Source organism: Hemitrygon akajei, chromosome 9 (genome assembly GCF_048418815.1).
Source record: "Hemitrygon akajei chromosome 9, sHemAka1.3, whole genome shotgun sequence".
NCBI classification, from domain to species: domain Eukaryota; kingdom Metazoa; phylum Chordata; class Chondrichthyes; order Myliobatiformes; family Dasyatidae; genus Hemitrygon; species Hemitrygon akajei.
The window spans coordinates 105563526-105851883 of record NC_133132.1 but is presented as its reverse complement, the minus strand read 5'-3'; the positions used below and the strand labels follow the sequence as shown (position 1 = coordinate 105851883).

Genomic DNA, 288358 nt, shown 5'->3' with positions numbered 1-288358 from the left:
GATCTTCGGAAATGCTGACGCCCAAGAACTTGAAACCACTCATCCTTTCCACCTGACTAATTCACTGTACCTTCAGAATACAAAGACATCCCTTTAGAACAGAGATGAGTTGGAATTTCTTTAAACAGAGGGTAATGAATCTGTGGAATTCATTGAGTATATTTAAAATGGAGCTTGATTCTTGATTAGTAAGGGCATCAAAGGTTACAGGAAGAAGGCAGGAAAATGGGTTGAGAGATAAATCAGCCATGATTGAATGGCAGAATAGACTCAATGGGCCGAATAACCTAATTCTGCTGCTAAGTCTTATGGTCTCCCTGTGATTACATGGGTATCTCCCATGTGCTCTGGTTTCCTCCTACATCCCAAAGACATGAGGATTGAAAGGTTAATTGCTGAATTTCTACAAGATACACCTCAGTAATCCTAACAACATGTCTCCTTGGAAAGATTTGTCCCCTCCCTTTTCCATTTTATTATGTAGTCATTAGTGTGGAGATAGTTTAATTCATTTTTAATTACTTCCTCCCACTTTATTTTTAACTATTATTTTGCATGCCAGCAACACCAGTTAACTGCAGATTATTTATATCCTTGGTAGGCTCAATCATAACCAAGCTCTCCTTTCTTGTTTTATATCTGTGACATGATACTTTGGGATGGTTAAAGAGATTTTAATGATTACTTAATGCCTGCTTAATTGGAGGCTGATAATTGGACACTTGTACACACCCAGCTGGTCTTTAAAAGCCTACACTCATTTTGCATGGTTCATTTATGAAGGTTAACAATAAATAGGGTTTTCTTTATTGGCAACAGCTTGACATGGAATTAAAACAGGAAATGCTGGAAGTGCGGGCAGCATCTGAAGGAAGAGAGAAGCAGCGTTAACATCTCAGGCTGATGACCTGTCATCAAGAGGCACTGAAAGATTTTCTTATCTCGTGCACTTCAAAGCATGCAGTGAAGTGTGTCATTTGCATTAACGACCAACACACCCAAAGTTGTGCTGGGAACAGCCCACAAGTGTTGTCACAGATTCCGGCACCAGCATAGTGTGCCCACAATGGTCACCACAACGGCAACACACACGACACACAACACAGACCAACTTAAGTAGTAACAGCAACAAAACAAACTCCCTCACACACAAAGGCCTCCATTCTTTGGTCCCAGATACTCAAACTCTCAGACATCGAGCCTCCAACCTCCACCTTCTGGCCCAGATTCCCAGACCTGTAGACGTTGGGTCTCCAACCTCCACTCTCTGGCTCAGACTTGCTGTCTACCTCCAGATGTGTGCAGACATTGGTCTTCTACCTTTTGGGCTCTCTACATCTGAACTTTGAACTTCAGCTTTGCCCTCCGGATTTTACAGAACTCCATTTATTGATCCCAGGACTCACCAGTCATGGATTAGACCTTTAGGCCTCAGAACCCCAGAACTCGACAATCATGGGTTTGACTTTCAGGCTTCGACCTACCCATGGGCAGATGGTTTCAGTAAAACAGCAGAGAAATCTCTTGCAAAGAACAAGCATTTCTTAACAATCTCCCAAGATTTCTTAGCAATGACAAAAGCTGCATAAAGAAAAACATCCTCCCAAAATTCCAATTTAAGGAGCTTAATTTCATTTGAAGAACACTTAATAAATAATGTATTGCAGCTATACTTTTAACCAGCCAAAAGGGCATTCAATTAGCCTGACAACTTGATTGAAAACAAATGAATTACTGAATTAAGCCTGATCATTGCTAATAAATAATCAATAGACTACAATACTAATGATTGTCCCAACCTATACCCCTTCAGATTGTTTTCAAAGATAGCACCTAAGATGATTTTGTTCTTTATATTTTCTGTATATAAGTATATATAAGGGTCTTAAGGCAAAAGACTAGATCATCTATGTTTCAAACAAAGTGTTGGCCGCTATTCTCAGATTCCTCTTGCAATAAAGATGATGAAGCTGCAGGAGGAACTCAGCAGGTCAGCCAACATCAGTGGAGGGGAAAGGACAGTCAAAGATTTGGGTCAAGATCCTTCATCAGGACTGAAAGATAGATGTTGTTCCACAGGAGGTTAGACCATGCCATTCCCCACAGAGCCTTTACATTAGCTGGACCAAGCGTTAGTGTGTTCATCAGCATGTGCTCCTGCAGCCTGGAATGTGCCAGTCAGCAGCGTTCCAGATGGAGATCTTGATGTGCTGGTACACCAATAAGTTGCAGACAGACTAAAGGGCACCTTTCACCGAGTTGTTGATCTTCCAGAAGCACTTGATGTCCCTCTGTGTGTATGTGTGTGTCTCTCTGGAAGCTGCCCATAGGTCAGAGAGTCCTCTATCATGCAGCTGCTGGAGATGAACCAGAACACAGACCCTTGCATCATTCTCCACATCCTCTTAGCAAACTCACAGACTGCAAAGAGCTCAGTGACCAACCCAAGCCATCCCAAGGGCAGCATACATTAGGGATGACATGCCCCCTCCCAGCACCAGCCAGGCATCAACTAATGACCACTGTTTTAGTGCTTGTTGGTCAGATCTGGCAATGAGGCATTTTGACAGATGGTTTGGACCATTTGCTCTGGGATCCACCTCACCGTAAATATCGAATCCCTGTCCTACCGTGTCTGCATTAGATTCCGAACTGACCACTGCCTGATTGACCTGTGTTTAAAGTTGTTTACTTGGAAGAACTCTTCCACACAGGGCAGGTGGTGTGGCAATGTTCTGTTGACTGGGGCATTGCTCGCCGATGGGGCCAGGCCCATTCTTCACGACACCAGGGACAGGTAGAACCTCGGCACATGGAAACACTCAATGCCCACATGCTTTGACTCCACACACCATCTGATACAGCCAAACATGAAGCTGGTCATTAGGATAAGAGCAATGTTGGGTATATGTTTGCTCCTATTCTCAGGGGATCTGTGCAATGTGACCAGATGGACTCACTCCAGTTTCGACAACCAGATAAACTGAAAGATGTCCTGGCTGATTACTGACGTAGAGGAGCAGGAAACAAGCCACGACTGTGTCGAGTCCATCAGCCCTGAGAGCATATCACACCTGATGACTAAGTTCTTCCCAGTTATACATGGAATATGCCATTTCCACAGACCCAACTTTTGTTTTTATCTTCCCATCCACTCTAGCCAGCTCTTGTTATACACCTCAGTTCTCCAAACCAGGTCACTAGCACATTCAGATAGCCGGACCTGATGATGAAGGGAACATTGGGTAGATTAATCTCTCTTTATAACTAAAGCCCTCCATTCCAGGCAACATAGGATATAAGACCATAAGATATACGAACAGAATTAGGCCACTTAGCCCATCAAGTCTGCTGCGCCACTTCATCTTAGCTAATCCATTTTCCTCTCAACCCCTATCCCCTGACTTCCCCCTGTATCCCTTCATGCCCTGACCAATCAAGAATCTATCAACATCTGCCTTAACTATGTGTAAAGATTTGGCCACCAAAGCTGCCTGTGACAACTAATTCCACAGATTCACCATTCTTTGGCTAAAGAAATTCCTCCTCATGTTTGTTCTAGAAGGATGCCCCTCTATCCCAAGGCTGTGTCCTCTTGTCTTAGACTCTCCCACCATAGGAAGCATTCCTCTACATATCCACTTTATCAAAGCCTTTTGCCATTCAATAGGCTTCAATGAGGTCACCTCTCATTCTTCTGAACTCCAGTGAATACAGGCCCAAAACCATCAAATGCTTTTTATATGACAACCCTCTCCAGTTTCAGCACATCCTTTCTAAGTAAAGGAGCCCAAAACTACTCACAATACTCCAAGTGAGCTCACACCAGTTCTTTATAAAGTCTCAATATTACATCTTTGCTTTTACATTCTAGTCCTTTTAAAATGAATGTTAACAGTGCATTTGTCTTCCTCACCACAGACTCAATCTACAAATTAACCTTTAAGGAATCCTGCACAAGGACACCCAAATCCCTTTGCACCTCAGATTTTTGTATTTTCTCTCCATTTAGAAAATAGTCAGCCCTTTCATTGCTTCCACCAAAGTGCATGATCATATACTTCCTGACACTGTACTTCATCTGTCACTCTTCGCTTGTTCTTTTAATCTGTCTAAATCCTTCTGTAGCTTCTCTACTTCATCAAAACTACCTGCCCCTCCACTTATTTTCCTATCATCTGCAAACTTTGCAACAAAGCCATCAAGTCCATCATCCAAATCACTGATTTTCAAGGGGGTTCTTCTGCACTCTCTGTGTGCTATCATATCCTGTCAATGGAGTGGCAACCAAATCTGCTCAATCCTAGCCTCACAATTTATCTGTTATGATCTTGCACCTTATTGTTCACTTGCGCTGTATGTTCTCTGTAGCTATTTACTTCCTAAGTTGTAGGTTCCACACTCAGTGGACACTTTATTAGGTACAATAGTGGAAACTGATTTTGCTGCTGTAGTCCATCCACTTCAAGGTTCAATGTGTTGTGCATTCAGTGATGCTCTTCTGCACAACACTGTTGTAACACATGGTTATTTGAATTACTGTTGCCTTTCTGGTAGCTTGAACCTGTCTGGCCATTCCCTTCTAACATCTCTCATTAACAAGCTGTTTTTACGCCATTCTCTGTAAACTCTAGAGACTGCTGTGTGTGAAAATCCCAGGAGATCAGCAGTTTCGGGGATACTCAAACCACCCCATCTAGCACCAACATTCGTTCCACAGTCAAATTCACTTAGGTCACATTCCTTCTCCATTCTGATGTTTGGCCTGAACAATAACTGAACCTTTTGATCAAGTCTGCATATTTTTATGTATTGAGTTGCTGCCACATGATTGGCTGATTAGATATTTACATTAACAAGCAGGTGTACTGATGTAAAGTGGCCACTAAGTGTATGTTCTATGTTCACACTTTATTCTACATAATGTTATTGCTTTACCTTGTTCAACTGTGTAATGATTTATCTGAAAGAACTGTATGCAAGACTAGCTTTCCATTGTATCTCTGTGCAAGTGACAATAATAAACCAATTCCATTTCCAATTCCAGAAATGTTCTAAGTATAACCTGACGGATGTCTTATACAGCTGTAGCATGATATTCCAACTCTTATGTTCAATTCTCTTATCTATGAAGAGAAGCAAGCTAAACATCTTCTCAGGCATCTTTTAGATAATTTATAAATGAATGCACTTTTGTTCCTTCCCAATGGGCTGAACCCAACTATTTTTCGTAGGCTAAGATTACATTAAGTAATCCCAAAGCATGTTAAATTTATTGTAACTTTGATGAATTATGTAAACTAATGCACTCTTTGACCAGTATACACAGACTGATATTATGTATTACACATGTTACCCTTATATTCTCCACTGCTCTGTGTTAACTATGAAATCCATCCCATCCCATTTATCCCTTATCCTTTTTCAAATTATTGTATTCTTTATTGCATTGTGCTTTTTTGGGATGAAACATATCCGGAGTAATAATTATTTCATTCTCCTTTATATTTGTGTACAGGAAATGACATTAAACAATCTTGAATCTTGAATAAAATGATCCAGCATTGACCATGTTCTAGAGTCCAAAGGCATGGAAACAAGCCCTTTGGCCCAACTCATTCACTTTGACCAGCAAACTAGCCCTATCTCCCTTCATTTGGCCATAGCCTTCTAAACTCCTTCTATCCATGTACCTATCCAGATGGATTTTAGTTATTACTAATGTGCCAACCTCTACCACTGTTTCTGGCAGCTCATTCCAAATACTGTACACACCACCCTTTGCGTGAAGAAACTACCCACAAGGCCCCTTTTAAATAGGGTGGCACAGTAGCACAATGGTTAGCACAATTCTTTACAGCACAAGTTATCAGTGATTGGGGTTCGATTCCTGCCACTGTCAGTAAGGAGTTTGTTTCCTCCAGGTACTCCAGCTTCCTCCACATTCCAAAGATGTTTGTTTTAGGATTTTCAAATTGGGGACATGCTATGTTAGTACTGTTAGCATGATGGCATTTGCACTTTCTTGGACAGTTGATACAAGTGACATATTTCACTATATGTCTCCATGTAAATCTCTTAATCTAATCTCTTTACACTTCTCACCTCTGATCTTAAACCTAAACCTTCAACTTTTTAACACCCTCTCCTTGCGAAAAAGATTGAATGTTCACCTTGTCTATGTCCCTCATGATCTTATATACTCTATTGTGGGAATAACGTCCCAATTTACACAATCTCTCCTTGTAACTCAAGTCGAAGCAGTATCATGATAATCCTTTTCATTCTGGAAATAAATCCTTAGAATAGCGAAACATTCCAGCACAGTACAGGCCCTTCAGTCCACGAAATTGTGTCAGCACTTTAACTTTGATAGAAGTGACTTGGTAGAGGTATACAAGGTGATGATAGGCTTTGGTAGAGTGGACAGCCGGAGATTTTTCCCCAGGATGGAAATGGCTAATAAAAGGGGGCATAACTTTAAGGTGACTGGAGTAAAGTATAATGTTCTTATTTTACACAGAGTGGTAGATGCATGGAATGCCCTGCCAGGGGTGGTGGTAAAGGCAGATACATAAGGGACGTTTAAGATATTCTTAGATAGGCACATTGATGATAGAAAAATGGAGGGTTCTGTGGAAGGGAAGGGTTAGATTGATCTTGGAGTAGTTAAAAGTTCAGCAGAACATTGTGAGCCAAAGGGCCTGTACTGTTCTGTAATGTTCTATGTTCCATGATTCCATAGAACGCAAACTATTGGTAACCTTGCTGTCAACAATAACATTATACCTCATAGAGAATTTCAACTTTATTGAAAACATAGTTAGCTAAATATTTAATGACAATATCACTATATTAAACCAAATTACATTAAACTTCCTCCATGATAAATAATCAGACGCATTCCACATATTTGAAATATATTTTATCTTTTAAAATAAAACATGTTACTAAGGTATTCAATTTAAATTTGAGATGAAGTTATTAAAAAAATTCCATATATTTGATCAAATGAGAGTTGCTAGAATCTGTGTTAGAAGAGCATTTGCTAATTTGGTACTATTGCCCATGTAAATTACTGGCAATAAGTCTGTCCCACTCCCATCAGGGAAGATCCACACCAGGACCAATAGACTTGAAAATAGTTACTTCACCCAAACTGTTAGGTTGATCAACACCTCCAACCATGAACCCCCCCCACCCCCCACCACTACACACATATCACCTAGAATCACTTCATGTACAAACAATTGTACATACAACCAGTCTATGCATATAACAGTTACTTGGGCATTGTGTTTTACTGAAATGAGCATAGAAAATAGAGTAGTATAGCACCAGAACAAGCCTTTTGGCCAATTAATAATTAAATGGCCAACTAAACTAGTCTCTTCCGCCTACACAATGTTCATATCCATCCATTTTCCTCACATTCATGTGTCTACTAAATGTCTCTTAAACGTCTCTATAGTATCTGCTTCTGCCACCTCCCCAGGCAGTGTATTCCAGGCACCCTCCACTCACTGTGTGAAAAACTTGCCCCTCACATCTACCTTGAACTTTGCCCCTCTCACCTTAAATGCATACCCTATGATATTAATCACTTCAACCCTGGAAAAAGATATTGTCTCTCTACTCTATCTATGCCTCTCATAAACTTATAGGATTCTTATATATTTTATATAAGAATGCTTTTATGTTTATATTTATTGTGTTTTTGTTATTTTGTGTTGTATTATTTACGCTTATTGTGTTTTTCATGCTGCGTCAGATCCAGAGTAACAATGGTCTCATTCTCCATTACATCAGAGTACTGAAGAATGACAATAAACAATCCTGAATAATGAAATTCACTGTCCAGTGTTAATGATCATTAATGCCTGCCAGGTTTAAAATAAAATGCTGCTGTTTTACTGGATCATTCCTTGGTAGCGTAAATCTTTACAGCACCAGCGATCAGCGATTGGGGTTCAGCCCCTGCTGCGGAGGTTTCCTCTGGGTCTCCAGCTTCCTCCTACATTACAAAGACGTACGGGTTAGGAATAGTGAGTTTTCACGATGCTATGTTGGCACTGGAATGTGTGACAATGGCTGCAGGTTGCCCAGAGCTCACCCTCACATTTCAATAAATGTGACAAATAAAGCTTTAAATTTTAAATTTTAAATTTGTCCCTTTAAATTTGTCACCTCTGATCTTAAGCCTGCGCCCTTTTGTTTTTAGCCACTTCTCCCTGGGAAAGGGGTTTCCCCCTGTCTATGCCCTTCATGATTTTACATACCTCTATCAGGTTACCTCTCAGGGGAATAAAATCCCAATCTGCACAACCTCTCCTCGTAACTCAGGCTCCCAAGTCCAAGCAGCACCCTGGTAAATCTTTTCATTTAGGAAGTAAATCTTTCAAACATACCACACGGTAGTGGCTCTTCAGCCCAAGATATTGTGCAAAAGAAATAAAGCTAATCTTTTTCATCTTTATCCACGGAACCTTCAACAGAATAAAGATTCCGATTTTAAAAGGGCTTGCGAATGCTATCCTTACTTTAAACCATCGACCTTGCAACCGTGATCCCTACATAATGTTTTCCACAATATCATATATTCCAGGCAGTAATTAGTTTAAAAAAATATCAAGTACTCAGTCATATTTCCCCTGCCTGTCATTTGATAAATCAATGAAAATGCTATTTCAAATAAACAATTGCAGGCTCAAGAAACAAGCTTACATTATATTAGGGATTGCAAAATTGCACTATGTTAAAATTCAGAATTCTAATAATTTATATTGAAAATTCTAGTGTTTTCATGTGGATCATGCTCTGACCTGTATCATTTTTTAAAATATTCTCCCCTTTCTGAAGTATATAATCTAATCAGTGTTACCATTTCCCGTAAGTCAGACAGCAACAGTAATGCCATAGAATAAAATTTGTCACATAGTTCATTTTGCCTCAATGATTTTACCAGTGATTTTATATTTTTATTCTTTTATTTTATATCATTTTGTTTATGACCAGCTATATGAGTAGAATTGGGCCATTCTGCCCATCTAATATCTCCATCATTCTATCATGACTGATATATTATCCCTCTCAGCTCCATTCTCTTGCCTTCTTCCTGTAATTTTAGATGCCCTTACTAATCAAGAACCTATCTATCTCCACTTTAAATATATCCAATGACTTGGCCTCCACAGCTGTCTGTAGCAATGAATTTCACAGATTCACCACCCTCCAGCTGAAGAAATTCCTCCTCATCTCATTTCAAAAGCGATGTTCTTCTTTTCTGAAGCTGTACCCTCTGATCTAGACTCCCCCACCACAGGAAACATCCTCTTTACATCTACTCTATCTAGACCTTTCAATATTCAATAGGTTTCAATGAGACCCCCCCCCCCCCCTTATTCTTCTGAACTCCAGCAAGTACAGGCTCAGAGCCATCAAACTCTCCTCACATGTTCACCCTTTCATTCCTGGGATCAATCCCGTGAATCTCCTCTGGACCCTCTCCTTGTCTAGTACATCCTTTCATAGAAAAAGGGATCAAAACTGTCCACAATATACCAAGTGCATCTTACCAATGCCTTATAAAGTTTCAGAACTACATCCTTTCTATTATATTCTAGTCCTCTTGAAATGAATGCTAACTTCACATGGTTCTGGTGCATCAAGTTTTTCTAAGGAGGATATTAGTCTTTCAGTCAGAGTTTAACACAGTCAATGGGATTTGAAAAAGCATTATAATTAAGTGCTTTATACCCACTTTAGACACAGAATGAGGCCATTCAGCCCATCAGGTCAATACCAGCATTCAGAGCAGTCTCATCAATCCCATTCCCTCACTTGTTTCCCTATAACCTTTCCCCATCAACTCTCTCATTTCCGGATACCCAAGGACACACACTGGGCTATTTACAGCAGTCAGTTAAATTGCCAACAGCACATCTCAGGAATGTGGATGAAAACTGGAGCACATGGAGGAAATCCTCATGGTCATGGGGAGAGCCTGAAAACTACACACATAGAGCACCTGAAGTCAGAATTGATCCTGCATCACTCGAGATGAGACATAGCATCATGTGAGACGTGGAAGAATGCAGATTCTGAAATATGGAGGAATTCAGTGGGTCAGGCAGCATCTTTGGAGGGAAATGGACAATTAATGGCCTGACCTCAATGGTTGAGAAGATATTGGAATCAATTGTTAAGGATGAGGTTATGGAGGATTTGCTAATGCAGGACAAGATAGGACAAAGTCAGTATGGTTTCCTTGAGGGGAAAATCTTGTCTGACAAACCTGTTGGGATTCATTGAGGAGATAGATAAAGGGGATGTAGAGGATGCTGTATATTTGGACTTTCAGAAAGCTTTTGACTAGGTGCCACACATGAGGCTGCTTACCAAGTTAAGAACCCATGGCATCACAGGATAGTTACTGGCATGGTAGAGCATTGGCTGATTCATAAGTGGCAGTGAGTGGGAATAAAAGGATCCTTGTCTGGTAGTGACTAGTGACTAGTGACAGTGACTAGTGGTGTTCTGCAGAGGTTGGTATTGAGACCGCTTCTTTTTATGCTGTATAATCAATGATTTAGATGCCAAGTTTGCAGATGATATGAAGATTGAGGGAGGGGTAGGTATGGTTGAGGAAACAGATAGGCTGCAGAAGGATTTAGACAGATTAGAAGAATGACAAGAAAGTGGCAAATGAAATACAATGTTGGAAAGTGCATGGTCATGCACTTTGGTAGTAGAAATAAATGTGCAGACTATTTTCTAAAGGGGGAGAAAATCCAAAAATCTGAAATGCAAAGGGACTTGGGAGTCCTTGTGCAGAACACCCTAAAAGTTAACTTGTAGGTTGAGTCGGTAGTGAGGAAGGCAAATGCAAAGTGAATATTCATTTCAAGAGGGCTTGAATGCAAGAGTAGGGAAGTGATGCTGAGGCTTTATAAGACACTGGTGAGGCCTCACCTTGAGTATTGTGAACAGTTTTGGGCTCCTTATCTAAGAAAAGGTGTGCTGGAAAGAGCTCAGAGGAGGTTCACAAGGATGATTCCAGGGATGAAAGGGTTATCATATGAGGAACATTTTATGGGTCTGGGAGGGTACTCGCTGGAATTTAGAAGGATGGGGGGGGGGGGATCTCATTGAAACCTGTCAAATGTTGAAAGGCCTAGACAGATTTGATGTGAAAAGGATGTTTCCCATGATAGGGGAGTCTAGGACAAGAGGGCACAGCCTCAGGATAAAGAGTTTCAGAGAGATTTAAAACAGAGATTCGGAGAAATTTCTTTAGCCAGAGGCTGGTGAATTTGTGGGATTCATTACCAAATACAGCTGTGAGGCTAGGCCATTGGGCATATTTAAGACAGAGTTTGATAGGTCTTGATTGGACGCAGCATCAAAGGTTACAGGGAGAAGGCTGAGGAATAGGGTTGAGGAGGGAAAAAAAGGATCAGCCATGATTGAATGGCAGAGTATATTCAATGAAGTACTGCACACAAGACAGATAAACAACCAATGTGCAAAAGACAGCAAACTGTGCAAATATAAAAAAAGAAAAATATTAATAACAAATGAGGCACTGCGATGCTCAGGGTCGACCATGGATGTTGCATCTTAGCTGTCTATGTGATACGCATTATGATACGGAGAGCAAGCTGTTGCCCATGTGGCAGGCTCGCCCTCTATATGCAGCTGATGAATCCAATCGACAAGCAGAGACAAATACAGTTTGGCACCATTGGCGTTGCAAGAGTAGCCAGTCAGCATTGAACTCAAGGTAGGACTGCCTTAGGGACTCCAGATCTGGATTTTTCCTTGGGGTTTACTCCTGAAGCCTTCCCCATGAGTGTGTATAGCCACAAGGCAGCGGAAGTTGGAAATCAGACTTTTCCTTCTCCTAGGTGAGCTGCCAATGGCAACTGATAAGCACCATCCGCCTGAAGCGAATACTTTTAAGGTGCCAGTAATCCACCTTTGTCCCTTCTCCTGTCAGTAGAAATGGTTCCATCAGCTTAGTAGCTAAGCAACACGTGAAGGTCTGGAGCTGGACTTCATTGTCAGAAGCTATTTGAGATCATACCATCGGGAGCATTTAATAGGTAGTGTGAGTTTATCTCCACTACCAGCCCCAGCCGTAGCACCCTTGAGGAAAAATAACAAATAAATTGCTATTTATTGATTTAATCATCGTAAATAAATAAGCAATAAATATCAATAACATGAGATGAAGAGTCTTTGAAAGTTGTGTGAACAGTTCAGTGTTCGGATGAGTGAAGTTGAGTGAAGTTATCCCCTCTGGTTCAGGAGCTGATAGTTGAGGGGTAATAACTGTTCCACTTTGGGCAGTGGAGCTCTTTCCCAAAACCTGCACATCCATTCCGTAACGCAGCAACCAGAACTGAACATATTACTCCAAATTTTGCCAAACCAGCTGCAACAGGACTTCCCAAACTTTGAACTCAATACCTCAAACAATGAAGGCAAGCGTACAGTATGCTCTACTTATAATGCTCTCTACTTTCATTGCCTCTTTCAGGGGTGCTTTTGTCACACTGTAGGAGCTTTATAAATAGATATTGCCACTGTTCAAAGTGGAATGAATTCTTTTGACAAACACACACACAGAAAAAAGATATAAACATCATAAAATGGTGTTGAATAAGAAGTTACATACACTCAATGGAAGAAAATATTTAGCAATCTCGGAACTGCTGATTTTTTTGTTTTGACTTCTGAGCCAAGACCAAAGGACACTGCCTCAGAAAAGAGGGGCAGCCCTTTAGAAGAGAGACAAGGAGGGTCTTTTTTTAGTTAGAGAGTGTTGAATCTGTGAAACTTATTGAAAAATCCAATGATGGAGGCCAAGTCATTAGGTCTATTAAAGTGGGGATTTTTTTTATTTGTTCAGATACAGCATTAAATCAGGCTCTTCAGGCCCAACAAACCTGAGCCACCCAATTACATCCATGTGATCAATTAACCAACTAATCTGTATGTCTTTGGAATGTGTGAGGAAAATGGAGCAACCAGAGGCAACCTACATTCTCACAGGGAGAATGTACAAATTCCTTACCCAGACTGCGATGGAATTGAACCCAGGTCACTGGCAGTGTAAAATAGCATTACACTAACTGCAACTCTACCATAAGACATTAAGACATAGGAGCAAGGTTAGTCCATTTGGCCCTTCGAGTCTTCTCTGCTGTTCCATCATGGCTAATTTATCATCCCTCTCATCCCCATTCCCTAAGGCCATAAGACATAAGACATAAGGAGCAGAATTAATACCATGCCTTGATTCTTGTTTGACAATGGGGCTAAAGGTTTTGAGAAGAAGGTGGGATTAAAAAATTTAGCCATGATTGAATGGTGAAGATGACTCAATGGGCTGAATAGCCTGTTCTGCTCTTATGTCTTATAGTATTGTGTTTATGGTCTCAGCCAGTTCAGTAGACTGAGAAATCAGCATCACAGATCCCTGTGCTTGGTTGGAGTTGGAAGCTCACCCATGATGTCACTTGCATGCTGTCTGAAACCTAACAACACAACAAATGTTTCAGTGTCCAGACCCAGCCTCTTTCAGAATCATCAACTTTTAGTGGAGGTTAATACATTTCTAATTAGTCATGGTGTTAAAGGTTACAGGGAGAAGGCTGGAGAATGGAGCTGAGAGGGATTAATAAATCAGCCATGACCAAATGGTGGAACAGACTCAATGGCCTGAATGGTTTAATTCTGCTCCTATTTCCTGTGGTCTTATGGGAGAGGTACACTCATGTAAAAAGACAAGAGGATTATTAGGAACATTTACTCATAAAGTGAATATCAGCATTTCCACAGCACATCTCTTTCAGTAAAACATGATTTTTCAGGTAAGCTGGTGGTGCACAAACTGAGAAAAAGCTATACTTTTAAGCTCAGTGACCCATAGTATATTTGAGAAAGTCGGGACTATCAGCGAGTTTACCACAAAAGCTTTCTTCCATTCAAACGTAGCACCCTTGCTCAAACCCTGAGATGTGCAGTTGTGTGTCTCCCTCCAGCTGGTTGTTGTTCAGAGCTGGGCCAGGAGAACAGATTACACTCTAGAGTTGGTAAATCAGAACCAGGAGGATGAACAATTGGCAGTGGTACAACTTGCCAGTTTGTTACCAAAGACTGTCTCTAGTAAAGAAGCCTGGCAGCATGATAGCATAGCAGTTAATTCAACACTGTGCAGTGCACCAGCTAAAGACTGGATTTGAGTCCTACCCATTTCCTCCAGGTGCTCTGGTTTCTTCCCACGTTCCAAAGATGCATGGATTAGTGTTAGTGAGGTTCAGGCATGTTATGTTGGTGCCAGAAGGATGGCTACCCAGCACAATCCTCACTGATTTGATGTGACAAATAAAGATTCAAGACCATTTCATGTCATTTGCTGTACACAAGTATAAAGGAGAACGTATAATTGTTACTCCAGATCCAATAAGAAACACGAAAGATAAAGAACTCAACAATAATTTTAAAAATACATAAGGTAGCTTCTATAAATTGATTGAATGTCAATAAAGTGACATTAGGTTATATATAACATGACTGACAGGAAATTAAATACAGTAGTGTTGGAGTTATTGGGTGGAGGTGTTGATCAGCCTTACTGCTTGGGGAAAGTAACTGTTTTCAAGTCTGCTGGTCCTGGCATGGATGTTATGTAGCTTCCTTCCTAACTTGAGGGGGTGGGATCCTTCATGATGTGTTGGGTAGTTTTGACTACCCATTGCAGAGCAGACTTCCTGTCTGCTGCAGTGCCATCTCCATACCATGTAGCTTAATAGGATGCACTCCACTGCACATCTGCAAAATGACATAAAGTGCAAAGTGTTGCTCCCTTCAGCCTCTTCAGACTGTAGAATCATTGGTGAGCTTTCCTGACGGTGTAGGATGTATTCTAGACCACGAGGGTTGCATGTGGTATGCACTCCCAGGGGTTTAAAATTGCTTGCAGCCTCCACTTCTGTGCCACAGATTTAAAGGGGGTGTGAGTGGTTGGAGTTATCCCAAGTTCAATAACTATCTCCTTTGTCTTTTTGAAATTAAAGAAAAAGTTATTTGCCTGGCACCAAGCCTCGAGCTCTTCCACCTCCTCTCTGTTGTTAGTGATGAGCTCCACCACTGACGTGTCACTAGCAAAATTGACGATGTGATTGCTCGAGAGTTTGGCCGTGCAGAAATGTATGAGCAGAGTGTACATTAATGGGATCAACACTCAGCACTCAGCACTAGAAGGCTTCTGTGTTGAGGAAGATGGAGAGGGAGGAGTGATTGTGCATCCTGACAATCTGAGATCTGTTGGTTAGGAAGTCCAACACCAGTTGCACAGTGGTGTATTTAAGCTGAGGAGTAGGAGTTTGCTCACCAAGGTCTGTGGGACAATCGTGTTGAATACTGAACTAAAATCTAGAAACAGCATTCTGACATAAGGCCCTACAGTGATGGTCCTCTTGACTGTTTTTTTCTATTTTAAGCAATGGTCAGCAGGGTGAGATAAACATTATGGAGATGTGGTTAGAGAGGCCAAGATGAAGGCGTGAGATAGCTTTGGGAGTACCATGCCTGTTTGTACTAGCGTGAACACTGTTTGTTCCCCTAGTGGCCATAGTGACGTGCTGGCATAATTTGGGTAAAATGTAATGCAGGTTAACATGATAGAAGTTTCTTGCAATTATGAAGAGAACATCTGAATGCTTTGTTTGAAGAAAGCTGATGATACTGTAAAGTTCTCCCTGTGCAAACTTGGTGTTTGCACTCTGGAGGATGTAGACAACTCCCTGAGCAGGAAATGTGGTTGACATTAAATAATATGGCCAGCATTTAATAATATGGCCGGATTTAACTATAAGATGCTCAATTGCACCAGAACAGTCACTATTAACTACAGATGAGTTGGTGCACCAACCTTTGTTAATGTACGCACAGATTCCATCTCCTTTAGATTTCCCTGACAGGAGGTCCTGTCTGCACAGAACAGAGTCATCCCATTGTTTTGAAACACCAAGCCAGGCATATTGTTGAAACCAGAATGCAGCAGTTTCTCAACCCTTTCTGTTTGCTCATTCTTAGCTCATCTAATCTAATAAATTAGATAAAGCTCTAATAAAGCTAATCTAATTTTTTTATCTTTGAGTATTAAAGGAAAATTTCTATGTTTTTTCTCTGCGAAAAACTGACCTATCATATATTCTGGCAGAAGTAGCGTCTGATGACAATACATTGCACCATTCAGCTGTTTTTGCTGTACCTTTTATTGTATTTAACATGTACACTTTTTAACTGAAGACACCCATTGAAGACATCCTCAAGCAGGTAGCATCCATCATTAAGGACCCTCATTATCCAGGAATGCCTCCTTCTTATTACTATCTCAAGGGGAAGGTATAGAAGACTGAAGACACACACTCAGTGATACAGGAGCAGTTTCTTCCCCTCTGATACTACCTAATTTTTCCATCTGGAATGTGCGCCCTCCTTATTACTATGAATAATATGATGACATGTCCTCTATAAGTATAGCATACTATGACATGCCCTCTTCTTATTACTATGAACAGTAGTTTGTGCATCACTCGATTCAGGTAAGATGTTTTCCTCAGGGGTTGTCTTGGGTAGATTCCCTAAATGGAGAATGCCTGTGTGTGACATTGTTTAACATGGGAAGGCAGTTAGTAAACAAGCAGCCCCCCTGCAAGCTCATTGGAAGTGAGAGTTGCAGAAGTGTCTCGGCCTGAAACGTCAACTGCACACTGTTCCATAAATGATACCTGGCCAGCTGACTTCCTTCAGCATTTTGTGTGTACCGCACGGCCCTTGACAGATCATAGTCAGGGTCCAGTGGCATGGAGTTCAAGACAACTGAGGACCTTTCACTCCTGTTGTGATATGCCATCATTTTCTGCCAACTCCACCATTGAGTTCTTGGTTAGATCACTCTTTGTCTAGAGTCTCCCTCTTGACCTTACTGCAATGGGTGAACATACCTGGAGCTAAGCTCCAGATGGCATCTCTCTCAGGATGTGAGGAACTCACAAACCTCTCTACCACGACAAGGTAACAATCCTCGGAGAAGACTATGAACAATACCCAGGAACAGTAAATACCACCTCATTTTTCCATCCAAAACATGCCCTCTTCTTATTACTACCATCATGGAGGGAGGTACAAAGTTCAAAGTATGTTTATTATCAAAGTGCATATATGTTACCATATACTGTACATACATACATACCATATGTTTTTGTACATGAGCCTGAAGACATACAAAATGATTCAGGAATAACAGCATCAGACTTGTGAATGGTTCATGAACCCATGAACAATATTACCTCATTTTTCCGGGACAGAAAAAATAATGAATGGCAATATGGTGTCAGAGACAAAAGATTTCCTTGTTGGGCATTGAACTGATGTGAGCAATGCCAAATTAACCAGCTTGACATAGAAACATAACAAGTCTGAACTGTCAGATTCCTTGTACACAAGTTAAGAATTGATTTCTTTTTACGATATATCAAAGTCTTGAGGAGATCATAAAAAATTAAAAGTGGGGGAAGAAAAGGTAGGATCACCTTTTTAACAATTTACAGATGAGCTGACTTCAGTAACTGGAGAAGTAAACCAACAACGTATTCTGGACAAGGGCCAAGTAATTATCTTACAGATTTCTTTTGACATTTCTGCCGGTTCAGTAATACCACAATGCCATCTTCTGTGCAAAGTAGTACTAACATATTAGCCAGCTGCTAACACGGTACCCAGCTGCTTTGCCATAGTACTGTAAATTCTTAAGTTAACTCTGCTGTTTTATTCATGATGGATCATGGTCATGCGCTAGAAAGAACAGAAGGATTAAAGGCGTATGCTATAATCTAAGCGGGGAGCAAATTCAGAAATCAGAGGTGCAAAGGGAGTCCTCATATAGAATTCCCTAAAGGTTAACTTACAAGTTGAGTCTGTGGTAAGGTAGGCAAATGTAATGTTAGCATTCATTTCAAGAGGACTAGAATATAAAAGCAAGGATGTAACATTGAGGCTTTGTAGGTAAAGCCCCCTCAGCAGGCTTGTATAGAAACTTGGCTCTGCTAATCGCCACTAGACTCATCAGTGAGAAAGCCACCTTTCTCAAACAATGTAGATCCATAGTCAGTATATTTGGGTCTCACCAAACCAGGATGTTGGGGTGTTTCAACGAACGGTACCCCGATTTGAGCGAATGCCATGTAAATACTGCCAATATGCAATTATCCGTTGGCAAAAAATAACAGATCATACACCGCATACAGTTATAAAGAAAACACATTTACTAATTTCAGCTTAATCAAACAATTATTAAGAGAGACAAAAGAATTAGAAAAACAAAATAGAAGGGCACATTATAATTAAACCATTCTAAATGCGCACAATTTGGAGCTCATACCTTCCAAAAGCTGGATGTGGTCCTTACTCACAGCACTGACTTCTCATCACCGATCACCAGTAAAACTTCCCATCTTGGACTCCTCCGGATGACATCTTCCCGTCAGATTGAAACCTATGGCGGTCTCTCCTGATTTTCTCCTCTCTCCACCTCCCGCCAAAACACCACAAATCCCACCAGTGTCCATCACAAATCCTCTCTGCCCAGCTTTCTCTGGCCAGCTTCTCTTCATAAATTGTTGGGGAGTTTGCATAAGGTAACGTATACCACACCCCCATTTCCTCAGCCTCTGTACAGTATTCAGTGGTTGGGTCTTTTTCAGGTCTTTAAGCTGATTGCCTTTCAGTTCTCCTTCTGCGCAGTGTTCTCCTAAGAGGTGTAGGGTCCAGGTTAGGTTCTAGGTCAAGACAGACCTCCTGCCCTAGAGGTAAAAGGTGATTCCAATGGAAAATTTTAATAGGGCCATTCTCATCTTGGAATAACAGTGCATAGTTCCCTGAAGGTGGAGTCTCATGTAGATAGGGTGGTGAAGAAGGCTTTTGGAACGCTGGCCTTTATAAATCAGAGCATTGAGTACAGAAGTTGGGATGTAATGTTAAAATTGTACAAGGCATTGGTAAGGCCAAATTTGGAATATTGTGTACAGTTCTGGTCACCGAATTATAGGAAAGATATCAATAATTTAGAGAGAGTGCAGAGACGATTTACTAGGATGTTACCTGGGTTTCAGCACTTAAGTTACAGAGAAAGGTTGAACAAGTTAGGTCTCTATTCATTGGAGCGTAGAAGGTTGAGGGGGGATTTGATTGAGGTATTTAAAATGTTGAGAGGGATAGATAGAGTTGACGTGAATAGGCTGTTTCCATTGAGAGTAGGGGAGATTCAAACGAGAGGACATGATTTGAGAGTTAGGGGGCAAAAGTTTAAGGGAAACACGAGGGGGTATTTCTTTACTCAGAGAGTGATAGCTGTGTGGAATGAGCTTCCTGTAGAAGTAGTAGAGGCCAGTTCAGTTGTGTCATTTAAGGTAAAATTGGATAGGTATATGGACAGGAAAGGAGTGGAGGGTTATGGGCTGAGTGCGGGTAGGTGCGACTAGGTGAGATTAAGAGTTCGGCACGGACTAGGAGGGCCGGAATGGCCTGTTTCCGTGCTGTGATTGTTATATGGTTATATCTTCTGACTCTCCACTATATAAGGCATAAACACCCAGTAGTCAGCCAACTTATGCTTCCCTGGTAGCCCCAAATTTCTTAATAAACTGTCTCCAGGTATCGGTTGAGAGAACCTAATCCTTTGATATTATCTCCTCTTGTTTCCTTGATTTTTCATGGTAGTAGAGACCACTGTTAGCTCATAAGCCCTTTTCAGTTCCTTCCTCATGTCAGACACATACTTAAGATAGGTCTTTTGTGGCAAGCTTTCATTGCCAGTCCCAAAATGGAGATCTACGAGCAATCTCGCTTCGCACCCACACATCAAATAATATGGCGAGTATCCAGTAGCTTCATTCACTTGTAGCAATGGACCAAATGAGCAATATGCTGGCAGCACTTGTTCTTCATGCTGGTATCCAGGGCTCTAAACATGTCTAACAACGTCAGATGGAACCGTTCAGGCTGGGGATTATCCTGAGGATGGTAAGGCGTGGTCCAACATGCTCAGTAACTCATGTATGAGCTGATTCTCGAAATCCCTTCCCTGATCCTTCTTGGGAGGCCATAATGAACAAAATATTTTTAGCATAACACTTTGATGACTGTGGATGCGCTCTGATCCTTTGTGGGAAAGGATTGAGCATATCCAGTGTAGTGATCAGTGATGACCACAACATTTGCAACATTGCTGGAATCAGGCTCTATGGAAAGGAAATCATAAGGTGGTCTTAGCATTGGTCAGACCATTTAGAGCATTGTGAGCAGTATTGAGCCTCATTTCTAAGAAACGAAGTGCTGGCATTGCAGGGTCTCCTGATGGGGTTCACAGGCGTGATCCCAGGAACACAAGGAACATTTGATTGCTGTGGGCCTGTACCTCCTGGAGTTTAGAGAATGATGGGGTGATCTCAGTGAAATGTGCTGGATAGTGAAAGGCCTATATAGAATGAATGTGGAGATGATATTTCCTATCGTGCAAGAGTCTCGGACCAGAGGGTACAGTCTCAGTATAGAGGGACGTCCCTTTAGAATAGACATGAGGAGGAATTTCTTCAGCTAGAGTGGCAATAGTGAATTCATTGCCAAAAACAGCTGTGGAGACCAAGTCATTGGGTATATTTAAAGCAGAGGTTGATAGGTTCCTGATTAGCAAGGAGTCAAGATTATGGGACGAAGGCAGGAGAATGAGGTTGAGAGGGTAATAAATTGGCCATGATAGAATTGTGGACCAGACCTGATGAGCTGAATGGCCTAATTCTGCTCCTATGTCTTATAGTCTTAAGGTCATAGAGTCATGGAGCAATATACGTGTACCATGGAAAAGTTGCCCCTCATATCGCCTTTCAACATTCCCCTTCTAACCTTAAAGTGAGTCCTCTAGTGTTTGGGATGAGAAGGAACTGTTTTTCCAGGGAGCAGTGAATCTGTGGAATTCTCTGTCAGGGAAGCAGTCGAGGCTACCTCATTTACTTCTTCTGTTTTTTTTTAATTAATGGGTTCTTTATCATATTGTCATTTTTTTGTGTTGCATCAAATCCAGAGTTCTCAATAGTATTTATAACTTAATTAGTTATTATTTTTTCAATTGCACTGTTTGTCTTTTTATGCACATTGGTTGTTTGTCCATCTTTGTTTGTGTGTAGTTCTTTTAATTTGATTCTATTGTATTTCTTTATATTTACTGTGAATGCCTGCAAGAAAATGAATTCCAGAATCGTTTATGGTGACATATAGATACTTTGGTAATGAATTTACCTTCAACTATGAACAGTAAGATAGATTTTTGTACAGCAAGGAATGATGGGCTATAGGGAAAAAGCAAGAAGGTGGAGCTGAGCCTGTGGCCAGATCAGCCATCTATTGAATGGCAGAACAGGCTCACTGGGCTAGATGGCTGACTCCTACTTGTATTTCTTAAGTTTTTTAATGATTCAGGCCATTCGGCCCAACAAGTCTATGCCCATCCAGCCCGTACCAATTTTGCTGTGCTCTGCCTACCCCTGTTTAAGCCTCATGCTCAAGTTTAAGTTCAGGTTTATTGGCATCTGTCTATATACAACCAAATGAAACAACATTCCTCTGGAGCACAGTGTACTTCACAATGCATATATCACCCATAACACATAAGACAAAATATTACCACAAATAAGTTAATAAAATATAATTCAAAATGCATGGAGTGCACAGCACAGGTGATCAGTAATCAGGAGCAAGACTTCTATGGTCGCAGAGTATTCATTAGTCCCACAGCCTGAGAAAAGAAGCTACTACCCAGTCTGACAGTGCTAGTCTTCATGCTCCTGTACCTCCTTCCTGACAGTAGTAGGTCAAAGAGGTTGTGGGATGGGTGGTAGGGATCCTCAACAATGCTTTGGGTCCTTCATTTGCAAAGATCCCTCCATGTTTAGGGTTCAGAGAAGATTCACTAGAATGATTCTGCGAATGAGAGGGTTAACATATGAGGAATGTTTGACCGCTCTTGGGCTGTACTCCTTGGAGTTTAGAAGAATGAGGGGGGACCTCATAGAAACATTTCGAATGTTGAAAGGCATGGACAGAGTGGATATGGCAAAGTTGTTTCCCATGGTGGGGGAGTCTAGTACGAGAGGGCATGACTTAAGGATTGTAGGACGCCCATTCAGAACAGAGATGTGAAGCAACTTTTTTAGCCTGAGGGTGATGAATCTGTGGAGTTTGTTGCCACAGGCGGCAGTGGAGGCCAAGTCATTGGGTGTATTTAAGGCCGAGATTGATAGGTATCTGAGCAGCCAGGACATCAAAGGCTATGGTGAGAAGGCTGGGGAGTGGGACTAAATGGGAGAATGGATCAACTCATGATAAAATGGCAGAGCAGACTCGATGGGCCAAATGGCCGACTTCTGCTCCTTTGTCTTATGGTCTTATGTACCTTCTATGTGTTTCATAACTGATACTGTTGTGCTTGCATCAGTCATATGGAGAGTCAACTCCAGTAGAAACCACAGATGGGATTAGTGCAGAGGTTACAGCAAGGCAAGGGTTAAAACTGTATGCTTACGGAACAGAATACAGACACTGTACAGTCTCAACTGAAACAAACCTTTGAGCGCTGGACTTCCCTTTGTACAACCTTTCCTGAGTGCGAAAGTTCAATAAGGCAAAAGTCAAGATGATAAGCTGACAGAGGCAGTGTGCAGAAATAGTGCAGTCACGCAGGCTGAGCATGGCCCATGAAAGCCCAACTCTCCTTGGGACAGTCCTTCTGTTCCAGCCCAAGAACCAAGGTCACCAAGAATATCAAGGCAAGACAAAGATGCAAAGAAAGGGTTTTAGCACAAACCTTGCTATTGGGCAGTTAATTTACTAATTCTCAACTATTATTGGTGAGGCACAATGGCATGGCAGTTACCATAATGCTTTACAGAGCCAGCAATCAGCAATCTGGGTTCAATTCCTGTTGCTCTCTGTAAGGAGTTTGTACATTCACCCGTAACCACATAGATTTCCTCCAGGTGCTCCGGTTTCCTCCCACATTCCAAAGAAGTACAGATTAGAGTTAGTAAGTTGTGGGTATGCTATATTGGCACAGGAAGTACAGCAACACTTGCATGCTGCCCCCAGTACATCCTCGGAGAGTGTTGGACATTGTATGTTTCAGTGTTTTGATGTAGATGTGACAAATGAAGCTAGTTTTTCAAATTAAGGTGATCAAAGTGAAGTGTTTAAAACAATTAACGTGGGGCACTAGTAATTGAAAGAAAATTGCCTAAGATGCCTATCATGTGCTGAGTGTTTACAAAGACAATTATTACAAAATTTATAATTATTGTAGATCCTCTCACAAAACAGACACAATGTCTCAATTCATGATGCATATCTAACATTCTTTTCCCATATTGAAGGCCATTATTAGGTCATTACGTCTCTGGTCATGAAATCCTGGATAAGCGTGTGTAAGCTTATAATTGGACCTGTGTCATTTAAAGATGTTTTGAAGGATAGCTTTGCACACAGGTTAGTGGAAATCTGGAGCCATATACCACAAAGTCATAGAGGCCAGGTAGAAGTTTCAAAACACAATTGAATTAATTTGCTATTGCCCGCAAAAGAATGAATCTCATGGTAGTATAAAGTGACATCTATGTACTTTGATAATAAATCTTTTGAGCTTTGAATTTTGATGTCTGATGAAGGGTCTCCGCCCAAAATGGCAACTGTCCATTCCCCATCCAGGCATTCCTCTCACCTCATCTCTCCTCCTCACCTGTCCATCATCTCCCACAGGTGTCCCTCCTCCTTCCCACTCTCCTCTCCTAGTAAATTCCTAATTCTTCAGCTCTTTACCTTTTCCACCTATCACCTCCCAGCTTCTCACTTCATTCCCTCTCCCTCACCCACCCACCTTCCCACTCACCTGTTCTTACCTATCAGCTGCCAGCTTGTAATCCTCCCCCTCCTCCACTTTCTTATTCTGGATTCTTTCCTCTTCCTTTCCAGTCCTGGTAAAGGGTCTCGGGCTGAAACATCAACTGTTTATTTCTTTCCATAGATGCTGCCTGACCTACTGAGTTCCTCCAGCTTTTTGTGTATTGCTCTAAATTTTATTTAGAGCAAGTTAATGATATTAAATCTGAATTTGATTCTGAAACCTACTGAAAAACAAAAATCAGAATCTGATCCAGGCTACTGAGATATTTTGTGATTCACACTCACATCTATAAACCTTCACTGCAATGCCATTGATTCTTTCGGCATGTATGTTTGACTCATAAAGCTACATTCTGATTGCTGTGTGTGCCTACGTGCCTACAACTGAGGTTTATATTGGAGCTGTTCCTCACCTCCATTGTGCACATGACAATAAACTCAACATGACCTGGGTGCACCAGATGAGCAGGTAAACCCAACCATGAATTGAACCCAAGGCCTTTGTGCTCACAGACCCGGCTCTTAGAATGACTTATTTTTCCAGCAGTACACCCTTTTAGTTTGGATTTTGGCAGAGACTTTTTTTTCCTCTGCAATGTGGCTCTGGGAGAATTGTGCTATAAAATCTTTAAACTATTTGTAGAGCACAGATTGAAAATTTATTTGCAGTTACCCCAAAGGAAGCCATAAGACCATTAGACATAGGAGCAGAATTAAGCCATTCAAGCCATTGATTTTGTTCTGCCATTCAGACATAGCTGATTTATTATCCCTCTCATCGTTATTCTCCTGTCTTCACCCGGTAACTTTTGACACCATTACTCATCAAGAAGCTATCAACTCCTGTTTAAATATACCCAATCACTTGGCCTTAACAGCCATCTGTGGTAATGAATCCCACAGATTCAACATCCTCTGGCTAGAAATTCCCCCTCATCTCTGTTCCAATGAGATGTCCTTGTATACTGAGGCTATGTCCCCTAATCCTGATCCTAGACTTTCCCAGTATTGGAAACATTCTCTCCATGTCCAGTCTATCTAGGCTTTTAAATATTTGATTGGCTTCAATGAGCTCCCCCCACTCCGCTGCCCCACCACCATTCTTCTAAGCTCCAGTGAGTACAGGCCTACAGCCATCAAATGCTCTTCATATGTTAACCGTTTCATTTCCAGGATCATCCTCACAATCCTTTGAACTCTCTCCAATGCCAGCACATCCTTTCTAGGTCCCATATTTTCTATATATAGGAGTTAAAACTATTTCCAAATATTTTCCAAATGTTTTCTGACCAGTGCCTTATAAACTTAAGCATTACATCCTTGCTTTTATATTCTGTTCCTCACAATATGAAAGCCAACATTGCATTTGCCCTCCTTACCAATGACTCAACTTGCAAGTTAACCTTTAGGGACTCCCTAGTTTCTTTGCACCTCAGATTTCTGAATTAGCACCCCATTTAGAAAATAGTCAATACCTTTATTCCTTCTACCAAAGTGCATGACCGTACACTGTATTGCATTTGTCACTTCTTTGTCCATTCTCCTAATCCGCCCAAGTCTTTCTGCAAACTCTGCTTCCTGCCCTCTACCTATTTTTGTACCATCCACAAACTTAGTTACAAACCGTTCATTCTGTTATTGAACTCATTGACATATAGCAAGAAAATTAGCAGACCCAACACCATCCGCTGTGGAACACTGGCAGCCAGCCAGTAAAGGACCTCTCTAATGCCACTCTTTGCCTCCTGCTATCAGCCAATCTTTTATCCATGCTAGTATCTTTCCTGTAATACCATAGGCTCTTATTTGGGGGTGGTGGTGGTGGTGGTGGTGGTGGTGGTGGTGTGTGTGTGTGTGTGTGTGTGTGTGTGTGTGTGTGTGTGTGTGTGTGTGTGTGTGTGTGTGTGTGTGTGTGTGTGTGTGTGTGTGTGTGTGTGTGTGTGTGTGTGTGTGTATGAGAGACTGATACTGATGTCTCTACTGCAGGAAGGGAACAGTGTGCTAGTCAATGGTTTGGTTGGCACTGTTTTCCCAGATGACAAGACATGTGGTCCAGGAAAACAAGTGGACTCCTGGAGCTCGTAAATCTCACAACTTCGAGCCCCATTTGTTCTCTAATACTGCTTTACCTTTGATTGAAATGCAGGTGTTGCACTGAAGAGAATTGTACCCAGGCCTAGTCACTTGTCTGTTGTGTTTTACTGTTTATGTGCCGTGTTGAGATCTCATAATATCAGGGAAGCACCATTGGACTATACCACAATGCAAACAAAATGCTGGAGGAACTCAGCAGATCAATCCTTAATCAAGCCCAAAACATAGACTATTTATTCCCTTCCATAGATGTTGCCTGACCTGTTGAGTTCCTCCAGCATTTTATATGTTAATCTGGGTTTCCAGCATTGTGGAATCTCTTGAGTTATTAAACTGGTTGGTCAAGGGTTATGGGGATATGGTAGATAGAACTGAAATCAGAACAACTACCATCAAAAGCAAAATGATCTCCAGACCGTGACAGGTTATCCCATCTCCCATGATGCAGTGTAGAGTGGAAAAGAACGGCAACAGAGTGATGAGAAATTATGCTTTCTGCTTCAGGAATTTGTTCAGTTATGAAGAAATCAATATAAACAAAACTTGCTGAGTTTTTATAAAGCTAGAGCAAAATAATTGTGAAAGATAAATATAATTTAAGTGACAAGCCTTGAGAATAGCTACTCAAGATTTTGCACTTCTGCCTAACATATTGAGATTAAAGGTTCCAGCAGCCATACATCTAGAATGGTCTTTGAATATTGCTGGTTCATGTTCAATTTTCATTGCACTGCCTTCCAAATGTCAGTGAATATTGGAACATAGCACCTACACTCCATCTGCTAGAAAAACCAGGATCTCCCAGCAGCCACCCAATCTACTTCCCATTCCCATTTCAACAAATCAGTCCTCTTCTACAGCCATGATGATGCCACATTCTGGTTGGAGGAGCAACATCTTATATTCCATTTGTGTAGCCTCCTACCTGATGGCTTGAACATTGATTTCTCAAACTTTTGGTAATTGTCCCCCTCTCCCACCTCTCCTTCACCATTCCTCATTCCTGCTTCTCTCTCTCTCTCTCTGTCTCTCATCTTACCCTCTCTCTATCCCCTCCTATCAGATTCCCCCTTCTCCAGCCCTTTATCTTTTTCACCAATCAACTTCCCAGCTCTTTACTTCACCTCCTCACACTCTCCTGGTTTCACCTATCACCAGCCATCTTGTACTTCTTTCTCCTCTACCCTCACCTTCTCACTCTGACTTCTCATCTTTTTTCTCCAGTCTTGTTGAAGGGTCTCAGCCCAAAACATCAACTGTTTACACTTTTCCCTAGATGCTGCCTAGACTGTTGAGTTCCTCCAGCATTTTGTGTGTGTTGCTTGGATTTCCAGCTTCTGCAGATTTTCTTTTTTGTGAATAATACTGATAGCGAGCTGTAAAGAGTCCTTGAAAAAGTCTTTAATTCGCAGAACCATTTCAGAGTTGTGGTGAGTGAAGCTATTCGTGCCAGTTCAGGAGTTTTATTGTATAATTGTTCCTGAACATGGTGTTGTGGGTCCTAAGGCTCCAGTACCTCTTATCTGATGGCAATAGCAAGAAGGGAGCATGGATGGAATGGTGGGGGGTCCTTGATGATGGATTTGCTTTCTTGTGGCAGTGCTCCTTGTAACTGTGCTCAATAGTGGGGATGTCACTCCGTTTGGATGTGGCCCAAGTGCAGAGAGAGAGGAACACTGAAGCGGGTCAATAGTTCACAGATTTTAATGAGAATAGAGTTAAAGGGAAAGGAAAACAATAAACACTAAGCCAAACAGGGCCATTAACTAAAACTCTCAAATGGAAAATGAAGCCAACACTGTGGCTGAAAGGAATAATTAAATATAAAATGAATACCGCTAGTCTGCAGAGTCAGTTGACTCGACAGTCCAATTTCTCAGACAAGGCTGATTGCAAGCAGGCAGCAAAATGGCCCTGTGCTTTGCTCAAGTCTTGACAAGCACTACGACAAAAAGAATGGAGTTAAATACCGTCACAATGAAATAATAATTAGCTGACATGTGCATATTCAGAGCACAATTCCTGAATTAGCTGTGCTGCCGAATCAGTAGCTGTGACAGGGGAGGGCACAACACACAGCATTGTTGAGCGAGTTTCTACAAGGAGTAGTTGCCATTGAGTTGAATCATTCTGGAGATATTTTATGAGTCTAGAACTAGAAGGTACAGCCTCAGAATAGAAAAACACCACTTTACATCAGAGGTGAGGAAGCAGTCCTTTAGTTATAGAGTGGTAAATCTGTGGAATTCACTGCCACAGATATCTGTAGAGGCCAAGTCACTGGGTATATTTAAAATGGAAGTTGATAGGTTCTTGATTAGTAAGGGTGTCAAAGGTTATGGGGAGAAGGCAGACGATGCGAGTTAAGAGGGTCAATAAATCATTCATGATGGAATAGCGGAACAGACATGATGGGCTGGATGACCTAATTCTGCTCCTATGTCTTATGATCTTATCAAATTGGAAAGAGGTGAAAATGCCATCAAAGTGGTGGAAGTGGGTTCAATTTCAACATTCAAGCAAAATTTGGATAGGTATACGAGTGGTAGGGATATGGAGGGCTATAGACTAGATGCACTTTGATAGGATTTGGTAGATTTGTAATTCAGTATGGACTAGATGAGCCAAAGGGACTGTTTTTGTGTTGTAGTGTTCTATGACTATAATAATTGATGATTTTGCTAGACTGTGAAATGTTGACATGAAGCCTTAAAGATGATTTTGTTCTATTTTTGGAGTACTTAAAACACATGGTTTAATATATTCAAATAAATCCCTGAAAAACAATTTTAACTTAATCATTGGTCAGCTTAAATGGATTCAAGTCTCTATTAAAGGTGTTCGAACTGAAATCAACAAAAAACCTCTCCATACATTTATTCAAACAAATATCAAAGACAAAATACTAAAGATCATCACTGGGTTAACCAGAATCAGGTTTAATGTTAACAGCATTTTGTGAAATTTCCCTGGTAATGCTCCCCAACTCTTCCTCCACTATATTGATGTGCATTGGTGCTGCTTCCTGTATCCATGCTGAGCTCGTCGATTTCATCAACTTTGCCTTTATCTTCAACCATGCCCTTAAACTCACTTGGTCTATTTCTGACACCTTCCTCCCTTTCCTCGATCTCTCTGCCTCCATCTCTGAAGACAGAACTATCGAACATCTTTTATAAACCTACCAATTCCCATGGCTCTCTTGATTATACCTCTTCCTTCTCTGTCTCCTGTAAAAATCTTATTCCTTTTTCTCAGTTCCTTCATCTCCACTGCATTTTTTCCAGGATGCAACTTCCCTTTCCAGGATATCAGCGATTACCTCCTTCTTCAGAGAAAGGGGTTTCCCTTCCTCTACCATTGAGGCTGCCCTCACCTGCATCTCTTCCCCTTCAAAGACATCCATGCTCTCTCCATCATCCTGGCACTTTAACAGGGATAGAGTTCCTCTTGTCCTTACCTACCACCCCATGAGCCTCTACATCCAACACATCATTCTCCACAATTTATGCCATCTCCAAAGGGATCCTACCACCAAGCACTTTCACCCACCCTCCAACTCTTTGCTCTCTATGATTCCTTGTCCATTCATCCCTCCTCACTAATCTCCCTCCTAGCACTTATCCCTGCAAGCAGCCGAGGTGCTACACCTCCCCATTCATGTCCTCCCTCAACTCCATCAGGGCCACAACCAATCCTTCCAGGTGAGGCAACGCTTCCTCTGTGAATATGTTGGGGTCATCTATTGCATCTGGTGCTCCCAGTGAGACCTCCTCTACATTGATGAGACCCATCATAAATTGCTTCATCGAGCACCTCCACTTCATCTGCCTAAAGCAGAATTTCCCGGTGGCCAATCATTTTAATGTCAATGTCCATTCCCATTCCATGTGCCACAACGAGGCCACTCTCAGGGTAGAGGAACAACACCTCATATTTCAAGCAACACAAAAAGCTGGGTAGTCTCCAACATGATGGAGACTTACCTCTTCTTCTGTTCCCTACTCTGGCCTTTTACCTCACCTCACCTGCTTATCAGCTCCCCCGTTTCCTGTCCTTCTTCTATTTCTCCTATGATCCACTCTCCTCTCCTATCAGATTCTTTCCTCTCCAGGCCTTCACCTTTCTCACCCACTTGATACTACCTATCACCATCTAGCTATTCTCTTTCTCCTCCCCAACACCTTTTTATTCTGCATCTTCCCCCTTCCATTCCAGTCCTGAAGAATGTTCTTGACCTGAAACATCTCATTTCCACAGATGCTGGCTGGCCTGCTGAGTTCAACATTTAGTGTGTGTCATGAAAATAGTGGCTTTACAGCAGCAGTACATTGTACAACTGAGTAATAAGAATATAAATTACAATGAGTCATATATATATATATATATATATATATATTACTCATATATATAAATTAAGTAAGTAGCTCAAAAAGTGACCAAACAGAAATGAGGTAATGTACACAGGTTTATTGTCCATTCGGAAATCTGATGATGGAGGTGAAGAAGCTGCTCCTGAGATGTCCAGTGTGTGTCTTCAGACTCCTGTACCTCCTCCTTAATAGTAGCATTGAGAAGATGGCACGTCCTATGTGATGGGTGTCCTTAATGGTGGGTGCCACCTTCATGTGGCATTGCCTTTTGATATGTCCTCAGTGCTGGGGAGGCAAGTGCCCATGATGGAGCTGGCTGAGTTTACAACTTTCTGCAGCTGCTTCTGATCCTGTGCTCTGGCCCCTGTTTACCAAACCATGATGGGACCAGTGATGCACTCTGCTCCAGATTGTAATGATAAAAAGGGGAAAAAAATATTTTATTTTTATTTAGAGTTACAACATACTGAATAAGATAGCTAATGAAAAAATCAGTCACAGTTAAAACTTCAACACCAGGCAGGACACACCGCAAATGGGACTCATTTTTTTTAGATCAGTATTAAATTTATTTGTCACATGTACATTGAAATATTGAAACATACAAAAACTGCATCGTTTGCATCAATGACCAACACAACTGAGGATGAGCTTGGATCAGTCCTCAAATGACGCCATGCTTCTGGGGTCAACAAAGCATGCCCGCAACTTACCAACCCCATCTAGTACAGTTTTGGAATATGAGTGGAAACTGGGGTGCCCAGAGGAAATCCACATGGTCATGGGGAGAACATGCAAACTCCTTACAAATAGGGACCTGAAGGTGCAAATTCTTCCCACAGAGAGCTGTCTGCATGCAGAAGGAGCTGCCAGAGGAAGACACAATTACAGTATTTAAAGGACAGTTAGGCAGGTACATGAATAGGAAAGTATCTACTTTATTTACCAGATACTGTACATTTACATGTATTAGGAATTTGCTGTAGTGTGTTAGTCATGGCATAACAGAAAAAAAACATTCAACAATTATAAAGAATTATATAAAAAATAAAGGCTAAAGTATGGATATGGAACAAAATGTGCGTAAGTACATAGCAGAGCGTAAACAACATTATTAAAAGTGGCTTAAAATGTTTACAGTGTGGTGCAGTGACTGAGATAATAGAGAGGGGTGGGAGGATAACTATGGTTAATCAGATTAACTGCCTGGGAAGATACTTTTAGGATGGCAAGAAGTTTTAGTTTTAATAGCCCTATCACACTTTCTAGAAGGGAACTATTGTGAGAGGATGCTGCACCAAACCAAACAATAATTAATGGTTGATGTGAGGATGCTCTCTCATTCTAATCTGGGCCAAGTTCAGGCAAGTGGGACTAACTTCAATGTGTGTCTTGAAAAAACTGGGCAATATGACCTGTTTCTGTGCTGTGTGACTATAACTTGATAACAGTTACTCGCATTTCCCTACTATTTAAGCAGAGATGTCTTCCCATTGTTCAGTTGAATGAAAGCAGGACCCTTCCTGCCATCATCAGTATATTCCATCATCAGCATAAGACTGTAAGACATTGGAGCAGAATTAGATCATCTGGCCTATCAAGTCTGCTCTGCCATTCAATCATGGCTGGTGTATTATTTGTCTCAATCCCAATTTCCTGCCTTCTCTCTCTAACACTTGGCAACCTTACTAGTCAAGAACCTAACACCTGCTTTTAATTACTTCATCTCCACAATCTAATGGGGCAATGAATTCCACAGATTCACCACACTCTATCTCAAAAAATTCTTCCTCATCTCTGTTCTACAGGGATGTCCTTTTGTTCTGAGGCTGTGCCCCCTGGTCCTGGACTCTCGCATTATAGGAAAAATGCTCCCCATGTCCATTTTATCTTGGCCTTTCAATACCTGGTAAACTTCAATGAGATCTGCCATTCATTCTTCTAAAATCCAGCGAAAACAGGCCTAGAGCCATCAAATGTTCCTCAGACATTAGCCTTTTCATTTCCGGGATCATTCTTGTTAATCTTCTCTGGACCCTCTCCAATGCCCGCACATTCTCGCTCAGATAAGGAGCCTGAAACTGCTTACAGTCTGATGCTGCTGTCACTGAAAGATGTTACCCAGTATCTGAATCTCACATTCTTCATTGGGATTAATTCTGGGCACTGTTGACTGGTTATACACTAACAATTCCCCAATGATGACACTTGGATATTTGTCTAAGCCCATCAGTGATTAACTCCACCCTGATCCGAGTTGCTACATGTCCTCATTATGATGCCCTTCAAGACTTAAGCCAGTTATAATTGCTTCAGACAGCCCCGACTGCACAGCAGATATCAATCCTACCTTCCTGGCAGCAGGGATTGGCTTAAAATGAAAGATTCATGACCAGTTCTTTGCTAACTTGTTTTTAATGCGTGGGATTCTGCACGTTTTGTCACAGATCAGTTGCTCGTACATCAATAATACGGCGCACACTGGGGATCCCAGCGAGATGGTAACACCGCAGGGCTCTCTCATACCTCTTGAGAGAGTGGATTAGTCAAGTGAAATGGGCATATGGGGAGGAGAGGGAGCAGAGGCATCAGAATGCAGCAACCATGGAAAGTTGTCGGCTGTCTCCTGACACTGCCTCAGCAGGCCCAGTAACAGAAATGTGTCAGTCACCTTGACAGACACACGCAGACCTGACCCTGGGCTGAACTGTATTACACTCTTGAATTTAAGTGTATGACTGTCCATGAGCTAATGCAGAGCAAAGGACACAGAACAGTACAGCACAAGTACAGGCCCTTTAACCCACAATGTTGTGCCGAAATAATGAAACTATTAGTACTGGTATTGGTTTATATTTGTCATAGGTGTAGTGAAAAGTTTGTCTTGCATTCTGTTTATACAGATCAATTCATTACACAGTGCATTACACTAGCATTTTTAAAAATGCAGAATAAATGTTAAAGCTACCAGTAGAATAAAGTGCAGGGAGTGATAAAGTGTAAGATCATATTGAGGTATATTTAAGGCCAAGAATCCATTCTTATTGTACAGGAGGTCCATTCAAGAGTCTGATCACAGTCGGACAGAAGCTGTCCGTGAGCCTGGTGGTGAGTGCTTTCAGGCTTTTGTATCCTCTGCCCCATGGGAAAGAGGGAGAAAGGGGATGTGGATAGCAGCATATGCAACACACACTTTTCTGAAGTCAATCACCAGCTCTCCTGGTTTACCGGTAATTAAACATGTAACTAAACTAATTATTTCTGCCTACACAATGTCTGTATGCCTCCGATCTCTTGCCTCCTGCCCGAATGGATCAGTGAGAAGATGTGGTATTAAAGCTTTAACTTTATCATGTTTTATCTATGTTTATCTATGAATATCTATGTTTTTGTTGTAATTTTGTCCTATGAAATCATCATTGTAAATTATGCTTTTTGTTATGTTTGTACTGACCGAAATAAATTAATTTCATTCATTCATTCATCTGCCTCCACCACCACCCTTGACAGTACATTCCAGGCACCCACCACTGTCTGCGTAAAAACGAGCCCCTCAGCATCTCCTTAAACTTAGATAAATGTCCTACAGTTTTAAACTTTTCAACCCTGTCTGCCAGGGACTATTCTATGTATAGTATATTATATGTAGTATAGTACTTTAGTCTCGTTATTCAAGATTGTTTAATGTCATTTCTAGTACACATGTGTAAAGTAAAACAAAATAATTGTTACTCTGCAGCACAAAAAACACAGTAAGATAAAGGATACAATATTTTTTAAACAATACTGTATAAATAGATAAAATTGCTTCTGTACACAGATTGGTTTTATGTCCATAAAAGGAACGCTGGGTACAAGAGCGTCTGTACATAGGATGACTCTGACAAGAAATGATAAAGTAGTGGTGGAGTGGGGTATGGTGGGTGGAGGTGTTGACCAGCCTTACTGTTTTATGAATCTGGTTCTCCGGGCATGGATGCTACATAGCCTCCTGCTGATGAGAGTGGAACGAGTAGTCCATGAGCAGGGTGGGGTGGCATTCTTCATGATGCTACTGGCCCTTTGCCGGCACCTTTCTGTATCAATGTTCTTGATTGTGGGTGTTGATGATGGTTTGACAGTTTTGACGACCCATTGTTGAGTCTTCATGTCCACCACAGTGCAGCTGTCAACTCTCATTATGCCTGTAATAATCTTATTATTAGAAAAGGTGGGCGGAGCAACAATGGTACTAGACAGCGACTTCTTTGAATTAATCTGCGGAAACAGCTTAATTTCCACCTTTGGTTCTCTCTCTTTCCCTTTTAAGATGGATGGGGTTCTGTTGAAGACCCTGACCTACAGCTACACTTGAACTTTAGTTCTTTTCAGCAATAGTTCCTGCTCCCAGGCCTCACCAACCAATCATTTTTCAAAGTACGTAGAACATAGTACATGGAACAGCATAGGCCTTTCAGCCCGCAATGTTATGCCAAATTTCTAAACTACTCCAAGATCAATCTAATCCTTCCCTCATACAGCCCATGACCCTCGATTTTTCTTTTGACCACTTGTTATCTAAAAGTTTCAAAATGAACCAAAGGTATCTGCCTGCACCCTCACCCCCTCCAGCCCCTTCCACGCACTCTAAACTCACCCTACCTCTGATATCCACCACCTAATTTTTTCTCAAATCACTTCAAAGTTATGCCTTTTTTATCATACTGTGCTCCATTTGATCCTTCTCACTGTCACTTCGATCACAGGAAAGACAATCATATCTTCCCACTGTGTGGCTGCTTCTGTGGAAAAAATAACCCGGACACCATTGATAGTTCAGGCCTCGGTCTTTTTCCAGAGATTAAAGTTACATAAATCTCTGGGTACTTTAACTAGGAAAAGCTGTTCTATTAAAGTTGAAGGTTTTACAATATTAGTAAAATTTAAGCACGACACACTGCTTTCAATTGCTTGTGGTAGGCTCTCCCATATGTTATGGCATTTAATGTCTTCACTGTTAAGTGAGCAACTACTAACACGGTGCATTGACTTAACAAGTCTGACACACATATATTAACTATAACAACAAAATGCAGTGCTGATTTTTCCTCCCAGTATCTTGGATGCATAATAAAAATGTTTGCAGGGATTCACAAGATGAAAAAATGAGCAAACAGATTCTGATCTGCAGGAGGAAGAAGCCTGAAATATTTTATTTATTTATTTATTATTTAGATTTACGGAACGGAACAGACCCTTCCAGCCCAATGAGCTGCGCTGCCTAGCAACCCACCTATTTAACATGAGCCTAATCACACGACAATTTACAATGACTAATTAACCTACAAACCAGTAGGTTTTTGGACTGTGTGAGGAAATAGGAGCACCAACGTGGTTCATGGGGAGGACGTACAAATTCTTGCAGACGATGCTTGGATTAAACTCCGAAATCTGGAACACCTGAGATGCTAACCATGGTGCCCAATAAGTTTAAGAATGATCAAAAGTTTAGCTGCAAAATCAGAAATTGGAAGAGATAAAGAGAAAGGGAGGTGGGGAGATCAGGGATGTACGGGGTGGGTGGTGTCTTTGATCACGTTAGCTGTTTTACCGAGGCAGCGAGAAGTGTAGACAGATTCCATGGTGGGGAAGCTAGTTTTGTGATGTGCTAAGCTGCATCTACGATTTCTTGTAGGTCACGGCAAAGCAGTTGCTGTACCAAGCTCTAACGCATCTGGACAGGATGCTTTCAATGGTGCATCAATGAAAATTGGTCAGAGTTGGCAGGGACATGCTAAATTTATTTAGTCTTCTGAGCAAGTAGTGAACTTTCTTAGTTGTGGCATTAACATAGTTGGAATAGAACAGGTTTTTGGTGATATTCACTCCTCGGAAGTTGAAGCGCTCAATCGTCTCAACTTCAACATCATTGATGTAAACAGGAGCATGTGCATCAACCCCTTTTGGACGATAATGATCAGCTCCTTGCTTTGCTGACATTGAAGGAAAGGTCGTTGTGATAACACCATGTCACTAAGCTCTTGATATCCTTCCTTTACTCTGACTTGTTGTTATTTGAGATATGGCCCACTCCAGTGGTGTCATCTGCAAACCCGTAGAAGGAGTTAGAGCAGAATCTGACCTCACCTCATGAGTACAGAATCCCTCCAACTGCCCCTGTAGGGTCAGGCCATAGGGTGTCCACAGCTTTCTCCCATTACTACAAAGATGAGGCTGAAGGCCTACTTTCTGGTCACCATGGTGACTAAATCCTTCCTGTTGCCCATGCAGCAGGCTTACCTTCACCACGCAGATGATGAATCCAAAGGAACGGCAGAGACCAATACAGTTTGGTCCTGTGGGCTTGCAGGATTTGCCAGTCAGCGTTGAACTTAACATAAGACTCTTCAGAATTCCAGCTCCAGTATTTTCCCTGGGTTTAATCTTGAAGCCTTCTCCAAGAGTGGGTATGGCAACGGAGGTTTGTGATCAGTTTGTCTTCTCCAAGATGAGCTGCCAACCATGGATGACGAGCCCATCTGACCAAAAGGACCTGTTTGAAGGTGCTTTTTCCTTTGCTCCTTTGCCTGTCAGTAGAAAGGGTTCCGCTGGGTTTAATAGCTAAGCCACATGAGTAGGCCAGGGGCTGGACTTGGTTGCCAGAGGCTATTTAAGATGCACAGCTTATCCCCACTACTATATATCCACGCCCCTCCCCATCTATGACTACCTTAAGAAACGTCTGTGAAAAGATCAAATGGTTTCACTTATCCAGAGACTTGGGAACAAACTGGAGCTGATAATAAATGACACTGTCTCAGGATGTGAATGGATTCCTACTCCACAGAGAAAATACATTCAGTCACCACTATTTTAGGTACAGTAGTGGAACCTGCTGTGGTCTTCTTCTGCTGTAGTGCATCTACTTCAAGGATCGACATTTTGTGCATTCAGAGATAATCTTCTGCACATCGTTGTTGTAATGTATGATTATTTGAGTTTCTGTCAGCTTCAACCAGGCTGGCCATTCTCCTCTGACCTCTCTCATTAACAAGGGATTTTTGCCCACAGAACTCCTGCTGACTGTATTTTTTTTGTTTTTCACACCTTTCTCTGTAAACTCTAGAAACTGTTCTTCATGAAAATTCCAAGGGATCAGCATTTTCTGAAATACTCAAACCACCCTGTCAGGCAACAACAATCCTTCCATGGTCAAAGTCACTTAGATCACATTTTTTCCCCATAATTGTGCTTAGTCTGGAAGACAACTGAACCTCTTGGCCATGTCTGCATGCTTTTCTGCATGGAGCTGCAATATCTAATTGGCTGATTAGATATTTGCATTAACAATAAAGTGGCCACTGAGTGTAATTGCCAAGTAACATGGGCTGATGGTAATAAGTTAAGAGCTTGGAATCTGAAGCAGCATACCATTCAGTCAGGAAACTACTACAGATCTTAATGTTGGATGTAGTTGAATTAATTATGATTCTGAAGAATATTAGTGTGGGGTCCTTCCCATTGTTGCAATGTGGTTTTGATACGTGCCCATAGAGCTCTAAAACATTATTAAAGCTGTTTAATAGAAAAAAATTAAAGCTGTGGTACCACAGTAGTGAAGCTGTTAGTGTGACACTATTGAAGCTTGGGGTGTTCGAGAGTTCGGAGTTCAATTCTGGCGCAGTCTGAAAGGGGTTTCTGCATTCTCACCATAAACTGCATGGGTTTCCTTCAGGTGCTCCAGTTTCCTCATGTAGTTCAAAGATGCACCCATCAGTAGGTTAATTGCCATTGTAAGTTACCCTGTGGTTAGGCTAGGGTTGAATAGGTGGGTTGCTGGGCGATATGGTCCGTTTGGCTGGAAGGGCCTATTCCACACTGTATATCTAAATTAAATAAATGAAAATAAAAATTATCAGTAAAACATAATCTAAAAAATAAATAACATCTAACATACTGACTGAAGAAATAAATACTAATCTTTAACTGCAAAAATATTTTAAATGATTTTAACAGCTTCTGAGGCCTAGATCTAATTATATGGTTAATCCACTGTATAATTTTCCTAATCACTGTAATTACAGGGATAGTAAATTTATCCCTGGTTTTACATTGAATTTTATTATGCTGGATAAGAGATAAAAAATTAAATCATGTAATGCTAATCATTTTTGAAATGAGGATGAGTAATTTGAGCTCAATTTGACTTTCAGAATATACACGCAGTGGCCACTTTATTAGATACACCTGCTTGTTAGTGCAAATATCTGATCAGCCAATTATGTGGCAACCACTCAATGCAAAAATGCATGCAAACTGGGTCAGGAGGTCCAACAGTTGTTCAGACCAAACATTACAATGGGTAAGAAATGTGATCTATGTGACTTTGACCATGGAATGATTGTTGGTATCAGACAGGGTGGTTGCAGTTTCCCAGAAATTTGTGATCACCTGCAATTTTCACGTACAAAAGTCCCTAATAATTACAGAGAATGGAGTGAAAAACAAAAAAAAACATCCAGTGAACAGCTGTGGATGAAAACAGTTTGTTAATGAGAGAGGTCAGAGGAGAATGGCCAGACTGGTTCAAGCTGATAGGAAGACATCCGTAATTCAAATTTTCAAGCATTACAACAGTGGTGTATTATTGGCAAGATTTTTTCTTTCGCATTAGTATACTTGATGAGTTTTTACAATGATCGACTGGTTTGGCAGACATTATTGATACTAGCATATTTTTAATTCCACAGTGAGTTTAAGCTCCGGTGGGAAAGTAGATACAAAATGCTTGAAAGCACATAACACCAGGCTCAAGGTCAGCTTCTATCTTGTTGTGATCAGACTGTGAAATCATTCCCTAGCACAACAAGGATTCTTGACTTCACACTTACCTCATTATGACCTTTTATCAGGACTGAGACCAAAACATCAGCTGTTTTTCTCTTTCCATAGATGCTGCCTGATCTGCTGAGTTCCTCCAGCATTTTGTGTCTGCTGTTCTGAATTTCCAGCATCTGTAGAATCTCTTGTGTTTAACATTATGAGTTTGCATCTTATTTTCTACCTGCACTGCACTCTCTCTGTACTTTAATAATTTATTCTGCACTATGTATTTATCTTCACTTGTACTACCACAGTGCACTGTGTAATGAATTGATCTGTATGAAGAGTATGAATATTTTTCGCTGTGCCTCACTACATGTGACAATAATAAACCAATTTGCCAATTGCACTAATTGCACTAATTCATTTGATTTGGAAACTCTGTTAAAACAACCTTTTGAAACTTCAATTTTTGTTACTACACAAAACAGAGACAGGAGGGAAATGTATCAGTTAGATTAAAATAACTTCACACATTACACTGAACAACAACAATTTTGCTTCCTGAATATCTTTATATTCCTGAAATCTTATGAATTTTGGGCTACTGATCATGAAAATCACCATGAAATTTCCCTATCACACATCATTTTTTAATAAACATGTTTATTATTTCAATTCATAATTCAAGTCAATTAAAATGTTGCCTACACTGTAAGCTGGAAAGTTTCCTAGCTTGTCCAGGCATGTTTGGGCATGCTGCTTGGCAGAACAGGTTTTAGTAATAATTACTGGGTTCAGGACTTTAAGGATGAAATTTGCTATCAGCAGGCTCAAAAATTTCTATGAAGGACTTTAATAATTCAGCCAGATGTTTCCCAGAACAACTGATGCCAAGATTAAGGAAAGCATTTTTGTTGGTCCACAAATCAAACAGGTCATCAATGACAGGCAATTTGAAGAATTTCTAGTGGGATCGGAGAAAATCACATAGAAGGCATTCAAGGAAGTTGTTGAAATTTTTCTCGGCATCTACAGAGCACCAAACTACGTACAGCTGGTTGAAAGCATGCTTCAAGCATATAAAACCATGGAATGCAACATGTCACTGAAGATTCATTTTCTGCATTCCCATTTAGACTTCTTCCCTGCAAAGCTTGTTGCTGTTAGTGACGAGCATGGTGAAAGGTTTCACCAGGATATTGCAGTCATGGAGAAATGAAACCAGGGCAACTGGAATCCATCAATACTGGCAAATTATTGTTGGAGAAGCCTCAGACACTGAGTACAAATGAAAATCATTAACATTATATTTTTAACTTAGTTGAACTATTGCAAAGCATCAGCACCATTATGCAATTAAACACATTATATTCAATAAAAGTTAATTTGTTGTTTCTCCAAATTCCTACGTGATACAAGTAGTCCAAAATTATATTTGTGTTCATCTTCAAGCAGTCTATCATTAACAAAAAAAATTCTGAGGAAGCAAAACTTCTGAAAAAATATGTTGTCCAGTGAGTTGTGTTCAAAGTAAATTTATTATCAAAGTATGTATATGTCACCATATACTAGCTTGAAATTATGTGATAAGGATGCATACAAGAGTGAGATGGACACAAATGCTTGAAAGCAGGTACAACCAGACTCAAGCAGTTCCTATCCTACTGTTATAAGACTATTAAATGGTCTTTAGGATAAGATGGGCTCTTGATGTACAATCTACCTCATTGTGACCTTGCACCTGACTGCTTACCTGCAGCACACTTTCTCTGTAAATGTAACATTCTATTATGCAATTTTTATTGTTTTACCCTGTAGTGGGCAGCACAGTAGCACAGCAGCTACTGCAGTTGCTTTACAGTGCCAGCTGTAAGATGAGGGTTCAGTTCCTGCTGCTGTCTGTAAGGAGTTTGTACGTTCTCCCCATGACCGTGTGGGTTTCCTCCGGGTGTTCCAGATCCCCTACATTCCAAGGACCTACAGTTGGGATTCGTGAATTGTGGCATGCTATGCTGACACCAGAAGTGTGGTCACCCTTGCTGGCTGCCCTAGTGCAATTCTCACTGGTTTGGTTTGATGCTGAGGACCTCCAACAATTAATGCATGCTATTGATCTTTATTTTTATCTTTACTATTTCCATGATAAAGATAAAAAAGGGTTCACTTTATTTGTCACATGTACATTGAAACATACAGTGAAATGCATCATTTGCTTAAACAACCTACCCACCCAAAGATGTGCTGGGCAGCCCGCAAGTGTTGCCAACATAGCATGCCCACAGTGTTCAGCAAAACAACACAAACAATGACAGCAACAGCATAACAACATTACAACAGCAAAATAAAACTCATTCCCATCCTTCCTCTCACCTACCCCTTCACACACACAGATCGGCCTCTTTTGGCCTTCCGTTTTGGCCTTGGCCTCTCAGATTCACAGACATTGGATGTTTCCTGATCTGCAGAGTATTTTCAGCACTCCCTGTAGTTTTAGATTCCAATGGCAGTGAAGTTCTATTTTTCATCATTTCAACATGATCTTTTGGTTCTCTTGTTACCCGCACTCTATGATTTGTGAACGAACAGTGCTGAATTCATAAGTACAAGAGATTGTGCAGATGCTGTAAATCCAGAACAACGCATTCAAAATAACTGAGAACTCAGTAGGTCAGGCAGTGCCTATGGAGGGGAATAAACAGTCAGAGTTTGGACCTAAACTTTTCATCAGGACTATTCCATAGATGCTGCCTCAAAGTTCAAAAGTTCAAAGTAAACTCATTATCAAAGTTCACATATGTCACTATATACAACCATCAAATTCATTTTTACAAGCAATCACAGAACACGATAGACAAACAACCAGTGTGCAAAAGGCAACAGAATGTGCAGATATGTAAAAAAAGAAAATAATAATACTCATAATAAATAAATAAATAAACAAACAAACAAACAAACAAACAATAAATCTCGAGAACATGAGATGAAGAGTCCTTGAAAGTGAGTCCATCGGCTAAGGGAACAGTTCAGTGTTAGGATGAGTAAAGTTGAGTGAAGTTATCCAGTCTTGTTCAATAGCCTGTTTGTTGAGGAGTAATAACTGTTCCTGAACATACTGAATCTTTGCAAACTTCTAAGAAAGTAGAGGCACTGCTGTGCTTTCTTTGTAATGGCACTTATGTGTTGGATCCAGGACAGAACCTCTGAAATGTTAACACTGAGGAATTTAAAATTGCTGACCTTCTCTACCTATGACCTGACCTGCTGAGTTCCTCCAGCATTTTGTGTGTGTTGAAATCATGGTGTCACCTGGACAATATTGGTCTGCACCCTATCACAGATTTTTCTTCTGTTCCCAACACCCTCCCCCCAAACTTAAAACACACTTCTTCAAGTCTGATGAAGAGTCATTGACTTGAAATTGGCTAGTCAGGGGGTCGATACTGAAGATCAGAGCCAAAGGTCAATTTGAAGTGTGGAATTTGAGGCCCAGTAGCCAAAGCCTGGAGACTGGTGGCCTGTCCTGGAGTTAGAGGACTACCCGTGTGTGTGGGTGGATGGGAGGGAGGAAGGATAGGGGTTTGTTTTGTTGTTGTTTAGTAACAATATCAAAGGTTTTGGGGAGACAGCAGGAAAATGCTCAGACAATCTCTTCAATTCGGCCATATACATTGATATGGACTGTTCATCCTTTTGATTCTGCTTATGTAACCTAAAGTGTTCTGCAATCAACAATGGTTTTGGTTCAAAATGTTCCTACATTACTTCCACGATATCAGCACAGCTCAGTTCGGCCAGCCTGGTTAGAGCAATTAAACTTCGAAGCAAACTTAGATCCAATGCACTCAGTAAAAATGACACTTGCTTCTCATCGACTGTTTCATTTGCTTTAAAATACTACTCAATCCACTCAGTATACAATATCCAATTATGTCTTGTGTAATCAAATGCACTAATCTCTCTGGTGTAGCCAGCATTTCTGCTCTTTTTTTATGATGAGGCACTCATTGTTTATGAACCCATGAATTCTTCTGTTCTGCCTTTTTTAACTCAATTGTCATTTCCTTTTGTGAAGAAAGCGTGCTGATCTGAAGAAAACATGCTGCACGTTTTTTTAGCCTGGCCATTTCTCACTGCAATTGTTTTTAAAACTTGAACACCTCACTGCATGAACTTCAGTAGGTAGGTAGTCGCCTCAAGTTCGTTTTGACAATATCTCACTATTACCACTATTACATTTTGTATTTCTAAAAAATAAATCCAATTGCAAGTAAAAAGATGGAGCCAGGAATACAAGTCTAACTTTGCTTTTTACTTTAGGTGAGGTACATGTGTGCCACATGGCAACATCATGACATCTGTAATTCACATGCTCTTACATTTATCCTGCAATGCATTATGTAAACAACAAGGAATGCTTAATCAAACGATATATTTACATTATACAAATATTACTGAAATGTTAAATACACAACAACTTCCTGTTTTTTTTATTTCAGATTTCCAACACCTGCGGGTTTATTTATTTTCCTTCTCTGTTTTAAGTTATGAAACGTGGAAAATTGAACAGTACAGCTTCTTTGGCCTGCAATGCTGTGCAATTGAAATCATTCACTGTAATTTGGCAAAAGTGAAATCCAGAGACCAGAAACAACATCAGGGATACTAGCCATTTCACAACTTTCAAATGTCCTTGGATCATTCACTAACTAAACTCTTCTACAGTTACCTCCCAGCCATTGCACTCAAGCAAAGACTTTTTATTTAATTGCTTTTTTGATATTGGCAGCTCACCTTCCTTAGAATGCAGCTGAGTAAAATTTATGATATTTTTTCACAGTGGAATAATTATTGAGTCATTCAGGCTTCAGAGATCAAACAGTCTTGTTATTTAAATCATTTCAATATTAAACCTAAAACTGAAGACTTTATGTAAAGTATCTTGACAATATTTTAACATGAATAGTAATAACATATGTATATAAAAATCATCTTACCAGATAATATGAATACAATAAACATCTAAATTATTACTATATTTGAAAAGTACAACTTTTGTTCTGTTATATTGTGCAAAAATATGAATATAATAAATTAAAATCATGTTTTAATATATGTAATTAAAATTTGAATTGTTAATTTGCAAAATAAAGATAGCACATAAACAGATTTTCATATAATTATGAATTTGGCATCTTTCGAAGTATGAGGCTTTCCTCATAGAACATAGAATGTTACAGCAGAGCGACACACACAAAATGCTGGAGGAAATCAGCAGGCCAAGTAGTCTCTACAGTATGAAAAAGAGGAAGCAGTCAACATTTTGGACCGATACCCTTCATCGGGACTGGAAAGGAAGGGGGAGAAGTCAGAATAAAAAGGTGGGAGGGGAGAGGAGGAAGAGCTACAAGGTGGCAGGTGATAGGTGAAACCAGAAGAAGGGGAGGGGTGAAGTAAAGAGCTGGGAAGTTGATTGGTGTAAGGGACAAAGGACTGGAGAAGGGGGAATCTGATAGGAGAGGATAGAAAACCATGGGAGAAAGGGAAGGGGGAGGAGCACCAAAGGGAGTTGATGGACAGATAAGATGATAAGGTGAGAGAGGAAAATGGGAATGGCAAATGATGAAGGGGAGCAATTACCAAAAGTTTGAGAAATCGATGTTCATGCCTTCAGGTTGGAGGCTGCATAGATGGAATATAAGGTGTTGCCCTCCAACCTGAGTGGGCCTCAACGTGGCAGTAGAGGAGGTCATGGACTGACATATCAGAACAGGAATGGGAAATAGAATTGAAATGGGTGGCCACTGGGAATTTTCACTTTTTGTGGTGGATGGAGTGAAGGTGTTCAATGAAATAGACTCCCTATCTATATTGGGTGTCACTGAAATACAGGAAGCCACACCGGGAACACTGGATACAGTATATGACCCCAACAGACTCACAGGTGAAGTGTTGCCTCACCAGGAAAGACTGAATAGTAGTGAGGGAGAAGGTGTAAGGACAGGTGTGGCACTTGTTCCGCTTGCAAGAATAAGTACCAGGAGGGAGATCGGTGGGGAGGGACAAGTGGACAAGGGAGTCACATAGGGACTGATCACTGAGGAAAGTGGAAGGTGAGGAGAAGGGAAAGATGTGCTTGATGGTGGGAACACATTGGTGATTGTGGAAGAGATAGATAGATAGATAGATTTTTAGATAGATAAATACTTTATTGATCCCAAAGAAAATTATTACAGTGTCACAGTGGCATTACAAGTGCACAGATATACAAATATACAAATAATAGAAGAGACGAATAAAAAAAAAGTTACCTCAAACAGTCTACAGGAGGGGAAGTCATCACTTCCCTGGCTATAGGTTGACTCATTATAGAGCCTAATGGCCAAGGGAAAGAATGACCTCATATAGCACTCTTTGGAGCAGTGCAGTTGTCTTAGTCTATTACTAAAAGTGCTTCTCTGTTCTGCCAAGGTGCCATGCAGAGGGTGAGAAACATTGTCCAGAAACGTCGGGATTTTCCACAGCGTCCTTTGTTCTATCACAGCCTCCAGTACATCCAATTTGACTCCAAAAACAGAGCCAGGCTTACTAATCAGTTTACTGAGCCTGTTAGCATCACCTGCGTTGATGTCATTGCCCCAGCACACCACCGCAATAGAAGATTGTACTGGTGATAACAGACTAGTAAAACATGTGAAGGAGAGGCCTGCATACTCCAAAGGACGCCAGTCTCTTCAGGAAGTAGAGGCAGCTCTGGACCTTCAGATCCACATCCTCACCATCTATAGTAACAGGGAGCAGTGTAGACCTAAAGTCCACCACCGCCTCCTTTATGTGCTGAATGTGGAAAAATGACCTAGTAACTACCAAATGGTATGTCTTTGGACTGGAAGGAAACAATTGCACCTGGAGGAAACCCACACGGTCATGAGGAGAACATACGAATTCCTTACAGGCAGCAGCAGGAAATTGAACCCAGGTTGCTGGCACTGTAAAGTGTTGTGCTAACCACTATGTTACTGTGCTTCCCCTGCAGGCCAGTCAGTCCACAATGGTCTGCTGACCTCCTAACGTACTCCAAGATCAATCTAGCCCATCCCTCCTACATAGTCCTCCATTTTATTCTATCAGCAATATGCCTAAACAAATGCCCCTATTGTATCTGCCTCTACCACCACCCCAGCACACCAACATTCTCTGTGTAAAAAAAAACTACCTCTGACATCTCCCCATACTTTCCTCAAATCACCTTTAAATTATGTCCTCTCATATTTGCTATTTCCACCCCTGGAAAAAGTCTCTGGCTGTCCTTTCAATCTGTGCCTTTTATCATCTTGTACACCTCTATAAAGTCAAATTTCATCCTTCTTCAGCACAAAGAGAAAAGACCTAGCTAACTCAACCTTACCTCTTAAAACATACTGTCTAATCCAGGCAGCACCCTGGTAAATCTCCTCTGCACCCTCTCTCCAATCACCTGAAAATTATTCTTCTTTGTATTCGCCATTTCTGCCCTGGGAAAAGTCTTCGTCTGTCCACTTGATCTATGCTTCTTATCATCTTGTACAATTCTGTAAGGTCACCTCACATCCTCCATCACTCCAAAAAGAAAAGCCTTCTTTCCCTTCCTGAGTGGGATGGAGGTAATAACCATACCTCATTGGGGGAGATGAAGGTTATGGGAGTAACCCAGACAACAAATCCAGAGTGGAGCCCCTAAGGCAGCTGGATGTCATTGAACATCTTTCCAGCAGCTCCTGCAGCCAAGCTGGTGCCAAACGTATTGCTTCATAATTTTTTTCTTTGGACTACACTGATGAGGCTGAGACGGGGATCTTGATGGCTGGGCATCTCAGAACCTCCATACCCTTCTGCCCAGGCTTGAAGCAGATGGATACCAACCACCACCACTTATTAAGAGTTTGTTTACTGTCATCATGGACACACATATCTAGGGAACAAACGACATGAAAATTAGCTCTCTGCAGCAGCACTGTAGATTGCAAGGACAAACATAAGTTAACATAAACTTAACTTAAATTGTGCATAATTTAAATGTGTACAAAACAAATGGCATGTGCAAAATTGAGAGAGAAAAATATATATAGTCCAAGATAGTTGTTATGTTTTTTTTATGTTGGTTCAAAAACCCTGCTGTTATAAAACTATTGAATGGTCCTCATTATAATCATGCACCTTATTGCTTACCTGCACCAATGTTTCTGTGGCTGTTACACTTTATCCTGTATTGTTGTTATTTTATCTCTTACTACTTTGATTTACTGTGTACTGAACTCTTTTGTCTGAACAATATGCAAGACAAGTTTTTTACAGTACCTCAGTGCCTGTGACCATAATAAACCCAGTTTTGTGGCTGTTGACGTTTTTTGTTGTTTTTCATAATGGGCCAGACTGTGCCCACTACTCTTTGCAGTCTCTTGCATTCCTGCATGTTGAAGTTCAGAGCTCAACATAAATTTATTATCAAAGTACATATACATATATCTCTATATACTACCCTGAGATTCATTTTCTTGCAAGGATTCATATTAAATATAAAGAAAGAGAATAGAATTAACGAAAAATGCACACAACAAAGATGGACAAACAAACAATGTGCAAAAGACAAAACAACGTGCAAATACAAAAAAGAAGCAAACTAAACAATAATAGTAAATAAACAAGTAATTAATATTGAGAACATGAGTTATAGAATTCTTGAGAGTGTGTCCGTACGTTATGGAATCAGTTCAGTATTGGGGTAAAGTTAGATTGGCAACAAAATCTCCTCTACAATCATCACCAGCACAAGAGCACTATAAGGATGTAGTCTTACCCTCCTGCTCTACTCACTTTATTCTTATGACTCCAATGCCATATTTAAGTTTACTTTTGTTGGCCGAATCAACAGTGATGACAAATCTGCATATAGGAGGGAGATTGAAAACCTGGCTGAATGGTGCCACAACAACTTCTCATGTAAATTGAAAGAGCTGATTATTGACTACAGGAGGAGGAAACTGGAAGTCTGTGAGTGAGTCCACATCAGGTGATCAAAGGTGGAGACGATAAGCAACTTTTATCATTTCAGAGGATGGGGCCTGGGTGGAGTTTGTGGCAACTACATTAGGGACATCTAAGAAAATCTTAGACAGGCACATGGATGATAGAAAAGTGGAGGGCTACATAAGAGGCAAGGGTTAGATTGATCTTAGAATAGGTTAAAAGGTTGGCGCAACACTGTGCTTATTGTTCTATGTTCCTAAAATAACAATTCTTCAGATCAGACCAAAAGCATATTCTGACAATATGCAGAAAATGATCACCTTGTGGTGACCTGACTGACCTCCTTTACTTGTCATATTCTATCAGTTCCTCCTCTCTTCTCCTTCAGCTCTCACTTTCTCTCAGTCCCTTGCTCTAGTTCATTCGAGGCAGGATGCCTCTTTGTGTCTGGCATTACACTGCTAAAAAGCTTTCTACCTGCCTCATTCAATTTGACTCTCTTTCAAGCTTAATCTCCACCAGCATTGAATAATCAAGCAAATTCAATCTGTTCCAAGCCAATTACTAAAGTATCATTTAAAATATAATTTTTCTCCCCAGTGACAAACATCGTAGCTCAGTTGGGTTAGGATACAGGAGGCAGTGTCAAAACATGCCTCCGCATTGTGATATGGTTTGTGGTAAAATGTTGACCTAAGTACAGTCCTATGATATTGGGATAGAAACTGTTCTTGAGCCTGGTGGTAAATGCTTTCAGGCCAATGGGAGAGAGCAAAAGAGAGAATGTGCTGAGCTGTGTCCACAACTCTCTGCAGTTTCTTGTATATTCATAAAAATCAGGATTTTGTATATGATGGTGTAGCTCATAAGCCCCTGACGTATGGTCTGTGACTTATGGAAATCTAGTTTCTTATCCAGACGTCACTGTACCTAATAAAGTGGCCACCGAGCGTATGTTCGTGGTCTTCTGCTGCTGTAGCCATCCAAAGTGATGTGCATTCAGAGATGTTTTTCTGAACACCACTGTTGTAACGTGTGGTTGTTTGAATTACTTTCACCTTCCTGTCAGCTCGAATTAATCTGACCATTCTCCTCTGACCTCTCTCTTCAACAAGGCATTTTCTCCCGCAGTCTGCTGCTCACTGGATTTTTTTTTTTGCACCATTCTCTGGAAATCCTTGATATTGCTGTGTGTGAAAATCCCAGGAGATCACTAGTTTCTGAAATTCTCAAACCACCCCAACTGGCACCAACAAACATTCCACAGCCAAAGTCACTTAGATCACACTTCTTCCCTATTCTGATGTTTGTTCTGAGCAATAACTGAAACTCTTGACCATGTCTGCATGCTTTAATACATTGAGCTGTGTCCATATGATGGGCTGATTAGATATTTGCATGAACAAGTAGGTGTACAGGTGTATCTAATAATGGCCGCTGAGTGTATTTTAACTGAAGGGTATACTGAAACCCAACTTTCTGCTTTGTTTAATAAAATAATGAGAAATTTCAGGAAGCCAATAGTTAAATTAACATTTAATTGAATGTCAGTTCAGCTTTGGGGCACTTTCGTTTTACAGCATAGCACATACAAGATGCTGAAGGATCTCAGCAGCTCGGGCAGCATCTATGGAGGAGAATAAACAACCAATGTTTCAAGGCTGAGACACTTCATCACGACTGGAAAAGAAGGGAGAAGAAGTTAGAATAAGAAGGTGGGGTGAAAGTGATGTGTACAGGCTGGCAGATGATAGATGAGACCAGGTGAGGGGGGAGGTGGGTGGGTGGGAGTGGGAAACTGGGAGGTTATATGTGGAAGAGTTGAAGAGCTGAAGAAGACAGAATCTTAGAGGAGAAGACAGTGCACAAAGGAAGAAAGAGTGAGGAGTGCTGATGAAAGTTCTTGGCCCAAAACATCAACACTTTTTCCTTCTCCACAGATGCTGCCTGACCTGCTGAGTTCTTCCCGCATATTGTGTGTGTTACTCCACATTTCCAACATCTGCAGAATCATGTATGTTTTTCTTTTATTTTACAGCTTTTCTAAGTGCCTATTTCCGTTAAAGAGATCAAGTCATTAAAAGTCAATGATAAAGTAAATTGATTAAAAATCTCTACAGGGACTACCTGCAATTTGTCACAGTCAGTCAAAGTGTTTCAGAAGGACAATGATATGATGAGCACAATAAGGACATGTGAGAATAAGAAATGTTGCTTAAGGTAGCTTCATAAATTTGAAGCAGCCATTAATCTGACCATGTCAAAAACATCAAGTAAGGGCAAGGATGCACTGATGTATGACAGTGGAAAAACTGTTTCAGGAGCTAATGATTATTCTAGACAGATGTAAGATATCAAACATTAATACAGGTTCTATGGTAGCATTACTGTCAGCACGGTGCTATTACAGCTCAGGACGAGAGTTCGGAGTTCATCTCAAATACTGCCTGCAAAGAGCTTGTACGTTCTCCCCGTGACAGTGTGTGTTTCCTCTGGGTTCTCTGGTTTCCTCCCACATTCTAAAGACATACCAGTTAGTGGGTTAATTGATCATCGTAAATTTTCCAGTGATTAGGGTAGTGTTAAATAGGTGGGTTGCTGGGAACTATGACATTGAGCCAGAAGGGTCTGTTCCACACTGCATCTCTAAATTAAATAAATAATGAAAATTATTCTGCACAGAACTTGTCCCTTAGTAAACAAAGCTGACTTTAGGCTCTAAAGTCTAAGCTCTCAGCAGTAGCTCTTCAATTCAACTCAGACATCATGACTTAGGCTGTGTGATACAACAGTGCCACCTTGGTGGGGTTATTGATAAATGATAAGGCTTATTTTATGTTGCTGACTCTTTTAGAATGCAGGAGATTGACTATGTCAAACATGAAATGAAAAAAAATTCTCCCACCAAGGACAGTACCTTATCAGATGATGCGGTAAATGGTGACTTTTCTGCTCAAAATGTTTTTAACCAGAATACAGTGATTGAACATGTCTTGATGTTGCTTTGTATATATATTATAATTCTACTGATGTGCATATAATTCATAAGACCATAAGACAGAGCAGAAGTAGGCCAATCTGCCCATCATATCTGCTCCACCATTAATCTTGGCCGCTTTATTAGTCCTCTTAACCATATTCTCCTGCTGTCTCCGTGTAACTGTTGATGCCCTGACTAATCAAAGACCCATCAAGCTCTGCTATAAATATACCCAAACTGTTTTGTCTCCACAGCCACCGGTGGCAATAAATTCCACAGATACACCACCCTCTGGCGAAAGAAATTCATCTTTTTTTCTGTTCTAAAGGAACATCCTTGTATTCTGAGTCTGTGCCCTTTGATACTGGACTCCCACATTATTGGAAACATCCTCTCTACATCCGTTCTATTTAGGCCTTTCAGTGCAACCTTCTAAACTCCAGAAAGCACAGGCTGAAGGCCATCAAACACTCCTTATACGATAACCCTTTCACTTCCAGAATCATTCTTGTGAACATCCTCTGGACCCTCTCCAATACCAGCACATCCTTTCTTAGATACATGGCCCAAAACAGCTCACAATAATCCAAGTGCAGTCTGACTAATGTCTGTTAAAGCCTCAGCATTATATCCTTGTATTTATATTCTAGATCATTCAAAATGTATGCTAACATTGCATTTATCTTTCTTACCAATTCCACAAGACCAAAAGACATAGGAGCAGAGTTAGATCATTTGGCCCAGTAAATCCACTCTGCCAGCTCCTCATGGCTGATTTACTATCCCTCTCAATCCCATTCTCCTTCCTTCTGCTTTGATGTACTTACTAATCAAGAACCTATCAACTTCTGTTTAAATACACTCAGAGGCCACTTTATTAGGTACACCTGTGCGCCTGCTCATTAAAGCAAATATCTAATCAGCCAATCATGTTACAGCAATTCAATGCATAGAAATATGCAGATGTGGTCAAGTGATTCAGACCAAACATCAGAATGGGTAAGAAATGTGTGACCTATGTGACGTTGACTGTGGAATGATTGTTGGTGCCAGATAGGGTGGTTTGAGTATCTCAGAAACTGCTTATCTCCTGGGATTTTCACATGCAATAGTCTCGAGAGTTTATAGAGAATGGTGCGAAAAATAAAGAAACATCCAGTGACCGACAGATCTATGGGCGAAAACGTCCTGATAATGAGAGAGGTTACAGAAGAATGGCTTCAAGTTGACAGGAAGGCAACAGTAACTCAAGTAACCACGCAATACAATACTATAGTGGTGTTCAGAAGAGCATCTCTGAAAACACAACATGTTGAACATTGAAGTGGATGGGCTACAGCAGCAAAAGATCACGAACATACACTCAGTGGCTGCTTGATTAGATACAGGAAGTACTTAATAAAGTGGCCACTGAGTTTATACCCAATGACTTGACCACCACAGCTGTCTGTGGCAATGAAAAATTCCATGGAGAAAGAGTAGAAAATGTCACTTAATGCAGTAAACTCGGCACCAAATTCAAGGGTTGTAGAAGGAGTAATAATTGTGACCTCTTGTACCACCTCTTGTACTACCGAGGGCTTATTTCCTCTGTGCCTGTGATGTTACTGCAAGCAAGTTTTTCATTGTACCTGTACATCTCCGGACTTGTGCTTATGACAATAACCACAGCTTTGGGTTTATAAGCATCATATTGCAGGACAAATATGATGAATGCGATAAAAAGCTCATTAACAAAAAGGATGGTTGAAGAATGTACTTTTTATTTATTTGTTTGTTTGTTTGTTTAGAGATACAGCACGGAACAAGCCCTTCCAACCCAACAAACGAAACCACTCAGCAACCCATGTACTTAATCCTAGCCTAATCACAGGACAATTTACAATGACCAATTAATCTATGAACTGGTATGTCTTTGGACTGTGGGAGGAAACCAGAGCACCCAAAGGAAACCCACATGGTCACGGGGAGAATGTATAAACTCCTTACAGACGGCACCAGAACTGAACTCTGAACTCCGATGCCTCGAACTGTAATAGCATAATGCTAACCACTGTGCTTCCATTGCGCCCTATCGCTAATTGTTGCAGTTGGTAAAATTTCATCTTCATCAGAACGTACTGGTGCAATTCTACACCGCCATCACAGAGTGCATCCTCACCTCAGCCATTACAGTCTGATTTGATGCAGTTTCCTCTCACTGTACCCGAAAACTACAGCAAGCACTCAGGACAGCAGAAAGGGTCAGAGGCTGCAGTCTACCATCACTGTAGGACTTGAATGTGTCCAGCACAGAGAAAAATCATTTCGGACACTACCCACCCTGCAAACTACCTTCTTCAAAGGCTCCCTTCTGGGAAGTGCCCTCAGGCTATTAAAACAAAAACTCCATGCCATCTCAATCCGATCAGCTATCCCTGTTAGCCTCCCCCACCCCCTCTAATGATTACCAAGTCGCTGCACTGCAAACTCTACAAAACTCTTCTTATAATGTTGTTTACATTGTAAATGTAATTATTGTGTTTTTCTGTTATTGTGTTTTATTTTAATGTTGCATCAAACCACAGTAACAATCATTTCATTGTCCTTTACACTTGTGTTCTCAGTCTTGAATCTTGATTGCAAATATGTGCTGGGATTTATGTATTTATGCACATTTCATTCCATATCCATATTTTAACCTCTAACTTTATTTTTATATAATACCTTATTCCTTATAACTGTTGTTTTTTGCTGCATGTCACACCCTGACCAACACATCACAGCAAATCCCTAATACACATAGAGGAATATGGTGAATAAAGCTGACATCATCCAGCAATAGGCTGACACAAAGCCAATACACGTCCAGAAACTTGCCTGTGGCTCTCTCGTGCTCCAATGGGAAGCAGCCAAAGGCTTCCAGGAAGTTAGTGGGATCTGGCTTCCTTACTGTCAGATCACAGGTTAAGATACAAACGGAGATCACGTTGAACAGAAGAAAAGGAGAGCTTTGAGCTGAATATCACCATTCATTCTTCAGAAGAACAACGTGCTGGAGGAAATCAGCAGGTCAGGCAGCAGCGGTTGAAAGGAAGAAACAGTGACCTTTCAGGTCAAGACCCTTTGTCAGGGCTCATTTCATTCTTCAGAATGCCCTAAGGCACATTGCCACAATGGTAGCATAGCAGCTTGCACAACATTGTTACGGCTCGGGCCGTCAGAGTTCGGAGTTCATTTCTGGCAACGTCTGCAAAGGGTTTGTACATTCTCCCCGTGACCGTGTGGGTTTATCCCGGGTCCAAAGACGTACAGGTTAGTAGGTTAATTGGTCATTGTAAATTGTCCTGTGATTACGCTAGGTGTAAATAGGTGGGTGGCACGAAATGTTGGGCTGCACTGTATCTCTGGAAAAGTAAGCCTGAAACTATATTCGAGCTGCTGTGGTGCGGGGAAAATGGCAGGTGAAATCAACTCTTAAACTCAAAATCTACCTTGTCGTGGCCTTTCACCTTCCTGTCTCCCTGTATTTTACCTTCTCTGTAACTATAACACCATGTTAGGAACTCCACCATTGCTTTTCCCTTGTCAGCCTCAGTGTAATGAGGGGATGAAGTATAACCATAAGACATTCTGCTGAGCTGGAAATCCAGAGCAACCTGCACAAAATGCTGGAGGAACTCAGCAGGTCAGGCAGCATCGCTGGAGACCCTTCCCCTCTTCCCAATGTTTTGCTCTGGCTTCTTCCACCTGGCCTGGAAAGGAAGGGGGCAGAGAGCCAGAATAAGAAGGTTGGGGTGGGGGGAGACAGGAAGGAGTACAAGCTGGCAAGTAATAGGTGAGACCAGGTGAGGGGGAAGGTGGGTGAGTGGGGAAAGGTACATGAAGTAAGAAGCTGGGAGGTGGTAGGTGGACGAGGTAAATGGCTGAAGAAGAAGGAATCTGATTGGAGAGGACAGTTGACCATAGGAGAAAGGGTAACCCTCTCACCCTTTCTCCTTTCCTCACCTGCCCATCACTTTCATCTGGTTCCCCTTCTTCCCCACCTCACCCACCTTCCTCCTCATCTGGCCTCAATTATCACCTGCCAGCTTGTACTCCTTCCCCTCATCCGCCTTCTTCATTTTTATTGTGAACCGTGCACCATTGTCAGCTCCTTAAAAAGAATCCAACACCAAACAATGGTAAATAATGCAATTATGCAAATAACCATGCTTAAATTAAGTTCACATAAACAGGAGGTCTATCAACATTTTAGTCTCATGCAAGTTCACAAATTAAGTGGCTAATTAATTGGAAGATAATCTATTTTCCATGCTCTTGAATTAATCGACTTAATAATAATGTCACAGCTTATTATTAGCTTTGCAACATCTCATTATTACAGCAATCTGCAGGAAGTCTTGAAATGCATTAAACTACAGAGGGGTAAAGTCATTGGCAAGTCATGGAGCTCCTGCTCGAAGATCAGAAGTTCCTGTTCACAGAGCACAAACAGAAGTGCTGGAAGAATTCAGCCAAGAGGAGGAGTTCTCCCTTCACCCCTTCTCTTCTGCTTACCTGTCCATCATTTCCCTCTGGTTCACCTCCTCCTTCCCCTTCCCTCATGGTTCACAGTTCACATAGTGAATCTGAGTTCATTGCTGTGCCTGAAGCACAGTAGAGAGCTGACATAGAGATTTTGTGACACAATCTTGTGACATAGAGATAAAGAGGAAATTCTACAGGATTGGAACCGGTCAGAGAAAGCCAACTGGCTGAAGTGAACTATAGCAAGCCCATGCCTGGTTACCAGCCTAAGGATGCTTGCCAGTGCAGTGGGCTGTATAACATTATTGCAGCACCAGCAGCCTAAGTTCAATTCCGCCACTGTCTGCTACGTAGATGAGGAGAGGAGAAGGTTAAGAAGTGGGCCAGAATAGGGAAAGAGAAAAAGGGAGAAGGGGAAGGGAGGAATTCCATTCCTCATTCTTGCTTGCCTCTTACCCCTGCTTTTCTCTTCACCTGCATATCACCTCCCTCTGGTTCCACTCCTCCTTTCTTTTCTTTCATGGCCCAGCCTCCTCTCCTATCAGATTCCTTCTACTTCAGCCCTTTAGGTCTTCCACTTGTCCCTTCCCAGCTTCTTACTTCTTCCCCCTCACCTGGTCTCACCTGTCAGCTGCCAGCTTGTAGTCCATCCACTCCCCCCCCACCACCTTCTTATTCTGATCTGCCCCCTGCCTTTCCAGTCCTGGTGAAGGGTCTTGGCCCAAAACACCAACTGTTTATACATTTCGATAGATGCTGCCTGACCTGCTGAGTTCCTCCAGCATTTTGTATGCGTTGTGGAGAACTACCAGCATCTGAAGAATCTCTTGTATTTAAAACGGTGCAGTAAAGGAGCTGCACACCTGTTCCCATTCACTGAACAAAAACAAAAATGCTGGAAGAACTCAGCCAAGAGGAGGGGTTTGCAGAAAGAGGAACCCGTCAATGTTCAGGTAATGAGTCCCTGCATGACATCGGGGAATTTGTATTGTAGTAGGTAATAGAGTATTCTACTGAACTTCTGGCTCTGCAGTGCAATAGACAGGGTAGCCGTCGAGTCTCATGCAGCGGTGAGATAGGAACATGCCTGTCCTACTATGAGAAGGCACCTTTTGGGCTGTATTCCCTGGAGTTCAGGAGAATGAGTGGGGATTCATTGAACCATTCCGAATGTTAAAATCCTGAACAGATTAGATATAGCAAAGTTATTTCCCATGCTAGGGGACTCTAAGAAAAAAGGGCACAACTTCAGGTTTGAAGGATGTCCATTTAGAACAGAGATGCAGAGAAATTACATTAGTCAGTGTGTGGTAAATCTGTTGCCATGAGCAGCTGTGGAGGCCAAGTCATTGGGTTCATTTAAGGCAGAGATAGATAGGTTCTTGATTAGCCAGGGCATCAAAGGGTACGGGGAGAATGCAGGGGAGTGGGGGTGACTGGCAGAATTGTATCAGCCCATGATTGAATGGCGGAGCAGACTCGATAGGCCGAATGGCCTACTTCTGCTCCTATATGGTCTTACAGTCTCATGAGTCGATGAGATCAACAGTGAGATCCAACAGCCAGAAAGGCAGTTCTGCAGCATTTTGTGGAGAGCGATGGGCATGACAAGGCACAGAAGAAGTCATGGTCATTTATTGCAACCAAGAAAGACCCCAGTTGTGATGACTATTCGTACCACTGGATCCAGACTTCCAGCGTAGAAAGAGTGCAACTGCCCCAGTGAAATGGCCTTACCACTTTAAAAACTCTCCTGCACAGGTTTCACAATCATTGGTGGATATAATGGACAACGACCAGTGCAGTAGAAAACCAGGAGATAATTGTGTAGCAGAGAGATAAGGAGAGAACTCTATGGTAACACATACAAAACGCCGGAGGAACTCAGCAGTCAGGCTGCGTCTATGGAGGGGAATAAACAGTCGACGTTATGGGCTGAGACCCTTCATCAGGACAGGGAAGGAAGAGGGAAGATGTCAGAATAAAAAGATGGAGGGAGCAGCACCAGCAAACATGTGATAGTTGAGGCCAGGTGAGAGGGAAGGTGGGTGCGTGGGAGACAGAAAACGAAGTGAAAAGCTGGGAGGTGATAGGTGGGAAAGGCAAAGAGCCGAAGAAAGAGGAATTTGATAGGGGGAGGAGAGTGGACGATGAGAGAAAGGGAAAGAGGAGGGGAACCAGAGGGAAGTGATAGGCAGGTGAGGAGAAGTGAAGGAGTAAGAGGGGAGCCAGAAAGCGAAATGGAAAAAAAGAGAGGGATGCAGGAGGAGAAATTACCAGAAGTTAATAAAATCAAAGTTCATGCCATCAGGTTGGAGGCTACCCAGAAGGAATATGAGGTGTTGCTCCTCCAACCTGAGAATGGCCTCATCATGGCAGTAGAGGAGGCCATGGACTGACATGTCAGTCTCTACAGTGTTGGTATTAGGCAGAGGGAATCCGAAGCCTTTCAAACCTGCCAAGCAAACTGTAGGCTAAAATAGACTGTAGCAAGTCTATGCCTGGTTACCAGCCTAACAACTGTCCCATAAACTCCAGGATGGAAGCATGTGTTGGATTCTGATGTTTTTAATCAAGGTCCTTTTGGAAGTCAAGAAAGAGCCATCAAATTTGTTGCTTCACAATCATTTATGAAGCTCTAATAAAACAAAGATTGGAAACCAGGAATATTGAGAGGTTAAAAACAGAGAAAAGGAAGAGAAAAATAAAAGATGGCAAGGATGGTGGGGCAACGTGGTCAGTTCTTCTTATTCCCTATAGATCAGAGACATTCCATCAGATTTGTAGATAAGTGCTATCCAGATACCCCCTATTCAAATATTGTGATACCAGAGAACTTTCCAGAATGATACAAAGAAATGTAACCAACAGCGGACACTCTGAATAATTGCATATATATACTGTGACGACTAGGAAACATACTAAACAGTTACAGGTATGAAGGTATATATAAAATACTAGCAGGCATAAATGATTAAACTGCAAATAAAGTAACAGTTATAGAGTCTAATCCAACACTTGTCAGTGTAGCAGTTAGTGCAGCGGCCCAGGTTCAATTTCTGCTGCCACTTGTGAAGAGTTTGTATGTTCTCTCTGCAACCACATAGTTGTCCTCCAGTGCTCTGGTTTCCTCCCACATTCCAAAGATGTTCAGGTCAATAGGTAAATTGGGCGATGCGGGTTAGTTGGGCCAGAAAGGCTTGCTACCGTGCTGTATCTCTAAATAAAAGTATTTTTTTTAAAGTGCAACTGCTCATGGCTCATGTAGCATATGAAGAACTGAAGTTTGAAAACTATCGAATTGAAGGGCCTAGATAGAGTGGATGTAGAGAGGGAGCTAACTTTAGTGCAGGGGTTTCCAACCTTTATATGCCATGGACCCCTACTATTAACTGAGGGAGTCCATGGGAACCCCTGCTTTAATGGGAGAGTCTAGAACCAGCTACAATCACAGTTACCAGCAGGCAGGAAGTACAGAAGTCTGAAGTCCCAAACCACCAGGTTCAAGAACAGCTAAATCCCTTCAACCAGTCAGTTCTTGAACCAACCAGCACACTACAGTATACCAATGCCATGAACACTATGATCATTTTGCACTGCAACTTTTCTTTTTGCACTAATTCTGGTTTCTCGTGTAAAGATTGTGCATAATTTGTGTTTTTCTAGTGAATGCTGCTTACCCGATGCTCTGTGCCTCGGATGCTGCTGCGTCAGTTTTTCATTGCACCTGAGCGCATCTCACAATGAACTCCACCTTGATTTTTACTGTGAGACTGAATGGCATGTTCTGAAGTCATGATTGCACAAATAGGTTTTGGGAAGTAAGTCTTCAAAATATTCCCACTAGGTGCAAAGTTCTGGTTAATGACACCACATTAAAATTATGAATAAGAACAGATGACGTAAAATTGTAGATCATGTTAATTAAATATTTAGCTGTAGATCATTAATAAATAGCTGTTTATGACTATTTACATTAGTTTACAAGGCAAAGATTATAATTTAAATTTTTTAACATGCATTAAATAATGAAAAAAATGTTCTATTAACGACTGCTCAAGTTTGTGTTACAGAAATACTCTTTAAGATTAGCAGTAAGTCTCTGATTCAGTATGCTTACTATGTGTAGAGTTATAGAGTGATGGAGTACCATAGCATAGAAACATGTCCTTAGGCCCATCTAGTCTATCACATTGACCTACACCTGGACCATAGCCCTCCATACCCCTCCTGTCCATGTACTTAACTAACCTTCACTTATATGTTGCAATTGAACCCACAACCAACACTTCCATTGGCAGTTCATTCTACACACTCACCAATCTGAGTGAAGAAGTTCCCCCTTTAACATTTCACCTTTCACTATTAACCTATGACCTCCATTTCATGTCTCACCCTACCTCTGTGGAAATATCCTGCTTGCATTAACCCTATCTATATCCCCTCAGAATTTTGTATACCACTATCAAATCTCCTCTCATTCTCCTCCCTCTAGGGAATAAAGCCTTAAAGTATTGAACCTTTCTCTATAACTCAGGTTCTCAAATCCCAGCAACTTCCTTGTAAATTTTCACTGCACTCTTTCAGTCTTATTAACATATTGCCTGTAGATTGGTAACCGGAAATGTGCACAATACTCCAAATTTGGCCTCATCAACATCTTATAACTACTTTGTTATTTGTTTTTGCGCATTATTTATTTGCACTGTGATTATAGTAATTTCATGTCTTTGCCCTATATTGCTGCCACAGACTAACAAATGTAATAAACGTGATTCTTATTCTGGTTTTGTCTGACAGTTGAGATCAAAATGCATTATTCAGTTATGCAGTAGAAAGTAAGAAATGTCGCCATCTGCTGTCAAAGTGCAACATTGCACTATTGCAACTTTAAAGCAAAGCTCAGCTGAAAAGGGATAAAATGAACATAATTTGGGTGCATTGCAGACAGGACAAAGATGGTTAAAAGCCTATTGCCATCTCTTTGTACTACTCAACTTCCCAACTAGGAGTCATAAACAAAAAACTACAGAGAGTTGAGAGCTTCAAATCCCAGATCATCAATGATAACTTGGTCAGGGATAGAGGGAAATGTGAGTAGATTGGTAGACCACTTCACAGAGCACCTTCATTCTGTCCACTAGAGAAAGCAGAATCTCCCGGTGGTCACCCACCTCAGTTCTACTTCCCATTCCCTTTCTGACATGTGCCATGATGAGGCCATACTCAGGTTGGAGGAGCAACACCTTATATTCCATCTGGATAGCCTCCAATCTAATGGCATAAGCCCTGACGAAGGGTCTCGGCCCAAAATGTCAACTGTGCTTCTTCCTATAGATGCTGCCTGGCCTGCTGTGTTCCACCGGCATTTTGTGTGTGTTGCTTGAATTTCCAGCATCTGCAGATTTCCTCGTGTAATAGCATAAGCATCAACTTCTCAAATTTCTGGTAATTGCCCCTCCACTCCCCTCACCATTCCCATTCCCATTTCCTTCTCTCACCTCATCTCCTTACCTGCCCATCGTCTTCCTCTGGTGCTCCTCCCCCTTCCCTTTCTTCCATGGTCTTCTACCTTCTCTTATCAGATTCCCCCTTCTCCAGCCCTTTATCTCTTGCAGCAATCAATTTCCCAGCTCTTTACTTCACCCCCACTCCCTCTCCCAGTGTTACCTATTACCTACCACCTTCTATCTCCTCCTCCCCTCCCCCCTGCTACCCCTCCCCCACCTTCTTGCTGTAACATCTTATCCTATTTTCCAGTCCTAGTGAAAGGCCCCCGGCCCAAAACTTTTTTCCATAGATGCAGCCTGGCCTACTGAGTTCCTCCAGCACTTTGTGTGTGTTGCAGGGATAGAGGGAATCCTGCAATATGGATCAGTTTTATTTTACTTAAAACTAATTCAACAAGCATAATATAGACAGTGAGGAGTTATTATAAAAGGTTACATAAATAGCTTACAGTAAAAAATTTGGAATATAAGTGGCCAATGAATTGTTCACTGCATGATGGTACTTGTTGAACTTTAGCTCACCACAAAATTGGAAAAAGAGCTGCAGAGGGCTGTAGACTCAGCCAGCTCCATCATGGGTACCAGCCTCCCCACCAGCAAGGACATCTTCAAAAGGCGATTCCTCAGAAAGGAGGCATCCATCACTTAGGACACCTACCATACAGAACATGCCCTCTTCGCATTGCTACCATCAGGTAGAAGGTACAGGAGCCTGAAGACACAAACTCAGTGTTTTAGAAACAGCTTCTTCCCCTCTGCCGTCAGATTTCTGAACAGTCCATGAACCCATGAACACCGCCTCAGTATTTTTTGCTCTCCTTTTTGCACTGATTATTTTATATGTACAGCATATGGTCTATTTTATGCATTGCACTGTACTGCTGTTGCAAAACAACAAATTTCACAACATATGTCAGTGATAATAAAACTGATTATGATTCTGAACTAGTTTTTTAACTATCCTTTGTTTGATATATGTTTTATTTATTCATTTACTGAAGCATGATGAGATGTCAGAGAGATTCAGTGATTAGACTTAATGCTAGAGAGAACAACACTCCTCCATTCTGATGTTGAAGCCACACAAAGAGATTTGGATGTTTTTGACTAATGGAGGTAAAATAATGGCCGTGACATTGCACTAACAGTCCTTACCATGATTTTACACCTGAATAATATAGCAGTCAAGGCAAAAGAGGCAATGATTTGAAGCAGAACACAATATGTATTGATATTATGACTGAGCATGAAGGAATTGATTAGCCTGTATACCTGAGCCAATCTTACTATCCACCAATGTCAAGGAAAGTTAACAAAGTGAACTGGACAATCCACTACTATGTTAGTACCTCCTTTGTTACAAGTTCACCCCCCCCCCCCCCATTTATGAATCAATTCACTTGTGTTGGCCAGAATAATGCAGCATGGTCAGTAGTTTTGGGATACGTCAATGCATCTGACATTTAGTTAGTGAATTTCAATCCCAGTTGCTTAAGGTTATGTTGACGTGTTCTAGAAATACCACTTGTCATTATCTGAAATGTTTTTGGTGATTGTTCTTTTATTGTTATATGCACTCATATACAATAAGACCACAGGACCATAAGACATAGGAACACAATTAGGCCATTCAGCGCATTGAGTCTGCTCCACCATTCTATCATGGCTAATCGATTATTCCTTTCAACCCATTTCTCCAGCCTTCTTCCCATAACATTTGACACCCTGACTAATCAGGAACCTATCAACTTCCAATTTAAGTATATCCAATGACTTGGCCTCCAAAGCCTTCTGTGGCAATGAAGTCCACAGATTCACCACCCACTGGCTAAAGAAATTCCTCCTCATCTCTGTTCTAAAGGGACATACTTCTTTTCTGAGGCTGTGCCCACTGGTCATAGGCTCACCCACTATTAGAAACATCCTCTCCACAAACACTCTACATAGTCCTTTCAATGTCCCTTCACTTTCAATGAGATCTTCCCTCATTCTTCTAAACTCCAGTGAGTACAGGCCCTGAGCCATCAAACACTACTCATGTGTTAACCAGTTCATTTCCAGAATTATTTAGTGAACCTCCTCCGGACAATGAAAAACTTTGTTTAGCATGCTTTCCATACAGATCATTCCAAACATACAGTTAGCATATTGAGGTAATACAAAGGGAAAAGCACTAACAGAATGCAGAATATAATGTTTCACATGGAAAGAAATTGCAATACAGGGAGCCAAAACAGTACAATGGCCACAAGGAGATAGGTTGAAAGGTGAAGAATCTATCTTAATTTTATGAGATCTATTCAATAGTCTTATAACAGCTGAATAGAAGCTGACCTTGATGCCCAAATGAAGGAGAGAGATGAGATAATGACCAGGGTGGGAGGGGTCTTTGACTATTTTGGCTGTTTTTCTGTGGGCAGGGGGAAGTGTGGACAGAGTCCATGGATGTTCTCCATGATGTGCTGAGATGTGAGAGTCAGGTTTACTATCATTGACATGTTATATAATTTGATGCTTTGCAGCAGCAGTACTGCTCAATAGCTAATTACAGTAAGAAATTTATATATAGTGGATTCCGGCTCATTGGGACTAATAAATTTTGACCCAGTTAAGCAGCTGCCCCGATTAGCCAAAATTTAATGGAAATAGTTTAAAAGGCATAAACAAAACAAATAACCATTTAATCGATTAACAAATTATGTATTAAAATAAAATACAGAACAAATTAGAACACTACCAACACCACTACAGTACTATAAAACAGTGTATTAGCTCATAATATTTATCAACAGAAGAATTCATTCGGTGTACGCTGATGGTGTTCTTTTGATTGACTCAATGAACAAAATCAGTGCAGACAACTAGTTCAGATAATGGACTGCCTTTATACAATGCTTTCAATGGTTGCATCCTCCAAATCTTCATTTTCATTGTAATATTCAATATGATAGTTGATACCTTCAAATTCTTCGAGGTTGCTAACTTGTTGAAGTAGTGAAAGCATTTCATTTTCACTCATGGCTGTTTCTGGCATCTCCAAGCCAGAATGCTTGAAACCGCAGTGAGCAAAATAGCATTGAATTGTCTTCCTGCAAATTTCCTGCCAACCATCAATGACAAAGGTCAAACACACGAGGAAATCTGCAGATGCTGGAAATTCAAACAACACACACAAGATGCTGGTGGAACACAGCAGGCCAGGCAGCATCTATAAGGAGAAGCACTGTCGACGTTTCGGGCCGAGACCCTTCGTCAGGACTAACTGAAAGGAAAGATAGTAAGAGATTTGAAAGTAGTGGGGGGGAGGGGGAATGCGAAATGATAGGAGAAGACCGGAGGTGGTGGGATGAAGCTAAGAGCTGAAAAGGTGATTGGCGAAAGTGATACAGAGCTGGAGAAGGGAAAGGATCATGGGAAAGGAGGCCTCGGGAGAAAGAAAGGGGGGGGGGGAAGCACCAGAGGGAGATGGAGAACAGGCAGAGTGATGGGCAGAGAGAGAATAAAAAACAAACAACTAAATATGTCAGGGATGGGGTAAGAAGGGGAGGAGGGACATTAACGGAAGTTAGAAAAGTCAATGTTCATGCCATCAGGTTGGAGGCTACCCAGCCAGTATATAAGGTGTTCCTCCAACCTGAGTTTGGATTCATTTTGACATTAGAGGAGGCCATGGATAGACATATCAGAATGGGAATGGGAATGGGACTGGGACGTGGAATTAAAATGTGTGGCCACTGGGAGATCCTGCTTTCTCTGGCGGACCGAGCGTAGGTGTTCAGCGAAATGGTCTCCCAGTCTGCGTCGGGTCTCACCAATATATAAAAGGCCACACCGGGAGCACCGGACGCAGTATACCACACCAGCCGACTCACAGGTGAAGTGTCGCCTCACCTGGAAGGACTGTCTGGGGCCCTGAATGGTGGTGAGGGAGGAAGTGTAAGGGCAGGTGTAGCACTTGTTCTGTTTACAAGGATAAGTGCCAAGAGGGAGATCGGTGGGAAGGGATGAGGGGGACGAGTGGACAAGGGAGTCGCGTAGGGAGCGATCCCTGCAGAAAGCAGAAAGGGGGGGAGGGAAAGATGTGCTTGGTAGTGGGATCCCATTGGAGGTGGCGGAAGTTATGGAGAATGACAAAGATCGTTGCTTTTTGAACGCAAACATGTGGGAAAATGACAGTATTTAAAAACTGTTTGCTCTAATCACAGTATAGAGTTTAATGGCTACATGGCATGCTTGCGACAGATACTAGTTAGAAACTATTTGACAACTGTCTCCTGTAAGTGGCATAGTGCCCAAGTAAATGAAGGCAATCCTGACCACTTTCTCAGTTTGTTTTTGTTCTATGAGAGTTGTCCCAATTAAGCAGCTGCCCTGATCAACCAATAGCCCTTTTGACCGAATCCACTGCATAAATAAAATTTAAATTAAAAAGAGAGCAAACACTAGTGAGGTGATATTGATGGCGCTGTGTCAACAATTCTCTGCTGTTTTTTCAGGTCCTGGGCAGAGCAGCTGCCATATTGAGCCGAGGTGCATCCCGAGGATGCTTTCAGTGGTACGTCTACGAAAACTGTCTACCTTTTATCAAGAGTTTGTGTCTGTAAAATCTACAAAAATATGAAGATAAAGAATAACTTTATTTGTCACGTGTACATCCAAGTATTCACTGAAATGTGCTGTTTGCATCAAGCACTAAAACAACCCGAATACATTCTGGCAGCAGCCCCCAAGTTGACCCCAACATAGCATGCCCACAATTTACTGACCATGAGCAGTACGTCTTTGGAATGTGGGGGGGAAGCTGGAGCATCCAAGGAAGCACGCATGGTCACAGAGAGAACGTACAAAATCTTTACCAACAGTGGCGGATTTGAACCTGGGTCACAGGTGCTCTAATAGCATAACGCTAACCGCCACACCACTATCGCAGCCTTTATAGTAAGTTAATCCAAAGACAAGCAAACCAGCAGATGTGGAAAATAACCAAAGATCAGTCAAGTTAAATAGCATTCAATGCAAGACAAAACAAGATGACAAGATAGCTTAAAGTAGGCAGTGTTTGTTCCACTGCGCTTCATTGAACAAGAGAAACCAGCAAGTAAATAATCAGTTGTCTTTTGGGAAAATGAACTATTTGTCATGTTCTTGTTGTTTGCAAGGATGCAGGGAGGCCAAGTATGGTGGACAATATATAAAGATCAGAAGAAACACGAGCAAATCAGAAATTTTTCAAATGGCATGTGCACAGCCAATAAAAATTTCAAAGAAATATGTTTTTTGTAACAGAAAAAGAAAACAGGAGAAATGTATAGCTGCATGTGAAAACAAAGTGCAATAGCTGCATTGTGGCTTGAAGATATGCTGCAAGTCTGACTTGAATCCTAAGTAAGACATGCTGTAAATTTGACTTGAATCAAAGAAATCCTCCCCGAAGATGTTGTGGTCCCAGTGACTGAAGAGGCTGCTGTCATTTAGGCTGGAGGGAGTACAAATGCCCAACACCTCTCCATTCCAGTGGAAACCTGCTAGTGAGCTACAGGTCAGAGAGGGGCAGCCCACTGCACCCACTATTCTTCTGGATGCCATGCAGTCCTGTGCTCACACAGAACCAGCTGCGTAGAGGGTGGGTTCTGTGAGACGGAGGAGACTGACACCATCCTCTCTCCTCTTCCCCTCTTCTATCAAGCACAATAGGTGGAGACATAACAGGTGTTTCACAAAGTCCCTCATGGCAGGCTCATCCAGAAGATTGAGATGCATAGGATTCATGGTGAATCAGCCATTTGGATTCCGAACTGGATTTCCCATAGAGGACGGTTGGTGGGAATTTCTCTAGCTGGAAGTCTGTAATTAATGGTGTTCCGCAGGGATCTGTGCTGGGATCTTTGCTGTTTGTGATGTCTATGAATGACCTGGATGAAAATTTACATGGATGGGTTAATAAGTTTGCTGATGGTACAAAGATTGGTGATGTTGTGGATCGCATAGAAGACTGGCAAAGAACACAGTGGGATATTGATCAGTTGAAGATCTGGGCAGTGAAATGGCAGATGGAGTACAACCCAGCCAAATGTTTCACCTTGGTAGATCAAATATAAATTAACACTATACCATAGCAGTGTTGATGAGCAGAGGGATCTTGGAATCCAAGGTCAGAGCTCCCTGAAAGTGGCTACACAGGTTGATAGGAGGGTTAAGGCATATTCTCTTTGGCGTCAAGGCATAGAGTTCAAAAGTCAGGAAGTTATGTTGCAGCTTAAGAAAACTCTAGTTAGGCTGCACCTGGAGTATTGCATACAGTTCTGCTTGCCCATAGGAAGGATATCATGGCTTTGCAGTGGGTCCAGAAGAGGTTTACCAGGGTGCTGCCTGGATTAGGGAGCATGTGCTACTACAAGAATTTGGACAAACTTGGGTTGCTTTCTCTGGAGCGGCGGAAGCTGAGAGAAGACCTGACAGAGGTTTATAAGATTATAAGAGGCACAGTTAGAGTAGACAGACAGTATCTTTACCCCGGGGTTGAAATGTCTAATACCAGAGGGCATGCATTGAAGGTGAGAGGGGGTAAGTTCAAAGGAGATGTGAGTGGTAAGCTTTTTTTCACACAGAGAGCAGAGAGTGCCTGGAATGCAATGCCCAGGGTGTGGTAAAGACAGATGCATTAGGGAATTTTAAGGAACATTTGGATTAACCAATGAATGTGAGGAAAATGGAAGGATGTGAAGATTGTGTATGCAGAAAGATTAGTTAGACTGAATTTTTGGACTGAAGAGCCTGTTCCTGTGCTATACTGTTCTATGTTCTAGATGGGTACAATTATAATGTTTATAAGGGAACAGGATATGGATAGAAAAGGTTGAGTGAGATATGGGCTGAATGCAAGCAAATAAAACTTGCTTAGGTAGGTACCTTGGTCAGAATGAATGAATTGGGCTGAAGGGCCTTTTTCTATGCTGTGTAACAATTGGCCCATGACTCTATAAATGCAGATGAATGAGATTAGACATGGATTGGACTTCGGGCTATGATAGCCATTAATTCCCACTGCACTTTCCACTGATCCAACCCAGTGGTTTCAGAACTGCAGGCTGTTGCAAAGTCTCTTAATACGTATTCTGGACATAAATCCACTCTGATTTCCATATCTGGGGTGATGGGGATGGGGATAATATTTTGGCTTTGTACCTCTTTCAAAACATAATGTTCTGAGAATATGTATTAGAAATGCAGATGTGCTCTTCATTTGATCTGTCGTTATTTTATTTTACTCCACCACTTTTGGCAATTGAAGACAAAAGTATTGAGTTAGCCCACAGTGCTGAAATGTTTCTTATGTACTTGCCAAAGAGCTTGACAGGGTCAGAATTTAACACTTAGTGGCCACTTTAATCGGTATCTCTTGCTGAGTATATGTTTGTGGTCTGGTGCTGATGTAGCCCATCCACCTCGAAATGCTCTTCTGCACACCACTGTTCTAACGTGTTTATTTGGCGACTGCCGCCCTACTGTCAGCTTGAACATCTTCTGACCTCTCATTTTTACCTGCAGAACTGCCACTCACTGAATGTGCTTATTTTTTGTCTCTCACATCATGCTTTGTAAACTTGACACCGTTGTGCATGCTGCATGCTTTTATGCACTGAGCTGCAGCCACGATTAGCTGATTAGATATTTCCACTAACAAGCATGTGTACAGAAGTACCTAGTAAAGTGGCCACCGAGTGTATATAACCTCTAAACTTTGAAGGATGTGCTTATGGGTCTTGTAAGATTCCATTTCAAAGATTGATACCTGAATCAAGACCCCTTAATTTCACCTGCACCATCTGTAAAATGAAATTAATCCAATGACAAAGGAGTGGTATAATTTTTTCACATTTGACTAAATGTTAATCTATAGTAATTCTAGGGAAATTAGGTCTCCAATGATTCTTGCCAATTTGTCATCTTGAAAAGCATCACTAGTTGGTACGGCAACTGCTCTGCCTGGGACCACAAGAAACTACAGAGAGTCCTCTTCACTGACTCTGACTACACTTCCTACTGCCCCAGGAAAGCAACCAGCATAAACTCTGCGGCCACTTTATTAGGTACACCTGTACCTTTCCAAATCAGCCCGATGCTTAGATCCATCAAACCTCGTTTTCCATTTCTCATCCTCCTTCTCCTCTCTGCCCGCCTTGACCTCATCCCTGCATGCTTTGACCCTAGACTCAGCCTCTCCTTCTTCATTGTTTGCAGTAATGGTTTACACAGTTGCACGGAAAATTTGAAATCAATGCCAGATTATCGAAGGAACCGGATTACAGGTAGTCAGATTAGTGAAGGTCGACTGTAGTGCAATGTGATTACAGTGGCTATAGTGTTGTTAAAAACAAAAAGTGTTTATAAATAAGTATTTAGTTGCATTTCTTGTTCCGTTAGCTGCCATTAAGTATTTGCTGGACTTCAGCAACACCATCTTAAACAGGAAAGACCTGTTCAAGAGTTTGACAGTGGGGTAGAAATTATCCTTGAGGCTGGTGACATATGCTTTCAGGTTATTATATCTTCCAACTGAAGGGAGAGGGGAGAAGAGAGAATGCCCAGTATAGGTGGTGTCTTTGATTATGTTGCCTACCTTACTGAGGCAAAGGAAAGACTGTGGCAGAGAATTTGCCATATCAAGTTGTTATGCATCTGGATGGGATGCTTTCTGTGGTGCATTGATAAAAATTCGTAAAACTTGACGGGAGCATGCCAAATTTCTTCAGCCTCCTGAAAAGGTAGAGGCATTGGTCAGCTTCCTTGGTCATGCCATCAACACGGTTGGATATCACAATGAATGCCTGGAAGAAAATGAATCGCAGAGTACTATATAGTAACATGCATGTACTTCGATAACAAATTTACTTTGAACTTTTGAGAATATGCTGGAGGAAGTCCACAAGTGTGGCCACACATTCTGGCACCATGCCAACATAGCATGGCCACCACTATGCCCGGCAGAACACAAAATGGAACGTACCACGAAACAAAGCAACAACAGTGAAGTCATTTCCATTCCACCCTCCCTCCCAACCCTCTGCCATGCACTAACAGTTCTCTAACCCAGGAATGGCCATCTTTGGCCTCCAGCAGACTTGCAAATTTGCAGACCCTGGGACGCTACTTCCCCAGCAGACTCACAGACCCAAACTCTGCCCATACTTCGTGACTTCCAATTGCCCTTCATGCATTGATCTGGACCTCCAGTCAACCATAGAACTTCGATCTTCGGGATACACCCACAACTCGCAGATGCTGAACACTGAGGGCCCGAACTCCAGGCCTTGAACACAGAATTTGGCAATGACAGGATCCCAAAAACTAGGTCTCGAACTCGGAGTTTCTTTCACCTCTACAGATGTTGCTTAACCCACAGATCCTCCAACAGATCATATGCTACTCCAGATTCCAGCATCAGCATTCACTTGCATTGTTACCTATTAGGCTTCATCCACTCCAGTGAAAACAGACATGTGGCCTTTATGATCTCTCCTGATAACCAAACCCATTTTTTTAATGTAGCTTCCATTTTTATCTCAGGTTTCAAGTATCTGCCTCAAAAGTTGTTCTGCTGACTCTGCCATTGGAGTACAGGAAGGAATTAGAGATCTTAGTGATAAGGTGTCATGACAATAACCTTTCCATCAATGCAAGCAAAAAGAGAGGAAGAAAATCTGATTAATGACTAAAGAAACATCAACAGTGTTGGGTTGAGAACTTCAAGTTCCTAGGAGTGAACATCACCAATAGCCTGTCCACACTATATAGCCAATAGCATGGTTGGGGTTTGGGAGAGGGTGGAACAGTACTTGTTTCACTGTTGTTGCTTGGTATGGTCTGTTTCATTGTGTTGTGTTGTTCTGCCAAGCAAGGTGGACATACTATATTGGTGCCAAAATATGTGACAACACTTGCGAGCTATCCCCAGCACATCATACAAAGTTTAAAGTAAGTTTATTATCAACATACACGTTACTATATACTACCCTGAGATTCATTTTCATGCAAAGATTTTTTTTTTGCCAAACAAAAACTCTACGACTCCAAATGCACTGCATTTCAAGGAGCATCAATGGTGAAATAGGACTGATGCTTTAGATCAATGATGAAAACATTGTGCACCACATGTTAGTGCAACACAATTACAGCTCAGGGCTTCAGAGTTGAGTTCCAGCATCATCAGTAGGGAGTCTGTATATCCTCCTCATGGAATGCATTGTTTTTCCCCAAGCACTCCACTTTCCTCCCAGTCTAAAGACATACCATTTAGTAGGTTAATTGATCATTGTAAATTGTCCTGTGATTATGTTACAGTTCAATCGGGATTGCTGGGGCAGTGTGACTCAAGGGGCCTATTACACACTGTATCAGTAAAATAAAACAAAAAATAAAACAGAAACAAATTGCAACTTCTTCCGTATTTTGCTTGAGCATTTTTAGTGGAGTTTTGTTCAGTTTACCTAAAGGCCCATATTGTGCTGTACTGTTCTACAGTATATATAATTTGGCAGAAAATAGTTCAATCTTTTGCATTCTGTTCTGCAGATCAGATCAAAAATTCAGGCATAATTCCCAGAGAGTAAATGACTGAATTGATCATTATTGACCAATGTAGAAATCCCTGATTAACAGCAAAGATGTAAAGATGTAAAGATCCCACACATTTTCTCCAGTTAGCCCCATCCCAATTTTTAATATATATATATATTTTTTTTTTGAATTAAAATTGTTTTATTAATTGCTATGCTTTACCCAACACAAATTATAAACTGAGATTAACAGTTACTCAAATTTAGAAGACACCAGAATATGCACAAATTCAGGAACTGATTCCTAACTTGAGGGCAAAAAGCAAGACAGCACAAAATGAGTATCTTTATTAATGTAACGAAGAAAACAATGTCTATTTTACGGGTCAACCTCCCATAATCCAGCACCATTGGGACCTGAGAAGTGCCAGATTAGTGAAATGCCGAATTACAGAAGGAATACATCAAGCAATAGCTAACCACCTCATCATATCTTTAAAATATCATGTAAATTATTGCAAGTTAGATAATAATGAAACAGAAATATTAAATGAGTAGCAAGTAAAATTTTAATTAAGTAATATACTGTACATGCACAGATAAAATAAAGGATATAGGTAAACGTACAGGAATTAACTTATACAGAAGTTGAGCACTTCCGCTTCTAAAGTGAGATGTTTAATATACCTTCAGGCAAAGTTAAATGTCTGCAAGTGTAGTGGTGTCAGGATCATCAACATCTTCATCTTGAAAAATGAGTGAAGCATCAGGAACTGGTGCTGAAACTGGCACAACAGTTTCTTCAAAAACTGTTGATGATGGTGGCAGCACATATGGGTGAGCTGAAGCAGAAGTCGGAGAAAGGAGTCTTCTATACCCCACATTTCACGTGACCGCCAAGCTGCCAGTGATTTGACGCTGGGATCTTCCCTCTTCACTCGCAGTTACTGAGGGAATCCTCGTTTCTTTTCCTCCACTTAGTAATATGCTTAAATTGAGCAGGTCGCCATGTCTGATCTGAGGTTGTAGGCAGAAGAGAATGGTGCGCCAATCAGGCGACGCCAGAGGGCAGTGCGCAATTGCCAGCAGGTGGGTGAGGTGGACTGACCCAGCGAGCACCAGTTCCCCCACCATGGGCAGGTGCCGGGCGGCCACAACTCATGCAAATGATATTAATAAATGCAGGAAAACAAGCAGGAATCACCTGTCTGTGCTTACAAGAGTGCGCCAACATGTGAACAGGTCTAGCGCAACCAAAACAATGCACGGCAGTTTGGTACGGTGGCCCAGGAAATTTGAAATTACAGTTGCACGGAAAATTTGAAATCAATGCCAGATTATCGAAGGAACCAGATTACAGGTAGTCGGATTAGTGAAGGCCAACTGTAGTGCAAAGTGATTACAGTGGCTATAGTGTTGTTAAACTGCATTGATTATGAGTTGTGCTGGTTGGTTCAAAAACCAAACGGTTGAAGGGAAGTACTTTCATACTGGTCTTACACATCATTCTCTCAAATAAACTTGATACAAACTAGACAAGCAGTGGATGACCACAAAGAATTTGGTAACCAATGGTTGATATGAATGCACTGCTAATTCTCAAAAAATGTAACAATCAAAACTAATAATTTTATTATTGACATCTGAGTTTGTCTCAGAAACATTAGTTACAACAGTAGATCTTTCAAATTAACAGCATGGTATATTTATAGAAAATTTGAATCAATAATCTTAAAATGTAACTAGCAAAAGAATACCAAGCTTATTTAACATGTATGTAATTCCCTGCATTGCTACAATGCATTTTGATTTCATTACTAAGGCATAGCTAATCAGATGCTATGAGTTATAATAGTTAATAAGACTGTTGCAGATATTAAAATAGGCTTTCAAAAGCATCTTGTTATTTTTCTGTTCTAAGTAGTAGAAAGATTTGCAAAAATATGACTAAGAAAATGGGTAATCCCACCCCACCACCACAAAGACAACTATAACTTACATAAAGACAAATCTGAAAAAAAAATTACTTAAAACATTCCAAATATAAAATGCATTAGTAAAAATTCAATGTTTAACTTGGAACACCAAAACTAGCTTCACGAAGAACCAGTGATGTATTCGTATCTGGTTTTATTTTTCCCCTATAGCTGGGTATGGTCAATAAGCTTAGCACAGACCAGTTATCAGATTTTCATTACATAGACAGAGAAAGGAAAAATAATTTGTGGCTAGCTGCAAGACTCTCATGAAGATGGTCAAAGAAATACCTTCAGGTCAACCATTAAACCAATCTGCGAAGCCTGAAGAAAAATGGGAATAAAATGCCTCAGTTTTATTAAAGAAGCTAATTAAAATCTTCCTAAGCATTTCTTACCAGGGAAATACTAGCAGAATATCCGTACAGTTTTTATGTCACTTGATTTTCAGGATAAATGGACTACACATATTAGTTCCAATGCCAACTGAAAGCTATTGAAGGAGGGTTTGGATATGGAAAGAAGAGGCAGCGATGGACAGTGGTGGAGGGCACGGGTGTAAATGTGCTGTTGTCATTTAGTGGCAGGATAAAAGGTTTGTGGTTAGACATTTCCATGTGGCAATATTTTAATCACTCGAGCCCTTAGAGGAAGGAAATCTTCCCCAATACAAAGAAAGAAAAGTGCAATTTTTTTTTCGCTAGTAACATCAGGAGGCATCCAGGATAGAACTGCGGTCTATTCCCAAGAAAGAGAATGATTTGTGCTTAAAAGATACAGAAAGCAATGCAAATATTTTAATCTTCCATTTTCTAAAAATAGATTACTCAACAAGTTTGCTTTTCAAGGATACTTCAAACTTTACAATAAATTCTCCCTTTAAGAAAATGCCTCCAATTTGCCACAGACAAATCTCAATAACTCCCACATGTAGTGCATTCCAAATCAGAGTTGTCAGAGTATCTTTCATATGCAAATATATCTGCACGTGTCTATTACCCTGTCCTTTAACATAATACTTAATGCACTTTAATAAACAAACCCTGAAACTTGTTATATACATTGCACAATATATACAGAAGTACAAAAAGATAGAAAAGACATTAAATTATTAACCAGTAAATATTCAAAAAAAAGCTCTGCAAAATTATTTTTCCAGGGGTAGGACAAACACGAATTATAATGGAAAAAAAACTAACTATTCCAAAATGCAATTGTTTGAATTTTAACTTTAAATGTGGCAAATTTTCCACTTATAAAATTAATATTCAGTAGATATCATGAAAAAAGTATTCCTGACTTGTATCTAAAGGTTATTTAGATCTATTTTTATCTATGTCCTCCATATTTGGACGACCAGTCAATTCGTCCATGTATTGGATGCGCGTGTGGCATTAACCCACTAATGCTTTTGCTTGAAGAATTATATGGCTGATATCCCATTTCTGATCGGCTGGATTTCCAAGATGCATAATCTGCAAAGACGAACATGCTCTGATTAATTTGCCATTAACCTTCTTATAAAAAGGATACCCCTTGTAACTGGCTCTTCTTAACCAAACCAGTTGCCTTTGATCCACAATTCTGAAATGATTCTACAACCTACAGATTCACTTTACAACTCATGTTTTTAAGTATTTTATCTTATTTGCACAATTTAAGTTTTTTTTTGCACATTGTTTAGAGTCATAAAGTTATAGTGCACAAGACATACACTACTGTGCAAAAATCTTAGGCACATGTTAAAAACTATGTAAAGTGAAGATGCTTTCAAAAATAATGAGGTTTCTGAATATCAAAAAAATACTAGAAAGAGCAGTAAACAGTAAAATACTAAATCAAATCTATATTTGTTGTCATCAGCCTTTGCCTTTAGAACCGCATCAATTCTCTTAGGTACACTGTCATGCAGTTTTATAAGAAAATCAGTTGGTAGATTGTTTCAAATATCTTGAGAGAACTTGCCACAGTTCTTCTGCAGACTTTGACTGTCTTGCTTGCTTCTGTCTCCACATAATCCCAAACAGCCTCGATGATGTTGACATCAGAGCTCTGTGGAGGCCATACTATCTGTTGCAGAACTCCCTGTTCTTCTTTTTAACTGAAGATTACCTTGGCCGTTTATGTTTGGGGTCATTGTCCTGCTGCAAAATGAATTTGGGACCAATCAGGCCCCTTCCTGATGGTATTGCATCATGCATAACAATTTGCTTGTACTTCTCAGCATTAAGGATTCCATTAATTCTGACCAGATCACCAACTCCATTTTCAAAAATGCAGCTCCAGCCTGTAGGGAACCTCCATGTGTTTTATCTGTGGCTACAGACACTCATCTATGCAGCACTCTCCAGCTCTTCTATAGATAAACTGCCTCCTCTTGAGCTAAAAATATCAGTTTTTGACTTATCAGTCCAGAACATTTGCTGCCACTGTTCAATACTGAGCATGTAAATATTAAGAAAGAGGATGTGCTGGAGCATTTGGAAAGCATCAAGTTGGATAAGTTGCTAGGACCAGATGAGATGTACCCCAGGCTACTGTGGGAGGTGAGGGAGGAGACTGCTGAGCCTCTGACGGTGATCTTTGCATCATCAATGGGGATGGGAGAGGTCCCAAAGGATTGGAGGGTTGCGGATGTTGTTCCTTTATTCAAGAAAGGGAGTAGAGATAGCCCAGGAAATTACAGACCAATGAGTCTTACCTCAGTGATTGGTAAGTTGATGGAGAAGATCCTGAGAGGCAGGATTTATGAACATTTGGAGAAGTATAATATGATTAGGAATAGTCAGCATGGCTTTGTCAAGGGCAAGTCGCCTGATTGAATTTTTTGAGGGTGTGACTAAACATGTTGATGAAGGAAGATACAGTAGATGTGGTGTATATGGATTTCAGCAAAGCATTTGATAAGGTACCCCATGCAAGGTTTATTGAGAAAGTCAGGAGGCATGGGATCCAAGGGGACATTGCTTTGTGGATCTAGAACTGGCTTGCCCACAGAAGACAAAGAATGGTTGTAGACGGGTCATATTCTGCATGGAGGTTGGTGACCAGTAGTGTGCCTCAGGGATCTGTTCTGGGACCCCTACTCTTCGTAATTTTCATAAATGACCTGAATGAGGGATGGGTTAGTAAGTTTGCTGATGACACAAAGGTTGGAGGTATTGTGGATAGTGCGGAGGGCTGTCAGAGGTTACAGCGAGACATTGATAGGATGCAAAACTGGGCTGAGAAGTGGCAGATGGAGTTCAACCCAGCTAAGTGTGAAATCGGTCATTTTGGTTGGTCAAATACGATGGCAGAATATTGTACTAATGGTAAGACTCTTGGCAGTGTGGAGGATCAGAGGGATCTTGGGGTCCGAGTCCATAGGACGCTCAAAGCAGCTGCGCAGGTTGATGCTGTGGTTAAGGTGGTGTACAGTGTACTGGCTTTCATTAATCATGGAATTGAATTTAGGAGCCAAGAGGTAATGTTGCAGCTATATAGGACCCTGGTCAGACCCCACTTGGAGTACAGTACTCAGTTCTGGTCACCTCACTACAGGAAGGACGTGTAAGCCATTGAAAGGGTGTAGAGGAGACTTACAAGGATGTTGCCTGGATTGGGGAGCAGACCTTATGAAAACAAGTTGAATGAACTCGGCCTGTTCTCCTTGGAGCGACGGAGGATAAGAGGTGAGCTGATAAGAGGTGTACAAGATGATAAGAGGCATTGATCGTGTGGATAGTCACAGGCTTTTTCCCCAAGGCTGAAATGGTTGCCACAAGAGGACGTAGGTTTAAGGTGCTGGGGAGTAGGTACAGAGGAGATGTCAGGGGTAAGTTTTTTTACTCAGAGTGTGGTGAGTGCATGGAATGGGCTGCCGGAAATGGTGGTGGAGGCGGATATGATAGGGTCTTTTGAGACTTTTGGATAGGTACATGGAGCTTAGAAAAATAGAGGGCTATGGGGAAATCTAGTAATTTCTAAGGTAGGGACATGTTTGGCACAATTTTGTGGGTCGAAGGGCCTGTATTGTGCTGTAAGTTTTCTATGTTTCTATACCTCAGTCCTTGTGTTTTTATGCTCAAGTGATTCTCTTGGTTGTTTCCACTTTGGAGGAATGGCTTTTTAGCAGCAATTCTCCCATAAGGTCTATTTCTGACAAGAGCCTTCTGGACTATAGAGGGGTGTACTTGGGTTGCAGTGGTTTCTGTGAGTTCAGAGCTGATAGCAGTGCTGTACTTCTGATTTAGAAGGGATGGAAATTTGTTGTATCTCTTGCCTGCTGCACCCAGTTTCTGTGGCCAACCACTGCTTTTCTAGTCCCCAGCCTTGTCTGTTTCTTTGTGCTTCTTCAGAAGGGCTTGTTCAGCACGCCTTGAAACTCCTGTCTGCCACAAAAGTTCTGCTTGGGACAGACCTTGCTGATGCAGGATAACCCACTCTAGCTATGGTGGAAGAAATGATGATTTGAAGGTTAAACTACCACATCTACCACACCCTCACCTTTTACTTTGGCTGACCTTCACCCAGTTTGATTTCTTCTAGATCAGTTTCTGTTTCAGTTAATCCGTTTAGTTCAATCAACTCAGTATGTCATTGATCATTATCATCCTGTTTGCTTTCTTTGTTTAATCATGCACTGGGCTATATACAGCAGAATCAGAATCAGGTCTATCAACGGCATGTGTCGTGAAATTTGGTAACTTAGCAGCAGCAGTTCAATGCAATACATAATATAGAAGAGAAAATAATAAATAAATCAATTACAGTATATTTATATTGAATAGATGAAAAATCATGCAAAAAACAAAATATTTAAAAAGTGGGTAGTGCTCACGGGTTAATGTCCATTTAGGAATCAGATGGCAGAGAGAAAGAAGCTGTTTCTGAATCGCTGAGCATGTGCCTTCAGGTTTCTATACCTCCTACCTGATGGTAACAGTGAGAAAAGGGCATGCCCTTGGTGCTAGAGGCCCTTAATAATGGACACTACCTTTCTGAGACATCGTTCCCTGAAGATGTCCCAGCTACTTTGTAGGCTCGTACCCAAGGAAGAGCCGATTAAATTTACAACCCTCTGTAGCTTCTTTCAATCCTATGCAGTAGCCTTCCCCCCCCCCCCCACCAGAGAGTGATGCAGCCTACAAAATAATCAAGTTTTTACTTGAAAAATGGTCTATTACGTAATATGTCTTTCTTTAACAAAATACAAAAAACATATTTCTAACATTTAACTTCAGGAAAATGAAAGTTTGGATCTAAAACTTGGTCTTTTCTACTGACACACTAATGCAGAAGACAAAATATAAACATCTAATGCAAAATTTATATTAAAAAAATCTAGGGTGCCCAAGACTTTTGCATAATATTGTAGGAGCAGATTTACTCCATTCAGCCCATCGAGTCTGCTCCACCATTCCATCATGGCTGATTTATTATCCCTCTCAACACCATTCTCCTGCCTTCTCCACATAACTTTTGCTGCCCTTACTAATCAAGAACGAATCAAACTCCTTTTTAAATTAACCTAATGACTGCAGCCAGCTGTGGCAATGAATTCCACAAATTCACCACCCTCTGGCTAAAGAAATTTCTCATTTCAGTTCAAAAGGGATATCCTTGTATTTGTGGTTGTGCCCTCTGGTCCTAAACTCACCAACTATAGGAAACTTCCTCTCCACTTCCACTCTTTCTAGGCCTTTCAATATTCAATAGCTTTCAATGATATTCCTCCCCCCCCCCCCCCATTCTTCTAAACTCCAGCGAGTACAGACCTCGAGCCATTAAACTCTTATCGTATATTAACCCTTTCATTCCAGGGATTATTCTCATGAACCTCCTCTGGAACCTATTCCAATGCCAGCACATCCTTTCTTAGGTTGGGGCCCAAATTGCTCATAATGCTCCAAATGCAGCCTTATCAAGTCCCAGTTAATCTTTCCAAATATGCTGCCTGATTTGTTGTGTGTTTCCAGTATGCCTTTGTTTCAGATGTCAAACATCTTAAAGATCCTGCTGTTTTTTGTTTACTTTCCAACAGATTTTATAATTAAAAAGCTCCAAAAGCACTGTATCAGTCAAACAAAATTAATCTCCATCCTGCCACAACCAGTTCCTCTGTTCATCCCAATCTCTTCCTCACAACAATTTTGTCCCACTTCTACAGATTGGATGTATTGAGATTGATCTGATAGCAATTTTGGCACAATTTCTGGCATCTCTAAGCCTGAATGCTTGAAACTGAAGTAGGCAAAACAGTTCTGAATTGTCTTGCTGCTTATTTAGTGGGGAAGTTTAGGACGAGAGGGCTCATCCTCAGAATACAAGGATCTCCCTTTGGAACAGATGAGGAGTCATTTCTTTTGAGGATAGTGAATTTGTGGAATTCATTGCCACAGACTGCTCTGGAGACCAAGTCAGTGGGTATATTATAAGCAAAGATTCTTAATTAGTAAGGGTGTCAAAGGATATGGACAGAAAGCAGGAGAATGGGGTTCAGATGGATAATAAATCAGCAGGATGGAATGGTGGAGCAGACTTGGTGGACTGAATGGCCTAATTCTGCTCCAATGTCTTATGGGTTGCCTAAACCCCATGGAATCACTTCCTTAACGGTAGAGGCTCAGGGTTAGAAACATTGAAATATTAACTGAAAGATCACATGGTCTACAGATTCGTGATACTCACTGGAGTCGGTTTCCACAACTGGTGCTAGCTGCACTCTTTGGCCAGCAGATCCAACTTCTTTCTTACGAAACGTTGACATGTATCCTCCAGAGGCATCAGTGCCAGAGGCATAAACTGGAAAAGAAAATAAGGTAGTATCTGCTTTTGTCAAAACAACTTAAATTACTTTTCAAAATCATGCATTCAGTTTCCATGTCCGGTTGTCCAAGTCTTAACAACTTGGGCGAGGGTGGGGGGGTGGGCTGGAAAGAGTCTTACTGCTCGATGTAATTTTGAAGCTACGTAATCTAGTCATCAGCAGCTTTATCATCTACTCTATCAAAATCTCCATCATAAAATCATCTCAGCTCCATACAATCTCTACTCCAAGGAGAACGATCCATACTCTTCCCAACCTTGAAAGTCCATTACCCTGGGAACATTCAGGAAGATCAACACACAAAATGCTGGAGAAACTCAGTAGGCTGGGCAGCATCTATGGAAACAAAGTACGGTCGACGTTTCCAGCAGAAATCCTTCGGCAGAAATCTTCAAAGGGTTTTGGCTTGAAACGTCAACTGTACTTTTTTTCCATAGATGCTGCCTGGCCTGCTGAGTTCCTCCAGCATTTTGTGTGTGATGCTTGGATTTCCAGCACTTGCAAATTTTCTGTTTGACATTCACGAAGATCACTAGTCTCCCTTCTAAAGCCTTCACTTCCTCCGTAAAACAGCTGAAGCCAAACTAGAAATTTATCAAGCTCTAGTATGACTTCTATTTAACAGGCTCTTCTTTCAGTTAAAAGCTTGTAATTTATATTTTCAAAAAAAAAAGGCATTTTATCTTGTTCTGCCTTATCAGAAGGAAAACGTTTTAATAAAGATTTATGTACACAGATACCAAGGTCAACTCCACCATTAAATACATTGCCTTCCCATATTAAAAAATTATTAGCTTTATTTCAGGAACAGTTATTACTCCTCAACCAAGAGGCCCCCCCTAACTTTGAACTGATTCCACAACCTATCAAAGTTCTAAGCATATTTATTATCAAAGTATACTATATACAATTTTGAAATCCATCTCAAAACGAAGAAGCCCAATAGAAGCCATTAAGAAATATTGTCAAGCATCCAATGTGCTCACTTTCAAGGATTTTGCAAGTCATGTTCTCAATATTGTTTATTTATTTATTATTACTTTGCTTTTCTATTTGTATTTGCACAATGTTCAAGTAACTGAGCGTGGTTGTGTGTGATATACAGTGCCTATTAGTGTTCACCCCACCCCGGACTGTTTTTAAAATAGCACCACTTGTGTGTGTTCGTGTTCAAATAGCAATGATTTTTGTCACTAATAGCTGGCGAGAAATAAGCAGCAAGACAATTCAGAACTGTTTTGCCTACTTCAGTTTCAAGCATTCAGGCTCAGAGATGCCAGAAACAGCTGGGAGTGAAAATGAAACAATTTCACTACTTCAGCAAATTAGGAGCTATGAAGAATTCGTAGGTATCAACAGTCATCTTGAATGTTACAACGAAAATTTGGAGGATGCAATCATCCGATAACCTTGTATGAAGGTAGTCCAGGATCTACACTAGGTGTCTGCGCTAATTTTGTTCATTTAGTCAATCAAAAGAACTCCAGAATGTACAGGTACAGTGGATGAATTTCTCCGTCAATAACAATTAGGAACCAACAGTTTCATTATACTGTAGTGGTATTGACAGTGTAATTTGTTCTGCATTTCAATTTAAATACACAATTTGTTACTCAGTTAAATGGTAGTTTTTCTGTTTTTTTTTTAACCTTCTTAACTCGTTCTATGACCCTTTGACTAATTGGGACAGCCACTTAATTGTGCCAAAATGTACTGCTCACGATTTAGACCAATTAACCAAAATACACTGTATACAAGATTAGCTTACATACAGATTGACTGTATTTACCATGAAGTGATGGCTAGGTGCAGGAGTATCTGAACATAAGGAGACTGACAGGAAGTAATGCATTCCACCACCACAATCATCTTCCATTTTTCTACTGAGCCAGCTGTGCATGAATAAACACATCTGCCACCTTAATTCCACAGACTCCCATCAACACAATAAGTTTCCGTCAAGTCTTTTTGGTTTTGCTATCAGGTTTTATGCTCCCTTTCAGAAAGCCATGCAATGCTGTCAGAAGCTCTCAACCCCATTCCTCATCTCCCCAAACACCCAGCATTACCTCATTCATTCCTCCGGAATGGTTTATATCATAGCAGGACACCAATGAATATAACTTACTCATTTTCTTAGGGTCTTCGCCAAGGCCAAAGATAATAGATAAAAACACAGATAATAGACAATAGGTGCAGGAGTAGGCCATTCGGCCTTTCGAGCCAGCACCGCCATTCAATGTGATCATGACTGATCATCCACAATCAGTACCCCGTTCCTGCCTTTTCCCCATATCCCTTGACTCCGCTATCTTCAAGAGCTCTATCTAACTCTTTCTTGAAAGCATCCAGAGAATTGGCCACCACTGCCTTCTGAGGCAGAGCATTCCATAGCTCCACACCTCTTCAGGTGAAAAAGTTTTCCCCTGAACTCTGTTCAAAATGGCCTACCGCTTATTCTTAAACTGTGGCCTCTGGTTCTGGACTCCCCCAACATCAGGAACATGTTTAGTGCCTCTAGCGTGTCTAATCCCTTAATAATCTTCTATGTTTCAATCCGATCCCCTCTCATCCTTCTAAATTCCAGTGTATACAAGCCCAGTCGCTCCAATCTTTCAACATACGACAGTCCCCGCCATCCCGGGAATTAACCTCGTGAACCTACGCTGCATTCCCTCAATAGCAAGGATGTCCTTCCTCAAATTTGGAGACCAAAACTGAACACAATACTCTAGGTGTGGTCTCACCAGGGCCCCGTACAACTGCAGAAGGACCTCTTTGCTCCTATACTCAACTCTCCTTGTTATGAAGACCAACACATCATTAGCTTTCTTCACTGCCTGCTGTACCTGCATGCTTACTTTCAGTGACTGATGTACAAGAACACCTAGATCTCGTTGTCCTTCCCCTTTTCCTAACTTGACACCATTCCGATAGTAATCTGCCTTCCTGTTCTTGCCACCAAAGTGGATAACCTCACATTTATCCACATTAAACTGCATCTGACATGCATCTGCCCACTCACCCAACCTGTCCAAGTCACACTGCATTCTCCTAACATCCTTCTCATATTTCACACTGCCACCCAGCTTTGTGTCATTTGCTTTACTCTCTATTATCTGGACACTTCTTCGTATGTTTCATTAATGTAGCTAATATATACAAGATTGGATGCTTGGATGGTATGGAAAGTGCAAGGCAACTACAAGACCTACAGAGGATAGTACAAACCGCCCAGATTTCCAGGGTCTCCTTCCTCCCCTATTTGTGGCACTTACTGGGAGCATTGCAGACGAAGGGCCTGAAGCATTGTTGAGGATCCCAACCACTTTCTCACAATCTCTTTGACCCACTGCTGCCAGGAAGGAGGTACAGGCACATCAGGACTAGGACTGCCAGATTAGGTAACAGATTCTTCCAGCAAAACTGTAAGACTAAAGGGTACCCTGCCACCACCATGGTCTTGTCACTAGGACAGCAAGCTGTTTATGTACTGTTAACATGTGCGGCACACTACATGGATTTTAAATTACAGTTTATAAACACACTCATGGTAATGTTTTGGTTTATGCGCTCTGGGTGATGCATGTTTTGAGGGTGCACCGCGGTCCAGATGACTGCAGTTTCGTTTGAATATATACAGGTACAGTAAGATGACAATAAACATGAACTTGCACATTACAGTTGGGAGGGGGAGAGAGCTCACTTCAGTTTATGCTCCTGCAAAGATGAGTGCCTCAGAAATAACTCTAAGCTGAAAGTCACCTACAAAACAACAGGACAATAAGATAGGCATCGCCTTACCTGTGTTGGTACAGCTGAGGGGAAGTGCTCCTTCAACAACTCCTAAAGGTTTATTGGAAAAGTTAGAGTTGGCCCAGAGATTATGAACGTTGAAATCTTTACCTATATTGGCAAGTGGGGTTTTCTTGGCATTAATTCCTGCAAGATCAAAATGACATAAAATTGTAGTAATGTTTCAATGCAAGTTTTAAGTATGTTACACAACGCACACATTTTGTTTTCTTCTAAACATTGACACTCAGCAGCCACGTTATTAGGAATAGCTGTACACCTGCTCATTAATGCAAATATCAGCAAATCATGGGGCAGCAATTCAACGCATTTATGCAAGCAGGTATGGTCAAGAAGATCATTTGTGTGAATTTGACCATGAAATAATTATTGGTGCCAGAGGGGTGGTTTGAATACTTCAGAAATGGCTGATCTCCTGGGTTTTTCCACACACTACAGTCTCTAGAGTTTACAGAAAATGGTGCAAAAAAAAGAAAAATGGAAAACATCCCGAGAGGGCAGTTCTGTGGGTGAACTTAAAAAGAGGTCAGAGGAAAATAACCAGACTGGTTCAAGCTGACAGGAAGGCAAGAGCAACTCAAATAACCACTTGTTACAATAGTGGTGTGCAGAAAATCATCTCTAAACACACAAAATGTAGAACCTTGAAGTGGATGGGATACAGCAGAAGACCACAACAGGTTCCACTTCTGTACCTAATGAAGTGACCGAGTGTATATATTGAATAACAGATATGCAAAGGATTATAATCATGAGACATAGGAGCAGAGTTAGGCCATTCAGCCCATCGAGCCTGCTCTTCTGTTTTATTACAGCTGATCCCGGATCCCACTGAACCCTATACACCTGCCTTCACGCCATAGCCTTTGATGCCCTGATCAGTCAGGAAAATATACCCACAGACTTGGTCTCCACCGCAGTCTGTGGCAGAGCATTCCACAGATTCACTATTCTCTGGCTAAAAAAAGAATTCCTCTTTACCCCTGTTCTGAAAGGTCACCCCTCAAATCTGAGGCTACACGCTTTGGTTCTGGATACTCCCACCATATGAAACATCCTCTCTACCCATCTAGCCCTTTCAACATTCGGTAGATTTCAATGAGATCCCCCCACCCCCACATTCTTCTAAATTCATGTGGGTACAAACCCAAAGCTCCCAAACGCTCCTCATATGTAAACCCCCTCATTCTTATCCCTGGAATCATCCTTGGGAATCACCTCTGGACTTTCTCCAAGAACAACACCTTTTTGAGATACGAGGCCAAAAACTGTTGGCAAAACTCCAACTGCAGCCTGACTTAGTGTCTTCAGCATTATCTCCTTGCTTTTATATTCTATTCCCCTTGGAATAAATGCCAACATTGCATTTGCCTTCTTTACCACAGACTCAACCTGTAAACTAACCTCTTGGGAGTCTTGCACAAGGACTCCCAAGTCCCTCTGACCTTCTGTACCTATCATATAATAGAATATGGTCAACATTTCCCTGGATACTTGATTTACAAAAGGTACAGTATTTGAAACTTCGATTTATTCTCTACAAAGATCACTGCCCTTGCAACATAGCTGATTTTAAAAAAAGCCCATGTTGTCTGGACCGTCTGAGACCTAAAATTACTCCAATTTCTACAAACGTTGTAACAAATTCTCTTCCCAGTTATTTCCAATTCCCAGTAGCAAGTTTGGGTTTTGTCTCAATCATATTCCAAACATGATAATCTTGTTTTTTTTTAAATTTAGAAACAGAGGGATATGATGTGAAACAGACTTCCACATTAAAAGGAAAACCAGAAAACAGTGATTAGGTGATGTCAAACTTGGGTTTTAAACTCAAACCACCGTAGTGCAGCCGTTAGCACTACGCTATTACAGCTCAGGGTGCTGTAGATTGGAGTTCAATTCCAGCATCCTCTGTAAGAAATTTTCTATGTTCTTCCTTTGAGTGCATGGGTTTCCTCCAGGTGCTCTGGTTCCCCCCACAGTCCAAAGACATACTGGTTAGTAGGTTAATTGATCATTGTAAATTGTCCTGTAATTAGGTTAGGGTTAAATAGATGGGTTGCTGGGCGGTGTGGCTTGTTGGATTGGAAGGGCCTGTTTGCGTTGTATTTTTAAAAATACATAGAAATAAATAAATCAACCGAGGGAAGATACATGGGCAGCTACTTTAATATATGCTTTGATAATAAATGTACTTTGACTTTGAACTAAGGTGGTGATATTAAACTAAATCAGAGCAAATGGGGATGGCATGAGATCAATTTATCTACAAATTAACATTTACATTTGTTAAAACTATACAACTTCAAGTTTATTGTCATTCAACCATACACATGTATACAGCTAAACAATTCCTCATGGACTAAGGTGCAAAACACAGTATATACAGTCAATCATATACAAATCATACAGTATATAAAATGATAGTAACACAACATTATCAAATAAAAAAGTATTCTGTAGATGTACAAGTTCACATAAAGTGCTTTACAACATATAGTTAAAATATACAATAGTACTACTTCCTAGTATTGTTATAGCTGGGGGTAGTAATGCGAACAAGCTCCCATTACCTATTAAATGCTGTCAATGATGAGCAACCTCAAATAGCCTTTAACATTCAAGGTCAACTCCTGCCTTTCACATATGGCTTGGCTACCAAGCCCAGCGGAATGGTTTCTACTGATAGGACAAATAGCAAAATGTACTGACGTCTTAAAACCAGTTGCTTTGGGCAGATGGGGCTCGTCAGCCGTGGTTGGCAGCCCAACTGGGAGGAGAAAAACTCTGAGCTCAAACCTTCGCTGCCTTGCGGTTATACTTACTCATGGGGAAGGCTTTGGGAGTAAACCCCAAGGGGAAAAAATCCAGAGCTGGAGTCCCTAAGTTCATTGCTGACTGGCAACTCTTGCAACACTGCTGGTACCAAACTGTGTCAGTTTCTTTGGGTTCATCAGATGCGTAGAGAGGAGTTTGCTACATGGGCAACAGCTCGCTCTCCGTATCATATTGCCTAGGCTTGCGTATCTAGGCAGCTAGGACAAAACATCCATTGTTGACTCCGACCAATGGGGGCCTCAACACTTGCAATAGTATTACTCCTACTGGCACTGTCATTAATAATGTGTTATTGGGTGGTAGTAGGGTGTTCTGAAGTCACAGCGTGGGGGAAGAACCTAACAGTCCTTATACTGTAGTACCTACTGCCTGACGGTCTATTATTTAAGTTCAAAAGGTACAGTACATTTTTTTTTGCTTAAATTACCCATTTCCCACTAACATGAAATGGTTACAGACTTCATTTGTTACAAACCTGGCAGATATCTCGATTGTTTCAGATAGTGATATTTGGCTGACGAAACTCTAGAAGTCGCATCCGCTTGAGGCAGATTATCTGTCGGCATATTCTTACTGCTTGATTTAGTATTTGAAGGAGTAAAGTCTAAAAAGCTTTCCATTCTGCAAAGAATAAGATTCACCAAATAGTTTACAACTTCAAAAGGAAATTAGACAAAGTGGTACAGAATGGTGGTCTGCTTACTTCAACTGCGATTCTTGACTTTGGCGTTTTTTATCATTCAAATTTGCATTTTTAGCTGAAGAAACAAATTCCAAGCCACCAGAATCATTCCAGTTGCTGAAATCTTTCAAAATAGTATGACTCCATCGTCGAGCACTGCCATTTGGCTTGGTGCTACTGCAGATATTATCCTCTGTCTTGATTACTTTCTGAGATTACAAAAAAACATTTAACAACTTGAGCTATGATTAAAATAATCAGAACAAAATCAGAAGCATAACTGCAATATTTACATTGTTTCACTGGAAATTTTTGTAAATAAACACTAACACAACCTATAATTGGACAGCTTACATAATGTCAGGAGGTTCTGAATTTCAGCAACATCCAAGAGTCTGAAACACAAAGATCTAGGCGAACTGACACAATACAGTACAGTTGGAGATGACAAGATGAGAAATTAAATCAGTTAGACAAAACAGCAACATTTTGTAAATGCAGAAATTATGCCTAATATTCTAGCGAAATATATTACAGTATCTGAAAAAATCACATGACTTGAATAGGCCTTGGTATTTAACTGGAATCTGCTTCCACAAGTGATGCTGCCTGTTCCCTGACCAACAGATCTAATTTCTCTATTAATAATCAAAATTTCTAAATCAGATCATCTGAAAATGATCACTTTACAATTTATGGGAGCTAAGCTTGCACAAATTTGATGTTGCATTTGCTAAAATAAGATTTGATTTATTTTGAAGATTGAAATATGCAGTGAGGTGCTTTGCTTGCATCAATGACAAACGCAATCCCAGGACGTGCTGGGGAACAGCCCACAAATGTCACCATGCTTCCAGCACCAACATAGGATGCCAACAACTTACTAACCCATGAGTCTTTGGAATGTGGAAGGAAACAGGAGGATGCAGAAGAACTCCAAGTGATCAGAAGGTACAAATACTTTACCTTCTTGGGAGAATTGAACCCCAATCGCTGTTGTAAAGCATTACACTAGCCACTATCCTGGTGCACCGTCCAGCCCAGCCCTTACAGCTACTGGCTAGCCTATATTAGCATATTTTGTGGCCATGTAATTCCCAGTACACTGCAAACATCATTGTTTTGACCATTCAGTAGGGTATGGTGGGACACCAAGTGTAAATTATGAGAATTAAGGCCCCGCCCAGACACCACATGGGCCTCCAACACCACATGCTGTGAGGCTTTTCCTTCAACTGATTATCTTTGGTCAAAGACAATTAGGAATACTGGAAGGTTTTAAAACTTAAAATTAAGAACTTGTAGTTTTTAAAAAAAAACACAAATTCTGTTAGTTTAAAACTAATATACATTTATACATTGAAAAAAAAACTTACCTTAATAACTGAAGATCAGGAACCCCAATCAAAATTAATAGGACCACACTAGATATGCCAGATGGTGTTAAGAGAGGCCAGATAGGAAGTGTATTTGACCCCATAACCCAGCAACTTCGCTAAAATGCCCAGGTGTAATGGCAGAACAAGAAGTTAATAAACTATTCAATTATTTAAAAGGTAGCTATTACCAAGTCAGCCCAATTGCAGGAGTGTCCTGGCTCTGCATCGCAGAACAGTGAGGCGATTTGACAATCTGAGCATTTCCCAAAAAATGTATTATAAAGAACACTAAACACTGATTCTGTTCTTTTATAATTACACTAGAAAATGAGATTACATTTTTTCAACCTTTTTTTTTTAAAAACAGTATCTATGGTTAATCATGATCCTTTAGCTTCTCAAGTACCAACATCCTGGATATGTCAAGTGATTAAAAGGCAATAATAAAATCAAGAAAGGTACTTAACTACCAAGGAGCAATTTCACAATCCCATTTCCCACAGAAAATGCAGGTTATTGAAATTACTTCCAGATAATATATTAAACCTTGGGCTTTGACATGGTTGTAATGTTAACATGGAATATTATATTCCATACACATGTTCTTGATGTGCTGTAGTATTCTATGTTATGATCTTCTATGCTGACATCACAACATGGAGTATTGCAGCACAATAAAGGGTCTTGGCCCTTAAAGTTGTGCCAACCTTTAACCTACTCCAAGATAAGTCTAACCTTTCCTCCCACTATGCTTCTTTCATCCATGTGCCTGTCTAGGAGTTTCTTAGATGTCCCCAAGGTATCTTCCTCTACCACCACCCTGGCAGTGTTCCATGCATCCACCACTCTGTGTAAAAAAAAAAAAAATCTACCTCTGACATCCCCTCTATACCTTACTCCGAGTAACTTAAAATTTGCCCCTTGCATTAGCTGTTTCCGCTCTGCGAAAAAGTCTCCGGCTATCCACCTATGCCTCTTATCATCTTTACACCTCTTTCAAGTCACCAACCCCTGTCGATCCTCCTCTGCTCCAAAGAGAAAAGTACTAGCTTCACTCAACCTTTGCTCATAAGACATGCTTTCTTACCCAGGCAGCATCCTGGTAAATCTCCTATGCACCCTCTCTGAAGCTTCCACATCCTTCCTACAATGAAGCAACCAGAACTGAACACAATATTCCAAATGTGGTCTAAAATTAACTATACACTTAGCACCTTGGTTAAATTTATGACACTAACCCTCATCAATTTTAAAAGCAAGAATTCTTACTTTACACACTTTGATGTTTATTGGAGGTAGAATATTTTGATGCTGTTTTGTTGGTTCATTGTTGTTGCCACTGTCATGTGAGCCTGATATATTGGCTTGCTGCACACTAGTTTGGTGCTGAGAGGGAGTAATTTGCTGTAACTGCCTTGAGGGTGGATGGGGGTTAAGCAGGGCTGGGGGTTGAGGTGGTGGCACAGGCTTCAGCTGATTAACCGTGTGCCTGTTATGCATTTCTCTTTGCTGTTTCCCTTGCTCTTGCACTTGCTGAGGAGTTCCCAGAGCTTGGCCAACATGGAAATAGGGATATCGCAGTGCCTGCAAATACAATGCAAAACATTCTGAGGCCAAGTAGCGCCTTTACACCGTTTATACTGATACAAATGCTTTAAATGATACTACACCACAAAGACAGTTTTTTTTTTTAAATCTCTAGCAACAGACACAAAAATGGCTGGGTGAACTCAGCAAGTCAGGCAGCATCTATGGAAATGAATAAACAGTCAACAATTCAGGCCCAGACCTTTCTGCATGGCTGGAAAAGGGGAAGATGCCAGAATAAAAAGGAAAGGGAAGAGGAAGGAGGACTGGCTAGGTGTTAGGTGAATTCAGGTGGGTGGGAAAGGTAAAGGGCTAGAGGAGGAGTTTGATAGGTCAGTCTCTAGTATAAATTAATCAGAGCCAATCAAAAGAGTGACAGAATTTCATGGCTACTGGGATGTGGGGAATTTCATCATCCTCTACAAAACTGAAACTACATATCAAAACAAATATTTAGTTTCAATGGTCCTTCTAATTGATCACTATCCTGATGTCCCATTTACAAGTTCATCAAGGATAGACAATGAGCATATTAAAGAACTGCCCCCACTTGCAGAATTAGAACCAGGCATCAATCTGCACAAAGTCAAAGAGAAATAGGATTAGCCGAGATCTTAAATTCAAAATAGGTACTATGCAAATTCAACAGAAAAACTTAATTCTGAGAAATTCCCTCACACCACACAATAAAGTATTCCAGAATATCAGAATGACCTGCAAGACCAGAAGCATGACATAAATTTATGACTTTAGTTAAAGCAGTTAAATTATATGGCCCATTGACAGACCATAAGCTGATCATTATTGTAGGTTTCTATAACTCCCCTAATTAATTGTGCATTCTGGCAATTTGATAGCAAGTATAATCTATTTCAGCTACAGTTCACAAACTCACTTGGCTTGGGGTTGGGCGCTTCTTAGGGTCCCACTGCAGTATATCCCTCATCAGTTGAATGGCTTCACCACTTGCATTAGGAATCAGAGTCTTGAGGTTATTTGGCGCACACTGAGGCCAGCGAAAGTTCATGGCTGCTGCAAGCTGATAGCCTTCTGACCAATTATTCTAAGATGACAATTACAAAGTAGTGTGAATTATAAAGATGTCTGACACAAGTGATTGCAGGATAATTCAATCATCACTGTCAGAGCAAAGCATTATCTGGGCAAACTTGCACCTAATTATTCACTAAATACCTCTTTCGCAAAAAGGAATCTAGGGCTACATCCACACTATGCCGGATAAATCCGTAACCGAAGCTTTTTCTCTTCGTTTTCACCCTCCGTCCACACTAAAACAGCGTTTTTGTCTCCTGAAACCGGAGCTTTTCAAAAACGCTTTCCAAGGTGGATATTTTTGAAAACGCAGCTCAGGCAGATGAATGTGGACGGCATAACCGGAGACTTCTGAAAACGCTATCAGACGGCAGCGTGCTATTTCATTGTTTTCTTGAATGCAACCTAACAATTTCAGAACAGACGGCAACGAGACTGAAGCCAGAAGAGTTAGAAATGTACTCACCAAATACTTCGACCCATAACTTACTGAATAAATACTGTACTCACTTTGCCCTGTTTTCTGTCCTTGCTCGTATGAAGGTGGTTTACCTATTTATGCAAGTACTTCTCTGACAATAGATGTGTAACAGCCTAATGTAACATTGTAAGGAAATACAAGATAACACTGATGCAGACATGTTTTATACATTTAACAAGGTGCTTTATTAATGCAACAGAGTTAGTCAGTTTTTCAATGTTCGTCGTCAGCCGGGTCAATCTGTCCGTGAACTCCCTGCCAGTTGCCGCCATACGCTCCAGTATTTGTCTTTTTTAGTTTAAGTTCTCCTGTGCGAGAGCCAACAGCTGTAAGTCGTTTTAAGTTTTTCTAATCTGTAACTACACAAATGCGCACTTTTACTGCGAGATTCGACATCACACATGTCGCTTGTTTTCGGTAGATGTGTCCTGCACATGCACAGGAGGAGGAGATTCACCGAAATCTCCGTTTCAGTGTGGATAGAGATACTTTTAAAAACGCATAGTGTGGACGCCTATCGTTTTTACGCAAAACCGGCGTTTTCAAAATTATCCGGTCTAGTGTGGATGTAGCCTAGGTTCAAATTACATCCTTTAAATGGTTCGCATGTACTGATACACAAAACATTACAGCACAGATCAGGTCCTCTGGGCCACAATGTTGTTCTGATTTTTTTAACCTACTTTAAGATCAATATAACCTTTCACTCCTACTTAGCCCTCCATTTTTCTATCATAAATTAGTCTATCTAACTGTTTTAAAGGCCACTAATGTATTGCACTGTGTGCAGAAGTCTAGGTTTTTATATGGTTTCAGATGGTGGCGCCTCCACAGAGCCCTGATCATCAAGGCTGTCTGGGATTACCTAGAGAGACACAAGCAAGCGAGACAGCTAAAGTCTGCAGGACTAAGGCAAGTTCCCCAAGGCGCTTGGAACAACCTTATAGCCGATTTTCTTATAAATTTGCACAATACCATACCTAACAGAATTGGTTCAGTTTTAAAGATGAAATTTACAGATGGTATTTAATGCAGACAATTGTGAGGTGCTGCACTTTAGGAGGACCAACCAGGATAGGTTTGACACTGTGAGCAGTAGAACAAAGCGATCTGGTAGTACAGGTCCATAATTCATTGGAAGCGGCATCACAGATAGATAGGGTCATTAAAGAACACTTTTAGCACAATGGCCTTCAGAGGTCAAAGAACTGAGTAAAGGGGTTGGGACATTATATTCTATTTCTACAAGATATTGGTGAGGCCTCATTTGAGTATTGTGCGCAGATTTGGTCACGTACCTACAGGAAAGATGCAAATAAGATTGAAAGAGTACAAAGAAAATTTACAAGGATGTTGCCTGGACTGGAGGACATGAATTATAAAGAAAGATTGAATAGATAGAAACTTTATTCCCAAGAACATAGAAGATTGAGGGGAGATTTGAAAGCAGTATACGAGGGGCGATTGTTAAGTTTGTGGCCTAAGGTAGAAGGAGTCAATTTTAGTCTAGGGACTAGGGACTTTTAAGAGATGTTTAGATAGGCACGTGAACATGAGAAAAATGGAACAAATTGGATATTGAGTGGCAGAAGGGATTAGCTTAGTAGGCCATTTTATTACTGATTTAATTTGTTTAGCACAACTTTGTGGACCAAAAGACCCTTTCCTGTGTTGTACTATTCTATGCTCTAACTACACTTCATAACAAAAGAATGTGCAAGTTTTACTGATAGAAATGTGTATGCATTATATTACCGCAGTGTACAAATATTTCCTGACAACTCAAACCCCCAAGTCAGACAGTCTTTTAAAATTCAAATTCAACACCTGCTGAACATTATTTTTCCATCTTGATCTTTATATCATGAGTCACAGACTATGTTACAAAGGTATAATCAGACGCAAAATTTTCCATACCTTTTTAGGTGTTCCTAAAACTTGGCAAATTTTGAAAATCTCATCTATTTCACTAGACCCAGGGAAAAGTGGTCTTAATGTGTAGAGTTCTGCCATAATACAACCTACAGCCCACATGTCAATAGGAGAACTGTAATTTGTTGACCGAAGAAGAACTTCAGGGGCTCTATACCTGTAACAAACAGTAAAGATTGTGCATGATACAGTATATTGTAATAACCAGCAAGAGATGCTTCTTCCCAAAAAGTCAAACAAATAACTTAAGCTTTACCTTAATGAAGTGAATTAGCTCCATCTGCTGGCTAAAAAAATTCTCTTTATTGCTGGCCTTATTTAAACATCAAACAACACATAAAAGAATTTTTTTTTAAATCTCAAGCATTCATAAAATTACTTTAGTTTTAGGAAAAAGAAAATTAACCTTCTAACTCTAGTTGGAAGGGCCCCGAGGACCTTCAACTTTCTAGCTAGTGACTGAACACACAATTCAGTATTTTCACAGTGAAAATACTTCACAGGAGCAACCTGTTACATACAACATAGGTAAAGATCTTGAGAACTTTATCTAATAAAGCATGACTTAAAAACATACAATGGTATACTGGTACAATGTTCTGCCTCATAGGAAATCTTGATTCAGAGGGAAAATAGGGTGGAACTTCTTATCTGTGAGGTTAAGAGTGGAATTTCTTATCTGTGAGAACTATGGTCTCTGTGGCCTCAGCTCTATCATCTGTGCTCTACACCGTGTGTTCTTTGGTGTCTAGCCTAAGCTGTATGGTCTGTGCTCTACGGTTCGTAGTCTATGGTACAGAGCTCTATGGTGTGTGCTTTGCAGTCTGTGGTCTATGGTCTCTGCCCTAATTTTTGACCCAGAGAGCTGTACAGCCTGAATTATTAAATGTAATCGGCCGCTGCTCCCAGCATAATCCTGGCTAATGTTCAGTTCCTGAATAACAAGCTGTGCAAATTATGAACCAGAATCTCCTACCAGCGGAAAACACAGGAACCTAATGTTTTGTGCTTCATGGAAACCTGGCTGACGGTTGAGATACCGGATCATCCCATTGGGTTCTCCCTGTTCTGGGCGGACAGGTTTAAAAACCTTTCAAAAGTAAAAGAGGTGGGGTATGCTTCATGGTCAATAATGCTTAGTGCAACCCACAGAATGTGCATGCCCTCAAATCTTTTTGTTCCCCGGATCTGGTGCTGCTGTGTAGGCCTTTCTGGCTGCCTAGGGAGTTAACAGCTGTGTATATTCCACCGCAGGCTGATAATGACCAGGATCTCAAGGAACTATATGAGACCGTCAGCACCCTGGAGACTGCCTTCATTCACACCGGTGACTTTAAAAAGAGCATCGCTGACTAAGGTCTCTCCAAAGTTTTGTCAACATATCCAGGTGAGCACACGGGGAGACAGAATACTTGATCACTGCTACTTTCCCTTCCACAACGCTTATACAGCATTCTTTCACCCCCCCCCCCCCCCACCCAATTTGGAAAACGGATCACTCCTCCATCTTGCTGCTGCCAAAGTACAGGCAGAAGCTGAAACAAGAGGCGGCCATAGTTAAAACTGTGTACTGTTGGTCCAACCAATTGGCCTCCATGCTACAGGACTGCTTTGATGACGTCGACTGGAATGTCTTCTATGATGAGGATGTCTCGAAGTTCCTGGATGGGGTCACGAGTTTCATCCAGAAGTGCATTGAGGATGTTGTCCGCCAGAAATCGGTCAGTGTCAATCCAAACCAGAAACTTTGGATCAGCAGTTCTGCATGAGCAGCACTTGCCATATGACACAGAGCTTACTTTGCCGGTAATCAGCAGGAGCTCGAGAAATGCAGCTATGATCTGCGCAAAGTCATCAAGGTGGCGAAACAACAATACAGGGACAAGAATCAAACTCAACTCTCCACCAACAACACATGCAGCTTATGGCAGGGTCTGCACACCATCGCAGACTTAAAAGCTAACGAGCTAAGTCTTTTTTACATTCAATTCAATGTCGCCAATGCTGAGCCCTTGAAGGCAGCTGCTGAAGCGACTAGTAGCTTGGTCATCTCTGAGGCCGAAGTACGTAGGTGCTTCCAACGAGTGAACAGCTGCAAGACTGCAGGACTGGACAGCATCCCAGAGTGGGTACTCAGGATACGCACAGCACAACTGGCAGGTATGTTTACAGACATTTTTAATCTCTCCCTCCCCCAATGTAGAATGCCCTCCTGCTTCAAAAAATCTACCATTGTTCTGGTACCTAAAAAAGACCAAGGTAGTATGTCTGAATGACTGGCGTCCTGTCGCACTCACCTCAATAATAAGCAAATGCTTTGAGAGGTTGGTCAAGTACTATATCTACAGCATGCTGCCATCCACACTGGACCCCCTACAATTCACTTAACAACACAACCCATCAACAGAAAACGGAATAGCCACATCTGTACACACCATCATTACACATCTGGAGAAGAAGGATGCTTATGTGAGAATGCTGTTCTTGGACTACAGTTCAGCATTCAACACCATAATTCCCTCCAGGCTCAACAAGAAGCTCAGAGACCTCGGCCTTCACCCTGCCTTGTGTGGCTGACTTCCTGTCAGATCACCAGCAGGTGGTAAGAGTGGGCTCCCTCACCCCTAACCACCCCCCCCCCCCGACTCTCAACACAGGTGCCCCTGAGGGCTGTGTACTAAGCCTCCTCCTTTACTCTCTGTATACCCATGACTGTGTCACCACCCACAGCTCAAATCTGCTAATTAAATTTGCTGACGAGACTACACTGATTGGCCTGATCTCAAATAATAATGAGGCAGCTACAGAAAAAAAGTCACCATCCTGACACAGTGGTGTCAAGAAAACAACCTCTCCCTTCAATGTCACAAAAACAAAGGAACTGGTTGTGGACTACAGGAGGAATGGAGACAGGCTAGCCCCTGTTGACATCAATGTACCTGGGGTTGAGAGGGTGAACAGCTTTAAGTTCCTCGGCATTAACATCACTGAGGATTTCACGTGATCTGTACATACCGGCTGTGTGGTGAAAAAGGCCAACAGACAGTCGAAGAAGTTTGGTACGGGCCCCCAAATCCTAAGAACTTTCTGTAGGGGCACGATTAAGAGAATCTTACATGACTGCATCACTACCTGGTATGGGAACACTACCTTCCTCAATCGCAGGACTCTGTAGAGAGTGGTGCAGACAGCCCACCGTATCCGTAGATGTGAACTTCCCACTATTCAGGACATTTACAAAGAAAGGTGTGTAAAAAGGTTCCGAAGGACCATTGGGGACCCAAGTCACCCCAACCACAAACTGTTCCAGCTGCTACCATCTAGGAAACAGTACCTCAACATAAAAGCCAAGACCAACATGCTTTGGGATAGCTTCTTCCACCAGGCCATTAGACTACTTAATTCATGCTGACACAACTGTATTTCTATGTTATATTGACAGTCCTGCTGTACATACTATTTACTATAAGTTGCACATTTAGAGAGAGAAGTAACGTAAAGATTTTTACTCCTCATGTTTGTGAAGGATATAAGAAATAAAGTCAAGATAGATAGATACTTTATTCATCCCCATGGGGAAATTCAACTTTTTTTCCAATGTTCCATACACTTGTTGTAGCAAATTGTTGTTCAATTCAATTTCAGAACGAAACAGATTTTCTGGTCTGAAGTGGAATTAAGGTTGTAGAGAAGAACAGGGATAAGGCAGACTAAAAGGGCCATATGGCTTAGTCCTACTAGTTCTTCTGGTATGCTCCTTCAAACCATTAAAAATACCAAATGCAAAAACAAAATTAGACGCTAATAACCATGTTACAACAGCATGATCTGCTCACAAGGCAAGGACTGGGGGTTGTGGGGGGGGTCATTGGGGTGGGAAAACAACAAGTTGTGTGGTTTATTTTTGTAAACTGGCTTTCCAAATGTAAAATTCCATTTGTTAGGCTATTGCCCTCCCTTGTGTTTGACTGAACAAAGACTGATGTTTTGTATGTTGGTGCTGGAAGCATGGCAACACTTACAGGTTGCCCCAGTATAATCTGTGAACGTGTTGATCTTTGCCACAAATGACAGACATTTCACTGTATGTGTCAATGTATATGTGACAAAAAAGGTCATCTTTATATTTTGTTTTAAATTGTGAATGTTCTAGTAAAACAAAAAAAAATTAAGAAACAGCAAATAGAGAATTGAGCATTTATTCTACATCGCTGGCATATCTGATATGCATACCCTTATTCACTCACATTAAATATATTAAAGTTACAGGTAGCGTGCTGGAAAATAGTATGTCACTTCCAGCTGTAAAATGCAATTTTTACTGCCTACTTTGTGAACAATTCACAGCAGTCTTTGGCATGCTGTCAAATAAAGCTACCCTCTTATCACACACATTGATCAGAAATGAGAAGCAAAAAAAAAAGTTTTTCTTACCATCTTGTAGATACGTAATCAGTGTACGGCGGACGAGATCGAATTTCACGAGCTAGACCAAAATCGGCTATTTTTACAAGCTCTGGTCCCATACAAAGGAGGTTTTCTGGTTTCATGTCACGATGAAAAAATCCTGGATAAGAAATATGTATATCAAAAGAACTAGGTAAAACAGTACCCTGCATATTACCATCGACTTCTTTACCATTGTAGAGAAATATCACAACCACTTTGCTCCTTCTCCTACATTGCCTTCATCACTCAACAAAATGTAGGACCTAAAGAGCACAATATGGAAACTTGATATAACATTGAAACTTCATACAAGATTTGATAATCTTGTGTTCACCAGCACAAGAAACCAATTTATATGAACTCATTTTTTGTGAGTTTCTAAAATCTAAATTAACCACACAAGAATTTAAGTTTTGCTAGAAGTTTGGCCAAGTTTCTCGGTTCGACAAAAATTAAGATAGAAATACAAGGGTAGAGTGATATTTTGTACATTTAAACAAGCACTTGGGATTCATTTCAGTGTTATAGCTGGACAAAACTGCTGCAGTTACCATTTTCCAGAAGAAACATTAAACCATCACACCATTTACTTTCACATTATCTTACATGACCTCAGATTATTTCACGGAACTTTTTCTTCTCTGGGATGTCTGGTTTGCCAAGATTTTGCACTCATCCAGGCAAGTGATAAGTATTCCATTACACTCCTGATTTGTGACTTCTAGATGGCAGAAAGGTACAAGTGGGACAGGAGATAAGCCACTTGCTACAGGTCTCCTAACCTTTGACCTGATGAATGCCAGTTTTTATATTGTTGATCCAATTGAGTTTTTGGTTTCAATGGTGTAAAAATTCAACAATGGCTATTTAATTAAATGCCAAGCAGGATATTAGACTTTTTGATGGGATGATCATCATCGTGAGGAACTTATATGGCATGATGTCACTAACATTTTTCAGCCTATGACTTCATGTTATCAAGATCTTGATGCATACAGGAACAGACTGCTTCACTACCTGAGAAATGGCTAAAGGAAATGAACATTATTAATTGCACACAACTACTTCTGATTTAGTTGATGACCCATTTTAAGATGGTTGGGCCAAAATTCACTGTTATAAAGAACTATTGCACTGGAACCAGTGACCACTCTAACCACAGCCATTTCCTTTTCAGCAAAGTAATATTCAAGTCAGTGCAGAGATACACTTTCTCTTTAGCTGATGCACTTGACAGTGCCTTGTAAAAGTATTCAGCCCCCAACCCTTTATTCACATAAATGAGTATTACAACGAGGGATTTTGATCTATTTAACTGATAATTTGTATTTGTGAACCACATGCACCACTTTTCACAGTAGAGCCCAAATAAAACAGGATAAATTATAAAGCATAAAAGACTAAAAATTCAAAAACTGAAATAGCAGTTCAAAAGTATTCATCCCCCCTTTGTTCAGTACTTATTTGAACCACCTCAGTAGCTATTACAATTAATAGTCTTCTTGGACAAGTCTCTATTAGGTTCGCACAACGTGATGGAGCAAGATTTGCCCATACCACCTTGCAAAATTGCTTAAGCTGTGGCAGTGGACAGCAATCTTAAAGTCTTGCCAGAGATGTTCAATTGGGTTAAGGTCAGGACTTTGACTGGGCCACTCAAGAACATAAATTTTCTACATTTGAAGCCTCTCTGTGGTTGCCCCAGCAGTGTGCTTTGGTTTGTTGTGCTGCTTAAAGACAAACTTCCTCCCGAGTTAAGCTTTCTGGTGGAGGCTAGCAGGTTTTTATGCAGGATCTCTCTGTATTTAGTAACGTTCATTCTCCCCCATCTATCCTGATCAGATTTCCAGTCCTTGCACTGAAAAGCATCCACGTAGCATCATGCTACCTCCACAATACTTTACTGCAGGGATGATGTTATCTGGCTGATGCACAGTATTACATTTATGCCACACGTACTGCTTAGAGTTGAGGCCAAAAAGTTCCATTTCAGTTTCATCCAACACAAAACTTTCAACATCGTTACAGCATCTTTTAAGTGATGCTTTGCAAAGCCTTTATGGGCAAAGATATGTTTTTTTTAAGCTAATGTTCTTCGTTGCCAATCATCCATAAATACCCTTTTGTGCAAGGCCTTAAGAGATTGTGGAGCCATGAACTTCAATCTTCAATTGCAGCCACAGACTTCTGCAGCACACTCAGATTGACTGCTGGCATCATTTACAAGTGCTATTCTTCTCTAGTGACTAAGTTTCAAGGGGTAGCCTGATCTAAGCAATGTGGCTGTGGTTTCATAGTATTTCCACTTTTTCACGATGGACAGCACTTAGCTCAGAGGCATGTTCAGTGCCTTTGAGATGGTCTTGTACCCCTACCCAGATTTGTGTTTCTCAATTATCATGTCCCTGACTTTTCTTGAATGCTCGTCTTCGCTTTGGTTTGGTCTGCTGAAAATCTACCATACTGTTAAACCTTCCACAGAGAGGGTATATATTCTTATGAATTCATTGAAAACAGCTGAGTTGCTAATACACACTATTGCACCTGAGGAAAGTTAGTGGCAATTATGAAGGGGATGAATACTTTCTCAGCCTCACAATTTTGAATTTTAATTTTTAGTAAACTGTTGACAGGTTTTGGAATTTTTCTGGTTCAAAAATTCTTCTTTAACATATTTTAAATTTAGAAAATGAAACAGTAAAATATGAAAATAGTTGTGGGGATTGAATACATTTTCAAGGCACTGTATTCTACACTGTTATTGCCTTAGTTTCTGCCACCTCAGCGCACTGTGTAATGATTTGATCAGTATGAACAGTATGCAAGACAAGCTTTTCACTGCATCTCAGTATATGTAACAATAATGAACCATTCCAATTCCCTTGACTGTCTGTGAGCAGAGTCCCTGATATATGATTAGTGAAATGGTGAGACAATGTCAAAGGGAAATCACTCAAGACATGACAGAAGGTGCTCTTAGCCAAATTAGGACCAAGTCTGGGAGGGGGGGTGAAGCAGTAGTTCCAGAGCTTCAGTAACCAGATTTGTGAAGAATTGTTGCTTTGAAAGCATTGCTTTCAGAATCTTCTGTCACTTTACTTATGCCTGAGTGTAGAGCATCCATGCTCATACATATCCCATAAATACCTCAAGGTCGACAGACCAAAAGCATTCAGCTTAAAATTTTTGTTGGCATGTGTTTTCAATGTTCAGATTCTTCTTCAATCACCACCTTACTTAATAGCAAAAGTTAACTTTTTATGGATGTGCACAAATACTGACTTGTAAATAGGACTCCAAATGCAATTTAATGAATTGCACCAATGGGCAAAACTGAGGTCATATACACACCCAAAGAGTAAACATCAAAGAACAGTCTCTTTTCCTGCACTCCACCACTACCCACAACCAGATAATACAAAGTGAATTCCAGAATGGACAGAATGAATTCTGCTTTAAGAAACAGGTACTGGTGCTCCCCCATTTACAAAGGTTCCTATGAAACCTTTCTTAAGCCAAAATTGCGTAAAGCAAAGAACCATTAATTTATATGGGAAAAATTTTCATAAAAGCAAAAATCCTCTTTGTAATGCGAAAACAGGTTACTAATGTAGGTCTTTTGTAACAGCGAAGTGGCATAAAGCGAACATTTGTAAAGCGGGGGACACCTGTACTTAAATTGCTAAATGCTCATTTTACTTTTCAAGGCTCTAAACATATTCTTTTATTTCTTTGATACTCTCCTGAAATAATTCTGAATACCTACCGTGTTTGTGGATAAAAGCCAAACCTTGAAGTATCTGATACATGATGTTTCTTATGGATGATTCAGGAAACAAGCGGTTTCTGCAACAAAGAATTAAAAGATTCAATAAATAAAGGACCATCTTTTGCCAATTGTACTTTCAAGTAAATCTTATCGTTGCCCATTAATATGGCATAACCATGTTATTTAAATAATCTTGACAGCACAGATTTGCTAAGAACTAGTGCACTACTAATCAGATACAATATATCACAGGAGACATAATGGAGGGTTAAGACAGAGTCCATTTGAATAGAACTCAGGAATAGGAAGGATGCAAACATACTGATGGGATTGTACTACAGACCCAATAACCACTAGGACATTGAGAAACAGATTAAGAAAATGTGTAGAAGTAATACGGTTTGTTATGGGGGATTTCAACTTCCCCAATATGAACTTGGACCTTCTTAATACATGGGGTTTGGATGGAACAGAATTTAAGTGTATGCAACACACACAAAATGCTGGTGAAACACAGCAGGCCAGGCAGCATCTATAAGGAGAAGCACTGTCGACGTTTCAGGCTGAGACCCTTCGTCAGGACTAACTGAAAGGAAAGACAGTAAGAGATTTGAAAGTACTGGGGAGAGGGGGAAATGTGAAATGATAGGAGAAGACCGGAGGGGTGGGATGAAGCTAAGAGCTAGAAAGGTGATTGGCAAAAGTGATACAGAGCTGGAGAAGGGAAAGGATCATGGGAAAGGAGGCCTCGGGAGAAAGAAGGGGGGGGGAGGGAAGCACCAGAGGGAGATGGAGAACAGGCAAACAACTAAATATGTCAGGGGTGGGGTAAGAAGGGGAGGAGGGGCATCAACAGAAGTTAGATAAGTCAATGTTCATGCCATCAGGTTGGAGGCTACCCAGACGGTATATAAGGTGTTGTTTCTCCAACCTGAGTTTGGATTCATTTTGACAGTAGAGGAGGCCACGGATACACATATCAGAATGGGAATGGGACGTGGAATTAAAATGTGTGGCCACTGAGAGATCCTGCTTTCTCTGGCGGACCGAGCATAGGTGTTCAGCGAAACGGTCTCCCAGTCTGCGTCAGGTCTCACCAATATATAAAAGGCCATACCGGGAGTACCGGACGCAGTATATCACACCAGCCGACTCACAGGTGAAATGTCGCCTCACCTGGTAGGGCTGTCTGGGGCCCTGAATGGTGGTGAGGGAAGAAGTGTAAGGGCAGGCGTAGCAGTTATTCTGCTTACAAGGATAAGTGCCAGGAGGGAGATCGGTGGGATGGGATGGGAAGATATGTCTATCCATGGCCTCCTCTACTGTCAAAATGAATCCAAACTCAGGTTGGAGGAACAACACCTTATATACCGGCTGGGTAGCCTCCAACCTGATGGCACGAACATTGACTTCTCTAACTTCCATTAATGCCCCTCCTCCCCTTCTTATCCAATCCCTGACATATTTAGTTGTTTGCCTGTTCTCCATCTCCCTCTGGTTATAGACTATTTATTTCCCAGGGTAGAAATGTCTAATACAGGAGGGCATGTATTGAAGGTGAGAGGAGATAGGTTCAAAGGGGATGTGAGGGGCATGTTTTTTTTTAACTCAGAAAGTGGTGGATGCCTGGAGTGCGCTGCTTGTTATGGCGGCAGAGGCTTTTAAAAGACGTTTAGATAAGCATATGAATGTGAGGAAGATGGAAGGATATGGAGATTGTGTAGGTAGGACGGATTAGTTTTTGGGTGTATTTTTTTAATTTACTTTTTAGATGGTTAAGTACAACACTGTGGACCAAAGGACCTGTTCCTGTGCTGTACTGTTCTATGTTCTATGTTCTAACTAATTGAGGATAGTAACGAGCTCAGGAAAATATTTACAAATAATGAAGAGGGGCTATAACCACTAAATGGTGCAATTTTAAAGCTGTAAACATGGAAGTTATTAGCTAACAAACTGAATTTTGCCTGTGATTGGAACATATCCAGAAAATTGTGTACAACTAATTGGTAAATGAACATAAATTATGATTGCTGTAACAGAAACAGGGATAGAAGGAATCAAACTGGGCAAAGCACCACCAAACTAAAAGGTGAGGGTGTGGCAAATATACAGTTTAACCTTCAAATTATCAATTCTTACACCATGGCAAGAGTGGTCATTTATGCATCAGCAAGGTTTCTCCCAAGCAGAAATTTTGCAGTGGACATGAGTTTCAAGATGTGCTGTCCAAGCTCTTCTGAAGAAGCACAACAAAATGGGCAAGGTTAAGGACTGGAAATGGAGTGGCTGGCCACAGAAACAGCAGACAAAAGATACATCAAACTGACGTCCCTTCTAAACCACAAGATGTTCAGCAGTGCTATCAGCTCTGAACTCACAGAAACCTCTAGGACACAAGTACACCCCTTTACAGTCTGACGAAGACTTGTCAGAAGTGGTCTTCATGGAAGAGTTGCTGCCAAAAATCCAATCCTCTAAAGTGCAAACAAAGCCAAGAGACTCACCTATGCACAAAACCATGAGGACTCGGGTGCTGAACAATGGCATCAAGTGCTGTGTACTGATGAGTCAAAATGTGACATTTTTGGCTCAAACAGGAAGCAGTTTGCTCACAGAAGATCTGGAGAGTGCTAAATGGATGAGTGTCTGCAGCCAAGCACAACAGAGGTTCCCTGCAGGTTTGAGCTGCACTTCTGTAAATAAAGTTGATGATCTGGTCAATAACGGAGTCCTCAATGCTGAGAAGTACAAGCAGATTCTCATCCATCAAGCAATACCATCAGGGAAGCATCTGATCGATTCCTTCATTCTGCAGCAAGACAATGATCCTTAAAAATACGGATAAGGTCATAAAGAACCATCTTCAGAACAAGGAGCTTGGCAACAGATAGTACAGCCCATGCAGAGCCCTGAGCTCAATATCAAGGCTGTTTGGGATTATCTGGAGACAGAAGCAAGCAAGATAGTCAAAGTCTGCAGAAGAACTGGGCAAGTTCTCCAAGATGCTTGTAACTTACCTAGCCGATTTTCTTATAAAATTACGTAACATGTACCCAAGAGAATTGATGCAGTCTAAAAGGCAGTCACACTAAATATTGATTTGATTTAAGCTTTTTTTAAAAAAAAACTGTTTATTGTTCTTTACAGTAATTTGTTATTTAGAAACTTCTCATTATTTTTGAAAACATCTTCACTTTATAAGTTTTTTTTTAATACATGTGCCTGACTCCCCACCCCCTGGTCAGGAAAATGAATATACAAAATATTTATATACAAATATGCAAAAAGAGAGCAAAAAAAAAAGTGAAGCAGTGTACATGGGTTCATTGTCTGTTCAGAAATCTGATGGCGGAGGGGAAAAAGCTGTTCCTGAAATGTAGAGTGTGTCTCTTGAGGCTCTTGTACCTCCTCCTGATGGTAGTAATGAGAAGAGGGTCTGTTCTGAGAGATGGTGGTCCTTAGTGATTGATGGTGGCTTTTTGAGGTATCACCTTTCGAAGATGTTCTTGATGGTGAGAAGGCTAGTGCTCATAATGGAGCTAGGTGAAGTTGCAACCTTCTGCAGCTTTTTCCAATCCTGTGCAATGGCTCCTCCATACCAAGTGATGCAACCAGTTAGAGTGCTTGCCACGGTACATCTGAAGAACTCCGCAATCACTTGAGTCAAATATGATATTCCCAGAGGGAGTTGTCTGTCAGTGGGTCCTCAGGTGGTTGTAGGGGCTAATCTCTGTTGCACATGTTCTGGTGCAATGTGTACAGAAGTGGCGTCTAGTGATTACAACATAGACACCAATACAATTCAAGTCATTAATCTTCTTTTATTGTGCATTTACTTTATCAATCTATAAAAGAGTCTTTCAATACATAGTTTTCTTAGTTTACTTTTAATACTAATATTGAATTTGATCAAGTTGCACAATTTTTATCATATTTTTCATACTTGCCCTGAAGTATCTTTACACAGTAGTTAATAATAATTAATGAATAACCTATTCTGATGTAATGTGATGTAAAGAAAATAGCAGTACAGTATTAAATACTAATTTTATTACAAAAAATGTGGAGAAGTTACACTGTGAACTTTCTGCTGGTGATCTATTCACTGATTTAGAATTTAACTTTAATTTTAATGCTCCTAAATTAACTCTTAACTTTTTCAGCAGGAATTCTTATAGCCATGCTTTTTCATGGGGAACAGCTCCAGTCTTAATGCCTGAAATTCTATAACTGTAGTACTTCAAGTAATATTCTTAGAATTTTCTGGATGTGAATAAAAGTTCAAAGTAATTTTATTATCAAAGTACATTTATGTCACCATACTCTACCCTGATATTTATTGTCTTCTTGCAGGCTAAGTCTGTGTAATAATAACCATAACTGAATCAATGAAAAACTGCACCACCGTGGGTGTTCATCCAATGTGCAAAAACAAAAAGGAATAAATAGTAATAATAATAAATAAGCAATAAATATCAAGAACATGACATGAAGAGTCTTTGAAAGTGAGTCCAATGATTGGACAAATGAAGTTATCTATCCCCTTTTGTTCTGAAGCGTGATGGTTGAGGGGTAAACTGTTCCTGAACCTGGTGATGCAAGTCCTGAGGTTCTCGTACCTTCTTTTTGATGGCAGCAGCAAGAAGACAGCAGGTCCTGTGTGGTGGTGGGGGAGTGGGGGTGGTTGCTGATGATGGATGATGCTTTCTGCGACAGCATTTCGTGTAGATGTGCTTAATGGTGGTAAGGGCTTTACCCACGATAGGCTGGGCCTTATGCACTACTTTCTGAGGATTTTCTGTTCAAGGCCATTGTTACCTCAGACCAGGCTGTGATGCACCCAGTCAATATACTTTACACTACACATCTATGGAAGTTTGTCAAAGTTTTAGATGTCATACCAAATCTTTGTAAACTCCTAAAGAAGTAGAGATGCTGCCTTGCTTATTTCACAATTGCACTTACGTGCTGAGCCCAGGGCAAGTCCTCCAAAGTAATAAAAACAAAGAATTTAAAGTTGCTGACCCTCTCCACCTCTGATCCTCCGATGAGGACTGACTCACTGACCTCTAGTTTCTTTCTTCTTAATCTTGTTGACATAGAGTAATAGGTTGTTGTTCTGGCCAGATTTTCAATCTTCCTCTTATATGCTGACACCTCACTGCCATCTTGGATTTAGCCTGCAACAGTGGTGTCATAAGTAAACTGGAAAATGACACTGCAGCTGTGCTTTTTTCCATAGATGCTACCTGGCCTGCTGTATTCCTCCTGCATTTTTTGTGTGTGCTGCTTGGATTTCCAGCATCTGCTGAAGTTTTTCTCTTGTTTGTGATTGGAGCTATGCATAGGCACACAATCATAAGTATAAAGTACGGAGAGCAGGGGGCTAAGCACACATCCTAGTGGTGCAAGATTATTAAAATATCTAAAATATTAGCAGAGAATTGCACATCTTGTTGTAACTTAACTTTTATGTATTATGTACTGCACTGTACTGCTGCAAAACAAAATTTCACAACATACTGTTTGCCAATGATATTAAACCCGATTCTGACTACTATTAATCACAAGCAAAAATCAGTACTTGGAGATCATTTCTGTACAATAGAGAGTGGGTTATAAATTGTATACAATCGGTAATTGCAAACGAACATAAATTATGATTGGAGAATGTAAACTCCATGGGAAAAACCCTCTGAGCAACAAAGGAAGATAAATTCCCAAGTTCTTTAAATGAATTCAGAGGTGAATTCCTTTACTCCACAAGAACTGACAGATACACATTACTATCAATATACAAGGTGTAAAACACCATCTACAGCTTAGTAAGTTAGCAAATCACACCAAATTTTAACCCACTCTGCATTGTCATGCAAGACAGAACTGCAGATAAATTTTTTTGTCACTATTAACACCCAAAGAGTCAGTAATAGATCCGTTCCAAAGCTGAGAGCCAACTACAGAAAAAAAACAATGCATTTGGTTGGCATTTACAAGTTCAGCTTGTTGATTAATCTTATTTCCCCCCCCCCCCCCCAACTCCCAAAAATTACATATATAGATGAATCTAGAATGAAAGACAGCTTACTGTATTTCCTTTTAAAGGTAAATTCTAAACACTATTCCTTGATAAACAAGTTATAATTGAAACAAATGAAGCACTGATAAATCTACTTGACCAGTGAAATATTACTGGAGTTCACAATCAGCTTTTGCAGCAACTCTTGATTGGAAATATTGACATTAACACTATCTATCATGTTCAATTACATGTTACCTGTTAGAAGCTTCACAAGCTTACTTAAAGTGACCAGATTTGCTATTAAGAAGATATTAAGTCCTATAGTACCTGTCTCTCATCAGCTGATAGAGATTTTCTTTCATATACTCAAACACAAAATAGAGGTGATCATTTTCTCTTACAACTTCTTTCAGCTTGATTACATTTGCATGGTTTAATTTCTTCAGTGACTAGAATGAGACAACAAGATCCATGTTAAAAGAAAAGCTCAATTTCTACATAAACTACACAGCACATTACTGAGAAAATGGGATGGCCGTAAAGGCGGATTAACAAGACGCAGAATGAAGAAGCCCTGCCAAGCTTAATAATCTTGCAGACTTCACTTGAGGACTGATCAATAGATATTGTTATACAATTTGAATTTGCAACAATTTGAATACCTGATTTTAATTAATCTCCAGTCTGATATAAACAAATTGTATTAAGTGCCAAGAACTTGCTTTACGAGACATGGAGGGATAGATAAGAGATTTTGTTATTATTAGTATGCACAACTGCATCTGGTCACTCTTCAGGGAAATGCAGGAAGAATATAATAACAGCATGACATTGGATGGGAGATATATAACATACCAAATTAAACTAGGAAGGACAAAGAACTGCACAATAGCAACAATATAATGCAGCTAGTTAACTTATCATCCCTGTTCCACCATTCATATTCCAACTGATATATAGCCTATACCAACTATTTATTTTATTTCACTGTTTTTACTTCAAGATACAGTATAGACCAGCCCAATGATCCACACCGTACAGCAACCCACCTATTTAACCCTAGCCCAATTGCAGATCAATTACAATGATCAATTAGCCTACTAACCAGCATGTCGTTGGACTGTAGGAGGAAACAGTTTTCCTTAGTATCACTAAATGTTTCTCTTTACTAAAAATCTATCAGAGGGAAGGCGATAGAGAATCCTTCAAAGGATGAAAAAAGGGTCACAAAACTATCTCAATATTCACAGTAAGACAAGGCAAAGAAGGATCTTAAATGTTAAATGTCAATTGACTCTCCCCCCCCCCATCACCCCCAACAGTTCCTGCTTCAGCTGATGAGCATTTCCAGCATTTTGTTATAGTATAATGCATCTGTTTCTATAGACCGTTTGATGATAAATATCAACTCAAGCAATCCAAAAAGATTGAAATAAGCCGTCATTATAATCTACCTTGACTTCTCTGAGATTCATACATTCGTCCCATGAATAGAACTTCCGCTTCATTCTAATGAAGAAAAATAGAGATTAAACTAATGGCAAAAGATCTTTTCATGTATAAATTTAAGATAAAAAGGAAATCCATTTGTTTGCTTTAAAAGCAATCAATGTTGGCACATCCACACAAGGAAAAAAATAATAGCCCTGGTTTATTGTAACCAATGAAGTATATTCCTCTCCCACCCAAAGGACATTAAATACAAGGCAAGGACCTTAACCATTCCCCCCCAAAAAAAACTGTTCTTAAGTTGTTGACCATCAATGACTTGTTTTCCGTTATGCCCATCATCTGAACACTTTTGGAAATATTGCCATGATGTGAATACTGTAGAATTTGCAGCAAGGCGAGGATTAACATAATATCTAGACAAGAATAGAATGCAGTCGCGCTGGCAAGGAAGGTCTTTGAAGAGCGTAGCTTCTCTTTGTACACCAGGGATTTGGAGATGTTACAAGTGATCCAAGACATACATACACATAAACTAAGGGACAATTGCTTTACTACCTTCAAAGTATCATCAGTTGTCAGCATATAGTTTGACTTTTAATACCTGTAATGTGAATAGTGATTGTTCTTACAAGTAAGGAATTCAAACATATAGTTTACAAATTGTCAATATCCCTAAGTGCCAGCCAATTCTGTATAAAAATAGTATTTCTCTGTTCTGACTTCAGAACAGTGTGGTGACAGGGGCTATGCTGTTCTCCTTGTGCACAAGTGAAATCAGGTGTGTTTCAGTCGTAAGAGTGCGTCCACTCTGGGTCCAGTTATTTTATTTTATTATATTGTCAGTGATGAAAATACAGTCAGGAAAGTCTGGAAAAAAGTAGAATTCCCAACACACCTACATGGTAGTGTCACGTACCCCGTGACTGGGTTACCAAACCAACAGAAATGGAATGATATATTGGAGTCCGGTGGCACTGTAACTAAAAGTGTTTATTAGTGAACTAAGTAATACAGTATCAAACATGCAAATATACATATAAAACAGGTTAGCAATGATATATCCAGAAGTGTGGAAATATAAACCAAAACCAAGCTCTATCAAAGTCTGGGGTAAATGAGATCTTAGTCTTAAGATAATGCAGAGTTCAGTTCAGTTTGGGTTGAGGTAGTTGCTGTTGTGGGGAGGGGGAGGGGGAGGAGCAGCTGCAGCAGGCAAACTTTCCATTATCTTCTTGTTCCATAGTGGTCACCGATTATGACCCCTCCATTCCAGGTCAGACCTTCCTTCAGTGGTGGGCTTGTCACCCAGGTGAGGGTGGACACACACACAAGCCCCCCCCCCCCCCCCCCAGCCTGCCTTCACACACTGTGAGCCTCTGACTGATTCCCCCAAATCGATCCTCCAAGCCCCCACCTTCCTGTGGGTGCACAACACTATTTCAGTGTCCAGTGGCGTGTCTGCTGGTGTCTCAGCAGACTCGTCTTTCATCTCCCCTGCCGGGGTACCAGCCATCCATCAACTGACCATGTCCATCAAACTGGGCCACTCCTTGCTGTCTCAGCAGGCACCTGGCACCACTCTGCTGTGTCAGCAGGGATTCACACAAACAGGCAAAGTCCTTGAAAGTAAAGTCAACAATTAGCGAAGAAGCCATAACTATAAATCCTTGTTTCTCTCTCTCTCTCATTATCAGCATATGCAGCATGGTGCCTCTCGCCCTCTTTATCTCTCTCTCTCGTTAGCAGCATAGTTCAGAGGAGGGTCAACTATGGACCCCATCTCCCCATGGTTTGCTCATCACACATAACAGTAGACCTTGTGACCATTAAGTCAACAGAAGCATGTTCCATATTAACAGAACCTAGGTTTGATACAAGTACTGTTTTATGAAACTAAACGTTACTCATGTTATATACAAACCAATATGGAAGCAATTTATTTTCCCTACTCTGTGGGCAACACCAGGACAAGAAAAAAAAACTTTATGCTCAGCAACTTAATCATCAATGGAAATTACAAGGTACTTAAATATTTTGACCACAATATTTCTTCTGATGATATAAAATCTTACATGTATTGCAGGAATGTGCATAGCAAGTTTCAGAAATACTGTGGTGAGCATTTACAAAAATACTACAATGTTATGGTGCAACTTTTCATTTCCACAAAAGATCAGGATATGTTAAATCTGTACTCTTTCTAAACTTGACAACTATATTTTGATTTATACAAGGGCTCCACTTGTTGCAAAGCTCATTTGCTGTATCACAATCATCAGTTACATAAACCATTTCCCCAAAATACGAGTTAAAATGCAACTGTACTGTGGATTATACTACACTAGGATCACGCTTAACGCTGAGGATGTGTTCCTCGGAGATGGAGCACTATGTAATCAGCACAATGCAGGGTTATTATAACATTACATAAATGGACATGTATGCCTGATTTTTAAAAAAATCAAACCCGAGATATATATTATTTTATGTATACACAGTAATTCATCAAGTAACAAACATGCAAATAAGCTGAACCTGTAGATTAGTAGAGTAGCAACACATCGCAGCAGCAACAGGGAAGAGAGTGGTGGTTACATCTTAGAGGAGGGACCAGGCTGTGGGCCTCCTCCAACTCTGGCTTCTTCAAGTAGGCAAAATTTTACTGCCTTTTCTTTAGTTTTCTCTCATGAAGCTGTTTTCAGTAGCAGGAAATCATGTTGAAAACACCTTCCTCAGATTCACCCAGGATGTGTTGCTCTGCCAATTCTCAGAGCTCGTCATTAATAAAGCTCTCACTATGAGAATGCAGTAAATCTTCAACATTGCCATCATTAACATCCTCATGCTGTATCACTTGCAGTTTCACATCCATGCTAATGCTTCTCCCAGACATCTTAGATGTACTAATCTGCACTTAAAGTTGCCGGCAGTTTTCCAGGTAAAAAAAATGGATTAAGTTGAAGGAGCAAGAACATTTACACAAATGCAGAACGCAGAGCATGAACTAATACATGATTGGCTGTGAGCACCTTAGAGCGCATGTAAAGCACTCTAATTGCCTGATTGAAATTTTACCGTAACGGTGGCCACTCGAGAAGTTTTAAGTGTTGTTTAGAATGAATTTTTGTCATTTTATAAAATTTCAATAAAGAATTGAATAACCACATTGTAACGAATCAGGGCCACACGGGGTAGTGTTATACAGGATCTGAATGTATTCTGAAAATATTCTCTTAATTTATTGAGATACAGCACAGACAAGGTCTTTGAGCCGCACCGCCCAACAACTGAGAACTGAATCACGGGCCAATTTACAATGAACAATTAACCTAACTAGTATATCTTTGGACAGGAGGAGGAAACCGGAGCACCCATAAAAAAAACAAAAACAAAATTCCACGGGAAGGATGTACAAACTTCTCACAGATAATTATACAAGGAATGTTTGATGGCTCTGGGTCCGTACTCGCTGGAACTCAGAAAGATGGGGCAGGTGAGAATCTCAATGAAACCTTTCGAATGCTGAAAGGCCTAGACAGAGTAAATGTGGAAAGGATATTTCCCACAGTGGGAGAGTCTTGGACAAGAGGGCACAGCCTCAGGATAGAGGGGCGCCCTTTCAAAACAGAGATGCAGAAACATTTCTTTAGTCAAAGGGTGGTGAATTTGTGGAATTTGTTGCCACATGCAGCTGTGGAAGCCAGGTCATTGGGTGTATTTAAGGCAGAGATTGATAGGTTCTTGATTGGACATGGTATCAAAGGTTATGAGGAGAAGGCCGGGAACTGGGGTTGAGAAGGTGATTTAAAAAAAAAGGATCAGCCATGATTGAATGGCAGAGCAGACTCAAAGGGCCAGATGGCCTAATTCTGCTCCTGTGTCTTATGGTCTTATAAACTCCAACAGCCCGAGCTGTAATAGTATCACGTTAATCACTGTGCTACCATGGGGCCCTAATGGATTCATTGGATAATTACCAAATTAGTCCTTTTGTAGAGCAGTGATTATTAGGTTTAACTGACTGGTGTTTTGCTTGTGGGAAAAGTAGAGAAATTTTATAGCTCTATAATTCACATCAAACTAATTCATTACTTCTCCGTGGATTGTCACCTTGTTGGTGGAGAAGCTTGTGTGATACTGAGATCCCGAGAGCAATGCCGTCTGGAGCTATGCTCCTGGTAGGGTCACCCATGGCGGTAAGGTCAAGGGTGAGGTCCCTGACAAAGAACAATCCAATCCAACCTAGACCTCAGCTTCGTCCGCCTATTCCACCGTTACTTCGAACTCAATGGCTGTGAAGGGGGATGGAGGCTGCAACAAATCCATCAGCTCTAATCGTCATATTTTCCATGCCACTGGAATCAGTTGGTTGATTTGTGATGTATCGCATGCTTCTTGGAACATCAAGTACAAGTTAAACAAATACACACACAGGCGTCTTCGCTCTGTGGGCCACATCTTCAAGTCTTTCGGCAATATCATCAAGAACCAATTAAGATGGAGCAGTCATGTTGTTTGGATGAAAGACAAATGTCTGCCGAAACAAATCTTCTACTCCCAGCTTAAAGAAGGCAAACGTAAAAGAGGCGGACAACAGAAGAGATTCAAAGTCGTCTTAAAAGCCAACATGAAAAAATGTAACATCAACAGTTGGGAAACCAATACCAAGGACAGGAAACTCTGGCAAACCATCATCTGAGAAGGAACAGCACCTTTCAAAACCAACACATGTGCAGAATTAGAAAAAAAAAGTAGAAAAAGGAGAGACAGCAATAACCAAAGCCCAATCTGCCATCTGGAACTACCTGTCCTGAATGCAGAAGAACTTTCAAAGCCAAGATTGGTTCATAAGCCACTTGAGAGCCCATAAATAGATCAACGGAACGAAGACCATCATCCTCGACCTCGAGGGATAGCCACGACGACGATAAAAAGCCATCGCACTTTTCCCTTGAAATAGCGTTTTATAGTTGGTAGTAATTAGCAAGATACTAATTAGCAAGATGGATTTACAGTGAAGTTACTAGCGAGGGTGGAGCATTGGCTGGTCGGCAGGAAAAGGAGAGTGGGAATAAAGGGATCTTATTCTGGCTGGTTGTCAGTTACCAGTGGAGTTCTACTGGTATTGGTGTTGGGACCGCTGCTTTTTACAATGTATATCAAAGATTTGACTGCAGTATTAATAGATTTGTGGCTAAATTTGCCAGTGATAGAAAGATAGGTGGAGGAGCGGGTAGTATTGAGGAAACAAAGACTTAGATAGTTTAGGGGAATGGGCAAAGAAGTGACAAATGAAATACAATGTTGGAAAGTGTATGGTCATGCACTTCGGTGCAAGAAATAAATGGGCAGACTATTATTTAGATGGGAAGAGAATTCAAAATGTAGAGATGCAAAGGGACTTGGAAGTGCTTGTACAAGATACCCTAAAGGTTAACCTCCAGGTTGAGTCGGTTGTGAAGTAGGGAAATGCAATGTTAGCATTCATTTCTAGAGGTATAGAATATAAGAGCAGGGATGTGATGTTGAGGCTCTATAAGGCTCTCATGAGACCACACTTGGGAGTATTGTGTGCAGTTTTGGGATCCTTATTTTAGGAAGGATATACTGACATTGGAGAAAGTTCAGAGAAAATTCCCAAGAATGATTCCAGGAATGAAAGGATTACCGTATGAGGAATGTCTGGCAGCTCTTGGGCTGTATTCCCTGGAGTTCAGGGGGGGTGGGGGGGGGAGAGAATCTCATAATCGCTCCAAATGTTAAAAGGCCTGAACAGATTAGATATGGCAAAGTTATTTCCCATGGTAGGGGATTCTAGGAAAAGAGGGCATGATTTCAGGATTGAAGGACATCCATTTAGAACGGAGATGTGGAGAAATTATTTTAGTCAGAGGGTAGTAAATCTGTGGAATTTGTTGCCACGAGAGGCTGTGGAGGCCAAGCCATTGGGTGCATGTAAGGCAGAGATAGATAGGTTCTTGATTAGCCAGGGCATCAAAGGGTATGGGGTGAAAGCAGGGGAGTGGGGATGACTGGAAGAATTGGATCAGCTCATGACTGAATGATGGAGCAGACTCAATGGGCTGAATGCCTACTTCTGCTCCTATATCCTATGGTAATTATGAGGCAGAAAGATGAGCAGCTTAAGGGAAAAGTAACTACCCCCTTCTGATTTTTATTACAAATGTTTCAACCAAGATGACAAGCTGAAACTATTTGTTAAAAATTTTCTAAATTAACGATTTTGGCTGAGAAGTCACTGGAGCTATCAAGGACAGTATGTCATCCTGGGTCAAAATTTACAGATTACTTACTTGATGAATGAAGAATGATTAAGCAGGAAGATTAAAATGAGTGCATTCAGAAACACCAAGAATATAATTGCACCATTGTCTGAACAAATGTCAACAGTAGTTTTTATGAATAGTTACACTTCACCTAAAGTCTTAACTTAAAAATAAACTTGAAATAAATTCAGAGTCTTATTCTGCTTTCAATTCAAATTTAGCTTTCATTGATGTGAACCACTTTGGAATGCACACTTGTATAACAACATACCCAATATTCAAGTACCAGCCTTGGAAGAATTTGAAAATTCTGTTAGAACATAAATTATCACTTACTTTTTAATGGCTACCAGTTCGCCTGAATCTATACATCTTCCCATGAGAACAGAGCCATATGTTCCATCTCCAAGTTGTTTCATAGTGGTGTAACGATTCATGCCAATGCACAAACTATACACTTGCAGTTGAAATTGAAAGATACCAAGATTCCTTCCTCAGTGGCAAACAACTATTCATCCAGAATCTTCTGTTACTGCTGCAACAAATAAAGTAGCCATTCGCATCTAGGTCGATACCAGTTACGACAGGCATATTTTGGAGATGGTATTACCTGGATGAGGATTAAATAAAAACAAGTTGAAAACAGAGGAAATTTGAACAAAAAAAAAGTTTATTCACACTCAGAAAACACCTTTATAGAAAGATAGGGTGTTCTTAAGTTACCTCCAATAATGTTCCTGTGAAACTAACTGCAGTGAAAGTGTCAGTGTATATTCAGAGGGAATGTTCTTCAAATGCAACACTAATTGCTTGCATATTCAAGCTGGCTTTTTTTAAAAAAAAGCCTTGGCCATTAGTTGAAAGAAGCTAACAGCTCCGGTCAACATTCACCAGAAATACAGTAGTGCTAAAAAGCTTGTGAACCCTGTAGAATTTTCTCTATTTCTGCATAAATATGACCAAAAATGTGATCAGATCTGCACATATATCCCAAATCTAGCTAAGAATACCAAATTAAAAGTAACTCAAAAACATACTTGTTCACTTATTTATTGAGAAAAAATGATCCCATATTACACATTTGTTGGAAAATGTGAACATTTGTTTTCAATATCTGGTGAGACCCCCCTTGTACAGTAATAACTTGAACCAAACATTTCCAGTAACTGTTGATTAGTCCTGCATATCGACTTGAAGGAATTTGAGGCCATTCCTCCTTACAAAACTGCTTCAACCCTGGGATGCTGGTGGGCTTCCTTGCATGAACCGCTTTTGTTAGGTCCTTCCACAACAATTCCATAGGATTAAAGTCAGAACTTTGACTCGGCCATTCCAAAACACAAATTTTCTTCCTTTGAAACCATTCTGTTGTTGATTTAGTCTTCCTTCTGATCATTGTCTCGTTGCATTATCCAACAACACAATTATCTTGGAGGTTTTTTTTGAAGAGCAGTGGTTTCCTCCGTGGTATCCTTCCATGAACACCATACTTGTTCAGTGTTTTTCTTATAACTGACATGTGAACAAAGACTTTAGCAAGTTCTAGAGATTTCTGCAGGTTTTTTGCTGTTACCCTTGGGTTTTTTCCCACCTCCTTCAGCATTACACATTGTGGGCTTGGTGTGATCTTTGCAGGATGCCCATTCCCATACACACATATATATACACACACACAATTCAGTTTTTACTATATCATTTATTGCAGTGTACTGCTGCCGCAAAGATAACAAATTTCATGACATATGCCTGTGATATTAAACCTAATTCTGATTGTCATGCACTGACGTACAGTGGAAAACTTGTTTTGCATTAAACTAGCATCTTACAGTAGCTATAAGAATTACTTTTTTCTGGTCAAGATAGCACCTATGTACAATGCTCCTTTGGTCGCCATCTTCTGGATAGATCATGAAACCATCTTTTTCCAATCTTTTGTGTCATTTTCATTTGTTTCTTGTCTTGAGTGTCATTTTGAACTGCTGGAGTGTGTGTTTTGCTGTTTGGAAATCGTTTGGGTGCTTCAGCACTCTGCAGTCTCTAAGAGGATTCCAGGAGGCAGAGGCACCATGAGTAACCTCGTGGCAAGAAGGCTGTAGGATGGCACGCGAGCCGATGTTTAACCCCATTTCGCTGATTAAATCATCAAAGGGAGTGAGCGCCGGCTGCTTCCCTTTTGATCAGTTGCCCTGTACCGGAGAAGGGAGATCCTGCCGCTGTGCCATGAGAGTGTTGCCCAGGTTCTCTAATTTTATCCATTTTCAATCAGAAGAAGAATCCTACAGTCCAGTATACCTATAATTTTTATAGACTTCAATTATGTCTTCTCTTAAACCTGTTTTTCACCGTCCCTCCAGGTAACTAAAATACTCCACCTCAGACAACACCCTAGTGAATCTCCTCTGAGGCCTCATCAGTACCAACACATCCTTACTAGAGCATGGTGATCCGTGCAGAGAGAAATACTATACAAACCAATATCAAAATGTACCAAACTACTTACAGGAAACTTAGCTATCAAAATATGAATGCAAATGCTGCATGTCACAGTTTAGTGATGCTGGTTAGAATGCAGAACACCAAAGCACAGTACTTCCCTTTAGCCCATGATGTTATGCCGACCTTTTAATGATCAGACTAACCCTTCCCTCCATTTTTCTTTCATCCTCGTGCCAGCATTCCACATGCTCACCATTCTGTGAAAAAAAATTACTTCTGACATTCAGACCTATCCACATCTCCAATCACTTTAAAATTATGCCCTCTCATATTTGCCATTTCAACCCTGAGAAAGTCTTCGACGATCACTCAATCCAGTTATTGAACTGACTTGTAGTATGATTACAAGTTGTTTCAGTAATTCTAATTCATCCATTTGTCTGGGATTGTTGCAATTCTGTTTTATTCTTAGAAAAATCTAATCAATTTTAATCCACCTCACAGCAGCCCCCTTGCTGAAGTATCATTAACTCCATACACAATTGGGATATCTATATTAATACCGCCAAAGGCAGATTCTGAAATACTTTAGATTTAGATGAAATGATTATATACACTCAAGTTTTATTTACAACTTTGGCATTGGAAAAAAAATTGTAAAAGGAGAAAAGTATTAAGCAAAGCAACACACACAATACGCTGGAGGAACTCAGCAAGTCAGGCAGTATCTATGGGAAAAAAAGTAGACATTTCGGGCCAAAACCTTCAGCAGGACTGTTGACATTTCGGGCCGGAACAAATTTATGACAAAAATCACGGCATAATGGAAACACGAGGGGGTATTTCTTTACTCAGAGAGTGATAGCTGTGTGGAATGAGCTTCCTGTAGAAGTAGTAGAGGCCAGTTCAGTTGTGTCATTTAAGGTAAAATTGGATAGGTATATGGACAGGAAAGGAGTGGAGGGTTATGGGCTGAGTGCGGGTAGGTGGGACTAGGTGAGATTAAGAGTTCAGCACGGACTAGGAGGGCCGGAATGGCCTGTTTCCGTGCTGTGATTGTTATATGGTTATATAATAAACAGTACAAGATGTACACAACCAAAATATTGTTCCATGATTAAGTAGTGATGAAAACACAGTTCAATGCCCCCAATTCACTTAGACCTCTACCAATTTCATCTCCCACATTTGGTGATTGCGATCAGGCTTTCTCTGCATCAGGGGACCAAGTGCAGACTAGGTGACTCATTTACAGAGCACCTTTGCCCCCAGTTTTGCAAGATGGCACTGGTGAAACATAGCAACACTCTGAGCGGCTTACAATAGTTGTAAATAACATTCTTTTGAACTATACTCATGGCATTCTGCAGCCTGCAATTTCCCTTTTAAGTTGCGTGATTTTTAATCATCTTAAGGGTTGAAAGGATACGGGGAGAAGAAAGGAGATTGGGGCTAAGAAGAAAATTGGAACGGCCATGATGTAATGGTGAAGCAGACTTGATGGGCCAAATGGCTGAATTCTGCTCCTATATCTTATGGTGTTATGGTCATAATAAACTAATGATTTCTTGATCTGCTGAAGGATTCAGATCTCTCAAGAATACAGGTATGGCAACTTTAAGCAGACAAAGAGACAGCACGATAGCTGGAAGAGAGGGTGCAGGGGAGGTCTTGAAGTCAGACCAAAATTCCAGGGTATGAAACTTCCTTTGCTCAGTATCTTGTTGGCAAATATTCAGTTACTGGAGAAGAAGACTGACGATTAAAGAGCAAGATTGCTGTATTGGAGGGAAATGAGTAATTGCTGCATCCTGTGTTTCACAAAGACATGGCTGATCTTAGACATGCTAGATAAATGGGAAAGACCCCAAGGGCTCTCAAGACACTGAATCGACCAATCAGCTGATTCAGAGAAGGCAAAAGGTGGGTGTGTGTGTTTCAGGATAAACTCTTTGTGGTATTCGGACATTGCAGTTTTGTCACACTCTGGTTCTTCCAACGTGGAACATATGATTAAATACCAATCACTCTAATTACCAAGGGAGTCCTCTACCGTAATCCTGTATGCAGTTTGCATACTGCCAAAAGCAAGTTCAGGAACATTTGTTACTCCTCCACCATCAGGCTCTTGAACCAGAGAGGATAAGTTCACTCACTCCATCACTGAACTCACTTTCAAGGACTCACCCAATGTTCTTGACATTTATTGCTTATTTATTTATTATCATCTTTTTATATTTGCAGTTTGTTGTCAACGGGGCATTGGTGGCAGTCTTTCACTGATTCTCTTGCATTTCTTTGTATGTACTGTGAATGCCCACAAGAAAACAAATCTCAGGGTTGTATATGGTGACATACATGTACTTTGATAATCAACGTACTTTCAAATTTGAGCATTCCCTTTCAACTCCACGTTCCTATACATACGTAGTGTGAAACCCAACGCTACTAGAGGAGCAACATTTCACAGTTCACTTGGTTGTTTGCCAACCCAAATTAATTTTCCTATTTCAGATAACCCTTACTGCCTGTTATGTTCCCACACTTTTCCTTCCTACCCATCTCCCATTTTTGACCCTTTTCCCATACACTTCAGCCCCTATTACTTGTTTTTATCCCCCTCCCAGATCCATTGGCTGCTACACGCACATTTCACCTACCAGATCCCCATCCCCAATTCCATTCCAGCTGCCCTTCATCTCTCCCCTAATGATTCCCAATACCTTCAACAAGAAATGGCTTGTGTTTCACATTAAATCCTTAAAAGGATTTAAAAATCTGGCTTTAAGAATCTAAAAAAAGTACAGTACCTAAGCTCTGTCCTCAAAAAATTAATTTTATTCTCCCTGGTCTGAAAGACCACTGTCTAATGTATAACAAACCCTTCCAAATTCTTTGGAAATGTTGTCATTTCCTAAACCCACGATCAACACTCCAACTGCTAGAACCTAGATTTTTCCTTGATTACATCAAAACAGCCTCAACTAAAAATAAGTTAGATGGAATAGTCTGTTGATACATCTAGAAGAATGAAACAATTATTATCACATTTTCTTCATTGATCAGTCAAAACCCATTAACTGGATCAATTAGGCTATCCTCCGATAATAAACACTAGAGATTCTGCAGATGTTGGAAATCTGGAGCAACACAACATGCCAGAGGAACTCAGCAGGTCAGACGGCATCCATAGAGGTGAATAAACAGTTGATATTTCAGACAGAGACCCTTTGCCCAGGACTGGAAGGGAAGGGGAAAAAAGCCACAATAAGGTGGGAGGAGAGAGAAAAAGTACAAGTTGGTAGGTCTCAACCAGAAACATCAACTGTTTATTTCTCTCTAAAGATGCTGACTGACCTGCTGAGTTCTTCCTGCAATTTTTGTATATGTTGTCAAAATATTTGCATACCCAAGTCTTAGATTCCTTCAATTCCTTGTACTGCAGCTTAATTCTACATACAGTGGGGGAGAAAAGATGTCTACAAAGCAATGCAAATGCGCTTTGTTCACTAAGCTGTGTACAGCAATCACCTGAGACTAGAAGCCTTTAAGCCTGTTTACGATCATCATCTCGATGAAGTCACAGTTATTAATTCCATTCAGATAATCACTCCAGGTATTGAACGTCATTAGTATTTGTCTTATGGGTCACTTGGAAAAATATAATTAGAGTAAATTAACTATCATGTTAAGGCAATATTTTGTCAGTGTTGCCAATTCTAAATTTTATGATAAAAATACTGGAACAATTACATGATGTATTTTGAAACTGTACTTCTAAATACAGTGGATTCTGGTTAATTGGGCTATTAGTTAGTCAGGGAAGCTGCTTATTTGGGACAACCTTTAAGGCACAAAAACTAGTCAGGAAAATAGCTGAGATTCCCTTCATTTATTTGGTACACTATACCACTTAATTGGGACATGAGACTGTTGCTGAAGTTACTAACTTGCGTCAGTCGCATACACTTGTGTGGCCCTTAGACACTAAGAAGCAGTTTTTGAAATACCATCAGTTGCGTGTGCTTGTGTTAGTTTATCCATTTGGGCCAATAGACACTAATTCAAAATGCAGAGATTTTTGACAATTTTGTTTTTCCAATTTGATTTTATGCAGGAAGGCAGTCCACCCATCTGCCCTAGGTGTCTGTGCTGATTCAGTTAGTCAAAAGAACATGGCAGCATACATTGAATGAACTATTAGGAACTAATACAGTTTTATAGTACTGCAGTAGTATTGGAAGTGTTCCAAGTTATGCATTTCACTTAAATGCATAATTTATTATTCAGTTAAATAGCAGTTTGTCTTTATAATACCTTTTAACTATTTCCATGAAACTTCGGCTAATTGGGCCAAAATACACTGGTCCCAATGATCTGGAGTTCATTGTATATTAAAATGTTTCTATAACATGCCCTCAAAATACCCTATAAAATTCTTGGTAGTTAATGTAACCCCTGCCCCCCTGGCAAATCACCACCCACTGTTGCTCTGACCTTGGCAATGTAATGATTCTTGATACTAAAGAGTACTTGAAGCTGTATATTAAAATTCTTGATGAAAACAAAATGGTATTGAATGTGTTTTAAGTGAAAGAGTGTAATTAAACAGCACTAAAGCAGGGAAGCCAATAACATATTATTGTAGGCATAAATACATCAAGCTCTTCCAAGCTTAAAAGAATTGAAGAAGAGCACTGAGTTGTTTAATTCTAGTGCCCAGCAGTCATTGCTGTGGGTCACAGCATCACAGGAGGATATGATGCAATAATGAAGTACATTAGCTTACATATGTACAAGAACCTAGAAATATCTACTTGAGTTTTTTTTTTTAATAGAACATGAATAAAACTTGAAATGGTGTTTTTCCAAAACATTATAATTACAATACATGAAATTTCCATAACTAACATACATTTCAGATTTTAATGCAGACATCAGATTTGTTTTGAATTATACAAATAGCCTATTTGAACACATTAGGTGCTAGACTTCAAGTTACTATATTTTACTGATTTAGTAATGGAGAAATGAGAATGTGAAAGAACAGTCAAATAACTGGCAGGCAGGTAACCTTTAGTTTGTTTGAAGTATCATTAACTTTCACATAAAACTGCTACAGCAGCTTATGGGTACCAAACAGCCCAAAGCTTGACAAATTACAAGCAAGATAAATAGTCATACTTTCCCATCAAATACAAACCATAGTTTTGACAAGTGTATATGTTATTCAATGTAGTTACTTTTCCAAGTGTGTCAGGAACTTAGATTTCATTCATTATCGATGGCACAAATGGCTTGCACAAATACTGAGATAATAACTAAAATACCATAGAATGCTATAACAGTAAGCTATGAAGTACAACATGTAAATGTGTAGGAATAATTTATTTTTCTTCAAATATACCCTAAGACAAATTAACTTAAAACCAGCAAAGACAAAATTAACTATTCAAAACTACTTTATAATAAGGTACAGATTCGTAAAAGTTTAACATGTCACTAGAGGATTTAAACACTCTGTAAATGAGGTGCATTTGAACAAAATTTTCAAAAATTGGAAGATGCTTGGTGATTAAAATAAAAGACAGAAAAAACAAAATACTGGAGATGTTAAAGATCTCCAGAGGTATAGCCAAAAGAATCTTAGCAGGATGATAGCAAAAAGCAAGCATTTTAAACCTTAACTGCACTTTCATGCAGTGCTCCAACAGAAGACAGGCAGTTGCAATGCTGGGATTTGGAGCAACAAGCAAACTACTGGAAGAACTCAGCAGGATAAACAGCATCTATTGAGAGCAATGGGCAAAGTTTAAGGTAAATTATCAAAGTACATATGTAACCATATACAACCCTGTGATTCATTTTCTTACAGACATTCCCACCAAAGTGCAAAAGACAAACAAATACAAAAAGATATTAAAAGTAATGATAATAAAGGAAGCATTGAACTCCTGGCTCAGAGTTGGAGACCTCTTCCCAGAAATAGAGGGGTTCCTTGTGGCAATGCAGGAACAGGTAGTTAAATAAAAATAGCAAAAATACAAAATAAAAGACCAACAAATTCAAAACAATAAATGCAGAAAATGCCAAGAGAAACCAGAAACAATCCAACATATTACAGAAACCTGCAGTTTAACTCAATCTGATTACTTGCACATCATTCCCAAAATCTTGCTTTGAAATACAAACTAATAAAAGACACCATATCTTACTATACAAGCCTGAATCAGTTTTTAGAGTCAGAATCCCACAAATTATATTACAAGCAACCAGACAATCCATAATATTCAGATATTAAAATACAAGATAAACAAGTACAAACAGCTTACTTAATATAGTCATATATTTAGCCATTCCAAACACACATAATATACAGAAGCCTACAAGTGAAAAAACACCAGAAGTGTACTGAATTAAAAGAGCAAATTGAAAGACTATGGAACATGAACAGTATATACTTTTCAATCTCCCTTCTATATGCTGATTCATTACCCCCTTCGATTCCACCAATGACTGTGGTGTTGTCAACAAATTTAAATATGGCAATGGAGTGGTCCTTTGCCGCATTCATAAATATAAAGTGAATAGAACAGGGGGCTAAGCACACAGCCTTATGGTTCACCTGTGCTGACGGTGATTGTGGAGGAGTTGTTGCTGCCAATCCAAATTAATGGGGTCTGCAAGTGAGGAAATGGAGGATCCAGTTGCACACGGAGATATTAAGATCTAGAACTTAAAGCCTATTGATTGGTTTTAAGGGGAAGACACTACTGAATGCCAAGCTGGTGTCAATGAAGAGCATCCTAACGTATGCATCTTCATTTTTCAGATATTGCAGGGTTGAGTGAACAGCCAGAGAAGTGGCAACTGTTGTTGACCTGTCAAGACGAAAGGCAAATTGGAGAAAATCCAAATCACTTCTCTGACAGGAATTGAAATGTTTCATCAACAATCTCTCAAAGCACTTCATCACCAGATGTAAGTGCTACCAGATGATAGTCATTGAGACAGTTTACCACGTTCTTAGGCAAGAATGCCCAATTCAAGCCTACTTGAAGGTAGGTACCACAGACTGCCTAAGCAAGAGGACAAAGATACCAGTTAGTATTCCAGCCAGTTGATCAACACAGGTCTTTAGTACTTCGCCAAGTACCCTGTTTGGACTGGATGCATTGCACGAGTTCACCTGCCTGAAGAATGCTTTCACCGCCAGCCTCAGAGACTGAAATCACAAGGTCATTCAGGGGCTGCGGGAGTTTGTGAAGGTTCCTCCATGTTTTGATGGTCAAAGCAAGGAAAAGGCAGTGAGCTCATCTGAGAGTGAAGCCTTGTTGTCCCCAACATCATTCATAGTCAAATGATAGGTCTCAACAAGAAGCATCCACAGATGCTGCCTGACCTGCTGAGTTACTGCCAGAAACGCAGGACCGTGCAGAGAAACAATAAACACGGACTATTTTACTCCGAATAAAATTGAGATACCCGACTGTCTTCACAGGGATGGGAAATGGGGCTACTTGTGAACCGTTGGCCAATTCAGAATCTAATTCCCTTACAAACCGTGGTAATTTGTCTGACTTTGCCTTGGGAACCAGTTTGCTTTCCCACCCACACCGGAACACGTCACAAGACTTTACCGACCCTAAGACACTTTGGGACGCCCATATTAGTAATGCGATTTGGAGTAGACCGATCCATTGCGTCCCCTACCCCATATTAATTTGTAGTGATTTAACACAAATTGTTGCTGCCGTCTCTCCAACTTAACGAGATGAGCTCGAGCAGTGCTTATACCCAACGGACAGGAAGAAGGCGAATCCCTCCCTACCTTCTCAACTCAAAGTTGAGTGTATCGTGGAATACTCCAGTGAGTGTGAGTATACACACAGGTAAAATGAAAACTTACTTGTTTCATTGCATTACTTACAGTCATAGGAAAAGCATAAAATTGTACAAAACTCAATAGCAGATCAGAGTGCTCAAGTGGCAACAGGTAGGATGGCAGTGATGAAGTGGCCGGAAAAAGACAGCCACCACGCACAAACCAACCGATTCCCAGGACTCTGATTCCCTCGCAGGGCCACCCGCAATACTCTATAACCCCTCAGGCCCGACCACCCCACCTCCCCGGCCTTACCGCCGTTTGGATGCCGTTTCGTCGCCGAAACAGCGTGTAGAGTATGAGTAGAAGAAAAACAAAATCTTTAAGCGGTGAAGGTGCAAAGAAATCACCACCCGACGCCAACTTCCTTCACCTCACTCCGACCCAACATGGCGGCAGCACTGAGTAGGCTGTTGTCTCCTCAAGGGGGCGGAACCTCAGAGACTGCCACCATACTGTCCATCAAGGAGCAGTGGCCACGCCCCATATGCTGATCACACGAAGGCCCCGCCCACCCAATCTATTAAACACAATAGCGACACCCCGTCCATCAAGGTGCAATGGTCCCGCCTCTCATGCTAAATCATAACACAAACGCCCCACCACCTGTCATTCATCAGCCAGCTGCCCCCTCCATCCTCTCCCGCCCTCAACCCATCAAGTATGACCCACACCCCGGTCAATTAGCTCATCCATGCAAATGTGTACGATTTATAACCGCTCACCCTTCTAATTAGCATACAACAATCTTGCCCTTGTCCGTTTAAGGTTCGACAGCGTGGCCTATAAACTGATTTACACCCAGCAGTCCCACCCTCTATATTAATTCGCAGTAACAACGCACGCCATCCCGATCAATAAGTACTTGGAACACCGCCCACCAGTAAATTAACAATGTTAACAGATACTGGAGGAGCTCTATGAAGGGGAATAAACAGTCAACGTTTCGAACCGAGACCCTTAATTAGGACTCACGGCCAAAAATGTCGACTGTTTATTCTTCGCCGTGGATGTTCTCTGATATGCTGAATTCCTCCAGCATTTTGTGCATGTTGCTCAGGATTTCTAGCGTCCACAGAATCTTATATTAACGATACAATTTATCCACTCGTCCTTTAACATATATTGGCTATACCACCCGTCCATCAGGATCCTCTCCCCAATCGCTGTACACTAGAATCCGCCCCATTGCTAGGTCGGAGCTCCACCTTCTCATTGATGTGACAGAAACGGCGAAGGGCCAAATTGGAGTGGATCGTATTGCGCATGTGTCGAAGTAGTCGGGGGCGCGATGCGTTCACGCGCGTACACGCGCACGCGCAGTGTGTGGCCATCCCCCTGCCAATAGTGCGCTGTCGGTAGCGGGTTTCGAAGCGTCGTTCGGTGAGTCAGTGGCCTGGCCTGTGATCGCTCCCGTCCTCTGTTCCCCACCCGAAATGGCGGCCGTCTGGAGAGCCCGTAATGTTCTGGACTGCGTCGTTCGTTTCTCTGACCGAGAACTGCAATAATCTGGTTCCGCGTCCGTGCACCCTGTTCGGCCCTGCGTACCTGCGCCTCAAGTCGGCATGGTAAATGCATCGGGGGGGGGAGAGAGGACCCGGGGTGGCAACAGTAGCAGCTGGTGATGTAATGTTTCCGTTTTTATTCTTGTTGATTGCATTCTGCCACCAAACGCTTAAGGTGCAACATTTGAGGGGGCGTGGTTGCGGAGCACTTCAGTTGATGTGCATGGGGTTGTTTGTGTGTGGGTAGGCGTGCCTGTCTGTATGTGTATACACTTCGTTAATTCCTACAAATGTACTGTAGAGAGCATTATAACTGGTTGCATCCCCGTTTGGTATTGAGGGGCGGCTGTATAGTATCGAAAAGCACTAAAGAATTTTGCAAACTCAGCCAGCTCCATCAGGGGCACTATCCTCCCCACCATCGAGGACGTCTTCCAAAGGCATTGCTTCGAAAAGACCGCATTCATCATTAAGGACCGCCAACACCCGGGACATGCCCTATTATTGCTACCATCAAGGAAGAGTGCCTGAAGAAACGCCCTCAACGTTTGAGGAACAGCTTCTTTCTCTCCGCCATCAGATTTCAGAATGGACAATGAAACTATGTACACTACCTTAATTTTTATTTTTTTTCATTAGTTTATATGTAGATATATTTCATAGTAATTTATAACTTTAATTATGTATTGCAATATACTGCCGCCGCAGAACAACGAATTTCACGGCACATGCCCATGGTATTAAACCTGATGCTGACATGTGTAGGGTGTGGCTGTGTGTACAGAATACTGTATGTTGTGTTTATGTCCACACTTTGGCAGGTTGCAAAAGCATGCAGGAGAGTTGCAGACATGACCTGAGTTTTAGAAGCATTGTTTCTGACCCATCTAGTCACTACTTAATGTGTTAATAGTTTGTAATAGACAAACTATTAACAAACTATTAATGGGACAAAGGGCCTGTTTCTGTGTTGTAGTGTTCTATAACCTGGGTTTTGACACTTTGTGTTGGAATCGCCCCCTTCTTATGGTTCATGTTGTCATTAATTTGGCAAATTGAAGAAAGCTGCAGATGTGATTGGCACTGTGGGCATGTGCCCACCATAAACCTGTATTCAAAAGGAAGAGATCTGTGGTGTTTGCTGATTCCATATGTTATGAAGATCTGTAGGAAGAATAGAATTAACAATTTGAGTGATTTGTATCTTGAACTTCAAAAAGTAAGAAAGAATTGACTCAAATATCTGAGCGAGATATAAATTTGAAAACTATCATCAATTTAGGGAGGTGATGATGAGCTGCAGGAGTGGTGTGAAGTTCCATATCAATGGAAACAACACTGAGACTGGAGAGAACTCCATTGTAGTGACAAAATCCTTTGTAAGTAAGGATAGACATAGAAAACAAGTGTGTTCCTTCAAATGATAAATTAAGTCATATCAAATCAATTGGAATGTCACTGAGTTCAAAATCAACTCTGTTTTAATAATATCTGAAAAGTATCTTACTGGGTTGATTATTAAGCATATCGATAAAATTGCAGTCAATTGTCAAATCTCAAGTGTTTCCACAACCTCTGGTACTCAATTTCAAGGACTGCAACTTATTCTCAGTTTTATTTATTATATTTTTGTATTTTCACTGTCTTTTGTACATCCAGTTCTTTGTCAGGCTTTCATTGATTCTATTGTATTTCTTTGTTCTATTGAGATTGCCTGCAGGAAAATGAATTTCAAGGTGACATAACCCTAATGCGTGCCTATAAAATGTATTCATCCCTTGAATGTTTTCATGTTTTGTTGTTTTACAACATTGAATCACAATGGATTTGGCTTTTTTTAACACTGGTCAACAGGAAAAAACTTTTATGTCAAAATGATAACAGTTCTCTACAAAGTAATCTAAATTAATTACACTTAGAAGTCACGAAGTCAGTTAAATAGAGATCACTGTGCACAGTCGAGGTGTTTCAATTGATTGTAATAAAAATAAACCTGTATCCTGTACACCATGAAGAGAAAAGAACACTCCAAGCAACTCCGCAAAGAGATTATTGAAAAGCACAAATCAGGAAATGGATACAAGAAAAATTCCAAATCACTGAATATCCCTTGAAGACAAATCATCAAGAAAGGGAAAGAACACCAGCACAGCTGTAAATCTGCCTAGAGCAACCTGTCCTCAAAAACTGAGTGACCATGAAAGAAGGGGACAAGTGAGGGAGGCCACCAAGAGACCTATGAGAACTCTGGAGGAGTTACAAGCTTCAGTGGCTAAGATGATGGGAGAGACTGTGCATATAACAACTGTTGTCTGGGTGCTGTAGTTTTATGAGAGTGGCAAAGAGAAAGCTCCTGTTGAATAAAAACTCTCATGAAATCTCAGCTGGAGGAAGGTTCTATATTCTGATGAAACCAAAATTGAGCTTTTTAGCTATCAGACTAAATGCTATGTCTGGTGTAAGCCAACACCACACATCATCAAAAACATACCATCCCTAATGTGAAGCATGGTGGTGGTTGCATCATGTTGTGGGGATGCTTCATTGCAGTAGGCCCTAAAGGACTGTGAAGGTAGAGGATAAAATGAATGCAGCAAAATCCTGCAACGCCAGCTCCATAGCAAAGAAAGCCCAGCAGCGTCTCTACTTCCTGCAAAGACTGAGAAAAGTTCATCTCTCACCCCCCATCCTCACCACATTCTACAGAGGATGTATTGAGAGCATCCTGAGCAGCGGTATCACTGCCTGGTTCGGAAATTGCACTGACTCGGATCGCAAGGCTCTGCAGTGGATAGTGAGGTCAGGTGAGAAGATCATCAGGGTCTCTCTTCCCACCATTACACACATTTACACCACACGCTGCACCCGCAAAGCAAACAGCATTGTGAAGGTCCCCACGCACCCCTCAGACAAACTCTTCTCCCTCCTGCCATCTGGGAAAAGATACTGAAGCATTCGGGCTGTCACAACCAGAGTGCATCAATTTCTTCCCCCAAGCCATCAGATTCCTCAATACCCAGAGTCTAGACTGACATCTACATTTATTATTATACTGAAATTTGTCCTCTACTGTGCCTATTGTCTTGTTTATTAATTATTTATTTAAATTATAAATTCTGGCTTGGGGTGAGTAATTATGCAACAATTATTTTGTGTTTAATAAATTCAGACCAGTTTGCAGAAATTTGCTTTCACTTTGACGTGAAAGTCTTTTTAATTGATCAGTATCAAAAAATCAGTGTTGACATGTGGCCAGGTGGTTAAGGTGTTCATCTAGCTATCTGAAGGTCACTAGTTCGAGCCTTGGTGAGGCTTGCGTGTGTGTCCTTGAGCAAGGCACTTAACCACACATTGCTCTGCGACGACACTGGTGCCAGGCTATATGAGTCCTAATGCCCTTCCCTTGGACAACATTGGTGGCATGGAGAGGGAAGACTTGCAGCTTGGGCAACTGCCAGTCTTCCATTTTTAAAAAAAAAATCTTGTCCAGGCTTGCGCCCTGGAAACTTTCCAAGGTGCAAATCCATGGTCTATCGAGACTAACTGAGGCCTATGCTACTACATAAAAAAATCAAATTAAATCCACTGTGATTCAATGTTGTTAAACAATGAAACATGAAAACTTCCAAGTGAGGGTGATACTTTGATAACAAATATACTTAGAACTATGACTTAGCTAAGGAATATACTCCACATCATTTTCCTAAGACTTTGGTCTATTTGAACCTTTTAGCTTTCTGGGAGACATTAGTGCAGTGAAACTCTGAGTAATCTCTTCTTTAAAAAAAAAGTACATTCAATGGTATTAAGTTATTAATAAGAATAACATCCAAAACCTGTATAGTATCTTCATCAGCTGCCCTTATTCACTTGCAAGTCTTACTTGAAAAACTCTGGTAAGCTTGACAGTTCCTAATTTCCCTTTAACCCTTTGCCTGATTACTTCGAGTTTATCTAGGTACCCTGCTCTAATGTTTTTAATTCCAACTTACAGCACTTTCTGTGACAAGTGTGAAGCCAACTGCCTGGGAGTTTTCTGCTCTCAGCCACCTTCTGTTTTTTGAATAAAGGAATCAAATTTGGTGTATGTTAAACGGACAAAATGAGGCCGTAAGGCATAACTGAATTAGGCCATTGGTCTCTTTGAGTCTGCTCCACCATTTTCGTCATGGCTGATTTATCATTCCCCCTCAACACCATTCTCCTGCCTTCTCCCGAGAACCTTTGACACCCTGATTAATCAAGAGCTGTTTTAAATACACTCAATCACTTGGTCTCTGCAGCCATCCATAGCAATGAATTCTGTGTTCATCACCCCCAGTTAAGAAGATTCCTCCTCATCTTTGTTCTAAATTGATGCTCATCTACTTTATTCTCTGGTCCTAGAATAGGGCCACTATAGGAAACATCCTCTACATGTCCACTCCATCTAGGCCTTTCAATGTTCAATAGGTTTCAATGTGATCGCTCCCTCATTCTTCTAAATTCTAGTGAGTACAGGCCCAGAGCCATCAAATACTTCTCATACATTAACCTTTTTAGTCCTACAGTCATTCTTGTGAACATCCTCTGGATCCTCTCTGACACCAGCACTTTTTGGAAATGAGGGTCAAGTGCAGTCTAACCAATGCTTTGTGAAGCCTCAGCATTACAACCTTGCTCTTGTATCCTAGTCCTCGTGAAATGAATGCTAACATTACATTTGCCTTCCTCACCACTGATTCAACCTGTAAGTTAACCTTTAGGGAACCCTGCGCAAGGACTCAAACATTTTTAGAGAACCACTTTATCCCAAAGGTGATTGAACATTCCTTGATATTCAAAATGTAGATCAGTGGAACTGTTCTGTCAACTCAAATGTCACTAAAAATGTTTGAGCACAGAATGCAGACACACAAGAATAGTGGTTTAAGGGCTGAGTGCACAAGTATCCTCATTACTGAAGACAAAACAAATCTCTGAGAAGGGCTAGTTGTGAAGCACCTTGATACAGATCAAAATAATGCAAAATAGTTCAGCTAAGGGTACCTGATGCTTGGCTTCATGTAGGCTAATTTACATTCCCTATTGCCTTAGTCTGGTACAAACACAAATGCTTCATAATGCCAGTTTAAAGTCGAGTTTATTATCATATACACAGGTGCAATAAAAAACTTACTTGCAGAAACATCACAGGCACATAACATCAGATAAGTAACAGTCACAAGAAAAACAAACAATTTTTGCAAGAAGGGTAAAACCAAAACCACAGTATTTCAGTGCAAAGTGATCAGTGGTCAGAGCTTTGCTAAACTCTAGTGATTCGATTTTTGTGATTGGTTCAAGAACGGAAGTAGCTGTTCTTTAACCAAAGCTCAAAATAATCTGTTCTCTGTAGTCAGTACAGTTTAATTATAGTGCTGTTGTAAACAAACAGTTATTACCACAACTCCAATGCCATGGTCACATTTGCTGATGACACCACTGTCATAGGTTTAATCAAAGGTGGTGACAAATTAACATGTATAAGAGCGAGATTGAAAATCTGGCCAAAGTTCTGCCATAACAACAACCTCTTACTCAATACCAAGGAGCTGATTATTGACTTAAGGAGGATGAAACCAGAGGTTCACGAGTCACTCATCAGAAAAACAGTGGTGAAGAGGGTCAACAACTTTTAAATTCCTCAGTGTTAACATCTCGGACCCTGGACACAATGACAATTACAAAGAAAGCACGGCAGCACCATCCTTCGGAGTTGGCAAAGATTGGGCATAACGTCTAACACTTTGTCAAACCTTCATAGATGTGTAGTGGAGAGTGTATTGGCTGGCTGCATCCCAGCCTGATATGGAAACACCAATGCCCTTGAATGGAAAATCATTCAAAAAATTGTGACGAAGGATCTCGGCCTGAAATGTCAACAGTGCTTCTTCCTATAGATGCTGCCTGACCTACTGTGTTCCACCAGCATTTTGTGTGTGTTGCTTGAATTTCCAGCATCTGCAGATTTCCTCGTGTGCTGTAGAGTTGCAAACTGGTTCTGGTTTGAATTGATGCCTGTTATTCATATAATTCTGTAACTCCTAAATCCCAAATAATTTGAAGTTTTGTGTGTTCTTTCGTTCATTTCCTGATTTGCAACTATATTCTGCATGTCTAGTTGTGTGGGTGCATAGTTGGCACATGTTTGGCTAGTTCATGCTTTTGCTGAATAACAATAGTGCCATGTTTCTTAGTAACATATATTTAGATTGCTACCTGTGATATCAACAAATTGCCTTCGAATAGTTGACTATAGAAAAAAATTATTCTACTTCTTCCTTGTGAATTACAGATTGCTATGGGCATATACACCCAGAGTATCAATGCCATAAAAGTTAACTTTCTGCAGCATTACCACATTGGTAGTTGTGCCATCAGTCGAGTATGATGGTCTTCTAATGGGTTACTCCCTTAATGAAGAACACCTGTGTGTCACTTTGTTTAACATGGGGAGGCTGATGCATGGGCAGGCACCACATGGTCCTTGACAGATTGAGATCAGGCTCCGGTGGCATGAAAGAGAACTGAGGGCACTTCACTGCTGCAGCCTTCCTCGACCTTCACTGGTTGTGATGTGTCATCATCTTCCACCAGCTCCATCATTGAAGTCTTAGTTGCATCCCTCTTTGTCTGGAACATTCCCTAGACCTTACTGCCATAGTTGACCACACCAGAAGCTAAGCTCCAGGTGTCATTGCTGTTAGGATCTCAAAGCATGACAAGGTGACGATTCTCAGAGATTACCACTGTATATTACAAACATTGCATAATTCATGTAAACTTACATAAACATAAATTATGCATACACAACATAATAAAAAGCATAATTGAGGGTAATATAGTCCAAGATAGAATTAGGAATTTTTTTAGGTTGATTAAAGAACTTGATGGGAGTGGGAAAAGAAGCTGTTGTTTAAGTTAGGAATCAAGAGCTACCGATTCAGCAGATCTGTGAGCTCAGCATTAAATCTCAAGAGATTTCTGTTTACTTGGAGGGTAATTGGGTGCCTCAGTAGCAGAGCAGTTAGAGTGATGCTATTACAGCTTGGGTGGTGGAGTAAGGAGTTTGTGCGTCCTCTCTGAGAACACATGGGTTTCCTCCCGCAGTGCAAAAACATACTGGTTGGTAGGTTTATTGGTCATTGTAAATTGTCAGATCATTAGACCAGTATTAAAAAGTTGGAATGAATTGAATTAACTTCTTACATCCTTCACATACATGAGGTGTAAAAAAAAATCTTTGTGTTACATCTCCATCTAAATGTGCAATGTGCAATCAATAAATAGAACAGTCAACGTAACATTGAAATACACCCAAAACAGCGTGAGTTAATCAGTCTGATGGCCTGGTGGAAGAAGCTGTCCTGGAGCCTGTTGGTCCTGGCTTTTATGATGCAGTACTGTTTACTGGATGGTAGCAGTTGGAATAGATTCTGGTTGGGATGACTCAGGTTCCCAATAATCGGCCCTTTTTTCACAGGTCTTTGTAAATGTTCTGAATCATGGGAAGTTCACAAGTACAGATGCCTTGGGCTGTCCGCACCACTGTCTGCAGAATCCTGCGATTAAGGGAGTTACAGTTCCCATACCAGGCAGTGGTGCAGCCAGTCAGGATGCTCTCAATTGTGGCCCTGTAGAAAGTTGTTAGGATTTGGGGGCCCATACCAAACTTCCTCAACTGTCTGAGGTGAAAGAGGCACTGTTGTGCATTTTTCATCACACATCTGTTGTGTACAGACCACGTGAGTTCCTCGATGATGTGGCTGCCGAGGAACTTAAAGCTGTTTACCCTCTCAACCCCAGATCCATTGATGTCAATAGGGGTTAGCCCATCTCTATTCCTCCTGTATTCCACAAGCAGCTCCTATGTTTTCGTGGCATTGAGGGAGTGGTTGTTTTCTTGACACCACTGGACTTCTTCCTTCAATGCCTTTCAATTTTCTGTGTCCCAGCAATTTCTGAGGCGGATGGGTGAGGTTGAGCCTTTTCCAACTTTTATCAAGCTCTGTTATATTTGGCTGTTTCTCATTACCCATTGATAAGGCACTCACAATTGTGGTTCCGGTACTGCAGTGCAGCATTTCCAGTCCTTGGGTCATACCTAGTTCACCTCTGCTGTTCCCCACTTCTGTTCCAATTTGGAGGTTTCCTGTGCCAGCAGTTCTATCCATGGTCATTGGGAATCTCAAGGCTGTCCCCTTGGCATTATCAGGAGGAAGGCTGTGATGGCATAGCTGAAGTTGAAGAAGAAGAGAAGAATAGCTCTTAACTCAGCAGTAGAGTTATCGGGGCACCGTCATGACGGAGTTTCCATAGCAAGCTATTCTTGTTTTTACGAGGCCGAGTTGCTAGCTCAACACTCTACCAGACTTGGATTCGAACTCGGCAACTTTCACTCTGAAGTCCAGAGAGCTGATATTATTGCACCACCAAGCGGGACTAGCTGAAGTTGAGCCCCTGCAATAACATGGCAAAGATTAAAGAAAGCTAAAGATTAGCTTTATTTGACACATTTACATCAAAGCATAGAGTGAAGTGCGTCATTTGTATCAATGACCAACACAGTCTGAGGATGTTTATATCAACGACAAATACAGTGCAAGAAGACATTAGATTGTGGAGTGTGAAAGAAAGTTTAAAAGAAGCGAGCAGGGGCAGTGAACGCATTCTGCACGCCGCAGTTACGGAGGAGACATTGGATTGCATCGAGAGTGTTTAAAAGAAATGTGGAGGGGTAGTCGGCACATTTTGAGTGCCCCTATTCTCGAGAGACTGCATAAAGGGAGTTTAAAATAAGCGAGCTGGGACGGGTGACACATTTTGTGCACTGCAGTTCCTATGGAGACATTGGACTGTGCATAATTAGGCACTTGGTGAAATCCTACGAAAATAAATTGGGCTGGACGGAGCGGCCAGTGTTAGAATGCAAAGTTGAGGCTTCGGCAAGGAGAGGCATAGGCCCTAAGTAGATTTTTTTTCTTTATTTATTTACAGTTAAGATACTTTTTTAAAAAAGCTCAACAAGTCAATGACACTCAACAACAACAACAACAACAACAACTACTAACTAGATGGGCCAAATGTCCTGTTTCTCTGCTGTAGTTATTTATGACTATGCTGAAGGCAACCCACACAACCCTCCCATGTTTTCAGCACCAACATTGCATGCTCACTGCTTACTAACCGTAACCCATTCATCTTTGGAATGTGGGAGGAAATAGCACCCGGCGGAAATTCACATGGTCACGGGGAAAACGTACATACTTACAGGCAATGCTGGAAATTGTACCCTGATCTCTGGCATTGTAAAGTGTTACACTGACTGCTAAGGTACTCCGCTGCCCAGAAGACTACAGGCAAGTGGAAATTATACTGAGATCCAGTGGAAAGCTTTTGTACTCTTAAGTACATTGACGTAGTTCAAAAATATAAACACTGAAAGCAGAATATACAGTTAGAGAAATTGACTATCAAGTATAAGGCCCACAACAAAGGTTGTTACAGAGATCAAGAGCTTATCTTTACTGTGGAAGCAATTGAGGTGTGTGCAAGAGTCTTGTAACAGCTGTCCTTGAGCCTGTTATGTATTCTCAAGCTTTTATATCTTCTGCCAGATGGGAGGGGAAAGAAGAGTGAATGACTGGGGAGGGAGGCGGCTTTGATTATGCTGCCAGTTTCCCGAGGCAGCAGGAAGTGCATACAGATTACCATACAGGATTCAATTCTAGCTCTTTTTGTAAGGAATTTATACGTTCTCCTCAGGAGTATGTGGATTTCTCTGGGTGCTCGGGTTTCCTCCCATGTTCCAAAATAATAGGTTTGAGCTAGTGAGTCGTGAGCGTGCTGTGTTAGTGCCAGAAGTGTGGTAACACTTGTGGGCTGCTCCCAGCACAATTTTCACTGATTTGATTTGACACAAATAACGCATTTCACTGCATGTTTCGATGCACATGTGACAAGCTAATCTTTAATGTGGGTACCTGAAGGTCAGCATGTAGATAATTGTGCTGAAAGTGTTGACGGAGCATATACAGTGGTGCTCGAAAGTCTGTGAACCCTGTAGAATTTTCTCTATTTCTGCATAAATATGACCTAAAATGAATTAGAATTCAGAATTAGATTTATTATCACCAGCCTGTGACGTGAAATTTGTTAACTTAGTGGCAGCAGTTCAATGCAATACATAATATAGATGAAAAAACAATAATAAATCTTATTCAGTATACTTTATATAGAATACGTATGTTGAATAGATTAAAATCATGCAAAACACAGAAATATTATATGTTTTAAAAAACTGAGGTAGTGTCCAAGGGTTCACTATCCATTTAGGAATCAGATGGCAGGGGGGAAGAAGCTGTTCCTGAATTGCTGAGTGTGTGCTGAGGCTTCTGTAACTCCTACCTGATGGTAACAGTGAGAAAAGGGCATGCAATGGGTGCTGGAGGTCCTTAATAATGGACACTGCATTTCTGAGAAACCGCTCCTTAAAGATGGCGTGGGCACTTTGTAGGTCAGTACCCAAGATGGAGCTGACTAAATTTACAATCCTCTGCAGCTTCTTTCGGTCCTGTGCAGCAGCACTCCCCACCATACCAGACGTGATGCAGCTCTCCGTGGTACATCTATAAAAGTTTTTGAGTGTATTTGTTGATACACCAATCTCTTCAAACTTCTAATAAAAGTATAGCTGCTGTCTTGCCTTCTTTATAAGTACATGGATATGTTGGGGCCAGGTTGGATCCTCAGAGATCTTGACACCCAAGAATTTGAAACTGTTCACTCTCTGTACTTCTGATTCTTCTATGAGGATTGGTATGTGTACCGTTGTCTTACCCTTCCAGATTGAAATCAGATCTTCACCCAAGTTCTAAAACTAAATAAAGAAAATCTGATTAAATAAATAACACAAAATATTATATTTGCTTGTTTATTTATCGAGAAAAATAATCCAATATTACGTGTATTTGTTGGAAAAAGTATGTGAACCGTTGCTTTCAGAAACTGGTGTAACCCCCTTGTACAGCAATAACTTCAACCAAATGTTTCCGGTAACCATTGATCAGTCCTGCACACTGGCTTGGAGGAATTTTAAGCCGTTCCTCCTTACAAAACTGCTATAACTCTGGGATGTTGGTGGGCTTCTTTGCATTAACTGCTTGCTTCAGGTCCATCCACAACATTTCTCTCGGATTAAGGTCAGGACTTGGACTCAGCCATTCTAAAACATGAATTTTCTTTTTTTTTAAACTGTTCTGTTGTTGATTTACTCTGGTCTTTCAGATTATTGTCTTGTTGCATTATCCAACTTCCATTCACCTTTACATGATGGACTGCTACCCTGACATTCTCGTGTAAAATGTCTTGAAACAATGATGAATTCATTGTTCCCTCAACAATTGAAACTGTCCAGGGCCTGAGGCATCAAAGCAATCCCAAACCATGATACTGCTTCTTCAATGCATCACAGTTGGGATGAGGTTTTGGTGTTGGTGTGCAGTGCCCTTTTTCCTCCAAACATAGCAATGTGCATTTCTGCCAAAAAGTTCAACTTTTGGCTCATCTGTCCACAGAACATTGTCCCAGAAGAATTGTAAAACATCCAGGTGGTCTTTTGTAAACTTGAGATGTTCAGCAGTGTTTTTTTTTGGAGAGCAGTGGTTGTTACCTCTGGTGTCCTTCCATGACAACATTCTTTTCAGTTTTTTATAGTGGACACATGAACAGAGACTTTAGCAAGTTCGAGAGACTTTTGCAGCTCTTTTGCTGTTATTCTTTCGGTCCTTTTCATGTCCTTAAGCATTGCATATTATGCACTTGGTGTGATCTTTGCAGGATGCCCACTCCTAGGAAGAGTTGTACTGAGTTTCCTCCATTTGTAAACGATTTCTTTTACTGTCGACTGATGAACACTGAGGTCTTTAGAAATGCTTTTGTAGCCTTTTCCAGCCTAATATATCTCTACAATTCTTCTAAAGTCCTCCAAAAAATGTTTTGATGGAGGCATGATGTACATAGATCATTCTTGAGAAGAGCAGTCTGTCAGTAATCTGACTTTGTGTATCTTTTCTTCATACAGCAGGGCACCTCTACAACCCACACCTCCAATCTCAACTCATTGATTAGAACTCCTGACTCCAAATAGCTTTTGTTGTAGACATTACCCCAGAGGTTCACACACTTTTTCCAGCAAACACATGCAATATTGGATCATTCTTTCAGTAAATAAATTATGTTTTGTGTTATTTATTTAATTGGGTTCTCTATATCTAGTTTTATGACTTGTGTGAAGATCTGATCATATTTTAGAAATTGAGAAAATTCTACAGGGTTCACAAATTTTCTAGCACCACTGTAACTCAGAAGCTTAAGGTTGGACTCCACCCTGCACTGCTGACCCAGACAGCTGGTGCCTGTTCATTAATAGGACCCAGTGACTACATTTAGCTCTGTTGATGTTGGGCCATAGTCCAAATCATGTTCCATATGAAGCTGTAAGCTCGAGTGTTGGAAAGGGACTCAGAGGTCAATCACTTAAAAAAAAGTTGCAATATTGTTAGGTACAAAGTGGATTCAATCCTGATGGTACAGGTGTCTCCCCATATGTAACTGGTGTACACTACTGATACCTGCAGATCTAACAGTCTGCAAAGCAGCACTAGAGATGTGAAGACCAGTGAGAAGGAATTGAGAAGGCACTATTTGAAGAGTGAGGACTGAGGTCTGTGCCCTTTAAACATGCTAGTATTATTAGTTATCATTAGAATGCATCTCTCATGAGCAGTTCGCCAAAGTAATTTGTGTTGTATATCTGGGCTTCCTTGCAAAAGTTATGCTGAAAGAAAATAATCTGTAGTAAATGTGTCTATGGTACTAGCCTACGCTTCTTTATAAACACAACGCCCTTATGCGATTGTTTTACACATCCTTCAGTTTGTGTAATTGATGACCAATATTTTAGTTTTTTGACCAATTCCATGCCCTGATGATCCTCTTTCCAGCTGAGACGGATGTTCATGTGATCCCTGCATTACCGCTGTTTGGGTTATGGAAACTCACACTTGGAGAATTCACAGATAACTACCCAAAAATTTAACAATCAAATTAAAAATCCGTACTGACAGAATTTATATGGGGAGAAATAGTAATTAGATAAAGACAACATTCATTTTTATTTCAACTTGTGTCTCTTAACACATGTCCAGGTGATGTGGCTTCATGTTATGTAAAATCGATGTACTTGTGATAAATAAAATTTGAATCTTGATCATGAGATAGACTGTTTTCTCAGAATGCAAATCCCACTCCATAATTTTGTAAACATTGTGGTTGTCTTCTTGCAAATTGTTTATTTCTGTAAGTATTTGTATTAAAGCTAGGCACAAGAGATTCTGGAAATGCTGGAAATCCAGCGCAACACACACAAAATGCTTGAGAAATTCAGTGGGTAAGGCTGCATCTACGGAGAGGAATAAACAGTTGACATTTCAGGTGGAGACCCTTACTAAATCCTGAAATGACCACTGTTAATTCCTTTTTTTGGATGTTTCTTAACATACTGAGTTGCTTCAGCATTGTGTGTGTGTGTGCTAACTTGAATGATACTTTTTGATAGTCCACTTGTTTTGAAACACGAGTTTCACACAATCTGAAAAGACTTTGTAAGTTTTATCTCCTTTGTTGTCAAAGCTGTAAATCTGTTTTGAAACTAAACGCAAACTCAATAATTCCAGCACAAAAAAAACTGGGGGCAACTCTGAGCTGCAATACAGAGAGAATTCTACACTATTGGGGGGGGGGGGGGGGGAGCAAGTCCCATCATTTAGATCAATGGTAAATCAAGGCTTTACTGTTCTCTCAAGTGCCTGTAATTTTTTTAAAGGATTTTTTTCTTTCATTTTTGGAGGTTGTAGAAGTTCCCTGCTATTTCATGTAATGTCCCTCACTCAGTGTTTGTTTCTAAAATAAGTTATTTGGTTGCCATGATCACATGACTGAGAGCTTGTGTATAGATTGCTGCATTTCTTGTGTTCCAACGGTGACATCATGTCAAAAGTTTTCCATTAACTGTAAGTCAGTCTGTATACCTGAAATATGTAATTATACTGGTATAACTCAGTTTTTTTCCCCGACAGTGAAGCAGAATTTGTATATCTTAGAGCAAACACGAGGAAATCAGCAGATGTTGGAAATTCAAACAACACACACAAAATGCTGGTGGAACACAGCAGGCCAGGCAGCATCTATAGGAGAAGCACTGTCAACGTTTCGGGCTGAGACCCTTTGTCCTGACAAAGGGTCTCGGCCCGAAACGTTGACAGTGTATAGATGCTGCCTGGCCTGCTTTGTATATCTTATGTTATTTATTAATGTAGTCCAAACCATAACTGTAAATGTGAACAGCCATTTCTGTCTTCTACTGTTCTGTGAGATCAATCCTATGCAGTGGTTTTGGTGATGATTTTCATGGCAGGATTTTTGTTCTTTTTAAATCTGATTTAACGTCAGGTTTAAGAAGTGCCACAAAGTTAGGTCATTCAGGATGTTTACTAAAGCCAGTCAGGTCACAGAGCAACAGACAAAATGCTGGAGGAGCTCAGCAGATCAGGCAGCATGTATGAAAATTAATAAACAGTTAGCGTTTCAGGCCGAGGCCTTTCATCAGGACTGGAAAGGAAGGTGGAGGGGAGTGGTGGGGGAGGAGCATAAGCTAGAAGGTGATAGATGAAGCCAGGTGTGTGGGGAGAGGGGGTGAAGAAAGAAGGCTGGAATCTGACAGCGGGCCAAGAGAGAAAGGAAAGGAGGAGGTACACCAGAGGAGGTGACAGGCAGGTGAAGAGAAGAGGTAAGAGAGGTGTCAGTGAGGAATTAAGGGAGAGGGGATGGGAGAGAATTACCGGACGTTGGAAAAATTGATGTTCTTGCCATTAGGGTTGGAGACTACCCAAATAGGATATGAGATGTTACTCCAACATGAGAGTAGTTTCATCGTAGCAGTGGAGGAGGCCATGAACTGACAAGTCGGCATGGGGATTAGAATTAAAATACCGTAGATTCCGGACTACAGAGCGCACCTGATTTTTAGCCGCTGGCACTAATTTTAGAAATAAAATCATTTTTTTAAATGTAAAGGCCGCACCGGATTTTAGGCCGCACCGGATTTTCGGCCGCAGGTGTCCCACGTTGTAATATGAGATATTTACACAGAAAGATATTACACGTGAGGATTTTTTTAACTTTTAATTAAATCCATATGGTAACAAAAACAAATACATATTGCAAATGCTTTTTTTCGAACCGTGCCCGTACGCGGCTACTTTTAAATATACGTTGCGTATACTTCTTTACTGAACAACATTCCAATATCTCCTAACGACTGGTAAAAAATATATATACTGCAGCCTACCAGGAAAAGTTATTGATACCTTTAACTTAAAAGCAGAGTTCGCTCGGATCCAAAGCCGCTCGCGTAATGCCGCTCCCCCCCCTCCTTTCCGTTTCATCGCAAACGGCATTTAAAAGCAGATTTCGCTCAGATCCAAAGCCGCTCCGCCGCTCGACCCCCTCCGTCCCGTTTCATCGCAAACGGCATTTTCCCACAAGACGCCGCGAAACCGGGTGTGTCGTCATAGCATCCCGCGATGTAGTACAGAAAACAAATATAGTTTAAACTAAGAGGGTAGGTAGCACAATGCTTCGAGTGTTTTCCATGTTGATGAGGGTGAGTACAAATGACTGATTTACAATAATTTAATTGTGAAAGTGCGCTTGATTTATCGTACAATTTCATTGGACCTCTGTGAACTACTCATCAATTTTATTGGTCTACTGTTACGAGGCAAAATGTTTACGAGGCGGCATGAAAAAAACCTTGCATTAGCCGCATCGGATTATTGGCCGCAAAGTTCAAAGCTGTTCAAAATGTGGGAAAAAAGTAGCGGCTTAAAATCCGGAATCTACGGTAGCTACTGGGAAATCCTGCTTTTTGTGGTTGGTAATAGTTCACCTTGGGTATCAAACTAATAGCAAGAGTTAGTCATCAGGATTATCTGTTTTTAGAAAAAGTAAAGGTATAATTCCTTTAAATCAATGCTCTGTCAAAGGAAGAGATCAGTGCCAAGTTCATCTTGTTGACTAAGGTCACGACTGAATAGATCATACAGGTACCCGGCAACCTTTCAAAAATAAATGCTTTAATATAAGCACAATTGGATTCAAAAATTTAGGAAGTCAGTTTTACAGATGATCCAAACTTAAAATGATAGCAGCTCCACATAAGTTAGTCAAAAAAGGACGATGAAGGAAATAAATTAGTGAAATATTACTTTCATTTGAACTTTGTTTCCTCTGTGTAACAGTATAATATTTTGTGTCTAGCAGCACTTCATAGCATCTTTGAAAAGGCTTTGTTTGTATACAAAGAACAGAACATCCTGTTCAAATTATGAAACCCAATGGCTGCAGCCTCTTTTTTATAAGTAATAGATGACTGGACAACATGGTTAATTTAAACGCACAGTAAAATGCTTAGGCGATATTCAGGGGTGCATAATCCTACTACAGCATTAGCAACCTGTGAGGAGTTTCTGTGTTCAACCCGTGACCACATTGGTGGTCAGGTACTACAGCTTTCCCCCACATTCTTTCAAAGGCATCTCCTGTAGACTGGAGACACATTTGAGCACAATGCGCTACAATGTCAGCCTCTGACCCGAGCAACACGAAAGTTAGGTCTGAATGTGGTGCATGGTTGTATCTTCATGATGCTCAAGCAAAACCATAATCAGCATAGCTGCAGCAAGATCGTGCGCCAGAACTGAAGTGGCAAGAATGAGAGCAGTGTGTGGTAAGCATAAAATTGAAAGCCCTTGTAGAAGCTACATTAAGTCCGCTTAAGGAGGAGCACAAAACAGGCTGCCTAAGCAGAATCAAAGGTGTATGAAGCAACAGTTGACTTAGGCAGTGGTGGTCATTTCTCTGGGAAGGTGACTGAAGAACTGACCATTTGTATAAGCCCTCTAATATAGAACATAGAACAGTGGATTCCCTCCCATGTGGGACTTTGTCAAACACCTTACTAAAGTGGATATTGTCTATATGAACTGTTATACCTTCATCAGTCTGTCTCATCATCCTATCAGAAGACTCAGACAAGTTGGTAAGGTATCTCCCTAATTAGGCCACGGGTTTCTAAATTCTCATATAGCCTATCCCTAAGAATTTTCTCCAGTAATTTCCCTACAACTGACATGAGACTCACCTGAGTAGTTTCCTGTATTTTCTCTTGTTCCCTTCATAGATACAGGTACAGCATTAGCTGCTCACCAGTCCTCCAGGACCTCGCCTGGGGCTAGAGGGGACACGAAGGTACTGGTCAAGGGCGCAGCAGTCTAGTCTCTTCCCTCCTTCAGTAACCTGGGGTAGATCCATCAGGCCCTGGGGACATCCACCTTAATACTCATAACGAGGCCCAGCACTTCCTCCTACTTGACTTCTAACATATTTATACACTTAGCACTGATCTCCTGGGTCCTCCATATCTTGTTCGTTGATAAATATGGAAGTAGAGTGCTCATTAAGTACCTCACTAGCAATTTTGCATCCAAGCAAATGTTGTTTCCCTGCTCCCCCCTTTATTCTTGAGTGGTCCCACCCTCTTCCTAGTTATCCTCTTGCTCTTGACATATGTATAGAATGCCTTGGGAATTGCCATAATCCTATTTGCCAAGGACTTTTCATGGCCCCTCCTGGCTTTCCTAATCCCTTCTTTAGTTCTTTTCTGGCTTCTTTACACTCTGCATGTGCTTCGTTTGATCCTAACTTCCAAAGTTTTACATATTTTCCTTTTCTTAACTAAATTCATCACCTCGCTGTACATCCAAGGTTCTCTTATCTTTCCTTCTAACAGGAGCATATAGTACCTTTCCTGTACTCTGTAATTGATCTTTAAACACCCTCCTCATGTCTGATGTGGACTTGGTAGAGAAAAAGTGTTCCCAATTAACACCTATTCGTTCCTGCCTAATGCCCTCGTAATTTGCCGTACTCCAGTTTAAAACTCTCTAAGGATTGTACATAGGAGTTGTGGTCACTGCTCCCTAAGTGCTCACCCATCAAAAGGTCAGTCACCTGGCTAGGCTCATTACCCTACACCTGGTCCAGTATCAACCCTCCTCTCATTGAACTGTCCACAAATTGCTCAGCAGAGGATGAAATCAAAGCAGCAGGCAAAGGTAAGAACCAGCTTTCTGTCCTGCTTCACACTAAATTTTTCCCCAACCCTCCTCCTGAACTTACAGAACTCTCCTCCTGAACTACCACAGAACCAAAACCCTCACTTGCCGCACCAGGCTGTAGTGATAAATCACCAATGGATGATAGTTCGAGTGAGACACCGAGTCTGGCCAGAATAGTCAGTCCGATTGTGGACAGGACAGTCACCTGGATAGTGGTTGAGATATGGGGAGGGTAGCAAGGAGAACTGGAGAAGCAGTATCAAGATACTGTGGAACACTGTTTGAGATGGTGCTTGTGAAGCATGGCAATTTGCTGGCAGGAAACAAAAACAAATGATAAATTACTGAATTAATCATGCTTTTTCCAGGATACGGTTGCTAAAATCAATAGCCTGTAACTTCCCTTTTTGAGTTGAGCTTTTGAACCGCCTGTGTGACCTGGCACATTTTGTAGTGTGAACTAAAGTCTTGAAGGTGCAGGATGGTGTGTGCGAACTGAAATGAGACCGTGGGGCCTGGGCCAGAGAGCAAGGAATGAGCCAATGTTTAACTATTGCTGGAGCAGACGTGGAGCCGATTTGTTGTGGAAGGCAAGGCAAGGCGCCAGAGCCCAGGCCCGGGTCCGAGAACAAGCAATGACCTGAGGTTTGACCAATTTAAGCACCAGGTTGAATTGGAAAGATAGGATATGGGCCAAATCAAAGTGCTGGGTCCCAGGCCCCAAGAATGTATCAAAGTGGCAGAGCCCAGGTTCGAGGTCAAGGAAGGACCAGAGGTTAAGTCAGTTTAAGCACCGGATCAGATTGAAAAGGTCAGGGTGTCAAGCCAGAGGCAAGGGACGAGTTGGTATTTAACTCGCTGCTCTGCAAGGTTTTCTTGTCTCTGTGCTGAACTGAAGATGTGGCCTGTAATTAATGGACTCCCTAAGACAGCTGTAGTGATGACTGTCTTTGTGGCTGTGGACTCACTTTCATAAACTTCAGTTCTGAATGCTATTTGTTTAATTTTATTGTTTGCGCTATTTTTGGGGTATTTGATGGTCTTTTTTAAATGGGTTCTATTGGGTTTCTTGTTTTGTAGTTGCATATTGTATACATACTTAGATAATAAATATACTTTGAACACGGATAGACACAGTGCAGTGAGTAGCAGTGGCTCCAGGGAACTGAGCCAAGACCCTATTGACACTTCAGAAAAATTAGACCCAGATACAGCAACACTTTGGGCTACTACCGGTTCCAGCAGACCTGTAACCCGGCATGGCGGGGGACCAGTTGAGCATCCATCAATGTAGCTACTTCCCTATATGTTCTGGAACATCAGAAATTACCGGAAGCAGAGCTAATTTGTTTTCTTTTTGCGGAGTCAGTGGGAGGGGAAGTCTGCCAACTATCATTGACTGTGACCATATTCCCGACAACAAATGAAATCCCAACTCCTGAAGCTGCACACAATTGTTCACATCTTACAGCTGACAAGACTCCTGCCCCCCCCCCCCCCACTTGACTATTCTGCTGAAATTCTCCTATTGCTTGGCAGCGACACTTATCTGTACCCATAAGGTACATGAACAGTACAGTGGTCAGCATGATGCACCCTATGCCCAACTACTGGACCTGGGTTGGGTGATAGTAGGTGAAGTCTGCCTCAATCATGCTCATCAGCCCACTGTCAATGCATTTTGAGGCTAATGTTCTGGAGGTGGGTACCAAAGTCATTTCAGACCCTGTGAGAGCAATATCTATATGAACGAGAAGATTCTAGCAGAAACCAAAGACTGCCTTGGCAATGCTTAGCACATTTGTAAACAATCTCTCAGCACAGATCAGCTGGATTGGGCAAAGGTTAGAATCCTCCTTGGTCTAAGGCAGGTGTATGCAGTACATCACAAAGCAGGAACTTCTCCCAATCCAAAGGTACCCTAGTAAACTTTGTCCCTTTCTTGACTCCAAGTTGGAGGACTTATTAAGAAAGTACCACCTACTTCAGGGTAACTCATTCATCATTTTGGGTGAGCACCCTGTCTGCTCATCAGCAAGTACTTCATCAAGGACAATATTTTTGAAGCAGAAATGAGTAAAGACTGCAATAAGACTGTTTCAAGACTAGTTGCTAAAGACATAATGAAATGATAATTTGAGTTTTAGTTTCGGTCATTAAGTTGACATGGATGTCAGGCAGGGGTGTATTCTAGAGGCGCTGTTTGTTTTGTACAAACATCACTTCCAGTTCGTAAGCTGTTTTTTTAAAATCATTTCTTGTGCAGATTAATTCAGATTTAGACTTGAAGCACACAGAGTAGAAAGAAATCCACCTCCATCCACTCTTTATTTGCCCATGAAACAACAATGCCTTTTCACAAAGTTTTCTTATTAAAAACCCAGGAGAAAGCTTTGAGTCCAAGTGATTTTTGAGAAGGTGTTTAGCTCCCTGTCTAGCTTTGTAAGCAACACACTACGAGAAAGTAGATTTATATGCCTGGGTGTTAACATATCAGATATCTGTCCTAAGCCCAGCACATACTGTAAATGGAATCACAAGGAGGAAGACCCAGCATTTTCTCAGAAGGTTAAGGAAGTCTGTCTTGTCACTGAACACTCTGGGAAAACTTCTACAGATATGCTGTTGGAAATATTCTGACTGGTTGCATTGTGGCCTGGTGGGGCTTTCAAATTCCAAAAAGCTAAGAAACTGCAGAGAGTGGTGAACTCAGCCCAATACATCGCAGGCACATCACCAACCCCCCCATCGGAGGTTTCTACAGGAGGCCTCAATAAGTCAACATCCGTCATCAAAGATTCCGACCATTTGGGCCATGTCAGCTTCTCACAGCTACCATCGGGCAGAAGCCTGGAGTCCCACACCACCAGGTTAAAGAACAGTTACTTTCCTTCAGCCATGCAGTTCTTAAACAAAACAGCACAACTTTAATCACTTCCTCAGTAGAGCTATAAATACTTTTCACACATGTTAGACTTTATTTTTGTTCTAATTGCATTCTTTCTTATAAAATTGTGCATCATTTATCTAATTTGTTTTTCTGGTGAATGTTGTGTATCTGATGCAATGTACCTGTGATGCTTCTGCAAATAAGTTTATGATTGTGCATACATGTACTTGTGCACATGACTTTGGTAAGTTATCAAAATGAAACTAACTGCAAAGAATGTGCTGAAATAGAGTTATTTAAAGTGTGCCATTTATAAATATCACTGCACTAAATTGGATCTTGATGCCATGTGGGAAATCAGGTCAGCAACAGAACACTTGTGTTAAATCTGCTAGGAACAAGCTAACAAAGCATTGCAATTGAAACATTTAAATTGGAGGTAGAATTAAGAAAGGGTATAAAAGGAGGGGATGAAATATGGCACTAAAATAAGGACCCCACCATCCAGGCCATACTCTCTTCTTGCTGCTGCCATCAGAGAAGGAGCCACAGGAACCTCAGGATCCACACTGCCAGTTCAGGTCTCAAGCATGAGGCTCTTGAACCAGAGGGAATAACTTCATTGAACTTCACTTACCCAATGCTGAACCCACAACCTATAGCCTCACTTCCAAGGATTCTTCATCTCATGTTTTCTATGTTTATTGTTTGTTTATTTTTTCCTATTTTGTTATTTTTTTTCTCTTTGAAGTTACTGTAAGTGCCTACAAGAGAATGAATTTTGGGATTGTATACGGTGACATTTATGTACTTTGGTAATAAATCTACTTTGAGCTTTGGAATAATACTTGTGACAAAATGCTGGCTGATGATTATGAAGGTTTCATTCAAAGATATGTTGTAACTATGTGGTTTTGTGCAGGTCTTGTAGCTTTAGTTTTTGGTCTTGTTTTGTCTGATGGGTTTGGAGCTCCTTTCCTGCATACGTGCTAAGGTGGTAGCGCTATATTAGTACACAGCAGCCTCTCCGGACTCTGGATTGGGGATTGCCAAACGTTATGTGGATTTTCTGGTGTCGTCTGTTTTGTCATGTGCTTTTGTGATATCATTCTGGAGGAATGTTGTCTCATTTTTTAACTGCATTGCATTTGTGGTTTCTAAATGACAAACTGAATCTGAAGAGCAGCTTCATGTGCAGCAAAGGCAAAATGAATGATACAAGTATCTCAATCTGCAGAAGAAATGGCGCTGGGAATGAATAAAATATAAAATACTGTAAGATGCAAAGACAAGCACTCCAAACTAAAGGATACATGGAACATTCTTTGTAACCTGTCGTTTTGATGGATAGGGAAAGAATGACCCAGTCCAATTTCTAACCATCTTCACATTTCCTTGAAATGATTATTGCTGATCTGTTTTGACACAAATGATGCATTTTACTTTGTTTCAATGTACATGTGACAAAATAAGCTAATCTTTAAGTGAAATCTCTGTGTTGTAATATTTTATTGTTATTGCTTTCCCTTGTAGTACTGCAGTGCACTGCTGTGATGAATTGATCTGTCAGGGTGGCATTGAAAATCTTTTCCACCATACCTCCATACATGACAATAATAAATCAACATGCTAATCTCTGTACCAATTTATCAGTGCCAATTAGCGAAATCATTTGACAAACGAATGGACTGTTTCATTAATGAGCAATGAATACAATGGTGTGTGGACATTTGCACTGACACATGCACCAGTCAAATTTGTTGGTTGACTGATAACTAACAAGAAAGGGAAGCAAGCTGCAGCATCAGAATTAGAGAAGTAGGCAAACATTTTGATGCATGAAGTGTATTGGCATGGCACATAAAACACAGTAACACTCAAAATGCTGGAGGAACTGTGGATTTCTAGTATCTGCAGAATGCGTACATGAAACGCAATTCAAGTTGGTTAAACTGCACAGAGCTGGTTTATATCTTGGTCTTTCAAGGACTAAGGAACTGATCAAAAAGTGCATGAAATATTTTGTGTAATTACTACTTCCTCTATCCAAGAGGTTAGTACTCAGCTAGCCTAATTTGACCTAAAGTGAAAATTCAGCACTTACATTTTTTATATTTTGGCTTCCCTGGAAATAGAGTGACCGGTCGGTAACTGTTCAACCTTACTGCAAAAGTCATATTTCAGCCTCAAACTTAAAAAAGTGTCATCAGTAACTTATTGCTCTTGATCCAAAGGCATTACTTCCAACACCCCAATATTGAACTGCTCCCACAATCTTTGGACTCACTTTCAAGAGCTCTTCATCTCATGTTCTCTATTTATTGCTCATTTATTATTATTTTGCTTGTTTTTTTCTTTGTATTTACTATGAATGCCTGCAATAAAATGAATTTCAGGATAGTATATAGTAGCATACATATACTGTATGTTTTTAAAGTAGCGAGAGAAAGATGGCCTCGAAGATTGTGAATTAACATTTAAGATTAAACAGAAAGAAGGCCTTAAAATTTGGGGTCAGAGAGCGAAAATGCAACCTGCAGTCAACGTGCAACCTGCAGCCTCAGAATATAAGAGCGTTTCTTTAGAAGAGATGAGGAGAAATTTCTTTAGCCAGAAGGTGGTGGATTTATGGAATTCATTGCCACAGACGAGTTAGAGGCCAAGTTATTGGGTATATTTGAAATGGAGGTTGATTGGTTTTTGATTGGTCAGGCCATCAAAGGTTACGGAGAGAAGGTAAGAGAATGGGGTTGCGAAGGACAATAAATCAGCCATGGTGGAATGGCAGAGCAGACTCTAAACCGACTGGCCTAATTCTGCTTCTATGACTAGTGGTCTAACATGCTGCAGACACTCAAAATCAAGCTTTGGAGAACTAATTGTGATTTTCTGCTTTAAATATTGCTTTGTTCTGGATGAAACAAAACAAATCCACTGTGCTGATGCTCAGTGTATTTGATATGCATGTGTGTCCCCATGGTTGTATGTCAGAGTCACAAGGTCATCTTCTGTAATTGTTTAAATTCAATCTTGACCGCAAAATAAAGCTTAAAATCGGCAAATCTTATGAATGCTGTCAAAAAAGTACCCAAATACTTCACCACTTTGGAGTCTGCGTAAAATAAAAGTTCAAAGTAAATTTATCATCAAAGTATATGCATTATTTTGAAGTATTCAGAAGTAAAAGCCATTTTCTTGCTTCTGTAAGTATATGCATTCATTATTATGAGAGTTTACCAGAAATCCCAACTGTATTCTGCCTTCCAGCACATCTTGTAGACATGTAATGTATATTTTCATAGCAATGTAATGTAATACTGTTGTTAGCTATATTATTAAATGTTGGGTTCAAAAATACTGTACAGTCGGCCCTCTTTATCCGCGGGGGATTGGTTCCGGGACCCCCCCCCCCCCGTGGATACCAAAAATCATGGATGCTTATTTAGCCTGACTCAGTGCAGTGGTCTTTAGGACCCAGTGGAACCCTGGACTTAACCTCTCTCAATGCGGTGGACATTAGGACCTGGTGCAGCTCTGAATCCGCAATGTTTCTGTTCACAAAAATAATCACGATCACGATTGAAAATAAGGTGGAAGTAATAAAGCGATCAGAAAGAGGTGAAACGCCGTCGGTCATTGGAAAAGCATTAGGCTACAGTCGGCCAATGATCGGAACAATTTTAATGGAGCATGTGAAAGGCCCTGCCCTGATGAAAGCTACAATTATTACTAAGCAACGCAGTGGTTTAATTATTGAAATACGTATGTTTCTTAAGTTTTATATGCATAGAAAGGTAAAATATATACTGTATACTAAGAAAAACATTTTACTAACTGACGCTAAATAATACCGGATGTACCTGTTCCGACTTCAAATCCAACTTAAAGATGGACTCAGGAACGGAACTCATTCATAATCCGGGGACTGCCTGTACTTCTAAATAATCTCTAGATTACTTATAATACCTAATACAATGTAAATTCTATGTAAATAGTTGTTATACTGTATTGTTTAGGGAATAATGACAAGAAAAAATAGTCTGTATATGCTCAAACAACGAGTGCTGAAGAGAGAACTTCCGGGTTTTCCCGATCCGCGGTTGGTTGAATTTGTGCAATGCAGAAACCTCAGATAAGGAGGGCCGAACTGTATTTGGTTGATATCTGGCAATTATAAAATTTTAAAATTTAGCATTGTTTTTCTGTCTGTGGTTGATTGGCCACATGTGACTAAGAAAGACTGTCTTTTGTTAGCAGGTAGACAGTGATAAAGATGACTACACTGGTGTCATTGATGTTGAAGACAATGAAAGAGCTGAAGAAGCAAATCTTCAGGTAATGACCCTTCAGTCTCTTCTCAGATTTATCATTCATGACAGCAGTCTTCTTTCTTTTTACAATATTTTATTCAGAAGAAAAAAAAAGATTTACGGAGTGCAACACATAGATACATCTCAACATAACTTGTGTACATTCATATATTGTAATAAAATTGATCAAAATGTTATAGCATGACACATAAATGTATACCACTCTGTAATCAAAAATTTAACGATAGGTCATACATCATAAAAGAAATTTTTTATATATATATATAAAAAGTCAACCCCCTACCAACTACCAAAGAAAAAAGCTGATGGATGACAATGGATAATTAGAAAAAAAAACATTCACTTAAGAAGAGAAAATAAAAATATACATGAAAGTCTGTGCACTGTTAAACTTTATAAATTGGAAAAGTAATTTAGGAAAGGTCCCCAAATATCATAAAAAGATTGTTTTGAATTTAAGACTGAGCAGCGGATCTTTTCTAAATTTAAATACGACATAATATCACGTAGCCATTGAAAATGTGTAGGAGGGGTAGACTCCTTCCATTTAAGCAAGATTGCTCTTCTTGCTAAAAGAGAGGTAAAAACTAATACCTGTAGGTTAGGAGTATTTAGAGTTATATCTTCATTTGCAATAATACCAAACAAGGCAGTAAGGGGATTTGGGTCAAATTGGACCCTAAAAAGTTGAGAGAAGGTATGAAATACTTCCTGCCAAAACTTTTCAATTGTAGGGCAAAACCAAAACATATGAATTAAAGAGGCATCAGCAGAGTTGCATTTATTACAAAGTGGAGAAACATTCAGGTAAAAACTGGAGAGCTTCTGTTTTGAAGTGTAAGCTCTATGAACCACTTTAAATTGTAGAAGAGAATGACGAGCACAGAAAGATAATTTATTAACCCGTATAAGAATTTTATTCCATCTATCATCAGAAATCTGACAATTTAGGTCATCCTCCCAAGCTTTTTTAATTTTATCTAAAAAGTCTTGTCTAGAATCAATCAACAAGTTATAGATACTGGTAATAGAACCATTAACAAAAGGTTTTAAATTTAAAAGATCGTCCAGTAAATTTTTATCAGGACCTATAGGAAAAGTAGCTAATTGGAAACGTAGAAAATCTCTAATTTGAAGGTATCTGTAAAAATGCGATTTTGGGAGTGCAAATTTATTTTACAATTGGTCAAATGAAGCAAGAGATCCTGAGATAAACAGGTCCCAAAAACACTTAATACCTAATTCATCCCAATCTTTAAAGACTTAATCAGTCATGGAAGGGATAAAAAAAATAATTAAGGAGAATGGGAGATGATAATGAAAAATTCGCTAAACCAAAAAATTTTCTAAATTGAGACCAGATCCTTAAAGTTTGCTTAACAATTATGTTATCTGTTGTTTTATTTGCTGAAAAAGAAGAGTATGATCCAAGAAGAGAGACAATAGAGGAATTTTTTACAGAATTAACTTCTAAGGAGACCCATGATGGACAGTTTTTACGATAAATATAATAGGACCAGAAAGTAATATTCCTTATATTGGCAGCCTACGAGCTTGTTTATTATTCCAAATATAAGAGGTTAAAATTGAATCTAAAGAATCAAAGTACATCTTAGGAATAAAAATAGGTAAGGCCTGAAAAAGATATAAAAATTTAGGAAGAATCTTCAATTTAATTGAATTAATTTGGCCAATTAGGGATAAAGAAAGAGGGGACCATTTAGAAAGTGTCTCTTTCACATAATTCAATAAGGGTTTTAAGTTTTCTTTAAATAAATTCTTGAAGTTTTTAGTAATTGTTACACCTAGATATGTAAATTGACTTGTAACATCTTTGAACAGAAATTTGGCATTTGAAGACATTAGGTCATTTAAAGGAAATAGCTCACTTTTATGTAGGTTCAGCTTATATCCTGAAAAAGAACTAAACTGGGAGATTAAGGAAAGAACCAAAGGTAAAGAAGTTTCAGTGTTAGAGATAAAAAGTAAAATATCATCAGCGTATAATGAAATTTTATGAGACATACCTTCCCTTAATATACCAGAAATGTCCTTAGATTCTCGAAGTGCTATTGCTAAGGGTTCTATAGCTAAAGCAAAAAGTAAAGGACTAAGAGGATAACCTTGTCTAGTTCCCCGCTGTAATTTAAAGGGCTTAGAAATTTGGGAGTTAGTAATAACCTGAGCGGTAGGAGACAAGTAGATTAATTTAACCCAACGAATAAAATTAGGCCCAAAATTAAACTTTTCTAAGGTCTTAAAAAGATAATTCCACTCAATCCTATCAAAGGCTTTTTCTGCATCTAAGGATAATATACACTCTGATTTTTTTTGGATGGTGAATATATCACATTCAATAACCGACGTATATTAAAATGTGAGTAACAATTTTTAATACATCCTGTCTGGTCATGTGATATAATAGATGGTAGAATATTTTCAAGTCTTCGAGCTAAGATTTTGGATAAAATTTTTGCATTAACATTTAATAAAGAAATCAGTCTATATGAAGAACATTCGGCTGGATTTTTTTTAAGAATAAGAGAAATAAAAGCTTCATAAAAAGATTGAGGGAGTTTACCTGATTTAAAGGACTCTGATAAAACAGAGGATAAATAAGGTGTAAGTAACGTAGTGAAAGTTTTATAAAACTCCCCAGGAAAGCCATCAGGTCCTGGGGTCTTACCAGAATGTAAAGCACGTATAGCCTCAGCCACTTCTTCATTGGAAATAGGCTGATCTAACTGTGTTAGACTATCAGCAGACAATGTAGGAATGTTGATATTACTGAAAAAAACATTCATATAGGTATCATCTGAAGAAGAGTCAGACTAATACAACTTAAGCTAAAAGTCTTTAAATACGTTGTTAATTTCAGAATGGTCAGATGTCTTAGTTCCATTATCTTTAAAAATGTCTGTGATTTGACGATTTTCTGTAAAAGATTTTAAGCGATTGGCTAATAAACTACCAGTTCTCTCCCCATGAATATAAAATTGAGTTTTATCTCTCAACAGCTGTCGTTCAGTTGGGTAAGTCAGCAGAAGATTATACTTGGATTGGATTTCAATACGCTTCTTATATATACTTGGATCTGGAGATAGGGCATACTTTCGATCAAGATCTTTTAATATCGCTGCTAGGTCAGACCTTTCTTTGTCAGCTTTTTTCTTTATATAGGTAGAGTATGAGATAATTTCTCCACAAATATATGCTTTAAAAGTATCCCAGACTATATTACCAGCAGTATCTCCTTTAAAATTTTCTTTAAAGAAAAAAGTAATATGGTTTTCCAAAAACTTTAGAAAATTTTTATCAGATAACAGTAAGTTAAAACGCCAACTTCTATTTGGTACAGAGTAAACAGGTTATCTTAAAGCCAGAAGCACAGGTGCATGATCAGACAAAGCAATCTCCTTATAATCACAGGATCGTACCAGTGGAAGCAAGTTTCTATCTATAAAAAAAAATAATAAATCCAAGAGTACATATGATGAACCTGAGAGAAATATGAATATTCCTTTTCTTGGGGGTGTAAAAAACGCCACACGTCAAGAATACCACATTGAGATAAAAAAGATTTAAAAAGTAGGACTGATTTATTAGTGACAGGGGTTTTACTTGAAGAGTTGTCTAATATAGGGTCAAGCCAAGAATTAAAATCTCCACCCATCACTAAGGAATACCGATTCAAATCAGGCAGAAAAGAGAAAAGACATTCAAAGAACAAGGAGTCATCTGTATTTGGAGCATATACATTCGCAAATATGATTAGTTTATTCCCAAGACTACCCGAAACAATAACAAAGCGCCCATTTGTATCAGAAATTACATTATGTTGAATAAAGGATACATTCTGATCAAACAGGATAGCGACACCTCTCGATTTAGATTGAGAGGGTGAGTGAAAATGTATACCCTTCCATCTTTTGAAAGAACATGAAATATCATCTTTACGAATATAGGTTTCTTGGAGAAAGATTATATGAGTTTTAAGTTTCCGGATATAAGAGAAAATATTATTTCGTTTAACAGGGTTATTTAGACCTTTCACATTGAAACTGAGTATATTAATAAAAGAATCCATCAAGTATCCTTTAGTAATATATAAAAGGTAATCACAGACATGTAGATAGTGAATAAGTAAAACAGTAAAAACATCCAATCAACTTTATAGAAGAACCCATTTCCCCCCCTCCCTCCCCCAAAAGAGAGAAATCAGCCAAGGGAGGCTGAAGACTAATTCTAACGTTCCCAACCCAAAACTCCGGTGGCTCCAGAAAATATATATGTATAGCTGTGCTGAATAAATGATTGTATGTGTGTGTATGTGTGTGTGTGTGTGTGTGTGTATATACACACACACACACACACACACACACACACACACACACACACACACACACACACACACACACACACACACACACACACACACACACACACACACACAAAAAATCGAAGTAAATAAGTTTGCAAATTACGATTAAAAAAAGCCATGGGAAATTATAAGTATTAGTCTCGGTAAAAAAGGAAAGACAGATAAGGAAAATCAAATATGGAAAATCAATAAGTAAAACAACATATACTGGCGGGTGCAAAAAAAGAGTAAAGAAACAAATAGAAGATCATTAAAAAGGGAAGCAGTTTAGATAGCTTCCTACATAACACTGAGAGAATATAACATTTAAAAAGAGCTGCAAAAAACAGCAAAAGAGAAAATGGATGCAGTCTGCCTGCATGTTTTGCATAGTTTGAAAGATAACAAGGCGCCAGTTACTTAATCAAACAAATGATTAAGACTTCGTAAAACCAAGAAACCTTGTTATCGACAAAACGCCAATTACTTGATTGAACACCTGAAATTAAAACATTTAACATAAAACAACTCAAAGTTGAATTTAAGGATGGAGACTGTAAAACTTTCTTAGCTTCTTCAGGCTTCGTAAACCAAGAAACCTTATTATCAAAAGTAGTAACCTTGAGTTTACACGGATCTCTGAGAGAAAGGCGACAGCCAAGCTTAAAAAGATCAGACATGATCTCTTTAAAAGCCTGTCTAGCTCTTAGAACTTCCGGTGGATAATCTTGAACGATCCAAAGCTGTTGATCACGAAATTGTAATATACGTTTCTTCCTTGATTCACGAAGGATCTGTTCTTTAATCTGATAGTCATAAAAGCGAATGATAATAGAGCGAGGTTTGGCGGGATCCCAATTAGCTGGGGTAACTTGGTGAACATGCTCAAATTTTGGTAGTTCCGATAATATATCAGGGAATAAATCTTTCAGCATTTGAGCACAAAAATCGATAGGTTGATTACCCTCCAGTTTTTCAGGAAGTCCAAGAATTCTAATATTGCATCTTCAGTTCCTCGTCTCCAAATCTGTAAGTTTCTTCAGTAGCGCGTCGTATTTTTTAAGTCGTTCCTTAGAAATTTTCTTGAAACCTTCGATATCCGTCTGCAACACCGGCAGAGATTCTTCATGTAGCTTAATACGAATTTCGTGACCATTCACAGTCTGCTGTATACTTCCAAGTTTCCGGTTAAGCATTTTCAGTTCAGATTTAACCAGGTCAAAGGAATTCTGTAACAAATCAAACTTGGATTCCAAGTCATCCAGTTTATCCAATTTTTCAAGTTTTGTCTGACATTTGTTGAACACTTCAGTCAAAGTCTCTAAAGTAGTCTCTTTTTTTGACTGCTTTCTACTCATGGTGCCCTCACTGAGATAGGTTTAAACAGCAAAGTAAGCAAATAATTTTGGAGCACGTAGCTAGTGCAACCTACTCCATTACAGCCACCGGAAGTCCCAGCAGTCTTCTGCCAGATCTATAAAGTCCATGTGTGTTTATCAAAGAAACCTACAATCAGTGGTGACTTTATTAGATACCTCTTGTATCTTCATGGTCTTCTGCTCCTATAGCTCCTCCACTTCAGCATTCAATATGTTGTGCATTTAGAGGTGCTCTTCTGCACGCCATTGTTTCAACATGTAGTTATTTGAGACTATTACCTTCCAGTCAGCTTGAACCAGTCTGGCCATTTTCCTCTGACTTTTCTCATTAACGAGGTGTTTTCAGCCACAGAGCTGCCGTTCACTGGATGCCTTTTTTTATACCATTCTCTGTAAACTTTATAGACTATTGTGTGCGAAAATCCTAGGAAACCAGTACCTTCTGAGATACTCACACCACATTGTCTTGTACCGATAATCATTCCACGGTCAAAGTCACATTTCTTCCCAATTCTGATGTTTTCTCTGAACAACAACTGGAGCTCTTAAACATATCTGCATGCTTTTATGCATTTGATATATATTTGCTTTAAAGAGCAGGTGAGCCAAATAATGTGGTCACTGAGTCTGTGCAGTGATGCTTCAGTAGGCATTCAGTCAGAATGTTATCTGTTCATATTTCTCTGTAAATGCGGCCTGACCTGTTGAACTCCTCCAGCATTTCCTGTGTATTCATTTTTGTTGATTTCTTCCAAATTATCAAAGCTTTGTCATACATTAAATAAACAACAATAGCTATTTCACTTTACTGCTTTTAAGCTAAAGTAAATGGCAGGTTTAATTTTCCTCACATTTGATCTCTGCCCTTTTAGTATCTTAATTCTTCTGTGCAATAGGACAATGAAATTGGATATGCATTTAAAAAGGAAATGTTTTCATCATCACAGTAAGATCATAGGTTCAGTGATCTAACGTGCCAAAAGTCCAACACACACAAAATGCTGGTCAGGGATTTGCTTATACACTCAGCAGGTCAGGCAACAATGACTGAGGAGAATAAACAGTCAATGTTTCAGGACTGGAAAGGAAGGGGCAGAAGGCAGAGTTAGAAGGTGGGTGAAGGAGTACACCTTGCAGATGATAGGTGAGACCAGGTGAAGGGGAAAATGGGGGAGCAGTTGATGTAGTGAGAAGCTAGAAGGTGATAGGTGGGACAGCTGAAGGGGGAATCTGATAAGAGAGGACATTAGACCATAGGAGAAAAAGAAGGAATAGGCACGCGAGAGAGGTGAGGAGAAGAGAACTGGTGAGAGGGGAACCAGATTGAGGAATGCAAAAAACAGAGAAGGGGAGGTCTCAAGATGGCACTTATGGAGTGAAACTGTTTTAGGCTTCGCTCCAATCCTTTTACTTTTTTCTACCTACAAACACCCCCTAATTGACCTGTTTATACCTACTCTAAAGGGGTTCATACTTATAAAATCTTTTTCAACTGTTTGAATCATTTTCAACTCGTTAAAATGTCTAAACCACGAGAACCTAAGGAATCGAAACAGACGAAAGAACCGTTAACTTGGCGAAACTTATGGACAAGTGACTTGAAAAACTGGAGAATAAATTAACCCCAGAGCTTTCTGCGCTCAATGAAATTTTAAAGATAGTCGATGCAAAACTTCAATCACTTACACTGGATTTACAACAACAACAAGCAAGAATTTTAGTTCTTGAAGATGCTGCTCGCCAGAGAGATCGCAAAATTGAAATACTGCAACAACAGCAAGCTTCGACTTTTCAACTGCTGGATCGTTATAAATCTAAAATCACTGATCTTGAAAATCGGTCTTGAAGACAAAATCTCCGGATAATTGGGCTTCCAGAAAATTTTGAGAACGGTGATCTTGACTGTATTTTTCTCTAAATTTTTAATGGACGTCTTCAGCTCAGAAGTACTGGATTCCCCTCCAATAATCGACCGTGCACATCGCATTTCTCGTGTTCAACCAGCTTCAGGTACGAAACCACGACCAGTGATCCTCCGGATTCATTATCCTCATACCAAAGAGCGTTTGATTCGGGCTGCCCGGAAAAAGGGTATGATCAGCTTTAAAAATTTTAAATTTCGTATTCTGGAAGACTATAGTCCCGAAGTTTTAAGGGCAAGAATGGCTTTTAAATCGATTATGTCAGAAATTCATCAGAAAGGCTACAAACAATTGAGAGTTACTCTCCAAGATGGGACTTATCGGCTATTCAAATCTCCAGCAGATGCTCAAAGATTCCTTGAAGAATAGTACTTTTTTTTTTACTACGAGTTGACTAATGTATTGTAATTTTACTATTTGTATTAAATTTTCTTTTCTTCATGCTAATAATTAGCCTATAGATTTGGATCTTTTATAATTTGATGATTTTTGTGTGATGGCTAACAGTGTATTTCTTACACACGGTAAAGGTCCGTTTTTTTTGGTTTATTCTGAATTCGTTCTTTTTATATTATTATTTTGTTAGTTTTGAAAGTAACTCATTAGGTTCTTTTAAGTTCATATACATTTTTTAAAATATTTTTAACGCTTAAATATTAAGGTTTTTTTTAAATAAAAAACTTTTCTAAGATGTCGTTTCTTTTCCCCAAAAGACCTTAGTGCTTGGATACGTCACATCTGTTTAGATGTGTCTGAATAAGTTTAAGGACTTTCTTTTAAAATACTAATACAATATTACCCATTTATGGGTTTTAACGTTTTAGTTCGTTTTTTTTCTTTTTTTTTTCTTTTACTCCCTTTGTTTTATATATATAACACTAATTTTATAGTTTAATCTTTGTTATATTAACCCTTAAAATATGGGTGGTTTGTATCGGTTTTTACTTTTTTGTTTGAGTTGCCGTCTTGAGACATGGGGGTAAAATTAGTTTTAGATTTCCTGCTTGCCTCTTTTTGGCTTTTTTCCTGGGGTTTTGAGGGTGGAGGGAGGGAGACTTTTCTGTTTGCTTGCTTCACGCTTAGTTTTACTTCATGGGCTGACTTGAAATTACAAAAATGGTTGCAGTGTCATGACTTCCGGTTCCTCCTTGAACTTACTTCCCTCTTCCGGATTCATGAAGTCATCTTTTGTTTAACCTTATATGTTAATTGTAATAAATATTGGCAATATGGATAAGATTATTAATTTTGTCTCTTGGTATACTAATGGTTTAAATCATCCGATCAAACGGAAAAAAGTATTCAAAGTATTCCACAGAATGAATGCTAATATTATCTTTGTACAAGAGACTCATGTGAGGAAGGTGGATAGTCAACGTTTTTTTAGGTTTTGGAAAGGCAAACAGTATCACTCGAATTCCCAAGCCAAAGTAAGAGGCGTTTCCATTTTTATAGTTCTTCAACCTCTTTTATACACTATGAAACAATTTCAGACCCACAAGGTAGATTTTTGCTTGTTACTGGTTCACTTTTTAATCAAAAAGTTGTTTTCGTTAATGTTTATACTCCGAATACTGATTGTCCTGAATTTTTTAAGTGTTTATCTACATCCTTTCCTAATTTGAATCAGTACATGCTGATAATGGGTGGGGATTTTAACTGTTGCTTAAACCCTTCAATGGATAGATCTAAGCCACCCAAGCTCTTCCGAATAAATCGCCCTCTCGTATTAATTCCTTTATGGTTGATTCTGGAATCTCCGAAATTTGGCGTTTTTTACATCCCAATGACGAAGAATTTTCATTCTTTTCCCATGTTTATCATAATTATTCAAGAATTGACTACTTCTTTATTGATTATCGTTTACTTACAGATGTTATTGATTGTAAATATGATTCTATTACCATTTCTGATCATGCACCTTTGAAGCTATCTATTAAGACAATGGATTCATCTTTTAATGCTAATTCTTGGGGGTTCAACTCTATTGCAGGACCCAGACTTTCTTAATTTTATTAAACAACAAATTGATTTGTTTTTCTCAACAAATTTTACAGAAGAGATCTCTAGTGGAATATTATGGGACACTTTTAAAGCATTTACTTGTGGACAGATTATTTCATACTCTGCTGGAGTTAGGAAACTAACTAATTTGGAAATATTAACATTGTTTGATAAAATTAAAGCAATTGATAAGATTTATTCAGTGACCCCTAGCAAAGAACTTTATAAAGAAAGAGTTGAACTTCAAATGGAGCATAGTCTGTTATTATCCTCTTCGATTGAAAATCAGTTAATTAAATCTAGAATCCAGTTTTATGTACATGGAAATAAATCTGGCAAATTATTGGCTAATCATTTGAAAACTACTTCAGTTAAATGACAAATTACTAAGATTCGTAAACGAGATGGCGCTTTGACGATTGATCATAAAGAGATAAATAACACCTTTCAAGATTTTTATGATTCTTTATATCAATCAGAATTTGTTAAGGATTCTTCTATAATGGATGAATTTTTAAGAAAATTGAATATCCCAAAATTAACTACTGAAGTTAGTGTACTTCTGGACACAACTATTACGGAAATCGAAATAAAGAGGCTATTTTTTCAATGAATTCAGGTAAAGCCCCTGGTCCGGATGGTTATACTGCAGAATATTTAAAATCCTTTTCCTCTATACTCTGTCCTTGGCTTTGTAAAATTTTTAAAGTTGTGTTAACTGTAGGTAAATTGCCACTATCTTTTTATGATGCCTCTATTTCTCTAATTCTTAAAAAAGATAAAGACTCCACTGAATGTGCATCCTATCGGCCTATATCTTTGCTGAATACGGACTTTAAGATTTTTAGTAAAATTTTGGCCACTAGATTAGAAAATATATTACCTCGAATTATCTCTGAAGATCAGACTGGATTTATTAAAAAGCGTTATTCATCTTTTAACATCAGAAAATTGATTGATATTATTTATACTCCTTCATCCAAAATACCAGAATGTGTCATTTCTTTAGATGCTGAAAAAGCATTTGATATAGTTGAATGGCCATATTTATTTAATACATTGCAGCATTTTAATTTTAGTTCAAAATTTATATCATGGATTAAGTTAATATATTATAAACCTTTGGCTTCAGTTTTCACCAATAATCAAAGATCTCCTCTTTTCAGTTATTCCATGGTACGAGGCAAGGCTGTCCTTCAAGTCCTTTACTATTTGACATTGTTTTGGAACCTTTAGCTATTGCCATTCGTGAATCACCTAATATTTTGGGTATTACCCGCGGAGAAGGGACTTATAAGTTATCATTATATGCTGATGATTTGTTACTATACATATCTGACCCTGAGAGATCTATTCCTTGCTAGCTCAGTTTAGTAGCTTTTCTGGTTACAAACTGAATTTTAATAAGAGTGAATTATTTCCATTAAATATGCAAGTTCCAATTTATAAACACTTACAATTTAAAGTTGTCACAGATCATTTTACTTATTTGGGTATTAAAATTACCAAGAAACATAAGGATTTATTTAAAGTTAATTTTTTACCTTTAATTGACCAAATTAAGCAACTTGTTACCAGGTGGTTCCCATTATCTTTGTCATTGGTTGGTCGAATTAATGCTATTAAGATGATAGTGTTACCCAAAATTTTATATTTATTCCAAGCACTACCAATTTTTATTCCTAAATCTTTTTTTTTGATATTATTGATTCTAAAATATCTTCGTATCTGTGGCAGAATAAAAATCCTAGACTAAGCAAAAAATATTTACAGAAGCCTAAGAAGGAGGGGGGTTTGGCTTTGCCAAACCTGAGATTTTACTATTGGGCAGTCAATATTCGATATTTAATATTTTGGACACAAGAATCGATTATAGCATCTTGCCCACAATGGGTAAATTTGGAATGTAAATCTGTACAAGACTTTTCATTGTTTTCAATTTTAGGATCTTCACTTCCTTTTTCTTTCTCTAAATTGAATAAACAAATAACTAATCCCATAGTTAAACATACATTGCGAATATGGTTTCAATTTCGTAAATTTTTTGGCTTGAATAAGTTTATCTTATCAAGCCCTATTTCTAACTTTTTTTTTACCCTCTTTTATGGATCAAGCCTTTGTATTATGGAAAACAAAAGGTATAACATGTTTTCGTGATCTATTGTTAGATAATAGTTTTATGTCCTTTGAACAGCTATCTAATAAATATAATTTACCTAAAACTCATTTTTTTAGATATTTGCAAGTTAGAAATTTCTTGAATAATATGTTAGTCTTTTCCGAAATTATGTCCAATGAACATTACGGAAAAATTTTTAGCTCTGAATCCTTGCCAGAAGGGTTTAGTAGCCACCATTTATAATATGATCATGAAAATACAGCCAGAAGTATCAGAAAAATATTAAGAAGGAATGGGAAAAAGAACTTCATTGTCTTATACCCACTGAGCAGTGGGAGAAAATTTTACAATTAGTCAATTCCTTTTCTATTTGTGCTAAACATGCCCTAATACAATTTAAGGTTGTACATGGGGCTCACATGTCCAAGGATAAACTTACTCAATTTTACTCTCATGTTAATCCAACCTGTGACATGTCATTCTGAAGTAGCTTCATTGACCCGCATGTTTTGGTTTTGCCCTTGTTTGCAAAATTATTGGAAAGATATTTTCGGTATTATTTCAACAGTTCTGAATATCAAATTGCAACCGCATCATATTACTGCAATTTTTGGTTTACCAATGGTGGATAATATTTGTTTATCCCCCTCAGCTCGACGGATGATTGCATTTGTTACGTTAATGGCTAGAAGATCCATCCTATTGAACTGGAAAGAAATTAATCCTCCAACTATATTTCAGTGGTTTTCTCAAGCTATCTCTTGTTTGAGCTTAGAAAAAATTAGAAGTGTTGTCTTTGATTCTTCAGTTAAATTTGAAGAAACTTGGAGACCATTTATCCAACATTTTCATATCAGTTAAACTGACTTTTCCTAAGCCCTGCTTCTATTATCCTTAATTATTTGGATGGAGGTGCGGAGTTATTGACGCTACTATGTATATTTGACATAATGCAATGGCCATGTTGGTCAGGTTTTTTTTTCTTTTCTTTTTTGGGGATTTTTTTTTCTTCTTATTTACTCCCTTTTTTCATAATTACTATGAGTTTGGGAGGTTATATATGGATTATCATCTATATGAATGTATACTTAACCTATTATGTACTTTCAAACTCTATTCATGTTTCATTTATGTTTGTTTAAAATTAATAAAAATATTTTTTTTTAAAAGAGAAGGGGTAGCGTGGAGAAACTTTTGAAGTGATGGAAATCCATGATCATGCCGTCAACCTGAGAGTGTTCTATTCGTGATGGTAGTGTAGGCCATAGTGTAGTCTGATTCTATGAACTGTTGCCTCTGGGTATATTTTGCAAAGGATAAAAGATAAATAATCACTTCTGGATGTCTTTTAGATCTAAGCAAATTGTATTTAAAGAGTTATATGGAGATGTTATTTATTTTTTGAGGAGGAACTTAATGTGTTTCGCGCTCAGTGGATGTCTGAGCTGACTCCAAATGGCAGCTCTAATGGATCAGAAGTGGAACACGGAAGAATCTCTGCAAAGGGGCTTTCTTTCAAATCTTTGGGTACCAAAGGAAAACAGGAACTTGCTCGTGAAGAAAAGGTAACTCATGTAGTGATTCACAAAATATATTGCAGATTCAGATTTACTTATCACAGGTACATTGAAGTGTACAGTGAAATGCATTATTTGCATTTACAACAAACACACCCAAGAGTGCCACAAAGCAACATGTTTCATGACATATGCCTGTGATATTAAACTGATTCTGAACTGCATGTGTTGCTGTATATTCTGGCTTCAACACAGCATGTTTACAATGCTCACCTGTAGCTGATTTCTTTGAATGTGGAAAACTTAGCTGTCATCAAATGAACAATGCAACTTTTTTTTAAAAAGCTGTGTGCTTTTGTCTCTAGGAGTTATATTCACCTCAAAGCTTAGTGAGTTGTAATATCTGGTTCTCAGAAAAGAAAGGATGTATAAAAATCGTTTTATTGAAGCAGGTAATAAAACAAGGCTGGGCTTTTTAAGAAAGATGTAATGTAAGTAATCTTAAAATAGAGCCCAAATAAAAGGACAATTAATAATATCTACAATAAGAATTGTATGTACAGTATACTATATATAAAAAAACTAAAATCAGTAGTACAAAAAGAGAGCAAAAATAATAATGAAGTAATATTCATGGGTTAATTGTCCATTCAGAAATCTGATGGCGGAGAGGAAGAAGCAGTTCCTGAAATGTTGAGTGTATGTATTCAGGCTCCTGTACTACCACCCTGATGGTAGTAAGGAGAATAGGACATGTCCCAAGATATAGGGGTCCTTAATGTAGATTCCCCAAGTTAGACCAAGGGCAAAGAGCTTTTTACAAGAATCACTTAAATGTTATAAAATGTTTTATTTTTCTCCAATATTTGTAGTTGGAGAAACAACACATGAGCTGAATATGAAATTCAAAAGGAAGCTTGAGTTGCCATTTGGCTTCACGTTGCAGACAAATTTAGCAGCTGTGATTCAAGTTCAGTTATATTTTCAAGAATATGACATCATATGCCCCCTCCCAATGTAACAGTTTGCCTATGAATTTATTTTTCAGGCTAAAGAATTATTCCTGAAAGCTGTAGAGCAAGAACAGAACGGAGCAGTTTATGAAGGTATATGTATTTTTTTAAGAAGCACTTGAGTCTTTAAAAAATTAAGATAGCTGTACATGTTATCAGTGGCCACTTTATTAGGTACACCTGCTTGTTAATAGTCAGCCAATCATGTGGCAGCAGCTCAGTACATAAAAGCATGCATACATGGTCAACAGGTTGAGTTGTTGTTTAAACCAAACATCAGAATGGGGAAGAAACGTGATCTGAGTGACCTTGACCGTGGATTGTTGGTGCCAGACAGGCTTATTTGGGTATCACAGAAATTTGTGTTTTCTTGGGATTTTCATGCACAACAGTCTCGTCGTTTACAGAGAATGGTGTGAAAAATAACATCCAATGAGCGGCAGTTCTGTGGGTGGAAAAGACCTTGTTAATGAAAAAGGTTAGAGGACGATGGCCAGACTGGGTCAAGCTGACAAGAAGGCAGCAGTAACTCAAATAACCACGCATTGCAACAGTGATGTGCAGAAAAGCATCTGTGAATGCACAGCACATCAAACTTTGAAGTGGATGGGCTACAGCAGCAGACAACTACTACACCGGGTTTTCACTCCTGTACTTAATAAAGAGGCCACTGAGTGTATTTTAAGAAAGTTTGCAACTGTTTAAAAGATATTTTTATCTTTAATGGGACCTATGGGAAAGTAATAATTTTTTGCATGTTCACACAAATAATACTTCATTAGGGTCTGAATTGAGCAAAGCTAATGAAGTGAATATCTGTTCTTCAGCTATGATGTTACTTTTCCATGTTTAGCAATTTGCATTTAATTTTTAAGGACATGGCTCATAAGACAAGGTTGCCTTAATCTAACCTTGAAGAGATTGTCTCACTCTACAGTATGGAAAGTGTCATTAGAAATAGGCCTCTTGGGCCATTTCCAATACTCAGTTAGTTCATGGGTGATTTGTATTCCATTATCTACCCATCATGGAACTATACCCTTGCCTTAAAATTGAACTGAATCATATCTTCATTTTTTAAACTCAGCGTTAAAATCTGCTAATACCTGTTGTCAGAATGTAAGACCATAAGACATAGGAGTAGAATTTGGCCATCGTCTGCTCCGCAATTTCATCATGGTTGGTCCATTTTTCCTCTCCTGCCTTCCCCTTCTATCCCTTTGTACTCTCACCAATCAAGAATCTATCAACCTCTCCTTAAATATATATAAAGGCTCTGCCTCCACAGATTCACCACTCTCTGGAAAAAGAAATTGCTCCTCATCTTGATTATAAAAGGATACCCCTCTATTTTGAGGCTGTGTCCTCTGGTCTTAGACACCACCACCAAAGGAAACATCCTTCCACCATTCAATAGGTTTCAATTAAGCCACTGCTCATTCTTCTAAATTCCAGTGAGTACATGCCCAGAGCTATCAAGCTTTCTTCATATGACCAGCCATTTAATCTTGGAACCATTTTTGTAAACCTCCTTTGAATTCTCTCCAGTTTCAGCATATCCTTTCTAAAATGAGAGGCCGAAAACTGCGCACAATACTCCAAGTAAGGCCTCACCAGTGCTTTATAAAGTCTCAACGTTACATCCTTACTTCCAAATCCCGTTGTGCCTCAGAGAGTCAACCCTTTCATCTCTTCTACCAATGTGCATGAACATACTTCCCAAAACTCTATTCCCTCTGCCACTTGTTGCCCAATCTGTCTAAGTCCTTCTGTAGCCTCCCTATTTCTTCAAAACTTTCTGCCCCTCCACCTATCTTCATATTATTTTCAAACTTTGCAACAAAGCCATCAATTCCATCATCTAAATAATTGACATATAACGTAAAAAGAATCAGTCCCAGCACAGACGTTTGTGGAACACCACCAGTTACCAGCAGCCAACCAGAAAAGACTCCCTTTATTCCCACTCTTTGCCTCCTGTCAATCAGCCATTGCTTTATCCATGCTAGAATCTTTCCTGTAATATCATGGGCTCATAGCTTGTTAAGCAGCTTTGTCAAAGGCCTTCTGAAAATCCAAGTACACAATATCAACCTATTCTCCTTTGTCTATCCTGTTTGTTATTTCTTCAAAGATTTCCAACAGATTTGTCAGGCAAAATTTTCTCTTGAGGAAACCATACTGACTATGGCCTATCTCATCATGTGCCCCCATACTGCTAGTGCCTTTCGCAATCTAATGCAAAATACTTATTCTGTTCATCCGCTATTTCCTTGTCACCCATTACTACTTCTCCAGCATTGTTTTCCTGCAGTCCAATATCCACATTTGCCTCTCTTTGACTCTTTATATATCTGAAGAAACTATTGGTACCCTGTTTAATATTATTGGCTAGCTTACTTTGGTATTCCATCTTTACCTTCTTAAAGACTTTTTTAGTTGCCTTCTGTTGGTGTTTAAAAACTTCCCAATCCCCTAACATCCCACAAATTTTTGCTGTATTATATGCCTGCTCTTTGGCTTTTATGGAGCCTTTGGCTGCCTTTGTTAGCAATGGTTGTGTCATCTTGCCTTTTGGAATACTTCCTCCTCCTCACACCTATAGCTGAGTACAACTCCAACACCATATACAAGTTTGCTGATGACGCCACTGTTGTGGACTGTATCAAAGGGGGTGATGAATCAGCATACGGGAGGGAGATTGAAAACTTGGCTGAGTGGTGTAATAACCACAACCTCTCACACAATGTCAGTAAGACTAAGGAACTGCTTGTAGACTTCAGGAAAGGGAAACCACGCAGAAAAACAATCTCAGGATTATATGTAGTGATGTAAGTACTCTAATAAATTTTGCTTTAAGCTTTAAATTCTTTAGTATTTATATATCCTGTGCTTTTGGAATTGCTTCCAGAAATTCCAGCCATTGTTGCTCTGCCGCCATGTCTGCCAGTGCTCTTTTCCAGTCAATTCTGATCAACTCCTCTGTCGTGCCTCTGTAATTTCCTTTACTCCACTCTAAATACCAACATGTCTGAATTTGGCTTCTCCTTCTTACTTGCAGGGTGACTTCTATCTTATTATGATCAATTATCCTGCTAAAGATTCCTTTACCTTAAGCTCTCTAATCAATTCCAGTTGATTGCACGACACCCAATCCAGAATAGCTGATCCCCTAGTGGACTCAACGGCAAGCTGCTGTAAAGAAAAAAATCTTGTAGGCATTCTAGAAATTTCCCCTCTTGGAATTGCGCATCAACCTGATTTCCCCAATCTTCCTGCATATTAAAATGCCCCATGACTATCATAACTTTGTCCTTTTGGCAGCATTTTCTATCTTCTATTATAATTTGTAGACCATATCCTTGCAAATGTTTGGGGGGGGGGGGGTTCCCATCAGGGTCTTATTACCCTTGTAGTTCCTTAGCTCTACCCTCAACAATTCAACATCTTTGGACCCTATGTCACCTCTTTCTAATGATTTAATATCATTTTTTACCAACAAAGCCACACCACACCCTCTGCCTTCCTACCTATCCTTTCAGTAGTGTGTATCCTTGGACATCAGGCTTCCAGCTATAATCTTTTTTTGGCCATGATTCAGTGATGCCTACAACATCATGCTTGCCATTCTGTAACTATGCTACAAGTTCATCGGCCTTATTCCATATACTGTGTACATTCAAATATAATACCTTTGGTCCTGAATTCACCTTTTTCAATTTTGTCCAGCTTTTACATTGCAACTCATCCTGTTGTCTGCAATTTTGCCTTATCATCAGTCTCTCCTTACCAGGAGTCTCACTACACATTTGCCTCAGTTTGGAAACCAGCTACCTCATCTTCATCACTATCACTCTATTTCCAATCCCAAATTAGTTTTAACCCACCTGAACAGCTCCAGCGAACCTGCCTGCAAGGATATTGGATCCCTTCACTTTTCCTGCTGTGAATATGTGTGGCATTTCTTCACTTTTTCCCCCAGAGGTTCAGGCCAGGGCCAGGTTAAACAGTCTAACCAGAACTTAATGTTACTCTGATGCATATTCCATGCTTGAAATATCAGCCATCCTTCTGTTTTTCTGATTGTCCACAAGCTTTTAGTTATTTCTATACCTGGGTCTTTAAATCTTCCTGCCTATCCACATTTTATAGTTTCTAGGCATTTAAGTATATTAAGTATAACACCTCAGTGGTTGACTTCACATTTTCCATTTGAACCAAATTGAATTCCATTTGCTCCAGATCTGCTGACTCACCTAATCTATCAGTTAATCTGTCTCTGTTTACAATACTACCTAAGTGTCATTATAAAACCTGGATATATATTTGTCTATTAGACACATCAAAGGAATCCAGCCTGGTGAAAAAAGGTGTTTAGTATTGCTGGACTTTATCGGTCAGAGCATAAAGTGCAAGACATTATGTTGCAGTTGTATAAGTACTTTGTGAGGCCATACTTGAAGTGTTATGTGTAGTTTTGGTCATCCTATTATAGGATAGACTTAGTTAAACTGAAAAGATTTATGGGGCTTGCCAGGTCTAGAGGGCTTGAGTTAAAGGGAGAGGTTGGTCAAGCTCGGTCTTTATTCCTTGGAACATAGGAGATTGAAGGGTGACATTATAGAGATTTTTAAAATCATCAATGACAGAGAATATGGATGGTAGTAGTCTTTTCAGCAGGGTAGCAAAGTCCAAAATTAGGGGCATAGCTTTACGCTGAGGGGGAGAAGATTTTAAAGGTGCTTAAGGGACAATATTTTTACGCAGAGTGGTGAGCATATGGAGCAAACTGTCAGAGGAAATGGTTGAGGCAGGTACAATAGTCTTGTTTGTTAAGCATTGAGTAGGTACTTGGAGGGATATGGCCGAATGCAGGAAACTGGGACAAGCTGGTTGAGCGTTGTTATCAGCATGGACTTGTGTTGGACCAAAGGACCTGTATCCATGCTGTATTGCTCTTTGACTCTACTATATTATTTAGAAATATATTTGAAAAACAGAGGCTGCTGTACAGATTCCACTAGCAGTATTGTGCATATAAATAACAAATGGATAAATAATGAACACGAAAAGTCTGCAGATGCTGCAAATCCAAAGCAACACACAAAATGCTGGAGGAACTCAGCAGATCAGGCAGAACCAACAGAAATGAATAAGCAGTCGATGTTTCAGACCGAGATCTTTCTTCAGTTCTAAGAAGCGAGGGGAAAGATGGCAATATAAAAAGGTTGGGGTTCGAGGGGGGAAATAGGATGCTCGCTGTAAGGTGATAGGTGAAACCAGGTGGAGAAGGAACTGTAAAGGGCTAGAGAAGACAAGACAGGCAGACATACTTTATTGATCCCAAGGGAAATTGGGTTTTGTTACAGCTGCACCAACCAAGAATAGTGTAGAAATATAGCAATATAAAACCATAAATAATTAAATAATAATAAGTTAATCATTCCAAGTGGAAATAAATCCAGGACCAGCCTGTTGGCTCAGGGTGTCTGACACTCTGAGGGAGGAGTTGTAAAGTTTGATGGCCACAGGCAGGAATGACTTCCTGTGATGCTCAGTGTTACATCTCGATGGAATGAGTCTCTGGCTGAATGTACTCCTGTGTCTAACCGGTACATTATGGAGTGGATGGGAGTCATTGTCCAAGATGGCATGCAACTTGGACAGCATCCTCTTTTCAGACACCACCATCAGAGAGTCCAGTTCCACCCCCATAACATCACTGGCCTTACGAATGAGTTTGTTGATTTTGTTGGTGTCTGCTACCCTCAGTCTGCTGCCCCAGCACACAACAGCAAACATGATAGCACTGGCCACCACAGATTTTTAGAACATCCTCAGCATCATTTGGCAGATGTTAAAGGACCGCAGTCTTCTCAGGAAATAGAGACGGCTCTGACCCTTCTTGTAGACAGCCTCAGTGTTCTTTGACCAGTCCAGTTTATTGTCAGTTCATATCCCCAGATATTTGTAATCCTCCACCATGTCCACACTGACCCCTTGGATGGAAATAGGGGTCACCGGTGCCTTAGCCTTCCACCACCATCACCAGCTCCTTGTTTTTTTTCACATTAAGCTGCAGATGATTCTGCTCACACCATGTGACAAAGTTTCCCACCGTAGCCCTGTACTCAGCCTCATCTCCCTTGCTGATGCATCCAACTATGGCAGAATCATCAGAAAACTTCTGAAGATGGCAAGACTCTGTGCAGTAGTTGAAGTCCAAGGTGTAGATGGTGAAGAGAAAGGGAGACAGGACAGTCCCCTGTGGAGCCCCAGTGCTGCTGACCACTCTGTCTGACACACAGTGTTGCAAGCGCACATACTGTGGTCTGCCAGTCAGGTAATCAATAATCCATAACACCGGGGAAGCATCCACCTGCATCACTGTCAGCTTCTCACCCAGTAGAGCAGGGCAGATGGTGTTGAACGCACTGGAGAAGTCAAAAAACATGACCTTCACAGTGCTCGCCGGCTTGTCCAGGTGGGCGTAGACATGGTTCAGCAGGTAGACGATGGCATCCTCAACTCCTAGTCGGGGCTGATAGGTGAACTGGAGGGTGTCTAAGCATGGCCTAACCATAGGCCGGAGCTGCTCTAGAACAAGTCTGTCCAGGGTCTTCATGATGTGGGTCAATGCCACCGGTCTGTAGTCATTGGAGCCACTGGGGCACGGCGTCTTCGGTACAGGAACGAGGCAGGACGTCTTCCGCAACACAGGAACCCTCTGGAGACTCAGGCCATGAAGACATGGTGAAGTACTCCACATAGCTGGGGGGCACAGGCTTTGAGCATCCTGGGGCTGACACTATCAGGGCCTGCAGCCTTGCTTGGGTGGAGGCATTTCAGCTGTCTTCTCACCTGTTCAGCTGTGAAGCCCACCGTGGTGGTTTCAGGTGTGGGAGGGGTGTAGTCATGAGAGCGGGGTGGGGGGCTGTGAGATGGGGTAGGAGGGGAGAGTGGAGTATGTGTTGGTTGGGGGCCGACAACAGATGAATCATGTGGGGGATGGGCAGGGGCCACAGTGTCAAATCTTTTGAAGAACAGGTTAAGTTCATTGGCCCTGTCCACACTGCCTTCAGCTCCTCTGTTGTTAGTTTGCTGGAACCCAGTGATGGTCCTCCTCTCACTCCAGACCTCTCTCATGTTGTTCTGCTGGAGTTTCCACTCAAGCTTCCCTCCTATACCTGTCTTTAGCCTCCCTGATCTTGGCTTTCAGATCCCTCTGTATTGTTCTCAGCTCCTCCCTATTTCCATCTCTAAACACCCTCTGAAAGAAGGAATCTGATAAGTGATCATAGGAGAAGGAAAAGGAGGAGGGGATCCAGGGGAAAGTGATAGGCAGGTGAGAAAAAGTAAAAGGTCAGAGTGGGGAATAGAGGAAGGTGGTCAGGGAAGGTTATTTTTTACCGCAAGGTATATTCATGCCTCAGGTTGGAGGCTACCTAGATGGAATATAAGGTGTTGCTACTCCACCCTGAGGGTGGCTTCACCGTGGCACAAGAAGAGGTCATAGACCGACATGTCAGAACAGGAATGGGAATCGGAATTAAAATGTTTGGCCACTGTGAAGTTCCGCTGGTGGTGGATAGAGCGGAGGTGCTTGAGGAAGTTGTTCCCCAATTTGAGATGGTTCTCAACAATGCAGAAGAGGCCGCATGAGACACAATAGATGACCTGAGCAGATTCTTGGGTGAAGTGTTGCCTTGCCCGGAAGGACTGTTAGGGACCCTGAATTGGAGGTGAGGGAGGTGGTGTATGGACAGATGTAACACTTGGGCTGCTTGCAGGGATAAATGCTGGGAGGGAGATTAGAAGGAAGGGTAGAATGGACAAGGGAATTGTGGAGGGAGCAGAGTGGGATGGAGGAGGTAAGTGTATGCTTAGTTGTAGGCTCCCTTGGGAGATGGCGGAAGTTGTGGAGGCTGATCTGATGGGATGGTAGGCAAGTCCCTACTGTTAAGACAGCAAGAAGATGGGGTGAGTGCGGATACTCAGGAAATGAAGGGGATACGGGTGAGGAGCAGCATCACTAGTGGAGGCAGGAGGAAAAGATTCCTGATGTCCTGGAATGGAAAGCTGTGTCCTGGGAACAGATGCAGCGGAGGCAAAGGAATACTGAGAATGTCAGTTGAAGAGTTCTTGAAAGTGAGTTCGTAGGTTGTGGAAACAGATCAGTATTCAGGTGAGTGAAGTTAACGATGCTGGTTCAGGAGCCTGATAGTTGAAGGGTAATAACTAGTCCTACACCTAGTGATGTGGACCAAGAGGTATAAACAGAGTCCATGGGGAAAGCTAGTTTTCAAGATGGTTTGAACTGGGTCCACAACTCTCAGGTCTTTGGAGTTTTGGGCAGAGTAGTTGTCATACCAAGCAGTGATTAATCCGGACAGGATGCTTTCTGTACAGTGTTTGTAAACATTGTTAAGGATCGGCAGGGACCTACCGAATGTCTTCAGTCTTTCTGGGGAAGTAATGCTGCTGTGCTTTTAAATATCGTGTTCTAAATGGAGTGAACTCATTAATGACGTTGCTTTCCTTTGTGTAAGACTTGACCCCATTCCCTGCATTTACTGAAAATACTGGGAATTTGGAATATTCAGCTTTTAACTTAACACACTTGGGCTGTGTTTCAAACATAGAAATCATAACAAAATGAGAGTAGTGAGGGATGCAGACAGGGTGGAAGCGCAATCTTTTTTCCCCAAGGAAGGACTGCTAAAAACAAGAAGGCATACATTTAAGATCTGAAGTGCAAGGTTTAAAGGGAACATAAAGGGCTTCTAGAAGTAGTCAAGGTGGGCACACTAGCAACTTTTAAAAGTCATCTAGGTAAGTTCATGGATAGAGATATAGAGGGCAATAGGCCAAATGCAAGCAGGTGGTACTAGCTCATTGGGCAGGATAGCATGGATGAATTGAATTGACTTTATTTCTTACATCCTTCACATACATGACAAGTGAAAATCCTTACGTTATGTCTCTGTCTAAATGCAATCTGCAATTTATAGTAAATTTGTAACAAATAGTACATACAACAAGACAGTCAATATAGCATGGAAATACAATTGTATCAGCGTGAATTAATCAGTCTGATGGCCTGGTGGAAGGAGCTGTCCTGGAGCCTGTTGGTCCTGACTTTAGTGCTGTGGTACTGTTTCCGGGATGGTAGCAGCTAGAACAGTTTGTGGTTGGGGTGACTCGGGTCCCCAATGATCCTTTGGGCCCTTATTATGCATCTGTCACTGTAAATGTCCTGGATAGTTGGAAGTTTACATTTGCAGATGCGCTGGGCTATCTGCACCACTCTCTGCAGAGTCCTGCAATTGAGTGAAGTGCAGTTCCTGTACCAGAAAGTGATGCAGCCAGGGATGAGTTGGGCATGCCTGTTTCCGTGCTGGATGAACCTAACTTTGAGAAACAGTCCTTTGAGCACTTGGAGCTTCCTTGATCATTCAATATGAATGCAACCTATTCTCTATCCTGATCGTTCTCTTCCTATTCCAGCTCTCTTCCCATTTCTCTTCATACTTATTGTGTCAAGAAATCTATCTCTGTACACATGTTCAGTGATTTGGCTTCCATATTATTCTGAGGTGGAAAATTCCACAGGGTCACCACCCTCTTAAGTGAAGGCACTCTTAATCACTTCTAAACATGCAGCTCTATGTCCTGAGAGTTCAACCCCATGAGTCAGGGGTTCTTTGAGTCCTATTCTCATCCATCTAGCTTGAGTAATTTCCAAGAATTTAAAACAGCCTTTTAGTAATTTATTGCCCATCTGCATGGTTCTCATCTGATATTTATCACTTTTGCTTTGAATTTCTAAACCTAGATGTAGAAGCTTCAGAATCTATTTCAAAATTCACAACAGCACCATGCTGCAGATGATCCCTGAGATCTACAACACTTCTCTTCCCCCAAATGCCTTCCTCCACCACCAAACTTTCCACCCTCTACAACCTACAAAACTCCCACTCTGTCCCAACTTCTGTAACAATTGTTAATTTCTTAGCCTTTTCCAGAGTTGATCAAACACTTTTAACATATTGAATGCACTATTTCTACAGAATTCTTGCCACATTCACACAAATACACAACAAATGAAGGATCTGGTGTTACCTACCTCTTTGTGCAGTTAGATTTTCTCTTTTGCTTAATATTAATGTGCAAGCCTTTGCAACAAGCAGCATTGACTTAGCCAATGCTTTTGAAGAACGTACTCTTGAGATTTAGAAATTATTCAGTTTTTTTTCCTATTCCAGTAGTTTTTGTCATGAAAAATACATGTTGAAGAGAATGGAACCTTGAAGTAGTGAAAGTTCCTTCATGTCTGTTATTGTTCAGGATTATGCTTTCTACAAGTAATACAATTGCCACATCAATTATATAGAGTCATTTCAATTTTTTTTAGGTTATGTTTCAAGCAAGGTAGTTTTTCTCATCCTTAATGAACATTGTGCACAAATACTAATTATATTTATACATGCATATATCTTAGGTTATGTGTCACATTGCTTTACAACTTCCTATAAAATCACCTAATAATTAGTAGAATCAACAATTACCTCATTTCACCATATGTTTACATGTGTTAGGAATTCACTTCAACATACAACAAAAAAAACAATGTTCAACAATTACACAGAATAAAGAATTGTACTAAAAATAAAGTTGGAATTTGAAGTATGGATATGGAATAAAATGTGCTTAAATACGTAAATATCAGCATGCATTTACAATGTGAACAGCATTATAAAAAGTTTTAATGTGTGTACAGTGCAGTGTTGTAGAAAATTAAAAAATGATCGCAAAGGAACTAATTATCTGAGACACTAAGTTGATAGAGAGATATATTGCTTAATGTGAGCAGAAGTATAGTACAATATTTTAAAAGTCTGGCAAAGCAGTATTTAAATGGGGCAGCTACCATCTTCAGTTTATGTTATACATGAGCATAATTTTTAGCTGCTCAAACATCCTTCTCATTTTGGTACTTTGTAATCATGTACAGTACACAACGTTAATAATTTTCAACACTGGGAAGGAGGAGATTTTGCTAATCACTAATAAGATCTGTCGCTTGTGAAGTCTGATGCAAAGAAGAAATTCTAACCACAATTTACACTGTCAGTTTATTAATGGGATTCTCTACTTGTGATCCAGACACTGATGATGTCCATTTTGATTTCAGCTATCAAATACTATCGGAGGGCCATGCAGCTTGTACCTGACATTGAATTCAAAATCAACTATGCCCATTCTCCAGAAAGTGATGGAAGCAGCAAAGCTTAGTACGTGTATAATCACTGATCAATCTCTGTTCTTGTACTTAAGGGTGAACAACATACTGATGCTTTTCTTTCAAAATATTGTTTAATTCATTTTTGGTAAGAATATGGTTTAAGAAAACAGATTTAAGATTTGCTAAATGCAGCTAACTTCGCATTGCATTTATTCGTGAAAGAACGATAACCAGGTATTCGAGCCTACTGTTCTATTTAAAAAGTTAATAACCAGTGTATCATTGGCTTTAAAGTCTACTTTTCCACTTAACACACAGAAGGCGATGTTAACAGCTTGTTGCATTTTCTGATTTCATGTCATTTTCTGAGGTTGCATTTGTTAGTTGATGGCATGGTAATGAAATTAAGCTGAAATAACATTTTTTTAAAACTTGGCGATTTCAGTCTTAAGCATTGGCACCAGCAGGTGGGGCTGCTGGCCATAACACAATGCACTACACAAACAGTGCTGGAGGAACTCCGCAGATCAGGATGCATTTATGGAGAGGAATAAAGAGTTGCCGTTTCAGTCCAAGATCATTCATCAGGATGAAAAGGAAGAGCAAAGAAGCCAAAATAAGAAAGGGGAGGGAAAGGGAAGGAGTACAAGCTGGAAGGTGATAAGTGAAACCAGGTGATGTGGAGTGGTGAGCTGAGAATTGGGAAGCTGAGAGGTAGTAGGTGGAAAAGAATCCAGTAGAAAAGGACAGTGGGCCATGGAAGAAAAGAAAGGAGGAGGACCACCAGAGGGAGATGATAGGCAGGTGAGGAGAAGAGAAGGGGTGACAGGGTAACCAGATTGGGGAATGGAAAAATCTCCATAAATGCTACCTCACTTGCTGAGTTCCTCCAACACTTTATGTTGCTCCATATTTCCAGCATCTGTAGAATCTTGTGTTTTGGACTTGGTCATCCATGCAGATATATTTAAGGTGGTAAAGCAAGTTGATAAGGAATTGAAAATAAGAAAAGGGCTGAAAAAGAAGGAATCTGTTTAGAGGACAGTGTCTACTTTTCGACTGTTAACACAGAAGAGGATGTTAAAGCTTGCAGCATTTTCTGATCTAATGCAATTTTTTGATGTTTTTCAGTAAAATCTGTTTGTTAAGATGACTTGTGTACCAGGCACTCACTGAAATAAGCTGAAGTAGCGTACAGGATGGAACAGTTCAGTGTTTTAATAGTCTGAAACAATCCTGCCAGCAGGAGGAGCTACAGGCCATAACATAATGCAGCACATACACTCAGAGTGCTGGAAAAATTCAGGAGGTTAGGCAGCATCAAAGGAAGGAAATAAATAGTAGGCATTTCGGGCTAAGAACCCTGATCAGGACTAGAAAGGAAGGAGAAGATGGAGAAGTACAAGTTGGCTAGTGATAGGTGAGGGGGAAGTTGTGTGGTGGCAGGGGGCGCTCACTCCTCCTCTGTTTTTCCATTCCCCATTCTGATTACCTTCTCACCCGATCTCCTCACCTGCCTATCATTTCACTTTGGTTCCTATCCTTGTATTTCTTCCCCTTCCCTACCCTCCACCTTATTCTGTTTCCTTCCCCTTTCTCGTCCTGATGGTCTCAATCCAAAAAGAGTAGACTTTATGCCTTCTCTTCCACTTCTCTCTCATGACCTTCCCATCATCCAGACCTATCTCCCTTTGTTTCTCCTCCTCCCTTATTCTGTGGTCAATTTTCCTCTCCTGTGAGACTCCTTCTGTAGCCCTTTGCCTTCCAGCTTCTCACACCATCCCCTTTATTCCCCCCACCCACACCTGGTCTCATCTATCACCTGCCAATTTGTGCTTCTCTTCTCACTCCACAGTTTTATTTTGGCCTGTGTCCTTGTTTCATTTCAGTCCTGGTGAAGTATCTCAGTCTGAAAAGACTGTCCATGTCCCTCCATAGATACTTCCTGACCTGTTGAATTGCACCAGCACTTTTTGTGTGTATAAAACATTTACAGCACAGTACAGACCCTTCGGCCCACAATATTGTGCTAACCTTTTAAGGGAGATTTTAGTGAACTAGCTAGAAAGCAAAAAAGCAGGACCCCCAGGGTAGAAATCTCTAGATTGCAGCTGTGCCATGTCCATTGAGGATAAGAATAGTAGCATTTGTCAGATGGTGAAATGGGACAGGGGTTCAGATTTCTGGATCACTGTGATCTCTTTTGGGGAAGGTACAACCTGCAGTTTCCCAAAGCTGTTCCGGAGTGTTTAAACTAATTTGACAGTGGGATGGGAACTGGAGTGATGGGACTGAGGATGGGGCAGTTGGTTTACGTGCAGAAGCAGTGTCTAGTGAGAATGCTAGTAAAGAGAGGCAGATGATAGGGCAAAATTGCAGTCAGCAGGGGTGAGTTGCAATGTAAAAGGGGGGCAAAATTGAAAAGGGTGATGAATACAGGGTCCTTTATTGTTTGCCATCTGTATCAAGGATCTGGATGATGATGTAGTTAACTGGATCATCAAATTTAAGGATAAGGATAACACCAAAATTGGGGGTGTAGTGGACAGCAAGGAAGACGATCAGAGCTTGTAGTGGGATCTGGACCAGCTAGAAAAATGGCAGATGGAATTTCATGCAGACAAATTTAAGGTTTTGCACTTTGGTAGAACTACCCAGAGTACAGCTTACACAGTGAATGGTAGGGAAGATCTCGATGGAGTACCTGGTAAGGCTCTGGAAACCTGTGCCAACCAACTAACGGGAATATTCAAGGAGATTTTCAGCCTCTCACTGCTATGGGCGTAAGTTCCCACTTGCTTCAAAAAGGCAACAATTATACCAGTGCCTAAGAAGAATAATGTGAGCAGCCTTAATGACTATTGCCTGGTAACATTTTCATTGCCAGTAATGAAATGCTTTGAGAGGTTGGTCATGACTTGACTGAACTCCTGGACCTGGACCTGGACCCATTGCAATTTGCCTATCACCACAATAGGTCAACAACAGATGTGATCTCAATGGTTCTCCACACAGCTTTAGACCACCTGGACAACATAAACACCTACGTCAGGATGCTGTTCATTGACTATAGCTCAGCATTTAATACCATCATTCCCATATCCTAATTGAGAAGTTGCAGAACCTGGTCCTCTGTACCTCCCTCTGCAATTGGATCCTCGACTTCCTAACCAGAAGACCACAATCTGTGTGGAATGGTAATAACATCTCCTCCTCGCTGACAATCAATATGGCACACCTCAGGGGTGTGTACTTAGCCCACTGCTGTAGTCTGTATATACACATGACTATGTGGCTAGGCATAGCTCAAATACCATCTATAAATTTGCTGATGATACAACCATTGTTGGTGGAACGTCAGGTGGTGACAAGAGGGTGTATAGGTGTGAGATATGCCAACTAGTGGAGTGGTGCTGCACCAACAACCTGCCACTCAGTGTCAGTAAGACAAAAGAGCTGATTGTGGACTTCAGGAAGTTTAAGACGAAGGAACACAAACCAATCCTCATAGAGGGATTAGAAGTGGAGAGAGTGAGCAGCTTCAAGTTCCTGGGTGTCAAGATCTCTTGAGGATCTAACCTGGTCCCAACTTATTGGTTTAGTTATAATGAAGACAGGACGGCAGCTATACTTCATTTGAAGTTTGTAGAGATTTAGCATGTCATCAAATACTTTTAGAGTTGTACTATGCAGAGCATTCTAACAGGCTGCGTCACTGTCTGGTATGAAGGTGCTACTGCCCAGGACCGAAAGAAGCTGCGGAAGGTTGTAAATCTAGTCAGCTCCATCTACCCAGGACATCTGCAGGGAGAGGTATCTCAAAATGGCAGCATCCATTATTATGGACCTCCAGCACCCAGGGCATACCCTTTTCTCAATTCAGGAACAGCTTCTTCCCCTCTGTCATCTGATTCCTAAATGGACATTGAATCTTTGGACACTACCTCACTTTTTTTAAAAATATACAGTATTTCATTTTTTGTACTTTTTTAGTCTGTTCAATATACATATACTGTAATTGATTTGTTTATTATCTTTTCCCTGCTCGATTGTGTACAGTATTGCATTGAACTGCTGCTGCTAAGTTAACAAATTTTACGTCACATGCCAGTGGTAATCAACCTGATTCTGATTCTGAAACTAAAAAGTCTGAAGGTAGTTAAATCACCTGAACCAGATGGTTTACATGACAAAGTTCTGAAAGAGCTGGCTGAAGAGATTGTGGAGGGATTAGTAATTATCTTTCAGAGATCAATAGATTCTGGCATGGTTCTGGAGGACTGCAAAATTGCAAATGGGACTCTACTCTTCAAGAAGAGAGGGAGGCAGAAGAAAGAAAATTACAGGCTTTTTTTTCTCTTGTGCTGCTGAAGGGTTTTGGTCGGAAATGTCAACTGTACTTTTTTCCCATAGATGCTGCCTGGTCTGCTGAGTGCCTCCAGCATTTTGTGTGTGTTGCTCGGATTTGCAGCATCTGCAGATTTTTCCTTGTTTGTGAAATTATAGGCCAGTTAGCCTGACCTCAGTGGTGGGGAAGATGTTGGAGTCGTTTGTTAAGGATATGGTTTCGGGGTACTTTTGAGGTGCATGATAAAATAGGCTGAAGTTGGCATGGTTTCTTTAAGGGAAAATCTTGCCTGACAAATCTGTTGGAATTCTTTGAAAAATTAAAAAGTAGGATAGTCAAAGGATGTTGTGTAATTGCATTTTCAGAAGGCTATGTGAAGATGCCAAGGCTGCTTAACAAGTTAAGAGCCCATGGTATTACAGGAAAGATACTGGCATGAATAGAGCATTAGTTGATTGGCAGGATGCAATGAGTGGGAATAAAGAAGCCTTTTCTGTTTGGCTGCTGGTGATTGGTGGTGTTCCATAGGGGTCTATAGGGGTTTTTTATACTTACTATGTCAGCAATTTAGATGACGGAATTGATGGCTGTGTGACCAGGTTTGTGGACGATACAAAGGTAGGTAGAGAGACAGGTAGTGTTGAGGAAGCAGGGAGGCTGCAGAAAGACATGGATTAGGAAAATAGGCAAAGAGGTGACAAATTGAATATAGCGTTGGAAAGTATATGGTCATGCACTTCAGTAGTAGAAATAAAAGTGCAGACTATATTCGAATTGGAGAGAAAATTCAAAAATCGCAGGTGCAAAAGGCCTTGAGTGTCCTCGTGCAGGATTCCCTAAAGGTTAATTTGCAGGTTGAGTTGGTGAAGGCAAATGTTGTGTTGGTATTTATTTCGAGAGGACTAGAATATAAAAGCAAGCATGTAATGTTGAGACTTTATAAAGCACTGCCAAGGCCTCACCTGAAGTAATGTGAGCAGTTTTGGGCCCCTTATGTGAGAAAGGATGTGTCGACATTGGAAAGGGTTCAGACAAGATTCACGAGAATGAATGAATGGATAACCATATGAGGACCGATTGATGGCTCTGGGCCTGTACTTAGTGGAGTTCAGAAAAATGAGGGGTGGTCTTATTGAAATCTATAGAATGTTGAAAGGCCTTGATAGAGTGTATGTGGAGAGGTTGTTTCCTATAATTGGGAGTCTAGGACCAGAGGGCACAGCCTCAGAATAGAGGGATGTCCAGAGATGAGGAATTTCTTTAGCCATTTAGTGGAGAATTTGTGGAATTTGTTGCCACAGGTGACTGGAGGCCAAGTCATTGAATATATTTAAGGCAGAAGGTGATAGGTTATTGATTAGTCAGGGCATGAAGGATTATGGGGAGAAGGCAGGAGATTGGGACTGAGAGGGAAATGGATCTGCCATGTTGAAATGGAACAGATTCAATGGGCCAAATGGCCTAATTCTACTCCTACATCTTCTGGTTTTTCTTAGAGTTCCTCAAGTGTCCCTAATATGTTTGCATCTACCACCACCCCTAGCAGCACGTGTTGTACACCCATCATTTGCTATTGTTTAAAAAATAGTCTACCTCAGATCAGGTCCACAGCACTCTAAAGGGGGAGGGTAAGCAGCCAGAAATTTTGGTACATATTGGCACCAATGACATAGGTAGAAAAAGGGGGAGGTCCTGAAGAGAGAATTTAGGGAGTTATGTAGAAAGCTGAAAATCAGGACCTGCAGGGAGTATTCTCTGGATTGTTGCCTGTGCGACACACAGTGAGGGTAAGAATAGGATGATTTGGAAGATGAATATGTGGCTGAGGAACTAGTGCAGGGGGCAGGGCTTCAGACTTCTGTACCATTGGGGATCTATTTTGGGGAAGGTATGACCTGTACAAAATAGGACAGATTAGACCTAAACCCGGGGGTTGGAGGGGGTACCAATATCCTTGTGGGCAGGTTTGCTAGACCTGTTCTGAAGGGTTTAAACTAAATTGGCAGGGAGACAGGAGGAAGAGTGATAGAGCTGAGGATGGGGTTGTTGTTGTACAAGTTGATGAAGCATACAGTGAGACTGTGAGAAAGGTATGACATAATAAGGCAAATTTGCAGTCAGTGGGCTTTTAAGCATAACATGGGGCAAAATCGAAAAGGGTGATAAATATAGAACTGAAGGTGTTATATTTGAGTGCACACAATATACAGAATAATGTAAATTACCTTGTAGTGCATTTGGTGACTGGCAGGTATGAATTGCTGGCATCACCAAGTCAGGGCTGAAAGAAGATCCAAGGATACACATTGTATCGAAAGGACAGGCAGGTAGGTAAAAGGGTGGGGTGCCTCTGTTAGTAAAAAAAATATAAAGGTGTCATATGATTGGAAAATGTAAAATTTCTGTGGGTAGAGTTAAGAAACAACAAGGGTAAAAAGACCTTGATGGGAGTTATATACTGGTGTCTGAACAGTAGCCAGGATGTGAACTACAAATTACAACAGGAGATAGAAAATACATGTCAAAAGAGCAATGTTATGATAGTCATGGAGGATTTCAATATGCAGATAAATTGGGAAAATCAGATTTGTGCTAAATCCTCGAAGAGAATTTACCAAATGCCTGGGAGGTTACTTTTTAGAGCAGCTACCGATTGAAACCACTGGAGGGAAAACTATTCTGTCTGGGTGTTGTGTAATGAACCAGGTTTGATGAGGGAGCTTAAGGTAAAAGGAACCTTTTGGAGGCAGTGAATCATAATATGATAACCGTAACCCTACAGTTTGAGATGGCAAAGCTAAAGTTAGATGTATCTAGATTATTAGAGTGGAGAGAAAGGAATTATAGTGATACAAGAGAGGAGCTGGCCAAAGTTGATTGGAAGAGGACAGTAGCAGGAATGATGGCAGAACAGCAATGGCTAGACTTTCTGAGAGAAATTCAGAAGGCACAGAATAGATAGATCCCAAAGAAGTAGTATTCTGAGGGAAGATGATGCAACCGTGGCTGACAAGGGTGGTCAAAGCCAACATAAAAGCAAAACAGGGCATATAGAGCAATGTTTAGTGGGAGGATAGAAGATTGGAAAGCTTTTTAAAAAAAAACAACAAAAAAAGGCAAGTTTAAAAAGCCATGAGGAGGGAAAAGCTGAACTATGAAGGTAAGCTTGCCAATAATATCACAGGATAACAAAATGTTTTTTGGGCTGTATAAAGATTTTTTAAAAAGTGGGAATAGATATCGGACCACTGGAAAATGACACTGGAGGTAGTAATGGGGAACAAGGAAATAGCAGACAAACTGAATAAATATTTTGAATCACCCTTTACCGTGGAAGACACTATCAGTACGTCAGAAGTTTGAGAGTGTCGGGGCAGAGGTGAGTGCCATTGCTTTTGCTAGGGAGAAGGTGCTTGGGAAGCTGTAAGGTCTGAAGGCAGATAAGTCATCTGGACCAAATGGACGACATCACAGGATTCTGAAAGAGGTAGCTGAAGAGATTGTGGAGGCATAATAATGATCTTTAAAGAATCAATTGATTCTGGCATGGTTCCAGAGGACTGGAAAATTGCAAATGGCACTCCATTCTTCATGAAGGGAGGGAGGCAAAAGAAAGTATAGGCCAATTAGCCTGACCTCGGTGATTGGGAAAATGTTGGAGTCGATTGTTAAGGATGAGGCCTCAGGTTACTTGGAGGGACATAATAAAATAGGCCATAGTCAGCAGGGTTTCCTCAAGGGAAAATCTTGCCTGACAAATCTGATGGAATTCTTTGAAGAGGTATCAAGCAGCATAGACAGGAGAATTGGTAGATGTTGTATACTTGGATATTCAGAAGGCCTGTGACAAGGTGTCGCACGCAAGACTGCTTAACAAGTTAAGAGTCCATGGTATTACAGGAAAGATACTAGCATAGATAGAGGATTGGCTGACTGGCAGGAGGTAGAGTATGGATAAAGGGATCTTTTTTGGTTAGTTGCCAGTGACTAATGGTCTTCCGCATGGATCAATGTTGGGACTGCTTTTTACATTGTAAGTCAATGATTTGGATGACGGAATTGATAGCTTTGTACCCAGGTTTGCAGATGATACAAATGTTGAAGGACATGTGGTGTTGAAGAAGCAGGGAGGCTACAATAGGACTCAGACAGATTAGGAGAATGAGCAAAAAGTGGCATGGAATACAGCATTACATGAAAGTGGAATACAGTGTCAGGAAGTGTATGGTCATGCACTTTGGTAGAAGGAATATAAGCATAGACTAAATAAGCCAAAAGTTCAAAAATCCAAGCATTTGCTAATGGTTAACTTGCCAGTTGAGTTTGTGGTGAGGAAGACAAATGCAGTGTTGGTATTAATTTCAAGAGGAATGGAATATAAAAGCAAGGATGTAATGTTGAGGCTTTAAAAAGCACTGATAAGGCCTCACCCTGGAGTATTATGTGCAATTTTGGGTCCCTTATCTAAGAAAAGATGTACTAACACTGGAGAATGTTCAGAGGAGGTTCACGAGAATGCTCTGGGAATGAAAGTGCTATCATATGAGTGTTTGGTAGCTCTGGGCCTGTACTCATTGGAATTTAGAAGAAAGAGGGGGATCTCATTGAAACCTATCAAATGGTGAAAGGCCTTGATAGAATGGATTTGGAAAGGATGTTTCTTGTGGTGGGAGTGTCTACGACCAGAGGACACAGCCTCAAAATGGAGGAGCATTCATTTAGAACAGAGATGGTAGCCAGAGGGTAGTAAACCTGTGGAATTCATTGCCACAGGCAGCTGTAGATGCCAGGTTATTGGGTGTATTTAAGGCACAGGTTGATGGCTTCTTGATTAGTCAGGGTGTGAAAGGTTACAGGGTGAATGCAGGAAAATGAGGTTAAGAAGGAAAATGGATCAGCCATGATGAAATGGTACAGCAGGCTCGATGGATCAAATTTTCCTATCTCTTATGGTCTTATGATTTTTGAATTTCCCCTTTTCATCTGATCATAGCTTCTGTGGTTCTTTTCAGATATATAACCATATAACTATCACAGCACAGAAACAGGCCATTCCGGCCCTCCTAGTCCGTGCCGAACTCTTAATCTCACCTAGTCCCACCTACCCGCACTCAGCCCATAACCCTCCACTCCTTTCCTGTCCATATACCTATCCAATTTTACCTTAAATGACACAACTGAACTGGCCTCTACTACTTCTACAGGAAGCTCATTCCACACAGCTATCACTCTCTGAGTAAAGAAATACCCCCTCGTGTTTCCCTTAAACTTTTGCCCCCTAACTCTCAAATCATGTCCTCTCGTTTGAATGCAATTAAGTAAGTATTCATCCTTACCATCGGTGAATTTTAAAAGCAGTTACATTATTTAACCACGGTTCTTTGTAGTCAACTCTGCCTCTGATCTTTTAATAATCTTCAGAAACACATAATAGCATCAGCACAGAGCTTAAACACCATCTTGTGTCCTACAGAAAATGTTTATCAAAAATAGAAATGAGGTAGCACATCAATTTTCCCCTTCATTCATGAGGCAAATTGTATCACCTAGTGGTAGTGTAGCCGCTAGCCTAATGCTTTTGCACCACCAGTGACACAGGTTCAATTCTGCTGCTTTCTTTAAAGAGTTTGTATCTTCTCCATTTGATCACCTTGGTTTCCTTCAGGTCCTTTGGTCTCCTCCCACATTCCAAAGATGCTCAGGCTGGTAGGTTGTTTGGCCACATGGGTGTAATTGGGTGGCACAAGTTTGCTAGCCAGAAAGGTCTGTTACCATGCTGTATTTCTAAATAAATAAATAAATCTTGTTCAAGTGTGCTTTTTGATTTTAGTTGTAGTAAACGAATGGGCTTTTTTTTTCCTGATGGCTGAATATGTTTTTACATTATTTAGCATTAACTTGGAGACCTATATATGTGTTACATAAGTTATTTCAAATTTGCTTCATGGAATTTGCTGTACACAGATATATAGGAGAATGAAGTAGTTACTTCAGATATACGCAGCACACAAAAAAATACTAAGCTAAAGAATCCAATAATATAAATATAAACATAATATATGATAAATATAAACACATAAGATAGCTTATATTCGTTGATTGTGTGTCCATAAAGTGACACTAGGCACTGGAGTGTCTGTACATAAGGTGACTGACAGGAAATGATGAAATAGTGATGGTGGGGGGTGTGGAGGGGTGGGTTAGTGGTTTGAGGTATTGATCAGCCTTTCTGCTTGGGAAAAATATTTTTGATTCTGGTGGTCCTGGTGTGAATGCTATGTAGCCTCCTCCCTGAGGGCAGTTGGACAATCAGGCCATAAGCAGGATGGATAGGATCCTTCATGATATTGCTGACCTTTTTCTGGCACCTTACTGTAAATATGTCCTTGATGGCAGGCAGGCAGGCTGGTGTTGGTGATGCATTGGGTAATTTTGACTACCTGTTTTGAAGCCTCCTTTTTTGCCTCTTTGCAATTTCCATACCATGCAACGATGCATGCTGTCCATTGCGTGTCTGCAGAGGTCGTGAGTAATGATGTTGCGTAGTCAGCTCTCTTCTAAAAGTAGAGGCATTGGTGAGCTTTTTTGATTGCTTTAGGTATGTTCTGAGACTGAGAGGTTGTGCAAGATGTGCATTCCCAGGAGTTTGAAAGTGCTTGCAGTTTCCACTGCTGTGCCGCTGATGTACAGAGGGTGTGAGTGGTGTGGATTCACCTGAATTCGACAGCCATCTCCTTTATCTTGTTGATTTTGAGCAAGAGATTATCTGTCTGGTATCAAGCCTCAAGCTCTTCCACCACCTCACTGTAGTCCTTCTCATCGTTAGTGATGAGCCCCACCGCTGTCATGTCATCAGCGAACTTGACAATGTGATTATTCAGGTGTTAGACCGTGGAAGCAGTGCATTCAACAGTGGGCTCAGCACCCAACCCTGGGGGAGTGGGGGCATACATGTTAGGGTAATGGGGAGGGAGGGTGATTATGCATCTTATTAATGCAGGTCTGTGGAGTTTTTTGAAACCAGTGTTCCCAAGCTTTGAAATGTGTTTTGGAAAATATTGTTTAATGTACCATCTAACCGGCCCTTCTTTTTCCATTACACATTTATCCGTTAAATTTGTTAGCTGTGAGAAATTGACGAAAGTATCAATAATAAAGGATTATATTAGTACGTAGGAAATTAGTTATCAGAATCAGGTTTATTATCACTGACATATCATGAATTTGCTATTTAGCAGTAGCATTACAGTGCAATATATAAATAAAAGCATCTCTAAATTACAATAAGAATACATTTTTTTAAAGTACAAAGAGAGAGCAAAATAGCAATAGTGTTAATGGAGTATTCAGATGGCAGAGGGAAAAAGCTGTTCCTAAAAAGTTTAAAGTGTGTCTTTAGGCTCCTCTACCTGCTTGGTAGTAAGGAGAAGAGGGGATATTCTGTACTGAAGTATATACTGAATTAGCATGTTTCATTAGATTCATTTATATAAATGAGCTAATTGCAGATTACAAACACTGTCTTGCTAAAATGCTAACTGTAAACAAATTAACTTTTTCAGCAAGGAAGATAAGGGGAAGGCCAATGAAGTAACTGATCTATTGCCGTACTTTCAACAGCAACTGAGCCTACAGGACTCTCCCCACAAAATTTGTCAGCCTGAGTTTGGAGTGAACCAGACTCACATATCAGGTATACTGATCACTGGGAATTCTGATGCTTTTGCACCCTTCTGAAGTTGATTCTGTTTGTTAGGAATTAATTATTTTTATTTATTTACTTAGACATGCAGCGCGAATAGGCCCTTCTGGCCCAACAAACCAGCAGCCCACCTACTCAACCCTAGCCACAGGACAATTTACAATGGTCAATTAAACAAATTAACTGGTATGCCTTTGGACTGTGTAAGGAAATTGGAGCACCGAGAGGAAATCCACATCGGCCAGAGAAACATACAAGCTCCTTACAAATGATGTTGGAATCAAACTCCAAACTCTGACACCCTGAGCTCTAATAACATTGCACTAACCACTACACTACTGTGGCACCCTAATTAATATTAATATTGGAAAAAAGTGGTGTTTAATTTGGCTGCATTGGAAGAGTGTATGAGTGATTTGATTAGTGGAGTATTTATTACATGTGTATGTTGCAAATTAAAGCAAGGATAGGCTATAACTGCCTAATGACTATAATTTATTACTCACAATTTGTTCAACAACTCAAAGATTCACTGCATAGTTTCAACAGGACTCATTAACTCTTTAGTTTCACAACTTTAACATAGAACAGTACAGCAGATTACTTACAATGTTGAACTGACCTTTTAATCTACTCCAAGATGAATCTAACCCTTCTCTTCTACATAGCCCTATGTTTTTCTTTCATCCATGTACCTATCTAAGAGTATCTTAAGTGTCCCAAATGTATCTGCCTCTACCAACAACTCTACCTATGTATTCCATGCACCCACCACTGTTTGTTCTTGGGGGAAAAAAATTAACTCTGACATCTCTCCTACACTTTCCTCCAATCACCTTAAAATTATGCCTCCTTGTATTTCTGCCCTCGGAAAAACACTCTAGCTGTCAACTCTATCTATGCCTCTTAGCATTTTGTACACCTCTATCAAGTCATCTCTTGAATTCTGATGTTTTTGATCCAAGGTTCTTTCAGATGTCGAGTAAGAGACATTAAACTTGATGATTCACAATCATTTTATTAAGTGCTAAAAGAACAAAGAAAATTGGAAATGTACAGTAACAGGACTCTTAAGAACAAAGAGGAAAGGCAGGGAAAGAGTTAAGTTGGTGGGCAGCATGTTCGTCCTTGCTTATATCCCATAGATAAGAGACATTCCGTTCAAATGTATAGATAAGAGTTAACCAATCAGGTAGCCTCTATTCAATAATGTGATACTATGAGAATCTTCCAGAACCATTGGGAGACATGCTGAACAATTGCATGTACATACTGTGACCATTAGAAAACATTCTAAACAGTTTCATGTAGAACTATTATAGAAACTATTATAGAAAAACATAGCAGGCATAAATTGTTAAACTGCAAAGTAAATTTTAAAAAAAATTCTTTCCACTAATGCATTTAAATTTGATTTTATTTTTTATATGGGTGGCACAGTAATGCAGTGGCTGGTGTGTAGAGACTTGGGTTCAATTCCGGCTGCACTCTGTGAGGAGTCTGTATGTTCTCCCCGTGACTCCCTGGGTTTCCACCAAATGCTCCTGGTTTCTGCCACAGTCCAAAAACATACAGGTGATGCTTGCAGTCTACCCCCAGCACATTCTCAGACTATCTTGCTCGTTGCTGCTAGTAATGCATTTCATTGTATGTTTCAATGTAGATCTAACAAATAAAATTTCAGGGCACCAACATGACTGTGAGTTATTAATGCATCAACCAGTGTTTTTTCTAACCCCTAAAACTGATGGGGTTTTATTTCATTGGAAGGTGCGCACATAAATCTGGGGAGATAATGGAGTGAAAATCTTCTGTTTGTTAATTATACCTTGCATAAAATTAGTCCCGTATAGTTTTCTATTGGTTAAAGCTTATGGAGCATTTAAAATATAGTAAAGAACCATTTATTCAGCCAAGAGTAATTATTTACTTTTGCAACATAAAATAAATAAATGCTTCAAAGTTTAAAGTTGTATTATACTACCCTGAGATGTTTCTTGTGAGCTTTCACAGTAAAAACAAAAAAGCACAATAGAATCAATGGAAAAACTACACACAACAAAGACAGTCAAACAGTTTGCAAAAGACAAGTTGTGCATATACAAAAAAATAAATTATAATAATCAATTCTTAAATTGATCGATTTTCATTCAATGTGCATTGTAGTAAAATTTCATTAATCAAATTTCAGTGACATCTCTTTCACTGCCTTCCCTAACATAGTTCTTCAATCTGTTACAAGGCAAAGCAAATGAAAGAATTGTTACTTTGACAAGAATTTAGAATTAGAATTTATTTAAATCTTACACCCATACCACAATGTGAGGGAGTAAAGATCTTTGCATTATGACTGCATCCCAATGTACAGACATGTGAATTTAAAAGTCTAATGGCTTGTAGAAAGAAGCTGTCCCGTAGCCTGTTGGTCCTGGCTTTAATGCTGCGGTACCGTTTGCCAGACGGAAGCAGCTGAAACAGTTTAAGGTTGGAGTGACTGGTGTCGCCGATGATCTTCCAGGCCTTCTTTCTGCACCTGCTGCTGTAAGTGTCCTCAATGGAGGGAAGTTCACATTCACAGATGTGCTGGCTTGTCCATACCACTCTTTGTAGCACTCAGCGATCAAGGTTGGTGTAGTTCCTGTACTAGGTGGTGATACAGCCAGTTAGGATGCTCTCAGTGGTGCTCCTGTTGAAGGTCTTGAGGATTTGGGGGCCCATGCCAAACTTCTTCAGTCTATTGATGTGGAAGGGACGCTGTTGTGCTTTTTTTTGCCACAAAGGCGGTGTGTACAGTCCAGATGAGATCATTGGTGATGTGTATACTGAGGAACTTGAAACTACTCACCCTCTCAACTGCAGACCCATTGATGTTGATTGGGCTGAGCCTGCCTCCATTCCTCCTGCAATCAGCTCTTTTGATTTTTTGGACATTGAGGGAGAGGTGATTATCCTGGCACCGCTGTGTCAGGGTGTCAGCCTCTCCTCTGTAGACTATCTCAATACTGCTAGAATTAAGGCCAACCAAGTCATGTCCTCTGTGAATTTTGATCAGCAGATTGGAGCTGTGTGTGGCAGTACATTTGTGGGTATAAAGGGAGTGGAGAAGGGGACTCAGAATACAACCCTGGGCGGCACCTGTGTTGAAAATCAGTGTAATTCATATTCACGTGGTCAGCTATCACAGTTGTGTAGTGGTTAGCGTAACACTATTACAGCCCCAGCTATAAGATAGGGGTTTGATTCCCATCATTGCCTATAAGAAGTTTGTACATTCTTCACATGACCATGTACATTCCAAAGATGTACAGTTAGGAATAGTAAGTTGTGGACATGCTATGTTGATGCTAGAAACGTAGCAACACTTAAAGGCTGCATCCTAATTGGTTTGATTTTGTGCAAAACGGCATATTTCGCTGTATGTTTTGATGTAGGTGTGACAAATAAAGTTAATCTTTTTAATTGCTTCTCAGCTATCATCTCTCCCATTTGGAAAATATGTGTTCAGATGTCAGTGGAAGCAGATTTCAGCAGAGTTATTTAACAAGGAAGTGCAGATAATGCAATGTTGTCATTACTTTTTCAAAAAAAAACCTGCTAGTGCTTGAATCTATGCTTTAGGTGAAACTATTATTTTTTTCATTTTGAAATCTTTGCACCGGTAGCTTTACCTGTCTTTGGGCTAATCATACAAAAAAAGATCATCCTTTATGATGACAATCTAACATTAAATGCTCACCATGGTCAGGGTTTTTATCGCAGACTCCTATCATTGGGTGGAAAAAACTTGCTCAACTTTAATCCTTCCACAAAATTATTAGACATCTATGCCCCTAGTTATTTGGTCTGTCTGTTAATGAAAATATTCCCTATATGGAGACTTAACATAATTTTATACATCATAATTAATTTTTCTTTCACAAGAAAGCCACTCAGTCTCTATATTTCCTCATAACTAAAATTCATCCTCAAAGGCATCAAGAAATCATCATGAGGTGCAGCCTCAGAATATCAGGATGTCCCTTTAAAACAGAGATGAGGAGGAATTTCTTCAGCTAGAGTGAATCTGTGGAATTTATTGCCACAGTCGGTTGTGGAGGCAGAGTCAGCTGGTATATTTAAAATGGAGTTTAAGTTGTTGTTTAGTAAGGTATCAAAGATTACGAGAAGAAGGCAGGAGAAGTGGGGTTGAGAAGAATAATAAATCAGCCATGACTCAATAGTGGAGCAGACTTGATGGGCCAAATGGCTTAATTCTGCTTCTTTAATCTTATGATTGTGCTGTTGTTGTCAGATCTTTTCTGTAATGTATAACCAGAACTATATGATGCATTTGTAGTATTGGCTCCCAGCTCTTGTGTACTTTGCTTTGCTAATAAAAACAAAGGATCCAATATATGTTATCTAACTACTCTGCTGCCTTTAGACATGTGTATAGAAAGAATCTTGAAGATCTCTGTAGACCTGTGTTCTAGTTATCCACTATCTCCTTTGGATTCCTTTGCTCTCCCCAAGTGCATTTTCTCGAAGACTAGTCCAATTCTCAATCAATTTCTTGAATCCAGTGTCCTTTATTTGGCTTAGTTTGCCTTGTAAGATCTTGTAAAAGGCCTTGTTTAAAATTTATCATACCATTAACTTCATTGACTCTCCCAACTTGAAAAGTTCGGTTAAAATTTAGGTTTGGTCTTCCTTTAAAAAATCCACACAGTTCTTGATTAAATAGTGTGTTTCTAAACTGTCTCAGTAACATTATTCTCTTATTGTTTTTGCTTGTACTACTTCAATGTAGTGATGTGATTAAGTAATCTCCTGGGGACACACAGTATTGTAGCAGTTAGCACAACATCATTACAGTTCATGTCAGAGTTCAATTCCATTGCTGTCTGTAAAGAGTTTGTATGCTCTCTCTGTGACCACATGAGTTTCTTCCGGATGCTCCAGTTTCCTCCCACAGGCCAAAGATGAACTGCTTAGTAGATTAAATGGTTATTGTTAACTGTCCTGTGATTAGGATTGCATTAAATAGGTGCATTGGTGAGTGGCACTGCTCACTAGGCCGGAAGGGAAGTTCTGCTTTATATGTCTAAATAAAATTAAATGTGGATAGCAAAATAAATCAATTTTTTCCCATCTTGACTCCAGAGAAATTATGGTAATTATCTGTCTCTTTTCAGTGGCTATGTCGGTGATGAGGTTTTTAAGAGGGCATATGGTATGCTTGCCTTCATTGGTTGGGGTGATGAGCATAAGAGTTGGGTCGTCCTACAGCTATATAAAACCTTATTTAAACCACACAGAGTATTGTCTGCAGCTCAGGCCACCCCATGTTAGGATGATGTGGTGATGGTGCAAAAGAGCTTTAGCAGGATGCTGTCTGGATTCAAAGGTATGAACGATAAGGAAAGTTTGGACAAACTTGGGTTGGTCTCCCTAGAGGCTGAGGGGAAACCTGAAAGAGGTTTTTAAAATTGAGAGACATAGATAAGGTAGAAGCTGTTCCCCATGGATGCTTTGAAGGTTGGATTTGAATTTAAATATGGTGCGAGGGGCAAGTTTTTTGTGCACAGAGCAGTCGGTGCCTGGAATGCATTTCCAGAAGTAGTAGTGGAAACAGGCATTTGGAGTTTAAGAGGCATTTAGATAAATAGGTGAACATGAAGGGAGTAGAGGGTATGGAAGATGCATTGGAGGAGGTAAGTTAGTATAAATTGGCCTGAAGATTGGCACAACATTGTGGGCCGATCAGCCTGTCCAGTGCTTTACTGTTCTACATTGTTAAAAGCAATTTGTTCGTTACTCAGTTAAACCTTTTAAGGAAATCATGAGATCTTTCTGTACTCTTCTCCCAGCCCCCCCCCCCCCCCAACGTGTGAGCTGTTGTTGTCACACTAAGGTGTTGGATGACTTCAGTTGAAAAGTAAAGATGACTTCAAAGGAAAGTTTTTCTGTTTTTCATCTATCACTAATTAATAATTGAAGTAAATAATACTGAATGTAAAAAGAAGGAATTAATGACCAGTAAAAATCACAAATCCTTTAAACTGGCCTTAACCTTCTTTGTCCTTAATGTGTTGCAACATTATTGTTTAGCGTTTTTGCAATAATTCAAACATAACTTTACAGATAGGAACCTGATAATTTCAGTAATAAGAGATTTAGAAGTACCGACTGCTCGGATTAATGTGATAACATCTTTGTTTACTTTATCAACATTGGACTTGGAATTATTTAAAAAACTAGACTAACCTGAATTTCATGACGACATTGAGATCCTTGACAAGATTAACTTGACAGGTTCAATCAAGCATGTGGTGTGACTGGCTATATAGAATAACAACTGGAGCCATCTTCTGCTATAGTTTTGGCTAGATTACATTTTTGAGAGAGCCTACCCTATGAGCAAACAATCATTAATGGTATTTAACTGAAAGAGCCAGTCTAGTTCCCTTATTGCATTTTGTAAGAGCATGTTCAAGCCATACGAACCTTTATGCTTGCGTTTTGATTTGGCTCTTGACTCCAATGAAAAGCATCATCTTGTCTTTATGTTTTGCCTTGTCCTCAGGTCATCAGAGCACAAGAAATGTTCCAAGGTCTTTGTTGTAATGGAAACATTTGTAGATTAATAGAGGCTATCTGGTCTCCTGAGTTGTGTATGTTTCTGCTGTGAATAATGCTCTGTATTGTTGCACTAAGTAGTGTCATTCTTTCTAATTTAAACTCCATCACTGTACCCTGTTTACCAGAAATACACCCGGTGCCACTTTATTAGATACAGGTGGTACCTAGTGAAGTGGCCACTGAATACATGTTCATAGTATTTGGCTGCTGTAGCCCATCCACTTCCTTGACAAATAAAATCTGAATGTTTCTTTGGATTTCATTGCCTTATCATTGATATAATTCTCTCCTTCAGTTCATCAGTGAATATAAAGGGTAACAATATTGACAACAGATTAACATAAGACATTCACTCAGTGGCCAACTTACTAGGTACAAGAGTGGAACCTGGCATGGTCTTCTGCTGCTGTGGCCCATCCACTTCAAGGTTCGACATGTGTGTTCAAAGATTCTCTTCTGCACACCACTGTTGTAGCACGTTATTTGAGTTACGGTCACCTTCATTGTCAGCTTGAATCGATCTGGCTTTTCTCCTTTGACCTCTCTCTTTAACAAGGCATTTTTGCCCATATAACTGCTACTCACTGGATGTTTTTCTTTTTGTTTTTCGTACCATTCTCTGTAAAGTCTAGACTGTTGTGCATGAAAATCCAAGGAGATCAGCAGTTTCTGAATTACTCAAACCACCCTATCTAGCACCAGCAATCATTCCATGGTCAAAGTCACTCAGATCACATTTCTTCTCTGTTTGGTCTGAACAACAACTGAACCTCTTGACCATGTCGAAATGCTTTTATGCATTGAGTTGCTGCCACATGATGGGCTGATTGGATATTTTCATTAACAAGCAGGTGTACTAATAAAATGCCCACTGAGTGTATATATAAATCTACAAACCCCATTTCCAGAAAAGTTGGGATATTTTCCAAAATGCAATAAAAACAAAAATCTGTGATATGTTAATTCATGTGAACCTTTATTTAACTGACAAAAGTACAAAGAAAAGATTTTCAATAGTTTTACTGACCAACTTAATTGTATTTTGTAAATATACACAAATTTAGAATTTGATGGCTGCAACACACTCAACAAAAGTTGGGACAGAGGCATGTTTACCATTGTGTTACATCACCTTTCCTTTTAATAACACTTTTTAATTGTTTTGGAACTGAGGATACTAATTGTAGTAGATTTGCAATTGGAAATTTTGTCCATTCTTGCTTGATATAAGACTTCAGCTGCTCAACAGTCCGCGGTCTCCGTTGTCTGATTCTCCTCTTCATGATGCGCCATACATTTTCAATAGGAGATAGATCTGGAGTGGCAGCAGGCCAGTCAAGCACACGCACTCTGTGTCTACAAAGCCACGCTGTTGTAGCCCATGCAGAATGTGGTCTGGCATTGTCCTGATGAAATAAGCGTGGACGTCCCGGGAAGAGACGTCACCTTGATGGCAACATATGTCTCTCTAAAATCCTAATATATGCCTCTGAGTCAATGGTACCTTCACATACATGCAACTCACCCATGCCGTGGGCACTGATGCACCCCCATACCATCACAGATGCTGGTTTTTGCACCTTTTGCTGATAACAATAGGATGGTCGTTTTCATCTTTGGCACGGAGAACTTGATGTCCATTTTTTCGGAAAACTAGCTGAATGGATGGACGCTACTTTTATACCCAGTCATGATACCTCACCTGCTACCAATTAGCCTGCTTAATGTGGAGTCTTCCAAACCAGTGTTACCTGAATATCCTGCGCACTTTTCAATCTTATTTTAACTCTGTCCCAACTTTTGTTGAGTGTGTTGCAGCCATCAAATTCTAAATTTGTGTATATTTACAAAATGCAATTTAGTTGGTCAGTAAAACTATTGAAAATCTTTTCTTTGTACTTTTGTCAGTTAAATAAAGGTTCACGTGAATTAACATATCACAGATTTTTGTTTTTATTGCATTTTGGAAAATATCCCAACTTTTCTGGAAATGGGGTTTGTAGATCTGTTTGACCTGTTACTTGTTGCTACAAAATGCTGCCTACCCTTGCCTAGCAGCCAGTTTAATTTTTAACTTAAAATGAACTGATTTCAGCAAGTCAGGCAGCATCTGTGGTGAGAAATGGACAGCGGATGTTTCAGACTGAGAGCCTTCATCTGAGTTCCTCCAGCAGTTTGTGTTTTTGCTCCAGGTTCCAGCATCTGCAGCCTCTTTTGGGGTGCCATGGTAACGTAGCAGTTAGCATGATGCTATTACAGCTTGGGGCATCAGATTTCAGAGTTCAGTCCTGATGTTCTCTGTCAAGTGTTTGTACGTCCTCCCTGTGGAATATGTGGGTTTCCTCTGGATGCTCTGGTTTCCTCCTACAGTCCAAAGGTGAACCAGTTAGGTTAATTGGTCATAGTCATAGAGAAGTACAGCACAGAAACAGGCCTATGGCCCATCTATGTGGATTGCTAAGCAGTGTGGTTTGAGGAACTAGAAGGGCCTATTCATGGTGTATCTCTAAATAAAAAAAATTAATAAATATTCAACTGGCCTCAATTATGCTTTTCACATGATTACAAACTTTTACTGCTCATTGAATCTGACCAAATTCATTCATTATTGTATAGCCCCCTATATTACCAACTTAATTGAATAATTTAACATTCTGTGTTTGACCATAATTTTTTCAAATGTCACGGTTTGAAGGTGGTGTGGATAATGTAGAAGGTGGGCCATAGGTTTCAACGGGACATCGATAGGATGCTGAGCTGAGAAGCGGCAGATGGCGTTCAATTCAGAGAAATGTAAAGTGATTCACTTTGAAAGGTCAAACTTGAAGGAAGAATACAGAGTTAATGGCAGGATTCTGAACAGTGTGGAGTAGCAGAAGGATCTTGGGATTCACGTCTATATTGCAGCGTAAATTCATTGAGTGGATAAGAAGGCATATGTTGAGCTAGCCTTTATTAGTCAGGGATTGAGTTCAAGAGCTCTATAAAACCCTGGTTAGACCACACTTGGAGAATATTGTGTTCTGTTCTGGTCCCCCTAATCCCAGGGTGGGAATAGCTATTATGAGGAGGCATAAGGTGTACAAATATAAAAATAGTATTAAGAGCATGAATGGTAGAGTCCTTAATAATGTTGTACTGACTAGCATATCTTCAGATTCAGATTTATTTATCATATGTACATGGAAACATACAGTGAAATGCATCCTTTGTGTTAACAATTAACACTCCCAAGGATATGCTGGGACTGCCCGCAAGTGTCACCTCACATTCAATAGCTACTCACTAATAAGTGGAAGGTTTGGGTAAGGAACCCAAAGTAGGATAGACCATACAGATATTGTAACTGATGAACAGCAGTACCTCAGTTAATGGTAGGGTCCATGGTGTCAAAAAGGTTGGAAACCCCTTACCTAAGGTGAGCTGCCTTGATGGGTAAGTATTTGATGTGGAGGACCTAACCGAGGCAGGTTTCCAACTCAGTTCTGTCACCAGCTTGTGCTCATTCATTTCTCTCAGGCATTCTAATTGCGTGGGCTGTGGGCCAATTGGATGAATGAAAATCACTTAGTGGTATCCGGATATGCATTGCCCACTGTGATCAGGCCCCTCTGTTGTTTAGCATGTCAGCAGCACAATGAGCAAAGTCCTGAAATGGGCAAATTTACAGTGATTGCACCATTTTCCTTTGACTAACTGTTTCCTATTTAAATTGAATTGTCAATAAACACTGAAACTATGCAAGCCAGTATTTTGGCTTTGTAAGCGCAGTGAGCTGTAACATTTAATAACAATATTTGTCTTCCTATTTTAATATTGCAAGATTATAAGACATAGGAGCAGAATTAGGCCATTTGGATTATCAAATCTGTTCTACCATTTGATCATGGTAGATTTTATTATCCTTCTCAACCCATTCTGCTTACCCATAATCTTTGATGCCCTTCCTATTTAATAACCAATTGACCGCTGCTTTAAGAATACTCAATAACTTAGCCTGCAAAGCCATCTATAGCAAAGAATTCCACAGATTCACCACCATCTGGCTAAAGAAAATTTTCTTCATCTTCATTCTAAATGGACGTCCCTCAATTCTGAGGCTGTGCTCTCTGGTCCTAACTCCCCCACTACTGAAAATCTCTTCTCCACATCCATTCTATCTAAGCCTTTCAATATTTGAGACAGCATGTTTTAGTGAGATCCCACCTCATTCCTCTGAACTCCAGTGAATTCAAGCTCAAAGCCATCAAAGCTCCTCATACATTAACCTTTTCAATCCTAGGATCAATCTTGTGAACCACCTCTGAATCCTCTCCAATGCCCAGTGACCCAAAACTGCTCACAGCACTCTAAGTGTTAATAAAATTTTAATTAATTAAAAACTAGAGGGTATTCATTAAGGGTGAGAGGAGAAAGAGTTAAAAAGGGCCTGAGGGGCAATTTTTTCGTACAGTTTGAGGGTATGGAAGGAGCTCCCAGAGGAACTGGTTAAAGCAGATACGATAGTGCAAAGCACTTGGATAGGTGAGGGGAGGGGAAGGACTTGGCAGGATATGGGCTGAGCACACGAAATTTGCACTAGCTGGATTGGCACAGTTGTTGGCATGGACTGGTTGGGCTGAAGGGCCTGCATCTGTGCTGTATTGCCATGACTCCGGAGAAGGGACAAGCTCTTTTGCAAAAATAAGAGAATAATAAATGTAAAGTAATTCACCTTGGAACAAAGATCAGATATTATGAGGAGTGATAGCTAGCTGTTCACTCATTTCTTAACTCATTGTTTGGATTAAAGTAAAGTTCAAAGTGTATTTATGTCACTGTATCCTACCCTGAGATTAATTTTCTTTTGGGCATTCATAGCAGATACAAAAAAAATGAATCACTGAAAAACTACAAACAAGCAACCATAGTGTAAAAGAAGACAAACTGTATAAATGAAAAACAAATAATATTGAGAATGGATTAATCATGCATGTCACTGGCAGCTTTTTAGATAAATTTAGTGGCAAAAGCTATAATAAGCCACCATATCCAGTTTATTTCTTTTCATTATTAATACTTCCTTGTTTTGCAGATATCCCTTTTGAAATCCTTGTATATATATTTCGATGGGTTGTGTCAAGTCACTTGGACCTACGATCCTTGGAGCAATTGTCCATGGTGTGCAGAGCATTCTACGTGTGTGCAAGGTACTGTTCACAGTGAGCACCCATGTACAAAGGTTTGGTGTTTATTGACTTGCTTACCAAAGTGTTAAAAAAGGTTTTGGGGACAATCCAAGACAGTGCTGGGAAATGGACAGCATTATCACAATGTTCACTCAAGAGTGTACCTAAAAATGTGGCCATAGGAGTGGAACATGGTATGGTATTCTGCTGCTGTAGCTTCAAGGTTCTGTACAACACTGTTATTTGTGTTACTGTCACCCTCCTGCCAGCTTGAACCAGTCTGGCCATACAAGGTGTTTTGCCCACAGAGTATCCACTCACTGGATGTCCTGAAGAAGGATCTCAGCCCAAAACATCAACTGTTTACTCTTTTCCATAGATACTGCCTGGCCTGCTGAGTTCCTCCAGCATATTGTATTGTTGCTTTGAATTTCCAGCATCTGCAGATTTTCTTGTGTTTGTGACTCAGTGGGTACCTTCTGTTTTTCGTACCATTGTCTGTAAACTCTAGAGGCTGTTATGCCTGAAAATCCTAGGATGTCAGCAGTTTCTGAGATAATCAAATCACCCCATCATGCATCAACAATCATTCCAGAGTCAAAGTCTGATCAGTCTCACTCATGTAAGCCTCCTCATCACTATCTGAGCAAAATGTTGAAAGTGTCTTGGGCCATTTGAATGCACAAAGTTCAAAGTTGGAAATAAATTTATTAGCAAAGTGCATATATGTCACCATACACAGAATGTCTCCATATACTACCCTGAGATTCATTTTCTTGCAGTCATTCATGGTAAATACAAAGAAACAAAATAGAAGCGATGGAAAAACTGCACACAAGATGGGCACAACTGCACAACCAATGTGAAAAAGACAAGAAACTGCAAATGCAGAAAAAGCAACAATAATAAAGAACAGGAATGTAAGAAGCTGCAGTGAGTAGTGTGCTCAGCCCACTGTATCCCTCCCCATCTTTGGTATCTACAGGAGCTGCTGTTCTAAAAAAACAGCATCTATCATCAAAGATCCCCACTATACAGGCCATGCCATCTTCTTGCAGCAACCATCAGGTAGGAGGTACAGAAGACTGAAGTCCCACACCATCTGTTTCAGGAGCATCTACTTCCCTTCAACCATTCGGTTCTTGAACCAAGCTCTATAACACTAATCACTACTGTAGTCTTGCAACACCATGATCAATTTGACTACATTGCACTATGGTGAAATTTATTTTGGCTGTAATTGTGTTCTTTCTTGTATATTTTGATTTTCTTCTAAATATTGTCTCTGATGCTGTGTGCAAGTAAGTTTTTCATTCGATGTGTATGTACAAGGCATGGATAGTAAGTTAAGATGATACTAAAATGGCTGGTGTTGTGCAATGCAGGTAGACAGTAAGATGCAACATTATAATGTGAAACACAAGAGATTCTACAGATTATGGAAATCCAGATCAATTCATACAAAATGCAGGAGGACCTCAGCAGGTCAGGCAGCATCCAGGGAGAGGAAAAGCATTTGGTGTTTTGGGCTCATTCATGAGGTAGATTGTGAAGTCAAGAATCCATGTTGTACAAAACATAATTTTAAGGTGATTGGTGGAAAGTATTGGGGGGAGGGGAATGTTAGAGGTGGAATTTTTACACAGTGATAGGTACGTAAAACATGCTGTTAGGAGTGGTGGATGAGGCAGATACATTAGGGACATTTAAGAGTCTCTTAGATAGGCAGATGAATGAAAGAAAAATGGAAGATTACATGGAATATCAAACTACTTAGCAATACAGCATGGAATAGACGATTCCAGCCCTTTAAGCCATGTTGCCCCAGCAACCCCACAAACCCAATTAACCTAACCTAATCATGGTACAATTTATAAAGACCAACTAACCTACCCAATGCATCTTTGGACTGTGGAAGGAAACCAGAGCACCCGGGGAAAACCCATACATTCCATGGGAAGGATGTGGAAAGATGCCTTACAGAAGAGCACAGGAATTGATTCCGAACTCTGGAACACCCCGAGCGTCATGCTAACCAGGATGCTTTTTACTAGGGTATTGGCTGGACTTGGGGGCCTGAGCTATAAGGATAGTAGTATAGACTTTATTTCTTGGTATGTGGGAAACTGAGGGGTTACCTGATCATGAGGGGTATAGACAGAGTGAAAGCACATATTTTCCCAAGGAGAAGGTGCTAAAAACAATGGGGCACAGGTTTAAGATCAGAAGCTAGAAATCCCATATACACAAAGCATGGTGCATACTTGGAATGAGCAACCAGAAATAGTGGTTGACACTGGCACATTAGCAATGTTTAAAAGCCATGAGAAAGGTACATGGATAGGTCAAATTTAGAGGGCTATGAAACACATGCCAGTGAGACCAGCTGGCTGGGCCACACAGCTAGCATGAGCAAGTTGTGCTGAAGGGCCTGTTTCTGTGCTGTGTGACTCGGTGACTCAAATCACTCCTGGGAAAATTAGAAATAGATTTTAAATGATGGCCTTACCATTGTCTATAAAAGTGCTGCAAGAAAAATATGTGGACAGCTTTTTACACAGTAAGTTCTGTGGTAATAAGATTGAACTTACAACTGTTATATATTGGGAATTGTTGGGCATTGGTCTTATGACATATTGCAAGTCCAATTCATTGGTTCATTGATGAGACCAACGGCAGGGAGCTATGTGGCCTTGGTTGAGGAACAGGTCAGGCCCTTATGCCATGGAATTGGCTGCTGAAGCCACCTAGGGGAGGAGGCACCGGAGACCGTGTAGGAGAGAACAAGGTGCACTGGAATCCATGCTGGGTTGGGGGTTGTCCTCTGCAGGCTGGTTCTCCCATCGGTGCTGCTCTTCAATGTTTGCTCCATAGAAGACAAGCTGGATTGTCTTCATCTGTGGCTGACCCAGTGCAAGTTGAGGAACTGCTGCGTACTTGTTCTTGCAGAAATGCGGCTCCAACACAGCATCCCATGCACCATCAATCTTCAGGCCATGCCACTCAGGGACTTGTGACTCAATGTGCTATGGTAACCGTATGTGCTGTGTGTGACAGTGTGTATGTGTTTTTCATTTTGGCCCCAGAGAAAAGCTATTTCCTTCACCTGTATGCATGTGTATGGTTGAATGACTGTTAAACTTGAACTTGAATTTCCTTTTCCCAGAGATCCTGAAATCTGGCGTTTGGCATGCCTGAAGGTATGGGGCAGAGCATGCAGCACCTTGGTGTTGTACAGTTCTTGGAGACACATGTTCCTGGAAAGACCTCGTGTTCGATTTGACGGTGAGTTGGTAATGAGAAATTCCAGCTTGTTTGGATGGTGGTAGAACTTCACTTGCATTAATGACGTAGATTAAGTTGTTGTAGGTGCCAGACATCTGTTGGTAAAGAGTTTTTACACTTTCCCTGTGACCATATGGGTTTCCTGTAAGTGCTCCAGTTTTCTCTCACATTCTAATGTTGTACAGGTTAGGGTTAGTAAGTTGTGGGCATGCTATGTTGGCACCTGAATCAAGTGTCTGTTGACTGCCTCAGTCATTTACAAGGGTTAATTTACAGTTGCCATTCAATCCACTAACCTTGCTGAATCTGTGTAGATTATTGCTACAGGTGGCTGTGGAACCCAAATCGCTGAGTATATCTGGTCGCCTCACTACAGGAAGGACATGGAAACCATAGAAAGGGTGCAGAGGAGATTTACAAGGATGTTGCCCGGATTGGGGAGCATGCCTTATGAGAATAGGTTGAGTGAACTCGGCCTTTTCTCCTTGGAGCAACGGAGGATGAGAGGCGACCTGATAGAGATATACAAGATAATAAGAGGCATTGATCATGTGGATAGTCAGAGGCTTTTTCTCAGGGCTGAAGTGGCTAGCGTGAGAGGGCATAGTTTTTTTTAAGGTACTTGGAAGTAGGTACGGAAGAAATGTCAGTGATAAGTTTTTTACCTAGAGAGTGGTGAGTGTGTGGAATGGGCTGCCGGAGGTGGTGGTGGAGGTCTTTTAAGAGACTCCAGGATAGGTACATGGTGCTTAGGGAAATAGAGGACTAAGAGTAAGCCTAGATAGTTCTAAGGTAAGGACATGTTTGTCACAGCTTTGTCGGTCAAAGGGCCTATATTGTGCTGTAGATTTTCTGTGTTTCTATCTTAAGCAGAGGTTGGTAAGTTCTTGATTTGTAAGAGTGTTAAAGGTTACAGGGAAAGGCAAGCAATTGGGGGTTAGGTGGTATAATAAGTTAACTATGGTCAAATGTTGGGAATTGAAGTTTGAAACAATTTAGTTCAAGTTTACTTTATTGTACTTAAATCATATAGATGTAGTATACATAGCATACGTAGCACTAATTTAGGGAATCCAGCTCTGGACTTTTCCTCAGAGTTTACCCCCCAAGCCTTCACAAGGCAGTTTAGATTTGAGATCAGAATTTTCCTCCTCCTTCATGAGCTGCCAACCACAGCTGACAAGCCCCATCCTGTGAAGAGTCTGGGTTTAAGACACCAGTAACCCGCCTTTGTCCCTTCTGTCAGTAGAAACTGCTCCGCCGGCTTAGAAGCTAAACGACACATGAAACCAGGAGGTGGACTTGGTTATCAGAGGCGATTTGAGACGCATGCTATTGGAAACATTTGATTGGGAATGGAATTGTATCCCCACTACTGTGACGGTGCCACCCCCCACCCCGGTTATGAGAGCCTTAAGGAACCATGCCATTTTTATATAACTAAATTAAAAATAAGATTAAGAATCCCAAGGATGAAGCGAGGAAGAGTAAATAATGATAACTCAAATGTTTTGGGATTTATCCACTATCATTTAATATCTGTTAACAGTGTTGATGTTTTTCTAGGTGTATATATAAGTAAAACGACCTATGTACGTCAAGGTGAGGAATCTCTGGATGGTTTTTACAGGGCGTGGCATCAGGTGGAATATTACAGGTACAGCACGTTTTTTTTTGTCTTCTAAAACAAGACAAGATCATTAGAAGTGAATGGTATTTACATAACAAAATGTATGCAGGCGTTTTATTACCATGGACATTGTTTGCTAGAATGGTTCAATTGAAATCAGTTTTTTTAAACGTTTAGTGTTTTTTTTAAAGAAACATCACTGGACAATAAAAGCAATAAATTATTTTGTTTATCTCTTGAACTTGAGCTGTCACCCAGATAAGAGGTTGGCTAACTGGGTATAATGCTCTTTTGAAGCATTATTATTCAGAGACGTTTACTGAAGTACTGCAGACATGTGCCCGTCTTAACCTGGTGATAGCAATCTCAGAGTTCAAAGTCAATTTATTATCAAAGTATGTATCCCATGTGCAACCTTAACATTAATTTTCTTGCAGGCACCCACAAGAAAACACAATAGAATCCATTAAAAAAACACACATAACAAAGAGCGACATACACTCAATGTGCAAAATTAGATATGTTGTTCAAAAAGATTTTTTTAAGTAAACAAGTAACACCGAGAACAGGAGCTGCAGAGTCCACGAAAGTGAGTCCACCTCAATTCAAAGCTGAGGTGAGTGAAGATATCGACAGAGGTCCAGGATCCCAATGGCTACAGTGAGAAGAAAGCTAAAGAATAATAATCACATCATTCCATAGGAAGCAACATGGGGCAAATGAGCCATGTGGCTCCCTTTAGTGTCAGGTTAGTCACTTCTTGCCCTCTATCTGGCCAAGTTTGAATAATCAATGAAACACTCACTACAGACACCATACCCGTCCTCAATAAGAACCCTTGCCAAAGAATGCTGCTAACAAGCATTATGGTGTCATGCAGAAGTTTGGGCATCCCTGGTCAAAATTTCTGTTACTGTGAATAGCTAAGCGAGTAAAAGATGACTTGATTTCCAAAAGGCATAAAGTTAAAGATGACACATTTCTTTAATATTTTAAGCAAGATTACTTTTTTATTTCCATCTTTTACAATTTCAAAGTAACAAAAAAGGAAAAGAGCCCAAAGCAAATGTTTGGGCACCCGGCATGGTCAGTACTTAGTAGCACTTCCTTTGGCAAGTATCACAGCTTGTAAATGTTTTCTGTAGCCAGCTACGAGTCTTTCATTTCTTGTTTGGGGGATTTTGGCCAATTCTTCTTTGCAAAAGGTCTCTAGTTCTGTGAGATTCTTGGGCCATCCTGCATGTACTGCTCTTTTGAATTGAATTGAATTTCAGTTTACTGTCATTTAGAAACCACAAATGCAATGCAGTTAAAAAATGAGACAATGTTCCTCCAGAATGATATTACAAAAACCACATGACAAAACAGACTACACCAGAAAAACCACATAACGTTTGGCAATCCCCAATCTAGAGTCCAGACGGGCTGCTGCGTATTAATATCGCACTACCGTCTTAGCATGTTCCCCGGAAAGGAGCTCCAAACCCACCAGACCCAGACACACCAAGTCAGGAGACCAACTCTACCCCCCAACAAACCAAAAACTAAAGATAAAAGACCTACACAAAACCACATAGTTATAGTTGACATATAGTTACAACAGTGCAGACAATACCATAATTGATTTTTTTTAAAACAGACCATGGGCACAGTAAAAAAAAAATAGTCCAAGGATGTTAAAAGACCCTTAAGTTCAAAAGAAACCACCACACAGTTTCCACAAGTCCTCAGGGTCCCGATAGAATCGTCATTCCACTCAGGCGACAGAAAAGGGAATATCCCCACTATGGACTTCCATGGCGCCGGACTCAGCCTCGCAGACGCAGTACAAAGTGAAAGCGCCCTGACCACAGCAGACTCCGAGTCTGTCAAACCTCCGAGCCTCCAACCATCCCCTCCGGCACAGCCTCTCCAAGCACCATCCTCTGCCGAGCGCATTAAGACGCCCCCGCCAACGGCCACTGGCAATGCAACCCGAGGACTGGGGGCCTGTTCTTCTCAGCAGAGACCCGGACCTCACAGCAGCAGCAACGAAGAAGGCCTTCCTGGAGATTTCCAGATGCTCCCACATCCATTTCTCATCAGATTAGGATTGTGCACGGCACCCCCGCTTAACAAATAACAGATATCAGCTCCGGAGAGGCCACTGCAAGCTGCGTCCATCTTGGAAGTAATTGAGATCTATCCACAGTTTTTCGATGATATTTAAGTCGGGGGACTGTGAGGGCCATAGCAAAACCTTCAGCTTACATCTCTTGAGGTAGTCCATTGTGAATTTTAAGGTGTGTTTAGGATCATTATCATGTTGTGGAAGCTATCCTCTTTTCATCTTCAGCTTTTTTACAGACGGTGTGATGTTTGCTTCCAGAATTTGCTGGTATTTAATTGAATTCATTCTTCCTTCTACCAGTGAAACGCTCCTCGTGCCACTGGCTGCAAAACAAGCCCAAAACATGATCGATCCACCCCCATGCTTAACAGTTGGAGAGATGTTCTTTTCATGAAATTCTGCACCTTTTTTTCTCCAAACATACATTTGCTCATTGTGGCCAAAATGTTCTATTTTAACTTCATCAGTCTGAGAACTCAAACCTCTTGGGGTGCCCAAACTTTTGCATGGTGCTCTGTTCTTTTTTTCCCCCCACTCTAAAATTGTACAAAACAAAAATAATACACTGATCTTTCATCTTTAACTTAATGACTTTTGGAGATCAGTTCATCTTCTACTCACTTAACTATTCACAGTAACAGAAATTTTGACCGGGGTGCCCAAACTTTTGCATGCCACTGTACGCCAAGTTAGTCCACTTCTTATCTGGTTGATGGCTCAAGTTCAAGAGATAAACAAAATCATTCATTGATTTTATTGTCTCGTGATGTTTCTTTTAAGAACGTCTCAACTTTCCAGCTAAGGTTTTCACCCCATTCTGGAGACTTAGAGCTGCAGCCAAACATAGAGAAGCAGTTACAGAGAAGATATGTTGCATGCTTCCTCTTTTATGTAAGATGGAACATAGAACAGGAACAGAGGAATTCTTTCTATTCATATGCTTATTTCAGAGCCTCTTGAAAACCCCTGTCACATATGCCTCTACCATCATTCCAGGCACCCACCACTCTCTGTGTTTAATTTTTAAAAAGGGGAGGGGGAATTAATCTATCTTGCCCCGCAGATCTCCTTTGAACATACCTGATTAGGGATAGTCAATAGGCCTTTGTGCATCTAACCAATCTTAAAGTTTTTCTGGAAAGTTGCTGGAGAAAAGGCAGTGGACATTGCATGGACTTGGTCCTACATGGGAGGTTGAGGTTGGTCGAGGAGGTTTAGGCACTTGGCATTCAGGATGAAGCAATAAATTGGGTTCGGCATTGGCTTCGTAGGATAAGTCATATAGTGTTATTAAATAGTTGCCCTTCCTACTGGAGGCCTGTGACTACTGGAATGTCGCAGGAATCGGTGCTGGGTCCATTATTATTTCTTACCTATATAAATGATCTGGATGATAATGTGGTAAACTGGATCACCAAATTTGTTAACAGCACTAAGTTTGGGGGTGTAGTGGACAGCAAGTAAGACTATCAAAGCTTTTAAGATCTTGAATAGCTGGAAAAATGGGCTGAAAATTGTAGCTGGAATTTTATGCAGACAAATGTGAGGTGTTGCACTTTGGCAGGGCAACCAGTATATGTTTTACACAGTGTACAGTTGGGCACTGAGGAGTGCAGAAGAACAAAGGGAACTTGGAATACAGAACCATAATCCCTTGAAAGTACCATCACAGGTAGATAGTCATAAAGAAAGCTTTTGGCATGTTGGCCTTCAGAAATCATAGTATTGAGTACAGGAGCTGAGATGTAATGTTGAAGTTCCATAAGATGCTGAGAGGCCAAATTTACACCATTGAATGCATTTCACGTCACCTACCTATAGAAAAGCTATCAATAATATTGCAAGAGTACAGAGAAAATTTCTAAGGATGTTGCCAAGCCAAAAACATTGATTTCTGATAATTTCTTCCCCTTCTCTCTTTTTCCATTCCTCATTTTGATTTTCCTCTCAGCCCTTCTTTTCTCACCTGCCCATCACCTCCCCTTGGCTACCCTCCTCTTTTCCTTTCTTCCATTGTCTGATATCCTTTCCTATTAGATTCCTTCTTCAGCTCTTTACCTCTTCCACATATTTCGCCTCAGCCTCTTTATTTCACCACTCTCCTCATCCACCCTGATGTGATCTTTAAAAAGTTCCCGTTTTATTTGCAACCTTCATCTGGTCTCACCTATCATCTGTCAGCTTGTACTCCTCCCTCTCCCCACCTCCTTATTCTGGTTTCTGCCCCTTCTTTTCCAGTTCTGACAAAGGGTCTTGGCCTGAAATATTGACTGTTTATTCTCCTCCATTAATGCTAACTGACCTGCTGAGTTCCTCCAGCATTTTGTCTGTGTTGCTTCAAATGAGATCATTTTGTGGTGGTAAACTCTAATGCATTTCACTGATTCATGGCTGAAGGTTGGTTGTAGTTGGGAGCTGAATGCCCAAGATTACACCTTGTATCGGAGGGATAGGAAGGTAGGCAGAGGGGGTGGCATGGCTCTGCTGGTAAAGAATGGCAACAAATTAGTAGAAGGATGTGACTTAGGATCGGAAGATGCTAAATCCTTTTGTTTGAATTAAGAAACTGCAAGCATAAAAGGACCCTGATGGCAGTTATATAAAGGCCTCACAACAGTAGCTGGGGTGTGGACCACAGGTTGCAACAGGGAATAGTAAAGGTGTGTCAAAAGGGCAATGTTATGACAGTCCTGGGAGATTTTAACATGCATGTCAATTGGTAAAATTAGTTTGGTAATGGATCTCAAAAGAGTGAGTTTGTTGAATGCCTACAAGATGGCTTTTTGGAGGAGTTTGTCATTGAGCCTACTAGGGGATCAGCTATACTGGATTGGGCGTTATGTAATGAACCAGAGGTGATTGGGGAGATTGAGGTAAAAGAACCCTTAGTAGTGATCACAATATGATTGAGCTCAATTTGAAATTTGATAGGGAGAAAGTAGAGTCTGACATATCAGTATTTCAGTGGAGTAAAGGAAATTACAGTGGTATGAGAGAGGAGTTGGTCAAAAGTAAATTGAAAGGAGATGCTGGCAGGGACAACAGCAGAGCAGCAATTGTGTAAGTTTCTGGGAAAAATGAAGAAGGTGCAGTATAGATGTATTCCAAAAACAAAGAAATACTCAAATTGCAAAATAGTACCACCATGGCTGACAAGGGAAGTTAAAGCTAATGTAAAAGCAAAAGAGAGGGCATACAACAAAGCAAATTTAGCGGGAAAATTGAGGAGTAGGAAGCTTTTAAAAACCTATGAAGAGCAACTAAAAGAAACATTAGAAGGGAAAAAGATGAATTATGAAATCAAGCTAGCAAACAATACCAAAGTGGATAGTAAAAGCTTTTTCAATTATGCAAATAAAAGATGAGTGTGGATGAAGGACCGCAAGAAGATGAGGCAGGAGAATTAATAACGGGGTACAAGGAGATGCCAGATGAACTAAATAGGTATTTCAGTTAATCTTCGCTGTGGAAGACACTAGCAGTGTACCAGATGTAGTGTTTGAGGGAAGAGATGTGAGTGCAGTTACTATTCAAGGGAGAAGATGCTCAAAAAGCTGAAAGACCTAAGGGTACATAAGTCACCCGGGCCAGATGATCTGTTCCTTAGGGTTCTCACAGAGGTAGCTGTAGAGATTAATTATGGAAGCATTTATAATGATCCTTCAAAAATCATTGGACTCTGGCATGGTGCCAGAGGACTGGAAAATTACAAATGCCTCTACACTCTTTAAGAAAGGAGGAAGGCAGCAGAAAAGAAATGATAGACCAGTTAGTGATTGGGAAAATTATTTGTTATGGATGAAGTTATGGAGTAATTAGTGACACAGGACAAGATAGGTCAAAGTCAGCATGGTTCTTTGAGGGAATATCTTGCCTGACAATCCTGTTGGAGTTCTTTGAAGAAATTACAAGTAGGATGGATACAGTGAATGTTATATATTTGGACTTTCAGAAGTCCTTTGACACAGTGCCTAACAGGAGGCTGCTTACCAAGTTAAGAGCCCTTGGTATCATAGGAAAATTACTGGCATGGTTAGAGCATTGATAGGAGGCAACGAGTGGTAATAAAAGGATCCTTTTCTGTTTGGCTGCCAGTGACTAGTGGTGTTCCGCAGGGGTCGATGTTCAGACCGCTTCCTTTTATACTGTATATCGATGATTTAGATGATGGAATTTATAGCTTTGTTGCCAAGTTTGCAGAAGATCCAGAGATCGGTGGAGGGGAAGGTAGTGTTGAGGAAACAGAAGGACTTGGCTATATTAGAAGAATGGACAAGAAAATGGCAAATGAAATACAGTGTAGAAATAAGTGGGCAGACTCTTTTCTAAATGGGGAGATAATCTGAAAATCTGAGATGCAAAGGGACTTTGGAATCCTTGTGCAGAACACCCTAAAGGTTAACTTGCAGGTAGAGTCAGTGCTGAGGAAGACAAATGCAATGGTTAGCATTCATTTCAAGAGGTCTCAAATACAAGTGCAGGGATATGATGCTGAGGCTTTATAAGGCACTAGTGAGGCCTCACCTTGAGTATTGTGAACAATTCTGGGCTCCTCATGTAAGAAAAGGTGTGGTGGCATTGGAGAAGGTCTAGTGGAGGGTCACAAGAATGATTCTGGGAATGAAAGGGTTATCATATAAGAAACATTTGATGGCTCTGGGTCTGTACTCACTGGAATTTAGAAGGATGGGGGCGTTCTCATTGAAACCTTTCCAGTGTTGAAAGGCCTATCAGAGTAGATGTGGAAAGGATGGTTCCCCTGGTGGGAGAGTCTTTGACAAGGGGGCACAGCCTCAGGATAGAGAGGCAACCATTCAAAATAGAGATGTGGAGAAATTTCTATAGCCAGAGAGTGGCAAATTTATGGAATTTTATTACTACAGGCAGCTGTGGAGGCCACATCGTTGGGTGTATTTAAGGCAGCGATTGTTAGGTTCTTGATTGGACATGGCATCAAAGGTAACAAGGAAAAGGCAGAGGAGTAGTGCTGAGGGGAGGGTATAAAAAGATCAGCCATGACTGAATGGCGGAATAGACTCAATAGGCCAGATGTTTTAATTCTGCTTCGTTGTTTTATGGTCTTATGGATTGAGTCCACCAAATAGAGCAGAACATCATATTATAGCACAGGCAATTTAGCCCACGATGTTGTACCAACCTTTTAACCTACTCTTAAGACCAATCTAGCTCTGCGTTCCACAAACCCAGTATTCTGTGTGTGTGGGGGGGTGGGTGCGAGGTAGGGGACTATCTCTGACATCCCTCTATTCCTCCAATCACCTTAAAGTTATGCCCCTTCATATTAGCCATTTCCACACTGGAAAAATGTCTCTGGCCATCCACTCGATCAATGCCTTTTATCATTTTAAACACCTCTATCAAGTCCCTTGTCATCCTCCTTCACTCCAAACCGTAAAGTCCTAGCTTGCTCAGCCTATCCTCAGCAATATATGGGCACACTATATATAGGTCACTGAGTTTACTTCATGAGCTTTTGATTTGGAAAAAAAAATGCATTACCAGTGACTTAATTGTATCTCTAATGTGATCTTTAAAAAGTTCTTGTTTTATTTGTAACACTTGTTGATTGAATTTCATTGTACTGAAAGATGCTGTTTGGTCTGGCTTGCTTGTGCTGCCTCTTCAATAGATATCTACACTTTTCCCTTGGGTCTACATTTTTTTTAAGTATTTATCCAATTCTTTTTGAAAATTGCTATTGAACAAGCTTCAATCCCTTCAGCACATTCTGCATTCCACTTCATTGTAGATGAAAAATATTCATTTTCCTCTTAATCACAATAAAATAATGGTTATCTTAAATATGTCATCAACCTTCTTGAAATTGAAAATAGTTTCTGGCTACTCATTGTATCAAAAACCATTGTAACTTCAAATCTCTTGAATCTCATACCTCAGCTTCTAAGGAATGAATTCTTGCTATTTTTGTCACTTTGCATATTGATGACATTCTGGGAAATCTAATGTTAAAGTAAATTTATTATCAAAGTTTGTATATGTCACCTTGTATTTATAGGAAAATAAAGAAATACAATAGAATTTGTGAAACACCATAAACAGGTAAACATAGGCACACAACCAATATTCAATATGCATCCATGTGCCCATCTAGTAGTTTCTTAAATGCCTATAATGTATCTGCCTCTACCACGCCCCCAGCAGTATGTTTCAGGCACCCACCATTCTCTGTGTAAAATGTTTACCTCTGACACCCTCGTTATACTTTCCTCCAAACGCCTTAAAATTATGCCCCTTTTTTGATTAGCAACTTCACTGATGTAGCTTCTGGTTGCAGTACGTCACTTATGTTGAGTCGCAGTTAATGTCCGCTTATTATCCAGGTGGAAATGTTGTTATCTTCGTAAGTGTGTTGTGAAACGTGCTAAGTAAATGAGACCTTGATATTTTGGTCACTGTGCATAAGTTAAGTCCCCATTTGCAGTGCCATTCTGGAAAATCTAAAGTTCAAAGTAAATTTATTATCAAAATGCCATGGAAAAGTATTCAGCTCCCAACCCTTTGTTCAGATAAATGAATATTACAACCAGGGGCTGAGATCACTTTAACTAATATTTTTTATTTGTAAATTATATGCCCCATAAAACAGGGAAAATTGTGAATTATGAAAAAGTAAAAATTTAAAAGCTGAAATCATTATGCAAGTAGATTGGGAATTCAGGTGAGTTCTGGATCCCAGGAGAGGCAATTTCTAGAATGCCTACTAGATGACTTTTTAGAGCAGCTGGTGGTTGAGCCCACTGGGGGACCAGCTATTCTGGATTGGGTGTTGTACAATGAACAGGAGAGCTTAAGATAAAAGAACCCATAAGGGAAAGTGATCATAATATGATCAAATTCACCGTGAAATTTAAGAAGGAGAAGCTTAAATCAGATGTATCAGTATTACAGTGGAGTAAAGGAAATTACAGAGGCATGAGAGAGAAGGTGGCCAGAATTAATTGGAAAAGAACACTGGTGGGGATGACAGCAGAGCAGCAATGGCTGAAATTGCTCGACGCAAATTGAAAGGCACAGAGCATATATATCCCAAAAAGGAAGAAGTATTCTAAAGGCAAGGCAATACAATCATGGCTAACGAGGAGTCAAAGCCAACATAAAAACCAAAGAGAAGGTATATAATAGAGCAAAAAATTGTGGGAAGTTAGAGGATTGGGAAGTTTTTTAAAAAACAACAGAAGGCAACTGCAAAAGGCACTAAAAAGGAAAAGATGGAATATGAAAGTAAGATTGCTAATAAAAACAGGATACCAAAAGTTTCTTCAGATACATAGAGTGTAAAAGAGAGGTGAGTGTGGATATCGGACCACTGGAAAACTGTGCTGGATAGATAGTAATGAGGGACAGGGAAATGGCGGATGAACTGACTAAGAATTTTGTGTCTGTCTTCACTATGGAAGACACTAGCAGTATGGTGGAAGTTCCAGCGTATCAGGGGTCAAAAGTGGACAAAGCTGCCATTGCTAGGGAGCACCAGATGATGTACAACCCGGTTCTGAAAGAGGTGACTGAAGAGATTGTGAAGAGATTAGTGATGATCTTTCAAGAATCACTCGATTCTGAAATGGTTCTGGAAGACCAGAAAATTACAAATGTCACTCCACTGTTCAAGAAGGGAGGGAGGCAGAAGAAAGGAAGTTCAGTTGACTTCAGTGGTTGGGAAGATGTTGGAATTGATTGTTAAGGACATGGTTTCAGGGTACTTGGAGGCATACGATAAAATAGTATGATAAAATAGGCTTCAGTCAGCATTGGTTTCACGAGGGAAAATCTTGCCTGACAAATTGTTGGAATTCTTTGAAGAAATAGCAAGCAGGATAGACAAAGCAGAATTGATTGATGTTGTGTACCTCGATTTTTCAGAAGGCCTTTAACAAGATGCCGCACATGAGACTGCTTAACAAGTTAAAAACCCATTGTATTACAGGAAAGATGCTAGCATGGATAAGGCTGTGGCTGATTGGTAGGAGGCAAAGAGTGGGATTAAAGAGAGCTTTTTCTGGTTGGCTGCCTGTGACTAGCGCTATTCCACAAGGGTCTGTGTTGGGACTGCTTTTTACAATTTATGTCAATGGCTTAAATAATGGAATTGATGGCTTAGTTGCAAAGTTTGCAGATAATATGAAGACAGGTGAAGGGGCAGGTAGTTTTGAGGAAGTAGAAAGGCCACTGAAGGACTTAGACTGATTAGGAGAATGGACAAAGAAGTGGCAGATAGAATACAATGATGGTAAGTGTATGGTCATGCGCTTTGGTAGAAGAAGTAAAAGAGTAGACTATTTTCTAAATGGAGAGAAATTTCAAAAATCTGAGGCACAATGGGACTTGGGAGTCATTGTGCAAGATTCCCTGAAGGTTGTGTCTGTGCTGAGGAAGGCAAATGCGATGTTAGCACTCATTTGAAGAGGACTAGAATATAAAAACAAGGATGTAATGTTGAGACTTTATAAAGCGCTGGTGAGGCCTTACTTGGGATATTGTGAGCAGTTTTGAGCCCTTTGTCTTAAAAAGGATGTGCTGAAACTGGAGAGGGTTCACAGGAGGCTCATGAAAATGATTGCAGGATTGAACAGTTTGCCATATGAAGAGCTTTTGATGGCTCTGGGCCTGGATTCACTAGAATTCAGAAGAATGAGGGGTGACCTAACTGAAACCTATTGAATGGTGAAAAGTCTTGATAAAGTAGATGTGGAGAGGATGCTTACTATGGTGGGAGAATCTAGAATCATAGGACACTAAAAAGAGCAGCGTCCTTTTAGAACAGAGATGAAACATTTCTTTAGCCAGAGTGGTGAATCTGTTTAATTCGTTGTCACGGGCAACTATGGAGGTCAAGTCTTGACGTATATTTAAGGCAGAGGTTGCTAGATTCCTGATCGGTCAAGGCATGAAGAGATACAGGGAGAAGACAGGAGATTGGGGCTGAGAGGAAAATTGGATCAACCATGATGAAATGGCGAAGCAGACTCAGTGGGCCAAATGACCTAATTATGCTCCTATATCTTATGGTCTTAAGGATCTTAACTTGTTCATCTTGGCCACCTGCTCCCTCAGAAGGACTCTTACCTACTCGTCAGCCCCCACCTACAGGATTGCTGGTTGTGATAGGAATACACATTTGTGTATTCTCAGGCAAAATTTGTATAGAAGAAATGAATACACTGAAACACACACATATACCTTTATGTGTAGCCTCTAGACCAGTGAAGCTCAGACTGGGCGACTGTTTCACAGAGCACTTGTGCTGAATCTGGAATGGCCATCCTGAACTCCTATTTCAGTTCCCTTGCCTGTTCCCACACCACCCTGTCCATTTTTGGCCTTCTGCCAGAATGAAGCCAATGCTAACTAGAGGAACAACACCTCATATTCTGCCTGGGGAGTCTCAACCAAATGGCATAAACAACGAGTTTTCCAATTTTACGAGAATGGACAAAGTGAATAGTTTTTCCACCCTACCTCTCACTACCCCCATCCTTCAATTTTCCTCGTGCTCACACTTTTGTCCCATTTCCCTCAATGCCCCCACCCCTTTCACCTATCTTTAGCCCCCTCCTGGTTTCAACCACGTGCTTCATACATCCACAGTTCCCGCATATGTCCTCTCTCCCCTCCCCACCCCACCCCCCACCGCTTCAGTTATCTTGTCTGGTTCCAGTTGCTCTACACTCTTCCCTAATAGCTCCTGCTCTCACCACCTTTATCAGATTCCAGCACTGGTTGCCCTTAGGACTCCTGCTGAACTCCCTTCATTAGCTGTCTCCCATCTTTTCATTCCCCTCCCTCCCACCTAACTCCATCTACCTCTTTGACTCCACCTGCCACTCTCTCCCAACTGTACCCCTGTGCTTCTCCCCTACCTGGCACTACCTTCTTTTCATCTTACACCTTTCCTCAGTCCACCAATCACTTTGACTCCAGCAATACCATTCCTCCTCTATATTGCTGGTCATTTCCTCTCTCCACTCTCAATCATGGCACAGAGTTTCAACCTGAAATGTCACCAATTCCTATCCTGCCTCAGATGAGTTGAATTTCTCCAGCAAATTGTCCCTCCAGATCCTAGCACCTGCAGTCGCTCAGTACAATTCTTAGTATTCCACTGTAGTATTTAAAATTAACTGAATTAAATCAATTGAAAGTCAGAGGTCTGCAATGGTCCCCTGTCGGCAGATGCTGGCAATTCTGTGCATCACACAAAATCCTGGAGGAACTCAGCAGGACAGGGTAGCATCTATGGAGGGGATTCAACAGTCAGTGTTTCAGACCACATTGCTTCGTCAGGAAATTATTAACACAAGTAAATGGATACATCTCAAAGTCAAAGTAAATTTATCTAAGTACATGTGTGTCACCATATACAACCCTGAGATTCATTTTCTTTCGATCATAATCAATAAATCCATAATAGAATAACAACTGTAACAGAACCATTAAAAGACCACTCCAACTTGGGCGTTCAACCAGAGTGCAAAAGACAACAAACTGTGCAAATACAAAAGTAAATAATAAATATGCAATAAATATTGAGAACATGAGATGAAGCGTCTTGAAAGTGAATCCATCAGGTGTGGGAACATATCTGTGATAGGCAAGTGAAGTTAACTTCTTTGGCTCTGGAGCCTGATGGTTGAGGGGTAATACTGTTCCTGAACCTGATGGTGTGAGTCCAGAGGCTCATGTACCTTTTTCTCATGACAGCAGCAAGAAGAGAGTATGACCTAGTGGTGAGGGTCTTTCATACGACAAGGCTTCATGCAGATATGCTCAATGCTGGAGAGGGCTTTACCCAGAATGAACTGGACCGTATACACTAATTTTTGTAGGATTGTCCATTCAAGGACATTGGTGTTTCCATACCAGGCTGTGATGCAGCCAGTCAATATACTGTCCACTGCTCATGTATAGAAGTTCATCAAAATTTTAAGATGTAATGCCAAATCTTCACAAACTCCTAAAGAAGTGGAGGTGCTCCTGTGCTTTCTTCATAATTGTACTGGGCCCGGGACAGGTCCTCAGAAGTGCTCACACTGAGGAATTTGAAGTTGCTCATCTTCTCCACCTCTGATCCTCTGAGGACTGGCTCATGGACCTTTGGTACATGGTCACAGAAGGAACATACAAACTCCACACAGACAGCATCGGCGCTTGGACATGGGTCAAGTCAAGTCACTGGGGCTGTAAGACAGCTGTACTATTTGCTGAATAACTCGGCCGCCGTGACTTTCTCTGTTTTTGTGTTTCCATGTGTGATGCTATGATTAAGTAAACTTTGAAGTTAAGAATTTTTAGTTGAATAGTTCATTGTGTTTCAGACTGCCAAACTTGTCCAGAACTAGTTTGAAGACATCTTTTTCAGCAATTATCTGAACAATTATCTTAATGATTTTTGTGGAACTTTCTATTGAATCTTTGTTTTCATTCATTCTTAAGCTTTAACCTCAGTTTTGACCAGAACGTAGAACATGGAACAGTATAGCATAGGAATGTGTCATTAATGTCAAAGTTTTTTTTCGAGACTACTCCAGAATTGACTAGATTTGTTTCAATTTCAAGATTGTTTAAAATCATTTCCAGCACATAAGTGTAAAAGAGAATGAATGAATTGTTACTCCAGATGCAATGCAGCACAAAAAAAAACAGATAAAGAACACAATAGATATAAGTACAAAAGGTAACTTGTATACATTGGTTTTATGTCCATAAAGTGATGCAAAGCGCAGCAGTTTCTGTACATAAGGTGATTGGCAGGAAATAATAAAGTAGTGGTGTTGGGGGTTGGAGGGGTGATTTAGTAGGTGAAGATGTTGATCAGCCTTACTGCTAGATGAAAGTATCTGTTTTTGAGTGTGGTGGTCCTGGTGTGGATGTTACTTACCCTCTTCTCTGATGGGAGTGATGACCGTCAATGAACAACCAAAGATAACCAAATAAGCATACAGAGTGGAAAATTCTTCAGTTATAATTCAGTTATAATACTTTACTATTAAGAACACAGCCTTCTCAGTTTGCAATTTTATCTCTGTTTTGAATACTAGATTTGCAATTATTGACCGTTATGTGTAACCCTTTCTATAACTAGGTATCTGCGATTCTTCCCAGGAGGACAGGTGATAATGCTGACCACACCAGAAGATCCCCAGTCCATTGTACCCCGCTTATGCTGTAGGACTCCAAGGTAATAATTGCAAGGTGTTGTCCACCATGCCATACGCTTTAAAGAAATTTTAGTACTTGCAGTGTGTAGATCAGTAAAAACAACAACCTTATTGCAGTGTTAATTTGACGATGAGTTGCTCAATTTTCTTTTGCATTGCACGTTTTGCAGGGAGGTTCCTCTTTAAAGGATTAAAGAGGTTCAACATGTCACCAAGCACTCTTAATAAACTTTTATAGATGTAGTGTTGAAGGTGTCCTGAGTGGTTGTGTAACTGTCTGATACAGCAATTAAAATGCACAGCAAAATAAGAAGCTAGAGAGAGTACTAGATTCAGCCCAGTACATCAGGGGCACATCCTTGATTACCATCAGTAGTATCTTTAGGAGGTGCTGCTGCAAGAAGGCAACATCTGTTACTGAAGAACCTCACCATCTGGGCCATGCCACCTTCCCACTGCTACCATTGGGCAGGAGATACAGAAGCCTGCAGTCCCACACAATCAGGTTCAAGGACAGCTACTTCCCTTCAACCATTTGATTCTTGAACCAACCATCAAAATCCTTAACATTAGCTCAGTAGAGCAACACTATGGCCACCTTGCACTTCAGTGGACTTTGTTTTTTGTCCTAATTGTGTTCTTTCTTGTGGAAATTGTGTACAATTATGTTTAATTTGTGTTTCTTGTGAATGTTATGTATTTGAAGCTTTGTCCCTGTGATGCTGCAAGTAAGTTTTTCATTGCACCTGGGCATGTGGCAATAAACTTGACTTTGACTTTCAACAAGCAACTCAAGCAAGGTAAAAAGGTGCATGAGAAGAGACTTGGAGTTTCTAAACTCTGGCAACAGAGGTGAGGTGTGCCAAGAGGGATGTTCAAGATGATAAACACAAAATATTCTGCTGATGCTGGAAATCCAGAGTAACACACAAAAATGCCGGAGAACTCAGCAGGTCAGGCAGCATCTATGATGAGGAATAAACAGCCAGCATTTCAGGCTGAGTCCCTTCGTCAGGGCTATTCAAGATGAGGTGGAGTCACAGAGTCATACAGCAAGGAACAGGCCCTTCAGCACAACTGATTCAAAATTTCCAAGATAAGCTTGTCAATGTACATGTCCAAGTACACTTTACTGTTGTTAATGTTCTGTCTGAACCACTCCCTCAAGCAGTTTATTCCATATATTGACCACTCTGGGTGTAAAAGTTTTCTTTCCCCTTTGGCCCTAAGAATATGCCTTGTTTCTGATTCCCCAACCCTGGGGAGAGGACTGCAAATTCACCCTTTGTATGACCCCCATATACTTCTACAAGATCTCCTACACTCCAGTGAGGAAAGTCCCAACCTACTCAACATCTCTCCATAACTCAGTCCTTTGAGTCTCAACAACGTACTTGTAAATCTCTTCACCAATCTTTCCAGCTTATGGTATATTTCCATTAAGATAGATACCAAGGCAACAAAACTCAACATAGCCCTTCAAATGTAGCCTTGTATAACTGCAACATCACATCCCAGTTTCTGTACTCAATGCCCTGACGAAGGAAGAAGAAGGTAGTAATTGGAGGCAAAGACATGACAACAGAAAGGAAACTTGTTCATAAATGTGTTTCAGGGAGACACAAGAGGCTGCAGATGCTGGAATCTGGAGCAGCAATCTAACTGAGGAACTCGGTGGGTTGAACAGCATCTGGCAAAGAATAGTCGATGGATGTTGTATACGTGGATTTCCAGGAGGAGGTTAAGATGCCACTCATGAGGCTGCTTAACAAGATTAGAGCTCCTGGTATTACAGAAAGATATTAAAAGGGGGCCTTTTCTGGTTGGCTGCTGGTAACTAGTAGTGATCCGCAGGGGTTGATGTTGGGACTGCTTCTTTTCAGCGATGTTGATGACAGAATTGATAACTTTGTGGCCAAGTTTGCAGACAATATGAAGGTAAGTGGAGAGGCAGGTAGTGTTAAAGAAGCAGGTAGTCTGCAGAAGGACTTAGATTGTGAGAATAGGCAAAGTGGCAGATGGGATACAGTGTAGGGAAGTGTATGGTCATGCACTTTGGTAGAAGGAATAAAGATGTAGACTATTTTCTAAGCAGGGAGAAATTTCAAAAATCAAAGGTACAAGAAGGATTCCCTGAAGGCTGACTTGCAGATTGAGTCGGTGGTAAGGAAGCTAAATGCAATGTTGGGATTCTTTTCAAGAGGACTAGAATATAAGGGTGTAATGCTGAAACTTTATAAGGCATTGTTCAAAAACAAGAAAATCTGCAGATGCTGGAAATCCGAGCAACACACACAAAATGCTGGAGGAACTTAGCAGGCCAGGTAGCATCTATGGATTACGGTGGGAGAGCAGTGAGAGAGAATTTCGCTGAACTCCTGTTGAAGGGAAGATTTAAACTTCTTCAGGGTAGGCATCCCTGAAGAGACTTCACAGAGTAGTAATCATGTCACAAGCTGTTGGAAATCTAAGCAACACACACAAAATGCTGGAGAAACTCTGCAGTTTTGGGTCCCATATCAAAAAAAAATGTGCTGGGATCAGAGAGGGTTCAGAGGAGGTTCACAAGAATGACAAAGTTCATTTATGAAGAGCATTTGATATCTCTTGGCCTGTACTTGCTGGAATTTAGAAGAATGAGAAAGGGATCTCATTGAAACCTATTGAGTATTGAGAGGTCTGGACAAAGCGGACATGGAAAGGATATTTCCTTTAGTGGGGAAGTCTAGGACCAGAGAGCACAGCCTCAGATTAGAGGGTTGTCCATTTAGAACAAAGGTATTGACGAATTTCTTCAGCTAGTGGTAGTAAATCTATGGAATTCATTGCCACAGATGGCTGGGGAGGCCAAGTCATTGGATATATTTAAAGTAGAGATTGCTCAGTTCTTAACTAGTCAGGGTAACAAAAGTTACAGGGATAAAGAAGGAGAATTGGATTGAGAAGGATAATAAATCAGCCATGATAGAATGGCAAAGCATGCTCAATGAGCTGAACGGTCTTACTGTACTCCTATGTCTTATGGTCTTGTGGAAGGAGTTACTGATTTATGGGTCAAAACCCTTCATCAGGGAATGGTTGGGGGAATGGTGATTGTATTCACAGGGCTCTCAACAGCAGAATCAGAGCATAAAGTTCAGTTTTTTTTATAAAGGTAAAAGATGAAACATCAGTGAAATGAGTTGTTTGTGTTAATGGACAACACAGTTGAAGAATGTGCTAGGGCAGCCTGCAAGTGTCGTCATGCTTCTGGCACCAACATAGCATACCCACAACTTACTATTCCTAGCCTGTACTTCTTTGGAATGTGAGAGGAAATTGGAGCACCTGGAAGAAACCTATAAGGTCATGGGGAGAATGTAGAAACTCTTTACAGACAGCAGCAGAATTGAACTTCAACTGCTGGTGCTGTAATGGTTACCACAGCACTGACAATTAGCCAGGAGTACTATCATTTTAGACATCAGAATCAGAATTTGGAAGAAGCATTGGAAAGTGACATTGAGGTAGAAGATCAACCATGAAATTGGTTATTTGGTTTATTATTGTCATAGGTTCAAGGTACACTGAGCAAGTTGTTGTGCAGATCCTCCATATAGATAAATTCATCACTTCAGTCTATTGAAGTAGTACAAAGGAAAAACAGTAACAAAGTTAGTGTTACAGTGAAAAGTTTTGTTTTGCATGCATTCCACACAAATTCTTCCATCACTTCAATACTTGGAGATAGTAACAGAATGCAGAATAAAGTATGACAGTTACAGCGAAAGCACGTTTCAGGCAGTTGGCAGTGCAGTTGGTCACAGCAGCCTCCCCGGATCTAACAAATGGCGCAAATGTGTCTTAAATGCTTTTCTTATAATTGCAAGACCTGTTGAACATTAGTAAATATAAACTACTGCAAGTCTGGTTCATTGGTGAGACCCACAGCATGGGAGCTACGTGTCCTAGTTGTGCGGACCAGACCCTCATACTGTGGCGTCGCCTGTTACAGTCACTTGGGATGAGGCACCGGAGGCATTGTGGGAGAAAACAGAGGCGCAGCATTGGAACTAGGTTGGCTCTGGCCCTTACTGTCACTGCTGCCCTCCAGTGTTCGCTCCTGAGGAGACAAGCTGGATTGCCTACAGCTGACCCAGCATGAAACATGCTGATTTGCCTTCGTCTGCTGAACTAGTGTGAGATGAGGAGCTGTTGCATACTTATTCTTACAGAAACGTGGCTCCAGGGCAGCAGCCGATGCACCATCAATCTTCAGGCCATGCCACTCAGGGACCTGTGCCAATATTATATTTTGTGACTGTATGTGCTTTTCTAATTATACATCGTGTGTCTGACTGTACCTTCTGTGTTTTGCACCTTGGCCATGGAGAAACACTGTTTTAATTTAGCTGGTGTTCTTGTGTATGGTTAAATGATAATTATTCTTGAGGTCAAGAATCTATCTTATCATTTTCACGGGTTGTTCAATGTTTTTATAACAGTGGGATAGGAAGCAAGAAGGCCAAATGGCCTTTTTTCCCTGTTCATTGGCACTAAAATGAGAATTTCTACCTGTTTTACCAGGGAGATCGTAAGACCATGGAACATAGGACCCAAATTAGGCCATTTAACCCTCTCCATCATTCAATCATGGTTGCTTTGTTATCCCCCTCAATCCCATTCTCCTTCCTTCTCTCTTTAGATGTATTCTGCAAGGTCTCTAGTATAATGACAGCAACAATTTATGGAACAATGGCAGGGTGTATTGAGGCAAACAGACCTAAATTCTCATGGGAGTGGTGGAAGGAATGTAGTGATACTGATGTTTTGAATGGTGCAAGTATATCTACTTTCAACTGGTATTCACTGACAACCAGACAATGAATTGGAATTAGGATTGGTTTATTGTTGTCACATGTACCGAGATGCAGTGAAAAGGTTGTCTTGCATTCTGCTGCAGGATGTTTCATATAGTGGGATGGTCTAGGACCAGAGGGCACAGCCTTACAATAGAAGGACTTCCCTTTAGAACCGAGATGAAGAGGAATTTTTTCAACCAGAGGGTGGTTATTCTGTGGAATTCATTGCCACACGTAATTGTGGAGGTGAAGTCATTGGGTGCATTTAAAGCAGAGGTTGATATGTTCTTGATTAGTAACACCATCAAAGGTTACAGGGAGAAGGCAGGAGAATGGAGCTGAGAAGGGTAATAAATCAGCCATGATCAAATGACAAGCAAATGACTGTTTCTCGATACATGTGAGAAAAGAATAAACCAATTCCAATTGTAACCTATCCTCAGTATCCCTTGTTCAAGTGTGGTGCTTGGACCTTTGAGAATGTGTAAAATAGATTTAACTGTCAATTGTGTAAAGAGAGTGTAGATCATAAAGTCATAGAGCACTACAGCACAGAAACAGAACCTTTAGCCCATCTAAGCTGTACCGAACTATTAATCTGATGTGAAATTTGTTTTCCTTTCCCAAAGGAAAACAAATCAGGGGACCACAATCAGTGCAGAAATAACATCTTCTCGTTGACAATCAACACTGATACACCTCAGGGATGCGTGCTTACCCCTGTCCTGTACTCTCTCTACACTACATGGCTAGGCACAGCGCAAACGTCATCTATAAATTTGCCTGTGACACAACTATTGTTGACAGAATTTCAGATGAGAAGCTGAGGGAACCCATGCCAGTCCTCACCGAGGGATTAGCAGTGGAAGAGTTGAAGAGTTTTAAGTTCCTGGGTGTCAGTATCTCTGAAGACCTATCCTGGGCTCAATATATTGGTGCAATTACAAAGAAGGCATGACAGTGGCTATATTTCATTAGGAGTTTGAGGGGACTTTGTATGACAGCAAAAACACTCTCAAATTTCTACAGGTATACCATGGAGAACATTCTGCCTGTTGCATCACTATGTGGTATGGAAGGGGCACAGCACAGTATTAGAAAAAGCTGCAGAAAGTTGAAAACTCAGCTAGCTCCATCATGGACACTAGCCTCCCCAGCACTGAAGATATCTTCATAAATGCAGCATTCATCATTCAAGACCCCCATCACCCAGGACATGCAATCTTTTCATTGCTACCATCAAGGAGGAGGTACAGGAGGCTGAAGACACAATTCAACATTTTAGGAACAGCTTCATCACCTCCACCATCAGAGTTCTGAATGGACAGTGAACCCATGTACAGCTCCTCATTACTTTTTCTTCATTTTTATCACTCTCTTTTTGCACTATTTATTTATTTAATACAATTCTATGTGTATATATTATTGTCATTTATAGGTTTTTATTATGTATTGGAAAGTACTGCTGCCACAAAACTGCAAATTTCACAGCATATGCCAGCGATGAAAAACTTTATTCTGATTCTGAAATATTAACTGGCTGTTTAGTAGTGGTGTTCATAAACAAATGTCTCTCAAGAGCTGCCATAGATGTTGATAAAGCATAGGTGCTCTAAAGTCCGACTGGGAGATAATATCTTGAGCAGACTTCAGATATGTATTTATTTTGCATGTGCAGCAAGCTATTTTTTAAATTTTCTGATTTGCTTTTTGCTGTTTGAACATCTTGGATGCTACTTTTGTAAGTCTGAAGATGAAATTTCAATGTGGACCTGATATAAAATGATAATTAGTATTTTTAATCTGTTTAAAGAAAGGACAGTTTCATTTAAAGCCAAATGTATCTTTAATTTGTATAGAAATAGTTTTGTGGCATTGATATCTTGGAACTCATTGCTGAATTGCTCAGGGATTTCATTTTGTCTCATAGAATTGATGCTGTCCTATTTGGTCACTTTCGTCTGTCACAAGAAACAGATAATCAAACCAAAGTATTTGCTGTTCTAGCAAAGAAGAAGGAGGAGGTAGGTATTAAAAATTTGATTAATAACAAGCTACGTAAATATTTTATTTGAGATAAAAATCATCTATGGATGTGTTAACAAATCATTACTATTAGGTTCACTTAGCATGTGTCCATACTATTGGTATTCAGGACCCAGAAGGTGATATTTTCAGTCTGTACTTATTGCTATGTTTTCTGATACCCATGTGTGTATAGTGGGGCTACAGATTTGCCCTCTGTTCAATTAGATTGAATTAGAGAATTCAATTTTAACTTCCCAATTCTCAGGTTTTTGAGGATTTGCAATATCTTCATAGTCAAAAGGGATATTTTCTGTGACCACTGTATCAGATACACCTGTACACACCAACTCAATGCATAAGAGCATGCAGGTATTCAATTGTTTTTCAGATCAAACCGAGAATGGGGAAGAAATGTGATCTAAGTAACTTTGACTGTGGAATTATTGTTGGTGCCAGATGGGGTAGTTTGTGTATCTCAGAAACTGCTGATCTCCTGGGATTTTCACACACAATGGTCCTTAGAGTTTATAGATAATGGTGGAAAAACAAAAACAAATCATCCAGTGAGCAGTAGTTCCATGGACAAATGCTTTGTTAATGAGAGAGGTCAGAGGGGGATGGCCAGACTGGTTCAAGCTGACAGGAAAGTGACAGTAACTCAAGTAACCACATGCCAGTGGTGTGCAGGAGAGCATCTCTGAACACACAAGACATCAAACCTTTAAGTGGTTAGGCAACTGCAGCAGAAGACAACACCAGGTTCCACTTCTAGACCTAATAAAGTGGCCATTGAGTTTATGTTCATGATGGCATTAACAGAAAATCAAACTATTGACTCTGGAGTATCTTCAAAACGACTAGCTGGTGTGTGACAACTCTTTTTGGAAAAAAATGGTAGTCTCATTTTGAAACTATAGATTATTAAGACCATACAACTATCTTCTGTTTTAGGGAAGTATGATTTGAGTTGTAACTCAATAGTGTTACTTTTAATTAACCCAACAGGAGGAGTGTTAAAACATGAGTGTTATTTTTTTTTAAAAAACAGCAAATGCTAGTCAGGCAGAATGTGTGGAAATTCACATAATTTTAAGATGAAATCCATTCATTTTAAAATTATGCTCCTTGGCTATCATCTACTTGATCTTTCTAATCCTCTACACTACTCTCATCCTCCTTTACTTCAAAGAGAAATGCCCTGGCTCACTTAACCTATCTTCATAACTCTAGTCCAGGCAGCATCCTGGTATGTCTCCTCTGCACCTTCTCTAAAGCTCCCACGTCCTTCCTAAAATGAGGTGACCAGAACTGAATTCTCTTTCCACAGAAGCTGCCTAACCTGCTGAGTTTAATCCAGCACTTTCCCTTATTTCTGATTACTCATGTGCACAGTCTTGATTGATTTTATGTGCCATTTCATTTCTTTCCTGTGCACCTGGTTGTCAAATTAAAAATGCTGATGGTATCTACTTGTTCTAGTTACTGTAAAAGAGCTCATAGGAATATTGAGTGGGAACTATAACTCAGAGATCATCCTTTCAGGAGGAGTATGTGATTTATTCTCTCTTTTTTTAAACAGAAGGCTCCAGAGTATCAGAAGTATAGGTATTATCGACGGACTCCTCCTCCTACTGAGATTGACCATAATTTTCATGTGGGGTTACAACTTGCTTCCAGTGGTCGTCAGCGATTTAACAAGCTGGTCTGGCTTCACCACTCATGTCTAGTTACCTATAAGTAAGTATCAGCATGTACTTTTGCAATCTCATGGAATAATGAAGCTTCATGGAATGCACTGCCAGGGGTGGTGGTAGAGGAGGATACATTAGGAACATTTAAAAGACTCTCAGACACATGAATGATAGCAAAATGGAGGGCTATGTGGGAGGGAAGCATTCAGCTAATCTTAGAGAAGGTTAAAAGGTTGGTACAACATAGAGGGCTAAAGGGCTTTGTACTCTGCTGTACTGTTCTGTGCTTAAATAATCCTTAATGTGGATATGAATGGCTCTTTGCCATTCTTCAAGTTTGTCGTCATCTAACTGTACATATATACAACTAAATGAAACAATGGTCCTCCAGACCATGGCAGACCTACAAAAGATATATCACACTGCACATAAACCAAAATATTACTATAAATAAATTAATAAATATAATACAAAATGCATGTAGTGTGCAGTACAGGTGAACAGTAAACCGAAAACAATACAGGAAACAGCTCACTGTCCTGATGACAAGACCTCAGTGTTTGCTGGGTATTCATTAGTCTCAGAGCCTGAGGGAAGAAGTTGTTATCAGTCCTAGTCCTGATGCTTCTGTATCTCCTCCTTGACGGTAGTTGGCCAAAGACATCATGTGATGGGTGGTAGGGATTCTCAACAATGCTTTGGGCCTTTCATCTGCAACACTCTCAGTTAATGTTATAAATAGGGGAGAGGGAGAGCCCAGTGATCCTCTGGCTGGTTTGTACTATCCTTTGTAGAGCTTCCATTTCTACTGTTTGGGAGACAGGTTCAGACAGATTCTGAACAGATTCCACAGCATTTGAACTCACTTTCAATGACTCTACAACTCATATTCTCAGTATTAATTAATTTTTGAAATTCGCAGTTTATCTTTTTTTGCACATTGGTTGGTTGTCAGTCCTTGTATTGTTTTCATTTATTCTACTTGCTTGCTCTATTGTGAATGCCTACAAAAATGAATCTCAGAACAGTATATGGTGACATATACATATTCTGATAATAAATTTATATTGAAATATTGTTAAGGTACCTGTCTTAAACACTTCTTCTGATGACTCATTCTATATAGCATCGATCCTTTGGCTGAGAAAGTAGCCCCTCAGGTTCTTAGTAATTCTTTCTCCTCAGACTTTAAACCTGTTCCGTCTAGTTCTTGATTCCCCTACCCTGGAAAAAAGACTGTGCATATTCATCCTTCATGATTTTGTCCACTCTTCATTCTCCTACACTCCATTATATAGAGCCCTACTGGCTCAACCTCTCTCCATCTTTTATTTTTTTTATTGCTTATTTTTTTTATTTGCGCTGTTTGCTTTTCTTGCACATTGCTGTTCTGCCATGTGAATGCCTGCAAAAATATATATCTTGAGTTAGTATATGGTGACACATGGACTTGATTTAAAAAAAGATACTTTTAGTTTAGAACAACACAGAATATAAATTTATTTTTTGTAATATTTGATGTATAATGTAATTTTTTCTTTGCAGTGTACTAGACAAATTTCACAGCTTTTCAATCATTAATAATAAATCTGATTCTTATGAAACATAACCTACACATTATACTATAATGAAGAAAAGCACTGTGCAAATGAAACATTAGTGCAAAACCCTGATTAGAAACAAGAGCACGACAGCGCAAGAGGTAGTCCATAGTGTTATTGTGGTAGGATTAGCATTGGGCAGGTCAGTTGAAGGAAATTTGCTGTTCCTGAACCTGGTGGTGTGGGTCTTACGGTTTCTGGACCTGTTGCCCTGATGGCAGCTGCAAGAAGAGTGCGTGCGGGGTGGCAGACAGGAGGGCTCTACAGTGAGTAGTTGAAACTGCCTAATGCATCACTGGCACCAGCCTACCCACCATAGAGGACCTGTAGACAGAAAGGTGCCAGAAAAAGGGCAGCAATATCTTGAAGGATCTGCTTATGGATCGTTTGTCCCACTCCCATCAAGGACGAGGCTATGCAGGATATACAAAGGACCACCAGACTCAAAGACAGTTATTTCCCCCAAGTTGTCAAGCTGATCAACACCTCCATTCATTCACCCACCCCATCACTACCTACTTTATCATTTATGCCACAGTAGCATAACAGTACAACAGTGTTGTAGTTCAGTGCTTTGGAGTTTGGGGTTAAATTCTGGAGGCCTCTGTGAGAAAGTTTATATGTTTTTCCTGTGTGAATGTAGATTTCCTCCGGTGCTCAGGTTTTCTCCCACAGTTCAAGGATGTACTGGTTAGTAGCTTAATTGGTCGTTGTAAATTTTCGTGTGGTTAGGCTAGGAATAAATAGATGCATTGCTGGGCAGTGCTGCTCAGTGGGCCAGTAGGGTCTGTTCCACGCTGTATCTCTGAATGAATAAATAAATGTATTTTCTGTCAGAATCTCCTTGTGTATAATAGAAACATAGAAAGCCTACAGCACAATACAGGCCTTTCAGCCCACAAAGCTGGGCTGAACATACAAGGTAAGGAGTGTAGCTACTCCTTACCTAGCATCACTTTTTGCACATACAATGCCTATATATAAGCTATTCTTCTGTATTTATACTTTTTTTTGTTGTATGCCTTATGTTTATTGTATTTTTTTATGCTGCATCAGATCAGGAGTAACAAACATTTTGTTCTCCTTCACTTTTGTTTACTGAAGGATGACAATAAATGATCTTTAATCTTGAATTCTTGATGATAGATGCCAGTGACAGTGCCTCATGTAGAGATGCCTTTGAAAAAATGTCCCTTTGCATACGTATTCATTAATAATTTTATTGAATTTGTTTCCATCACTTTTGCAGATAGCATATTCCATATTATCATAACTTACTGTATAAAATATTGTATATTTATAAACAAAATTCTTCATTTTTCCTTTAGTAATGCGCATAATGCTGGAGTAACTCAGCAGGTCAGGCAGCATCTATGGAAAGGAATAAAAAGCCTACATTTTGGGCTGAGACTCTTTGTTAGGACATTTTGCATTTACGGTAGTTTGTTATAACCAGTTATTAAGAATACCTGATGAATTATTCTAAATGTCAATAATAGCACTTCAATCTGTGCCCTACAATTCTCTCTCTTTAAATTGTTATATGGACTTTGTCAAAGTCAGGTCATAATTGGGAGTAATGCCAAAAATAACTGGGATATACTTTAAAAACATTGAGTATGATTTGTAAAATTCAGTGGTTGTACATATTGAGGCAAAAAATGCAGCAAGCCTGATAACTCAAAATGACCAGCATGGTAACATTAATTTTTTAATCCACCCCTGAATGCTTGATATCAGGGAAACTTACTTGAAAAATGAAAACATGCGATCAAAAAGCAGTGTTAGAGGAGCTCAGCTGTTTAGGCAACAGTTTTGATGCAGTGTCGTGGCCTGAATCATTAACCATTTTTTGCCTTCACAGATCTGCTAAGGTTTTTTGGTCCAGATTTCAGCATCTGCAGGCTCTTTTGTTATTCTGTAGGGTTAGTTTAAAATTCAAAGTAAACCTAGTATCAAAATATGTATTCGTCACCATATACTACCTTGAAATTAATTTTCTTGCAGGCACTCACAGTAGAACAAATAAATACAATAGAATCAATGAAAAACTACAAAGACTGACAAGCAATGAGCAAAAGAAGACAAACTTTGCAACTACAACAAAAACTAATAATAATAAATGAATAATACTGAGAACTTGAGTTGCAGAGTCATTGTAAGTGAGTCCATAGGCGATGTTCAATGATCAGTTCAGTGCTATGGTGAGTGAAGTTATCCACAATAGTTCAGGAGCCTGATAGTTGAAGGGTATTAACTGTTACTGAACCTGGTGGTGTGGCTCCTGGATCTTCTTTCCCATGGCAGCAGCAAGAAGTGAGCATGGCCTGGATGGTGGAGGTCCTTGATGGATACTGCTTTCTTGTGACAGCACTTTTTGTAAATATGCTCAAAGGAGAGGAGGGTGTTTCCTGTGATGGTCTGTACTGTATCCACTACTTTGTGTAGACTTTTCTATTCTTAGGCATTGGGTGTTTCCATACTGGCCATGATGCAATCAGTCAATAATCTCTCCACCACACATCTAAAGAAGTTTGTCAGAGTTTTAGATAACATGCCAAATCTTGACAAACTTCTAAGAAAGTGGAGGCACTTTAGGATTGGAGGCCCATAAGCATGGTGTTCCCCACAGTTCGGTGCTAGGCCCCTTGCTGTTTGTCATCTGTAGCGATGATTTGGGATGAGAATGTATGAGGCATGGTTAGTAAGTTTACAGATGACACTAAAGTAGGTGGTGTCATTAACAGTGAAGATGGCTTTCAGGATTTGCACACAGATTTTTGAGTGGGCTGAGAAATGGCAAATGGAGTTTATTTTGAACAGGTGCTATGTGTTGCATTTTGCAAAGACAAATCAGGATAGGACATTCATGGCAGAAAATAAGGAATTGGAGAGTGTTGTACAACAGAGGGACCTAGGGGTACAAGTAAATGTTTCCCTTTAAGTGGTGTAACAGGTAGATAGGGTAGTAAAGAAGGCATTTGGCATGGTGGCCTTTTATCAGTCAGGCACTGAGTATTGGAGTCTGGATGCTTTGTTGTAATTATACATGATGTTGATGAGGCTGCATTTGGTCTATGTTCTGTTTTGGTCACTCTGCTACTGGAATGAGTGCAGAAGAGATTCTCGAGGGTATTGTCAGGACTAGGGACTAGGTTATGGGGAGAGGCGAAGGAGTTGGGCTCTATGTATTGCAGCATAGGAGAATGAGAAGTAAGTTTATAGAGTTGTATAAAATCATGAGGGTCATAGCCAGGGTGAATGCACAGGGTCTTTTTCCCATGGTTGGGGAATCAAGAGTTAGAGGTCACAGACGATGGTCAGAGTATAGAATGAGGTGTCAGAGGAAGTGGTCACGGCAGGTACCTTAACAATATTTAAAAGTTCAAAGTAAATTTATTGTTATGATACGTATATGTCACCATGAGATTCATTTTCTTGCAAACATTCATAGTGGATACCAAGAAATATATTAATGTAATAAAAATTACACACACAAAAACTGACAGGCAACCTATATGCAGAAGAAAAACTACAAGTACAATTGACATACATAAATAAACAAATAATACCAAGGACGTAAGTCGTTGAGTCGTTGAGTCCTTGAAAGTGAGTCCATAGATTGTGTTCTCTTATCAGTTCAGTGTAGAGGTGAGTGAAGTTATTCACACTGTTTCAGGAGACTGATGGTTGAAGGGTAATAATTGCTTCTGAATCTGGTGGTGTGGGACATAATATTTATAAGGTACTTGGTAGGGTATGTGGATAGGAAATATTTAGAGGGATTTGGGTAAAACGCAGGCAAATTACACTACCTTAGATGGGAATCTTGGTAGGGATGGGCCAGCTGGGCTGAAGGGCCTGTTTCCATAGCAAGTAATTCTGTGAATATTATTTCTGTTAGTTATTTCTTCTTACAATAATGTCAGAACTTTTTTAGTTAATAATGATCATCTTTTGTTTATAATAAGCATAACAATTCTCTTCCTCATAAAATTGTGTGACGGCTTTCCTTTTATTTCATTGCCTGTTACATTATTTGCTCTTTGGCTTTAATTTATCAGAGTCAGTTTTTATTTTGGAAGAAAATTTCAGATGATTTAAGAACTTTGCCTGGTCATTCTGAGCATTGGGATGTGAAAACTCTTCATACAGAAAACAGAAGCAGAAATTCCTGTAATGTGTACCTTACTGTGGATAATTACAGAATAAGTGCTGTTAGAACAGATCCATACTTGCCATAAGGCCATAAGACATAGAAGCAGAATTAAGCCATCCAGCCCATCAAGTCTGCTTTGTTATTCTATCATAGATGATTATTATCCCTCTAAACTCATTCACCTGCCTTCTTCCCATAACCTTTGACACCCTTTCACATCAAGTAATTATCAACCTCCACAGCCATCTGTGGTACTGAGGTCCCCACTGATTCACCAGCCCCTGGTTAAAGAAATTCCTCATCTCTGTTGTAAAGGGATGTCCATCTATTCTGAAGCTGTGCTCTCTGGTCCAAGACTCACCTACGATAGGAAATATCCTCTCCACATTTATTCTATCTGGACCAGGGGTTCCCAACCTGGGGTACACGGACCACTTGCTTAATGGTATTGGTCCATAGCATAAAAAAAGAATAGAAATCCCTGATCTAGACCTTTCACTATTCAATAGGTTTCAATGAATTCCCCTCTCATTCTTCTAAACTGCAGCAAGTACAAGCCTAGAGCAATTAAATGCTCTCACTATTGAAACCCTATCATGACTAAATTTAGGCATTCTGTTGTCATGTAATTAATTCCATGATTATCAAAATAATAGGGACACTCTTTTTCAATCAAGACTTGTAGAATATGTCTAATTTATATATTTCATTTTTAGGTCAACTGGAGAGACTGCAGTTTCCACATTTGACATCGATAAAATGTACACACCCTTATTCTTCGCTCGTGTGAAGAGCTTTACAGCATTTTCTGAAACACCTCTTTAATTTGATCTAATCTGCTGGTTTAGATTTGTATTCATTGTAAAGTTCCTTATGCATGAGTGGGATGATATTAATGCTACCTTAAGAACTGCAGTCTCCGTTTGAATAGGATATTGCTGTCTGAGTGCTTTTTAAAAGGTGCTAGATATATTGCAAGAAAAATGGGTCTGAAATTGCAATTAAAGTTTAAATGCACTGTTTCATTTATCCATCGGAGTGATATGGATAAAATAAAAATCAGAAGTCTGCATTGGGGCTTGGGCTATATAAATATTAGAGAATAAACTTTGAGGCTGTTTGCATTGGTGGCAGTGTTTTAATTTTTCTTCTCATATGTCAATATTTGCAGAATTTTTACAATGTGTTACCAGAATGAAATCTTCACTTTTTTATTACGGATTGAGTAATTCATGTTATCTGTGATTTCTGATTTCAAAGCTTTAATTGATTTAGTTTTTAATAATTTACTTAAACTGAAATTATGTTTCAATAATGAGATAAATGTTTTCTTTGAAATATTTTTGCTGTGTCTTTATTGTGTTTGCTGCCTATGTTTCTCAGCCTGTGACATTTTAAATATATTGCAGGACTATAAGACTAGAGAGCAGAAATAGGCCATTTACTCATTGATCTGCTCCACCATTCCATCATGGCTAATTTATTATGCCTCTCAACCCCATTCTTCTGCCTTCCCTCTGTAACTTTTGACACCCTGACTAATCAAGAACCTGTAAACCACTACTTTAAGTATACCCAATGACTTGGCCTCCACAGCCATCTGTGGCAATGAATTTCACTGATTCACCACCCTCTGCTAAAGAAATGCCATCTCATCCCTGTTCTAAAGAGACATCCTTATGCCTCAAGTCTCCCACTATAAGAAACATCCTCTCCACATGCAGTCTATCTCAGCCTTTCAAGAAGACATTAATAGGCAGGGAATAGAGGAATACAAACCTTGTGCAGAGCAATAGGATTAAACACGCATCATTGTTGTACAGACTTGGTGGGCTGAAGGGCCTTCCCCTGTGCTGTACTGTTCTATGTTGTATTTAACTCTGTCTCAATTTCTTGTAGTCCAAATGTGCAAATTCTTTCATTTGATGAAAAGCTAGGAATACCAAAGTTTATTGCATGCAGGAGTGAACAGGGTTAAAGTACAGGCCAGCACAGGAGCATAGCAGTTATAACGTTATTACAACAGCAGCAACGTGCATTCAATTCTGCTGCTATCTGTGAGGAGTTGTATGTTCCCCCCTTGGCTACGTGGGTTTCCTCACATATTCCAAAGGTGTACAGGTTAGTGAATTAATTGGTCACAATGGGTGTAATTGGGCGGTGCAGACTTGTTGGACCAGAAGGGCCTGTTCCTTGCTGTATCTCTAAATAAAGTGAATACCCTCTAAAAATTGTACAACAAAATAGATCATGTGATTTGTTTTTACATACTTAAAATAGTGACATCGCCTCTTTGAAGGTAAAGCTGTGCATGGGAGGTTTGTCAGTTTTTATTTATAATTATGGTTTTGCAGTCTTCCGACTTTGACATGAGAATCTTTTAGCTGTATATCAAATGTATTTCCAATTCCTTGTCATTTGGAAGGTTTAGTCTTTAAAGCATTTTTCAGGTACAGAGCTTTGTAAAAGTATTCAGCCGTAACACTTTGTTCACATAAATGAGTACTAGATCCAGGGATTTTGATCAATTTATCTGAGAATTTTTATTTGTGGATCACACGCCCCTTTCCCCCCCACAGAAGAGCCCCAAAAATGGGTAAATGTTAAAGTCTGAAAAACTAAAAATTCAAAAACTGAACTTTCAGCAGTTCTAAAGTATTCATCCCCCTTAGCTCAATATTTAGTTGGACCACCTCTCACCACTATTACAGTCTTGTTGGATAAGTCTCTATTACATTTTACATGCATGATGAAGCAAGATTTGCCCATTTCTCCTTGCAAAGTTGCTCAAGCTATGCCAGGTTAATTTGGGAATGGCGGTGGACAGCAGTCTTGAGATCTTGTTAACTTCATGTTCGATCAGGTTAAGGTCAGGACTCTGAGCAGTTCATGGACATAAATTTTCTCCATTTGAAGTCACTTCATGGTTGCTCTGGCAATATGCTTGGGTCGTTGTCCTGCTGGAAGATGAACTTCCTCCTTAGTTTATTCATTCTGGTTGAGGCTAGCAGGTTTTTAATCCAGGATCTACCTGTATTAACACCAGTCATCTTCCCATCAATCAGCTGTCCTTTAGAGCAAATTGTAAACTCTAGTATTGCATATTTTCACATAGCATGAAGACTAGACATGCAGGAAATTAACACATTTCCACTTAGGAGTCCAGAACTTCTTGACTGAAAACCATTTTTTAATCAGTTTAATGGTAAAAGCTGACACTGCTGTACTCTAAAGAGGTGGTCCTGTTTCATTTAATAGAAACCCAATTTTACCTTTAATTTCAAGATTTGTTGAACTGGTCTATGTAGCAGTGCAGTGCCATTACAGCTCAGGGCATCAGAGTTCGGAGTTCAATTCTGGCACAGTCTTTAAGTTTATACATTCTCCCTGTGAATCGTGTTTTTTTTCCCTAATGCTCTGATTTTCTCCCACAGTCCAAAGACGTATCAGTAGATTAATTTACAATTATTGTAAATTGTCCTATGATTAGGCAGCCTAAATGATATAAATGTTATATTTCCTAGTAAACATTCAATTTAAAAGTTTTGATAGTGTTGGACTTGGATGTATTTGCACAGGACATTGAAGACTGACAATGGAGCCCTGAAAGAAGCTGTTTCAGATGGTGGTGTTGATCAGGTGAAATCCATTACAGTCCTTTATCTAAAATTATTTTGTATCCAGATGGTTTTGTTTTCTTATTATTCATTTGTTCATTGCTGTGGACTTCTATGCCAAATATTGAAAGGCCTTGATAGTGTGGAAGTGCAGAGAATATTTCCTATTTGTTGTCCTGAGCTGAAGAGCCATTCACATTGATTAGGGGGTCTGAAGTCCAGGCACATTTACACCAAACCAAAATACATTAGGGACTAGATGGTCTTTTAACAAAATCTCAGTGTTTTTATATTAAGATGGTAAGCTGATGCTGTTTGCTGTTTTTTCTCTTATGACACTTATCAAACTTAGTCAGCCACTATTGTACATTTGCCATTTTGATCAGAATCAACCAAGCTCCCTTCATTGATTTAGAACAAGTGGCAGCATGTTGCAATAACTGAGTGTCGAAGCAAATTAATATAAACTATGGCCCTTTCTAAAATTGAATCCATCAATAACTTTATGGTGACTTATTAAAACAGTTTTAATTGGTGTTCAGCTAACTGAGCCTGTAGAATCTTTGCCATTTAGGTATTTTAATAGAATCACATTTCAGTCAAACAGTGACATTTGATAATATTTTCATAAAATACATTATAATTTTCAAAAATAAAGTAATGTAATAAAACTACACAGTAAATTGCTTAAAATCAAATAAAGGCACAAAGGCAAATATTTTCCTCCCAAAAGCTGTCTTAATTCTCATCTAGATAGGGAAATTAGTTGAATGGTAACTTTTATGGTTTCTGACATCCCAAGGTGACCCTGGATTTAAACATGAAGCAGGTGTAATGATATTGGAAGAGAGCTGGGATTGAACTGGGATCTCAGCACCAAATATCTGAGTTCAGTCCTGATCTTGGGTGCTGTCTGTGTGGAATTTGCTCTTTGTTCCTCCCACATCCCAAAGCTGGCTGATGTAAAATGCATCTAATATGTGGGCATGTGGTGACATCTTTGACAAGTATTGAAGGCAAAGTGCAATTAATGTAAGATGCCCGTTTCTGTGCTGTATTTTTTTATGACTAATTGACCCTTTAAAATGTTTCCTGGGAATACAATTTTCCAAAAATTGGACTTATAATTCTGAAACATCAAGATCGGTAAACTTAATGTACACTTGATTCACTGAGTTTTTATATATTTAACATGCAAAGCCCTTCCACACAAGTCTGTTAGAATTGGCTTAATCCAAAGGCCACTTGCCTAAATAGTAGGCTATGTTTTATTCATCGCACCACAAGGAATTGGCAAACTATACACTTAGTGGCCACTTTATTAGGCAGACTTACTTATTAATGTCAATAATCAGCCAATCATGTGGCAGCAAATCAATGCATAAAAGAATGCATGGTCAAGAGGTTCAGTTTTGTTCGGACCAAACATCAGAATGTGGAAGTGACCTTGACCACAGAATGATTTTTGATGCCAGACATGATGGTTTGAGTATCTCAGAAACTGCTAATCTGGGATTTTTACACCCAACATTCTCTAGAGTTCACAGAGAATGGTGTGAAAAACAAAAATCATCCAGTGAGTTATGGTTCTGTAGGCCAAAGCACCTTGTTAATGAGGAGATCAGAGGAGAATGGCTTCATTTCCCTGATGTACATAATTAAGAATGAGCTGGTCACGAAAGAGTCCTATTATTGAGTAGTATTGGCACCTTTTTGTCCTCCACATGTTCTAGGTTGGTTATTTATTTGTGGCAAACCCCTACACAGGATACATGGCGGCAGATACGTAAGTGCTGTTCTGATTTTGTAAGTACATATCATAAACATAATCACCATATTCATCCGTGTTGGGTTTCGAGGCTTGATAAACTGTCTTGTTCAGGTTGTTCCCTGTACATTGTGCATGCTGTGTTGGATCACGTAGGTTCCTGGAACTAGTAGCATCATTGCAAGGATCTGGCGATCCTTGAGAATATCTGATAAATGAGTTGCTGTAAGCAGTCTTTCCTAAAGGGATCTTGTTCCAGTTGGGATAGTCTCCACACTCAAAACTTGCACTGCAGGTTGTTGCGGAGCCACTATAATTTCCAGGATTATGGCACCCTCCACTAAACTGTGTACATCTACCGTAATATCTGCTAATATCCATTTCACATGGATCATAAAGGTAAGTTGGTTTTCCAAAGTCATGCCCATTTGTGTATGGTAGGCATGGATTACCAGAGAGGTTCTCAAGTGCTATGCAGTCCTCCAGATTTGCGTTGACGTACAGACTGGAGAAAATGCCTCTACCATTGGAGGCATATGTTGGCTGAGGTCCTTCACATTCAATTGTCCCTGTCAATGACTGGAGCAGAAGAAAGACAAAGTTTTAGTAACTAATGGAAACAAAACAGACTGAATAACATAAACACAAGATTCTGCAGATGCTGGAAATCACATAAAATGCTTGAGGAACTCAGCATGTCATGCAACGTCCCTGGAAGAGAATAAAGAGTTGATATTTTAGGTCAAGACTACATGAGGACTGGAAAGGAAGAGGAAGAAGCCAAAATAAGAAGATGGGGGGCAGGGGAAACCAGGTGAGGGGAGGATGAAAGTAAGAAACTGGGAGGTGATAGGTGGAAGAGGTAAAGGACCTTAGAAGAAGGAATCTGAAGTAAAATGAGAATGGACCATGAGAGAAAGGAAAGAAGCTCTAGAGGGAGGTGATGGGCAAATGAGGGGAAGAAAAGGGCAGAAGGGTGGCTAGAATAGGGAATAGAAAGGGAAAGGGGGCAACTTGGAGAAATTGATATTCATGCTAAAGGGTTGGAGACTTTAGCATGAAGAGAATATGCAGTGTTGCTCCTCCAACCTGAGCTGCTGCAATTTGGAGCAACACACTAAGCGTTGGAGGTGGCATTTTTTGCCCTTTATTTTCATGTTTGCACCTTATCCCATGGTAAAGTACTTTGATCTCACTATCACTATACACATTTCCATTCACAGTTCTCAAGCATTAACACCAATTGCCAGCTTACCTGCAGTTCCCTTTTGTCTTTGTAGCAGCCATTTTCAGCATATGGTCTTTTTTTGTTGATTGATCTCCTTGCTTCAGCTTCTGTCTTTGTCTCTGGTCTCGGATGATCATGCACACCTTTAGCCTTCCCAATAAAAAAAAACCAGACTATATTACACCATTGAACAATAAGACCATGTTTTGTTCTTCTACAGTTTTCATGATATTCCTGCAAACCTAGCTTCAAGTGTCTAAGAACATGCAGAGACAAAATTGGGAGTTTGTTCTCTCAAACAATGACCTACTCCATAGTGTCTCTTTGAATCCTCAGGCTGTTGTAATAATATCTTCTGCAACTAGTTTAACTAAAGAATGTTTAAAAAAAATAGCAAGAAAATGATTTGCATTTGTTGGTTTCAGGAAGTAGAGTGGAATCTGAAAAATCATTAACTGCAAACTTGGAAATTGCCCAGTGAATCTTGGCCCATGCAATCCCTCAACTAAATATCTTGCAATTTACAATGCAAAGTAAATAGTTATTATTGCCCCTTATTATAATGGAGATAGGCCAGAGCCCTCGGTAGAGTGGGTACAAGGATATGTTTCCATCAGTAGGAAAATCTAGATTCTGAGGGCACAGCCTCACAATAAAGGGATGTCCCTTTAGAACAGAGATGAGGAGGAATTTCTTCAGCCAGAGAGTGGTGAAACTGGAATTTGTTGCCACAGAGGATAGTGGTAGCCAAGTCATTGTGTGTAGTTAAAGCAGAGACTGATAGGTTGTTAGATGGGAATGAGGATTTAGGGTGATGGCAAAAGTTGAGAGTTGAATAAAAAGAACCTCAGCCACAATTTCTACAGATGTGGAGAGCATTCTAACTGGTTGTGTCACCATCTGGTATGGACAGTCACTGTACAGGATTGGAAAAAGCTGAAAAAAGTTGCAAACTCAATCAGCCCCATCTTAGGCACTAGCCTCCCTAACATTGGGGTTTAATTCAGAGAAGGAAGTTTGAGAATCAGAACAGGAGTGCTGCAGGAGCCATTTTGATTTTTTTCTTCTCACCGGGGTTAAGAGAGACGGGACTGCGCAGGCGTGTGACGTCGGGCAGTGAAGCATACAGACAGACAGACATACTTTATTGATCCCGAGGGAAATTGGGAAGATTTAAAAGGTACACAGCCTTCTACAGCGGGCAGTGGGGTGAGCCGGGAGCAGAGTGAAGGCTTAAGGGCTTTGGCTCAACGGGCTTAGGCGGAAATGAGCGAGGCAAGGTAGGTCTAGTTTTCAATTTTTCCTGTTATTTGAGGAAAGGGGGAATTATGAGTGTGAGGGCAGCTTGTTCTCGGTGTCAGATGTGGGTGATCCTGGAGTCTCCTAGCCTCCTGGACGCCCACATCTGCGTCAGGTGCGCCGAGCTGCAGCTCCTAAGGGACCGTGTTAGGAAACCGGAGCTGCAGCTCGATGACCTTTCTCTGATCAGGGAGAGTGAGGAGTTGATAGAGAGGAATTACAGGCAGGTAGTCACACCAGGGCCACAGGAGGCAGACAAGTGGGTCACGGTTAGGAGAGGGAAGGGGAAGAGTCAGGTACTAGAGAGGATGCCAGTGGCTGTACCCCTTGACAATAAATACTCCTGTTTGAGTACTGTTGGGGGTGACAGCCTTCCTGGGGGAACCAACAGTGGCCGTGCCTCTGGCACAGAGTCCAGCCTTGTAGCTCAGAAGGGTAGGGAAAGGAAGAGGAAGGCAGTAGTAATAGGGGACTCGATAGTTAGGGGGTCAGATAGGCGATTCTGTGGACGGAGTCAGGAGACCCAGATGGTAGTTTGCGTCCCTGGTGCCAGGGTCCGGGATGTTTCTGATCGTGTCCAAGATATCCTGAAGTGGGAGGGTGAGGAGCCAGAGGTCGTGGTACATATAGGTACCAATGACATAGGTAGGAAAAGGGAAGAGGACCTGAAAGGAGAATATATGGAGTTAGGAAGGGAGTTGAGAAGCAGGACCGCAAAGGTAGTAATCTTGGGATTACTGCCTGTGCCACGTGACAGTGAGAGTAGGAATGGAATGAGGTGGAGGATAAATGTGTGGCCGAGGGATTGGAGCAAGGAGCAGGGTTTCAAGTTTCTAGATCATTGGTACCTCTTTTGGGGCAGGTGTGACCTGTACAAAAAGGACAGGTTGGACTTGAATCCCAGGGGGTCCAATATCCTGGCAGGGAGATTTGCTAAGGCTACCGGGGAGACTTTAAACTAGAATGGTTGGGGGGTGGGAATCAAATTGAAGAGACTAGGAGAGAGGTTAGTTCACAAATAGAGAAAGCTTGCAGACAGTGTGTGAGGGAGGATAAGGCAGGTGATAGAGAAGAGGAGCACTCAGAAGATGTAGGGCAGAAGGAAGAAAAAGATTGTAAAGTTGTTTGCACAGTTAGGGATAAACAGAGTAAGAGGTGGAGAATTTCTTAAATGCATTTATTTTAATGCTAGGAGCATTGTAAGAAAGGTGGATGAGCTTAGAGCATGGATTGATACCTGGAAATATGATGTTGTAGCTATTAGTGAAACATGGTTGCAGGAGGGGTGTGATTGGCAACTAATTATTCCTGGATTTTGTTGCTTCAGGTGTGATAGAATCGGAGGGGCAAGAGGGGGAGGTGTTGCATTGCTTGTCAGAGAAAATATTACAGTGGTGCTTTGGCAGGAAAGATTAGAGGGCTTGTCTAGGGAGGCTATTTGGGAGGAATGAGAAAGGTGTAGCAACACCTGTAGGGGTGTATTATAGACCACCTAATGGGGAGCGAGAATAGGAGGAGCAAATTTGTAAGGAGATAGCAGATATTTGTAGTAAGCACAAAGTTGTGATTGTGGGAGATTATTTTCCACTGGGAAGCCCATTCTGTAAAAGGGGTGGATGGTTTTGAGTTTGTAAAATGGGTGCAGGACAGTTTATTGCAGCAATACATAGAGGTACCAACTAGAGAAGGGGCAGTGTTGGATCTTCTGTTAGGGAATGAGATAGGTCAGGTGACAGATATGTGTTGGGGAGCACTTCGGCTCCAGTGATCACAATGCCATTAGTTTCAATATAATTATGGAGAAGGATAGGTCTGGACCCAGGGTTGAGATTTTTGATTGGAAAAAGGCTAACTTTGAGGAGATGCAAAAGGATTTAGAAGGAGTGGATTGGAACAATTTGTTTTATGGGAAGGATGTAATAGAGAAATGGAGGTCATTTAAAGGTGACATTTTGAGGGTACAGAATCATTATGTTCCTGTTAGGTTGAAAGGAAAGGTTAAAAGTTTGAGAGAGTCATGGTTTTCAAGAGATATTGGAAACTTGGTTTGGAAAAAGAGAGAGATCTACAATAAATATAGGCAGCATGGAGTAAATGAGGTGCTCGAGGAATATAAAGAATGTAAAAAGAATCTTAAGAAAGAAATTAGAAAAGCTAAAAGAAGATATGAGGTTGCTTTGGCAAGTAAGGTGAAAATAAATCCAAAGTGTTTCTACAGTTATGTTAATAGCAAAAGGATAGTGAGGGATAAAATTGGTCCCTTAGAGAATCAGAGTGGACAGCTATGTGTGGAGCAAAAAGAGATGGGGAAGATTTTGAACGATTTCTTTTCTTCGGTATTCTCTAAGGAGAAGGATATTGAATTGTGTAAGGTAGGGGAAACAAGTAGGGTAGTTATGGAAACTATGATGATTAAAGAAGAGAAAGTATGGGTGCTTTTAAAGAATATAAAAGTGGATAAATCTCTGGGTCCTGACAGGATATTCCCTAGGACCTTGAGGGAAGTTAGTGTAGAAATAGCAGGGGCTCTGACAGAAATATTTCAAATGTCATTAGAAACAAGGATGGTGCCGGAGGATTGGCGTATTGCTCATGTGGTTCCATTGTTTAAAAAGGGTTCTAAGAGTAAACCTAGCAATTATCGGCCTCTAGGTTTGACGTCAGTGGTGGGTAAATTAATGGAAAATATTCTTAGAGATGGTATATATAATTATCTGGATAGACAGGGTCTGATTAGGAATAGTCAGCATGGATTTGTGTGTGGAAGGTCATGTTTGACAAATCTTATTTTTTGAAGAGGTTACTAGGAAAGCTGATGAGGGTAAAGCAGTGGATGTTGTCTATATGGACTTCAGCAAGGCCTTTGACAAGGTTCCACACGGAAGGTTAGTTAGGAAGGTTCAATCGTTAGGTACTAATATTGAAGTAGTAAAATGGATTCAACAGTGGCTAGATGAGAGATGCCAGAGAGTCGTGGTGGATAACTGTTTATCAGGTTGGAGGCCGGTGACTAGGGGTGTGCCTCAGGGATCTGTACTGGGTCCAGTGTTGTTTGTCATATACATTAATGATCTGGATGATGGGGTGGTAAACTGGATTAGTAAGTATGCAGATGATACTAAGATAGGTGGTGGTGTGGATAATGAAGTAGGTTTTCAAAGCTTGCAGAGAGATTTAGGCCAGTTAGAAGAGTGGGCTGGAAGATGTCAGATGGAGTTTAATGCTGATAAGTGTGAGGTGCTACATTTTGGTAGGACTAATCAAAATAGGATATACATGGTAAATGGTAGAGCATTGAGGAATGCAGTAGAACAGAGTGATCTAGGAATAATGGTGCATTGTTCCCTGAAGGTGGAATCTCATGTGGATAGGGTGGTGAAGAAAGCTTTTGGTATGCTGGCCTTTATAAATCAAAGCATTGAGTTATAGGAGTTGGGATGTATTGTTAAAATTGTACAAGGCATTGCTGAAGCCAAATTTGGAGTATTGTGTACAGTTCTGGTCACCGAATTATAGGAAAGATGTCAACAAAATAGAGAGGGTACAGAGAAGATTTAACCTAAGTTACAGAGAAAGGTTGAACAAGTTAGGTCTTTATTTTTTGGAGCGTAGAAGGTTGAGGGGGGACTTGATAGAGGTATTTAAAATTATGAGTGGGGTAGATAGAGTTGACGTGGATAGACTTTTTCCATTGAGAGTAGGGAAGATTCAAACAATAGGACATGAGTTGAGAGTTAGGGGGCAAAAGTTTAGGGGTAACACAAGGGGAATTTCTTTACTCAGAGAGTGGTAGCTGTGTGGAATGAGCTTCCAGTAGAAGTGGTACAGGCAGGTTTGAATTTGTCATTTAAAAAAAAATTGGTTAGGTATATAGACAGGAAAGGAATGGAGGGTTATGGGCTGAGTACAGGTCGGTGGGACTAGGCAAGAATAAGCGTTCGGCATGGACTAGAAGGGCCGAGATGGCCTGTTTCCGTGCTGTAATTGTTATATGGTTATCTTCAAAAGGTGCTGCCTCAGTAATGCAGCATCTCTCATTAAAAACCCCTATCACCCAGGACATGCCCTCTTCCCTTTTCTCACAGCTACCATTGAGGGGGAGGTACAGGAGCGGAAGACGCACACTCATACAATCAGCATTTCAGGAACAGCTTATCCATTGCCATCGGATTTTTGAATGGACTATGAAACTATGTACACCACCTCACTATTTTCTTTTTTGATCTCTTTTTGCACTACATATCTAATAATTTTATATTTATGTGTGTGCAATATTCCAAGTGTAGTCTAAAAAGAGTGTTTTTCTGAGGGGGAAGAAGAATTACACCAGAGGACATAGGAGCAGAATTAGACCATTTGGTCCATCGAGTCTGCTCCACCATTTGAACATGGCTGATTTTATTATCTCTGTGAACCCCATTCTGCTGCCTTCTTCACATAATCTGTAATGTCCTTGCTAAATAAGAAACTATCAAGCTCCGCTTCAAATATGCCCAATGACTCTGGCAATGAATTCCACAGATTCATCACCCTTTGACTAAGGACAACCTTCCTCATCTCCAGTCCTAGAAGAGAAGATAGTCTTTAGGAACTCTACAGCATTCCTGATGCGGGTTTCAGCCAGAGACGTCAACAATTCATTCCACACCCCACCAGGTTCCTCCAGCTGGAGCAATAATACATAGAGTCATAGAAAAAGTACAGCACAGAAACAGTCCTTTGGCCTATCTAGTCCATGCTAAACCTTTTAAACTGCCTGCTCCCATTGCCCTCTGTACCCCTAACATTAGGTACCTATCCAAACTTCTCTTAAATGTTGAAATCAAGCTTGCATGCACCACTTGTGCTGACAGCTTGTTCCACATTCTCACAACCCTCTGAGTGAAGATGTTTCCCCTCCTCTTCCCCTTAAACATTTCTCCTTTCACCCTTAATTTGTGACCTCTGGTTGTAGTCCCATCCAACCTCAGTGAAAAAAGCTTGTATTTACCCTATCTACACTCCTCATATCAAATCTCCTCTCAATCTACATTACAAGGAATACAGTCCTAACTTACTCTATCTTTCCTTATAACCTGGGTCTTCCAAACCTGGCAATATCCTTGTAAATTTTCTCTATACTTTTTCAAATTTGTTTACATCTTTCCTATACGTAGGTGACCAAAACTGCACACAATATTAGGCCTCACCGATGTCTTACACAACTTCAACATAACGTCCCATCTTCAGTTCTCAATACTTTGATTTATGAAGGCCAATGAGCCAAAAGTTTTCGTTACAACCCTATCTCCCTGTGATGCCATTTTCAATTAATTAAGGACCTATATTCCCAGATACCTTTGGTCTACCACACTCCTCGGTGCTCTAATTGTTCACTGTGGAAGACCTACCCTGGTTGGTCCTGCTGAAGTGCAACATCTCACACTTGTCTGCATTAAATTCAATCTGCCCATTTATCCAGCTGTCCAGATCTCACTGCAAGCCAAGATGGCCTTTCTCGCTATCCACTACACCCCCAATCTTGGTGTCATTCACACTTTTGTTGATCTAGTTAACTACATTATCATCGAGATCATTGATTTAGATGACAAACAACAACAGCCCCAGTGTTGATCCCTGTGGCACACCACTAGACACAGGCCTCCAGTCAGAGAGGCAACCATCTACTACCACTCTCTGGCCTTGTCCACAAAGCCAGTGTCTAATCCAAATTACAACCTCATCTTGAATGCCAAGCAACTGAACCTCCTTGACTAACCTTCCATTCGGAACTTTGTCAAATGCCTTACTAAAGTCCATGTAGACTATGCTGGTACTGTTAAGTTTCACATCAATGGTGACCCCCATGAGTTTGGATGCAGAGGACTCAGTGATAGGATAGCAAGGGACGGTAGTTAGACTCTCTCTTGTTAAAGATGATCATAGTCTGGTTTCTGTATAAGATAAATGTTGGTTGCTACTTCTGAAGCCTTCAACTTCTGAGGAGATTTGAATGAAATTCAACCCTGGTGAAGTTCAATACTGGAGCAGATGATTCAACCTAAGAGCCTGCCTTAAGGAACTCCTACAGTGATGTCTAGGGATGCAAACATTGACTATTATCAATCACACCCATCTTTTAGCATGATAAAACAGTTAAGTGTACTCAGCATTAATCACTGCTCAACCGCATCTCCAGACCAAAAAAAAATCTATTTTTCCTCCCATTGGTAACTTTATAAGGTATCTATGCCACAGAGTTTATGTTCATGGTCTTCTGCTGCTGTAGTCCATCCACTTCAGGGGTCAACATGTTATGCATTCAGAGATGCTCTTCTGCACAGCACTGTTGTAACACGTGGTTACTTGAGTTACTGTCACCTTCCTGTCAGCTTGAACCAATCTGGCCATTCGCCTCTGATCTCTCACATTAACAAGGTATTTTCACCCACAGAACTGCTGCTCACTGGATGTTTTTTTTTTGTTCTTGCACCATTCTATGTAAGCTCTAGAGACTGTTGTGCATGAAAATCTCAGGACATCAGTAGTTTCTGAGATACCCAAACCACCCCATCTGGCACCAACAATCATTCCATGACCAATTGATGTCACTAACATTACATCTTTCCTGTTCTAATGTTTGATCTGAAAAACTCGGTAACACTTATATCATACAATACTAATACTTATGTCAGGCTACTGATTATTGACTACACAGCTTAGTGTTTAACACAGCCATTCTTACAATTCTGATCAAAAGGCTCTAAAACCTGGGCCTCTATACCTCCCTCTCCAAATGGATGCTCAGCTTCCTCACCAGAAACCCAAAATCTGTGTGGATCAGAAATAATATCTCCACCTCACTGATGTTCAACACTGCCACACCTTAAGGATGTGTGCTTAGCCCACTGCTCTACTCTCTCTAAATCCATGACTATGCAGCTAGGCACAGCTCAAATGCCATCTATAAATTTGCTAACAACACAACTATAGTGAGCAGAATTTTAGATGGTGGCGAGAAGGCATACAGGAATAAGACAGATCAGCTGGTTAAGTAGTGTTGCAGCAACACTTGGATCAACGTCAGTAAGACCAAAAAACTGATTGAAAAGTGAGGGAAAACACACCAGTCCTCATTGAGGGATCAGAATTGGAAAGAGAGAGCAATTGCAAGCTCCTGTGTGTCAACATCTCTGAGAATCTTTCCTGGTCCCAACACATTGATGTAGTTACAAAGAAGGCACAACAATGGCTACACTTCATGAGAAGTTTGAGGAGATTTAGTATGACATCAAAGATGCTCGCAAATGTCTAGAGATGTACTGTGAAGAGCGATCTAACTAGCTGCATCACCATCTGGTATGGGTGGGGTGGGGAGCGGGTGTTGGTGGCTTCTGCACAGGATCAAAATAAACTGCAGAGAGTTGTAAACTCAGTCAGCACAATCATGGGCGCTAGCCTCCCCAGCATTCAGGACACATTCAAGAACAATGCCTCAAAGTGGCGGCACCCATCACCATAGACCCCATCACCCAGGATGTGTTCTGTTCTCATTGCTACCATCAGGAAGGAGATACAGGAGCCTGAAGGTACACACTCAACAATTCAGGAACAGCTTCTTCCCCTCTACCGTCATATTTCTGAATGGACATTGAACCCATGAACTACCTCACCACTTCTCTTTCTTTTTGCATTATGTATTTAATTTAACTTTTTTAATATACAGTATACATACCTGCTGTAATTTTAAGTTGTTATTATGTACCTAATAAAGTAGCCATTGAGTGAATGTCTCATACAAAATACTGTAAGAACTCAACATGTTAAGCACCAACTATAGAGGGGAATAAACTGTCAATATTTCAGGCCCAGACCCCTTCTTTTCCAGTCCTGATGAAGGGTCTTGGCCCCAGATGTCTATTTATTCTGCTCCATAGCTGCTGCCTGAATTGCTCAGTTCCTGCAGGATTTTATGTGTGTTGCTCAAGATTTCCAGCATTGGAGAATTTTTTGTATCTCTCCATTTTTTCCATTTCCTCATAACATCATGAATTTAATTAGATAAAATGCATATTTTTTTTAATACTTTCTTCTAATTCTGCTGTTATGTCTTGTGCTCCAGTAAATTCAAGCACAATTGCAATAGCCAATGATGCATACATGTGAATGTGCTTTAGAAGAGGATTAGACCAACCTGAAAGAATATGTATTTTCCTTCATGTCTCCAGAAGTTGGTGACCGGATAGCCACCATGCCCTCGACAAGGCACGAGATTCAAGGCTGCCCCACAGTTTGGACAACATTTCTCTGTAACGAAAAGAACAGTTTTAAAGTACTTGGTCTTTTTAAACTTTCTTGCCTTGCGAAAAGAAACTAAGTATGTGCTGAGATATTGCTTTTCAGTTTAAACAAGAAAACTGCATATGTATACAGTCTCTGGGACATTCCAATGTACTTATCTCTTTCATACAGTATTTGTGACGTTTCAGAGTGCTTTCTAAAAGTTCGTTTATACTTTTAATACAAATACTGTAAATATATTGGCATAAAGCCTTCTACAGATGCTAGAAATCTTGAACAACGCACAAAGTGTTGAAGGAACTCATCAAGTCAGGCAGCATCTGTGGAGAAAATAAGAATTCAGTGTTTCATGCCGATACCCTTCATCAGGCCTATCCATTGGATTGGGGTCGACCATGGATGTCGCATCCTAGCTGCTACACAGTTTGGCACCAGCAGTGTTGCAGGAGTTGAAAGTCAATGTTTGACTCAACGTAGGGCAGCCTTAGGGACCCCAGCTCCAGATTTTTCCTCAGTGTTTACTCCTGAAGCCTTCTCCATGAGCCTTCTTCACCAGATCAGAGATTTCCTTCTCCCAGATGAGCTGCCAACCATGGCTGATGAGCCCCATTTGCCTGATGTGACTGGTTTTAAGGTGCCAGTAACCAGCCTTTGTCCCTCCTACTGTCAGTAGAAATAGTTTTGCCAGGCTCAGTAGCTATGCTGCACATGAATGCCAGAAGGTGGACTTGGTTGTCCGAGACTATTTGAGACATGCCATTTAATGGGTAGTGGGACCTTAACCCCACTACCCCACCACACCACCAACCTCCCCATCCCACCGGCTAAGGCAACCACCCTTCATAAAGACCTATATATTTCCACCCCCCCCCCCATACAGTATTTAGGATTTTCCATAACATTTTTTTTTGAAGTGCAAGTTTCTTGCTATTTGTCCGCTGACTGGTCAAAGCATTAAGAGGCCATTGGCTGAAGGACTTGTATGTGTCTAAGATGAAGGAGTGGCAAGAAAACTCATTGTGAACACTACCCATCCAGTAAACTGCCTTTTCTAAAAGCTAAATTCTAGAAAGTGCTACAAGACTATTAAAACAAATTCTTCACACCATTTTAAAAGTTTCTTCCATCAGCTAGTTAATCTGATCAACTATTCTAGTTAGCTTTCCCTACCCCTCTATCTATAATCCCATCACTGCACTGCACCATAAATACTTTAAACCACTTTATATAATGCTGTTTACATTGTAAATACATGCTGGCATTTAAGTATTTGTGCACATTTTATTCCATGTCTGTACTTTAACCTCTAACTATATTTTTATATATAATTATTTATGCTTTATAATGGTTGAATTTTGATTTTTGTTCCATTTTGCTCCCTGAGCAACATAGCACAGCAGGGCATTCTAATAAATGTAAATGTATTTGATGAATAAAGTTGTTCCTTGATCCTTGAGAACTACCTTAAAATAGTATTGTTTGACCTTTCATGTTCTCCTGAGAGAACAAGGATCTTGCTTTAACATCCCACTTAAATTTAAGTTTTTCATGCATAGTATATGTATAATAGATCCGCTAAATACAAGGGACAGCAATCATAGCTTTCTGATCATTACTTTCCTTATGCAAAAATTTCACACAAAATCCAAATAAATAACACTAGATAACAAAGATATTGTTTCCTGAATACTTTTGGGTGTATCTTATGGATTTTGGGCTGCTAATCATGAAAATCATCATGAAATTCCCCTAGCAGGCACTATTTTTTTTCAAAAATCCTATATTTGTTGTTTCAATTCATTATTCACATCAAATTAACTGATGCCAAGATTAAGGAAGGCATTTCTGTTTGTCCACAAATCAAACAGTTCATCAATGACAGGCGATGCAAAGAACTTCTAGTGGGACTGGAGAAAATTGCATGGAAGGCATTCAAGGATGTTGTTGAAATTTTTCTTGACAACCACAGAGCACCAAACTACATGCAGCTGGTTGAAAACATGCTTCAAGCATTGCAAAACCATTAAGTGCAACATGTCACTAAAGATTAATTTTCTGCATTCCCATTTAAACTTCTTCCCTGAAAATCTTGGTGCTATCAGTGATGAGCATGATGAAAGTTTTCACCAGAACATTGCAGTCTTGGAGAAACAGCATCAGGGCAACTGGAATCTATCAATGCTGGCTGATTATTGTTGGACTCCTAAGTGAGAAGCTTCAGACACTGAGTACAAACAAGAAACATTAAAATATTTTTAGCTTAGTTGAACTATTGTAAAGCATCATCATTATGCAATTAAATACATAATATTCAATAACTAATTTCTTGTTTCTCCAAATTCCTACATGATGCAACTAGTCTGAAATTATATTTGTGTTTAGCATCAAGCAGTCCATCATAACCAAAAGTAAAAATAAAATTCTGAGGAAGCAACACTTTTGAAGAAGTTTGTCACCAGTGAAAAGGTCCCAGAAGTTACTGGAAATAAAAATTGTAAAACATCCCCCCATACTTCCCTCCAACCACCTTAAGATTATGCCTCCTTGTATTAGCCATGATTATGTTGAATTAATACAAGATCTCTGAATGGTTCATGAACACTACCTCACTATTTTGCTCTCTTTTTGCACTACTTTAGTAATAAAGTGGTAGCTGTGTGGAACGAGCTTCCAGTAGAAGTGGTAGAGGCAGGTTCAATATTGTCATTTTTTTTAAAAAAATTGGATAGGTATATGGACAGGAAAGGAATGGAGGGTTATGGGCTGAGTGCAGGTCAGTGGGAATAGGTGAGAGTAAGTATTCGGCATGGACTAGAAGGGCCGAGAATGCCTGTTTCTGTGCTGTAATTGTTATATGGTTTATATGGGTTTTTTTAATATTACTTACTGTAATTTATTATATTTTTATGTTTTGCATTGTACTGCTGCTGCAACTCAATAAATTTCATGACTAGTCAGTGGTATTGCAATGACTTTGTGGTTTGGTGTTTATATTCTGTTTGTTACTTGTTTTTGCTGTTTGCATGATTTGTGGTTTTTTGTGCACATTGGGTGTTTGATGATTTCCTTGAACTGATTCCATGGTGTTTCTTTGTTTCTTGGCAGTCTGTGCAAAGGCAAATCTCAGGGTTGTATACTGAATACATACTTTGATAATAAATGTACTTTGAATACTTGATAATAATTCTGATTCTGAGATATTATGTGGCATTCAAGCCTAATTTTGAATACAAAAGCTGTGAATATTTGTTTTCGTATTAACATCCATTCACTCTCCAACTGCGCAAACCGTCATAGAATCTGTGCTATTTTTTAATAATCTGCCTTAAAGGAAAGTTTTGCTTATTGGTTGAGGGATATTTTATATATACTGACTAACTGCACAGTTCTGCTCTACAGGGTTCTTCCTGGAATGGCTCTCACAGTTTATTCTCAGTCTGAGGGTCACTTTAAAAAGAGTTAGTTATAGACCACTACAGCACAAAAACAGGTCCCTTGGCCTATCTGGTCTGTGTTGACCTGTTATTCTGCCTAGTCTCATCGACCTACACCTGGACCATAGCCTTCTATACTCATAAGACCATAAGTCACATGGGCAGAGTCCATTGAGTCCACTCCGCCATTTTGTCATGACTGATCCCAGATCCCATTCAACTCCATACACCTGCCCTCTCACCATACCCCTTGATGCCCTGACCAATCAGGAATCTATCAATTTCCTCTTTAGATATACCCACAGACTTGGCATTCACCACAGTCTGTGGCAGATCATTCCACAGATTCACCACTCTTCAGCTAAAAAACCTTATTCCTGCTCTAAAAGTTTGCTCCTAAATTTTGAAGCTGTGCCCTCTAATTCTGGATACCCACACTAAAGGAAATATCCTCTCCACATCCACCTTATCTAGTCCTTTCAACATTCGGTAGGTTTCAATGAGATCCCCCTGCACCTTTCTGAATTCCAGTGAGTACAGGCCCAAACATGACAAACGCTCCTCATAATGTTAACTCATTCGTTCCCATAATCATCCTCATGAACCTCCTCTGAACTCTCTCCAAATGATAATACATCCTTTCTGAGATAATGGACCCAAAACTGTTGACAGTACTCCAAGGGCAGCCTGAATAATGTCTTATCAAGCTTCAGGGTTATCTCCTTTTTATATTCTGTTCCTCTTGACATAAATGCCAACATTGCATTTGCATTCTTTACCATTGACTCAACCTGTGAATTAATTTTCTGGGACTCTTGCAATAAGACTCCTAAGTCCATCTGTACCTATGATGGTTGAATTCTTTTCCCCATTTAGATAATAGTCCACACTATTGTTCCTTTTGCCAAAATGCATTATCATACGTTTCCCAATACTGTATTCCATTTAACAACACACACAAAATGCTGGTGGAACACAGCAGGCCAGGCAGCATCTATAGGAAGAAGCACTGTCGACATTTCGGGCTGAGACCCTTCGTCAGGACTAACTGAAAAGAAAGATAGTAAGAGATTTGAAAGTAGGAGGGGGAGGGGGAAATGCGAAATGATAGGAGAAGACCGGAGGGGGTGGGGTGAAGCTAAGAGCTGGAAAGGTGATTGGCAAAAGGGATACAGAGCTGAAGAAGGGAAAGGATCATGGGACGGGAGGCCTAGGGAGAAAGAAAGGGGGAGCGGAGCACCAGAGGGAGATGGAGAACAGGCAGAGTGATGGGCAGAGAGAGAGAGAAAAAAGGGGGTAACTAAATATATCAGGGATGAGGTAAGAAGGGGAGGGGGGCATTAACAGAAGGTAGAGAAGTCAATGTTCATGCCATCAGATTGGAGGCTACCCAGACAGTATATAAGGTGTTATTCCTCCAACCTGAGTGTGGCTTCATTTTGACAGTAGAGGAGGCCGTGGATAGACATATCAGAATGGGAATGGGACATGGAATTAAAATGTGTGGCCACTGGGAGATCCTGCTTTCTCTGGCAGAGCGTAGGTGTTCAGCAAAACGGTCTCCCAGTCTGTGTCAGGTCTCACTAATATATAAAAGGCCACACCAGGAGCACTGGACACCATGGCCAGGTGACAGCCAACTCACAGGTGAAGTGTTGCCTCACCTGGAAGGACTGTTTGGGGCCCTGAATGGTGGTGAGGGAGGAAGTGTAAGGGCAGGTGTATCACTTGTTCCGTTTACAAGGATAAGTGCCAGGAGGGAGATCGGGGGGAAGGGATGGGGGGAACGAATAGACAAGGGAGTCACCTAGGGAGCAATCCCTGTGTAAAGCAGAAAGGGGGGGAGGGAAAGATGTGCTTGGTTGTGGGATCCCATTGGAGGTGGCGGAAGTTACGGAGAATTATACGTTGGACCAAGAGACTGGTGGGGTGGTAGGTGAGGACAAGGGGAACCCTATCCCGAGTGGGGTGGCGAGTGGATGGGGTGAGGGCAAATGTGTGGGAAATGGGAGAGATGCGTTTGAGAGCAGAGTTGATGGTGGAAGAAGCGAAACCCCTTTGTTTAAAAAAGGAAGACATCTATTCCATTTGCCACTTCTTTGCCCATTCTTCCAATTTGTCTAAGTCCTGCTGCAATCGTATTGCTTCCTCAGCACTACTTACCCCTCCACCTATCATCCACAAACTTTGCCACAAAGCAATCAATTCCACTATCTAAATCATTGACAAACAATGTGAAAAGTAGTGATCCCAATACTGACCCCAGAGGAACACCACTGGTCACTGGCAGCCAACCAGAAAGGGCCCTTATTATTCCCACCCACTGCCTCCTGCCAGGACTCATACGTCATCTCATAGCTTTTTTAGTTTTTTGGATTTTAAAATATTTTCAATCATCCAACTTCCCACTCACTTTTGCTACTGTATAGGCCCTTTCCTTGGCTGTTTAATGCAGTTCTTAACTTACCTTGTCAGCCATAGTTGCCTGCACCTGCCATTTGAGAACAACTTCTTCTGTGGGGCATATCTATCCTGCGCCTTCAGAACTATTCCCAGAAATTTCAGCCATCTCTGTTCTGTTGTCATTCCTGCCAGTATCATCTTCAAATCCACCTGGGCAAGTTCCCCTCTCATGCCTCTGTAATGCCCTTTATTCCATTGTGATGCTGATACATGTGAGTTATTCTTCTCCCTCTCATACTGCAGTATGAATTCAATCACCATGATCACTGCCTCCTAAGGGTTCCTTTACATTAAGTTAACTGATAGAATCTGGGTTATTACACAACACCCAATCCAAGATAGCCTTTCCCTGAGTAAGCTCAAGCACAAGCTGCTCTAAAAAGCCATCCCATAGGCATTAAACAAATGCCCTCTCTTGTAATCTGACACCAACCACATTTTCCCAATTCACTTGAATATTGAAGTTCACCATTACAATTGTGACATTACCCTTTACATACCTTTTTCAGCTCCCTTTTCAATCTGAACCCCACATCTTGGCTACTACTTGGAGGCCTATATATGATTTCCATGATGGGTTTTTTTACCCTTGCAGTTTCTTAACTCCACCCACAAAGATTCAACACTCTCTGACCCTCTGTCACCTCTTTCTAAAGATGCAATTCCATCTCTTAACAACAGAGCTGCACCACCGCCTATGCCTTCCTGCCTATCTTTTCGATACAAAGTATATCCTTTGATGTTAAACTCCCAACTATGGCCTTCTTTCAGCCACGACTCAGTGATATATCAACTAATCTCTAATTGTGCAATGAGTTTGTCCACCTTATTCCGAATGCTATGTACATTTTAGTACAGCACCTTCAGTCCTACATTCTTCGCCCTTTTGAATTTTGCCTCTGTGGTACAATTTAACCCTTTGCACTGTCTGCAATTGTACCCAATCATTGGCTTCTCCTTCCTTACATTCATATTATATATTACATCAACTACTTGTATATCTCATCCTCAGCTCTATCATACTGGTTCCTATCCATGTACAGTACCCTTCCCATAAGTGCAGTACTTATCCAAAGTTCTCTTAAATGTTGCAATCAAATCCGCATCCACCACTTCTGTTGGCAGATCACTCCACACTCACACCACCCTCTGAGTGAAAAAGCCCCCCTCATGTTCACTTTAAATATTTCATCTTTTGTCCTTAACCTATGACCTCTAGTTCTAATCTCACTCAACCTCAATATACAAAAACCTGCGTTCATTTTCCTTATCTATATCCCTCAATTTTGTATACCTCTATCAAACTCCCCTTATTCTCCTACACTCCAGGGAATAAAGTCCTAGCCTATTCAACCTCCCTGATAAATCAGGTCCTCAAGTGCCAGCAACATCCTTATAGGTTTTCTCTGTATTCCTTCAGTCTCATTGATAATATCAAACAAGAGACATTGCTATCGAGAGAACCACGTATATTGCAGATCCCACTGGATGGTGATCAAGGGTCAAGTTGTCTCCCCAAGATCGATGTGACAAGGAGTAATTACTGATTACAAATGGAGGATGCTTATAAAAGGAGCATAAATATACTACCATAAAATCCGTAACATAAAATACATTAATGTTTAAATTGCCCCTCCCTTTTGGGGTGTCACAGTAGCCTAGCAGTTAGAGTGACACTATTACATCGCAGGATGTCACAGTTCTAAGTTCAATTCTGTTGTCCCCTAGAAGAAGATTTGTATGTTCTTCCCGTAGGCACATGGTTTCCAATGGATGCTCCGGTTTCTGCCCACAATCTAAAGACATACTGGTTAGTCGTTATTTGGTCATTATAAATTGTCCTGTGATTAAGCCAAGGGTTATATCAGTGGGTTGTTGGACAGCACGTCTCAGTGGGCTAGAAGAATTTCTAAGTAAAATAAATAAATAAACCACCTTTCTTGCACTTTAAAGTCCTTCTTCATGCCTTCCTCATACAAAGTATTTGCATGAATATGTAGGCCCCAGGATGGATCTTCTTGGGGATCAACATCTCCAACAATGCCTAAATTTCATTCAGAGTTTGAATTGATTTCCTATGTCTCCCAAGTCTCTGGTAAATTTCTACAGAGGTACCATAAAGAGCATTTTGACTGGTTGGATCTCCGTATGATATGGAGGGGCTAATGCAGAGGATCAGAAAAAAAGCTGCAGAGCATTGTAGATTCACCCAGCTCCATCATGGGCACCAGGCTCCCCAATATCAAGGACATCTTCAAAAATCGATGCCTCAAAACTGTGGTATCCATCAGTAAGAACTCCCATCACCAAGGACATGCCCTCTTCGTGTTACTACCATCAGGGACCTGAAGACACACACTCAGCATTTTAGGAACTGTTCCTTCCCCTCCATCATCAGATTTCTAAACTGTCAGTGAACCCATGAACACTTCTTCACCATTCTTGCTCTCTTTTTACATCATTGTTTTATATACATTTCTTATTATAGCTTATAGTACAAACATTTGTATATTTTATGTCTTGCACTGTACTGTTGCCACAAAACAACATTTCACAGCATACTGTATGTCAAGTGTTAATAAATTGATTCTGAATCTGATTTACCTTTTCATCAACAATTTTAAAAATGAACTCAAACTTTGAAACTCTGAAACTCATTCATAACATGTCATATTTTGCAATGGCATTGCTTCAAGAGAAGATTTAGTAAACTATAAATACACACTCCAAGGCCACTTTAATACGTACATTGTCATTATAATGCAAATATCAAAGTAAGTTTATTATCAAAGTGTGTGTAGGTGTATATATATATTTTTAAAAAATGTGTACACACACACATACGAAGGATCCCAATCATCCTGCTCATGGACTGTTGACCCACTCCCATCAGAGATGAGGCTATGTAACATTCATGTCAGGACCACCAGACGCAAAAACCATTACTTTCCCAAGCAGTAAGGCTGATCAACATCACCACCCACTAACACACCCTTTCCACCTCCAAACACCACTTTATCTTTTCTGTCAGTTACCTAATGTACAGACACTCCTGTGCCTAGCGTCACTTCATGGACATATAATCAAAGTGTATAAGCTATCATATGTATTAATATTTATTGTGTTTTTACTATTAGTGTGTTCTTTATCTTATCATGTGTTTTTTTGTGTGTGGCAGCAGATCCAGAGTAACAATTATTTTGTTCTTCTTTACAATTGCGTACTGGAATTAACAATCTTGAATATAGATTGTATCTTGAAATTCATTTTCTTGCAGACATTTACAGGAAAATAAAAGAATTCAATCAAATTTTTTTTTTTTTAAATGTACATAAACAAATACTGACAAACAACCACTGTGAAGAGTTGGAATGTTATGGTGAGGTTGCATAAGACATTGGTGAGGCTGAATTTGGAGTATTGTGAGCAGTTTTGGTCACCTAATTACAGGAAAGATATTAATAAGGTTGAAAGAGTGCAGAGAAGGTTTACAAGGATGTTGCCGGAACTTGAGAAACTTGAGTTACAGAGAAAGGTTGAATAGGTTAGGACTTTATTCTCTGGAGTGTAGAAGAATGAGGGGAGATTTGATAGAGGTATATAAAATTATGAGGGGTATAGATAGAGTGAATGCAAGCAGGCTTTTTCCACTGAGGCTAGGGGAGAAAAAAACCAGAGGACATGGGTTAAGGGTGAAGGGGGAAAAGTTTAAAGGGAACATGGGAGGGGGAGGGCTTCTTCACACAGAGTAGTGGGAGTATGGAATAAGCTGCCAGATAAAGTGGTAAATGCAGGCTCACTTTTAACATTTAAGAAAAACTTGCACAGGTACATGGGTGAGAGGGGTATGGAGGGGTCTGGTCCAGGTGCAGGTCAGTGGAACTAGGCAGAAAAATGGTTCGCCATAGCCAAGGGCCAGAAGGCCTGTTTCTGTGTTGTAATGTTCTATGGTTCTATAGTGAAAAAGAAAACAAATTATGCAAATATAAATGATCTAATAATTAATAAATAAATAATATTAAGCATGTAAGTTGCAGATTCCTTGAAAGTGAGTCCATAGGTTGTGTAAACATTTCATTCAAGGCAGAATCAGAATCAGGTTTGTTACCATTAATATATGTCATGAAATGTGTTCTTTGGTGGTAGCAGTGCAGTCTAATACATAAAAATACTCTAAACTATAATAACAAATATATACTGTAGATTAAAAATAAGTGCAAAAAGAGAGCAAAAACTGAGGAGGTGTATATGGGTTCATGGTCCATTCAGAAAACTGATGATAGAGGGGAAGAAACTGTTCCTGAAACTCTTGAGTGTGTGTCTTCAGGCTCCTGGAATTGAACAGGTTAAATGCAAACCTAACAGGTTTAATGTCATGTATAAACTAAGTTTAGAAACATGCAAACATCTAAAATGCACAGACCAAGCTAATTTTAATTTCTGTCATGCTACTGGGCAAGAGGATAGGTCTCCATCCCATTATACTGTGGGTCTCTGGATATAGGGCATTAAAATGTTAATGGTGGTTATTGTATCACATGCACCAAGGTAGTGATAAAGGGTTGTTTTGCCTGCCATTCATACAGATCATTCCATTACACTGGTACATGGCACAACAGAATGCGGAACAAAACGTTGCAGTTTCAGAGAAAGTGCAGTGTAAGCAGACAATAAGGTGCAAGGCCATGACAAGATAGATCGTGAGGTCGGGAGCCTATCTTATCACACTAGGAGACCATTCAATAGTCTAATTAAAATAGGATACAAGCTGTGCTTGTAAAGACTTAAAATAAAAATAAAGCTTTTTCCTCCTTTTTCAATAGTTATCTATTTTATATATTTCTTATTGTAATTTATAGATTTTATAGAGATATTAAACCTGATTCTGATACCGGTGTTTGGATTTAGGACACAGAGCACTACAGTATAGTGTAGAGCTATGTCATGCCAATCTTTTAACCTAATCCAGGATCAAACTAACCCTTCCTTCCCAGATAGACTTCCATTTTTCTTTCATCTGCGTGCCCATCTAAGAGTCTCTTAAATATCTCTAACGTATCTGCTCTACCACCAACCCTGGCAAGGCATTCCATGCACACACCAACATGTGTATAAAACCTACCCCTGGCATCCCCCTATACTTTCCTCCAACCACCTCTCGTATTAGCCATTTCTGTCATGGGGAAGGTGGTGCTGGCTGTCCCCTTGAACTATGCCTCTTATCATCTCATTTCATTCCAGTTAAATTGAAGATGCAAGGCAGAATGAGCGAGATTGCAAGAGAGGGTTGATTTCAACACTGTCAGGATGCTTCCAATCAAGATGCCACTTACCTGCAGTCTCTGTCGAGATAATGGTTCAGACTTAGTTGTTTATAGCCATTTTTTTTTGGACAGAGGGGAGCTAGAGCACAGATTACATAGCATCCATGCCAGAACCACCAAACTCAAAAGCAATTATTTTCCCCAAGTAGGAAGGCTGATCAACATCTCCTCCCATTAATTCCACCACTAGGTTATTTCCTGTCAGTCACCTTATGTACAGACTTGTGTAACTTTATAGATACACAATCAATTCATGCTTATATGCCAGCTTATGTACTTATATTTATTGTGATTTTGTTAGATTATCATTTTCTTTATCTTTATCTTTTGTGTGTTTTTTTGTGCTACATTACATCGAGAGTAGCAATTATTTTGTTCTCCGTTACACTGGTGTACAGGGAATTATGTTAAACAACCTTGAATCTTGAACTCGGGATGTGGAAGAGATAGAAGTCAGGCCTCCTCTCTGTGTTCAAAATCCAGCAATGTGGTCTGATGAAGGGTATTCAGAATCCAGCCCTCCATTCCGTGCTCGAAGGCCAATGATTAAGTGGGTGATAAAGGACGTGCATGGACGTCAGGCTGTCCCAAGTCAGCGAGTCTTGGAAGTGAACATCTGTGCGAGCAGGAGGCAGTCAGTGCACCCAGAATTTGAATCTAGAGTTTGGTGTCCTGTCATTGGCTAATCTGGGGATCGATACTGAAGATTGAAGCCCAAAGATCGATTGGAAGTCCAAAACTAGACTTCCAATGGCCAAAACCTGGAGACGGGATTGGAGGCCTATCCTGGAGTTGGAGAACTGTCCAGGTGTCTGTGGGGGGGGAGGGAGGAAAGGGACTTACATTTCAGTTGTTGTGCATTTGCTTGTTGTGTTCTGTTTTTTCATGTTCTATAGATGTGGGGTGCAGAGTATACTGGCTGGTTGCATCACGGCCTGGTATGGGAACCTTTGAATAGTAAAGCCTGCAAAAAGTAGTGAATACAGTCCAGTCCATCATGAGTAAAGCCCTCCCAACCATTGAGCGTTATCACAGGAAAGCAACATCTATCATCTAGGACACCCACCATCCAGGCCATGCTCCATTCTTGCTGCTGCTGCCATTGGGAGGGAGGTACAGGAGACTCGGGTCCTACACCACCAGATTCAGGAACAGTTCAGCCATCATGCTCTAGAACCAGAGGGGACAACTTCACTCACCTCAAAATTGAACTGATTCTATGACTTAAGGGCTCACTTTTATGGAGTCTAAAACTCATATTCTCAATATTTATTGCATATTTATTATTTTCTTATTTTGTATATTTGTACATTTTGTTGTCTTTCACACACTGGGTGCTTGTCAGTCTCTGTCATGTGTGGTTTTTCATTAATTCTATTGTGTGTTTTCTATTTACTATAAATGCCTGCAAGAAAATGAATCTCAGGGTCGTATATGGTGATATATACATACTTTGAACTTACTTTGAACTTTGAAATTAATCTGGATCTGAATGGAGGAGGAAAAGAATGTAACATGAGAAACTTGAACTTGAGTGGAATGAGAGAAGGGAAATGGCCCCAGCAATGAAGACAATATCAAGGCAAAGAATCTTGTGAACAATTGCTTCTGGAGAAGACTGACAAGAAAAGAATCATTTATCAATGACAAGTTTTGCTGTCAGATTCAAAGTGAGCAAATATGATGCAACACATCATAGATTTTATCTGCACATATTTTAGTTTCTTGTCAAATGTAAAATATGGAGTAAGAGCTGGAGGAAGGATGGGAGGGTATCAGAGCAGGTAGCACAAAGCTTTACAGCACCAGCTGTAAGATTTGGGTTCAATTCCTGTCACTGCCCATAAGGAGTTTGTTTGTTCTTTCCATTACCACATAAGTTTCCTCCAGTTGTTCTGGTTCCCTCCCACATGTACAAGTTAGGCTTAGGAAGTTGTGGCCATGCTATGTTGGCGCTGGAAGGGTGGCTACACCTGAGAGCTGCCACCGCACATTGCTGACACAAGCAACATATTTCATTTTATGTTTTGATTTTTTAATGTACCTGTGACAAATAAAACTAATCTTTCTATTTAACTGAATAATTATTCATGTATCCACAGACTCCTGAACATTGCATGCTATTCTTCCTTTGCACTATTTAATTTTTAAATTATAATTATAGTAATTTTTATGTCTTTACTGTACAGTAACCACAAAACAATAAATATTCTATCCTATGTCAGTCTGTGATAATAAACCTGATTCTGAATCATTAAGTAGATCTGTTGTAAAGTAGATTATGTGTGTACACAGCAACATATTCACCATTGATCACAGCTCCAACGACTCTCCTTTGGCTAAGATATTCTCCATTAAATTTTGAGCTTTTTAATCAAGGCAAAGTGCTCTGCATGTCATGATAATATTCAAAGCTTCATTCATCCTTAAAACCATAAGATAAGGGAGCAGAATTAGGTCATTTGGCCCATTGAGTCTGCTCCGCCATGACTGATTTATTATCCCTCTCAACCCCTTGACAGTGGCAGGATTCAGCTGTCTATATACATGTACATCACCAAGGAGAGGACAATTATAAAGCACATTATTTCTCTAAAACCTGTTCGTTTGGTAATTTTTTTTAATATAATGTCATACAGAATGGGAACAGGCCCAATGATCAACCACCCACTTACAGTAATCCCGCATTCATCTTATATCACTGCCTCACAGCTCTCCCCAGCATCTTCAAGGTGGCATCCCTCACCATCAGGGGCATGCTCTGTTCTTCTTACTACCCTAAAGGAGCCTGTGGACCCACACACAATGATTCAGAAACACTCTCTTCCTCTCTGCCATCAGGTTCATGAATGCCATTTTTTTTTTTTTTTAAACACCATATGGCTGGCATCATAGCATCACAGTTAAAGTAACGCTTTATGATCAGGGTTTGATTTCCACTGCCATCCCTTAGGAGTTTGTACATTCTCCCTGCGATTATGTGCGTTTCCTCCAGATTCTGCAGTTTCCTCCCACGTTCTAAAGACGTACGGGTTAAGATTGGAAAGCTGCAGCCAGGCTATGTTGGCACCAGAATCATGGCAACACTGTAGGCTGCTACTACGTTTTGCAGTACGCCTCGATGCACATGTGATAAATAAAGCTATTCTTTAAACTTTACCTTTTATCATTATTTATTTTGTAATTTATAGTAAATTTAATGTTAGTGCACTGATGCCGCAAAACAATAAATTCCCTATCATACAAGTCAGTGATAATAAACCCCATTCTGATTCTACATTCTCTTCAACACCCCCAGATCCTACACTCAGAAAGCAATGCACAGGTGCTAACTGACCCCTCAACCGGCATACCTTTGTGATTGGGAGGAAACAGAAACAGCAAGAGGAACCCCCGCGATCACAGGAAGTGCATGCAAACTCCACAACGACAACCTCAAGGTCAGGATTGAGCCTGGGTCTTTAAAGCTGTGAGGCAGTAGTTCTACTATCTGTGCCACCATGTCACCCAATAAATAATCAGAACCAAAATTCACCGACATATATTGTGAAATTTGTTGTTTTGCGGCAGCAGTTCAGTGTATGTTAATAAGTTATGTGCACACTCATTGACACAGTAAATGAGTTGGTCCATGGCCCCCTTTACTGCCACAATGAGGCCACTCGCTGGTTAGAGAAGCAACACCACATATTCTCTCTGGGTAGCTTTCAACCTGACAGCATGAACTTCAATTTTGCTGATTTCAAGTAATTTCTTGCCCCGGCCTCTTCTTCCTTTTTCTAATCTGCATTCTGGCACCCCTCTAAGCCCTTTTCCTCACCTGCCTATCACCTCTCTCCAGTGCCTTCACTTCACTTTCTCCCCCAAGGACTACTGTCCTCTTCCATTAGACTCCTTCTCCTTCTGCATTTCACCTGCCCAGCTTCTCACTTCAGCCCTCACCTTCACACACCCACCTAGTGTCACCTATCACCTGCCAGCTAGTACTCCTTCCCCTCCTCCGATCAATACCCAGGATCACAAGAGGCCGCAGAGATTGTAGATCCTCTCCATTATGGGAGCAACTCTCCTCACCATTGAAGACTTCTTCAAAAGAGTGTGCCTCAGGAAGGTGGCATCCATCATTAAGGACCCTCACCATCCAGGACGTGCCCTCCATTGCTACAGGAGCCTAAAGACACACACTCAGTGTTTTAAAAACAGCTTCTTCCCCTCTGCCATCATATTTCTGCAAAGTCCACAAATCCATGAACACTACCTTTCGCACTATTTACTTTGTTTTTTATTGCCATTTGTCATTAATTTTCTAGCACTCTACTGCAGCCATAAAACAACAAATTTCATGATATGCGTTAGTGATAATAAACCCGATTCTGATTCTCCCATCGGCCAAAAAATTACAAAAGTTGGAAAGCACGTACCATCAGGGTCAAGGACAGCTTCTATCCCACTGTTGTAACACTATTAGATAGTTCCCTAATACAATAAATTGGATTCTTGACCTCACAATCTACCTCGTCATGATCTTGCACCTTATTGTGTACCTGCACTGCACTCTGGAGTTGTAACACTTTATTCTACATTATATTGTTGTTTTACCTTGTACTACCTCAGTGCAATAGGTAATGAATTGATCTGTACGAAGAGAATGGAAGACAAGTTTTTACTGAATCGTGGTACATGTGACAAATAATAATAAACAAATTTTACTGATTTAACATTGAATCTCTGGCTCTCCCAGTACACACAGGCTCTTTAGCCGACTAGTGCACGTGACGCCAGGGAGGGGTGGAGGTGTGAGGATGTAAATGTATCATCCACACCTGAATGGTACGATGTAAAAAGGCTGCAGACTCAACACAATGGGTCAGGTCTGTGCTATCACTGTGACTACCCTCTCTAACTGTACCTTATTCGTCAGAGTGAGAAGTAGACCATGACAGATTGTAGTGAGACTCAAGTTCTTCACCATGATAATAATAAACCAATTCCAGTTCTGACAAATTACACTGAGTAGTTTATGATCCAAAAGATTTCCATGATTAAATACTGATGCAAATTCCTGCAATGAATCTGAAATTCCTGTGCGAATGTGGCATAACTATTTAGCCATTGCAGGCAACGCCTCAAAACTCAGAAGCTGATAATATTTGCAAAGAGGCTGTTTCTTGCAGTTGGTGTTGATGCTGGATAGCAGCAAATGTTAAAAGGGCAGTATGGTTTCACTTGTTCATTGCCTTTCAGTTTAATGTTTCAGCAGTTTAATTGGCCGCACCAGTGTCTGCTATGGGGGAGCCAATCGGGGTCGGCTACTGCTCAGGATCAAAATATGCATATACACACACACACACACACACACACACCAGAAACATGGTCACACTTGCTGATCGCCCCCAGCACTATCCTCACTGATTTGATTTGACACAAATGACACATTTCATGGTATGTTTTGATGTACTGTGACATTCAAAGCTAGTCTTTTAGTCTCTGTCTTTTTTATTATCCTTTCCATTATGGGCTAATGAAGGATTATGGCCTGTGTGGGAAGGAAGGATTAGATTGATCACAAAATAGGATTAAAGGTTGGCATACCATTGTGTGCCAAAGAGTCAGTCCAATGTTATACGGTTCTATGTTCTATATTCTAATGGATAGGTATTTCAGAGTGATTAAGTTAAAAAAAACATTCTTCATTCAAGACTTCAGGATGAAGCCCATTGCATCTGTGCAGGTAGAAGATTAATTATTCCATCATACTAATGCTCAAAGGGACAGAAGATCTTCTAATCTTCTTCCTTAATAATTGCCGCCACTGTCCATGTCAGCTTTGGTGGAAATCACAGTTGGGATGAAAAATGATGGGTTAGGACTCTTAACACCATTCATAGATTTAAACTCGCAATCTAAACTGCACTGGAATGCAACTCAGGAAAAAAGCTGTTTCTAAAACACTGGGGGTGCGCATCTTCAGGCTCCTGTACCTCCTGCACGATGGCAGCAATGAGAAGAGGGCATCTCCTGAGTGGTGGAAGAATTCTGAGATAGGTTCATGACCACAGCTCAACTTTCCCATCTTACCAAAGTTCAATGTAAACATATTGTTAAGTACAGATATGTCATATACAAATCTGAGGTTCATTTTCTTGTGGGTGTTCAATGTAAATACCAAGATTCAAAGCAACAAACAAATTAGTAATAATAAATAAATAAATAAACAAACAAGCAAGCAAGCAATATGTATCGAGAACATGACATGGAGAGTCCTTGTAAGTGAGTTCATAGGTTGTGTGAACAGTTCAGTGTTGGGGTGAGTCAAGTTATCTCAACTGGTTCAAGAGCCTGATTGCTGAGGGGTAATAATTATTCCTGAACCTAGTGGTGTGGGTCATGAGGCTCCTATACCTCCTTCTTGATGGCAGCAGTGAAAAGAGAGCATGGCCTGGATGGTGGGGGTCCTTGATGACAGATGCAACTTTCCTGGGACAGTGCTCCATGTAGATGTGCTCAATGATGAGGAGGGCTTTACCCATGAGGGACTGGTCTGCATCCATTACTTTTTGTAGGCTTTTCTGTTTAAGGACATTGGTGTTTCTATACAAGGTCATGATGCAACCAGTCAATATACTCTCCAGCGCACATTAATAAAAGTTTGTCAAAGGTCATGCCAGTGGGTTTACAGTGGGGATCTCAGGAGGAAGGACAGATCGATCATCTACTTGGCATTTCTCGCTGAATACGCATGGACATGCAAACGAACAAGAACAAGGGAAGGTCAACTGGCAACTCCAGCCTGCACCACTTTTCAACATGATCCCAGGTACATGCCCCTGGTCTCACCTCCCGCTCTCTGCTATTTCTGCATGGACTTCAATCCCTGATCTTCCTCTTATAAATACTTCTAGTGGTCTGGTCTCCAAAACTCTCTGAGAAAGAGAGTTCCAGGGTTTTACATCCCCCTTACAAGAAGGCCTTTCAACAAATCTCAGTTTTAAATTATCAAAAATTTAAAACTGATACTAGCTCCTTATATTGAAACCATGCCCCCCTTCCTGTCCGTTTCAAGACCCTTTCCTCGGATTCTATGACCATAGTATTAGCTCTGCTTCTCTACTCACTGAACTATTTCCAATGGTTTTAGTAAATGTTTATTAAACTTCCAATACAAAGATGTTATTTTGAGTAAATTACCCTCTCCACCATCAGTCCAACTAAACCAGCCATGAATTATTTCCATTAATTCTATTAGCTTTTAGAACATAGAACATTTTAGAATACAGAACATTGAACACTGCAGCACCCTTCAACCCACAAACTTTTAACCTACTCTGAGATCAATTTAACCCTTCCCTCCCACATAGCCCTCTATTTTTCTATCATCCATATGCCTAACTACGAGACTCTTTAATGTCCCCTTACTTCTGAAAATAGTTTCACCTCCCTTCATAACGATGAAAATATGGCCTGTAACTCCTTATGGAACATTTTGCAATCAATAAAAATCATGATATTCGTTCACATTCCACAAAACTACAGATTTTTTGGATTCATGAATTGCAGTGTTCATTCCTTTGTAACATCTGATGAAGCCATGCTGTACACTCTATTGCTGAATCTACAATCAGGGACACAAAACTAAACATAATATTGTGTGGTTAGAGAGTCTTAGAATTATGTATTAAAGAAACAGGCCCTTCAGCCCAATTGGTCCATGCCGACAAAAATATCTCCTCTAAACTAGTCCCATTTGGCTTCTAAACCTTTCCAACTGTCCTTTGAAAGTCCCATTCACACTTTCTCCCTTGTATTTACTCTGGTCTGTACCATCAAAAGGCAGTGATGTGCTGATGGAAAGGCTCTGGAACACTCACACAAACATTGGTAAAGGAGATGAACTGACCAGTCTGAACCATTACCAGGAGAAAAAGGTTTGGTTTACAACGAACTATATTTTAAAGATTAGCTTTATTTGTCACATATACATGAAAATATCAAAACATATAGTGAAATGTGTCATTTTGTATCAAGGACCACGGTCCAAGATGTGCTGGGCATTCCACAAGTCCCGCCACGATTTGACACGAACAACATATTTCACTGTATGTTTCAATATACATGTAACAAATGGAACTAATCTTTAAGACCAAATATCTCTTTTAATCATTAGAATTCTTCCAAGTTTAGCTTTAATTAGAAATTAATGTATTTGAAATTAATTAACCACAGACTTACAAGTTTATCGCCATTTCCTCTCTGGTTGGTGTAAACCATGTAGGCATAGTGGATAATGCAATGCTCTTTCAGCTCAGGGCATTGAACATTTGGAGTTCAATCCTGACGCCCTCTGTAAGGAACCTCTGTACGTCTTACCCGTGGAATGCGTGAGTTTTCTCCAGGAGCTCCAGTTTCCTCCCACCATATAAAGATGTACCGGGTAAGTTAATTGCTTAATGTAAATTTGCCCATGAATAGGTTAGGGTTAAATCGGGGTTCTCAGGGGTTGCTGTGCAGTACAGCACAAAGGGCCAGGAGGCTCCATTCTGCACTATATCGCTAAATAAAACAAATTAACCAGCAAAGCCCTTACATGAGGAAATCTGCAGATGCTGGAAATTCAAACAACACACACAAAATGCTGGTGGAACACAGCAGGCCAGGCAGCATCTATAAGGAGAAGCACTGACAATGTTTCGGGCCGAGACCCTTTGTCAGGACTAACCGAAAGGAAAGATAGTAAGAGATTTGAAAGTAGTGGGGGAAGGGGGAAATGTGAAATGATAGGAGAAGACCAGAGGGGGTGGGATGAAGCTAAGAGCTGGAAAGGTGATTGGCGAAAGTGATACAGAGCTGGAGAAGGGAAAGGATCATGGGACAGGAGGCCTCAGGAGAAAGAAAGGAGGGGAAAGCACCAGAGCGATGGAGAACAGGCAGAGTGATGGGCAGAGAGAGAGAGAGGAGAGAGATTAAAAAACAACTAAATATGTCAGGGATTGGGTAAGAAGGGGAGGAGGGGCATTAACGGAAGTTAGAGAAGTCAATATTCATGCCATCAGGTTGGAGGCTACCCAACCGGTATACAAGGTGTTGTTCCTCCAACCTGAGTTTGGATTCATTTTGACAGTAGAGGAGGCCATGGATAGACATAACAGAATGGGAATGGGATGTGGAATTAAAATGTATGACCACTGGGAGATCCTGCTTTCTCTGGCGGACCGAGCGTAAGTGTTCAGCGAAACGGTCTCCCAGTCTGCGTTGGGTCTCACCAGTAAAGCCCTTATTCTGTTCACAGATAACAAAAAGCCCTATGGTTTTGCAAGGGTTTACTCACTCTGCTGTTTCTGTCGTGCCTTGTCACAGATTGCAGGTCTCTGATACATCTTCTTCCCATCAGGCAGTGAGCAATCATTGGTGCAAACTACTACTCCAAGGCAGGATTTCTTCAGGATGTGGCAGTTGTGATTGTTGGTGTTTCTCATGGCCCATCCACTCTGATGTCTCTGTGCATTTTTATCATCAGCGCTGTAAATAAATTTCACGTAGGAATCCGTCCATTCCTGGAAACTATCCAACTGATGCACATCCTGGAAAGAGAAATCAATCAATAAATAAAAAGTATTGTTGTTGTTTGTATGACTTATGCTTTTATTCTCTTTCACCGTGCATTGGAGGTTGGTGTCTGGTTTTGATTTAATTGGGTTGTTTCAGGCTTCATGCTTTGTGGCTGTGTGTAAGCAGACAAATCTCAAGGTGGAATAATGTACGTTCTTTGATAATAAATGTACTTCGAATCTTTGAATGTTATCTCTGTACTTTAAGCCACATTCTGCAGCAATTCAAACTGCTAAAGCACCTTTCTCTAACGAAAGGATCATAATATTGCTAATTTTGACAAAATAACCCAGACGAGATTTGAATTCTTTTTATATTTAAAGCTAAATTTAAACACAATTTAATTTTATGTTTAACTAAATTAAAATTTATATAACAGGCATGGATAACTTCACTCATTAATTCCACAATGTATAGACTCACTTTCAAGGACCTAACAGCTCATGTTCTCAGTATTATTTTTTTAAAATAATTTGCACAATTTATCTAACTTTGGATATTGATTGTTTGGCAATCGTTGGTTATGCTTGAAGTACAAAGTAAATATATTATCAAAGAACATGTATGTCACCATATACAACACCAAGATTCAATATCTTGTTGGCATTTACTGTAGAACAATACAATTGAATCAATGAAAAACTACACATAAAGACCAATGAAGATGAAGAAAAACTGAAAATACAAAATAATACATACATAAATAGTAAATAAATAACTGGGAATGAGTATAGTATTAGGAAATACAGTATTTCATAAATTATATTGCACTTATTTTCCTGCAAAAGCCTGCAAGAAAATGAATCTCAGCATAGTATATGGTGACATACAATATATATACTTTGATAATAAATTTGATTTGACATTTACTTTTTTTACTTGACTCATTGAGTTCCTCCAGCATTTTGTTTAATTCTCGAGACCCCAGCATTGACAGCCTCTTGGGTCTCAATCACTATTACTGTGATTGCTTTTACTGTTCTTCACACAATGTTTAAGCTATAAACCCTTGGAGGAACATGGGTGGTAGTGTCCTAGACACATCATGGCAACAGGTCCCTCCAGAGCATCTGCCTTAGGACATACAAGATTCGTGTGATTATTTTTTGCATGTACATCAAACCATGTGCTGGCCAGCAGTGTAGTGGCATCAGCATCAGACTTCGAGGTGAGCGGTCCTGGGATTGAATCCTTGCACGCTTTCCATCCATGCTGGATTGAACGTCGAGCTAGTAACTCAGCCTTGTAAATTTTAACGAAACAACAAGAAATGTTCCCTGATGTGCCACAAGACATGTAAAGGAGCAACAACAACAACATGAAAACATATGATGAAATGCTTCATTTGTGTTATTGAGGTCCACCGTTGCTCAGTGTTGATGATGGATGTTGTGTCCTAGCTGTCACATCAAGGCAGTGCAATATGGAGAGCAAGCAGGCTCCCCCTCTCCACACAACTGATGAATCCAATGGAACGGCAGAGGCCAATACAGTGGCATTGCAGGAGTGGCCAGTCAGCATTGAACTCAGCGTAGAACTCCCTTAGGATTGTCAGCTCCAAACTTTACATCAGTGTTTAGCCCTGAAGCCTTCCCCATGAGTAGGTACAGCCACAAAGTAATAGAGATCAGAGTTTTCCTTCTAGAAGAGCTGCCAACAACAGCTAACAAGCCCGATCTGCCTGAAGTGACCTGTTTTAAGGCACCAGTAGCCTGTCTTTGCCCCTTCTCCTATCAGTAGAGATACACAAGAAAGCCAGGAGCTAGACTTGGTTGTAAGAGGTAATGTTAGACACACACCATTGGGAGCATTTAATAGGAAGTGGGAGCTTACCCTCACTACCCCAACCCCCAGCTATAACAACCTTAAGAACCATTTGTGTTAACGAATACAACCTGAGGATGTGCTGAGTCCACGAGTGTCACCTCACATTCCGGCAACATGCCCACAAAGTTTGGCAGAACAAAAGTAAGAAATGTGAACACCAAAAACAAACCTCATTCCTCCCTCCCACTCACACAAATACACAGTCCCCAAGTAAAGCCTCTAGCCGATGAGGATTCAAGCCTGCAAACAACAGGCTTCAACCTTCCCAGCGGGCTAGCAGAGATTCGTTAACAGGCCTCGACTTCTAGAACTCTGATTTGACCTCAGACCACGATCCTCTGCATTAATACCAAATTTTACACTAATCCTAAACTGATCCCACTCCAATCAATTCCCCAACAATACCACTTGTCTGAGAAAGTTAACCTACATGCTTGTCTCGGAAATGTATTGTTTCTGCTGATAGTAAGAGACGATAAGACATAGGAGAAGAATTTTGCCATTCAGCCCATCTAGTCTGTTCCACCATTCCATTGTGGCCAATTTATTATCCCTATCAAACCCATCCTCTTACCTTTACTCCATAACCTTTGATACCCTGATAAATCACAAAGCTATCAACCTCTGCTTTAAATATACTTGATGACTTAGCCTTTGTGGCAATGAATTTCACAGGTTCACCACCATCGGGCTAAATAAATTCCTCCTCATCTCTGTTCAAAATGGATGTCCCTCAGAACAGAGTCTGGGCTTTCTGGTCCTAGACTCCCCCATTATAGGAAACATCCTCTCCACATCCGCTCAGTGTAGACCTTTCAATATTCAATAAATTTCAATGAGATTCCTGTTCATTCTTCTAAACTCCAGCGAGTACTGGCCCAAAGCCATCAAACACTGCTCATATACTAACCCTTTAATTCTCAGAATCATTCTTGTGAACCTCCTCATGACCCTCTCCATTGCTAGTACATCTTTTCTTAGATAAGGGGCCCGAAAATGCTCACAGTACTCCATGTGGTCTGACCAACGCCTTATAAAGCCTCAGCATTACATCCTTGCTTTTATATTCTGTACCTTTAGAAATTAATGCCAACATTGCATTTGCCTTCCTTCCCACGGAGTCAGCAAGTAACCGAGCAATTCGATTTATGCAGTCCCTGTAGACTTTGTCTAAACTTCTCACCGCCTTGGCAAAGCAGCCTGCATAATCAAAGTCCCCACCCACCCTGGACATTCTCTCTCCTCCCAGCAGATGGAAAATCCTGAACACATGTACCACCAGGCTCAAGCACAGCTTTAACCCCACTGATACAAGAATGGATCTCTTGTACAATAAGATGGACTCGACCTCACAATCTACCTCGACATGGCTCCTGCACCTTATTGTGTGCTGGCACTGTACTTTCTCTGTAACTATAACACTTCATATTTAAAGTGGAGGCCATTAGTCTCTTGATTTTAAGGGTGTAAAAAGTTACAGGAAGAAAAACGGAGAATGGGGTTGAGGGGTAAGTAAATCAGCCATGATCAAATGGTGGAGAAGACTGAATGGAGCTAATTCTGCTCCTTCATTTTATGGTTTTATTCTTCATTCTGTTTTTGCTTTTTCCTGGTGTTACCTCAGTGTACTGCTGTGAAATTACCTGCATGGACAGCATGCAAAACAAAGTTTCCACATTACCTAGGTATGTGCAACCAATTACTAGCAAGCAAAGTGCACCACATTCACTGCGTTACTCTCAACTGCTACGCTGGGAGAGTAACGATCAATGTGGGCGTCATGATAACAGAGGGGTTAGCGCAGCGCTGTTACAGCTCAAGGCATTGGAGTTCCAAATTCACTCCCGGTGGCCTCTGTAAGCAAGTTGGTACACCCCTCTTGTGTACGTGTCGGTTTCCTCCGGGTACTCTGGTTTCCTCCCACAATCCAAAGGCTAGTAGATTAATAGATTAATTGGTTATTCTAAATTATCCTGTGATTAAACTGGGTTAAATTGGAGGCTTGCTGGGTAGTGCAGCTTGAAGGGCCAGAAGGTCTGTGTCTCTAAATAATTAAATAAACATTAAATTTTGCCCCAAAACACTCCTTTCCACACTTTTTATATTTGCCTAAAATCCATCCTTCAATGCAGCTCCCATCAGGATTGTTCTGAAGGGGTCCCAAGGAGTGAGTGCAAGTCACTGAGTAAACTCCCATTCTACTGGACCTCCAGAGACTGAACGGGGCAGACACTGCCCTGCAGGTCTACAATGTTCCTTGCTCGCTGCAATATCACCTCCCTGTGTGATGAACGAGTGCAAACAGATCACCTTCTGCCACTTGTTCATCAGTTTTCTGGCTAATAAAAGGGAGCAATAATTTTAAGGTGATTGGAGGGAAGTATAAAAGGGGATGTCAGAGGCAAGTTCTTTACACAGAGAGTGGTGGATGCGTGGAACATACTGCCAGGGGTGACGGTAGAGGCAGGCACAGACATATTAGGGACATTTAAGAATCTCTAAGCTAGGCACATAGATGATAGAGAAATGGAGAGCTTTGTAAGAGGGAAGGGTTAGATTGATCTTGGAGAAGGTTAAAAGATCAGCATAAATTCATGGGCTGGAAGGACTGTATGTGCTGCAGTTTTCTGTGTTCTACGTCCTTTTCTGGGGAGGCAGTTTAATTCTGCATCACAGACACATCGTAAAATAGGACAACATCAAGCCATCAGAAGCCCAAGTAGATTGTAGGCTTTCTAATAGAGATCGGTAGCAAATCATAAACATTCTGATAAAATGCATTTTTCTTCAGTGATCATTTTGTACAACTTAAAATCCAATAACAAAATAGTTACTTATTCTTTGATTTTCCTTAATTAAATCTGTGGCATATTAATACAACTCTGCTATGGTCAGTTCCAAGCCTGGTTGCAAAACAGGAGGGTGGGGCATGGGGCTAGCAACACCATCCACAAAAAACCCAAATCTACAGAAACACCAACTGAAGCTGGGAGACGGAGGATCTTCGTTTAGAGACACATGGAGTTGTGTGGTGGCACCAGAAGCCACAGGGCCAATCAACATTCTATTGACCCAGGACAGAGGACTCTGGCGGGCTGCTGTCAGCAACCCATGTCCCAGTAGGGGTGATGGGCTTCGGATATAAATACACTTCCAGGGGCTCTGCAACTCATGTTCTCAATATTATTTTTTATTCGCATCATTTGTCTTCTTTCACGCATTGGTTGTCAGTATTGTGTTACTTTATTTTCCTGTAAATGCCTGCAAGAAAATGAATCTCAAGCTAGTATATGGTGACATATACATAAATAAATTTACTTTGAACAAAATTAATGTTATTTTTAATCCAACTGATAAATTTCCTCATCTCTATCTATTCTGTGTAGTAAAACTATTTGAAATTTCGAACGGTTATTTTAAACACAGTTTCCGATCAAATTATGCCGGAAATGGTTCATTTGGAAAATTGGTTTATTATTGTCATGTGTACTGAGGTACAGTGAAAAAAAGCATTGTCTTTCATACCGTTCATACAGATCAATTCATTTAAACAATGCAAGGGAAAACAGTAACAGTAGGCAGAATAAAGTGTTACAGTACAGAGAAAGTGCCGTACTGTACAGGTAGACGATAAGATGCAAGGTTATTATGTTACACACAAGAAAGTGTGCAGATGCTGGAAATCCAGAGCAATTCGCACACAAAATGCTGGAGGACCTCGGCAGGTCAGGCAGCATCTTTGGAGGGGAATAAATAGTCGATGTTTCAGGCTTTCCTGATGAAAGGTCATAATGAGGTCGGCTGTGAGGTCAAGAATCCATGTTGTACTAGGAAACCGTTCAAGAGTTTGATAACAGTGGGATAGAAGCTGTCCTTCAGCCTGGTGGTACGTGCATTCAGGCTTTTGTATCTTCCGCCTGATGGCAGAGGGAGAAGAGAGAATGTCCGGAGTAAAAGGGGTCTTTACCGAGGCAGCGAGAAGTACAGACCGCGTCCATAGCTAATAAATTCAGATGTTATTAGGTTTATTAGTGTCTGTGACCACTACAGGGCATCTCTGCTGCGCTTTTCTGGGGATGCACGACGCTCCAGAGAGGAACTGATGTAGTGACCCACTGTGAGAAACCACACTTACCTGAGGCAATTTAGGGTCGTTAATGTCCCACGATATTGTTGAGTCGTGCGCGGAGCTGTAGTCAGGATTCGGGAAACAATGTTCCGCACCTTTCAACATCCTGCCGAGGTGCTCGAACAAGCACGAACGAGAATTCTTCCACGTTTTCTTTTCCCCCTCAAAATGAGCCTCTTTCGCAAATCCAGAACCGGTTTCGTTGCGGAACGTGAATTCTCTGCAAAGCATGATAAAAATCAATGGTGTATCTGCGCCGCTCTGCCGATGGTAACACAAAAAGCACAAAGAAAAATAAACTGAAATAGTTCGAGACAAAAAAAAAATCAGTCGCGATCCCACTTTTAGCCAATTCTCCTAGCTGTAATCTTGTCCACTGCTTTTGCTTGGACATCTCACTAAAATTTTTAAAAAGTCAATCAAAACATGAAGTAATGGCCTTTGGGGGCTCAGGTCAGTTGAGAATGTTTCAACATTACAGCAAACGATTTCTAAAACAGATAAGTGAGAAAATTCTTCTCTTGGGAAACTAACTATCCAAGATTTAGAACCAAACTTTTCTGTTAATTAATTAATTGCGTCCCGAGTTTGACCCATGCAACGACCAGAATAGGAATTATCTCAACCACACAAGAAAGTTACTCACGCACAGACAGCCCGCTACAAAATTTGATTTACCTGTCCTGTGGCTTGGTTGTAAGTCTGCGCCGCAGTACATTCGCGTTTTCCAAGAGTCCTGTACCCCTGGAACTAAGTCAGACTCTCCCCTGTCAGTTCTGCGGAACACTCGTTGAGTCACATTAAGCAGCAGGAATGAAGCATATGCAAATAACTTCTGCCGCCTGGCCAATGAGCAACCGACAAAGGTGAGGGGGCCGAGGTCTTGGAGTGTGAAGTCACTTGGGATCAGGACTCGAAATAACCAGGTTATTTCAATTAGGGTAAAACCGAACACAGTCGGACGCCTTGTCCAGGTGAGGTCGGAGAGGCAGGTTTAATTTTGACACTTTTTCATACGACAGAAGGGAGGCATTTCACACAAAACAGATCAATTGGCCCGTTCTTCACTGTATCTGGGTACAAATGGCAGATGGAATTTAATGCGGACAAGTGTGAGATGTTGCACTTTGGACTGACAAACCAGGATAGGACTTAAACAGTGAGCACTTAAACTTAAACACTGATGAGTGTGTTTGAGCAGAGGGATCTGGGAATACAGATTCATAATTCCTTCAAAGTGGGGTCACAGGTAGATAGGTTGGTAAAGAGAACTTTGGCACATTGGCCTTCATAAATCAAAGTACTGAGTACTGGAATTGGGATGTTATGTTGAAGTTTTATACGACATTGGTGAGGCCTTATTTTGAGTATTGTGTGAAGTTCTGGTCACCTACTTAACCATAGAACCATAGAACACTACAGCTCAGTACAGGCCCTTCAGCCCTCCATGTTGTGCTGACCCATATAATCCTTTAAAAAAAGTACTAAACCCACACTACCCATGACCCTTCATTTTTCTTTCATGTCTGTCCAAGAGGCTCTTAAATACCCCTAATGTTTTAGCCTCCACCACCATCCCTGGCAAGTCATTCCAGGCACTCACAGCCCTCTGTGTAAAAAACTTACCCCTGATGTCTCCCCTAAACTTCCCTCCCTTAATTTTGTACATATGCCCTCTGGTGTTTGCTATTGGTGCCCTGGGAAACAGGTACTGACTATCCACCCTATCTATGCCTCTCATAATCTTGTAGACCTCTATCAAGTCCCCTCTCATTCTTCTACGCTCCAAAGAGAAAAGTCCCAGCTCTGCTAACTTTGCTTCATATGACTTGTTCTCCAAACCAGGCAACATCCTGGTAAATCTCCTCTGCACCCTCTCCACAGCTTCCACATCCTTCCTGTAATGAGGTGACCAGAATCGAACACAATACTCTAAGACTCTAATACTCACAATACTTGAAAGAACGATATCAATAAGATTAAAATAATACCGAGAACATTGACAAGGGTGTTGCCTGGACTAGAGGGCTTGTGTTACAGAAAAGGCTGAATTGGTTATGACTTTATTCCCTGGTGCATAGGAGAATGAGGGGAGATTTAAAAGAGGTATACAAAATTATGAGATGTTTCCATAGGGCAAATGTAAGCAAGCTTTTTCCACTGTGATTGGGTGAGACTAGAACAAGAGGTCATCTGTTAAGGGTGAAAGGTGAAATCTTTAAGGGGAACCTAAGGGGAAACTTCTTCACTCGGGGGGCGGGGGTGAGTGTGGAATGAGCTGCCAGAAGTGTTGGATGTGGTTTTAATTGCAACATTTAAGAGAATTTTGAATAAAGACACGGATGGAAGGGGTACGCTGGGCTATGGCCCGGGTCGATAGGACAAGGCAGAATAATAGTTCAGCATGGACTAGATGGACTGAAGGGCCTCTTTCTGTGCTGTAGTGTTCTACAATTCTATGAGTCCATCCTTTCAGTAACCAGAATCTAAATCCATTCCCAACATATCACCTTGAAATTTTAAATCATTCTAGTGTCTCCAGTTATTTGGAAAGAGTATATTTTCCCCCAAGTTCTGTTTTCCGCAGGGATGGCTCCCTTGTCCATTTGTCCCTCCTCACTGATCTCCCTCCTGACACTTATCCTTGCAAGTGGAACAAGTGCCACACCTGCCCCTACACCTCCCCTCTCACCACCATTCAGAGCCCTAAAGAGTCCTTCCAGGTGAGGCGACACTTCACCAGTAAGTCTTTTGGAGTCATTTACTGTGTCTGGTGCTCCCGGTGTGACCTCCTGTATATCGATGAGACTCATCATAGATTGGGGGACTGCTTCACCAAGGATCTATGCTCCATCTGCCAGAACAAGCAGGATCTCCCAGCACCCACCTATTTTAATTCCACTTCCCATTCCCACTCCAATATGTACATCCATGGCTTCCTCCACTGTCATGATGAGGCCACACTTAGGTTGGAGGAATCTTTTATCTGTTTGGGTAACCTGATGACATGAGCATTGATTTCTCAAACTTCTGGTAATGCCTCCCACACTCCCTCTTCATTATTTCCCATCCCCTTTTCCCTCTCTCACCTTATCTCCTTGCCTGCCCATCTCCTCCCTCTGGTGCGCCTCCACCCCCCTTTCTTCCATGGTCTTCGTCTCTTTCACCAATCAATTTCCCAGATCTTTACTTCATCCCTCCCCCTCCATGTTTCACCTATCACCTGGTATGTCTCTCTTCCTTCCCCCCACCTTTTTAAATCTACTTCTCAGCTTTTTTTCTCCAGTCCTGCCAAAGGGTTTTGGCCCAAAACATCGACTGTACTTTTTTCTATAGATGCTGCCTGGCCTGCTGAATTCCTCCAGCATTTGTGTGTGTTGCTCACAGCTCCAGCACCTTCAGATTTTCTTGTTTGTGAAAAAGTGTGTCTTCATTTCACCGCTATTGGCTTTGCCATTAATAGGCTCTTGCTCTGGATTCTATCTATGGTATATCTCTGCTTTCTCCAGAGGTCTATCACATAAAAGCAAGTGTAATGCCCTGGTACATTCACAAGGGTGTACTGCCGAGGCTTCATACTACACTTGGTGTTTTGTGATCAAATTTGGGCCCCGTATCAAAGGAAGGAGGTGTTGGCCCTAAAGAGGGTCCAGAGAAGGCTCACAAGGATAATTACATGAAGCAACACATATAAAATAGGCCATTTGAGTCTTCTCGGCTATTCTAACGTGGCTGATTTATTATCCCTCTCAACCCCATTCTCTGCCTTCTCTCTGTAACCTTTGAAGCGCTGACTAACTAAGAATCTATCAACTTGCATTTTAAATATACCCAGTGATTTGGCCTCCACAGCGGTCTGTGGTAATGAATTCCACAGCACAATCATCTTCAGATATGGGGCCCAAAACTGTTCACAGTACTCCAAATGTATTCTGACCAACACTGTATAAAGCCTCAGAAGTATATCCTTGCTTTTATATTCTAGTCCTCTCAAAATGAATGTTAACATTGCATTTGTTGTCCTTTCAACTGACTCGTACTGTAAGTCAACCTTTTGGAAATACTGCATGCACTAGGATTCTGAAATCCCCTTGCATCTCCAATTTCTGAATTCTCTTCCTATTTAGAAAACAGTCTGTACTGTGTGAGAGAGAAAATTTGTGTGTTCAAAGTAGGTTTATCATCAAAGTACATATATGTCACCATATACAACCCTGAGATTCATTTTCTTGCCACCATTCACAGTTAATACAAGAAACACAATAGATCAGTGAAAGTCTGAGCCAATAGGATGGACAAACAACCGATGTGCAAAATACAACATACTTTGTATTTACAAAAAGAAAGAAAAAAACAGAAATTGTAATAATAATAATACAGAAACATAGAAAACCTACAGCACAATACAGGCCCTTCGGCCCACAAAGTTGAGCTGAACATGTCCCTACCTTAGAAATTACCTAGAGTTACCCATAGCCCTCTATTTTTCTAAGCTCCATGTACCTATCCAAAAGTCTCTTAAAAGACCCTATCGTATCCGCCTCTACCACCGTTGCTGGCAGCCCATTCCATGCACTCACCTCTCTCTGAGTAAAAAACTTACCCCTGACATCTCCTCTGTACCTACTCCCCAGCACCTTAAACCTGTGTCCTCTTGTGGCAACCATTTCAGCCCTGGGAAAAAGCCTCTGACTATCCACACGATCAATGCCCCTCATCATCTTATACACCTCTATCAGGTCACCTCTCATCCTCCGTCATTCCAAGGACAAAAGGCCGAGTTCACTCAATCTATTCTCATAAGGCAAGCTCCCCAATCCAGGCGACATCCTTGTAAATAAGCTATAAGAACATTCTTATAACATTCATTTTGAGAGGACTAGAATATAAAAGTAAATAAGAAATAAGCTATAAATCCTGAGAACATGAGATGAAGAGTCATTGAAAGTGATTCCATAGGTTGTGTGAGCACTTCAATGTTGGGGTGAATGACGTTGAGTGAAATTATCCCCACTGGCTCAGGAGCCTATTGGTTGTTCCTGAACTGAATCGTGTGGGTCCTGAGGCTCCTGATGACAGCAGTGAGAAGAGAGCATGTCCTGGGTGGTGGGGATCTCTGATGGACTGTGCCATATCTATTACATTTTGTAAGATTTTCCATTCAAGGGCATTGGTGTTTCCATATCAGGTTGTAATGCAACCAGACAATATACTCTCCACCACACAACTATAGAAGTTAGTCTAATCTTTAGATATCATGCCATATCTTCAAAAACTTCTAAAGAACTAGAGGCACTTCAGTGCTTTCTTTGTAATAGTTCTTACGTGCAGGGCTCAGGACAGGTCATCTGAAATCTGATAACACCAAGGAATTTAAAGTTGCTGATTCTCTCATCTGTGATCCCCCAATGAGGACTGGCTCATGGACCTCTGGTTTTCTCCTCCTGCAGTCAGTGGTCAGCACCTTGCTCTTGCTGACATTGAGTGAGAGATCGCTGATGTGGCACCACTCAGCCAGATCTTCAATCTCCCTCCTGTATGCTGGTTTATCGTCACCTTTACTTCAGCCTACAGCAGTGGTGTCATGAGCAGACTTTGGAGCTGTACTTAGTCACACAGACACGTGTGTGTGTGTGTGTGTGTGTGTGTGTGTGTGTGTGTGTGTGTGTGTGTGTGTGTGTGTGTGTGTGTGTGTGTGTGTGTGTGTGTGTGTGTGTGAGAGAGAGAGAGAGAGAGAGAGAGAAGATGTATATGTGAGCTAGTATGTGAGCATGAGTGTATGTGTGTCTATGTGGGTGTGTGAGTGAGTGTGTTTCTGTGGTGTGTGTGTCTATATGTGTCTGTGTGAATGAGTGTGTTTGTGTGTCTGTGCATGAGTGTGTGTATGTGTATCAATGTAGGTAAGTGTGATTGTCCATGTGTGTTTGTGTGGATGTGTGTGAATGAGTGTGCATATGTGTCTGTGTGTGTATGTGAGTGTGTGTGTGTGTTTGTGTGTGTGTGTCTGTGTGCGTGCATGTGTGGATGAGTGAGTGTGTGTGTGGATGAGTGAGTTTCTGAGTGTATATGTATTTTGTCTACGTGTGTGTGTGTATGGTATGTGAATGTGTGATTGAGTGTGTGTGTGCTTGCAAATTTTCTAACAGCACAGAAAACAAAATATGTTTTTTCTGATGAAGTTGTTCGAATGTTACACCACCTCTTCAATCCAAATCCCTCGGAAATTGTGGAGAGATTATGGAACAAGTATTCGTGAGTTAATTGAGGGTGGTTATAAATCATCTCACTGTCTAGCATTTCAACCTTCCTATTTTCTGTAACTGTTCACTGTGTGGCAAACTTATTTCAGTATTCGTGTTGGAATTGGAATTGGTTTATTATTGCCACATGTACTATGATACCGTGAAAAGCCTGTTTTGTATACTGTTCATACAGATCAAATCATTACACAGTGCATTGAGCTAGATCAAGGTAAAACAATAACAATGCAGAATAAAGTGTAACAGCTACAGAGAAAATGCAGAGCAGGTAAGAGCAGGTAAGGTGCAAGATCATAACGAGGTAGATTGTGAGTTCAAGAGACCATCTTATCCTACAAGAGGTCCATTCAAGAGGCTGATGACAGCAGGATAGAAGGTGTCCCTGAGCCAGGTAGTACCTGCCTTCAGGCTTTTGTATCTTCTGCCTGAAGGGAGGGGGAGAAGGGAGAATGCTCAGGGTGGAGAGGACTCAGGATGGATCCACCCTGAGTCCTTCTCTGCCTGTACAACCGAGGCAGTGAGAAGTGTAGACAGAGTTCATTGAGAGGAAGCTGGTTTCTATTGATGCACTGAGATGTGTCTACAACCTTTGGCAGTTTCTTGCAGTCACATGCAGGGCAGTTGCAGTACCAAGCCTTTATGTATCCAGATAGGGTGCTTTCAAAGGGGCATCAATAAAAATTGGTGTGGGTCGATGGAGACATACCAAGTCTTAATAGCTTCCTGAGGAAGTAGAGGCCTTAAACAGTGAACAAATTCATATTTGATCTTTATGCAAAACTGCAGAGTCTGTAGAAGTGATGCTGGGGAATTCTAATTCTCATAGTGTCTAGTAAACCTCTGGAATTCACTAGTCCAAAGAGTTGTTCATGGCGGCCTACAGCAAAAATATAGGCCTTTCGGCCCACTGAGTCTGTACCGACTATCAGCTGTCCATCAATCATTGGCTAATCCCATTTTGTTCTCCCCACATTTCTATCATTGACCCTTTCCCCACACACTTATCGCAATTTGGGGCAAATGCAACAGAATGGGTGACAATGAGTTGCAATTAACACAATGCTACAACAGCTTGGGCCTTCGGTGTTCTAGCCTCTAGAGACCCAGATCGTCTCTTATTGCAGTTGACTTTATATGAACATCACATCCTGTATGTAAGCTGATTTTTACATCATTTCCTGCGTGGGTTAATTCAGACTTTGACATAAAGCACACAGTGCAGAAAGTCATCCATCTCCATCCTTTCTTTATTTGCCCTTGAAACAGCAATATCATTTACGAGTAAGATCTTATTAAAAATCCTGAAGGAAGCTTTTGTCATGGGTGATCTTTGTACACACACACCACAAGGGCAGTAGAGTTGGAGGTCAGAGTTCAATCCCGCCGCCATCTGTAAGGAGTTTGTATGTTCTCCCTGTAAACCATGTGGATTGGATTAAAATCACCACGGATCCTGATAGACCCATTCTTTCCAGCTGCTGGGACCACTGGCATTGTCCATGAGCTCCATTCAGCCTTTGAAAAAATTCCTTCAGCCTCACTCAAATGTTAATTACACAACGTCTTGCTTTACATATAACCAATCATTTGGTCTCCACAGCTGTCTGTGGCAATGAATTTCACAGTTTAACCACCCTCTGGCTCATGAAATTCCTCCTCATCCCTGGTCTAAAGGGATGTCCTTCTACTCTGAGGCTGTGTATTCTGGACCTAGATTCCCCCCCTATAGGAAACATCCTCTGCATGTCTACTCTATCTAGGCTTTTAAATATTTGGTAGGTTTCTTCCCCTCTTTATACTGAAACATCGAAGATTCCTTTTCTCCCACAGATGCTGTTCAGCCCACTGAGTTCCTCCAGTAGATTGCCTTATAAAGCCTCAGAACATCCTTGCTTTTATTTAGAGACACAGAGCAGGACAGATCCTTTCTTGTTCTGACATGTCAGTCCATGACCTCCTCTGTGCCACAACAGAGCCTCCTTCAGGGTGGAGAAGCAACACCTTATATTCCGTCTGAGTAGCCTCCAACCTGATAGTATGACTATCGATTTCTCCTTCCAGTAAAGTTCGCATATACTTAAATTCATGATACTGGTTTTCAACTAAGTTGTGTCTCACCCAAATTTAATGTAAATTATTATCACAATATGACATTTTTCCAGCTGGGTTCTTACTATAAGATCACTAATAAATCTAAAGCAACTTTTTCTAAGGTAGTTTCAAAACCAGTTCTTTCTAGGAAACCTTCCAAGAATGACAATAAGAAATCTTGAATCCTGAATCTTAAATCAGAATCAGGTTTAATACTCACCAGCATATATCATGAAATTTGTTAATTTTGCGGCAGCAGTACAATGCAATACATGATAAATATAAAAATTTGAATTACAGGAAGTATAGATGTATATTTAACAGTTACATTAAAATAAGTAGTGCAAAAACAGAAATAAATAAAATAATAGTGGTGAAGTTGTGTCCATGGGTTCAGAGT

The 288358-nt window shown here is 40.4% G+C and overlaps 3 protein-coding genes across 19 annotated transcripts; 1 reads left to right on the top strand and 2 right to left on the bottom strand.

The window, feature by feature from the left end:
* Window positions 1-72399: 72399 nt before the first annotated feature.
* On the bottom strand, window positions 72400-127131 carry LOC140733428 (serine/threonine-protein kinase ICK-like). 3 transcript variants are annotated; one of them, XR_012100283.1, is made up of 15 exons: window positions 126962-127131; window positions 116722-116995; window positions 110101-110155; window positions 108974-109095; window positions 102619-102698; window positions 98838-98970; window positions 94389-94560; window positions 91833-92000; window positions 90620-90934; window positions 87993-88180; window positions 87765-87910; window positions 84440-84577; window positions 80497-80610; window positions 75790-75968; window positions 75166-75299 (listed from the first exon to the last, which is right to left on the bottom strand). XR_012100283.1 is itself a non-coding variant. In XM_073056737.1 (14 exons), the coding sequence occupies exons 2-14, from the start codon at window positions 116820-116822 to the stop codon at window positions 75154-75156; spliced, it is 1878 nt and encodes a 625-aa protein (XP_072912838.1). In that variant the 5' UTR covers window positions 116823-116995; window positions 126962-127131; the 3' UTR covers window positions 72400-75153. The 3 variants fall into 3 exon arrangements, 2 of the variants coding, with proteins under 2 accessions (XP_072912838.1, XP_072912839.1); XM_073056737.1 differs by lacking the exon at window positions 75790-75968 and having other exon boundaries at window positions 72400-75299; XM_073056738.1 differs by lacking the exon at window positions 75790-75968 and having other exon boundaries at window positions 72400-75299; window positions 90629-90934.
* Window positions 126570-267421, top strand: fbxo9 (F-box protein 9). 15 transcript variants are annotated; one of them, XM_073056739.1, is made up of 15 exons: window positions 126570-126697; window positions 153619-153696; window positions 156710-156724; window positions 166883-167041; window positions 168042-168099; window positions 179201-179300; window positions 191162-191292; window positions 202997-203111; window positions 206257-206375; window positions 207942-208032; window positions 222237-222332; window positions 229084-229177; window positions 230761-230918; window positions 240211-240271; window positions 267344-267421. In XM_073056739.1, exons 1-15 carry the CDS (start codon window positions 126596-126598, stop codon window positions 267404-267406), a joined length of 1440 nt encoding a protein of 479 aa, XP_072912840.1. In that variant the 5' UTR covers window positions 126570-126595; the 3' UTR covers window positions 267407-267421. The 15 variants fall into 15 exon arrangements, with proteins under 15 accessions (XP_072912840.1, XP_072912843.1, XP_072912844.1 ...); XM_073056743.1 differs by lacking the exon at window positions 267344-267421 and adding an exon at window positions 252752-255923 and having other exon boundaries at window positions 126573-126697; XM_073056744.1 differs by lacking the exon at window positions 267344-267421 and adding an exon at window positions 252646-252663 and having other exon boundaries at window positions 126574-126697.
* Window positions 239151-280398, bottom strand: LOC140733432 (chorion-specific transcription factor GCMa-like). Its single transcript, XM_073056754.1, has 6 exons — window positions 280286-280398; window positions 279614-279827; window positions 273371-273623; window positions 252718-252830; window positions 243273-243395; window positions 239151-242596 (listed from the first exon to the last, which is right to left on the bottom strand). Exons 2-6 carry the CDS (start codon window positions 279710-279712, stop codon window positions 242009-242011), a joined length of 1176 nt encoding a protein of 391 aa, XP_072912855.1. The 5' UTR covers window positions 279713-279827; window positions 280286-280398; the 3' UTR covers window positions 239151-242008.
* Between the last annotated feature and the right edge of the window lie 7960 nt (window positions 280399-288358).

Excerpts from the sequence above, each read along its gene's own strand:
- LOC140733428 (XM_073056737.1), bottom strand. The coding sequence starts at position 116,822 with ATGAATCGTTACACCACTATGAAACAACTTGGAGATGGAACATATGGC. Across the intron at positions 102,699-108,973 it reads TATCAGCTGATGAGAGACAG|AAACCGCTTGTTTCCTGAAT; the intron begins GTACTATAGGAC and ends TCTTTGTTGCAG. Across the intron at positions 92,001-94,388 it reads TTTTAGGAACACCTAAAAAG|AATAATTGGTCAGAAGGCTA; the intron begins GTATGGAAAATT and ends TTGTCATCTTAG.
- fbxo9 (XM_073056739.1), top strand. The coding sequence starts at position 126,596 with ATGAGCTCGAGCAGTGCTTATACCCAACGGACAGGAAGAAGGCGAATC. Across the intron at positions 191,293-202,996 it reads GAACCAGACTCACATATCAG|ATATCCCTTTTGAAATCCTT; the intron begins GTATACTGATCA and ends CTTGTTTTGCAG. Across the intron at positions 229,178-230,760 it reads TAGCAAAGAAGAAGGAGGAG|AAGGCTCCAGAGTATCAGAA; the intron begins GTAGGTATTAAA and ends TTTTTTAAACAG.
- LOC140733432 (XM_073056754.1), bottom strand. The coding sequence starts at position 279,712 with ATGTTGAAAGGTGCGGAACATTGTTTCCCGAATCCTGACTACAGCTCC. Across the intron at positions 252,831-273,370 it reads GGCACGACAGAAACAGCAGA|AGAAATGTTGTCCAAACTGT; the intron begins GTGAGTAAACCC and ends TTTTCGTTACAG. Across the intron at positions 243,396-252,717 it reads GAAAATACATATTCTTTCAG|GCTAAAGGTGTGCATGATCA; the intron begins GTTGGTCTAATC and ends TTTATTGGGAAG.